General features: G+C 40.5%; 8 protein-coding genes and 1 long non-coding RNA gene across 17 annotated transcripts in view; 3 read left to right on the plus strand and 6 right to left on the minus strand.

Annotated features, from left to right (window-relative positions):
- Positions 1–4,669: 4,669 nt before the first annotated feature.
- OLA1 (Obg like ATPase 1) lies at positions 4,670–132,778 on the minus strand. Of its 2 annotated transcripts, XM_038142019.1 has the most exons (12): positions 132,642–132,778; positions 117,921–118,009; positions 97,939–98,039; positions 96,057–96,200; positions 87,077–87,204; positions 54,438–54,613; positions 42,329–42,409; positions 41,932–42,029; positions 12,057–12,197; positions 11,273–11,369; positions 9,067–9,189; positions 4,670–5,191 (listed from the first exon to the last, which is right to left on the minus strand). In XM_038142019.1, the coding sequence occupies exons 3-12, from the start codon at positions 98,037–98,039 to the stop codon at positions 5,090–5,092; spliced, it is 1,191 nt and encodes a 396-aa protein (XP_037997947.1). In that variant the 5' UTR covers positions 117,921–118,009; positions 132,642–132,778; the 3' UTR covers positions 4,670–5,089. The 2 variants fall into 2 exon arrangements, with proteins under 2 accessions (XP_037997947.1, XP_037997948.1); XM_038142020.1 differs by lacking the exons at positions 117,921–118,009; positions 132,642–132,778 and adding an exon at positions 98,256–98,412.
- SP9 (Sp9 transcription factor) lies at positions 125,427–129,570 on the plus strand. Its single transcript, XM_038142018.1, has 2 exons — positions 125,427–125,630; positions 126,353–129,570. The coding sequence occupies exons 1-2, from the start codon at positions 125,610–125,612 to the stop codon at positions 127,706–127,708; spliced, it is 1,377 nt and encodes a 458-aa protein (XP_037997946.1). The 5' UTR covers positions 125,427–125,609; the 3' UTR covers positions 127,709–129,570.
- Positions 132,779–133,876: 1,098 nt separating the features above from the next.
- CIR1 (corepressor interacting with RBPJ, CIR1) lies at positions 133,877–155,307 on the minus strand. The gene is made up of 10 exons (XM_038142254.1): positions 155,122–155,307; positions 154,322–154,416; positions 153,728–153,801; positions 152,557–152,570; positions 152,408–152,463; positions 152,037–152,085; positions 151,742–151,859; positions 138,507–138,613; positions 136,969–137,054; positions 133,877–135,437 (listed from the first exon to the last, which is right to left on the minus strand). The coding sequence occupies exons 1-10, from the start codon at positions 155,191–155,193 to the stop codon at positions 134,708–134,710; spliced, it is 1,401 nt and encodes a 466-aa protein (XP_037998182.1). The 5' UTR covers positions 155,194–155,307; the 3' UTR covers positions 133,877–134,707.
- Position 155,308: 1 nt separating this feature from the next.
- Positions 155,309–162,847, plus strand: SCRN3 (secernin 3). The gene is made up of 7 exons (XM_038142253.1): positions 155,309–155,562; positions 155,698–155,879; positions 156,650–156,849; positions 157,514–157,726; positions 160,220–160,382; positions 160,740–160,920; positions 161,697–162,847. The coding sequence occupies exons 1-7, from the start codon at positions 155,395–155,397 to the stop codon at positions 161,850–161,852; spliced, it is 1,263 nt and encodes a 420-aa protein (XP_037998181.1). The 5' UTR covers positions 155,309–155,394; the 3' UTR covers positions 161,853–162,847.
- A 1,724-nt stretch (positions 162,848–164,571) lies between these two features.
- On the minus strand, positions 164,572–191,513 carry GPR155 (G protein-coupled receptor 155). 4 transcript variants are annotated; one of them, XR_005257538.1, is made up of 16 exons: positions 191,338–191,513; positions 186,581–187,086; positions 182,750–183,149; positions 181,244–181,409; positions 179,909–180,064; positions 178,796–178,879; positions 177,382–177,502; positions 176,020–176,104; positions 175,848–175,938; positions 174,555–174,828; positions 173,833–173,934; positions 171,939–172,107; positions 170,388–170,483; positions 169,464–169,528; positions 168,664–168,801; positions 164,572–166,589 (listed from the first exon to the last, which is right to left on the minus strand). XR_005257538.1 is itself a non-coding variant. In XM_038142251.1 (16 exons), the coding sequence occupies exons 2-16, from the start codon at positions 187,038–187,040 to the stop codon at positions 166,367–166,369; spliced, it is 2,595 nt and encodes an 864-aa protein (XP_037998179.1). In that variant the 5' UTR covers positions 187,041–187,086; positions 191,342–191,507; the 3' UTR covers positions 164,572–166,366. The 4 variants fall into 4 exon arrangements, 3 of the variants coding, with proteins under 3 accessions (XP_037998179.1, XP_037998177.1, XP_037998180.1); XM_038142251.1 differs by having other exon boundaries at positions 171,974–172,107; positions 191,342–191,507; XM_038142249.1 differs by having other exon boundaries at positions 171,974–172,107; positions 191,338–191,505.
- Positions 191,514–201,481: 9,968 nt separating this feature from the next.
- On the minus strand, positions 201,482–254,483 carry WIPF1 (WAS/WASL interacting protein family member 1). Of its 3 annotated transcripts, none has more exons than XM_038142430.1 (9): positions 254,349–254,483; positions 234,578–234,686; positions 218,357–218,445; positions 216,796–216,925; positions 214,449–214,619; positions 212,499–213,260; positions 209,798–210,010; positions 208,068–208,181; positions 201,482–206,759 (listed from the first exon to the last, which is right to left on the minus strand). In XM_038142430.1, the coding sequence occupies exons 3-9, from the start codon at positions 218,405–218,407 to the stop codon at positions 206,704–206,706; spliced, it is 1,497 nt and encodes a 498-aa protein (XP_037998358.1). In that variant the 5' UTR covers positions 218,408–218,445; positions 234,578–234,686; positions 254,349–254,483; the 3' UTR covers positions 201,482–206,703. The 3 variants fall into 3 exon arrangements, with proteins under 3 accessions (XP_037998358.1, XP_037998361.1, XP_037998360.1); XM_038142433.1 differs by lacking the exon at positions 254,349–254,483 and adding an exon at positions 253,737–253,871; XM_038142432.1 differs by lacking the exon at positions 254,349–254,483 and adding an exon at positions 237,887–253,730.
- Positions 254,484–258,472: 3,989 nt separating this feature from the next.
- On the plus strand, positions 258,473–272,926 carry LOC119703527. The gene is made up of 3 exons (XR_005257650.1): positions 258,473–259,977; positions 267,958–268,131; positions 272,789–272,926. It is a non-coding gene; the product is annotated as an uncharacterized LOC119703527 (long non-coding RNA).
- CHRNA1 (cholinergic receptor nicotinic alpha 1 subunit) lies at positions 260,274–269,535 on the minus strand. The gene is made up of 9 exons (XM_038143517.1): positions 269,418–269,535; positions 267,496–267,641; positions 267,302–267,346; positions 266,733–266,842; positions 266,306–266,501; positions 265,448–265,685; positions 264,119–264,342; positions 262,598–262,837; positions 260,274–260,674 (listed from the first exon to the last, which is right to left on the minus strand). The coding sequence occupies exons 1-9, from the start codon at positions 269,458–269,460 to the stop codon at positions 260,543–260,545; spliced, it is 1,374 nt and encodes a 457-aa protein (XP_037999445.1). The 5' UTR covers positions 269,461–269,535; the 3' UTR covers positions 260,274–260,542.
- Positions 272,927–282,065: 9,139 nt separating the features above from the next.
- CHN1 (chimerin 1) overlaps positions 282,066–288,358 on the minus strand; it is a 92,496-nt gene continuing 86,203 nt past the window's right edge. For all 3 annotated transcript variants that reach the window (XM_038143031.1, XM_038143032.1, XM_038143033.1), the window contains 5 exons: positions 287,269–287,442; positions 286,480–286,557; positions 285,194–285,331; positions 284,089–284,194; positions 282,066–282,991 (listed from right to left, as the gene is read on the minus strand). In XM_038143031.1, coding sequence (XP_037998959.1) covers positions 282,820–282,991; positions 284,089–284,194; positions 285,194–285,331; positions 286,480–286,557; positions 287,269–287,442 — 668 coding nt within the window. In that variant the 3' untranslated portion in view covers positions 282,066–282,819. The remainder of the gene's footprint in view (positions 282,992–284,088; positions 284,195–285,193; positions 285,332–286,479; positions 286,558–287,268; positions 287,443–288,358) is intronic.

Raw genomic sequence — 288,358 nt, forward strand, 5'->3', positions numbered from 1 at the left:
TGGAGGGTCTCTGCTGTGGCTATGGTGGGGCTCTGCAGCCAGGGCTGGGCCTGGGTCACCGGGGATGAAAACATGGTCAACACAGAGCAGTACTTCTTCCATCCCCACTCTTACTAAAATAGCCCTTGGTATGTTATTTATCTGTGTTTAGAGATATCCCCATCCCAAATTTAAGCCTTTTCAATTCCCCTGTTGTGCAGAGTTCCTGCCCCTCAGGGCCCAGCAGTGCCAAAGCCAAAGCCTTCCCCTCCCACAGCAGCAGCAGCAGCAGAGCTGCCAAGGGCAGGAAACCCCCGTGTTGCTGCTCAGGCACTGCCTTTCTGAGACTCAGTGCGTGTATTTTGTTAACTTACACGTCCCACGCCCTCTTGCAACAGCTGCAAGTTTGATTTGCTGTGTCGTTTATCAGTTTCTCTGCTGAGCACACGCATTTTGCATGTAGAAAATAAAACGCTGCAGGCATTAAGTGCACAGAGCCACAATGAGCTCTGATGGCAGCACAGACTGGCCCCGCTCCGGACAGCAAGCACACACATGGAACATTCCTCAACATGCAACACTGCCACGTGTCTATTCCATGGACCTGGAATGGGCCCTGCCCGTGCATGCTCCAAAGACAGCCTTGAAATGCAAAATTTACTTTAAACCTTTCTAAGCCCAACCTGCACACCACTATTTCAATCCACAGGGATACTGTGATGAATACCATTACTTTGATTTTTTTTTGAAGCCTCCAGTGGTTTTCCTGTTTTAATTGAAGTGAAATTGTGGAATAGTGTAATCAAACATTTGGAATTAGTATGGAGGGAGTAAAAGCTAAAAGAAGTGATTATTAGCTTTAAACAATTACAACTTTTTAATGGCTTTCTCTGCTTCATCCTCTGTGAGTTGAATCTGTGAGTGGACAGAAATGGTAAAATTTAGCTAATATTGTTCAAACTGAAAACTTCACCTGACACACTGATTTTTCAAAAAGCAACGTTATGATCCTATCCTGCAGCTGGTAGAATAAATGGTGTTTAAACCACCCATTGGAATGGGACAAGCAGCATCCCTACCTCAGTAAGGACCAACAGAGTTATGCAAGGGCAGTTTGAACAAGCCTGGCAGCCACAAGAACATGAAACACTGCCCCAGGGATGCACCTCCCTGACGTCTGTGAAGCTACAAGGGTGACTTGCCAGCTTGCTGGAGCAGGGAGGGGGCACAGTCACTGGGCTGCAAGCCTGGGGACACATGTCCTGAGCAGGGCTGTCCCTGCCCACAGCCAGCACCACAGAGCAACAGCACCAGTAAAGTGCCAGGAGGTGCTCAGCAGAGTGAGCCCAGCTGCAGTGCTGCCACTCCAGCTGCAAGCCTGCTCTGGGGGGAAGGAGGGAAGGAAAATACAGCTTACAGCACGGAGTCTCCAAAGCAGGCACTCTGCCATACAGTCCTTGGCAGGCCCTGTGGGTTGGGAAGAGATCAGGGTGAGAAAACCTGAGGGTGAGGGTTTCTCACCCTTTTCTTGGGTGAGAAAAGGCAGATGGAAAACTGAAGCAGGTAAGAAAGGATCCTTCAGGAAAAGTAAATCCTTTAAAACAACTGTGGCAATTCTACCAATCTCTACAGGGCTGGACATAGTAAATGAAAGAACAAATATACATGAAGTTAAGACAGTACTTCTGTATTTTATCTGATATGTTAATCCACACAGAAAGGCCAAATCCACTTCCCCTGTGTTATTAGGAAATGCTTATTAGGACAGAAACCTGTATCTTATATCTGAAGTATCTATGGGTACAAATAGTTTTCAAAAATGAAATTTCTGCACTTTTGATGCTTCTTAGTGGTTTGAAATGTCGCATCTTGGGGTCCCCAAGCACATGACCTTGATATTGCTATTGATTCTGCCAAAAGCCAACAGCTGTAAGCCCTTGTCTACAGCATTGCTTTTTTCTGACCAGGAACATACCTTGAAAAGTGAACCTCCTAATCACACCTCTTCATACACACACACACACACACACACACACACACACACACTCCCTGCCTGCTCTGCACGGCACAGGACTCTCACAACAGGCAAAGTGGCTACTCCTTGGCTATCTTGGAGTAAACTGCTTCTCTTGAACCTGAAGTGGAAACTGCCCTGGTAACTCCTCACGGGACCAGCCTGCCACCAGCCCAAGCAGCCCTTCAAATACCAGGGGAGCATCAGGTCCCACAGCCAACTGCTTCACTCTCCAGATCTGCTCCAACAGAGTAAACCTGAGGGGCAGTGCAGGCACAGCCACTCTCACTGCCATCTCCACATCACTTTGGCGCACTCTCTTTTGGAAGCTTGGAGGCTGTAGCAGCCTTTTCCCTGTTCCACTAGTGTTTGTTTAATCCCAGAAACATGCCATCGATGTCACTGAGGAACGCCAAGTCAAGAGGAAGGGTTAGTACTCCTCCTCCCTTGCAAAGCTCCCTACTTACTGTATTTTAGAAGACCAGTGCCTACAATGTTTTTTCATCCTCCAGATGAAGAAACATGTCTCCTACCCACTGCCAGTGGCAGTGACCAAGCCAGTGGCAGTGAAAAGTGTGCAGACAGATTCCACGGGTTTTTTCTTAAATAGCAAATGTGAGTAGGATGGATACATCGCACCTGGAGTAGCTGGTGCAGGTTGAAATGCAAAATAAGTTGTGCTCAGCTTAAGTTAAATCACAATTCTATTTAAAACAGAGTGCTTTACCTTTGCTACATGTATCTACAAGTTTTAAGGAGCTGTACATCTTGAATGCATAAACCCATTAAGGAGAAACATGGGCTGCACATATTTAACATGGCAGTGTCACAAGTCACTGGTGGTAGAAATAACAGCTTATCAAATTACTCTTTCTTTTAATAAAATTTGTGATTATTCTGGAATAATTTATTAGCTTCAGTAGTTAAAAGAACCTAGTTAAACAGCTGAAGAGAGAACTATTCAGGCAAATCAATAAACTGAAACATAAAACATTACAGAATCTATATGTTTTAAGATGTGGTAAACATTTCAAATTCATTTTCTATATTCAGGATATTGTAGTACTTCAAAGACCCCTGTCTATCACAAACAACTTAGTTTGATTTTTAATTATTTTTATTTTTAGAACAGGGAGGTATCACGATGTACATACAAATAAACAGAAACAATTGAGGACCATGGGAGAATTTTGGAAACCAGAACAAATTTCAGCCAGGACAAGAGAACATGTTTCAGTGGGTATTAGTGCAGTAAAGAGGTTACTTCTCTTCCAGCAGCACACATACTCCACTTCTCACTCACCTTTCATTTTGTCTAAAACCCAGCATGAGCCCTTCTCTGGTACTAGCACCTTGCTGACTTCCAAGAGAAACAGGTAGGCTCTGTTTTCTTTTGGATTTGACTTCTAACACAAGATTTGATGGTCCTAATCTTTTCTCAATTATGCAACATCAAAATAACACCAGGAACAAATACTAGCCGTACCAGGGAGTTGATAAAAAAAGATAATTTCAAGGATTCCAAAACATCTGAAGCCATAATTTCTCTGCTCTACAATACTGTCCCTGTTCCTGCCACCATGAAAACAGGAGATGCTCTTTGAAACAAAATCAACAACCACGTGCTGAAGTCCTCTGCCCTCCCTCCTTGTCTTTGGTGCAATTACAGGCATGATGCCAACGAGGCTCGTGGCTCTGGCTGAAGCATGTCCCACTGTCCCAGAAAGGAGCAACGAGGCTCAAAGGCAGCATCTCCAGGAAATGTCTCCAGCAGGATGTGGCCAGCACTCCCAGCACCCTACACACAGCGGGGGGTGAGCTGGTGGCAAGCTGCCTTTGCAAAGTTCCCAGCCAGGGAATTTATCACCATGACACAAGGGGCCTGACACACCAACAAGACACAGGTAACAACAGCATCTCTCCCAGCCTCGACCCCTCTGAACCTGCAGCCAAAAGCCCCAGCACACGGGCACTCAAAGCCACGCTGTTTTAAACACACTAAACATACTGTGAGAAAGGGCAGCTCTACACCTCACACTGAAAGAACAAACTTGGTTTTATTTTGCCAACACCTTATTTTTCTGTTATCCAGAGTGACCAGCTCTCCTTCATGGTTAAAAAGTAGAGAGGTAAAAAGGTACTCCCAGCACCAACCTCATTTCAGCAGAACAACTTACCTATCCAGCACAGTGTGACCTCTTCCTTCCCAGCACTATCCCTGTGTGGTCTGGCCTCCAAAACCAGACCTGAGAGGACAATGCACAGCTTCAGCTACTACAGCTCCAGCCTGAGTTATTAATTTCAAGGCAAAAGTGAAATACTTTTTCAAAATTATTCAAACAAAAAAGCTGCAGTCTCATAGATAACGTGATTTTTCTACATATATTTCCTCTCTCTAGTAAAAATAATTTATGCTGCCATCATTATTATCCTTAGTATCATCTTTCAGTGAATGTCCATCTACAAATTCATTAACTTTTTTGAGACAAATCATTGGCATCCTAATCTTCTGATTCCCATGAAAGACTCACTTTCAAGATACAATTGCAGCTGCCCCACACTGCCAGTTACTGTATCATACACGTCTTAAAATTCTGTAATCAGCATCCACCAGGTGCCGTATCGCATTCAGCACACCACAGTCAGTCAATACAGACATCCCCAAACACACCAAGGCTGGTTTTGTCAAATGTTTTATTGAGTGTAGACATCTGGAGTACTGTAAAACATGCATTATCTGTAGATTCAAAAAGGAGCAAGCCACATTGTCCTCACTGTCAAACGTGTCAGGCTTGGCATACATGATGGAGATTAATGAAGTATCATGAGAGTAATATGGTTCCCAAAAAGCTTCTACAATTTGGAGTGGGGTCTTAATCGTTTGAAATGCAAAGCTGTTCACATTTAGTGAACTTGCATGTTTGCTGGAGGTGCCATATTTTAATTCAAAACAAACAAGAATAATTTCACTGGGGGAAGGGAGGTTCCCTAGGTAGAAACTGTATGCTTTTTGTTTCCAGATATTCCAATTCCAAATAAAAATTCATATGCTTTTTGAAGCAGCACAGTTCATTTCTGAGCAAACAAATCTGGTATTCATTTCTTCTTGGGTTGTTGAGGTGTATTAAATTTAAAGAAGATAATATCTCCATCCTCCACTACGTAATTTCTGCCTTGTTGTCTGTATTTTCCAGCAGCCTGTAAATGGAACAGACAAAAGGAAATTGGTTACTTCATTAGACATGTTATAGTATTTTCATACGGCAATTATTTAAATACATTTTGGTTAAGAGATGGTAATACTTTAGCTTCAGAGTTCGGCAGTCACAAGACTCCTCAGTTTGACATCACTTAGTCTGACATATATATATAAAATATAAATAGAAGTAATTTAGCCTCCACGGGATCTGTAGTGCTTAAAATGCACCTGCATTATATAGTGGTAGAGCCTGGCAAGATAAAGGACACTAAAACAGTTCCTTTTTTCTTTTTTCTATTTGGCTTTCTTTTCCTTCATCTGAAAGCCCTGCAGATGGCAAACACTGGCAGCAGTGTTGCTGGGGAATGTTGGTCTGTGCCATGGCTCCCGGCCTCCCGAGCTGCCGGACACGAGGGCCCTGTCCCCACTGACCATGGGGACACCCTGCAAAAGCCACAGCTGCGCCTGACTCGGGCTGTGAGTGGGGCTCTCTTGTCTGCTTGCACCCACATAATGAAGGGCTGAGGAGCACAAACTGCAGGCTCAGCTCTTCTGTAAGAAATTTCCTTTAGAAGGCATTTGCTTCAGAAGGACAGACAGCAGAGCAGATAGGCTGTGAAACCAGGATACGGGAAAAGGCATATGGACCAAAGACATGAAAAGAAAATTCGTTATTAAAATGCTGTACTTGAGGAGAGCAGAAAATAGGCAAGGAATCTATTAAATATCAGTATCTTCTGCATTACAATTTATTATTCTATTTTTCTACTGTTATCTCGTCGTAATTAAACTCAGTATTACAGAGGCTGTGGCATTAGGCCTGACAGGCTGGGCGGGAGGTGGTCTGCGGAAGCATTTATCTTGAAAAGTGTCTACAATATGGAAAAGTTGAGAGCCTCTGCTTTAGTTCAATAACCATTCCTGTTTTGAAGTTTTCTCTTGCAGGAGAAAGTGCTTCCATGCAAGACCTCACTGTGCCATTATTCTCAATGACACTATCACAGTGGTGGCATGCTAAGATCCCATTACAGGAAAGCTGTTAACTAATGACCTTAGTTGCTGTAGAACAGATCAGATTAATGGTACACAGTTAACTCAGACACCTTTCTTTCACAAAACCTGCTCTGTAAAGCAACCCATTTCCCCATATTGCTGCCTAGAAATTTAGAGGCTCGATAACCTTGTTGCTGCCATACCTTATTTAAATGTAGTTCCCAGTGATGCTAGCCTATGGAAAATAGCAGCTAAGATAGCCCTGACAATAAATATATACTGAAATAGTAATCAACCTTACCCCACATGACATTATTGATACATAAGAATTAGTACTTTGCAAATGTTTTCCTATTTCTTTCCCCTGGAAATCTGTTTAGACTGTAAAAGGTTTCCTTTCAAGTTCTTTCCTTTGAAGATCCTAATAATGCTTAAAGTCAAGAGTAATTAGACAAATTGATGGCATAAATACTAATAAAACAGTGTTGTAAAAACCACCAGAAAACATAAGCTGCGGGCACAAACATTTTACAGTTGAATACATTTATTACTCACAAATATTTATAGAAAAAACTGTCCACCACAGAGTAACACATATTTTTTAACACAGTAGTGCACACTATCAGTATGGCATAGACTTCTTTAATTAAATACATTTTGATACACTAATGTAAGTTTATGTATTTTTGTTACCAGTTTACAGTTAATTAAAAGTGACAGTGTTCCTTTAAATTCTCTAGAGACCATTTAATCCATTTCCATTGCTATCAGAAACACTGGTTGAAAAAATCAATACCCATTTGTGAATCTTGAGTATGTATTAAACAAGACACGTCTAACCAGTTCATTTGCACTTGAAAGCAGCCATCTGTAGAAGCCAGCTTTGCCTAAGCAGATATGATTGCTAATAATGTGATATCCCTGTAGACTACAAAGCCCACACAGAGCTATTCAGTGTATAGTTCACAGCACTGGCATTAAATTAGTTATGCTGTACTGGTGTTAAACACACACAAAATCAAACTTAAAAATCGATCAACTTGATAACATACAAAGCAAGCAACTCCCATTACCACTGTTATTTAAGATGACTCCTACAAGCGCCTAAATTTAATTTTTAAATTTACCAGCAATATAAAAGCAATTAGCATTGTCTATGGGATGAAACATTGTATTAAATGCAAATTAGAAAAGACCAGAGGAATATGACACTTTATTCTAAGAACAAGGTTTTTTCCCCAACCTTGACTTTAAAACTGAGTAACAAATGTAAATCTGCTTGTTTTACAGCTACATCATGGCAATAAAAATTTAATCATTAAATATGATTTGAACATGGAAGTTTCATTTCTAGAATTTCACACTGTGAAAAGCAAATAAAAATATACAAGCAAAATACTGATTAATTTAATAGGTGTTAACTGATGCAACCTCTCAGGGAAAACACTCATATTTGAGCATCAAAAACTGACAGTGGCAGAATTTGAATCTGTTATGTAAAGTGGCTTCTGACTGCAGAATATTAGATTTATTTATAGCTGTGGCTTCCCTTTACAACTACAACTCTACTTCCCTTTTCATAAAGCAGTTCACATGCCGCAACGAACCAATTATATGGGATTTTTTTCCCTCACTTCCTGGGGTTCAAACAAACCTATTAAAGTCCCGCTGCTCAGTATGATCTTCCTTAGTGATACCACTGAGAATAGGCTGAATTTGAAATCATAGTTTTGCATACCTTTCAAGCTATCAAAAAGCAAACAGTAAAGCCGAACCTTTTAAATTCTTTAACACGTTATTGTGTGTAGAAACCTTCAAATACTGAGACTGAGTAAATCAAACTAATGTGCTCTGTAATTGCAATTTCATAAAATACAAACCTTAAGAAAATGTCAAAAGTGCCAAGTGAAAAATCAAATGTATATGAAATAAAGGTAAGTTTTTCTGCTTAGAAAGAAGCAGAAAATAACGCATTAGCAATGCAGAGAAGAACAGCTTTCGTTATGACATTTTTTGCCATATACAAGTTCATTTCATACTTAATAACGTCAAATCAGATATAATTTGTCAGCTCTAAAAGGGCACAACTTTGGGCACCCGAGCAGTCTCTGCCCTCTAGTGTTGAGAAAGAAGATAAAACTCTTCTCAACACAAGTGTCACCACAAAGAAGCGTAGGCTCAAGGAGAAAAGTTTTCCATTAAATATCTTTACTGTCTGTTCAGCACACAGTGGCCACCCTGAACGACCAAAGTAAGGCACGGCATTTTTGATTAAGACATCAAAGGGCAATTGAATAAAATACTGAAATGGTAAATTTTAAGATCCTAATTATACTTATCAGAGCCTAGAAGTGGAACCCACTAATCCTGAAAAAAGGGTACAATTTTATAATACAATATTTTCTTAACCATTTGCATCTGACATTTTTAATACCTTTCTTCAAAACAAGATGGTGCATTTTTAGAAGAAACAGATTTTTCTGTTTCATGCTTCCTTTTAGAAGTAATTCAAAACATCTCTTGCATCTTAAAAATCATCTGATTTTTCAAAAAACAAGTCAGCTTTAAAGCTTATTAAATTCTGAACACAAATATGTAAACAGTGAGAAAAACATCCCAACATATTAGCATAACATTTAGTCTTAGTGCTGATATGTAGTCCATGCACTGTTATATCTCAGGTACTGAAACAGTTGCATTCCTGTCCAGTTAAGTTGGTGCATTTGAACTCTTTCTTAAGTAAAAGATGAAAATGGATTTTGGTCTATTGCTAGAAGTGATTGAAGGTTCACTTAGCATTAAGAACTTTTTCCCAATGAAAATTCAGATTGAAATGGAAGAATGGCACATTTGGAGGGAAAAGAAAAAGTGGGGAGCTCACCTTGACAGCAGCCTCTGAACCTCCTTCTTTAAAATCTTCATATTTCATTACTTCAGCCATAATGAATCCCTTTTCAAAATCTGTGTGAATCTTCCCTGCTGCCTGAGGAGCCTTCGTCCCTTTCTGTCAAAGGAAAGACAAGAAGAAAATTAATTGCATTTCAGAAGATTGATTGCAGGAAAAAGGTTTCTTCTTTTTTATATGCTTTAAGGTTCTGCTGAAACTTTGTTTCATATCAGCTAAAATGCCACACATGCAGCTGGGTGATCCTCAATACTGGGACACAGACAGTGCCTTCGCCACAGATAAACCAACTGACATTAAAGAACAGCAGCTTTGTTTTTCCTAATAGATATCAACAGCAGTATTGATTTTAGAAACTATGACTGTGTTTTGTTGTGAGATTTGCTTCGACCCCTAGCTTTCTACACAGAAAGTGAGGAAGATAAAGATTTTTAAATAACTTTAAAATCTGAATTACTCAAGACTTTCACTTACATCCAAATAATTGCAATTAAAGATAACATTCATGGCAAACAACATTTACAATGAGAAATGACGTATGGATGTCAAGGTGTACACATTAGCTTATTTTTATTTCAGAATAATTTTAGTAAGTTTAATATAGAACAAACTGAGTATTCTTACCAAAACATCAACAAATGAATTACTATACTAAAAAATAAAAAAATCACAGACAAGTATACGATAATTTAAGTTTATGCATTAGAGGAGAATGCATTATAGCAGCATGCTTTAAATTACAAGGACATACATTCTGTGCACACACAACCATGGAGAGAAATTTGAGCAATAACGGTGACCTAAAGGCTGCTTAATAAAGCATGTTAAAGTGCTAAGGAGTCTGACACTGTAAAGCACAGTTTTTACAATAAAAGATGTATTGGGTTAATATGGCTACTCACTGATGCTTACCTGACTAAGTATCTTTGCACATTAAATCAAAGATACTCACAATCAGTCTTAAGATAAACCAGCTTTCAAATTCTCTAATAAAGAGCAAGCGCTTCTACTGAAAAAAGTGGAATTTAACAATATGCTTTTAAAAACTATGGCAAGAATCAGAACAACAAAATTCTGCTTTTATATTCTTTTGGTCGCTGTTTCAGGGAGTTGAGCAAGCAGTTATCATGTAAATAGAGACGAGAAAAAAAAGCTAAAAAAACCCCACACATGCTTTTAAGAAAATAAGTTTAATGTGCTGAAACACATACACAAACATCTGTAGCAGTACTATTAAAAATATAAATTTACAGGAAATTATGTTGATTAATGAAAACAAATTAGTTCCAATGAATGAAATTAAATACAGCACTGAAACTCATTGCACAGCCCTAAATACACTGATGCAAAAAATAAAAGCTCAAAGACTGAACTGCACCTCCAAAAGTTGACGTTGTTGTAATTTTTAAGGTAAGAGTTTGCAACTGTACACATTCCAAAATATTTTTTCTAAATTGATCTTTATATTGCAACATATTTACATTCAAAGGCAAATCACTACAGCTCAGCTCTTACTGTCCGCTGGGAATAGATCAAATAAATCAGCTGATGTCTATGGCTATAACCATTCTACATCAATATTTAAAATACATAATATTGTTTTAGACATTACATAAGTTCCCAGATAAACATATAAAACTACCAAAATAAACTAGGTCTAAATACTAAAGTCAGGAAAAGACCTGAATTACTGCACACTGATTTTAGGATTTGGAGCTCACTGTGTATCCATGAGGAATATAATGACGTTATATTGCTTTTATTGCTAAAATGTAATCCCAGCAAAGCACAGGAGGAATGAACCATCCGCAACCCAAACAAACTTAGTGAATACAAAATGAAAAGCAACATCAATTTCACTGCAGACAAACCCAGTCACACAGATTAAGCAAGCACAATACTGGTACGTCTTATCTCTGACCACAGGAGGAGGGTAGACAGATTCTACAGGATGAAGAAATTCAGACTATGTAATAGGCAGAATCAATTGTTACCTGCCTCAATCAATGCAGCTCCACTTTCACTGTTCAGCAGCTCACAAATAATTAAAGTTATCCTGGACAAAAACCTCATCTGTAATGACTAGCTAACCGCCACCATGACAAACTTCAAAGTCAGTGATATCAATCTGAATTCAATAGTGTGGAACTGGATATAGCTGATGAATAAGTATGAATCTTACCCTGATGGTCCATGCACGCACTTCATCTGGGCCTGCAGTGAAAAAGTATTCTAGTTGGAGTGCTGCATATCCAGCCTTAATGATCTTTGCTAAAGCACTGAAAAAAAAAAGGGGGAAGGAAACCAATTCATTCAGCATATACACATAAAACAGCTAAATGTGCTAAGTAATCAATTTACGTGGAAAGACATCACATATTTTGAAGATATCAGGTCTACTTTTGAACAGAACAATAATTGCAGTAGCCTTTTACTTCGAACTCTCTTCAAAAGAGCTACTTTTTTACTGCAAAATCATAAAGATAGTATTTTGATTTGTTTATTTGGCATCCTACAGAAACATGGGATAAATATAAATCACCCTATCAGGCAGCACTCTTGTCTCATGCAATTTTCAGGACTCCAGGTCATGAAAGCGTATCTGTTTGACTGAAATTCAATATTGAAACAATTTATTATAGTTCCTCAGAAAATTATGGCAAAATTTTCTCCACTGTCCTTATTCCCCATAGATGACGAAACAGTTTTGGTGATCATTCCTTCTCAAAAATATACATAACTAATACCTATGTTATAATTAAAACACTGTACAGAGATGACAGATGACAGTTAAAAACTTAATTTAAAATAAATCTTTTCACTCTGTCTCATGGTAAAGAAAGGAGAAGATTCTCTCTTTATAATGGTAATTACTCTGTCATTTATTATTCTATCAGCGCAAGCAATTAAATTACTGCAAGGAAATAGTTGATAATAAAGTGTAGGGAAAATGAATGCTAATTAACCTTTGTGTCATGTTCTCTTCCAGATACTTCTGTTTCTCCTCAGCACTCATATCTTGCAACTTGAGTTCCAAGGCCCCACTAAAAGGAATGACCAAAGCTCCCGGGTCGTGCTTGTCCACCCACTCTTTAATTTTTATCAACCTGTAGACAACAAAGGGCACAACATTATCTTGTAGTGCATGCATGGCTGTACCACATTCATTATTATCAAGTAGCACATACATATTCATAAGAATTGCACGGATTTATGATGCCATCTTTTTGTGTATTGCTTTCCAAGGTCAAGGCATTAACAGGCAGCAATTGCTTCAGGTGTACTCCATTAACATTTCACTGTTTCCTGGTTTCTGTTTGGCATTTAATCTACAGAAATAGGCATAATTTGGGACAATAACTAGGTGTTTGGTAGAGGTTAAATACTTACAATCTAAAAAGTGAATAAAACTTTCTGAGAGAAAAATGTACTTCCAAGAATTATATTTGTCAAATGTGGTGAAACTGAGGGCCTTCAGTTTTTCCTGACTTTTTTTTTTAATTAAAAAAAAAGCATCTCAGTGTCTAAGACTGCTGATACTAGCAGATAGGAAAGAACACTACACTCCTATATAGCAAGCTACACGTGCTACTTCTGCATATTGATCTTGGAGTATGCCATGGCTGATCAACACAGTTCCATGTTTCTACTGGTTTTCCCCACCTTTTTCCTGTTGTCCCAGGAAAAAGCTTCTTGCTACTATACTACGATTATTTTTAAATAAAGAAAAAAATTTCCTATTCATCTTCAGTAACTGGCAGCATTTACAATAGTTTGCTATGCATAATTTCTTTTAGTTGAATGAAACAACAAATTTAGAGCTAAAAACTTAGGGTCTTAGTTTTTGAATTACCCTACTAAAGTGAACAAAACTGGCAGCCTCCTGGCAGCCAGGAGGGCCAACCCTGTCCTGGGGTACATCAGGCACTGGCAAGGGATGGGATTGTCCCGCTCTGCTCTGGGGCAGCCTCACCTGCAGCTCTGGGGGAGGTTTTGGGTGCCACAATAGAAGAAGGTTATAAAGCTCTTAGAGAGTGTCCAAAGGAGGGAAACAGAGATGGTGAAGGGCCTTGAGGAGCAGCCATGTGAGGAGCAGCTGAGGTCACTTGGCCTGTTCAGCCTGGAGGAAACTGAGGAGAGACCTCACTGCAGTTACAGTTTCCTGGGAGGGGAAGCAGAGGGGCAGCACTGATCTCTTCTCTTGGTGACCAGTGACAGGACCTGAGGGATTGGCCTGAAGTGATGTCAGGGGAGGTTTAGGTTGGGTGTTCGAAAAAATTTATTCACCCAGATGGACAATACTGTCAGGCACATGGTGTGACTCTCGGGGATGTTTTGTACAGGTTCAGGAACTGGACTCAACGATCCTAGTAGGTCCCTTCCAACTCAGCATATTCTGTGATTCTGTGAAAACTTTAGAGCAGTAGATGGTGTTTAAAAAACCTTTAAACACAAGCATCATATTCATGACTGCAAGTATTTATTGTAAGTTTAAGGGAGACATTTATAAATTACCTGGGAGGAGTTAACTACTGTTAATAGGACACTATTTCTAAACATGTATGAATGGTAAGAATGACAGCTCTATGCTCAGCAAGCAAACACAGGAGCCATGGGAATACTTCCTGTACACGAACAATCAAATCATAAAACGCAGCACTTCGGGTGCAATGTTTCAGACCTGAAGCACCCACCATACAGCACAGGGCTTTATGCTTGCCGAGTTCTTTTTCTTAGTCCTGCTAATCTGTAAGATTTAGACTAAGGTTTTAGCTGCTATTATACTAAAGTGCTTTGAAACTGTGGCCTGCAAACCTTTAAATAATCAATGCAAATGTCACTTCAGAAAAAAATGAACTCAACCACAAGTTCATCAACACACATTTGTCAGAGAAAATAGCAGGGGATCAGAGCTATTATGAGATTAAGTGCATGGCCGACTGAGTAGGGTTTTAGATGGTACAAAGAATATAGAAGTTCACTCAACAGTTTTCACACATTTGTTATATAAGGCTGGTCTTCTATCATTTACTTATGTAAATACCCCATCAATGTTTTTCAATCCTCATTATACTAATCTTTTCTTGCCTCCAGTTACCCAGTGAAAACATAGTTTGGTATCCAGGACTGATACTGAAACACTATTGCCTTCAGAAACATCTGAACTGAAAATCACAATTAAGGTGTGTTTCTCAATGGGACATCTGACATTTTAACAGCATTTCTAAAACTAACATTCGCAGTTAACTAATTTATTTTGGCTAACAAACTGGGTATCGAAGTTCAGAGCTTATAAATGCCAACATTTTACAGAAAATATCTCAAAATGAATCTACAATTCATATGTGTACTTCAATACATGTGCGTACATCCTTTATAGATTTTTTTTTAAAAGATTTATCTAACACTGGTCTCCAGAAGTATTAAATAATGTGTCAAGTGAAGAAAGATGGAATGAAACGTGTAAACCTGAAAAAGTGAAATGAGCATGAAAGGAATGTCAAAATTTTGATTCAAATTCTGTTTGGTAAATATGGTCATCATAACTAATAAACTAAGAACTATTGTGGAACAACAAGATAAGAAATAATTACTTTGGCTAAAACACCAATTCAGAATAATAATAGTCTTAGACTGTCATTTTAACAGCTTTTCTATTGAGTCCTTAGAGGGATTATTTGCATTCCTCAGGTATTCTATTGTACGATTCAGATGAATAAAGACTTACAAATCATTCCTCTACCGCCAGTGTGAGACTTTGATCCAGTGAATACACCATTGTACCTTAACTATAATTGGCAAAAAACCTGACAGTGTAGAGCATCACAAGCTTAATAACAAAGGAGAATATCTCAAAGTGTTGACAGACGATCTTCATAATGCAGGAGCAAAGCTGGTACATTTTACCAATAAATGAGCACTGAGGTCTAAAGGTCTCTGAAGTGACTGACATCAGACCTGCTACAGCCTCACTGAAAGAATAAGATAGTGCATCCCACTCTGTACAGTCAGGTTCTCTGCCCGAGTCTTTTACTTTGGTGACTTTCAGTGTCACAGAAATTACTAAAAAGTACCAAGGAATTCCCCTAAATGTGATCAAAATAAAGACAATACACAAAAAAGTAAACACTCAAATATAAATATTGATGTATTTCTAATTCACGTTTTCCCCAAAGTAGAATGCTTAACTAATAATCAGTGAAATAATAGTGCATGTTTGCCTTCCTGTTACAGATAACCAAGTGTGCCAAACAGAACAAAATGGTCTTAACAAATGGTAACAATTAATGTCAAAGTCTGTTCTATTTGAGCACGTAATTTTTCCAAAGAAAATTACGTATGTCTGTAAAAGGACAGCAATAGTACACTCATTTTGGGCCTTTGTTAAGATAAGCAAATCCTGGAGTATCTCTCCATTATTTCATGCTATACTTGAAAATGAATCATGAAAAGTATTGGATTTTATGCTTAAAGACTTTTAATACTTAAAACCCCCCCACTGCACACTAAAATGTAACAAAATGAAAAGTAAAAAACCAAAAAGTAGAACTGACAGCACCAATGACCATGATTAACAGCTGAAACTACTTTAAGAAATGAGGAACTGCTCGAGATGAAAACCTTTCTTAACAAAGTAAACCAAAACTAAGTGAAAACAGTATAACAGAGTGGGATTTCTGTGACATCCAACAGACTTTCTCAACTGGGGTAGCTTGGTTCCTCTCTTCCCTGTGGAGAGGAGTGTGCCAACAGCAACTACAGAGCATTCTTCAATTGGAGTCTGATTGATGCCAGAAAACAGACAGAGTATCTTTTCTGGAAAAAAAATACAGACTCAAGAGACAGCAAGACATCCATTCATTCTGTGATGGCAAGCAGAAAAGCATATTATGACTGTGTAAAAGCCTGACAGAAGAACAAAACCAAGGCAAGTGCAAAACTAGACCTCATCAACTTGCAAGTGAAGGCAGCACTCAAATTGCTGATCAGGGAAAACACTAAAGAGGAATTCAGATGCTCATTTCCACCTAACACTGTGACTGTTGTTTGATAAGGACACAAGGAATATCAGCAGCATTATCAGCATATCCAGTAATCCACAGGGGCCAGTGACTTCAAGTGCAGATGGAGCAGGACAACTACCTGAGTTAACTCCTGATACTAAATCAGGATGCAAAAGACCTTGGAGAAAAGTTTAATAATGATGGCACTCACCGAGAAGGCCAGTAAGCAAAGAGCACCAGAAAAACAGGAGTTGTACAGAAGGGGGTGCCTTCACTTTAGAAGAATGATACTTACTGAGGCAGAAAAAACCAAAACCTACAGCCAACCAAAATAAAAAGGTATAAAAGTTGCAGAAGGTACATTACCTACAAATCAACATTTGAGAGAGTTTCACATGAGAGATCCAGCTGGGAACAGAGACAGAGTTCAGATGGAAATCTGAAGTAGCGATGCAAGAGAGAAGCTGCAGAGAAAGCTTAAGCTCAGTGGACACCTGCAAGACAACATGATCTGAAAAACTGACCCCTGAGAAGAACGGTGATTTGTGAAAGTATGCTTTTGTACAAGCAGGACCAAAAAAACCATCTAACTAATGGAAGAGAAACAATTGTTTTCCTGTTCTCCACCTGAACTATAGTGAAAATGGCAGAAACAAAAGAGCATGGCAGGGAAAAAGAAAATATCAGGCAGCACAAGAAGGAAAGAAACATATGTAGGTAAGATCAAACTAAATGATCAAAATTTACAAAAGACTGAAAAAAAGATCCACAGATAAGAATGAGAATAAGTGGACTTAGAAATTCCAACAGGCTCTTCCTGTTGGCAGTTCTGCACAATACTGATTTTTAAAGGCTTCTAAACTCAATTTGTTTAGTATATGCTCCCCATTGTTGAAGTTTTCCATAGGTGGAGCCTAAGCCACCTTTATTTTAGTTAAACTGAGCCTATAGGCTGTGGACCAAGACTATACACTCCCTGTTTATATCTTTAAAATTTTAGGTAGTTTTTATTTTGAGCTTTCCTTGTAAGCCACATATATTACTTCTAACTTTGAACCTTTTTGTTTGAACTCTCTTCAATTGGTTGCTAAAAGCACACAGTACCTGATGCACTTCTCAGAGCTTTCAATAATATCTTATAAACATTAAAAATAGCTAGAAGATTAACTCGTTTTTCAGGCGATTTTCCTGTTTATTAAACCCAGCCTAGCATTTGCTTTTTTTTCTGACAGCACTGCAACATTATCTCACACTCAGGTTATAACTTACTGCGTGACCCCATTTGACTAGCTATTCTTAATACTATGTTTGCATAGTTAATTATTCCTGTATAATATCCTTCTCAGGAGTTGCACTCTGGCTATTTTTTCCTAATGATTTCTTCTGTTTCTTGAGATGCTCCTAAGTTCAAATTTTCTTCTACACATATGTGGACATCTCCTAGACTGGGGGTCATCCAGAGATTTAACAAGAGTGCTCATCATCCAGCTCATTAATGGAAATGCATAACAGTATTCAACCAGTAGCTGCTTCTGCAGATCTCATAATGCGATATTCTTTGCTGGGAAAGTGTACCACTGATAACCATGCTCTGTGTATTATCTTCCAACCAGTCGTGCACATTCAACTTCCAGTAGTTTCCATCTAGCCAGTATTTCCCATCTTGAGAATGCTGTGAGGCACTGAAACCTTTAAAGGCTTAATAAAAATCCCAACATGCAGTATATTTTTTCACTATATGCAAGACCGTTACATTTACCACAAACAAAATATTAGACTCATCTGACAATCTAGACAAGTAATGAACTGTCAACAGGAATTTGTGAAGAAAACTGGGTTGCTTTTAGGGGATTAAAAGGTTGAATTGTTCCAATAGTTTTCTTGAAATTAAAAGAAAAATCATTGACTTAAAAATGTCTTGTTTCTTCTCTCCTCTTTGTGAATTTCTTTTGTCTTTTGCAATCTCCTCCATTATGAGGTTCCAAATGAAAGCACAAATTATCTAAAATGATGATGAGTTAGGCAAGAATTGTTTCTTTTCCCACTTCCCAAAACCATGAGGACAACTAGGTTTAGTGGAGTTGGTAGGATGGGAGAGGAAGACCGTATCTACCTAAGCACCAGTACTGCATGACACAGTGCCTAGGTGACGTCCTTCCCTTCTGTTCTGGTAGCTTGCACAGATCCACGGAGATCAGGTCCCACTGTTCTCAGTGCTGTGCACAGATGATATATGTATATGTATAGATATCCTTATGGAGAGCAGAAACAGTCACACCTTCAGAAAGCCTCAATTCCAAATTTCTACAATTAACGAAGGATGGGATGGTAAAAACAACAGAACAAACGCATATACAAATAAAATGTATAACAAATGGCTATAATGATTCCGTATCACAGGAATGGTCTGTGGCAGAAGCAAAGAGGGGGAAGAAGAAAGCACAGGTGGTTGTCACTCTGCTGTACTGGAGCACTATGCTCTAACTGCCTTTCTCTGAGAATCCCTGTCTTCTTGCGTTACACAAGAAAGAATGACTAAACAGGAAAACATTAAGGAGTACAAAGGTACCTTCTTCCTCACCAAGGTAAGTTTTTATGAAGATGACAAATCTACAGAAGGTTTGGGAGAACCTGTTACAGACCTCAGCAACCACATCTTAAATCATCAGTGATGCTTATAAGTTTGGTTTTTTTTATTCCCTGTTCCCAGCTGGCCAGATTAAACACAGCAATCCTTCAATTTCAAAAATCCCTTTCCCAGCCCTCACCTGCAAATGCTTTCTAGTAACAGTTCAGAACAAAAGCACTGCCTCCATGCGCCGGGCTGCTCCCTGGCCAAGTGCCTCCTCTCAGCCCCTCAGGACAAGAGCTTGAGGAACTCGGCTCTGCATTTATCCTGCATATCCTGAATGCTTTCAGCTCCTCAGTACCTTCCCATAGTCCCATGTCCATATCACCTCCAGTGCATCCACCTGAACCTTCCAAGAGGCCAGCGTGGAGAACCCATCTCACACATTAGATATCACTCCCATCTCCTAACACAGACTGACTTGAGCCTCGAAAAAAGAAGTGGAACAGCCCTTAAAATTCTTTACCTTTGAGGGACTTGCCACACATCCCATGATCACAGGACTCTTATAACAGAATGGTACATCAAGTAGCTCATTCTACCAGATCCAGATTTCATATTTTTAAACTTCATTGTAATTTCAACTTATACTGTATCAAAAAAGAATCATAGAGGGTCCTGACCAACACTGTCATTTGACATTTATTATAGATGCGTTTATAACTCCTTAACATTCTCCTTTGAAATGTAAGTAATCCCAGGTTCTCTGCCTCATGTGTCAAAGCAAGTTCTTCCAAAGCCTTGATCTTTCTCATGGCCATTATCTTAAATCCCCAATAATTCTGCAAAATCATTTGTTAGATGGGGTGACTAGTATTGCACCTACTATTTTATTCAAGTTGCACCCCAGATTTTAAAGAAACATTTTTAGAACCCAGACATGAGCTTCTCATCTCATTCCTTTCCCATCCAGATGTTACACTTGCTTTTCTGCTACCAGCTGCAGCACATGGAGCAGGGCCCCTACAGCACTCCCTGTAGGCATACTCAAGCTGCTCACCAACAAAAATAATCCAGTAAAAAAGCAGCTTTCGGAGGGAGAATTTAGTGCTTTCATAGCTCCCCCCTCCAGCTATTGCCTTTTAAGATGGACCAGTTCACTTTCCTACATACCCTTAGAACTGTCTGTGCCAATATAACTGAAGGGCGCTGCAGGAACAGGTGAAGACTACTAAGGACAGGACGTGTTAAGCTAACCAACCACCCAAAAAACACCAATTCCTTGGAGCCAAGTTCAATCAGGAATTTCATTATTTATTACTGAAGAATGCTTATAAATGGCAGGACTCCTGAGTAAAAATTATCCCATATGAGATCACTTATAAATGGATTCTTCCAGGCAGAAAATACTGGTTGACAAGATAACTTTAAAAATCAAGGCAATATTCTGACAATCCCTATCAAGGAACTTAATGCCCCCAAGATAAAGCTCTGTTAACAAACTAACATAATGTGGTAGTAGCAGAGGGTTCTCAGCTTAGCTGGTCTAGAGAGCTACCCAGAGACATTGGCTATTTAATGGCATGCTAAAAACACAAAAGGACACAACGCTTCACTTACAAATTTGTATCTATGATCAACTGCTTTTTGAATCTATTTCATATAAAGATTTGGTTTAACTGACATGAAACTTTTTTTGGTTTGCAAGATGTGGGAGCTGTGAAAGAAATAATACCAGAGAGCACGAACCTGTAAATCAAGAATAGACAGTAGTTAATGGACAAAAAAATTCTAGGAGAATTATATCTAGGAGATAGCACGCATAACAGAAAAATGAAGTTCATGGATTACAACCACTTTGAATTAGAAAACATCAAGATGGTAGAAAGACAAAGAAGTAAAATAATCCAGGATCACTTTTTCTGCAGCTATATATATATGTACAGCTCCCAGTAAGAGAATATTTTTCAGTACATTATACAGCTTATACAATCTAACAAAAGCTCAGTCAAGGTAACCCTATTTCAAACATTTTTAAGAAGCATCACTTATGAAGAATAAAGGTCTTAAAATCCAATTTCAAAACATTAATTTCTGATCTAATTTCCAAGACTGTAGTAATATCTCTACCCAAATTATGGTCCCCACTAAGGTGATTGAAGACAATTATAAATTGATATCACAACCAACTCAAATCAAATTATGATTTAAATAACAAGTGGTACTACACTGCCACCGTAGCACCTGCTGGCACGTGAAAGGCTTACAGTCTCCAGTTCTCCTTGGTCTGCCAATTGTGAACACTAACTCTGTCTGAACTGAAAAGACAGAAAAGAGATGGCTGTTGCAAGGATCAAAACCAGCCAAGACTCAACTAATGATGAACCCACATAACAACAGAGACTGTAACTGTGCATGTTACATTTCCTAGTTATGGGCACAACAAGCCCTATTAAGCACATATACTTTGGACCAGAAAGATGCTTTTAAAGTCACATCTTGTCATTCTTTCTGCTATCATTTATAAAACACATCGTTTAGAATGGTTATCTTGAAAACTATAACAAAATAATTTAACAATTACTCATTCATAAATTACAGCAGAAGGAGCAAATCTCAGTCACAAGGCTTCTGTGCAGATGATGACTGAGATACTATTTACAGATTAACAGAAAGAGTTCCTATTCCATAGTCGGGCTTATGCTACGGCATGATAATTTTAAGTTTTGTCTCTTGACAGGACTTCTTTATGTCACATGGAAAACTATTCTTGAGAGTCCTGTACATATCAAGACAATTCATATCAATGCTATTAAATTCTCAAATATATAAACTCATAAAAAGTTATGAGCCATTCATAAATAAGAGCATTGACCAAAAAAGCCCCAAATATGTGATGCCCTAACAAGAGAAAGTTTACATGAAATACACAATGGACAAAATAATTTTAAATTTATTTGTTTTATTATTAGTTATTTTAAAATTTATTTTATTATTTAATTATTTTATATACTATGTGCATGAAAGTAAATACCAAGCCACACTCCCAGAAAAAATTAAGATCAATATAAAAATACCATGTAAGGAAATAAATATATACTAACGATACTTTAAATAAGACACTATAAAGACTAACTGGCAATATATTTCTCTATTGTTAATTTAAAATCCAGCAATGGGGAACACAAATGCAGACTATGATATTGTTAATTTTGGCTTTCACTGAAGTCACACAACAATTTACTGAAACCTAAACATACTGGGTTAGCATATTCCTCCCTACCTCCCCAGTTCTCTTACTGAAATACCCTCTCTTGTCACAAAAGATAGAGGGAAATGCCTTCCTTACTTCTCCAGAATTAGCCTGTGTGATCTTTATTGCAGAGCCTCTCCAGACCAAAGAATTCACATGAATGTTCTCTTCCTCTATCAGTTGCTAAAAATTACCATCAGTATTAAAATTGCAAGAGACAAATATTACTACAGTAAAAATATTTGATTTAAAATAATACACCCTGCTTATTCCCCCTGCACCCTTGGGCCATTAACAACTACTTATAATTTGTAATCACACAATACTACAATTCTGTTGCAAGAAACAGTTTTAATGAGATGAGTAAAAAGAATCACAGAAGCTGGCGACACTGGGCTAAGTTATGCGATTTTTGATGAAAAAAGATCAAACTTGCTATTAGGCTGGAATATGCCACTCAATAAAAGAGAAATTAACTTTGGCATTTATCAAGAGAAAGAACATCCCCATAACTCTCAGTGTAACAACAGAAGTGTTTAGTTGAATGGTTAATACTCAACCCAGAGCAACTCAAAGAACACAAGGCTTGAATTCAGACCCCTGATTTAGATACCTAATCTAGCTCTGCTCCCTATATAGTTAATGAAGTAGGGGGCTCTTCTCAGGGCAATTCAGAGTACTTAAATTAGGGCTCCCTTTCTCATTTTCTTGTTAAAGCATCTCCCCTCTCCTCTTTACATAGGCTGCTTTAGAAACTAACCCTTACCCTATATGCCTAAGACACTCACATAAAATTATGTGATGGGCCTCGGTCCTGCCTCCTGCAGAGCAACTTCCCCAAAACAATGTCTAATAAATCCAACAGCATACACTGCACTGTCATATGAACATGTCCATGCCCAAGCAAAACACTAAATGAGTTCAGGATTTTCACACTGTGCAGAGATGCCTTGTATGAAATGTACTTCACTAATTTGAAAAGCTGTCACAGAAATGTTCAATTCCACAGACACAGTCTGTTTACCTGTCTAAACTATGGTGAAATGAAAAAAAAATTAAGCATGTCTGAATCATCTAATAAAACATACTTGTCCTAGGGGAGCAGTAACTTTGATTTTTTTCAGAAGCCAGAATAAGTATCTGGATCAGTGTCATGCTTCATTTACCTGACAGACTAAAGGATCTGTTAGACACAGATTTTTAAGGCTGAAAATGGAATGACAAAATATATTTTTGTCAGAAGTAAATAATCTTATTCTGGGTGGGTGGGTACGCACAAAACATTTTTATTTGCAAGTAAAAAACTAAAATTAGATTTATTATAAAACAGTTATGTTATCTACATTTTTGTATCTGTTATGGGATTAGGATGCATTCAACACCCTCAGCAATGTCAACAATAAAAAAACTCAACAATTCCACTGAGAAGAACTCCACCTTGAAGTTACAGTGCTCTGTGGTATGCTTTACCCTTACAAACACTAGCAACTAACAATAGGATCAAAAAGCCAAACCTAAAAAGCAAGCTACTTTTATTTTTGTGACTTGGCCTGGAAATAATTTTTCAGTGAAGTCAGAACATAAGCCCAAAAACATACTAATCCATGTTCAGTCTCTCCTGAGTAAAGAAAAGGCTCCATGTGTGGTGGCAAACATGATAGTTGTCAACATAAATGAAAATGTTCATGAATAAAAAACAGGCTGTTATAAAGAGCTAATTATAATATTACTATCAATTGCTAGCTTGCACTTGCAAATCTTTCGTATCATATAAATGCATTGTTTTTGACGTTTCTCTGTAGCTAAACATCACATCATTTCACTTTTTCACAGTAGTTCAAACAGGCATGGGATATACTATAAGGAATGTGATCTGATCTACAGTTACACTGAAAAGAAAAACTATGACAAGAAATGTGCAGTCATTAAAAATGTAAAACATTCATCATCTCCCAAGCAAAAAAAAAAAAAAAAAAAAAAAAAAATCCTGACTTCTAACAGCCCCTATAAAATGATTCCTACTTTCTGTATATTCATTGTTGCTATCCAAAACAGCAGTGGAAAAAACTTCATCCAATTATGCAAGTGATGACAAAAATAATACATACATCCAAAGCACTACAGATACTGTGAACTATTCAACTTCCATCCAGATGCTTTCTTATCATTAGAAATGATGTTTATTTGCTTCAAGCAGTCACCTACACTCTTCTAGCACATACAGTTTGAGAAAGGTTTCAGTAACAATGAACTTTTCAAGGACTTTTTCAATTAAAAGCACTGCTCCTATTTTAATGCTCACCTTTTCTTCTGTTTTAGAAGTAGCATAGAACTTAAGTTTGGAAAAGATCTGCTCAAGAGGGAAGAGGCCCAGTAAGTAAAAGTTAAAAAGAGGGAAAGAGGGTTAAAAGTAGACCTAGCCAAAGGAAAAATACTAAAATATCATATTGGGCAGTTATTCTGGGACATTGCATTTCTGGGACATGGACATAGCCTATGCATTTCTCCAACAAAGAGTCCCTTAATCAACATACACAATGCAATTTTAGTCTCAGTTTGGTTGAGTAATGACACCATCAAAGAAGAAATGATGACAGAAAATAACCTTGGGTAAACACAAGTAATTTGGTTTAAAGGAAAAAATAAAGCATGTCCTGATAAATTTATTCTCGCATTGATATGACATATGATTTTCTGTTCAAGAAAATGCATCTATAAAGTGTTTTTGATAGTGTGCTGTGTGTAAAACTACTCATTCAGCTGGAGAAGAAGGGAAAGTGGATTTGTAGAGACTGAGGACTGAGCAATGCACTGGATATGATAACAGGAGAACAAATTAATCTTTTAGGGTATTAAATCAAAATTCACCAGGATCAAATTTAGGACTGATCATGTTAAATACATTAATGACCTTGAGACAAACATTAGTTGCATGCAAATTTTATGTTCAATACAGGGGCAGGAGACCTGTTCCTCAAGGAAAGTCATCATCATCGTCAACTGAAAGTGACAGAGGTGGGAGATAACACTAGGTTAGTGTTCTTCAAAGCAAATCTAAGCACCAGGACAATGCAACAGGGAAAAGGAAAGTATCACCTACAGATCCTACTGGAAATGCTTCCCTTTGCTTAACAGGATGCATTATATCTGCATACAAGGTATTCCTGAAAGCATATGGACAACTACATGCAGCTGTGGTCAGCTACATTCAGAACAGGTCAAGATTATCAGAGAGATGAGAACCTCATATAAATGACACAGAGAGAAAATTGCTAATGCCTGCTTTAAATAAGGAGGTAAACACCAATTAGATAAGATATTATCTAGTCTACAGGACAAAGCTGCCTGACCCACCACTGAAATAAGCCAGCCATGGAAAAACATAGGCTGGAAATCAGCAGAACATTTTCAACCCAAGGCAGCAGCAAGGTTCTGTGAACTGCCTCCCAATACTAAGTGCAGAACAATCAGCCACTGTTAAAAAAAACCCCACAACAAATCACCACCTTAATTAATTTATGGAAGTCATTATACTGTGTAGCTACCAACAATAACTGGTTCTGTACTGAACGCAGAGGAGGGATTACAGTAATTTAGGGATTACCATATAGTTACAAGGCAGCACTACACTTTGTGAATTCAGAAGTACTTAAATGCTATGCAGAAATGCACAGGAGGACAAAGAGGTCTCAATTTCATACAAATCAAGTTCCTACACCTTTTGTAAGAACCAATGCCTTCACTGGGAGGAAGGCAGAAAGAACTCAACCCCCACATCCTCGACTTGGCTAGTGCTGGCCAGCTTACCAGCAGCAGTAGGACGGTCAGACTGATGCTACCTGCGTTCACTGCCTCATGTCACTGCTTTCTAAAGGAGAAGTATAAATTTGGGATCACTGTTTTATGGAAACAAGACTCAAAACTCCTGGACAACCAGACTTCATGAGTTCTGCTCTTCCAAAATAAAATGTACATGAAGTCAGAAGTAGCCCATTATACCATCCTTAGTTACCAGTACCACTCACAAGGGCAGCACAGGTAAAGGAGAAGAGGTGGCTGAAGCACAGCTCAGCAGTAAGTAATCTCAAAATTTTGACAAGGAACAATTTTTAAAATAGCACTAATAATAGCACTGGACTTCGTTATACTAACCGATCAAATGAAGAAAATTAAGAGTGTTTTAATTTTAAAGTGTGTTAAAATTTTAAATTAAAATTTCCTACTTGGTATCACAAACAGATTTAAGAGACAAAAAAATCCAAAATCCAGCCCCTCATCACCAAATCCCCAGGCATGTGCCTTTAACATAAGGCCCTCATTCTACAGTCCCATGTTAGTATTGAGTTTTGCTCCAGAAAAAGGGAATCCCACCATCAGGAGTCTCCTACCTGCTCAACCCTACTGCATCCCCAAGAGCAAGCTTGTCTTTTTCATGGAGCAAGGCTGGCCATAAAGGAAAGATTCACCCCTAAGCAGTGCTAAGAACCTTCATTGTGACATTTTCTGACTTTGAAATGTGTCCCATTACAGAATTAAGACACTTAATATAGCAGCACATAATTTCCAATTTATAAAAAAGCCACCAATAAACATACTGAATCCTAAACTGAATGTACTCATTAAATACCCATTACACAAACCTATCTTTAGTTTAACGGAACTACAGCGAGCATTTGCCCCTCAGCACACTAGAAGCTGTTCTGCTGCAGGTGTCACAAATACTTCCTAAGAGCACAGAAACAAAAGGACATAGTACCTTTGAATTTCATGCCATGCATTCCAAGGAGAAAAATCTAGTGAGTACAGTCTCTTCTGATAATTTTCCCTAAAATATGAACACTTTCCTATCTAACAGTTCTTTGCATTCTGCTGCTCACTCTGCTTTCTTCTCCCAGTGTTATTCTCCAGTCGTCAAAGCCTTCCATCCTGGTCCAAGAGCTCTTCAGCAAGATGCTTCCAAATACGACCCACAGAAATGACACTTCACTGAATTCGCCCTCCCTCCTACCCTTGCTTTGGTCACTCCCACACTCCTACTTCCTTTTATCTCATCTGCAGGGTTACCAGCTCTGCTCCTGGTCACAGACCCACTTCCTGCTCAGCCTCATTCATGCTTCAACGTACAGCGGTACATCTGAGACACCTCTGAATTCCTGTGAGGTCTGCTTAGTTCTTAAATTGAGCAAAAGCTATTTCAAAGAAAAATTCCTTAGCCACTGTTTATCTCACAGTATTTAGTATTACATTAATCATCTACCACTGTACTTTCTTTTATTTTTTTTCAAATAAATTGTACAAATACTAACATTCTGAAATTCGTTCCCCACAAATCCAAAGCATATTGATTTTTCCCACTAAAAAGTGGACAAAGTAGTTATGTAATAGGCTGAAATAAACAAGGCTCAGGTATAAAATACCAGTCTAATACACAAAAATAAACAAACAATCCACTGTACAATTTAAGTACTAGTATATATATATACACCAGTATACTGTATATACCAGATATATACAGTAATATCTATTATAAAGAAATATTAGATACAAGGCCTTTAAGTAAAGTCTAAAAAAGCACAGAGCATACAGTTGTACTGTTACTGCTTCCACTTATCTGATGAAATCTTACCTTTACACAGAAAAAGGACAAAAAAAATGGGGATATAAATATAGCATATTATAATCTGAAGCATAGTAACACTAACCAATACTGTATCTTTCCTTGAAACAAAAATTTCTCTCAGAAAAGATGCAGCTGACAGTTTCTCCAGCACATTCATTGTTATTGTACATGTTCTTCTGGAACAAACCTGTGGAGCCTGCAATAAGAAATGCCAAGAGTGCAAAAAAGACTTCATATGACAATATTCAAGTCAAAGCTGTGCATATCCTCAATTTTGCTTTTCACCACAAAGAAAGCCCAACTATACATTATGAATCAATCAGAAAGAGCACATATTTTTTTATGTTGCAATAAAAATAACACAAAGTATGGAACTTCAGGGATAAGATTCCTAAACCAGGAGCATTTCCCCAGCCCTACAGCAGTTAAAACAGATTACATAACAATTCTTTACAGAGAAAGCTCTTACTCAATTTGAAAAAACACTTACATGCTACAATTTTCAGAAAAGCACCATGCTAAAAATGCATTCCACTCATTCAGAAGCAACCTAGATTCAATACTACAGAAGCTAAAGGTACTGCTCAATGCAATGATTCATAGTTTCTCTAACAGGAAGATTCAGCAGTTTTCAGACGAGACCTTTATTCCCTCTCTGAATAAATGATGCCTGAAATTTTTATTCTTGTTCTAATGGAATTTCAATGGCCTTCACTGCAAATCTACTGGAAATTTTCGCATATTAAGTGGAAAAAATTAAATGATGTTAACCACATTTTAATGTGATTAAGGCTGACAGGGTCATTATTTCTGCTAATCACTCAGTTTAAAAAGCTCAAACAAAACTTTGTAACAGCCAACGGTTTTTCTGGTTTTCTGTATGTCTACTGTAGTTGAGAATTAAAGCCACTACTGAATATGAAACACAGCATATCTCATAAAAGGATACATCAAATGTTTGCTGCAATTTGTACATGGATTTCATAATACTTAATTTAAAACTTAAAAAAGGAGGGGGGGGGATCATTCTTTCAGAATGTATAGCCCTTTACTTCTTTTGTCTTCCTCAATCAAAATACAAAATAGAACAAGGGAATATATATTTCTTTCCCCATATATCATATTTGCTAGTGAACAAGAGAAAACATTTCTGCATGTCTTTACTGTGAACCAAAAGATATGTGTAATCACAGAAAATAATTTCACAGAGCATGTCTGTTAGGCTCTGCAACAAGGAGTTTTGCTTATTACCATTTAGGTTGGCATAAGCTGGAAATTGGGCATAAAGAAGTAGAACAGAATGAGGAGCAAAGATTATATAGTTTTCAGAGTGTCTTGTAGTTCACTTGCATGGAGGATCAAACAACAGGACAGAAAATTAAGGAGACTGCTGTTCTGGCCATGGGCTCAGCTCGAGAGGCACAGCCTTACAGCCAGCCCTCTTACTCAAAGGTTTGGCACCAACAGCAGCAACTGTCAATGGAGCAGCTCCCTAAGAACACAGAAGCTTTGAGGATGATTGAACAGGGCAGAAGGACTTCACCTAAAAAACAGACATGAGTTTGTCCATACTACCAGAGGAAGGGATATAGTGTTTGTGGGATTTGTATTTTGTTTCTTTCTGGTGGGAGAAGGATGTTCACAGGTTTTCTTAGGCTTGCATTTTAGACTTTTTGAGGGATTACCATTCTCTGCAAAGATGACCACTCTAATGCTTACTGCCTGCTTAATAATTAATACCACCCTCTGTGAATCATTATTTCTGGATGACCTGTACCTCTCATGCCATGTTATCTCTTTCCTCACAATCTCTAAATTTACAGATGATTAAAAAAAGGGGGGGGGGGAAGCATTTCAGCATTCATATCCATTTTTTTTCTACATAAGTAACTTGCTCATACTTAAGTTACTCTAGAAGACAAAGAAAATGCAGACAGACTGATTCACATTGATCATTCCCATATGGTTCAATAGATACATTTCAACCTTACTGAATCACTAAAAACTGCTTCTTGAACGACAAAAAAAATTTAAAAAAATTAAAAATAGTAAATAAGATCATTACCTTACTAACTTTAGGGTATGTGAAATTTATCTGAAGAATATTTTATTTCCTTCCCATTACTTGGCAAAATATCTGAACGCAGAGATTGTTAGATCTACTTCATGATCACAACAAAAAAAAAAAAAAAAAAAAAGCTGAGTAAAAAAAACGGTAATTATACACAAGTCTTTTCCTATAAGACTTGACTTCTCCCTATCCTGCTGTACTGCTTACTGTATTTCAACAGCCAGCAGCTTTTTTTTTTCTCACAAAACATTTGCTTCACACCTGAATACTTTCCATAGCAAGACAAAAGGTCCAATGACATTAGATGACTTACTACAAGGAACAAACTACATTAACATCAATACATTACAGCCGTAGTTTGTGGTGTTCTCAAAAAGAAATGTTACTGGTATCATTGCACTTTCTAGTTTTAGTTTTTTAGTGTGAAGCCATGCACTAGTGCATCAACTAACAACCCCACTGAATTCTTGTCCTCATCTAAGAAGGGACCCTGCTGAATGTCCTAATGCATCTTATTGTGAATCTTCAGCAAATAAAACTTCATGTATGAGCTCATGATGTGCTTTGCTGCTGGAAAGTCACAGGCTCTGTGGGAAGCTTTTTATCTTCCCAGCAGTCAGTTCTCTGAGAACATCAGTGCAGCTACTGTAGTTACCTGTAGATTACTTGTATTTTCTCACATCTGTGTCCAGCAATCTAAACCATGATGATAAAGGGTCATTAGGTTTTGAGTGAGGAAGGGGATGGACTAGACAATTTGCTCTGATAAGCTCCTTGTTGCGAGTGCCGGTTTAGAATGTGAAATGCGGGGTTATGCACATTCTCAACTCAAATGCCTGTGCTCTCAGAGCACCAATTAAAAATCATACTCAGCCCATCTCAAACTACATGAACACATCCTTACCTGAAATTTTTACAATTAAAATATTGCAATAAACTAATTCTGTCATGGTAAGAAGGACATCAACTGTCTATTAGCCACAAAAGAATTCAGGTACAATTACTAAGATAACTGCTGTTTGGAGCACAGCAAAGCAATTTCCCACAGTGGGGCTTACAGTTCAATTTACCAGTTGGGCAAATAGTTTGTGCTCTGTAGTGGTCCACAGAGTTAACAGTTACCTGTAACACTTGAGTAGTGTTATACTTGGAGAAAACTTTTTTCAGCCTAAACAGGTGTTTCAGCTTTATCCCTTCACATGAATACAGATTTTTTGTTCCAATCTTTTTACAAGAACTCTTTTGAGACTTTCATTTAACGTTAAATGCAAATTTTATGAAAGAGCCAATGGGTCTATTTTCCCATTCCAAGCTACTCACAATGAGATCTTGTACGTTATAGGCTGCTTGGAAGAGGAATAAGAATAAGCACAATGTCACCTATAAAATTATGTTAATCCTCAGGTAACTTGATGAGGTGGTAACAGGCTTTTTTTTCCTTCTTCCTTATGGGATATGCTTAACTCAGTAAAAATACAGTAATAATAAAAAAACCCTATTCACATGAACTAAACAATAATGAAAGAAGGCTGCCTTTTCATATGAAGCAAAACCAGGTTATACCATGAAAACAATGTACATTTCCAATGACATGGTCAGTGACAGAACCGTGAGAAGCCTTTAAAATATTTATCATGAATTTTTGTGCCAAACTGCAGCGAGCATCATGGTATTGTGTTAGGCAACAGATAAATACATGGAAGTACAAACAGGACGTTAAATATTTCTTGGTCAATGTATAAGCCATCACAAGGAATTCAGGGATTTAAGAGTACGAAGAATGGAATTCCCACACTTCCCTCTTCTTGAAATTAAAATTACCATTCAAAGACTAACTCATCAGCTTAGATAGTTCAAAAGGGGTTTTCTCCATTGCCCTTGCAGAGATGATGATATCCTGCTATGTTGCTTTTGAGTCTTAATTTCAAGTCAGTGAAGAAAAACAGAAGGTTGATATTTTACATAAAAAAGGTTCATTTCCAAATTACAATAATTGTAACAACACATGAGCTCATAATGGACTTTCTACCAAGACTCAAAGACAGCATTTGAAAACAAGCTCCTTAATTTTATCACTTAGTTTTATTTTATACATCTTTTAGTTCCAACTGCTGCAAGAGAACTAGCTACTTAACACAACACTGGTTTGGGTTTTTTTATCACTCCATGGTCTTCAACGAAAATGCATCATTTTGCGAACATTAACAGTCTACATTATCAGAAAAAATGAATCCTTAATAATTATTCATACACCAAGTAGCTGTAAACCCAAATCATTTCAGAAGACCTGAATGTGTCAAGAACTTTGACAATTATGACTGGAGCCAGGAAACTGTAGCACTGCAGAATTTCTTATGAATTTTTCTAGTTACTTTTTATAAATGCTGTCCTAGATGACAGCTTAATGTGTACCACATGCAATATTTATTCTTCTTCAGTGTCAGACTGTCTAGCCATCCAAGGGAATACAAAGAATGTCACTTATTAGGATAAAAGCACAAGGAAGGTAATCAAGGACATATGTAACATCAGCCAATCATGCCCTATTTCAACATCCTATTCCATTCATAACAGTTCAACAATTATTTGCTTACTGATAACTTGCTTTCAGGCTGTTTGTGTTCCCCATAATGGTGGTTTGCATTTATTTTGCTCTTTAGAATTGGACACTTGCTGTGCCATGCATGTTTGTCAAAACTTTCTATCTTCTGTCAGAAAGAGCTTTAGCATATCAAACAATTTCTGTTTGTCAGAAATCAGTAACAGAACAATCTAGTTACCTTCTATGTCAATAGGGTACTAACGTAAGCAGAGACCAGAATCAAAAGGCTATCAGACACTACACACTACCCCAAGACAGGCAGATAAACCCACATTTCTATTTACTCTACTTGGATCATATAGCTGTGTCTTTATGAAAAGCCTAGTGCAAAAATTAGACTCAGAATGGAATGGAAACGTACTTCAACAAGATACTGTCTAAGCACAAAGACATTAACCTTGCTTTTAAGCTTGAAAACTAAATTTCTTACTAGTCCCCCGTGTCTCTTTACCATACTTCTATTTATTTATTTATTTTACCAAATGCCTATATGAAATACTTGTAGACATCTCATCTGCTCATTCTAATCAATACAATGCATCAAATTATGAAAAAATGTTAGTTTACAAAGACAAGTAGAGACAGGCAGATAGAGGGAGCCAAAGACAAGCATTTACCCTCCATAAAGTTATTTTAAAATAATACTACTACTAAAAATTTTCAAAAATCCTATGGGAAACTGAACACACATGCACATGCATGCACACTTCATTATTCTGAATATCCTGGGACATTAAGATTTTATTAAATAAAAAACAGGTATGCATTTAATGAGCCTCTGAAATAAAACATGAGCTGGAAGTACCATCACATGTTTTAGATCGGCAACATTGTGCAGGTTTTCAATGTATTAGGTGCAAGATTTTATTTTCTTTTTTTTCTTTAATAAAAGCCATTTGGATTGAAATACATTTTTGCTTCAGGAATGTACTACTGTGCCAATGCATGAGAACAAGAGGAAGACTCAATATACAATGAATCTGATTAAACCCAATGAAGGACAATACCAGCACATATACTTAAGTCTCTTTCAAATATTTATCTTCCAAACGTCTCTTCAGGCTTTAGAAATTAATACCAGAGCACAGTAAGTCCCAAACATTATTTAGATTTATATTCTAATCAACTTCTCTTAAAATTAACAATAATTAAGCTCAAGCATTGGTAATAAAGGATAATAAGATACTCATACCCAATGCCTCATCTGACAGTTCTTCAATTAAACACATATAATGTACAAACTTTCCTCTCCAATTTAAACATGAACACGCATCTATTCCTTGTTTCCAGACAAGGATACATGGTTCCATCCACTGTAAGACTAGTGATTACCAACATCTGAACATCAGTCATCCATATTAGTGATTAGAAGAAACTCTAGCTGTGAAAATAAAATACTGTGCCAAAACTTTAGAAGGTAAGATATGTTTCTTGGGAAAAACAAGCAGTTAAATGAAAACATATTTCCATATACTTAATACAAAAGAATGAGCTGTAAATAACCATAAAATTAAAAGGAAAACTACTTTTTAAAAAATGCCTAAGATTTTCAAAATAATCATCAATGAAAAACGTGTCTGTCAATTGTGAAACACAGAGGTCACTCAGAAAAAGGAAACTTAAAAAAAGGGTGCCAAAGCCACAGAACCTACATTTCCAATTGTATAAAAGAACCTACATTTCCAATTGTATAAAAGAATCTTCCTCCTCAAATATTATTTTTTCATTTAAAATAAACGCTTGACTGCCTGATGTTTCCATGTAGTCCCTATTTATAGAAAACAGAACAATGTTACAGAACGCATTCCCCCCAGAAAAGGAAATGTTGCAGACCACTCACAAAGAACAATTTCAAGATGAGTATTTTTCCCAGACCCTACAGGTATCTCAAACAACATGCATGAGAGAAATAACAGTAGGTGGAATAAAATTAGCTTCAACTATGAGAACTTAAAAGATATTAACACAATTCTGTAGGAAGTGATAGCATGAAATGTTTCAAGAAATTAATTCAATAAGCAGAATTTTAGACAGATATACAGGTATTTGTCTGCAAATCAAACACTGCAATACTGAGTAACACATCATGACAAGAAAGATTCTTATCAATTGGGACATTGTTCAAGAGATGGCATTACAGCAATACCAGGTCCTAATGACTGCAGGTCCTAATCCAAAATACCACTAGTATTGTCTGGTAAGCAATACAAGTGTATTGTCTTTCTATTTCTTAACAAAAGACAATATTATCAAAGCACTTTTTGCTTAAAAAAATTCTAAAATCAAAGCTCATCTGCCAGTTATTACAACTGTTGATGTGCCTAACATGAGAGTTTTCCTTTCAAAACCCAGTTACAGGCAGCAAGGAGGTATCAGATCCTCACACAGAGAGGGAGCTACTCCCATCACACCAGATGAGACCACAGCCACCCACCTCCAAAGGGATTCAACAGCTTCCTCTCCATCTTCTGATTCTCAATAGACCCTCAAAAAAACCAACTGCTGTTTTTTCAATGCCATGTCAGATACAGGAACAGTGACCCAACAGACTGGGACACAACCTCATAGTATCTATTTTCCCCTTGACTGGAAAGAGAAATTTATTTGTTTTAAGGGCTAGGCACAACTTCTATCTTGTCTAGTTGACAAAGACAGGCTGACAATGTTCATTCACTCTGAAAGGCACAGGGCTTAATAAATTAATATGAAGAAGAAATAAGTACCTTAATATTCAGTAACTTAAGGATGAATGACTTAAGAATAACAATCTCTTGCAAAAATCTCTATTAGTTTATTTGTAAAGCAAAACAGGACAAAACCTCCCTTTATTAAAAAACCCAAAATCCTACTTTCTAGGGTAAGACCCGTGCACAGTGCAGTGAAAGTGACTGTGCTTCTAACACTTAACAACCCAACAAGCCATTACTAATGGTGTTTTCTCATCAGGATCTTCAAATGTAAAAGAGATTTTGACATGAGTATCTACAGGCTTACATGCACAGTCAAACTGCTTTATCCTAAAATAAGTAAGAGTGAAATTCACTACTGAACTATTCCTCAACTGCCCTGGCAGATTATAAGAAGCATCATTAGCAGACAGCAATTCATAAGACTACACAAGCCAACTATAAAACTGGTAGGGCATCCAAACACCCATAGCTGCAGTCACTCAATATTACAACTGAACCCACAGAACTGGATACAAACAGATCAGAAACTACAGCGATGATGGCCAAACCAAAAAATTAAAAACATTTGGAAGGGCATCTGCATAGGGAAGAAGAAAAGGAAGAGAAGATGGGAAGCAATGCTGAACTGTCCAAAGGAGGTTTGGATGACATGCAGCTGACAGGGCAGGGATCATACATGCAGCGATGAAGTTCAGAAATTGCTTGTAGCTGACACTGATGCTCTCTGAGTATGAGAAGCCTGGTGGGTCATTGTCACAGCAAATGTCACAGCATAAGCTGCAGTTGAGATGGCCAAATACACAGATATCAGATATCATACCACACAATTTCAGAAGGCTTTAAGCATTCACCCACACAGAGTAACACCATACCACATCAGAAGGTGTCAGGTGTCTGCCCATACAGACTAACACTGTATCACTTCTGAAGATTTCAAGCATCTGCCCTTCTTATCCTTCAGCATAAACTTTTATATCTTTATCTACATGCACTGCACCTATGCGTCCCTTTGGTGATTGCTCAGTGCCCCTGGGCACTCCATGTCCCATTACCTTCAACACTGCTCACCTGACCTGCACAGCTGCAGCCCATGGTGGATGAGGCTCAGCCACAGCCCCACTCCCAATCACCACAAACTGTGTGCCTACAGGTCATGGCTGCTGCGCTGGGTTTGGTGCTCTGGGCTGCCACGTGTCACTCAGAACACTGGAGAGACTGTTCTTCATTGCCCTGCTCACCCTTCTCTCTACAGTCTGTAGCCTTTGATGAGTTCTAAGCACAGTGTGATGGTACCTTTATCTGCCCAGGACAGACCTTCCCAAAATCCAGGTTTCCCTCTACTATGACCACTCCTCTCTTTACTAGTTCAAGAGTCAACATATTCTAAGTAAACCACTGAGGTTTTATCTCCTGACTTGGCAACCTACACTTTAGCTATTTAGTAGTGCCATGTTGTAATCAGGTGGACCAGAATTTTTGAAAAAAGCACCACCATAAAACACTGCCCATTTTTAAAACATACAGAAGCAACTTATTTGAAAAAATTTACTGTCCTAATACGTAGGAACCAAGACATTTGGCACAGAGCAAACTTGCTATCAGAGATAAACCATCACATCTGGGCAGAAGGCGAACACTGGAGTGAAGTTAGAGTCCAAGAAGGTACTTTTACATCTGGAGCAAGGTTACACACTGAAGCTGAGAATGGGACCCATATTTCCATGCTTAAAGACATGTCCCCAACACCTGTTATTATCCAAACAATATGCATTCACATTCAAACAGACAGGGGACTCCAGAGGGGCAGGCAAAAGAAAGCAAACCAAAGCAGGAAGTCTGGTGAAAGAAATCATCCAGGCAAAGGACTGGACTGGAATTAAGAAAGCGAGAATGGGATGAAATCAAAGCAGAGAGAATCTGGCAGAGACCCATGGAGAACATCAGCTAGGAAAACAGTGGGGCAAAAAGAATGGGATAAAAAGAACAACTAAATGAAACCACTGGAATTGGTAAAACAGAAGACTACAAGAAGTCAATTGGCAATGTCACGACATGGTGCTGGAAAGAAAACAGACTTGCCATTTGGTTGATGGATGACTAATTAATTTATATTCATTAATTCATTGTATAAGAAACAATAAAGAATAACTGCTTACTAAGCAAATACCATGCACTATCCCTTACTATACTAGGTAGGTGCTCCATGAAAAACATAACACAATTCCCTACGTTCGACAGCCTGAGCTGTAAGATACTCTCAGTCAGGCAGTAGACGTAGCACAGGATGCCTAACTTCTGGATCTGATTAGCTTTGAATATCTGACTTCTCAACTTGTGTGTGCAAAACTTAACTTACACCCAGATAACATAAATCATCTCCTGATATTCTTTTAAAGCATTTAAGTTGTAAGATAGGAACAAGAACTGTAATATATTTTTTAAAATATCATTTTCCAAATTTGTCAGCATGCAAGACAACCTTAAAATCATTAAGCAGCTATGTCAAGAAAACATCTCAACACCACCTTAGCATTACAAGTTATGATTTTAAAATTCCTTCAAATATATTTATCAGAATAAAATGTCACTGCCCAAACATCCATACCTGCAGAAATACAACCAACAACTCCAAGGCTCCATTTATTACCATAGATAGTAATAAATAATTCCATTTATAACATCGTTTCCTAAGTAGTTTAAAAGTGGAAGAGCTAGTGAAACAGATTAGCTCATACTTAAACCTATGAGTGCTCCCTTTACTTGACCCTCGATATTTCTTTCTTCATGTCACATTTCCCTACCCCCTCCATTTTTTTTTTAAGTATTTGGAACATCTGAAGCAATATGAAAAAGATGAATAGAAAAGGATTATTCACTCTCATAATACAAGATCTAAGCAGCATCAAATGAAATTATGATGTGGCAGACCCAAAACAAGCATAAGGAAGTACTTCTACATATAGCACGTAGTTAAGCTGTGGAAGTCCCTGCTCCAGGATATTGGGATACCAAAAAGTATACTTGAGTTCAAAAGGTGACTGGGTAAATTTAGAGAATAAAAATCAGTCAAAAAGTATTAACCACAAGTATATCATATCTGGCTTTGTCAGTTCTACATTAACAGACTGCAAGTAACTAGATGCATATATATATAGTCTGTTTGCTTAATCTATTCCTACAATCTTCCCTGGACATCTGTTACTGGCCTGTCAGAAACCTGATACCAGAAAAGATGGACCTTTCATCTGACCTCATTATACCTCTTCTAGCTTAAGAACACTGAAAATGCTATGAAAATTAAGGGGCAAAATTTTATTTATTATGACGTGCATGTCACTTTTCTAAATACACAGGACCAAAATACTAAGTCCCCTATCCTATCAACACTGATGAACATTTTTAACAGAATCCCTACCATAACATTTTGAGAAACAACCCCTTAAAATAATGTTAACATACAGTTGGATATTCAACAAGTCTGAGTTACATTAGAGAAAACAATGTTCAGAAATCCGTAATTAAGTCTCAGATAATTTAGTTACAATGCTAGAGATACTAGAAAATCTTTAGCAGCCTAAGTGGCTTTTTGAATTACAGTCTTGGCATAGGATGAAATTCACTTTATTGGACCAGAGAAATTGAGTCAATAGATCAGTTATGCAGCTTTAACATACACAGTATTTCTGGTGCTTGCTGGAAGTAAGCACAAAATACCAAACCAAACATGATGCTAAGCATGGTCCACTACATCCACTCATTATTTAGCTTAGTATATTTCATAATTAGAATCCATGCTATGAGCCCTAGATGCATGCTCTATGGCAAGACTAAAATGTAGATCTTAAATTAGATGAAGGGCTGATAAATCAGATATCCCGGATTTATGTGACATCCTGGGACTCAGAATGCAGTTTTAACTGATAATTATTATTATTACTATTTTGAATATTTTCATGGTTAAACTCGAATACAGTATACCATGGTTAAGGTATTAGACCCAGAGTTTTTAAAAAATTAGGAATTATTAAAAGAAGAGTTTAAATATTCATTTAGAGCACAGCAGTACGTATTAGGAACGGTTTCAGTGGATTCCCCCATAAACATCAAGATTACTGTCATCTGATCATAACACAAGTGCGACTAACACAGCTGCCATGTCAGCTTCTCTTCAGGGGCTAGGTCTTAATCATAAATCAACTGAATGACTAATTCAACATTGTTAAAACCAGCAAGTAACTGCTTGGAGCCATTCCAGTTTTTACATCTTTCCAAAAGGTCAATACACCTACTCAAACACACAATAGTCCTATCTTTCACAGTGTTTTATTCTTTCCTTGGATTGAAAAATGACACATTGGCACCTAAATACAAGTGTGGTTTAAATAACTATTAAAATGTTCTTTTATTCTGAAAGAGTGACCAAGTAAAACAAAGACAATTTCAGTTTTCCTCTCCATACAAAATCAAAAAGCCTCTCCTCTCCTTTGCTGTTTTAAATACTTCTATAGTTTCAAAAGTCTGATGAAAACATTTTATGGCTGAGCATTTCCTGCATTAACCTTATTATTGTTATATTATGAATTAAGCTCAGAAATAAACTTTTTTGAGAAGAATGACTACAACTAAATGTGGCTTGTATTTCAAATATGAATACCTACCCCTCAAAATAATAACAAAAATCACAAAGTGGTATCTAACAGTAAAATATATTCTAATCATTTACATCTGCTTGCACCACATAAATGACAGAAGCCTACCGTTAGCATCCCTCATAGAAAACATTTATTCTGCTCTTAAATATAAAAGCTATGTTGCATAAACAGAGGATTTAAGGCTGTGGCAGAGTAGCTGAAGGAAAGGAAATGGCAATCTTTCTGGTTCTAGTAGATGCCTTTCCCTATCACACAATGTTTCCCACTCATAAATACATGACAAATACTTCCTCAATCATTTTTTACGAGCAGGGATGCACAGGGGGTAGTCAATGGCTAGCTTGAGGGAAAATAGGAACAGCAGGAGGCAGAAACTGTACTGAAAATGGCTATGTGGTAAATTCTCTTCTGGAACATCACTCAGATACCCAGGCTTTGATCTTTCAGCTACAATTACACTCACATCCATGAGATCTGGGTATACTTTTTAAAAACTAAATCACTAATTGCAATAGAAACAGTTAAACTGTTTCATTATATGATTCCTCTACTCAAACATCTGATTTTTTACAAATTAAAAATTGCAATTCATCCAAAGATTTGCTTCCAATTGGGTTTAACTATGTCATCATCACAACTAGTCTCACAAAAAACACGGGGTGACTGGCGACAGCTAAATCACAGACTGGCGTCGCCTAAGTAGTCTGGCTACCATTAGGGTCTGGGAAATGGTATTTACTGTACAATTAGAGCCAGTGAGCTCTACCTGCAATCATCCAAATACAGGTGTGAGGATCCTTTTTGGGACACGGAAACCGACTCATCCATTTTCACATAAGCTTCCGTATCTGTACTGTTACAGCAAGCCTTAAGAAACCATAGCATTTTTACTTTGAAAAAGTATCACCTTACAACAACAGAGCAAATACAACTATCCTGATCTTAAATACTTCCTTGGGTAGAACCACTTCTTATATTTAAACTGTCATAACCAAAAAATATTTAAAGGAAAAAATTAATTTAAAATAATAAAATTTGGCCAAATATGAAGAGCTTACTTTATTATATTGCTTGTGAAGTCTATTCTGAAGTCTGTGTTTGGGACTGAGAGGGTTTGCTACTAAAATACACAAAATTTTGTTTTTTAGTACCAACACAAAATGTCTTGGAGTATCAAAAGGACAGTTTTAGTTGCAGTAATTTCACAGAATTTATTCTAATGATTTATTGGAGTTAACCATCTGACATTAATTATTGTTTTGGCTTCCAGTCTATGAATGTTTATTTTTCAGTTTAAAGCCTTCTCACTCTTTGATATCATATGGAAATGAGAATTTTTAATGGAAAATTGAAACCATGTGCATCTAAGTACTTAATGAAGTACAGGGAGAAACAGAGGGTGTACTTTAGGAGAATTCAGATATTCCGCTTTAGATACTTTTGATTTGTTTGGATGAGTTACATGCATATATCTGTTCACAAACATACATTTATACATCTTCAAAGTATCTCACAAGTACAGTGTTTAAAATTCTGAATTGTAAGAAAATATTTGCTGTTTGGTTGGTTTTGTTTTAAACTAAACACACTGCTATAGATTTTCCTTCATCATATGCTAACTACCCAATCTGTTCCCTCCTCCACAGAGCAGTATTTATGCCATCTAGAGCTTCCAATGACGTGCTAAATGCTGTACTTCTCAACAGTGGATTCCCACCTTACGTCTACCACGTTAGGATTGCATCTTCATCCAGTTCACTGAACGTCTGATAGACTGATTTTGTAAACATTATGTACCTGAGTCACAACACTGATGCCGGAAATACCTGTCTAAAACCTACAAACAGCTATACATGGCACTAAAGTCCACCAAATGAGGCCTGTAAACCACAAGCAAGGCACAAGAAGGGGCAAGAAAGCCAGGCACCCAATTACAAACAGAAGAGTAACGCTAAAATGTGCAATTTTGTTTGAAAGACTTCTGTGCAAGTCACATAGCTTTAGTCTTCTGGCACTCAATTCCTTTGGAATGAAAAAGATGCTGTTCAGACAACCAGCATTATAGAACATGATAAAGCCACACGCTTATTTAAATTAGTACTTCTAAATCAAATCTATTTTCTTCAAAGTTAACGGATTCATGTTAAACTGAAAGGATGGAAAGCATATTCTTTCCTGCAGTTTCAGTCAAGGTTTCACCATATGCACTGTACTCAAGCAGCATGTCAGTGGGAGCATAACTAATAACAGAAGCGCAAGAGTAGTTCATATAGCTATTTTAACTAATATCCTTGGTGATCTAAATGTGCAAGGAATTAGTGACCATTGAAAAATGTGAAACAGAAATATAAATGTAGACATTTAACCTGTACACACTCACCACTTGTTTTTCTTTCTAATGTAGTCTTTTTCAGACAGATTAACCAAGTAGATCATCGGTTTTGAAGTAAAAAACAAATGTTTGTTCAAAACATCAATCTGGAAGGGAGAATAGAGGGGGAGAATTTTAAAAACAATTTATATCAACTTGAATTAATTTCATTATTATTTTCCTCACGGTGTGTCTCAGAAGGCTACAGAATTCAAGTGTAATACATAAATCACAGGTAAGTATAGATGCAGCTAATAAATTTAACGTTCAATACACTATGAATATGAAATTTAAAAAAACAACAAAAAACAACAACAACAACCAAAAAAACCAAACAACTCTAAAAAGAACCAGTAACAGGTAGCAAAATTAGAAGTCAATTCATGGAGTAATATTTATAGCCTACCTCTTTGTCATTCCAATCATGATAGAAGCGGACAGCTTTCTTTTCATCTATTACCCATGTCTTGATTTTGCACATTACGTCCTACGCAAGATCAAAAAAAAACCCAAAGTCAAAAACTCAGCTGGATATCAAGACTATTCTCTTCCATAAACAAGGCGTGTATCCATTAAGATTCAAAACATACACACAAACGAAAAATTAGATAATACCTTTTATAAACAAATTTTTACTCTCCCAGAAAAACAGAAATTGCTGTTTTCAAAGTTGCTAAAGAGCAATATGGATTATTAAAGTCATCAAAATCCCACAATTAGAAAGTTAAATACACAAGACTCAAGTATCATCTCTTGTCACCAAGAACATCAGCAGAGCTCATAAAATATATGTAAAAATCAGTATATTTTAGATTGCTTTTCGAACTCAGACGCAACATTTCAGCATCCAGCGGGAGAGACCACGTACAATATAAACATGCCATTAAGAAAAGGGAATGGGTGGGACAAAACACGGTAAAAAAAAATTTTTTTTTAAATTGTGAGCAAAAGAAACGGAGCCTATTATTGATGATCCACCCTCAAGAAATTAATTCAAACGGCCAAAGCCCTTGTTATTCCGCATTAATTTTTCGCCAACACCTTCTCCCTCCCCCCCCAAAATGAAACCTGCCAAAGCCTCCATTACACAATGGCAAGAGCCTTGCACTGGTGACCTCCAACCAGCTGCATTCACTTTCAGAACATCTCTCTCGGCAGGAAATCTAAAGGCCTTTTAGTTAGCAAGCTAGTGTGCATTCAGAAGGAGTAACTGCAGGAAGAGCCCAATGTGCTTTGTTTCTCTGGCCTTTCTTCACAGAAAGATTAATCATCTGTGAAATGGAAACGGCAAACAGCAAGTGACACAAACTGAACCCTTCAAGCCTTTCCTCATCAGTTTTGTGGTCGTGAATCCGAAAGCTGCGTGTGGCACGGTTTTCCTTACAGGCAGGTGTTAATAAAAGGCTCTTGGGTCTGAAAGGTCAAACTCTGCTCTTCTAGGAGTAGTACATTTTAGAGTCGCCTATTTTTTGTTGTAGATAATTTATGATCATGCTTTAAATAATGCATTTTTTTAAGTTGAAATTGATGCAACTGAGCATCAAGATCTTTAAAATCCAAGGAAACATTCCCTGAACTGTTGAGCACACAACATTTTTTGCACTTAATGCTATGCAGTTGAAGTACATTTATAAACAACCACAAATAACATCAGTATTTACTACCGTCTTTTCTAGTCTTGCAGTAGCTTTAGTGGAGGGGAAAAAAAAAAAAAAAAGCTCTTCTAAATCTTCAGATCCTGATTTGAAACCCTCCAGGAACAGGACTCCCCACAGATTTTAACAAGGAAGGGGCAAGCTAAAACTTTTAATGAAATCTAACATGTTCTGCCTAAGAATAATCACTTTTACTCTCCTATAACTGAATTTCACTCATAAATGTTTAAAAGTGGCTAATATAACACCATTTCCTACAAGGAGAAGATCAAAGTGCTATATTACAAATGCATTATGATTAAAAAAGCACTGTGCAGCTTTGCTATTAACTGTTCTTTAAACCCTAAAAGGCTTCCCATAGATCTCACTTGGCACTGCATATACAACCTTTGACAAGTAATGTAGACCATTTTTATTCATTGCCTAAAATTGTAGGCAATTATGTGCGTCACACTGGCCACCTGCAAATTCTGAATGCCTGCTCCAGTTGTCAGAGCAAAAAACTAATGTCGGAGGGGATTAATCTAGGGGGAGAGAGTCCTCTTTAATGGCTCCAGCAGGTGAAATGGCCCAGCTGGTTACTATGATGAGTGGCCAGAACAGCTTATGTAGAGACATGCAACAAGATTACACATAAAGAAGAAAACACTGGCACCATCTTATCTTTAACCCTATGTGCTTTTTATTTTTTAATTAATCTGTATAAACAGGATAAGGGAAGCAATTCTACCAGTAAGTATTTTTCACTTAAGATATTTATCCTCAGCTTCTCTGTAAATAGATATATAAAAAAAATCAACACAACCACCACACCAAGATTCCTGTTCAGCAGTGAAGGAATTCTGGTTACACACCGTTTTGGGTTTTAAACTAGTTCTGTAGGCACCTACCACATGACTTTCAACATTCCAGTTTCTCCTACAATAACAACACATTGCTGCGTATAAACTGGAGTCAATAAAAAACTGACAGAAAAAAACCCACTATAGCAGAAGTCACCGGAACCAAACTTTTAAGTTTCTGCTTAAGCAGAAATGAAATATTTTGTAATCACACTGTAAGGGGAGTTACATAACACAGAACATCCACAAAACTTCAAGCATCAACACAGCAAATAAAGTCTGGCCTTTCTAAAGCCTGTCTAAGCACAGAGCTGCCAATCAAAACCTCTCCCACATCCATTTGCTACTTACAGTGACACACAGTCTAAATCCATTTTGGCATTGACCTAATTTTATTAATTTCCCATTTAAGAACCTGACTTAAAGCTGTTTGTAACTGTTGTTCTAAAGGAGTGATTACATGGACAATTTCCACAGGTAAAGCAGATCTACAGCTGAGTATGCTGGGGACAACTAACAACCATCAACTTGCAATTTTATTTTGGTTTTACAGGGAGGCTGGCAAACTTGGAAAACTTTGGAAAACTTTCTGTAGGTAAAAGGATGGAAACTTGTAAGCAAATGCAAACTTGTATACATGAAGCTGATGAAGCAGTGAGATACAAAGAAGTTCTCTGATGGACTATATAGGCAGCAGTCACACCATGCAGAATGTAAGTAGCCAGTCCAGAAACCTAAAAATGGGTGAGCTGAACTTAGATTCCCCTACATCAGTGGTGGTGTTCCACTGAAATGGGACTTAACTCCTTAACAAGAAATTGTTAAACACAAATGACAATATGAAGAAAGGCATATATTTCCACGTATTTCTTTTTAACTCAGCTGCCCTAATACTCTCAACAAACATAACACATTTTTAGGTTATTTCTCATGCAGCACCATTTTTAATTATTTGCTTCTATTTAGGACTGGTAAAAAAGCACAACCTAATCTTTTTATCTTCTCTATCACTGTATTAGTCATTTAAACACATTTAATCACTACTCAAGTTAACTCTGAGATGCTTAATAACAATACAGAGCAATGACCCACTTTGTTTTATTAGATCTGACATCCCCAATTGTACACTTTGAGGTCAATCTGTCACCAGCAGAATGATCCACTTTGCCTTCTTTGATGAGAGCAGTACTCTTGTTTTCCAGCTAGAAACATTATAACAAGAGCCATTCAGGAAGCCACCAAAAATCCCTCCAAATTCCAATTTCCTTACACTTGTCAAGGCATATGAAATACAGCAAACTTAATGAATATCAAATATCACTGTTTGTAAAATCAGTTAATTTCTGACTACATGCATGGCAATATATTTAGCACTTACGAATACTCCGTATATTTAGCCATATGAAATACAGTGATTTTAATTATGTCCTGCACTCATTTTCCAAAGACCACAGGTACTCAACCCACAAACGCTAAGCAGGACATTAACACTAAGTCCAGCAGTATAAAATAATGAAATACATGTAAATTGCATATAGCAGATTTACCACGACCTACTCATGAAACACTACTGTGCAGCAAAATGTGCATACATTAATAGACTTTCTGGATGAATGATAGTAATAATGTGTGCCAATGCCAAATTCTTCTTACAGCATGAGGGACTAAACTGAAGCTTGGAAACTCACTTGCCTACTTGGCATCAGAGAATTGTGATTTTTTTGTTGTAAATTACCAGGGCGTGTAATTAACTTCCGCAAATTTAATAAAGAAATAAGCAGTTGTGAGGATTATCACTTCACACTTCAAAGTGCAAGTGAATTCCCTGTGATCCTGCAGGCAGTGCAAATGTCTCCACTATTACAGAGTAACTGTGAGTACAGTAAGGTCCCCCCACCAAGGGACGTATGGAGTGTTTTTCAGCACCTTATTCCCTTCAAAACTTTCAAGATGTAAAAACTTACCATCTCCCTGTAAAAGCTTCAAAAGCACTTAAATACTTTTTATTTAAATGTTCCAATTGTCTAAAATTCTATTATTTACACGTCTCTGCTGCTAGGAAAAGCTACAAGGAGTACCTAAAACATTACCTGTAGCTCTTAGTTAGCTCCTCTCACTTCATTCTAAAGCCCAACACCATTGAATATCAGTAATGAAGGTGGTAGTGTATAAATAACCTATTCTGACTTCCCTAAAGAATCTGGCTCAGTGGCAGAACGTATTTCTTTAATAAATCACTGCATATACTAAATGGAGTCAACACCACCTAGTAGGTCTCAGAACACAACTGTAAATAAGAACCCCAATATGTGTGTTTCTGATGGCACTCCAAACAAACTCTTTGCCTTTCCCTGGTTACCATCTTTTAGCAGCCAAAAAATGCCATGTTAATGACACACACATTCTGAGAACAGTAACTTACAAACAATGGGAACCTGTGTACGGACCAGAACAGCCACTCAGCTCTAGTGAAAGCAAACTTTTGAATGTGAAACCATGCTTTTGAATATGAAACCCTGAAGCTCATACACTGCTGGGCAGGGGCAAAGGGAGGGTGGATACAGTATTTACCAACACAGCACTTCCCTCTTGCAAGAGTGACTGAGAAGCCTGGAGGGTCACAAGCAAATGAACTGTACTGTAACAAGAAGAATAATGCAATCCTGGAGTATATAAATAGTCTAGTGTCCAACAGGAATAATCTTACACTTATCTCTGCTGAAATAATTAAAAACTGGAGAAAAAACATAGGTTTTGAGAAAGTGCTTATGCATGAAGATTTGGTGTTCTTAAATTCTATTCTTTTATTCTTATTGCATTATATATACATAAAACAAAAATCTCACATATACAGGGCTTTTCACACTAGCATAGAGAAATCAAATGACTGCTAAAGCTGGACAAATACAGACTAAAGCTGTCTCTTATTTCTAAACAGTAAAGATAATTAATTACTGGCATAGCTAATACAAGTTAAAGTAATTTAACTCTATCCAGAAAATATTTCAATAAAGATTAATTTTTCCTGTAAGAGATACATCCCATTTTAACCACAGTTGTAAGAACTAAGTTGGGGTATGCGAGGGATCAATTATTAGTCCATCTGGCCTTCAAAATCTCAAAATAGATTTCATATACAGATAGAGAATAATGCTATTTGAGGTACTCATAGCTAGTTTAACTGTGCTGCACCAAGAGCAATTTACTGAGTACACATGAGGTGGATGGAGTGCACTGAACCCACAGTCCTTCTATTCACGGCTTTCCTTGGAAATCTTTTCACTTGTCTTGAGCATAGCCTCAGCTATCTGCTCTTCCTGGAGGTTTTGTGGCAATTTAGAAGATTGAGGATGAAGTAACATGGTAAGAATTTATTCTAAAAATACTGTTTAAAAACAGTGGTATTTTAAAGGACAATTAAGACAAATTTTGCAGTTAAAAGAAAAGGCTAGATCATGGTTTTTTCATTGTGGTAAGTGCTTAAATAAGCTGTAGCAGCTGGGTGCAGGAAAGAGAACAAGCCAGGTACCGCACCAACTGGAGTGACAATGAGCTCCTCTGTGGTACAAAACAATGTCTAATCTCTTACAATTCCCTTGCTCACTGACTTTAATAAAAATACAATGGGACAAGTAATGGATTTAGGACGAGTGTATTATGCTTCCTTCTATTTAATACCTTCTCATAGAGCTAGTACAAGCTGTATGTGATATAAGATTTACTTAGAACTACATGCCAATAATGTTTATGAACCACAACAAGCACTTTCACCCAAACCATCCTACAGGCATTCCAAGCAATGTAATTCATGTTAATAATCTCCAAATTCTCCTGTGTGGGTCATCCTTGTGGGCTCTACAGCATTATACATGAAACAACTCAGTCACATGTTGCTTCTCAAACACAAAAGCAAGAAAGAATAAAGAAAGCAGTCTATCTACAAGTGATTATTTCCAGCAGTTCAGAAATTCAGAACAGGGAAATTGCACTGAAGTAAAATGAAATATCTTTTGCAGAGTTTCACTAAACTTTTCTTATTGCATTAGCCAATCCACAAAAATTTTCAAATAAATCCATGTGTGAATGTATTTGTTGTAGATTTGTGTGAATTAAGGCAAATGAAAAAGGTGTCTTTTTCAGAATACAGTTATTTTTATATAGTGTTATATTGGCAAATGCACATACAGTTTAAAATGGCTTTGATCTAGACATACCTAGAGAGGCATGATTTACAAAATGAATTACTTTAAGCTACTTGTCAAATCTACACAGGAAAGAACAGCCTTGACAGAAAGTATTTAAGCACTGACTTCTCTTTGTCTACTGATAATACCAAAAAATCCAAACGTGTGTTTACACATTATGTATTTTTAAGTCAGGCTTTACTACCAATCAATTCACAAACATCTGCCATGCTACATTCAAAATGTTCTCCAGAATGAACTTTAATTTCCTCTAAATACCACATTAAGCACAGTAAATGGTCCACTCAAGATTTTTGGCATAATTATATGCATTAAGAATATAAATATTTTCTCGATTCCCTACAATTTAAGTTAGCAATTGTAAAAGCCATCAGCAGAGAGTATGTCAACAGTGCATGTGTACACTGCTCCTTTCTTTCCCTCTCCTGTGGAACAAACTGGCCTCTCAAACTCTCCTCACACAAGCAGACCAAAGAAACTGGCAAAAAAAATTATACAATTCATCACTGTATTTATCTTCAACTTGGAATGAAAGAAAGGTGAACATTCCCAACTGACATCATCAGTTAGAGGAAATAAGAGTTCATCCATCCGTGAGAACTCTGGCAAGTGCTTGCAGCAAGAGGTCAGCAAATTCTGCTTGGCACATCCCATTCATCAGAATATTGCAGGAAGGAAAGATTTTCATCCAGTATAGATTGGTAATAAGAACAAACTGAATCTACCAGCTCTTTGCTGTATGTGAAGTATCTCCCATACCATACTGGTGATTTTAACAACAAATGATGAACAAAAGATCATCTTTCAAACAGTTACTATATTCTCAGGACAGGACCAAGACAATAAATGTAAGGGAGGAGAATGGAAGGGATTAAAGCTACTTAAACCACCATTAGGAAGATTTTGCTTTACTCTTCATAGTACATAGATGCTGACAAATACAATGACCATAGGCAGAGTGTAAGTATTCATTATTAAGTCATTGTCCATCACAGTAACAAAACAAAGCTTGACACCTTTCTTTTAAGCGGAATATGCACTACATGGTTCTGGTACCATTACACTAAAAAGGAGTCTCTAACTGCTCTTTTCATAACTGCAGTTGCTTTTCCTGTAAAAAAATATGCTTGATTTGATAAACTAATCTTATTTTTTAAATGACAGACTTTACAATGGAGACTTGTGAAAGCATCCCATTCAACCCAACACTGGAAGTTCAAATCCAGTGAACGCTGATCCTGACCTATTGTAGAAGCCACCTTTCAACAGAAAATTGGAAGGTCAAACAGTGTGCACATTGAGTGTGACCTAAAGATTGTGTCTTCATATCACTAACATCAATAATCTGTATCAGCTCAAATATAAACAATACCCTTGTAGTCAGATACGTAGACCTCAATACTGTTGACATAAGAATTCCTCTGTGCTGGAATTCAAGATTTTGAGCACCAACAAAAGGCTCAAGGAATAGCTATCTGTTGCAGAGCTATCAATTTCTAAATTGATATCAGACTGGAAGGACATTGGAAGAGAATCCCGAAATAATGTTCACTTCACTGTATTAGATGGTATTAACTTAGAGACTTGTCTCCAGGACTGAAAAATCCCACCAATTAAAGAATATTTAAGATTAATTTTATCATTTGTACATTCTGATTTATAAAGTCATACATATTTGAATTTTATTTTTAAATCCCCTGCTATCCAAAATGACAGATCACTAATAAGCTAATAATAAAGTTTAACTCAATATCTGTCTCTGCATATACCAGCACCAGACAGATTTAAAATATAAAATCAAAAGTACTCTGCTTTCTGAAATTATATTTGCACTGTTTTAATACATGCAAATAACAGGAGTATTTTTATTCTATAATATCTCTTTAGAAGGTTATAGCCAAAATAATATTTAAAGGTATATAAAGTCTGAAAGACTTAGTAATAGCAGACAGTCATTTCTGAGAAGGCAGTGGGAATACTTGCAAAACAGACAATACGTGTGTAAAGGAAGCTATTCCAAGCGTATGTCAACATTACATGTTGGTGATCTTGGATCATATTGTGCCACTGATTTTTAAGTAGAACTTGGGAATTATTTCATTGATAGCTCCTTAACAACAGTCAGCTATTTTATTTCTGCTGACAGGGGACTGAGAAATCAATTCTCTGAGAGACAGGAAAAACACTATTCAACTGCCAAGCCAGGTCACTGCACAAAGGTGAATTTATCACCTGTAGGCAATGTAGGCTTTGACAGAGAAAAAATTATAATTAACAAGTTATAACGCCACGCAAAATGCAGGCAATCAAGTACAAATCCCAGATTTCTAAGTACTGTCGACTGATGTACAGTGTCAATTTTTTATGTTTCTCCTCCTACACCTTTTGGAGATTTCAGACTACCAAGTTACAATTGTGGTGGCTTATTGATAAAGTGGATCTTCCAAAGGAGACAATTCATATTTATAAAATGAGACAAATGACTTCTATAACTCTCAACCAGTTAAAATTCTTGAGACATTCTCAAGCACCTTCACCTTGAATTGTTCCAAAAGGAATGGGGGAAAGAAGACAATAAAAAAGATAGACACTAAAATTTTAACACTGTGCTTAAAAACAAAACCAAAACAATCTATGAATACCAAGTTTTTTCCTTCATAACCTCCTGGTTTTCCTGAAAGGAAAAATGACTGGGAACACTTGGTGCACAGACAAGAGCTGTTTGTTCCACATGACTGCTACAGAAGAAGAATATTAGCAATGGCTGTGTATGATATTGGCAAATAATTTAAAAAAGCAAATCCTGAGAAGTTCTCTCCCAGTCCTGTCCCATCTTCTATTTTTTTGAAGACAACCTGTTTGGAAAAAAGTATTCATTTCAGGCCATACTGTCTCTTCATTATTTATTTTTTTCCACTGGAAAAAGCAAGCCTTGAACAGTAGCTGCAAGCCGCACGGAAACATTATTAATTGTGCTGGACAGGGAACTCTCTCTCTGTGACAGACAAGCTAAATGCAGAATGCAAGGGACTGGGGAAGTGCACACTGATCAAACTGCCAAAATATACTCCTGACTTCTGGCTACCACTTTAGGAAGGTGGAATAATCTTTAACTGCTTTTTTCATTAATCTCACATGGTTTCCCTCCTAGACCAGTAAATCATTTACTGCATAGTCAATTCTGCTGTACCGTACTATAGTATATTATATATAATGCAACCACAGGCCTTCTGTGCAACACAAAACATGAAAGGAAAAGAGGCAAGGCAAACTGTACAGGAGTGCCTCCCAACCCAGTGGATGAACATCTAAAGCCCAGTAGTGGCTGGAAATGCCCAAGAGCTGCTGTTACAGTCTTACAGCTACACAAACCTGCTTCTGGAAGCTGTGTAACTGGACCTAAGGATTGATTTACCTGGAGAAGAAAGGAGCTTTCACAGGCCTTCACCATTATAAAAGTCCATTTTACAAAGTCTAGTGTATATACATTACAATTCAAGCATAAAAGTCACAGGGAAGAGAAGCAAGAAGGTCCAAGATCAGCAAGATTCACAGGCATTATGCCCCACACTTCCTTGAAGAGACTCCCTAGTGACTATAGTTCCTATGTGCAGCCTTTGTCTCAAGGGAAGAATTAATTTGTGCCTCCCCACTCTGTTCAGTCACCCCTTCCCATGAAACAAAGGAATTTCACGCCTTTGAAACCTCTATTGTTGTTGACAAACTCAGCTGAGACTGGTCATGTGTAACAGCTATTATTGGGAACAGAACCGGCAGAGCAACATGACGTCAAGAACCTGATCTTTTCTGTGCATGTGTTCATAAAAACAGGATTAAGAAAACACAACAAATGACAGGAAGTGTACGTCACAAATACAACGTGACAAAATCATTTTGACAGGTGAACTACAGACGAAGTAATAGTAAGGAGACTGAAGGAAGAGGCAAAGAAATGGATGAGAAACTGAAGCTGGGTAAAGAAAGATTAATAACAAAGATTTGAAATTCTTCTTTAATTAATTTAAATTGCATTTCTAGATTTGAAGTTTTTATTTAGTGTCTCCTTTAATCTGAGGATAATCTGGCATTTTCTGTTTTGAAAGACATACCAACTTCCTGTAGTTAAAAAATGACGAAGAACAACTTTTGCCATACAATCGTAACTGTACCTACCACCCATTAAGTTACACGGTCACTATTACAAATTCTATTTAAAACACACCAGTTATGATTCTTTGTAATCATAAAAGTGCCAACTTCTTCCTTTGCACACGAAGAACATACATTGTGATACAAAATCCTCAAAGCATCCACAGAGGTACATTCAAAAACTAGACAGGAATGTTCCATCACAAGGAGCTGAGCAAAGCTGTTTCCAAAGACAGCCACACAACAAAGTGAGTGAGAAGAGCTCGAGGCTGGGGCAGAACAGCATCACAGCACTCCTCATTTTCATCCTGTCATACCAATATGAAATTTAGCTTTAGGATGAACTTTCAATCCGCTACGGACAGGATTTTTGCTTGCCCCTTTCTTTAACATGAATTAAAAGGTGAAATACTGCGTGGATGCTATTTGAAACTGCAGGCATAAACTGCACTGTTCGTCTAAGCATGTGAAACCTTTTGTGAAAGATAAAAATCGCTGCCCACATGTACTCAGGGCTGGGTTCTCATGACAGATAAGACCTGAAATGAAGGTTCTTAAATGAAGGTTCTCTCTCTCTGGGCTTACATAAAGCCTTTAAATCTTCCAACAATAGCTATTTTTTCTGGCCTAGACGAATCAAGAAATAAAACAGTTTTCATGCCAGATGAAGACTAGTTCTTCACCAACAGAAGCTACCACAGAAGTGCTTTTTAACACTGCATCATGGAGCTGAATATTTTGGAGGGGGATGTTCACTTTCAGCTCCTGTCTGTTTCCACACACTAGGCAGGGTCAACAAATTTCACTGCACTTCAACATTGATAAATTAACCTGGCAGCACCAATATAACAATGTTTTTCTTAATACTTGCTATCAAAAAAATCCATCTGAGAAAAGAGTATCTTCTTAATATTACTTGCTAGACATAAAATAATCTATTTCCACACTGATAAACTGCTATAATAATTAGAGAATGCATTTTATATACCACCTGAAATATTCACAGATTATTAATGACAAAGAAAAATGAATGACTACTGGCAAAGTATAAGGGACTAAAAAGACAAGTAGCAGTAAAACAATTTGCAAAAAATATACTTTGAAGTTGATAATTATTATACATTACTAATTTACAAAGAAACATCACTACCCTGTGATAATTGAGCTCATTTAAGCAGCTTTTCACAACAACATTCTAACATTAATTTCAACTAGCAGTCTTCATTAAACATGCCCTAAAAGACACAAAGTGCAATCACAAAAAAATACATTCACTTGCTGGCTACAGGAATACTAATATCATCATCACAGTAGAACTTAACAGCAGGAATAAGTCAGAAGTAATTCTGAATTACAACTTAGACACTGATATAAGTTTGACAAAGAATTGGCAATTCTCATACAAAGCTGTGTCAGCAAGAAAATAACAGCTGAATTTCAAAAGTTACAATTAGCTACATCTATGAAACCTTACACTGACAGCACAGCCAGTCATTCTAGTATTTTTTCAACTCATAATAATAATTACTTTAAAATACATAGTAAAAATAGTAGTAGTGTTTTGTGTTACACATGTGGGATCAATAAGAAAACCCAACAATACAAATATTTCAATTCAATGCTGAGAAGACTTAATGATTTACTTTTATAGGTCATGTACTTACATATTCAGGTTTTAATTTCTTGTCTCCTCCTCTTACAGCTACTTTTTCAAGCTTATCTATGCTCTGCATGATCAGCTCCTCATCCTTAAGTCTAAGTTCTTCATGTATAATTTCGATGTCACGAACAGGATCTACACTTCCTTCAACATGAGTGATATCATCATCTTCAAATGCTCCTAAAAGAAAAGAACATTTAAATTACCTATTAAGCTAAAAAGACAAGACATATATATTTAGAACATACTAAAATGAGTCAAGAAAGTTTGAAATTGAAAAGCCACATGGTTGTCCCGCCCATGTGCAAGTGTCTTGTGCGATGTTTTATATCATACTGGTTTAGTATGTTAATTCACAGATCAGCTCCAGGATCCAAAGCTCCCTCTATGTATATTCAAAGCATAGCACTTTGCCATTTCAGGACAGGACTTAGAGCCTACAAAGGAGTAGGCTGGAGCAGTTTCCTGAAAATAGCTGGTGTGTTTAACAATATCTAACCCACAAGTAGCAAACAGAGTAGCTAAACTGAACATTGTGGAACATTTTAATACACACAGTAATGATTGCAAGAATCATGGAGAGAAAACCTTTCAAATCACCTTGGCAGATCTCACTGGCTGCCCAATTTTATGCATTAAGAAATGAAGAAGTTCTAGACAAAGAATTCTGAAGTTCTGAACGACTCTTAGTGTTTCCAAGGGAAACAGGGCTTAGAAAAAAAGGCCTGAAATCATCTGGCAGACCTCGTCCCTGTTTCAATCTACTTTATCACTGTGGTTCTGACGGTGATTAGATAATGAACCACTCAGACACACAATTTACACAGCAGCTAATTTCATCGGCCTGATTTGAGGGTATGGTTTTTAGGGGGCCATCAAAGAAGCAGATGAAGGTGCATTTGTCATATATGAGTGACAACCATTCACAGTATCTGAACAAAATGGTGCTGGCCCTTATTAGAAACACATGCTATTATCACATATTTAAAGTGCAGTTGAAGCCATAATTTCAAATTGCCAACTGGAAACATAAGGTTAAAACAACCAGATATTACTGACGCATGTGTGCTGACTTCATGCCCTTCTGATGACAATCTGGCAACATAATTCAACTAGGATCGAAATTATCAGATAAGCAGCATCACTTTAAAAAAATCCTGCTCTCCCCAAAAAACCAATACATGTTTTAAAAATAAAAATATTAACAGATAAAAAGAGTTTATTACTTCTTCCTGGATCAAGTTTTAGAGTATTTGCATGCCTAACCTGTAACATTAAAGATATGCATGAGAAGGCAACCATGAAAAAAGAATGTTACTTGAACATTACCAAAGTTAAAACTTATTTCTTACACAGGAAAAAAAATCAAGACATTTCTTGTACTGAAAAATATAAGAAACAGCATAAACAAGAAACAATCAACTGATATATAGAAAGTTGTGGGGGTTCTTTGTCATCATGAACATCTTAAACTTCATCTTTTAACTTACTGAAAACCAAGATTTTAGCAACAAAGCTTTTACACCAATGTACACACAACACAGGTTTAAAAGGTTGTTCATAGTCAAATATGAAAATCATTTTTACATCATTTTTACATTTTTTATGAATACTCTTTCAAATAGTGGTTACCAGAAGTTCCCTCCTCTCTCCATAACTGTTTCTCTCCAAAGATGATCAGTGAACTCCCTGGGTACTAGATCCTGATGCTAGCCATGATGGGAGAACAGGCTGCTCTGTTAAATGGGAACACTCCACACTAATCTATACCAGTGCCAGGCAATCAAGGAACAGACACCATAGCCCTCATCTTCCATAAATCCCTACTTGCACACCTGACAGAATGAGATATAGTTTGTTCAGATGAGCAAATACTAGAGAACAGTTTAACTGCTCCATTCTAATTTACAAGGGAAATATTAAATAAAAAGGGTAGAAGTAGGAAGATGTTACCACACACACCAACAAAAATCTACTTGCCTCAGCCTTCTCAACCGATACGTAGCATTCATTCAGCTAAAAGTCTAACTTTCTTCCTTGTATCAGGAAAAAAAGCCTCCAGGACCATGTAAATAATACAGTCTCACACCCTTCTGCATCTGGTGTCCATGGGTTTGAAAAGCAACAAAAGTCCCCACACTGTTAAGTCAGGGAAAAAGCTGCATGACCATGAAGATCTCACATTTAGAACACAAAAATAAAAAGTAAAGTAAACACCTTATTTTGGTCTTAAGGAAGAATGAAGCTTTTCTGAAAAAGTAAGTGTAAGGTGAATTAGCAACAATAAAAAACAGCTTATATATTAGTTATACTTTTCTGTTCTCTTCAACAACATCTTCATTTCTTCACATCTTCCCATTCCTTTTCACAAAAAAAAAAAATTGTTCTTTATTCATCCAAACCCAATTAACTCAGTGTATTTCCACCTCAATAAAATTGACTCTATAACTTCACCGTTACTCTCTTCTCAGCCCACTATAGCCTTTAACCCATGGACCTTTCAATGTTCTGCCAGAGTTTTCTTCAAGTCTCCTCCTTCCATCATGCCAGTGTCAGCAGCCATCCTGCAGTTCATTCAGACAACAGAATAACAAGAGATCTGTGTCTGGCACAGGCAGTTGTTTGCTTGGGTAAAAAGCCCCTCTGACTGAGCTGATGATTTCCCACTAGAGGTAACACTTTAACCTTCTTTCCTCCTCACTGGGTTACTTGACTCTTCTCATGGAATGAATGAACACTAGTTGTATATGGATTCTAAGTTTAAATTTCCATTTTACATTTAGAGGAATTCCCATTTAGATAGACACAGTCCCTAAGAAAGTGGCAGCTTTAAGATTTTTTTGGTACACAGAAGACTAAACTGGCAGTAATGTCCACATCTTAGTACAAATGAGAGATTCTTCAAGGCAACAGATACTGAGCTCTTTTTGTCAATCTCTTGATCAGAGTTTCTCCATGTCAGCCTCAGCCATCAACATAAACCAGATCACACTCTGACCAACAGCCTAGCTAGAGACACGACAGGGACACTCCTTCAGGGATGAGGCAGACTCAGAAGAAGAGAAGGAAAAGGCAGAGTGACACCACTAGGATGAAGAGCCTCAGTTTTTAACTTTGTCTCAATATCCACGCGGGATTATTTTGAACAATCTATTATGCCAGGCTCCAGCCTGTCCTGTAGTGATGGTCTGGTACAAATCACACTGAGCACTGTAGGGAATTCAATTCTAGTCTGCAGAGCTGCATGCAGACATAGCAAGCCAGAACTGGTGGCAACCTTACAAATTAGGTTTTGAGCAAGAGCTGAGATCTCTTGGAAAAAGTACAGCTGTGAGAAACTAGCAGTTAAACTACTAGAAAAATGTTTTACTCAGGACCTGATTTTAAAAACTGCCTATACAAAAATGCAAAGTAGTAGGAAAAAAATGGAGTTATAAAACTGAGTTTATAAATAAGATAAACAAGAAAATGTGCATATTATTTACAACTTTCAATGATGAAAATAAGAACTATAATCTCAATCTACAAACTTTACTTGTAATAGATTGTTAACAGCATATTGTTATTTATTACTTTGTCTTTCTGCCTTTGTGTGAAATTCCTCTGTCAAGCAAGGCCTTTACCTCTCTTTTGTTAGGGAAGATGATATGATAGCCCCATCTTCCCTGCAGCACACACAGCAGCAAAACAGAAAATCCAAAGGCTTTATTTTAAAAGTACAACAAATGAAGTACTAAGAATCCCATCACTGTCCAATTAAAGGTAAAGATAATGCAATAGCTGTACAACAAACATGATGAACAAGGTGGACACAGGCTATTAACACTGAGTAGCACCAGACCAGTAACTGGTATGGTGCACTATGTAGAAAATCAGCCCGATGAAACCAAAAACTGCTGAATTGTAAGAAGCAGGGAGAATGGGAGGTGGGTCTTGAGATACAAGATGACAGCAAAGAAATTAGAATTTTGTTTTTCTGAAGGAAGAGGTAAGACTGTCTTGGGTATCGGGCAAAAAAAAAACCCAAAATCAGTTAGTTTATGGACGCTGAAGAAGAAAAATAAAAACAAACATTGACAAAGAAATCCTCAGATTGGCTTGTCTGATACTGCTCTCTCATTACAACAGAATCTATGAGAAAAAAATAATGGGGAAAAGGAAAAGCAGACATTTGGTAGTCTTATTTTGATCTCAAGCTGAATATAGCTTGGGAGAGCTTGGTAGAAAAATGAGGGAGCAAAGGTTCCCCAAAATTATACTAACAGGGCACCCAGGTGAAGAAGCAAAGACTAGAATGGGATTGTTGTAAAACAGCAGAGACTGCAAACATGGCCACGTGTCAGAGGTAAAGCCCACACTGACGATGAAGTGTGTTTAAATTTGGTGAACCTCAAACAAACCACGTCTGTCTTCTTACTGACATAATGAGGCCTCAGTTTCTGTAAACAGGAGGGAGGTTTACAAGGTTAGCAACTTGTTCACACAATATCCTCTGTAGTACACCCACACCTGCAGGACACAGGCAGCTGAGCTCTGTGGTCTAGCATCCTAAGTTTCCAGGAAGAAATTCATTTTTTCAAAGTTGTGCTAAAAAATTAATCTTTAAAAAGCTGTTATGATATTTTGGAATTTCAACAAACAACAAATTGCTCTAACTACTTTATTTATTTTTAAATTATACTAATTAAAAAGCATATTTACAATTAACATCTCCAAAACTAGTCACACCACTGTGTTCTCAACACAGTATGACCTATGGACAATGACCTTCTCCAATGAATAAAATGAAAATCCATTGTACTTGCCATGTCTTCACCAATGCATTTGCTTTTAAAACATAAGGGGCCTTGGTATTTCTCGAACATTACCCCAAATCACAGCACCTTCCTTTTGACTGCTTCCTTGAGTTATACTGCCTGTGCTCCAAATGTGCCCTCTTTCTACTGCAGGAAACTATGGCATACTACTCTAAGAGGAAAAAGGAATCAATCTGCCATATGGGCAAAAAAATACATACATAAAGTAGACTTACTCAAAAATCTCCCCAAGGAACCATATGTTTGTCAACAGCCAAGCTAATCACACAGCAGTAACAGGAAGGTCAACTGGGAAACTCTAATTAGTAATTTAATTACTTTAAAAAATCATTACAACTTCTCTGGCATCTCTCTTGCATATCCTAGCAGAGGTAAACTACAATTTCATCAGAAGTTTGTCAAAAGGAAGTTGAACAGAAACCATGTTTCTTATTTTAAGTATCCTATATAAGCTTTTTCTCAAATAATCTCCCATAACATCCTGATGGATTTGCGTTCTACCTTTAAAAATCCCCATCCCTTCCTTTAGTGTACAAGAGCAAGGATTACAGAGTTAAAAACATCAGGCTCACTGCAAGTGAACATCTGCTGTGGTAAATTCCTTTAATGTTTCAGCAGTATCCAGTTACTGCTATTAAAACAAAACAAGTATTTAGACAGAAAAATGGTAAAGCATAATACTGGAGCAGGATTCATTTTTGCCAGCTAACAGCCTCAAAATAATCATATAAGCTGAAATTAGTAGAAGTAAGGGGCTTGGAAATTATCACCACCACACCCAGCTCCCTCTTCTGTCGCCCTTAGGTTCAAACTTGAACTATTCTTCAGTTTTGGGGAAGGGTTTATCTTTAGCTGAGCACTTTATCTGGGCTGTTTGGGTCCATGTGTGGTGGGCCAAAAATATGTTTTTAAGTGGCATTAAAGATATAATGCAGCAATAGCTGGTTCTGCACATTTCTTTCATATTATTGGCTTAAAAATGCAGAAAACTAAACAAATGAATGGAGAAGATGTGCAACCTGACTCTCTGTTTTTTTTCCTGTGGAAGTGCAGAAACTGTCAATTTGTAAGGTCTTGATGGCAGCCAGGACACACAGTCTAGATTTGTTCTTGACAAGCAAAAATAAGAGCACATAAATATGTATACAGGACAGCCGTAACGAATGTCACTTTTAAATGGTATCATCTAATGGCATGCACATTTCTTCCCATTTCTTTCAAAAATCAGCTTCAAAATTCCTTTGACAAAATTTACCTCTCAGCCTCCAGAAATTTTTGCATTGCTTATGTTATACCTGTCAAGATCTGATGACTGTATGTTATGTATTCATCTGAACAGAACCACTACACTTAGTTACAGGCTATCATCAACCAATTCATTCTCTTGCTAAAATCAAGTCATCCAATTACTCCTTGACTAATCAAGGCTGTTTTGGCTTTTTCTTTTTTCAAAAGGTACTCAACAGCATAAACAGTTCACTTACAAGAAATGGAAAGGGGCTAATCAGCAGAATTATTGTTTTGCTGCCACAATTTGCAGTATTTAAATGTAGTTGCTGATTGGACTGAAAGTTTTATGATATAGCATATAAAACTAGTTCGACATAAAAACGAAGAAGCCGCCTATAGCCTAAACCTTATTGTTTCTAGCTGCTCCAAGCTGCCACTGAGATGCTAAAATCCAAATCAAAATACTACTTCTAAACTTATCTTGTTCTGCTCCTAATTGCAATTATGGAAATTAATTATTATCTTCAAGATTAATTTATCTTTTATATACCAGTGGCTTCATTTCTCTAATTATCCTTACCCTTAAAATAAAATGTAACCAAACATTTGGCTAAGACTAAAGCTTCACATAATGGCATTCTGGCATCCTGCATTCATTTACTAAAGGTAAGCAGTATATTGGGACATGTTATGCTGTAATTAAGGGGGATATTTACAATTTGATCAGACTCTGAACTGCATCACAAGCTGAAACTCCCATTGGTATTTAGGGTAATGACCAGCATTTTTGTCAATAAACTATAAGGGAATGTTTAATAACACCACCAACAAACCAGACCTAGAGAATAATTGGTACTTGCACTTCCTCTCCCACGTACGTTCAATGACTGCCATCAAAGAGAGCTGCTCGGCACAGACGGGCACGTCACATCACGGTACACACACCCCCCCGGCATAAACCCTGACATAAATGAGCAATAATATCTATCTGGCCACTCACTGCTGGGAATGGGGGAGAGAACAAAACAAACTAAAATACAGTAACTTGAGTGGGAAGCTAGAAGTGGGGTATTTCTTTGAGCTACAAAAAAAAAAAAAAAAACCAAGACTGGAAGTGTAAAGAAAAAAATTATAAATAATATCTATACTTAGACTGGCTTGACATGCTATCATCAGTATTCCAAAGATTTAAACAGTAAAAGATACTGCTATTTCTGACTGAGGTACAGGTATATTTAACATTACAGAATGTACTAAACTTTGATGATAGTACATTTTACTATGCATATTTATTATTAGAAGGAGAAAATAATACCTTCAGAATCAACATTTTACAGCTCCTTAAACAAAGCACATGTTAACAAAGAACCAAAAATAAAGTAGGTTTAGCATGTTTTCCCTTACAAGCTAATTTCAAGTGAAATTAATCACCTGTAACACAAACCTAATATTCTTTAAGCAGAGTAATTTTCAGTTGAAGAAGATGCACCTGCCTACATCTTCGACATAAGCAAAATCAAGTACAAAAAACATTAAATAAAACGATGTAGTAAACCTTGACTTCTGAAGAAAGAATTTTTTTAGACATCTTTTGTGGCTTTGTTTTGTGCTACAGCCCCTTAAGTTTTGTCTTCATAAAGCCCTAACTAGTTGTAATCACTTGCAGTCTAATTGTGGACATTTATCTGCTTTTCTTATGCATAGAACATAGCTATTAAAGCTGAATGGTGATGGTGTGAAGTATAGGTTAAATTGGGTGAAATTAAAGCAAATTACTCTGGGATGTGGAACTCTGAAAATAGAAACCGCCAATGATTTGCAACCCTCTTGATGATCAGCTTCACAGAACCCTAAATGACAAGAAAACTTACATATTTTAAAGTTAACTAGATTTTTTTAAAAATAATATGTATAAATTTATTTCAAATGCAAGCAGTCACTCTGGCAATAATTATTTTGTCTTACCTGCATCGTAAAAATATAAGAAAAGGCTTTAATTTCCATTTAAAACACTTGTTTTTATTCTCAAGTTTAGCTGATTTTTAGCAACAAAAACCAGTTCAGAATATTAGGTGCAGCATTAATGACTTTGAACACAACATTACGGTTTATGTGTACCATAGAGCTATACAGACACGGGATGGTAAAAGCAGCTGCTTTGGGCTTTCTTGACTGGTGTAGTATTAGGACTTAATTCATTAGTTACCTATATAAAAGACAAGCAGCTACATTTAGCCTGCTGAGCCCTAATACCACACCAGTCAGGGGAGAGCAAACCGTTCCCCGAAAGTCTGAAACAGCAGCTGAATGGCAGCCCTTCCAATATCAAATCTATTGGGAGCATTTGACAAAAAAGGGCACATCTACTGCTGCACCAGCAGACACACAATGAGAGCGTGGAGAAGCAATACAGGATTCTAAATGACTGTAGTATCAACTTCTTAAGCATACAAAGAATTTACATTTGCATAAAAGTACTCGTAAAGCCAGTACTGCACAAGGTCAGAGATAAAAATTAACATCTCCCCGGGAAACACTGAGGCAAAGTATTCACTTCAGGACACCAGAGCTGGCAGAAGAAACCACAATCCAGTTCCTGATGGAGGCAGTTTTATCAGAGAAAAGTTGTTACCAAGATAGTCACTCCAATGAGCTTCTCTGTAAAATCCTGCTCCAGAGCTCCTATTCTTGAGTGTGTCTGACAAATATTAGTGATTTATTTCAGATGTAAAATGTGTTTACTTGCCACTGCTCTTTCATCCTGGCACCACTGGGCTGTAGCCATCACTCCACAGGCAAAACCTTCTACCTGCTGAGATTTGCTATCAAGTTGGTCATACTGAATAAAGGACATCATCTGACAGCTAAGTAATGAATCTTTGAGCCCTTTGTCCCTGTTTGCCAAGGGCTTGTTCTGACTGCCCTTGATTATGTATTTTAAATACTATCACTACACTTCCCACCAAATAGTTGGGACACAACTGGTACACCCTCCTTAATTTCCTTTCTTGCAACACACTATCTGGACAACTCAGATTCACTATCAGAAGATACCTTGAGAAGGGCAGCGCGCGATCTAAAACTTTTTGAGAGGGCTAGCATGTCACATAAATTGTTTAAAATTCCCTAGGAAAAACTAGCCTCCTTTTCAGATTTTCACAAACCACAATTGTGTTAACTGGAAGAAGAGGCAAATTAGGAACTTAGCCTGGTCAAAAGCCTAAATACCTGAAGAATGCATATGCCTGCTTCAGAGACAAGTGCTCTTGTCACCCTGAGCTCAGTCCCGTTCTATTTTATGTTACTTTCTGTACTAATGACTGAAATCCTTCCTTTGTGAGTTTAATTCATAAAAAGAGAAGCAAACAGGAACAAGGGGGATTCTCCACAGAACTCCCCTCCCTGGTGAGTGTTCTGCAGCAGCACTGCCTGCATAAAGCATACAGCACACAGGAAGGTCTGGCCACAAACATCAGTGGATAATTTCTAACATATCTGTGTACCATACATCCAGATTTTCCTACTCAAAAGTAGACTGAAATGCATATATTTGCAATCTGATGGAATCTACACTATACAAAAACATAGTTTCCTAAGCAGAAACCATTTGGAAAGTAGAAATATGCCCAATATGTATGACTGTGCATTCATACTGCTTCCAGAAACACTCTACTATCTCTGTGCTGCAGGCACAGAGATAGGCTGTGCTCCTCTTTCCTGAAGGTCAGTCATCCTGGTCTTCTCTTTAGGAATATTCAGTGTCATGCTCTATGGTGCCAGTCATACCCGGAATCTCTGAGGGTCGCCATAACAAAATATAACTGCTAGCAGTAACTATGTTTTTAAGACAATATATCTACAGAGATCATGAACAGCAACAAGCAGCCATTAGCAGAAACACACAGGGCAGTTCTACCAAGCCTTCTACCTAGACCAGATACATGGGAAACATCTGAATTATTCATGGACTATTTATCTGATTATGTCAAAGGTGCAGTAATATAAAAAACCCACTTGAGCTCTGAAGTTTTTATTGGGTCTGGAATAGCACGACTTAGCGGTTACCATGACTGTACTCCTACTGAAACACTCTGAAGTCCTAATGCTACAACAAAGTCCAAGCCACTAAACTCTGCTGAGCCCACTCTGACTCCTGTGCAGAGATAGCTCAGCTCCCTGTTCCACACTCTTCACAACCCGAAAGGTTGGTCTGCAAAATAACAAAGAGAAGAGCAGCTCAGTTCAGCACGGAATGCAAAACTACAACCGTCCTGAAACCCACAACAAACAGTACAAAATTGTTTCAATACAGCAACTTCTCTTCAAAAGCATTTAAAGCAATAACTTAAGATATATAAATACCAAGGAAAAAAATACTCTGTAAGAAGTTTTTAGCTGCAAGAAATCAGTTATCCAAGAAGATTCCAAATATTCCAAAAGTAAAATGATGTTTTTGCTATGACAGAACAACAGCCCTACAAAACTGTCAAAACTCCTCGCAGTGCCTTACAAAAATGCTATAAAAATGGATTATAGAATTTGACTGGTGAGGGAAAAGAAAGCTATGTTTACAGAGCAGTCATTGTTCACGAGAAGAACAAGATAGTATTTGGAAGAAGAGTACTTACAAGGAGTTGTAAACTCAGTCTATCCCATGTTGACAAAGAACCTTATTTTCCATTATCTCAACGCTGCTCCTCTCAGGATCTATTTTATTGCACAAGGGAGGTGTGGAGGAGCAAACATACTTAAGGGAAGATCAGCTAATGTATAACAAAAATGAGAGTAGGTAAAGATTTAGATCAGCAAATATTGTTTTATCAGTGCCATTAGGTATGCATATGCCCTCTCTAAGTTTGTAATGAAGTGCAGTGTTGCTAAGTGAATAAAATAGCTTTAGAAACAAAAGCAATATATCTCTCAGTAAATTTACCTCACAAAAATGTGCCTCATCATAAAGCCTTCCCTCTGGACATTGTGTCACATACACAGTGTAAAACAAATTTAATGCAAAAGAAGCAATACTATTAATCCAGATTTATCCTTTGCAAATCAATTTCAATTTTAGAAGAGTGCTGCCTATGAGTTTCCAATAATAAAAATTAATAACAATCATTTTAAAATATATCATTAACTTTAGCTGCATCATTAGGTTAAGAGCTTATTATTTTTCACACACTATTTTTCACATGTTTACTTCTCTATAAATTAAGAGATGTCACAGCTCTTAGGACCTCACATCACAGTACAGGCTTGCAATTACAAGAAATATCAAATGATCTTTTTAGAACAGAATCTGAAACACTAAAAACCCAAAATAATATATAATTTGCATCTTATCTGAGATGCTAAACTTGGTAAAGAGGGTTTGCAACATTTCCTGTTCAATGATCAAATCTTCATGTAACAGCTGACCACACAAAACTCGATACTAATATTTTATTTTGGATGTTGAGTCTCTTCCTTTATAATTATAAAAAAATCATAACAAAAAATTAATAAATTGCTTGCTATAGATTGGCTGGCCCATCACATGGGAATTAAAGAACTCATTTTGTAAGTTATTTCAGTAAAGTAACCCCTAGCCCTCAGACATTCACTTTTTATCCAGCAACATTTTACTTAAATGGCAACTATATTGTGGAACACATCAATCGTGTTCTGTAACTATCTGGCACCACCTAGTAGCCACTGGCATCTTCTTTACTAGAAACCATTAAGAGATTGTGAAAGGGTGTTACTGACTATGCAAGGAAAAGTAACGCAGACTTTTTGAACATCATATGGTCAGGAAAATGTTTTATGTTGAATTAGGTAGGCAGGTATAGTCACTAACTACTCGTGCACTGTGCAAATGACTTCTGGCTTCCTTGAAAAAATACATTAAATACTTGTTTGTATGTTGGAGTTTTCAAGCAATCTAAGAATCTGCTGGCAAATTTTAGCAGCAGTTGACAAAATGCCTTGTTTTATGCATGTATGCTAAAAAATGGCCTGTTATTTCCTTTTCCTAGCCTCAAAATACACAAATAAATTAGAAACTGAGAAAGAAAACATAGGCTTTGATTAACCTGAATCTTGGATATACAGAGTGTTTTTTCCATGACTGCCAGAGCAGAGTGCCTTGTAGGCCCTAATATTGGGGAGGAGGGATGGAAGAGGAGTAATATGAATACATCAAGGCTACTTCATTATGTTCCTGAGGTGTGACTGGGTAGAAATCTTTATTTCCAATGGTATTACTCTTTAGCCTGCAAGCAAATACAAATATGCAGCCCCACTGTTCTGCTCCTTGCAAAATAAATATATGATATTTTTGCAACATCTAACCACAGCTTTTTAAGCTGAAACAGTTGTTCCTCTTTTACTTTAGATGTCAAATCCATCACAGAAAAGAATTTTGTTTTTAAAAGACCTCCTCAATGAGGCAGTTCGTCTCCCTGCCATTTAGCTCACTGTATTTTTACAAGCACCAGGCTGAGCAAACTATGATTGAGAGAAGCCATCTTATGCACATTGCTGTTGTCCCACATCATTCAGAACAAACCTTTTTAGATCGTTAACTACCACAGGAGTGCTGATTACACAGGCACCAGCAATTTCCTAACCAATGACCACCTGAACAATGATGTGTTCAGCTTCTCAGACCCTGAAGCCTTTCAGAGGTGAATCATTTCACAGTTTGGAACTAGATCTCCATAGCAACTTCCCTTTGAGGGTTTTAGAATCACCATCCCGTAATTCTATGATCATCAAGCTCAACCATTCCCAATGGTTCTTTTCACAGCAGATGGAAAAGGAAGCCTTGAAATTTTACAGTCTATTTCAAGCAATTCATCTGGCAGCCTATTAGAATTCAAAATATTTCGACCTTCAATCACAAAGCATGTTATCTGAAGCTGTGGTGATCTCAAGTCAAGACAAGCAGACGTTTTAGTCTAATCATCCATGATGAGAAGAGACTGACAAAAACTCTTAATTCAACCACCATCAAAATGCTTATTTTAACTGCATGAAAGTCTTTCAACAGGCAATGAAAACACACCATGTACCATTTTATCACAACCTTCCATTCAAGGGAAATACGAATTCTGAATATTGGCATGGATCTTTGCACTCCCTGACTGCTTTTGAACAAATATCTCCTCCTTGGAAGTCAGTTTAAATCCAAATCTACCACATTATTTTTTTTCAACAGCTGTCAAGGAAAATGATAGAAGCAAACTGCAATTAAACTTCTCATGATTGAGTACAATAATGCTGCAAATGAGTTACTTATTGATAGACCCAGTTCGTTATAGGCATCTTTTAAGAAATACAAATCACTTACTACTCAGAAAATAAATACCCATTAAATTATGAAAACACAGCATTGGCTAAAATCTTGAAGCAAAGCTCAGTTTCATGATAATCACAATCAGAGGGATGTTTAAAGTTGGGGATTTTTTCCTTTTTCTGTTCCCAATTCCTAGCTCAATTCCCTCTGTTTGGCATTAAAGAAACGTTTCCCTTCTCCTGAATGTTTCAGTCAACCACTGAAACAATCCCATCAGGGCATAAGAGCTTTAAATTTGAAAATATTTTCACCTAAAACCCCAGGCTGATTCACTCATATTTATCAACCTTAAACACAAGCTGAATTCAAATGTTTTAAAATCTCACCTATGCACTGCTACACACTACTATGTTATTAATATCGTTATCTGGTGACTAAGGAATCCAGAAGACTTCAAACTTTTCATATGTCAAAATGCCACTAACTGATTTTTACAGAATGAGCAGTAAGTTTACTCAAAAAAAAAATTCAAAGAATCACCATTTAGTGACTTGGCAGTGAGATGCTGATATTTAACAACTGCAGTAAAATGCATGAAACTTAAAAGGAACAAGAGAAGGCTCCCACCTGCACCCGGCCCCAGTATTCACGAAGAATAGTGAAATAAGGGAAATTAACATATATGTTATATTTTGTAACATTTGTAGAGGAAGGAACACTTAATTGTTTTACTTCTTTGAATGAAAAAAATGCATATTCAGAGTCCCTAAGTAGTTACTTAACTGAGAGAGTGGCCACAATTGAGACCCTCTCCACAGCAGTTAAAATGCCACATTTTATTAGCCTACAAAGAAAAGAACAACCCCCTCCCCCTTCACTGAGCTTATTCTCCTAGGTATCACCACTGCTGAGCCACACTCTTACACTACCTCAAACAAAAACTCTTTAAAAATTAGGAACTTATAAAAATAACCTACAAAACTAAAAGATCTCGAATATGTAATTTATTGAGTGGTAGCTTACTGAGAGTTAAAATATTGGTGAAGTAATTTTGAAAAATTACTGTAAAAGAAATGATGATGAAAATCTTTGGGGGAATAATTTGGCAAAATAGAGGATTTATGTTCATGTATTTTTCCCTGTTTGCAAAGTAGCCCGAGATCAGAGCTACACAGCTGCTTACATGTACTATTTGAAGATCTATGGGGAAGTATCTGAACATAACCACAAAATTTAACTAAGGATCAAGCTAGAATTTAAGACAGAGTAAAGCAAATAAAAATGTTATGCATCAGCTAAAAATGTAAACTCTTTATTTCTATGTACAATCGACTGAAATAAACACAGACCTTATTCTAGCAATCTGAGAAAGAAACACCATGGGAAAAAACCTTGAGTATGTTAAGTACCATCTCCTGCAAAGACCAGAGATTACAGCAATTACATATGAACAATATTAAAATTCTTAGTGGTTTTCAATGCTAGATCAGTTACTACTGCAAATATCTTTTTAAAGAGACAGAGCAGTTACAGGATATGTTTTACAATACTTACAATTTTTGCTCAAGAAAATTTTCAACTTTCTTATTTCAATGTGGAAGGCCATCAAATATCTTTGTTATCAGATGTTTTGACTCATCTATAATGCTTAGCTTACTTCTTTTTCTCTGTTACCAAACGTAACACAACCACCATGTACAACCCTTCATTCAGCATTTGGTCCAGCTGAAACTGAAAATAAAACTGTCCATGACCACCAGGTTAATTAAACATCTTGCTAATTAGAAAGTGCAACTGTCACTGTAACAAAACCTACATGTGTAGACAGAACTAGACACGTACATAGATGTAATTTTGCAGTGTAGCTATTGCTAAATATAACTTGAACAGGAGCATTTAAAAAAAAATCTTTAGTAATAGTAAATTACAAGTATCTTGCATTGTACAATTACACTGCCAGCAAAGGATACCTATTAGTAACACATAGGCAAATCATCCTAGAGTTACATCTTTACAATCTATTCTATGATTATGCACGTTTTAAAGTATTTTAATGGTATTTTACCAGATATTTCTCTTAAATATTAATTTCAAAATCTAGGAGGCAATTTTAAAAGCTGTCTTTATATGTCTCTAAGAATGAGAGCTGCACTTCCACCTTTTCCTCTTCCCAATATTCCTACCACCCTATCTGAAAAACTTCATCTTAAGCACAGTAGTTACATATTAGCTCACCGTTTAACAATCTAGAATAACCTTAAGTTTATTTCATAACATATAATCAAGCAACATACAGTAATTAAAGCACACTGAAAACAGCAGTTACTAGCTAATTAACATTACAGAAACACTTTTCTTAATGCTAGAAAAAGACAAAGATTATATAAAATACTGTAGCATGAGGAAGAGTTTGTTATGAACCTTTTTGTTTAAAACACTGAAAACTTCAACTTGAGAATTTGAAGTTAAACTACTTTTAATTCATGAATTAAAAATGTCAGTGCAGGCTCTGCATGATTAGGTAAGCCATTTAGGGACTACCCTTGCACCACATGGTTCTTGTAGGGCAAGGACCATTCACATAAACCGCTGTGTCCCAAAGGACAGCTCACCATCCATAAACATGCCCTACCTATACATTACCCTCATTCATGCAGAGTTGAAGAAATAATACAGTCTCACTATTTTCATGGCAAATGAAGTATTTTGGCATCATCACAGCACCTGAACTGCAGCTAAGGACAAGCAGCATTGTCCCAGGCTGTGACAATGACAGGCCCCCTGGGCTGTGGGGATGGCTGCCAGACAGCCTCAGGGCTCTTCTGAACACACTGGTTTGCAACGCCAGTACCGCAGCAGACTTTGCTAGATAGTTATTTTCTGCTTTGCTATTAAATACCACTTTAAAACAGTAACAGTATTTTACCTCTACATGCTATTTTTAAACCCACATTCTACTTCTTACATCATATTTTATATTTTATATCTGTCTGTATTAAAAGTAATACCTAAAAATGCTTGCGAGGTAAAACTGAGTTCACAATCAGCTCTAGCAAACAGTCTCTGTGGAGACCAACACTTTAGTATGAAAATATATTCTTACATTTTTTCCCCATTATTTAACAGCTTCCATATATTTTTATCACTCAACAGAATTTTCCAACGTCAGGAATTATTTTGTGTCACCTGCCATGTTTTCTAAGCTTTCCAAACACAGTGCATATTATCTTTCTGCAGTTCCATGATGACTACATGGGCAAACACAAGGATTGCAGCTACAAAGCCGTAGCTGGTCAGTAGTAAACATCAGGCCTTCCATGAAGTCCGGCACACAACCACAGCTAATTTTGGGCTCACATCCAGGCACAGGGCAGTGCACAGGCAAAAACATGGCCAACACCAAAGGGAGGGCAGACTGCCTTTCTCAGCAGTATTGCCTTTGTTTCCTAGGCACTATAAGCTAGCAATTCTATGCACACCCTTTCAGAGTTTCTTCAAATTTTGAAATCCAATAGATGTGCTTACACAAAGGTGCACCCAAATTCTCAAAATTCTCTACACATGAATATCAGTATGGACATTTGTATCACACAGCAAAGAAAGCCTGTATCGAGCAGGCTACCTCAAATTGCCTTTTAGCATGAGGAAACATGTATCTTAAAACATTTCTTCTCTGATAAAAAAAAAGTATTTTAAATTCAAACATTCCAGAAAGAAAAATAAATACTAACGTTATTATCCTTCACTTGACCCCTGCCTTTTTAAACATCACTGCTACCACAACTTCTTCAATAAGCTGTGATACAAACTGTCAAACTCACAGGCAGTGAGACATTTTCAGAAAACACTGAAATAGACAATGCTGACTGCTAATTCCAGAACAAAACATCATTTGTTCAAGGCTTGGTTTGACCCTAGTCTTATTTTCCTGATAAAATTAACCTGAAAATCATTCTTAAGACAGAATGAAGATTGTCTCCATCTCAAAACACTCAAAGAAACTCTTTAAAATAAAAGGATCGTACTGGCTATCATGCTTCTGGCAATTTTTGAAGTCTCTGAAGCAAGCTGTCCATCAGATACCCTTAAATCTATAAAAAAAACTTTCATCCAGTTATTGTAGGAAGGTTCCTTGCAATTTTCCCCCAAAAGCTATCATGTAGCATTTGTCTTGGACCACATCTATCCTGAAGAGGCTACCTTTATTATAAAAAAAAAAGACAGAATTATTTTAGGGTTCCTTAAACCTAGTAAACTCACACAAGATGCTGAGCCACAATACTTAAACTTCTCCACAATACATGAAAGATGACGCAACTCCCCAAATTTCAAAGGATATGCAAAAGGCACATGCAATATTCAAACATTTACATCAATGCCTATAACACTACTGCTGTAGATGCCCTCCAGACCAGCAAGTTAAGCCCCAGCATCCTTTCATGCAGTTTCACTCAACCAACAGCCTGCTCACCCTTTGCCCACAGGACAGAGCTGACAGGAGCAAGCCAGAGGCCAGAACTGTTCTAGCAGACCTCACGCCCCTGCTAGTTCGAGGAGAAGAATATGACAGAAAAGAAAATTCCTCAAGATTTACATCCTATTTTAAAGTAACCTTATGATTCCAAATGAGTTTGTTATAAAAAGACAGTTCACTGTTTAATTCTTCTCTTTTTGTAACAACCTTGATACAGAATGCTGTATGTACTTTTTACGTAATGGAATGTTCTAACCTAAATTAGATCAGGGATTAAAATAAAAACTCAACTATATCACATAACACAGAATGAAAGTGTTACTATTTCCTTTTGATATGGCAGGAAAACCTTATTTCAAATCTTTTGAAAATATGCTTAAACTTCAAAAAGTTTAGGAGAAACACACAATAAAATCAACAAGAGACTTTTCTCAAAAAAAAGTTTGAAGAAAGCAGAGCTGTTTGTTGCAATGCTATGAAAACAGGATGCATTTTGTTTTTCAGCTAGCCAACATCAACCAAATGCTTATTTTTCAAATAATTAGTGTCTATGAAAATTTTCTACATTTTATGACATGCCACTGCAGAAGAAGGAAACTTCCAAAAAGCTATTAAGCCATTAAGTTTCCATTCTGACATTTATTTAATAGTACATATGCATATAAAATCTTTTTCTTTAAATAAATTGGTAAAAAGTATAGCTAAGAAAAAAACATGTTAAGTGAACAAAAGATGGATTACCCTTGACTAGACTTTCCATTTTGGTGAAAAATCAGAACTCTGATCACAAGCAAATTTCTCTGTGGTTTGCTGATTACATTAGAAATGTTCTCCGAATCATTTAAATCATCTGTTTCTTTACAATGTGTTTTCAGTTACTTGTTTTCAATTTTCAATACAGCATTGCTGATAATATTACAATATCCCTTCCTCCTAGGAGAGGCAGTTAGGCCCTGTCTGCATTCCACAGGAACACATCCCTGCTCTCGGTGCAGCTCCATCTGCCCTGCTCCCCCCAGGGCCAGCCCCAAGCCCAGCTTACCCATCTACTCACTCCATCAAGACATGAAAACTGGTGGCATATGATACTGATTTATGAATTCAAACTGCATTTAAACACAAGTTGTATTTTCCCTTACCAAAGACTTCCAAAAAGTTCTGTCTTCTCAAAAATGCTCAATATTTCAGCCTAGTTTGGTGAAAGTATTTCTATGCAATGCTTGTATAATTCAGAATTAATACACTTCCATATAATTACAGACGTTCTGAAACAAAGAACATTATTTGTTCACCAAGGCAAAGTTTAAAACAGAAAAAAAAAACTTCACAGTGATTTTATGGCTGAGATTTGAAATTGCTTTGTATAAACATACCAAATTTCAGCAAATTTAAGATTTCAACTTAAAACAATTCTCCTATAGCTGCAATGGTTTTAGAGATATTTGACTTGATCTTTCCAGTCAAAAGGCTTTCAGTTCTCTGAGACTGTGAACAAATTATTGTTTCTCATATTTTCACTGCTCTAATACAATAAATTAACAACATTCTAGTAAATAGCACCACTGGTGTACAAAATCCTGTTAACCAACACCACCCTGCTGTTAGACAGCAAGAAAACAGAAGTGGGAAGGGAAAAAAAAACTCAAATCAGCAAACATGCAGAGGAGTTTTGGGGAAAAAAATCCTCAAACAGAAAGAGATGAGAGAAAAGCTTAACTTGCTGGTTTTAGCTGACAAAAGCAGCATTTCTCTCCAGCAGGGAGGGAATTTGGATGTTTATGGGAACCAGATGAAGGGACTCCTCCTATGACTGCAGCACACAAGCTGGAAACGCTGCTGTTCTGCACCAAGCTGTCCTTACAGTGGCAGCTGAGGGCACCTTCCAGGCAGGCAGTGCCTGCTAGTCCTGCCTCCCAGCATCACTTCCTGAGAAGTGACCCCATGTCCCCTCTCCCAAATCCAGCCCCATGTGCTCACAACACAGGGACAGCCGAAAACAAGCAAATGCCCAGCGAGGGCCAAGCACAGGGCACACAGGAAGGAAGAGCCTGCAGCCATCAGCTCATCCCCCTGCTCAGGGAATCCACACACATCCACGGGACACCAGCGTGGGAAGCACACTGGACACATCCACACCACTCGGATACACGGCTCTCCTGGACTCCACTGGTTCCCTTAATTCACTGACCAGCAAGCTGCACCTTTCCACCCAAAGCAAGACTAGGAAAAAATGTTAAATTCTTGCCCAAAATGGTGGCTGGTTAGGAGAATCAGAATTATTATGTAAATTACCTTTAGAAGTGTCTGGTCCATCACATTATTCAACAACAATGCTCAAATGAGGTAGTCAAGATACCTTAGCATTACACTAACCATATAGGAGGAAAATTAAAATTTAATAACACCTAACACTTTTGTAAAAAATAGGGGGCTTCATTAAAAGCACATTATGAAATAATTCAGAACGGTTTTATATTCTCTTAGTAGCTGAAACCCTGCTCAGGTCAAGTGAGCAAGACAACTGAAGAGCTGAGGAGCCAACTGAGCTGGCAGTACCTTGGCTCTGCTAGGCCTATTCACACTGTACCTCCCAGCTCCAACAATGGCTAAAGCAAGTCAACAATGACTCTGCAATACTTCTCCATGAGGAAAAAATATATATGCAATGACCTCCCCCCGTCCAATTATGTACTTAAGAGTGCAACTGCATCCACTAATACTCAAAACCACTCACAGTGAATCCATACAGAGAGGGGGAAAATTAAATTTAAACAAATATATAAGTGTTATTTTATTTTGGTATGGGACAAATCAACTAGAAGCGAACAATCTATATCCTCACAAGAAGAATATGAATTGGTAAATGATCAATTGACACATATGCTAAATTATTCACTCTAAATGGCACAGTCACTTTACCGTGAGTCTGCCAAAGTAATCAATACAGAGAGAGGAAGGTGTTTATTTTTTTTCCTATAAATATATGCTGATTAGTTAAGGTTCAGACCAAGCCATCTTTATTCCCACTGAGCAGAACTTGACTGCAGTTCACGGAACTTGAATCACACAGTATGACTAAACAGAAGAACTGCACGTTGGAAAAAATATAGAAGTACTTTAAAAGGTCACGTTTGTTCTCTCTCCCTACTTGCTTACATACACATTTTAGGAAAAATGACATCATGAAAACATGTGAAAGGATGAGAGCATGAATTCATAATTAGCCAGTTAGCAGCCTGGAATTATGCCAGAATAATAGAATGGAAGTATTTTAATAAAGTGAATGTTGTTAATGGCTTATCAGTTTAAAAATAATCATATTCTTATCAAAGCCACTGTATGAGAAAAAACTAAATGAGAGCTGTATTTTTTCTGCATGGTCTTTAGCTTGCATTTACATTCTTTTCATATCCCATCCCCACAGGATTATTGTTGGAACAGTGCTGTAGTCATTATCTGACTGTAAGCTACTTTTAACTTTATTTCTATCTAAATCTCTAACTTGGATTATTCCTCAGAAGGGCAAGTTACTAGACCAGTGTGCAAGAACAGGGAAGTTGAATTTATATGCTCCTGTCTCAGGGCTTCAGGCCCAAGGAGGAGAGGTGACTGCTGAAGGGAGCCTTTAATGCTCCAGGACTAGTATGCAGCCAGAGAGATTTTATCACAGATTCAGCAGACCCAGTAAGTCCTGCCCAAATATGGAATTACACAGTAGTCATAGTCCTTGCAAAAACAAAGCAATTGAATACAAAAATCAGTAATAAAGTAGCTTAGTTAGAGCCTCATTTCTTCAAATGGGAACTATGCCTCACCTGACTTCAGTATATAGAAATTCTGAAGATATGTTACGCCTTTCCTAAGGTTATGGGGGCTACTGCATATTCAGCTAACATACAAAAAACTACTAACTTCATCCACTTGGTTGAATTGTCCACAAAAACCACATTTTATTCAATACAACGTGATTTGAGAAGGGGACAGCAGATTTTTCACAAATTTCTATAGCACTGAATATCTGTTTTAATACAAGGAGAACAACTTGAAGAAATCATGGCCGAGTCACATGCAAATTCTTCCCATTCACTGTGAAATGGGAAGATACATAAATTTTAAAAAATACAGCAATAACAGAGGGACAGAACATCACACATGAGGTATTTCCAACAGAGAAAGCCATTCAGTAGGTATCTGTACAGTCATTAGTACAGTAGGGTCAGAATCAGAAAAACGTGGTTTGCTTGTGGGTTTTATTTTGAACCGTGCAAACAAAAACTATTCAGTACACGTCAAAATGTGTTCATGTGGAACACAACATCTCCTGCAGTCCAGATCACTTCACTGCAAGGCTTTTTTCTCTGTTCCAATATCATCATGTGCCATTAATTTGCTAGTTGAAAAAAAAAAAGAAACCCTGAAGCCTAACATGTATTTTTATCTACTTGTTAAAAAAAGTAGGAGAAAAGCTCTCCATAATGGTGAAGGGAGGAGAAATGGAGGGGGTGGGAGACAAGAACAGGACACAAAAAACCACCTTTTCCAAAGACTGTTCTAGGCAAAAGGGACATGTCATGTTAAACAGTAGTCAATAGCTGTATACAACCAGTAAACAAATTCAGCTCCATGAAAAAAGAACTACATCACCATTTAGTGGTTGCAATTTAGATTATTCTAGCGTGTAATACTTTAATTGTATAAAACAAAGCTGATGTCACAAACACAAAAGAACTTCTTGCAAAGCAAGCACCACAAGTAATTTTTATGCTGCCACTGATGGCTGACAAGTGATGAGCACTTTGTTCGAATTCATATACTTATGCATCTAAGGCAACAGGTGGCTTATAAAAAGAAAACACTAAGAGCTTTTTAACTCTTCATTATCAAAATTTTTATAACAAGTTTTATCATAATGACTAAACTATCTCTACAAATTAGAGCTCAACATACTAACTACAAAGATGAACCATGGCTCTGGGAAAATGATCTATTATTTTGCTAAAAGCAGAAACTGAGGTAAGGCTCTGGATCCCACTGACTTGAGCTCTGCCCACACTTACAATGTTTTGTAATTGCACAAAGCACTCAATATTTAAACACTAGCTTAATATATATAAATTTAAATCACTTTAAAACAAAAAAGTTCTATTTTCTTGCTGTCTTTTCTACATCCATAGCAAACAATAGTTGAATGTTGTGCTACCCTTGGAAGGAAATTTCTGGAAGTGTATTTTCAAGTCTTAAAACCAACTGAAAGTGATGCATTTCAGTTGTTGCTTAATGTAGTTTTGGGCCAAGAGTGGCACTACAGAAAAAACATGTTTTTTTCCTAAATACTGCACAGTCCAATGAACAGTTTTGTTTTCTTTATGCACACAGTTGTTAAAAAAATAATTAAAGCAGCTATGCTGCACAGAATGAAGGAACATATTTCATTTACATTTGCATTTAAGTGCAAAGAACTTCAAAGCAAAATAAAAGACACCATAAACACAGAGATAATTCAGATTTAAAAACCAGAACTAAAATAAAATAACCTAGAGCTGTATTTGCTGATTTTGTTACATTTTTGAGAAACCGGAAGGTAAGTTGAGAAGACAAAAATGCAGTAAGAATACCAAAACAATCTTTATATTCTGCCTTGTAATTAAGCTATGAAATAATCATCTGCTTATGATTAAAACATTTTAGGGTTTGCTGGTTTGGATAGATTAAACTCACATACAACATATTAGATTCTTCCCTTTGCATGGCAGTTTCATCATCCTATCCCTAACAATTTAAAAATATGACATCAATATTTCTTATCTTGTACACTATACACACACACAATTTCTATGGTGATGTTCATTGGATTAATTTTTCTGCTTTTTGACACTTCAGAGAACCCAACTCAGAGTCTTAAACTGCCCAACTTTTGGATTCCCTATGATTCTTTACATATTTTGTCTGAAAGCAAGCAATGCCTCTCAGGTAGCATACATTCCTGTATTTCTACATTTCCCCCCATTTGCAACACTTTGACACACTTGACTTCCCATTCCTACTGATATTTAGCTTTGAGATAATAATTTTCACATGAAATTACCAAAGCTGGGTGCATAAAAATATGCAGTAAGTGTCAAGGAACTGTTACCTCAGTAACAGCTATCTAGGCTAGTACTGAAATGCAAACCTCTGCTCAAGCATATTTTAAAAGTTTAACTAGTAAAGCGAGTTTGAGGTACAGAAGCTTCTGCCATCATCCATATAAGGAGAAAAACGTATATGATGGAGGGGGGAATGAAGAAGGCAGAGAGAAGGAAGAAGGGATGCTGTTTGATTTTGTAAAGGAAGTCTTTTAAACTAACTTTAAAGAAAACAAATTAATCATGTATTACTTGAATATGCAGAAACTTAATTACATACCAAATGAGAAACACTGAGGTTCTGAACAATCTTCTTGCTATTTTATCAACAACAGATGAATCTTCACTTCAACTGCAAAACCTAACATAAGGACTGAAAGTAGCTTTTCTGAGGTATTTCACAAAAAACAAATAAATGTTTGGCTTGGTGTTTTGTTAATTGTCTCCAGGCACAGAGACTCCAAGGTGTTGTTTGAGGCTAGAGACCCCCTGGCATCAAAACTAAAGCAACAGTTTCCAAAGCAGCTCTTGCAACTACTGCTGATAAACATCCAGCATTTCAATCCAGCCCATTGCTAATTCTGTTTTCCACAGAAGATACCAGGATAAAAATTAATCTTTAAATACACTAAAAAATAGCTGGGAGAAACTGTGTGAAGCAAACACAGGAGTGACAAGTTCCAAACAGAGAAAAAAACAAGCCATAAGAATTTCTGCTGAGATGCCATTGACAACTGACTAATACATAACTCATTGTAAACCCAAGTAGAAAAGCAAAACTTCATCTTCACCCAAAGTGAAGCTGGACTTCATCAGAACAGAAGAGAAAGTCTGGAAAGCATATTGAAAACATACCATCTATCTTTGTTGAAGGCTCCCCAAAAGAAGTCAGCAGATTTCCACATCAATACTTTAGCATTACAACAGCACAAAGGCACACCTGCAACCAAACCCTGCATCTCAATAACATCTCAGCATAAATAACAGTCATAAGAAAGTCAGATTTCTTCAGACTCCAGTGGACAACATGCAAGGTTTGAAAGAAAACATCCCTACGTCTTGTAAATTTAGAAGAAGAAAAAAAAAGAAAAAAAAAAAAAGGATGCAACTGGCATATTTCCTATAGCTGCCTTTTTACAGACATTTTTCATCTTAGCAATCTCAGCTTAATGTTCCCTCAGCTAGAACAGCATGACTGTTTGCTGTATTATATATTGAATGTGATTAGAGAAATTACCTATTTTTAAAATAACCCAGCAAGAAGAATATGGTTATTTTTAAAACCCCAAACCCCCTTTTACTACGTGGTTTCACAAACAGTTCCAACAGCACAGAAGAAAGTGGCAGCATATCCATGAGAAAAGGTGTCGGAGTACGGAGCCACTTCAGCTCTCAGAAGACCTTCCCAGCCAGTGTACAAGTCTGGCACAACGTATGACTTGGAAAGGGACGAACACCTATTTTTCTGAAAGTGGCATTTTGGCTGTTGTAGAAACCAGGCAGCTCCCATAAATAGCAATTCTGAAAGGAAACTGAACCAGAGCTTTTTCTGTCAATTTATTAAACAGTCTCATAAACTTTCATAGGCAAAGACAAAGGAACTCTAAACTGACAGCCCAAGGATCTCAGACAAATTTGCTTGACACAGAACAAAAAGGAGGTATATATTAATTAAATCTTACAACAGCATATCTTAACTAACCCAGAAGCTTTGTTTAGTTTGTCCAGCATAAGTAACTTAGAGCCAGAATAAGAAACCCAAAGCCAGGTTCCTCCTGGTCTTCATTTGCAGTAGTTAGTCCACTGTTCAGTACACAGCAATCAGGTATGTAAACTGCTCCTTGTCTATTTTAACATTTAAGTCACATAAGCCTCAGAAATCATCACCTCAGCTCATTTGGTATTGACTCACTTCCATATTCAACTCCAAAGCAAGGAGGGACAGTGACAAAGAGCCCCCAAGCAGCAACAGTGAACTACTGCCATTCACAAATGCAGGGCAGCCCATGCCCTCAGCTGTGCTAGAAAGCATAGCCATCTACCATTCACTTGAGAAACAGAAGTGCTTCAAGGATTTAAAGTTTTCCTTACAGTTCTGCATTAAAAATAAACAAGCCAAAAAAAACACTTTCTCAAAAGCATTTAAAAAAAAACCAACACTTTTGAGAAAGCAAATTTCTGAAAGGGATGCGACAATATTCTCAGTTTACAGACTACTTAACTTTCTGATACAATCATGCAGCTAATTAAACTGAAAACATTCAACCACTTATCTTTTTGCAAAGAACTATTACTTTACCTTTTCTGAGGTAGCCTTCCTCTGACCAAAGGAAAACGAGCAAACATTTCGTATCAGAAACAAAAACATTAGAAAAAAAAAGGAAAATCCATCTGCAGTACTTTTCCCTTCAAGCTTTCAAGAAAGTCCATGAAACAGCAAAAAAAAATTAATAAACTATTAAACTATCACTGTTTTTAAGAAGTCAAAATACACCATCAGCAAAGACACCCACTCAAACAGGTAAACATGTATTTCACAAACAGTCACCTGAACACCCCAACCCTATCACACATTGACGATTTCTTTGAAGTATTACAGAGGAAAAACTCATCTGCATTGCCTAAACAGCAATTACACACTGCCAAATCACACACACACAACTGTAATAAAAGTAGTTGTAGGTCAAATAATAGCAATGACTCAGTAAAGATAGCCTGCCTGGTCTTTATTCTCAGGGGAGGGAGGGTTTACTGGTCAAGTACTTTATGACTCACAGTACAGTATATTAGAAATTTTCTATGTATTCTTTAGAATTGAGAGATTGCCCTTGTAGCTCAGTAGGTAGCTCTCCTGTTTCTGGCCTGCGAGGTCATAGCTTTAAGTCCCTGCTGAGGAAACTTAACAAGTTCCATCTATAAATAGAATGGCATTAGATGCTGCTACTCTAGCAAGGGTGGTGGCCTTTAGACAGGAAATTTTATGTTTTCATCTGTTCTGATACAAAAAAGAAACTGGACATAAAGAGGCATAGGATATTATGCTAAAGATGAATGACAAAGTGGGTTCCAAAATCCACTGTCACTTCAATCAGCGTGATACTAACAAATCTAGCATTATCAAGCTATGATAAAGGCTCGACAAGAACGCAAGAACAGTAATTTTCCTTCTCAATGAGAATAAGTAATTAAATAAAATTACAGTCTTTACAATATTTGAGACTGAAACCTTCTAGGTACAATACAATCAAAATTCAATTTGTGACATCAAGAGGCAACCTCAACATAAAACAAATTTTGGACTGTTTGATTAGTAACTTAATGTTTGAACATTCATAGCTCTCTCTACCTGAAGAAGTAAAGTACATCCTTGAGAGATATTTATTTAATTATCATGGGTTAATATGCTACACATAAATTTTTGCTCCTAATATCCGTATATTTGGGGAGGCTTGTTCAGCTCTCAGGACAACTACTTGTGAGAAATTTTTAAATGAAACCTATTTTAACACTTACCTGAGTTTATTTGTGCTTTAAAGTATAACCACCCGGCCTTAGAGGAACACAGATTAAAGCTCAGGTATCAGTTTCATTTAGTCTGGCAATGTAATTTACTGTTCAATAAAGACAAAGGCTAACTCACTACAGTGATGACAATTTTCCAGCACCTGTTCCACAATCTGCACCCACATGCCCAGGAAAACAAATTCACTCCTCTGCTGGAGACAAAGCTGCAAACAGAATACTTTGAACAGCTCTGAGGTACAAACGCACAAATTTTGTTCATGTACACACACCAAAAGAAAATAAACACCAGCAATGTAACAGGAGGTTAGGGTGATTTTATAATGTGATTTCCTGCATCTCAAACACACTAACATTATGTTCAAGGATGACAACAGATCTTGCAACATTCTACAACTCTTCAGCGTAAGAGGTTACTGCCCTTCCTAATTATCTTCTTGCCTAATTGAAAAATCTGATTAGTTATAAGTTTTCCACAGCCAGCCAAATTAAGCTAGTTGATCCTGCACTGGCACTGATCTATCAAACAGGATGCTGGTGTACAAAATGTCTCCCTCTCTCTTGCATGTGTAGGTTTCAAAGTAGTAGCAATTGAAACTGCATGAGAGAAGATTGACAAGAATCCCATCCCAGTCCTTTCATCCACTATTAACATTTGGACAATAATGTACTAGTATCCAAAGCACACACAAGGCTCTTTTCTGCTCTTCAGATCCTTTTACAAACAACCGCTTTTAAGCATCAGCCTTCATCCCAAGTGTCTATACATGTTCTTGTACTGAAATTTTGAAATTGCAACACGCAATGCAAAACCAGTCTTGCAAATATAAATTATTTCAATTTTAGGGATGATTTTGCTAAAAGGAGTAGAGGAATGCCATTTTCATAACTCTGTGATTAGAAAACTCTCCTATGTGAAGTCTTTTCTCAAAATCAAAACACTGTACAATATTTACCCGAAAAAATCCCAAACAAAAAAAATCTACAAAGAAAAAACCCACAAGCACTAGATTAATTCACGGACACAACTGCCAGTTTAATTTGAAAGCTATCCCAATTTCTGGATTTAATATGAAGAAGTTACTGAAAGCCAACTGAAAGTTTGGCTGAACTATGAGCTATTGCAAATATTTTATTAAACTTTAATTCAGTTGCTCTAACAATAAATAAGAAGAGAAAATTTCAATAGGAACTATCATCTACTCAATAGCATACATCAATACATCTTGATAGTGTAACACAAACGAGTTTGATATGTGCAGACTATTTTTAAACTTTGGTAACTTAGCAGTGAAGGATTTGTATTTGTAAACAGGCAACGCTTTTTTAACAGGTGTCAATTGCACTTAGCAATATAAAACAAAACCAAAGCATCTTCAAAAAATTGAACCAAAATATGTCAAAGACAATACCACTTTTTTAAAGATAGATATGTTAACATCGTATCAAGGTGAATTTTGAGCTAACATTAGAAGGATGAAAATACAGCTTCAGATATTAGAAGTGACAGAGTCAAGCTACAGCTGCATAAACTGAGCCACCGTGATTCCCAAAGCACAGAACACACATGGTGAAAGGATGAGATGTAAGTCATACTTTGTTCACTGAAATGTTAGTGCAGTGGAGTGTGGCCAAGTGATATGCCCACATGCCTCCTCTCAGTAGCAGTCGGATTCCAGGAGCAGCAATCAGCAGGTATGGTTTCTTGTTAGAGAACATGGGGGAAAAATGCATCATGCCTCAAGCATATAAAAGCTGCAGATGATTAGTATCTTCACATAGAAAATACACACATTTTTATAGGAAATAAAAAATCAGTGAAAAAAGAGGATGTATCTTATTTAGTAAAATAACTTTATCATCGCTTTGATTCTTGTGGGCAAATCAAAACACTGGCAGTATTAGTAAAAGTTACCATTAACCTTCATGATGGTAAAAAAATAAAGTTAAGTCAACTTGATTTTAACTGCTGAGCAAAAATCAGCAAAAATATAGTCAAACCCAGTTTTGATTAGTGCTTTTTTCAAGTAAGAATAAACTACGCTCAACTGACATGATTCATAGCTATCAAAGCTTTAAGTAATGATAAATAGCTTTAGAAGTTACCTAAAACCCTGAAGGAGGCAGAACCAGGGGGTGGACTGAACATTTCCAGTTATAACAAACACAAAACTGGAGTAAAAGCAATTAAAGCTTTCTAGGAACCCACTTGCGTTGGTCACACCAGTCACTTCCGTAAGACTGCAGGGGATGTTTACCCAGCCTCACAGCTCTTTCACTCCTATCACAAAGAACAAGATTTCACGGATTATCAGTTACCAAACTCCCCATCCTGCTGCTAAAAGGCAGCTGGAGCTGCTCTGCTGTGAAGTCAGAGCACTTCCAGAGGAGCAAGGCAGGAGCTTCCCAGCCCTACGTGCCTGCACTGCCCCAGCACCGAGTCAACACAGGCAGCTCGCAGGATCCTCTGCAGGACTGGCACACCAGGGGATGGCACAGGTGAGCTCTCAATGTTGCCTGCCCTACTTTAAACATTAGGCATCCAACTCTAATGTTTTTTATTAATTGAAAAGGAGCATTTGATGGCAAAGTACTTCACAGAAATTGGGGGGAAGCTTGTCTGTAACTTTTGAAGAGAAAGACTGGATTTCATTAAAGAAACTAAAAATAAGAGAAAAATGTGGAACATATTTTCTAGAAAACTAGGACTGCAGAATATCAGTGGAAAGAGAAATTCAAAAACATGAAGAGCTCTGGCTATTTAACACCCAGCATGTTCAAAAACTTGACAGAGATATAGCAGTGACTAAATACTGATCTCTACCATCTTCCTCACTGAAGCATTGTTTAAGCATAATTTGTAAATTTACACTTGTAACAAAATTGCCATTTATAGCTCACCATACAAAGAAAGTAATTTTCTACAAGTACTTGTGACCGATCTGCCATAAAAGTTGAAAGGTAGTTAAAACCATTAAACTGGGGAAGAAACACTATGATAACCTTCAAACAGCCTGCCTTCTGTCACCACAAAAAACACTGCAGCTTCAGTCAAAACTGCAGTACACCTGAAACATGAAGAACAGAACTGTCAGAAATGTTCCAAATTAAACCGTGAAAGTTGGAAGAGGAATAAAGCTGTACCTTAAAGCACGTGTCAGGTTACTGTGGGACTGCAAACACCACTGTCCAGGACAGACAACCATTTCAAAATTAAATCCCCCATTCACTCAGCCAGTAAGTAAGCAAGTACATCTGAGGTTTTCAGAACGGGGTGTGACCAAAAGTAAATTATACCCCTACCCCTAAAACTGGGATAACATCTGAAATTTTTCTTTTTAAGTGTATGGAGACCAACTAGTTTAGTATAAATATCAGTAAAGCATTTTCAGTTTGTGCACTTTTACAGAAAAAAAAATATCTACAGAAAGTATCAAAACGCAAGAATGGATTGCTCTATTCTGCAGGGGAAAACTTAATTCCCTTGTTTGCTGAGATAAGAGAATCTAGTTTGTACTGTCACTAATCATGTATAAAAATACCGTGGTGCTCAACACAAATTTACCTCTCCTTTTACTTGTCCTGTTACCCTACCATGTGTGGTTGCCATGTGTTGCCTGTTTCTTTGCATATATTAAATATACCTTAGACACATAAACAATGTTTTTATTGATTTAATTAAAACCATATATCTCAAGAAAAGTAACAGTCTAACAAGGATATGGAAATTTGAAGGCTGAAAATTCACCACCATTTCAAGATGGGCTATTGTCTCTTTTTAAATGAAGTAAAGAAAGTAGAGAATTAGCTAGGAGGAAACAGAATTTCTCCTCAGCTTTATGCCACGTAAGAGCTCACCTGTGTACCTTGTGGTGGATCAACTGACAGGCAACAGCCTTCTCCAAAAAACACCTCAGAACACAAAAAAGTAACAACAGTGTATTCTGTTACGGCAGTCAAAAAAACAACAAATATACCTTCTGTCCTAAGAAAATGCAGTTTAACACATCCTCAATAAATAAAGAAAACAGGATCAAACTCTTCAGCCTAGAACTATAAAATACTTTTGCTGAGCTACCCAAAGTTTGTGTCACCATACTCAACTCCATTCCTATCAAGCCACTTTCTTACCTGTTGTTACCTTAATTAATTCAACTTGGTTAATTCTCAAACTGCTTTCTGCAAAATTACCAACTGAACCAAGCTAAGTCAAAGCCTAACAAGCCTTTCTTCAATATACTCAGGCATGCAGAGCTTGAGGCCTACAGCACAAATCCACAATGACCTGCTTCTGACTTCCTGCCTGGCATCCATAAAAAGAAAAAGACCAATTCTCTGAAGAACTCTGCTTCCCATGCTGGCCATTACCACAGGCAGTAGCAGTGTGAATCACAACAGCACAAAGACAGGGAGCAACAATTTCAGTGCTCAAAGGTGATTATGTGTTCCAGATCAAATCAAAATGAAACCAAACACTATATTCTTCATGCTTTGAAAATGCACAATCCCCAGATCACTTCCTATTACAGCTTTACAGCTCTTCCTACCACTTCTCTTCATCTTCAACAACACCTCCTTTCCAGCTTGCTGGCATACAAGTCTCACCCTCCAGTCCCCTGCCTATTACCCTTGAACAGGAGCAGCCTGCCTGGGTTCTTCTTAAGTCACTTTCTATCATGACTGCGGAGATTCAGGGTTCAGTGTCCACCCACCAGGCCGAAAACTGACAGCTGGTTTCAGGGCACTGGTTCCCAAAGATACACAGTTCATCAGGAACTTGGACCAAGCCCTGGTAAAAGGCAACAAAGAAACTTCATCCTCTCTGGATCTGAAAAGTTCAAGGATTTACAAAAATAGCAGACTTCTACTTCCATTTCTGTCTTTTATTAACACATTCCATTTTTCCTTCTTCATGAAATCAGACAAACTGCCATGCACTGCCAGCAAAAGAAAATGACACATCTTTACTGCAGATTTACAAAAACCCAGTTTCTTTTTAAATCATCAGTACAAGGCTAATGAAGAAAGGCGATCCTGTTACATAGCAGAGGATGAGGATTGTTTTGGCAGGAAAAACCTGAAGGCTTTGAATTGAATGGTAGAAGTTGAATTGTAATGGATATTTGCTCCACAGTTATTAATTACAGTACAACAATGCCGTCCTTCAGCTAGAGAAAACAGATAAGTAAGTTTACGTACGCATCAGATGAAAGATCCCATCACAGGCGTTAATGTGAGACAAGAAGGAATTTCCTAAGCCTTGTCCAGTGTGGGCTCCTTTCACAAGGCCAGCAATATCCACCACATTCAGAAATGCTGGAATTTTGCTGAAATATAAAAGTTAGAAGTTTCATTACTAAAGCAGATTAGCCAACATTTTGGGCACAGAAATAAATTCAGAACATGAAAATCCAACACTTCTTTCTGGAACAAGTTAAACATCACAGCGTGGATGCATAAGACAAAATTCCTCCCATCCCATGTAAAACAACTACTCTCTAAGTTCTCTGTAAATATTTATGTCAAATGAAGTAAACTAGTTTTGAAGTGTGGAATCATACAGACAAGTACACAATAATCAAGCAGGCCTGGAAGGCTGAGGCGTAAGTATGTAATGTGTAATGCACAGTTTTCACAGGACCAAAGGGATAAGACTCAAAAGGCCATTGCACTCTGCTATCGCACACCTCCAAGGTTACCATTTAGTTCAGCAGGTTATGCAACTTTCTCAGAAGAGCTTTTTTTTTTTTTTTATACGGTGTTGATTAAAATTAGCAGTGACCAGGGTAATGCAAACAATTTGGGAAAAAAAGCAGATAAGATGGTGTTATAATATAAACATCTGTGATGTTTTCCATCATAGTGAACAGCAAAGGGTTAAGCAGGCATGTTCACATGACATTTTATACAACAACAGAACAGTCATAAAGTTCAAATTAGCTGACAAAAAACAGAAAAAAGCTTTTAAAGTTATGGGAAACTTTTAAACTGCAAGCTTTCTATCCTCCACAAATTCTCAACTTGTTAAAAAATGAACAATTAACATAACTGGCATTAAACTTTTCATGTACACTCTAAACCAAATTACTTCTCAAAATCCAGCTGAATCAGGGAAAAGTCCCAAGAAACCACTAAACTTCGTGATAAGGTGTTGACTAAAAGAACCTTCATATGCTCTATGCAACTAAGACCATCATCATGAACAGTGGCAGAGACAGAACCACAGTGAAATGCTGCAAATCCCCCACTTGCAGAAGACCAGAAATTGCAGACCACAGACTCAAGATCTCCAGCTTGACAGCTCCAAAATAAATAGGTGGAATAGTTCATTCCCATCAAACACTTCATCACCATCATACTCCAACAGCACTACGCTAGCACTAATACAGCAGCTTGCTATTTTACTGGCAGTACGTACAGCAGCAAACTCCCACACCCACAGCTTTCACACAGCCCCAAGGAGAGCGGTGAGACCACCCCAAGGCAGCATGGGTGCAAAGAGCTGATCTGAAAGCACTCCCTCCCCATGTTCTATGGTGAGTGTTCTCCAACATGAGAGTCAAATCCAAAGGCATAAGTTCTGTGGTCCACCTTAAAATGCCTTTTTCAAAGACCTACCTTTGCAGTGCTGCCCACAGACAGAAACAACTACAAATGTAGGAATGAGGGCTAAGGAAAACCTAGCCAGTAATCTTCTAGGCACTTCTGAAATCTTTGTCCACAGTCCAAACTGAGCTTTATTTTTATTAATGTGACAACTTGCTGATAAATATGTGTTTTCAAATACTGAATATTTGACAACATGACTGCTGTCAAATCTCTAACAGCAGGAAACTCCACCAGCAGGAAAAGCACCTGTCTCATCACAGTGCCTGGTATGGCAGTTATAGCCCAGACAGAAAAAAATGTAGTTACAGAAATCTATCGATCATTGTCTCTGCTCTGAGCAACTGACTTAGGTAGAACAAAACACAACTCCAACTTTTTTTCCTTTGGTGCTACCCCACTTTCATTTGACTGCAAAAAAGTCAGCAGATGTGCTTCCTCACTTCAAATGAACTCTCTAATTTGGGGAGACATGATTCACCAGAATCTGTTTGAGTACAGAACATCAATTATTTCGGGAAGAGTGATGACCTAAAGGTTTTGTTTTCAACCTTGCTCTAACACTTCCAAAGAAAAATTATTTATTTCAAGTAAAATAATTTCACAGTACAAGATGTGGACAAAACATTTTTGTTTACCAAGGGGAAGTTCAAAGTGTCACTAAACCTGTCAGGTATAATACATTAGGAACTTAGTGACACGCTCCATGTAATTAATATCTTTGTGATGTACTTAGAAAGAAACAATTATGTAACGCAATACAGTATGTTACTTACATTCAGCTAACACAATAGTGACTTTAAACTTCACTAGGCCCAAGAAAAGAAGGGCCCATCCTTGGGAAAAAAGATATTTGTGCTGCAAGTTAATGCTGTGGAATGCAGTCAAATGTACATCCATATAAATACACTCTGAAGTAAATCAATTTTGCCAATTTCACATTTTTGTCCCACTGTATTTTTTTAACTACCAGTACACAAACTCAGAACAAGTCTTTATTTAAGACACTAGGAAGAGTAACTCACATTCTGAAGACAGAAGCCAGTAAATATTAATGCATTAACCCAGTAACTCCTATTGCCTGATACAAGAACTAACATACTTCAGAAGAAACTGCGGGCAACTTCCCACTCCTTGCTTTTTGACACATAACTACTTCCTCAGCAGCACGGCAGAAAAACACCACTCTTTAAAGCACTTCTCCATTGTCATTTTAATCTGTGTTTTCAGGAAAACAAAGGTGGTGTAAGAAACGTTCTAAGCTCCCCTCTCACCTTTCTGGTAGGATTAACCTCCTGGCCAGCCATCAGAACAATTCACACTTTCCCTACAAAGATGCCATGTTAGGGCAAGACAAATACCTTCATATGCAGATGGCCACTCTATCACCAGAATCAACCTCATTTGCTACACAATGGAAAGAAAACCCCAGCACATTTCCTTCACAGTTGAGTAACACAAGCAAGAGACCTTTGAAGTGTGTGGGGTTCCAGGGTGCTTTCTCACCTTCACTTCGGGTACCACAAAGCTCACATTCCAAGCAAATTAAAACTGTTCCCACTGGCAGACACCTTGCCGGGTCTAAATCTCTGTTTCATGGTAGAAAGCTGAATCCACAGAGAAACAGAAAAAGGCACAAGCTAGTCACACTTGCCTGTACTCTGAAGGACAAAGAGTCAACATTATGAAACTAAATAAACAGAGACCACTGCACAGAATGAGGGGAAAGTATCATATATCTTGAATATGGTTTATTGAAGACTTAACTGCATTTTGCTTTTTTTTCCTCTTCCTCTAAACAAATTAATTTCCATTTCTTAAGATTCGTTAGTCAGCATTAGCATAATGTCACTGAGCCTCAAATGATCATCAAGAACAGGTGGCATCAACTGATCATTTGTACAAATCAGTGCTACACCAATCTACCGTACAGCATGTCATAGGGATTTATAATATGAAACAGAACACCAAATCCAGAAGTATCTCTATATTTTAACCAGAGGTTTAATCCTTGAGCAGGGATTTTTTACCTCACTTCGAAAAACATTAGCATTGAGTTTCTGTTAGTGTACCACCTTCACTGTATGAGCAACCAAGCAGTATAGAGCACAAGACTCACTGGGCCAAATAAAGTAGTTTTGCAGTCTGGTGGTTAGGGCATTTTCAGGAATAAAAGGCTTATGCATCCATAGGGTTACATATTTTGCCAAAAAGAGAAACTCTTCCTTCCTGAAATTTCATAGAACTTAAGTAAGAGTCACCTGTTACCATTCACAAATGGCCTGAAGTAAACACAGAAAGAGAACATATATATTGTGGCAATCTCTTTGAGAGCCATTCAACTCTCTGTCTGTTCTCACTGCTATTTTTGGCTCATTTCCAAACAGAACAGTTTGGAACTCCTTCTTCCAAGAGACTATTACAGCTCCCACAATCAATCTTGCAAGCAGTTTTGACCAATGTAAGCAAAACCCCCCAGTGAACAGTTAAAGGAATCTGTTTCCAAAGAACTAGGTACTGCAGATGAACCCCGGTCATTTCTATGCAAGAATGATTTAATAGCATTTTATCCATGGTACTGACAAACAAGACTTGAACCTAATGGCACATGAACCAGAAGTGAAAAATCTGCTAATTAAATTGTGCTTATATGAATTATAAGGTAAGAGACTCAATGTGGATTATAACACATGCTCTGTGTCCTGTACATACCAAACACCTGCATTCTCATACTATTCAGTAAGTTATTACACCAACAAAATACAACTAATTACATTTTGCCTTCTCTCATCAGGCAGAAAAGATGGCTCAAGTCAACATTACTTAAGATTCTTCATTCACTGCTGAGAAACAAGCAATGCTAGAACACACATCACAGCCCAGCTGATTTACACAGGCTCAGAACAAACTGAAGAGCAGGCAAACTCATAACACCTAAGGAAAAAGAACATTAATAACAGGATATAGTTACCAATTTCCAGCAATTTTCTGTAAAAAAATGGGATTCTTTTACAGGTGCTGATATGTTAAGAGTTCCAGCCTGCTAAGTTATTGATCTCTCACTTTGAAACTACAGGTGGATTCCATTTAGATAAATGCTCTTCTTAAACATAGCCTAAGTCCCACATGATGTCCCTCAGAAAGTCCCACCGCTGATCTGGTTTCTACAAAATGCTTTTCCAGCAACTGTTTACATAATTTTGACTTTGAAATTTTATCATGTATCTGAGTATGCTATCTTACAATGAGTTCAAGGGAACTTTCAGTCACTATTGCAGAAGATTTTCCTGATCTAGACAGCAATGGGATTTACTCAGATTTAGTTCAGTAACCATCACTCGAGCAGTAGAGATCTAAATGAATTAATTTAATCAATCTGCAATGCAACAGAACAAATCAAAGCAAGCTGCTGACAAAAAAGACAGAGGTCCTGAAGTATAATGGCCATTGCTGGAGTTGAAGAGGGGTAATTGCAATTTAGATATTATCATCCTTTGAGATAACCAAAATTGCTTTAAAATTTAAGTTTGAAAAGGACATCCAAGATAGATTAGAAATAGTCTAGGTGGAAGAGAAACATCGGTGGTTGCAATAAGCTTTATGCTTGTGAACACGTGTGCAAGGCAACTCACAAGTGCAAACCAGGAATGAAACAAATACTGACAACTTTTTAAGTAGTTTGATTCATTCCTTCTCTAGACTCACTCCTGCTTATCATCTCATTTGATTTTAAGCAAGGGAGAAAGCAGAAATGTAAGACTTTAAAATCACCTTTTTATTAAGATTTTCAGACAGGCTGATTCCTAACAGCCAATGCAGTCGTTGGATGTAATTACTTACATATAGGCTATAGGTTAACTACCTGAGGCTTACAGTGCTTCTCCCAGTACTTCTTTTAGTTAGTCATGTAACTTAAAGTAAAAAAATGCAAATAATGGCAGTGAGGAGATTATTGGGGCACAAAATAAATGAAATAAAGAGGAAGTAACAGTTTCCTCTACCACCTTGATGAAAATTATTTTGAGGCTGGACTCCAGTGTCACTTGAGGCACATCTCCTGGTCAGACACAGCACAGCATAACTGTGGCAACAGGCTGGGGGACCTATGGCCTAAGAGTGGTGGGTACATACATCCAGAGGCTTTCAAGCTACTTGTGAGTTAAGACACAAATCACTGCTCAAATGACACAAGTTTGACATACTTACATTAAAAAAAAAAAAGTAGTTCTAAGTTGAAAGTGATTAAGCAGCACTTTAATTAAATTTAGAATAAAAAATACACAATAGCTTCATTAAAGCTTTTATTAAGTTGCTAAAATTTCTTCAGATGCACTATACACACAGTTCTTCTTTGTGTGAGATACCCATCACTCCTAAACACACAGTGTCCCATAAAATATTAATTGCAGTTAACAGGGCAACTCTTTCTGGCTTCCATGTCATAATATTCATGTCAGGAGCTACTTGTTGAGATGAAAAACATCTCTTTTCCATTACAGAATTAGCAGACCTCATCCTCTGCTACCTACTTGGTATTCATAGATAGGTGGGGGGAAATACACCTTTCTGCTTTAGTTCCTGCTCAAGTGAATCAGTCTACAGAAAATACTCTTTCCAGTTACTAAACTGGAACTAATCCAATCATTAGTCTGTAAAACCTTGCTTGAAAGTATCTGTACTGCGGTAACAGAGGTAGGAGGACAACAAAATTAAAAACCAACCATCTCCTTTCTGAGAAAGCTACACATGGGCACAACGTAACAAATGAGTTTTCACTGAATATGGTATGAAATTTATAACAAACAAGTAAGTAGTTTGAATACATACATTAAGTTAGTAACATAATATAAACAAATAGCTTAAAATCATAGGCATTCAGAATTGTGTTTAATATATTAAGGTTTCTTTTTTTTTAGTATCCAAAGTTTCATTCACACCAAAAAGCACGCAGTAGTAACACTAAAGCTCAAATAAATCATCTGTATCATTTGGCAACAACATAGCAGCTTTTACTGTAAGTTCTTAGAGCCCACCTTCTGTGTACAGTCTATATCATTCAACTTATTTATTGTCAACAGTCACATACATCCCACTGCTGCAGAAAGAAAAAAAGCACAGGTTACAAGTTCTGCCAGTATACCTTAATCTATTAAGTACAGATATACCTGTAGATAATTGTCTCTAAATTTTTGCCTATGTGATTTCATTTACAAACATTTACACTTCCCATTAATACCAGTCAGCTTTCAGCACGGGCTAACAAGTGACAGCACAGCAGTCCCAACGAAGCTGAGGCACTCCTCTTTTGGAGAGAGGAATGGATCCTCAAGCAACAAACAGTACCTGAAGATTCCAACTCTTCCTCCAATGGCAGAACAGCAGAACTAACTCACACCAGCAATGCCCCTGGCAACAGAGGCAGCGTTGCTGCAGCACAGCAGTCCCAGCTCAGTGGCACAGACAGCAACTGCCAGCCCAGCCCTGTCCCTCTCCCCTCTCCTGGCTCCCAGCAGGCACCAAGGCAAGATCACTTTGTCCCGTCACACATTATTTCAGTTAAGCCAAAGTCACCCCTTTTTTCTTTTCCCCATCTCCCAACAATGACTGCAGTTCTGTGAAGACTAAGTGTAACATATGGGAAATAAAAACCTGAATGCTTTAGATTTTGAAAGACAAAATCTTGAGGCTAGACAAGAGTCCAATTTAAAGAGAATTCACTGTTTATAAACATTCTGTGTGCACAGATGGATTACATCTACTAATCCAAACAAGTAGAAAATTACCACAGAACGTATTACATAAAGATGAAGAACAAAATCAAGACTATACAGAGAAATTAAGACATTTAAATTACAATTCAGTAGCCTATCTTTGTGACTAGAGCCTTCTTTTCCTGAGTTAGTCTGAGGCAGACAAGCACAAACAGCCCAGTAAGTTACCTCAGTCTAGTGTCCTACTGGACTACCACTAATTATCTCTGCTTTATTACTGTTACAGTGAAATACAAAAATCATATAAGCAGCATAAGTGAACTCAGGAGCTATAACTATCCACTAATGCCCACATCCATTAACTTTAAGTAACAAATGTCTGTAGAAAGTCAAAAGACCATTCAAATAAATACTGATTATTCAGCTTGTTATCAAACTCAATATATTTACAGAATAAAGACAGAAAATAGACTGCTTTCATTAATACTTTAGAGCAATGAGTTAGGAGGGAGGGAAGGAGAATTTGCTAGTCAGAGAACACACATCCAAGTATTTACAATCTTAGCACTCCCTGTAAAGACAGATGGCCAAAGGCAGGGTGAGGGAGGAGGTAATAATCTCTTTGTCACTTCAACTATTAATATGGGAGTAGCCCCTCATAGCTAAGTGAGAATAAAAAGGGATTACTGACACGGCCAAAGCAGCACTAATAGTACAAGTTAGAAGAAAACTGTCAACAAAACTTAAAGCCTATGTCATTACCTCTGCAGCGTCAACAACTTGAAAGCTCTGTCTCTAATTCAGCAGTTTTGTTTTTAAGATCCATGCAGTAACCATCATGCTTAACACTGACTTGAGCAGGAAAAACAAGATAACATGTTATAACAATCCACCTAAACAAACAGCTTCATATTAATGCAGTATTTAAAAACTGCACAATAGTTACAGACAGAAACAGCTTGCTTAGACCTGAAAATTACGTCAGAAAATAGATTTTTGGTTAGCAACTAATCAATTTTTTTTTAACTATGGGTGAGATCTGGCTCTAAAACTGAGGCCCCAGAGCTGGAAAAAAGCACATGTGCATGCTAGTTTGCCCTATGATTTATGTACACTCACTTGATTCAAGATAGCTCTACAAGTAACTACAAACTAAAATTTACAAGTCACAAGTCCCTATTTAAGTTTCCATTTTCTGAAAGCACCTTAAATTTTGCTGTTCAAGCAAAAAAAAAAAAAAGTTCACACATTGAACATACACAGCAGATTACAGTCAATAGCAAAAAAATGATGTGACAAAATTAACACACTCCTGGAATAATGAAAGAATCAGGAGAGATGTACAAGTAGCAGAGCCTATTGAAAGGAGAGAAAATCGGGGACAAAAAAGATTGCCCACAAAACTTATTGCCAAATAACTGAGGATGCAGGGATAACGACAGATATTTGTTTAGCTTCATATAGCACATACAATATTCTGAATGTTTCAAAGTATAGGGTGGAAATCTTTCAAATGAGCAACCTTATGACAAGTTAGGTATGTCCACTACTGTTTATTTTCCAAATCTTTTCAGAAGATCCTCCATGGCACCTGGGAGCAACCACCTTCAAAGACAGGAACACCTAGCACCAAATGGTGCTGAGCAATGACTGAGAGCTCCTACATTTACCATTCTTATAAAATAAAGGTCATATCACGAGCATGGGAAAGGTAATATCCAGGTGGGCATATAATTTCACATTCTAAAACAGATGTCAGTAACAAACTTTCAGATATTATAGCTGCATTAAACTTTTATCAAAAGTTTTGGTTCAGTAATACTATTTCAGCTGCCTAACTGCAGAAAAATATCAAGAATTACCTTGGAGGTTTGTGATACTGGCATAGGAAGTCAAATCTGTCATCTGGCACAGGTACTCGACTCTCATTTGGATCAATAGTACAGAAAGGAAAATTTTCCGCTGCCGCTTGACTCTTTGTTAACACATTGAAAAACGTTGATTTCCTATAAATAACATACAAACATTCTTAAAGTAGTTCAATTTAGAAGCATTTAAAAGTACTGGATTAAACCACATTTTAACCCGAAGCAATACAGAGCTTTCCATTTGCTTTAACAGCAGTGACCACCCCCGATTCTAGCAGAAGGCACACACATCTGGAATGCCCCACTGAAACCCAGTGACGCTAACCTCTCTTCCCTACCCTTTAAAACCCCCCTAAGTATGTATATTGTACACACGTGTTAGCAAAAAAAAATTAAGTCAAAAGCAATGTACAGCCCTACTGGCTATTTCTCATTTTCTTCAAGTACAGTGAGACACCAGTAAGGATGCTTGAACCTTTTCTTTAAACTAGTTTTGCCATGACTCACCCTTTCCACACGTATATTGTTCCTTAAGATTTATTTACATTGTAACACAATTTCAGTATCTAAGCAATAAAAGTCAACAATGAAAAGAGAAAAAAAAGTGGCACAAAAAGCAAACCACATCAGTTAATCAGTTACCAATAATCTTTTGTGAATATGAAGATACAGTTATACCTTACCAAGCTATTTCCATCCTTGTTAAGTATCACTGGCAACAAGCCTACAAGTACTCTACCAGGGGGAAAAAAAGAGAACACTTTCCCTTAAATCAAGTAACAGATTACTTTGTTAGCTGGCATTTTTTAAGCCAAAAGAGCAATTCTCAATTTATTAACTCCCAAATTTTCTACGATAAATATTCAGGTTGTTGTGATTTTCAGAGCTGCTCTACATACAACCAGCATGCTCAAAAGTCACTACCAATTTCCTTTAAAAGTTATATCATAACATAATTGAAAATGCTATGTATCCCCATTGACATGCAGTACAATGCTACTGCTAATTATTTCCTTTATGGAGTACATCTTAACTATGCCCTGAAAAATAGAATAAATTATAATGAAAACATAATTATAGAATAAATTATAGAATAAATAGAATAAATTATAATGAAAACATAAGAAGGCAGTGCTTCCAGCTTTAAGACATGCACACAATCCAATTTGTTAAAGATTTAAAGATTGAGAATGCTGAGACCTTCTCTTAGTAAACAGGATACAGAAATTAATACCAAAAAGTTTCACATGTATATCCTCCAGGTAATCAATTCATCTTCCTTTTCAAGTAGAGCTCCTATGAGGAGCCATAACAACTACAGATGAGAAGCATGACAGAAATCAATTATTAACATTCCATCATCTCTTCCAAACTGTCACTAAGGCCTGTCTCACTGAGAAGACTTCTTCTCTGAAAAAGTTTCAAGAAAGTCCTCTTCACTGCTAATGACATGGAATAATTAACCCCTTCCTGTGCACATCATCCCAAAATAGAAAAGGAATTTGTGCACGTTTGCCTAAGTATTTGCAGGAAAACATGCATTATGTATACACAACAGTGGAAGTAAGAAAATAAAAAAGACAAAGGACATAAGGTTTTATGAAACTCAGTAATTACTAAGACTTTTCCTTTCTTTGAACCCTTCCCTATTATCTTGTCCAGACTCGTACACATCTGCCTATCGCTGGCAGTTTTGCGTCGCTCCACCTGCAAGTACTTCCAGCTAAAGATGGAAGTGCATCACTGAGCAGTTAGACTTGTGTCCCTCGGCTCCCGTCCGCATCTGTCTGCACCCACGCGGCGCCTCAGGTCCGGCCTGCGCAGGGGCACACGCGGGGAGAGCGAGCAGCCTCCCCGCCCGGCCCCGAACACCTACCCCACGTTCGGCAGCCCGACGATCCCGATCTTCAGGGACGTCCCGAACCTTCCGATAATCGGGTGCGACTTAACCCCGTCGCCTCCCTTTTTCGGGGGCATCTGCAAGCACAGAGAGGGCACACTGAGCTCCCCGCGACACCCCGCGCACCCTCCGCGCCCCGTCCCCTCCCGGCACGGTGCAGCGGCCCAGCCGGGCCTCCGCCGCCAGGAAGCCGAGGGGAGACACCCGCGCCGCGGCGGCGGCCGGAGGCCGTGCGGGGCTCCCGGCGGCCGGGCAGGCGGGCGGTCCCGGCCGTGGCCGAGGTTCCGGCTCACCTCGGCGCGGAGCCGCCTCGGAGCAACAGCGCCAGCGGCCCCTCGCACGCGGACGCGCCGGCGGAAGGGGCGGCGCAGCCGCGGGGGAAAGGTCGCGCCGGGCGGGAGGGACGAACCCCCGGTCCCGCCCCGGCAGCGACGGCACGGCCCGAGCCCGGCCCGGCAGCGACAGAGCGGCACGGCACGGCCCGCCCGGCCACAGCTAACAGCAGCTAAGGCTGCCGCGGAACGGCGGAGCACCCGCAGTGGCAAATGCGCGCGCAAACCACAGAATCGACGAGGTTGGAAAAGACCTCCGAGATCATGGGGTCCAACCTGTGTCCAAACACCGCTTCGTCAACCAGACCATGGCGCTCACAGGCCATGGCACTGGGCGCCACGTTCAGTGTTTCCTTAAACACCTCCAGCAACAGTGACTCCACCACCTCCCTGGGCAGTCCGTTCCAATGTTTAATCACCCTTGCTGTGAAGAAACTTCTTCTCATGTCCAGCCTAAACCTTCCCAGGAACAGCTGAAGAAAACCACGTCCTGTCATCCGGTCACTGGGTGCCTGGGAGAAAAGGCTGACCCCTACCTGGCTAGGGTAGGGAAAAGGCTGACCCCCTCGCTCCTTCCAGGGAGTTGTAGAGTGATAAGGTCACCCCCGAGCCTGCTCTTCCCCAGGCTAAGGTCCTGGTCTTCTGTTTGCCAACCCATCAATCCTGCGCCAGAGCAGGAAGCACTGGAAAGGTGAAATACCCCATGCCCAGAGAAGTGCCATAGGCTTTCTGGATTCAAAGGAGCACGGGTGCTTAGGCACACCACTATATTCTTGTGCACGCTTATCTAGATAAAAAGGCATATGGTCAAGAGACCCTTGTAAATACATGGTGATGGATTTATGACATTTACATGGCAAATTAATAGAATAATCTAGGAATAAAATAGTGAGGTTATGAAGAACAGATGAAACATTTAGAATCTATGAAAAATTAATTAGAAATCAGGAATTGTTACAGAAGTCAGATCAGGACTCTTCAAAAAAATTAGACATTTTCTTTAACTCGGGCTCTGCTTCTCTGAACCATTAAAGACAGGCACCATCAAGTGTTGCCTGCTAAGAAAATTGAAGGAGAGAAGGCAGTAAAAACTATTCTTATAGCATGCCCTATTTTAAGTCCGTAAGACAAAATTCTCAAAACTTGAAAAACACCAGAGTGAAGGAGTCAAGGTGAGAGTATCATCAGATATATATCATCTCAGTCACAGTAAAAGGAATATAATATTGAACATATTTTTGAATTTTTTTTAAAGAAAGGACACTTTTACTAAGCCTAATCTGAAATTATACATAAAGATGTCTGTTACAACTTTTGTATTTCAATGACATGAGATTTTTGCAACAGTAATATTGAGTAGGAGAATGCTGTATCTGTTCTGAGTTTTCCTATTAATATAGTGATAATAACAGTTTTTACTGGTAATACATTTATATGGTCTTTTGACTGTCTTAAAATCTATCACTATACATACACATAAGAGGGAAAAAATATATCTAGTACAGATTCAGATACAGTTACTTAGGTTGAATAAGGCTAATGTATTACTACACCAAACATTCAGTAAAATTGAAATTAACAGAAATTATTATAAATTCAGCACAGCACCAGCACCCTTCACATCCATAAATTACAATCTCCAGTAACCAAATTAACATCATTTTTTTCCACCCTTCTAAAGTTCCAAACACTTTACTTGTCCTGAAAGCAGTGTTTTGCAGGACTATTTCACAGCAACAGTACAGGGTAGATTTGCCCACCTCTATTAATAAGGCCATAAACTTTCTGGAAGACTACTTTTGGAGAGGTTTTCTGCTTATTAAATTTTCCCACAATCCAAACATCTTGTCAGACTATTTTGTTGTCCAATCTAGGCACAATAGATCTCAGCAGATGAACAAACATCTTGTCTTCTTAAAATAAAAATATTTAACTTACCAGTTTGTAAGCATTATACAGGTGTAGGGCATAAGCGTCTGATACATGAAGTAAAGGAGTGTGTGTGTGTGTGTGTGTTTGTGTATACACCAAAAATAAAGCCTACTATAGGTATAATTTTGATTTTTAGCTGTTAGGGAAAACAGCTGAACTAGAAAAGAAAAAGAAATTTAAATCCTGCCTACTTTTGTTGCTGTACTTCAGTGTGACTACATATGGTACCACAGTCAGCGATGTGTGTACAAAAATGTGCACGTTTGAATATAAGTTTTTAATTTATGCTCTTCATTTAACGTACTGTAAAAACGGCCCGCTTCTCCCCTTCCCTCCCCCCTCTCCCCCTCCGTAGCTCCTATATCTAACTTACTGTTCGCACGGCCACTTCACCAAATGCAGATACAGGACTTCAAAGCATATGATTCTTTCAGCTAGAAATTGACTCATGACCATGTAACACTTCATCTTACATGCTTTTGATTTCAAGTTGCTTTTAAAGTCAAGGTTTGCCTTATTTGGCTGAATTTTCTATCCAAATCTGTCATAATGCTGAAAACCTCATTTTAAACTGGCATACGTAGTCTAAACCATAATAATCTTGACCATATTACATAAAAAATGTGTTTTATAAGTTTAATGGAAAAAACCACTAACATCTAGAAGGCAATCATCTCAATGTTAACTCTCCAACACTGAAGTACTGCACAAATACAGCTTATTGTACAGCTGGATCATGTACAGAAGCCAAACAGCCCTGGAGCAACTCTACCTGATTAAAAGCAATGTTTAAGAGACAGTAATAAAACAAACAGTCTATTGTTTCTGCCACCAACAGTCTTTGCTTTCTGCTGCCCAGAACATATATTTACAGCAAAGTCACCGTTAACTGCAAAAATAAGCGGTTTTGTAGAACTGAAAGAATAAAGACAGAGCCCCTGATCCTTGCTGTGACCAGGTTATATTCAGTGCAGCCCAGGGGGTGAGAAGAACACAGCTGCTTTTGTACACCCCAGCTCGGAATTACCCAGGTCCCCGCCACTTGAAGGGAGCCAGATGACTCCCAGTAATAAATACACTCAGTACTACAAAGAAACACTACTCAAGGGCATGGTCTAAACTAAATGGTGTTCATTGAGTTCTGTGAAGTTTAAAGGTACTCATCACACAGCTGAACTGTTCTTGAATACAGTATTTTGAAACATTACATTTGGTAGAGTTCAATAGCGTTTGTTCTTCTAGCTGAGGATTTGGCTGATTTCATAGAGAATCTGAATGTACTCCATTCTTTATACACTTATATTCATACTATTCACCTTTGCATTTCATATTTATGCATTTTTATTCTTTTGTATTGTGATAACTGTCCTTGTTGTAATGGTAACAGATTGTTAATGGTGTTGGTGCAGCTCCAAAGATGGTCAGGACTGCTGTGGTGGCATAAAACATCTCTCTCACCCCTTCCTGTGGCATCCCAGACTCTCTCAGTCTAGAACCACCTAGTGCTAGTGCAGAACAGCCTGATCTGCCACATATTATTAATATTTCTAGATCATAGCTCTGGAAATATCAGCTGAATTTTGTAACTTTAACATGGACAATGTCACTAACAAGCATTCATAATGCATACTGAGATGTTCATAGTGAGAATAGTGAAAGAGATTTGCTCACAAGAGAGAAAGCCAAGAAGAGAGAGGTTCTATAGTAGGACAAATTACCAGTGACAGGCCTACTTTAAACATTTCAGTACCTTAGCAAAATGAAAGTACTACTATAAAAGAAAAATATTTTTATGATTAACACTAATAAAAACAGAGCAAAAATTAAATTGGGACTGATCATAAGGTGAGCAATACTAGGGTTTTTCTAGGCCTCCAAGAGGCTATGACATTCTAGCATGACCTTTTTTTTCAACAAATAAACCATATGACATGAAAAAACTGTTAAAACAAAAGGAATGGTAGTGGCCTAATAAAAATATGTAGATTTCACTTTATTTAGTGTTGTAGATGGTAGCACTGAATTGTGTATTAATCAAGTTGTTTGATAGTTAAACAACAAACTATGAAAAAGGAACAGAAGTATTAAATACTTCTCATGCCTTGAAGGGCATTGTTGAACATGAAAGAAGATCCTCTAATTTATAAGTAGAGAGACTTCTGTCTCTGAATTTGGACTATACCTGTGGACTTCAAATAAAGAAAGCAAACAAAAATTCAAAACCAGCCCACCCTGCAAGAATGCTGACTAGGAATAAACCCACAGGTGGACTTATTCTTCAATCAGTTTTTTGCAATCTTTGAGCAATGTTCAGCAGCCTGGGAGACACCAGCAAGAAAGAAACCTTAGGGAAAATAAAATAAAATAAAATGTCTCTAAACTCTACATTTTGTGTGGGGTACAAATTTGAAGTTACAATATCAAAAGCTAAAATAATGTAAGTTTTGGCATTTAATGTAGATTTTTTAACTGTGTGCAATTAAATGTCTATGCAAGAATAGTAGAGTCTTGCTAGCTCTCAAACACACTTCATCTTTCTCTTCTAGGGCACAAAAATGTTTGTGGTGTAACTTCTTAGGATAGATAGAATGACTTCATTTATTGAACACAGCAGAAAAATGTATAGAGAGATCTGGATAGTTGAACTTCAAAACATGATCTCAGGAAAAAAGCCACAAACCTCATTCTGGATCTAATGCAGATTGAGCAGTTATATTCTAGCCTCATAAGATACATTCTATTTTGATGGAAGAACAAAATGAGATACCTAATAAAGTACGTTAGTTAGGTGATAATGATACATTTTATACACTACATATTTGCAAAATGACTGTAAAATGAAAACCAAACAAAATACTGAAAGACATCATGCAGCAATTCTGGAAATCTTTAAAATTTTTTCCGTATTATATTTATTCTACCTCTTAACTTCAGATTGTAAAGTATTTTATAACCTGCTAAGTTCAAATAAAAGGGATTAATCATAGTCATCTACATTTCTAGAGGCCTAGAAAAAGAGTTACTTGTGGAAAATAGTTAGGATAGTATTTGCAAAGTAGTGAAGAATTCTTTATGCTCTGGAAAATCTGCAGCCTTTACCAGGTCATCCAGAGTGCTCACAAAAACTGCAAGTATGGCTGGATGTGGAGCCTGGTGCACAAAAAGGGGGTGGGACATGTTGCTCAGGGTTTATTCATTAAAGCCCAAAAGCACATCAGCCCCGGAGAGATGGTAACAGGGATACAGACTACACCTTCAAGGTGGGATTGCAGAGGAAAATTTCCAGAGTTTACAACTGCAGTCAGCTCGTTTTGCCTCATGAAGCGATATTGTTTAGCATGAACAGATGAGTGTATACCTCAGTCCAATTCAGAAACATTGCCATAGGTAGCACTGCACCCTTAGAGAAGGTGGGGTGACAGTTTCTGTTCTACATTAGCATTACAGTGACCTCTGTAAATACAATGGAGATTTATTCTACACAATGCTTCAGTTTACATGTAAATACTAATAGCATACTGCTGATACTGCATTCTTGTGGTTATAATAAGAATCCAAACATTTCTTCCTAATAAACTCAGCTACTATATTTCAAAAATCCAATAAATCAATTTAAAACTCAGATCACATATATATAATTTTCTTTATTTTATGGTAGTGTTCTTATTTATAAGAAAAAGTCACAATGCAATTATGCCTCACTTGTGCGCTCATGAGAGGACCTCTTAGCTACTTCATCTTTTCATAATTCTCTATTCAGAAAAGCTTAGAAGCTCAGCAAAGCTTCACTCAACACCAATGTTTTCCCCATAATTTACTTACAAAGTTGTTCCTAACTTTCTATTCTCAACTGCACAGTACTCTCATCTATATATGTGGGATTTGCCACATTTTAACTTAGGAAACAACCTGTATATGCACACTATTGGTGGCGCCAGCATAAAGCAAGAGCCCACAGCAACTGCAGAGACCCTGGCAGTCCTCATCTCTAAAGGTGCCTTGTCACAGTTGCCTTGCACCCACCATCAGCTGGCAACCATTGTTCAGGTGCCAGTGCACCTGATACAAACTGGTTCAGCAGTCAGCTTCCCAGTGCATCCCATGCCCTGTTGTCCCAAAGGAGAGTTACATTCACACATCAGGAAGAGATCACTGTCCTGCCCTGCTAGCTGCTGCTCTGGAGGATGCACACAGCAGGACAGGACTGGGCATGCCAGGAGCGTTTGCTGAGCAGCCAAAGCTTGAGAACACCTCTGCAGAGGAGTTCTGGAAGACAATAAAACCCTATTACCAAACACTAAGTGGACTTATCAAGTGGCAAAGATTACTATCACCACATTAAGAAATGACACGTGATCACAGAAATTCCATTGCCTCACAATTGTAACATTTTTGTGGGTACAACCAAAGTTTGACTTAACAGCATGACTGCTTGGACACACATTTCACTAGGGATTTCAGAACCCAAATAAATTCTGGAAAGGGATTTTCAGCCACAGTTTAACTACAGGCTGCCACTATGTAATTTCTACCCCAAAGAAGAAACACAGGAGTATGGCCTACCACAAATAAATGTTTTTCTGCCAAACCTAATCTACATTATTTTTATACTTATTCCAGTATTTTTATACTGGAATTATGTACTTTGTAAGGCATATAGATATGCATATATTTTTATCTCAATCTCCCTTTTAAACCAAAACTTTGCCTTACAAAGTATTTTTATTCCTCTCAATAGCTTTATTTAGACCATCACATCTTTACTACAATGTAAAAGAATGGTTTGTGCATTGGCAACAAGCTCATTGAGAATCCTAAAGTGGAGAAGAACTACTGCTGATCAGCTGTGGGAAGGCACTGAAATAACATCAGTGACCTGCTATGAGAAGAAAGATGTGGCCACTCTTGTGACAAATGAAAAAACCTTTAATAGTTTGATTTTTTACATGAGTGAAATAGATTGAATCTCTCTTTATGACACTGAAATTTTGCCAGTCACAATGAAAGTTCATAGGGAAGAGCAATCTTTATCAGAAGGGTCCTCACTTGCCCTGCTCTTGCACTAAGGATTCCACAATATTTGACATGCCAGTCACAATTTACAGGGCTCCTGATGATATCATCCAAGAAATTACACATTTGTGTTGGTCTTTGTTAAAAATCAGTTTTTTAAAGTGTGCCCTTTTTTTTCCAACCATAGGCTATCTGATGAGAAATGAATGCAGTTGTCAGCTGGTGGGGCAAAACTTGTTAGTGCCAAGAATATGAGAATCTCTAAAAGATCCATGGCCTGTACTCATGGCTGTCTAATAGAAGTGGGCAGCTAAGTAACTTAGGAAGGAAAGTTTATTTCCTGACAGCACAGAGCTTTTACTGTCAAGTTACGTGTAACAGTTATTCTTTTTTCACTTCAAGACTGGCAATAATATTTCCTTGCGCATTACATAAACCTGAAGTGGAACATATTATTAAGGATTTGAGGTATCTAGCTCTTTCAGACTGCTTTAAAAAAAGAGTCAAAGACTGCTACTTGAAGTTATACAAGATCCCTTTAAGATATTTGTAGAACATTGGACATGAGAAAATACTCTTCTATGCTTATTTTCCTAAATATCTCTTCTAAGAACCATCCTTTTATGATAAATGTGTGTGCTGATAAATCTTAAAAAATAACTACAGAAATATTAATTATGTTGTGATTGTTTGTAGTTTTTCCCATAATAACATCTTGTGTGTATTCTGTTCATTTTTGGGAAGGTCTTATGATCTAATCTCCAACCTATTTAAAAGAAAATGCTTTGTGTGCCATTTTGTACTCATGGTCATTTGGAGTTCTATTTCAGTTTCATTAATATTGATGGAACTTGTCTCTGCACTCATTCTCAGCAGATTCTTTGAAATTAATCTTCAGCATTTACTGTGATTTGTTTCTGTTTTCTGCTTCATCCCTGAATCCAGCTCTTCTCTAGTTAATTTTGTTTTCTTTATTTTTATCCACTTGCTATGACGGTTCTACTGCTTGTGCCACTGTGGTGTGTCAGTCCTTTATGGGATCCCTGTTTCGTCTCTGCCTTTCACTGTGATTTTCCATCATTATGGGCCTCTTGAATAAAAATGTAGCCCTTGTTTCTGACAAAGTCCATGTTCCTTTTCTTTCTGTGTGATTTTCCATCATTATGGTTCTTAAATTTCTTGAATAATGATATATACTATGAACAAATGCATGAGGCAGTAATGGCTTCATCAGTGTTTTCTAAAATATATCTGCAGCTTTTAGAGCATATAGTGCTACAGCAGAGTCTGTGTCATGTTTGTAAAAGCATGATTTTTAAAGTGTATTTTGTCAGCTATTGATGACAATGCTGCTCTGCATTAAAAATTTGCCTTCTTTCAAACATTATTTACTTTTCAGGATAATGGTTTCAAAAAGATAGTTGAGGAATAAGTATTAGCATTGAACATCTTTGTTTAAAATGGTAAAAACATACCATAACAAAAATGTTTTTACCAAACATTAATGTTACCTTGGTAACATTTATAGCAATACCACTATGTTATAAGACTAACAGAATTCTTGTTAGGCATTTTACATGAAGGATGTATGAACAGATGTCAGAGTTCTTATTAAAACAAGTCAACATTTTAATTTGAATCAGCATATCATATTAAACAAATAATCAGAATAAGTGTTTCAAAAATTTATCTGCAAAAATGTGTTGAAAGAAAAGTTGTACTTCAGTACTAATTAGTTACATTAGCATTATGTCAAATCCATGATGAAAATCAAAAGTGTAAAGACATTTAAAGTTAAACCTCAGTTCACCAATTTGAACAACGGAAATCTTTAATATGTCATAATGTAAACTGGGGTAAAAATAGGAATCAAAATATTATAAAATATTTCCTACCTTATTTGATAGTAGTGTCACAGTAATCTAGTCCACAAAGTGCTTTAGTGGTATAAAAGGGAGGAAAATGTTAATTACAAAACACATACCAAGTATGTCAGTGATTACAGCATTGCTTTTTTTTAGCATAGTCTGTAAAATTATATCCATTAGTATTTCATTCTGGATAACAGATGGACAGCTTGAAGGTCTTAAAGATCTGGAGAGGCTTGCCAAGGTAGACCATCATTTCCAAAAACAGTTATAATGGTATTTACAATTGGCTACAGTCTCTCACACCAAAATAAATGAGTCTTGTGGTATTAATTAGAGAAAGCCTGTTTCCTATGTGTCCTGTATCCTTCCATTTGAAATACAAGTATCGAAATTCCTTGAAGTTCTCTAAGGAAGTCAAGTGTGAAATACCCCTGCTGGTGGCTCCAGCTAACTGCCCAGGGGCTGGAAACACCCACAGAACTCCAATCAGGCACAAAGGGTGACAGCAAGACCAGTGGGAACAGCTTCCCCATAATACCAGAGCAAAAAGAGCAAAGCAGGTTTGGCAATATCAACCTAGATTAGGCAAAAATCATTCAGTGCCAGAAAAATCAGTTGTGAAAAAACAACTGATGGTCAAGCTAGGTAGCCAAGTGACAACAGATTGGAGACTAGATCATGTGATCTTCATAGAACTAGGAGCTGGCACACCTACAACCTCACACCTCTCAACAGACAACAAGTTCCCAGTGAGACTCTCTCCCACAGGTGTATCCACAGCACCTGATCCCAGGTGACAGTCCTACCCAACACAGGCAGCCAAGCTCCTCAACAGGTGGAAGAAGGTTATTGTGACATAAGTGACGCCTTATGCTTCACTCGGGGTCCTGGCTCAAGCAGCTTTCAAAAACTGACACTCCTTACCCTGGTGCCTTGATACAGCTGAGAATGCTTTTATGCCACTCTCAGTTTATCTTCCAAATAATCAGTGACTGTTTAATAATGTTTGTATTAATGATTTCTTCTTACTCCATTCCCTTACAATATGAGCATAGTGCCTCAGTGACAGCTATTTAACTGCACTGCTGGTTCAGTGCAAAGCCTTGGGAAGATCACTAATTTATGATATGTATCTGCCAAATGATGATCCCGCTTCAATTTTCTTCCCTCACAGTGTTTTGTAGATTGGAATGCGTAGGTAGGTGGCCAAGTTTGAATAGCTGTGTTATGTTAGTTCAGTAACAACGAAGTGTCATTATTTTTGGAGAATGTTAGTAACTGGTGTATGGCCTGACAGATGCATCTGAAACATTTACAGACTCTGGGAAGGGAATCTACAGTCACTCACAAAGCTGTCTCCAGCCATTCTAATGAGAAGATGAGATTGTTTTGCAGCACAAAGTGGGAGAAGACTTAATAGAATCAGTCACAGTTTTAGTGGAACCTCTGCTTCAATAACCAATTTATGTCAATTTATACCCAATTTTCTTAAGTAGTAGGTTGAGAAAAATATTACTATTTTTTTATCTTCCAGGTAAAAGGTACTTCTCTTTTCATTTCATCTGGGATAAATTTTGAAGTCATTTCTCAAATGCAAGTTTCAGTCCATCATTAAATAATAACTTGAATGATTGTTTCTCTTTTCTTAACTCTTACACTGGAAACATACCTGCCCTTTCTGAATCTGCAAGCTCCAGTCCTCATCATTCTTTGTTTCAGAGTAGTACTAGCACAAATAGTATGCGACTACTGTCCCAATCAGCCTTAACTCCTATTACAGAAAACAAAAGTTACAAAATGATTCAGTGTATCCAAGTTGTTTTCCCTAATTCAGCAGACTCAACATGACATTCTTAATTTTACTATGCAAAGAGACAAACCATGTCTTGTTCTCAAAGCAAAAGAATAATTAAAATACACAAAAAAATAGAAATATTCACATTGTAAAAAATAAGCTAAAAAAGGAAGAAAATATACTTCAGAACAAAAATAAGGGCTCTCACATTCATTGCATGTTTCACTGAATAAAACTCCAGATGATTTCACAGATGAATCTGAGATAAATAATCTGCACTTTCACTGCAGTTATCTGTGACAGTTCTCACACTGGCTAATGTTTTCTGCATAATCCCAGCAGAAACATGGGCTACTTTTAAAGGCATGCAACAATCAAGGAAGATTCTGAGTGACTGAAAGTCCACCCAACACAAACCTCAATACACTTACCAACTCAGATTTCCTCATAGGAAAATAGTAATCATTCTTTTCCTGTATCTTCTGCGTATTTTTGAATTATTCATGTGTGGCAACACAGGAAACATCCTATCAGTTCACTTGCAGTCTCACGGGTCAGGTATTCAAGGGAATTAGCAATAGCAGCAGCAACACTTGAGAATTCACCTATCTGCAGGGCAGGGTAAGAACTCCTATTGATTCAGGTGATTTCAAGTCTCTCCTGTTATTTCTTCTGTAATTTCTGTGGTGTTTTTGTTCAGTGCTTGGTGCCTCACTGGATTTCAATGAGACTGAAACAGCATTTGCCTCAGGAGTCTTTCAAGCTTAAGATTCCCACTTCTCTGGAGAGGTGTACTGTGAAGCACAAAATGCCTAAGAACAGCATTCAGTCTAGAAAGAGGTGACGGCCACCAGTGCAAGTATTCACCTCACTGCTGTGATAACACAGGGGGCAAATGACCTCCACAGAACTGAAGCCATGCCTGCTATCAGACTGACAGCTGTGCTAGCCACAAAACTACCTTTAATAGCCAGATTTATTAAAAATAACATGTTGTTTATAACATACACAAATCCCAGCCACCTCCCCCATCTGTACCTGAAAGTATGACCAGCAGAGTAATCATGATGCACCATCCCAAAACCAGGAGAGGAGGAGGCAACTAAAAACATGCTTGGTCTCTTATCTAGCCTTATTACACTTGGCACCTGCTTGAATGCCTTCCGCCCAGCTGAGGAACATCAAGCTGTTTTAGAAACACCCAAGCAAGGGCTTTCAGGAAACAGACAAAGCTCAAGAGATCTTTGGCCTAGAAAAGAAAATCTAGGAAGCTTCTCCAGTGTTTCAGGGAACTACAAAATTAGTGGAAACCATTAATTGCTCAAGTGATGTTCTGTGGATAAACCTAGTTTTTCAGAAAATTTCCAGAGATTCTTTTAAAAATAATCAGCAGTCTGTGAATCACAAACAGTGCCTGGGAGATGTTATGTCCAAGAGTATAATATGAACAAATGCAATCATTATATTTACCAAATAAATATTTTCTGGTTGGACTTTTTTACTTCAGAGGTCAGTTTCATATCAATACTATCTAGTACACAACATAGTATTATATGCAATGCACTGAGTTTATAAATTAATTTCAAAAGTAGTTTTACTTCTTTTACTTTCTCTACTTAAAATTGAATAAATATATATGCAGTCCATATTCAACTATCACAGAACTCAAAAATCTCCCAGAGTTGTGATTTCAATTTAAAAATAACAAGAACACATAGCCTTTTGAAGGAGGGAAGAAAGGTAAACCAATTACTTAATTTTTGATTTTTGATATCTCTAAGGAGAGCTGGTAACTCCTTTTTAAAAATTTCTACCTTCAATGAATTTGTAAATATGCCTGGCTGCAGCTACAAGTGGGATGCAGAAGCTGCAGGATACTGAAGCTACTCCCATAACATTTAAGAGAGGGTGTACAACAAACCAGGAGATTTATAGTAATCCCCTGCTATTAGACACACTTTTCATGAAAGTGTGAGTTCCCCTATTAGCTACTCAGCAGGAGACTCCATTTACCCTGCAAGTGGTTTGAAGCATGCAAAATGTTTAAATTTTGAGAGAATCACAAACAGCACTTTCTCCAGAGTACAACACATGACCTATTTTTTTTTTAATTGCTCACAAAACAAGACACGTCCAAAGTGACATGGATACAAATGGCTTAACTTGAACTTGCCTAGAGCCAGCTCTGTAACTCACCATGAGGATTTGGTTGTGAAGCCTCATCAACAATCCATCAGGTGAAAAACTGATGCCTCAGTATCTCAGAGAAGAGATACTCGGAGAAGAAATACCAGCCTACTTAGTTTTGAAATTTGAAATTGCAATAGACTGTGAGCTGTGGTAGCTATGTGCATCAACAGGCTGGAAATTCACCCACAGAAACTATTTAGGGAAAAAAAACCCCTAACTAAAATGTATTTGTACTTAAGAATTTTGAGAGACTATCTTCTGTTTAGCTGAGATTAAAGATGGTAATCTACAGTCTCAAAACAAAGACTTGTCATATTCCTGCTTATTAAAATGTTCTTTAAAAAATTTTATGAAATTATATCTATGGGGGGGTGAATGAACACTAAAAAAGAAGTTCTGTAAAGATTCTGAAAAAGTTAGATTCCAGTCATTAGATAATAATTTGGCAATAAGACTCTTATTCATTATTTACATTTCAGTTTTGTAACATTTAGCTTCAACTCTTCTGAAAGAGATTAAATGGAGACTATTTTTAATGTTGATTCCAAAAACTGCCAAATAATCCTTGAGATTTAGTAATACTAATCCACAATTAAACAATTTGCAAATGCGGGCTAGACATAATTAGTAGGGCTTGCTGAACGAGCTCTTTTATTCCCATTTTTAAGATTCATGCCTACATTGATCTGAAGACAGAATAACTTTAGTTTTATTGTCCATATTCCATAGTGCACTGCTGAAAGCATATTCATATTGCAACCACTTTCCGTCACTAATAGAGAACTGCATTTGGAAGTATTTTCCTCAAACTGATGGATCAAAGGCAAAACTGCTCAGAGATATAGGTTATGACTCTTTTGCACTGTACATGTCTATGGCTACCCATTACATCCAACCATTAAAAACTACAAAGAGATGTTGGCATTGGTAAGAATTACAGGTACACATCATCTTCCAACAGTGTTACGTCTGGACAGTTGCAGAATTGCAATGGCATGGTAAATGGCAGCTTGCATATTCTAATGTTAATATATTCACACTGAATAATTAATTACTTTGCATTTTGCTCCTATAATTTTTTTTTAATCAAAGCTTTTGGCTTACCCCAAAACAGAAATTAAAGTTACAAATTTTTTCTGGTTTAGAATTTAAAAGGTATATGTGTAAACAGGGTATAGAGGTATGATGCCAGAGTTGAGTAGGTCTTTTCTCCTTTTCACTTAGTAAAATAAATACTTGTATGCAAACATCAGATCCCACCCTAGAGCTAATATACACAACTAATATGTAATTACTATGGGATTAGATGCAATCCTAATCTAGTGGTAATGAGGGTATAAATGAGATGGGATTTTAAATTAACCCCTCAGCGTAGGCCCCTACAGCATCTCTTAACATTAGTTCAAGTACTGTCATTGGAAAGACTCCAAATACAGCAGTATTTTGCTTCCTTAGAACAAGCAGAACTTCTTTGGCAGAGCACTCTTCTATGAGAAAATTTTCAACATTGAGAAGAGTAAGAAACTCTACAGGAAATTAACTACAGTGAAAGGTTCTGAAGCCCTAAGACTGATTTCAGTGTGAGCACTGCTCTTCAAGACTTATACTCAACTAGATTTCCTGAGTTATATTATTCACATATTACTATATTAAGAAATTAGGCTAATATTCCCAAACTGTTCTCTGCTGAGAAATCAATGTTAACCAAATCCAGGACTCTGCAGAGTCATACAGTATGAACATTTAAAAAACAAAGCAACAGCAACCCAAACTCCCTATTCTGCTGAAGGATCATCCTCTTCAACCATGAATTTAGAGGAATAGTTCTGGCACAAGTAGAGACAGCAGTATAATATATTCCTAAACAATAGTTTAATTGGCTTTATGCAACTATTTTCCTCCTGCTCAGATATTGGTATGCCCCCATTCCCATTCTCCTAACCATGTGGAACACATACTCTTCTGCCACATGTTAGATTTCAAACTTTATATTTTTTAAATACCGTGTCACTGTATGTTATTAATCAAAATCTTAATATTTTGGAGCTGTTTGTTAAACAATTTTCTAGCATCAAAACCTTACAAAATCACAATCTGAGGCACTCAGCTGCCTTGAAGATCTCTTCAGAGAACACTTCAAAGAGGAAGTTTTTTAGAGGTCACTTAACTATATTCAACCCTATAAATACAAAGAAAGATTTTTTTGTTTTAAAAATTGGAGAAAAAAATGTTATGTAATTGTTTTAAATGGTTGGACTATTTAAAAAGTCATGTTAAAATAGTTACGTTCCACGATGAGACTTGTCTTACAACTTTTGACATGCGTAAGCTATAAAGCATGCCTATTATTAATTTCAGGAATAGTTTTAGGTACCTACACTGAATTAAACTGTCACAGTTGATGCAATTATTAAACAAGATTATAGACCATGCTCAGAAGTTCAAATAGTGCCCATTTCAAAAGTCCTCTCAGTAGTTATGAGTCCAAGAGCAACCTACCACGGCTGGTCACACTCCTGAGCAAGATATGAAAGCTCTTTCTGTTTAAAGCTCGTCTTCTCAATCCTACTTACAGCAGAGTGGTGTGAATGCAAGAGATTTTTGTTGTTAATAAATTTACTGCATCTCATTAGCACTTGTTACCTGCACTTACAACCATTATGGAGAATAGAAGAGGAGCATGCAGTACTCTTGATTTCAAAACTTCAGATTTGTTGCCTGTATGAAATGATCTCAGGTGGAGTAACCTCACTTCAGCACAGCAAATGTAATGGACAGTGTGTGGATGAACATTCTTAACATAATCAGTCAAATTGCAGGCATCTGCAGTACCACTTTCACCTTTCTATGTCAAATCACATGTGATCAAAATGTGTCAGTTAAACCTGACACAGCTGTGTTGCTAAACCAGAAACTCCAGCAGATAGATCAATGCTGGACTTGTTGCATTCTTAAAACTGGAACTAGCATTCTGAAAAGTGGAAATACATACAAGTGTGTATGTTTTTAAATACACTGAAATATGGGGGGAAATAATTTACTTGCAGAAATATTTTCAACTACATATCAAAAAAAAATATCTGAACTTCACCCTATCCATTCAGAATTTTAAACAGAGCAGCAGGATTTGTGATGCTGTTTTCAACACTGCTGTCTTCAGGCTCACCCAAATGTTTTATACCTTCACAAATAAACAGAAGATTTGATGTTGTGGCAGTAGTCTCATTGAAGCCTTATGACCAGATAGCTACTTTGTTTTGCAGTATCATTTACACTTGTACAAAAGTGGAATGTCCTCTCTGGAATTAATTTAAACTACTCTTGTGAATGTAGATTTACATAAAAGAGTATGGAAATTAAAGTACACTGTTTAGCAACACTGTTTTAAGATTTTTCAATATTATTTTTCGCTAGTACAAAGAAAATATGGGCACACACATATGCATACATCTGGATGTACTCAGTTACACACCTTCTCTAGAAAAGCAGCATGCCCTATGGGCTGGCTAGCTGCTACTCATTCTGATCCAGGTAATTAACACAGAAATAACACATAGCAATATTTTCTTCTTCTCTGAGAAGTTTTATAAAGCATTCAAATATTTCATGGAACCTTCTCTAATTCTGCAGTAAATGCTTAAAAAAATGCAAAGAACTTACGCTGAAGTATGGTCCTAGGTAGTTATAAAATGAAAAACCTGATTATAAAATAAGCCTTGCAAAAATAAATAGTTGTGTCTCTGTTTCCTGAAACAAGATGATATTAGCAGACAAATTATTAAATATAATAATCTGGACATGTTATCCACATTCAAGTGTGTGTAGGGGCTGGAAAAGCAATTATTTCTTAGTCATGCAAATTACATGAATCCAAAATAAAATTGCCAGTGTTGCTGGGGCAGCATCAATGCTTAAAGTGGATTCCTTTTCTTTCACTTTTTCCAATTCTGATTGAAATAAATTGTCTGATAGAGATAAATCACTTTCCTCTACAGCATTTACATTAAGAATTTAGTAAAATAAGTGCTAGAGAATCGGAGAGAAATACTGGCCTCCTAAAGGATTTTTACCTCCTTTCTCCCTCCTTTCCTTTCTCATGTTTTTTGGTTTTTTTATAGGTACGGCTCCAAGGTCTGTCTCTTGGTGCTTGGTACACTATTGCTGCATTAAAGGAGAATCTTTTACAGTTCTGCCTGAGATAGTTTCTCAGGGTGGGTCACATTCTGCTGACAGGTATCATGCTCCTTGTCTCCTAGCAAATGATTATTTTGGAGTCTCATCCTAACTGATATTTGCTCTTTGGGAATGGATGAAAAACCACAACGTGTTCTACAAAGCTCAAATTGGCCTTATCAAACAAAACGTCTGCTAGATGTATGAGTGACTTGTGACAGCAGGAGACATCAGCACTGGCCTCCCCAACAGAAGACAGTGCTATTAATGGAAGCTATTATGGAAGAATTCTGGCAAGAATTTTTTTTCCAAACAGCTAAAAAAAATTTAAAGAAAAAATATGTTGTTATGGTAACAGCTATTTGAAAAATACAGTAACAATAGGCAATTTAATATCAAACTACCAAGCTGTTAGTTTGACTATTTGATTTTCTTTTTAAGCAGTTTATTTACAGAGATCCCCTCCCTCTCCCTTATGCAGTTGCAAGTGTGAGTGTGCAGACATTCACACTTGCAAGTAAGGTAAGGCACCATATGCAAATAATTAGTGTTTGTAAAATTTTGGTCTTGAAGCTGCAAAATTCCAGATACTGCGGGGTTTTGCACACCATTAGAACATCTGGTGTTATATGGGCTCAGTCCACCCCTCACACGGCAGTAAACCACATTTTGTAGCATCTCCAGTATGTGCTTTGGCACAAAGAGGCGTTCCTGTGCTCCTGTTGCTTCATGGAATGTGGCTAGTCCATCTGTGGGTGCCACAGCTACTCCCTGGAAAAACAGTGTTGCATCTGTGTTCTGGAAATCAGCACTCCCCCCACTGCTGGGAAAAGAGGGTTTCAAAACAGTCTGTGGAGTTAAAGTATTACACAACTTATCTTTCCAAAGCCTGCAACTGTATTTTACACTGCACACCTTTTTAGAAAATGTAGACATTTCCTTTGAACAAGCACAAGTTTCTGTGTGCACTAACTTCAACATCTTTGAACAGAAGCATGTAATTCTCACTCAGATAAAGTCTCTTTTGAAGTTAGTGCATAACAACTTGGGTACTGGCTGAAAGATCTGGCTACTTGATTTCACATCCTGATGTATGCACAATGATAATAGGAAAGAGTTGGAGGACACTGCCTGCTCTTCCTCCTAGAGCTGTGCTTTCAGCCAGGATGTTTACCAAAAACCAGACAAACAGGACACATTTACGCATTTTTCTACATGTCTCAGGTGAACAAACCTTGGAGCTTTGCTAAATTTCCTCCAAAATACATCATGGAAGATCAAGTTACACTGTGTTAGGTACTGCATGGGAATTGTGACCATCCTATTTCTTAATTATGGAGATGAGGTTTTAGAAATATGAAACTTGCATTTTGTTTCTCTGCTTTCAAAGCCTCTGAGGTGTATAATGGTCTGCCCCTACAGAGAACTACATTTCAATTAGAATAACTAGCATGTTACTCTAATGTGATGGGATGTGATGATAGAGATTTTGGCTTCTATTTATTTTGCTGTTACTGGGAATTTTGCAGTCAAGTTGTTTCCTAAATAGACAAATATTTTTATTGTCAATATAAAAATTTAGTTATGTTCATGTGTAGTAAAGCCATGAGAAATATTAGACAGCAAAAATCCACTACAGCTTATTTTGCACCATTTTGCAAAAGAGAAAGTGAGTTATTTGTTCTCAGTGACAATCCAAATTCAGCAACAATGTGCTCCACAGGTCCTAGACACTCATCTGCATATATGGGAATGCATTTGGAAACTGAGTGCAAGTGGTGGTATTTTCTAACCTCCCCCTCAAAATCCCCATAGCATTTCAGACATTCCACTCAAAATGATTTTTTAATGTGGGACCTACTTACCACATTTGTTTTACATTACAAAATGCTGCATAGGTTGTTTACATATGGAAAAGTCAGTGGGGAGAGATTTCTGTAACTGTTCAGAAAGAAAGACTGCAACATTAATGTAACAAGGACAATTATGGACAGACACGGGTAATAGCTGTTTAGAAAATGTTAGGAGCATTATTGTGGATAATAGACATTTTTTTCTTAGCATTGCCCTCGTCCAAGCTTAATTTTCCATTTGTGGTGTCCACCTAGATTGCTTAAGACAGCTGTAGTCTTCTCATTTACATGAAGGTAACAAAAAGTTGACTGCTGAGTTGTCCCAGGTGGAGTTCATCTGTAGAAAGGTCTGAAACTATGAGGGAATACCTAAAATGTCAGATACGTCCAACATGTAGTGCTGCAGCAAATTATCACCTCTACCAGGTCACAAAGGTCAAAATAATTTCCAGCTCTATTTTCTAAAAGCCATTTTCATTTAATCTGTCCTTTACAAATGGTAAATTTAATGAGAACTTCAGGAATAATTCAAACTAAAATTAAGAAAAAATACCTTGATAGATACGTGTTCAATTCAAATATATTTTAGTAAGCAACAACGTGGCCACTATTAAACTAGTTCTCAAATACTATTGAAATAATAAGTATGCTCGCAAAGGAAACCTGCTTTCTTTTAAAGTGACTGCATGCATTATTCCAGCTTCTTCTGATAATAGCACATTTAATGCCGAGGCTAAGATGCAATCAATCTTTTTTGTTGGAAGAAGGTGTTATATTGTACCCGTATGCTTATACTCACCTAGCAGTTCCAATCCACTAAATTAATCCAGCCTGAGGTTCAGGAGGGCTGCTGCTGGCTTGGCCTCCACTGTGCTCTTCTTGCCGGCTCTGCGGAGCAGTGGGGAGCAAATCAGGTGAGAGAGGGAGCAGAGGAAAGGAAGAGCTCTGTCTCTAAACAGACACTGAATTAGACTGGAGTGAATAGCTGACGTCCTCTGTAATTATACACACATTGAACCCTTTATAGTTGACTAAAGTTACTTCAAACTGCATTGGTCTGGCCCTCCATACTGATTAAAAGCAGCATCTATTTACCTTAACAATAAATGTGGAGATTAGTAAAAATTCACTTGATCACAATAAGAAGACAGATAATTAAAGGGCAATGCAAGCCAGATTGGAATGTAAGGGCCTGAGACAGCATATTAGGAAGCATAGGCTGCGTTTGTATATGTGTAGCTAAGGACTGCAGAAATCCCTTCAAGTAGACCACTTTTGTAGCAATACTTAAAGTAGAGGAAGGCCAGAACATGTCCTGAGGAGATTGGCCCCGCAACTCTCCTGGGCAAAGTGACAAACACAAAGCTTTGGAAAAGGGAAAAGACTTTAAAGCACAATGTGACTAAATGGACAACCTCTACAAAACCTTTGAAAGAGGCCTCCAGATCTTTTATTCTTCTCTGATGTCTCCTCCATGATAAAGAGAAAGTTTAAGGTAAGCAGGACACACTGCTGATTCTATGGGCAAAGCTCTCGATAGCATAGTGTCTACTATGACTTCCCTAAGAAAGGGAAGAAGTGGGTTTAGTGTATGACAGACTCAACAGAAATGCTCTTCTCACAACAGAAATGCTCTTCTCACAATAGAAATGCTCTTCTCAATGTGGGATCTCCTTTGGGGAAGGGGGAAGACTGCTCTTATTCCTATTGCAACTCTCATTTGGTTTTACATAGTGGACATTGTGTTTTAGTAATCCCTTGCTAGCAAGAAAGCAAGCAGCTGCTAACTAAATAAATGAGTACTATCAATCCCATATGGACAACTTGAAAAATCAGGAATGGCTGTATCCACGTTTTGTAGCAAAAGGTGGTATCTCTTGATAGAACTTGACACTCATGCCTTGTGTCTTTTCTTTGTACCAATACTGAGGAGCTCTGTGTTTACCTCCTTGCAGAAAATTATGGGATAAAACAGTGACTTTTGACAAGCATTGCAGCAATTTGCAGAGAGCAGATTGTTGCTGAAACACAAATAATAATTGGAATCTTAAGTTAATAACATTCTCTCTTGTACAATATTCCAAAATAAATTTCCAGCTGAACCAAGACTTATAGATGTTTTGGCTTTTTTCTAACAAACACTGTCACCAGTTACACTGGTCCCATTAAAGTCACATTTTAAAGAATGGCTTAGTTAGTTCACATGCACAGGGTTTTGTTTCTCAGCAGTTTTAATTTGAAGCATGTCAGAACTGTTTAACACCAAGCCAAAGATTCATTCCATCACTTCTTATGTATAGAGAAGACTAATTTTGGGGTGCTAAGTATCAAGGTAAAGAAGGTTAGCAAAAAGGTAAGAAAAATGCAAGAAACAGAGGGCATCAGTTCAATGAATGGTAAATCATGGTCCTGTTCCTTCTGAACTGAATCTCTGTTTACCTAATAAATTGGTAGCAAGTGCAAAGTCACCAGTCTCTCCCAGTCCTTCATTTTGGGGTTGGCAGGAGCTAGGAGGAATTTTCCAGGTGTGAGAGGTTCCCTGGGTTTTGCGAAAGGAGGCAAATAAAGACAGACCCAAGTGCTACAGGGTAGCAGCTCCGGCTTTCATAGCAGTTGATATTTTGTAATTTCTTCGTTGCAGAATGGTTAGAATAACCACCCATGGTGATGAAGACTGCATCTACCCTTGTCCCTCCATCAGCGGGCACATCCCAGCCAGCTTTCCACTCCTTAGCTGTCTTGGAGCTTCTAGGGATCGTGGTTCTGCATCCAGATTGTTATTAAAAGGCTACAATAATCTAACCAAACACTTCGCTGAACACTTGTGTAAGCCACTGCTTTCCTCCTTGTGTTGCATCTGCACAGCAGATTAGTGTCTTCTTTAGGAAGCAGTCAGGGATCTCTTTGTTTCCTTCTTTCAGGTACAAGGTGAATTAATCCATTTGGAAACCAGCAAATCCACCCCTCCCTTCCCCCCACACAAACTCAAATTCTTCCAGCATACATCTCTTGACAATAAAGAGATAAAGCTCAGATGCCCTACATGACGAAGAATTGAGCCTGTTTCTCTGCATTTAAGTTTTACTAAATAAATTGCTTTTGTTGTTTAAAGCTGTGATGAATGGAGACAGAGGGCCAGGTTGGTCGCTGGAACAGTACAATGGATGTAAGAAGGTTTTTTTTCTTTGCCATATAAATCATTCACATTGTTTAAGGTACATTGATCAATCTAATGGCTTGTAATAGGCTCCTAATTGCCACTAGGAAAGTATTGCAAGCTTGCATCTGAACGTGAAATGGTTCATGATCTTAAGCCTGAGTTCCAGAAATTACAGAACACAGAAAGAGCATAATGAATGGCTCCCCTTCTTTCCTTGCCCTAATCCCAGGACAGGGCGAGGGGGAAGAAGAGAACATAGGAATGGGGGTCTGGCATATTTTCCTCAACCAAAATAGCAATTCATTAAATGGCAAAAGCTGCAGGAGGATTTATTGGTCATTGTGGACCGAAGAGAACTTTGTAATGTCAATCATCCTGCCAATTACGCCGCCACATATCTCTATCTCTAGATAGACAGCTTGCTTAATCACAGTCAACATTCTGAGTCACGCCTGGCTAAAACCCTGGTATAAAAAGCTAGGAGGGCACCGGAAGCGGGATGCTAGGAGCAGTGTGGGGACAGGACTCCTCCGCGGGGAGGCTGCTCCGGTGAGGCACCCGCCCGTTCGGTGCTGCCGCTTCCCCGCGCCCCGAGCGGCGCCGCCGGGGAGCCGCGGGGCGGGGGAGCCGGGCGGGCCGGGGCGGGCCGGGCGCTGCCCGGGACCGCCGAGCTCGCCGTCCCGGCCGCCGCTGCCCGGCTCACCGCACGCACCTCATTATCGAGTCAGCAGAGCCGCTTTAATGGACTTGTGTGGAAAGGCGGTTTCACGCTCTATAAACGTTGGGTCCAAGCGTTTACTAATTAAACTCTTTCTATTTAGAAACACCTGCGTTTTAAGAAAGCTTTCTGAACGCTAGCACGGGCTGAATTTTCAACCTGCTGCAGTCTGAGCTCGTCATGCCTAACCTATGCATCGTAACAGCACTGCAAAGTATGTGAACCAAAATCCTCGTACAATGCTCCTCAGACTTTCATCCCAAGGCAGAAAACAATCTATGATGCCGTTGAATAATCTCCCAATAATTGTAGTAATTAAAATCATCATCCAGTCTGCAGTCACCTTCCTTCCTTTGACACTAGTCTTCCCTGGAATTGTTAACGTGTCTCCGGCTGAGATAAACAGAACAAGGGAGCTTTAAAATTCACAGTCCAAATAAATTTAGCGGAAGAGAATTAATTCCAAAGACAAGCTTTGGAGTGCGTTCAGTAAACGACAGGATTTCTAAAACTACTGTGCAGATTTTTTAAACACAGGGTAATATGGGTCTCCTTGCTACTCCGAAACAGCATCACCTTAAAGATCGAGAAAATATGAAAGCCCAGCCTGATGCTCCACCTCGGGGCTCAGTGTGCAGAGGGCAGGAGGAGAGGGGAGTGCACCATGTAACAAACATCATATGAGAGATCAAGCAGAAATTGTGGGAGAGTGACATAATTTTCATTTAATTTCCATTATCTATTTGATCCCAGTGCTCATTGCCTTTTTATTAACTATAAAAGATTTCCTTTTAATCAAAAGCTGCACTTCATCTTTACCCACAAATTAAAAACTCTATAGTGGAAAGAATTCAGTGGACTCAACAGGCACCAAGGGCTGTATTTTAACACTATCTCTATTTATACTTCCCCCTTATAGTATCTATTCTTGGGCAGAATAGCAGGGAAGCCTTTTCCTAACTGAAGTTATTAATTTATCACCAGGTACCCCTCTGAGTTGCTCTGATAATCAATGCTGGCTTCTAGATCACGTAAATGAGGAGTGTAATTGAGGGGGGAGGGGGATTCACACGGAAGAACTGTTGCTAAAAAAAAAAAAAAATCTGGCAGGACGCAATTATTTATCTCGGCAATGAGCAGTTTGCCTGTTTCCTGCCCATGTCCCTTCCGTTTGGCAGAAAATTAGGCTGCTTTTCTTAAACTTGTGATGGTTTGCCCCCTTCCTACCCATAACTGCCATGGGTAAAACTCCGTGCCCCTTCTAGAAAGCAGGGGAAATTGTACAGCAACCTTACATTTAACTGCTGCTAAATCGATTTATTTGGAAAATATTTGGCAGCTCTTTCCCAGAGCTCTTTTTGAACAGACAAGCCATTTCATCTGATGCTCTTGAATATAAACCCAGGAGCTTCCCAACCATCTGTAATGAAAGAATTGTTTCCCAGCTCTACCTCCTAAAGACAGCAACTTTAGTAGTTGCACAGATCAAAAGACACTCGTAGAGAGAAGATGGGAAACAATATTGTTCAAAGAAAGTGAACTGTTGCATTTAATTAGACTATTCTTTATTAGTATTCATATTGAGATTTTTTTTTTTTTAGATTTACGTTGATTTAACTGTAATGTATTTATGATGTAAATATATTCTGAGATGAAAACGTCACGGATCAATTGTAAAGGACCCGGATACATAATTTTTAAAAATCAGTTTCAGTTTATATGAGGTTCTCACCCCACTTTCGCTTCTTAGTCAGATTTGTTTATGCAGAATCGACATTTAATAGTGCTAATTGCACTCCAGTTAAATTGCCCTGATTGCAGAAAGGGAAGCAATTTTCGTGCTCTCTGTCTGGGTTTGGAAGAAATTGTTTTATATTCACCTCTTTATAAAGAAGTGGAGATAAGGCACCGAGCCTTTGCACAAATTGCACTTATGGGCTGACTGGCAGCATTCAGGCTCTATAATAGAGCATTATTTGGCCGTTTTGAATAATGTAAAGCATTTGCTGAAAGCTATTCTCCTGAAAATTGCTTTAACTTTTAAAAGGGTGATGATTCACTCCAAACCAGGCCTTTGTTACATTGTCATTATCCCCCCAAATGTTTTAACAGTCAGCTCAACACTTTAGCATAACACATTGATCTTTGTTTAAAAACTCGATTTTTGGAGTATGAAAAAAATCTGTCAGAAAATACTTGACCCCCTAAAGATTTTAGCAGCGTTCCCCCTTCCGCCGCCGTTCGCTCAGCCTTTCCACCGCCTGCCTCGTTCCCGCGGGTTATAGTTACTTTTCCGACTACAAAGGGGCGAGGAGATGGATGTGCGGCAGGCACAGCCGCCCGCCAGTCTTCAGGCACAGCAGAATCCCTACTTTGCTGTGGGAGCGCAAGCGGGCAGCGGATGCCTTTACTCGCTGATGTAGAGACAACATTTTTAAACGTCACGCTCTCGATCTGCCTTCCAGCCGTATTTTATTGATGACTTTCCCCAGGATGAGAGGAAAGACCCTCTCCCCCCGCCGCCCTGGGGTTGGCCAGAAGCGCCGCGCTGCCACTTGACGACCACCATGGCAGGCTCCTGGGAAGGGAAGGAGCGGGTTTCCCCCGGAGAACAGAAGAAGGAAAGAAGGAAGGAGGGAAGGAAGGAGTCACCTGTTGGGCGACGGCTCCCGGGTGCCCCTGTCGGACTCGTCGGAGGGGGTTATGTCGCTCCCCCCGCCACCGCCTTTCTGCCGCCTCCACCCGCCGAGCGCTACAGCCCCCCTGGGCACAGCCGCCGCTCAGGATCTGCTCCGGGCAGACCTTTCGAGGAAAGGGTTTGCCATGCACTACCCGGACCCCTGCGCCGGCTGCGAGTCAATGTGGAAAGAATTAAGCGCAGAACAGAATTTTTTTCGCCTACTGCCCCCACTCTGTTTAAAACCCGGCGACAAAAAGGCGAGAGCCCTTTGAAAATAGCCTTAAACGTTTAAATAAAAGATAATCTCCAGGGAAATCCATGGCAGTCGTCCTATAGATTGCATAACACAATGTTGAAAAAACCGCAATACCCGCCTTATTTAAGCACACACACACACACACATATATATGTAAATATGTGAAGAAAAGCGAATTCGTAATCTCAAATTCCCGGTTTCTCCATCTTGCTCCTAAGCGATGCCTATTTTGCATCTGCTAGAAGGTTTTACACTGGATGGCAGAGGCGGCACCAAGAAGGAAATATTGACTGAAATGCAGAGCAAGGGCCCGGCATTGCTAAACGCACTCATCATATTTCTAGTTCAGAATTGTACTCAGCTGCACTAGGAACGGCAAAAAGGAAGGGGAAAAGCTCCTATTCCCATTCTCACAGAGCCGACCGCGATGATGAAAAGTTGCATGCCTATTGATCTTCCGCGGGCACAGTACGGGCAAGTTCTAGCCAATTACTTAAGAAGCCTCCAATAATTACAAATCAAAGGGACTAGCTTGCAAGACATTGAGGAGCCGAGGTTTGGACTTACATTTTGCACATGCAGAGAGCAGGTATAGTCTCTGTCGCTCACTGGGTGCGTGGAGTGTGCACAGTGCAGAGGCCACAGGCAAGTGCTAGGGCGGCTTATTCCAGCAGCGCCCTAGCACTGCTAGGAGGGAGCAAGCTTTCTGCCATTAGCAGCACTGCTTCCACGGGAGTACATGAGGCTTGAAAAAACGTGCTGCAGGCTGCGAATTTGACTTTCAAAGTGTTTTGCTGGCGATTACTCTGTAAAATAACGTCCTCTATCTTAAGCGACAGGATGTCAAATGCCCCTCGTCCCCTCTCCCGCCCCGGTACAAGAGCAAAGAGATGCCTGGCGGTTCCCTGTCTTTGGAATTTTTGGCACTTTATAAAACCACAGAGCCTCCTCAGTTCTTTTTGCAATGAAAGTAAGAAATACGTTGTGCGCGAAATCGCTTCTGGCATTTGGTAAAAAAACAAACAAAAAAATTAACGTGTTTTCACAGAATGTCATTAGGCGCCGTCAGGTTATTTGTATCCGACACGGACGGCTCCCAAATGGCTCGAAAAGGAGGCAAAGGGCCTGTTGAATAAAAGCGACGCAGGTATGTTTTACGGGCCGCGAGGATCGCAGGTGACTACACCAGCAGCAGCGCATCGGACACCTCCTGCACAGTTTACAGGAGACGGCGGAGCGGCGTCAGGCGCGACACCAGCCCTCCGCCGGCGCTGACCTCGCTCTCGACTCCTGCCCTCTGCGGCTCGCCCGCTCCCCCGGCGGGCAGGGCCGCGGCGCGGCGGGAGGCGCGGGGCGCGGGCGCGGCGGTAATTGCGGCGCGGCCGCCGCGGGCCGGAGCGGGGAGTTTCTCCCCGCGCGCTGACTGGCACGCGCCCCGCGCCCCGGCGCCGGCACCTCCGCGCAGCCTGATTGGCTGCCGGGCCGCTCCGGGCCGCTCCGCCCGCGCCCTCATTGGGCGAGCGCCGCCGCCAGCGGTACTTCAAAGCGGGCGCTGCCCGCACTTAGGCAGAGTTTGGCCCCGCCGCGCCGGAGTGTCCTTAGTGCCGCCGGGCAGCGCGGGGCGCTCACCGAGCGCCGTCCCCTCCGCCCCACCGCCCAGCCCACGGACGTGCTATGGCTACGTCTATCCTCGGGGTAAGTCGCACCGCGCGCTTCCTCGCGGCTTCCCCCTGGAAAAACTGTCGTTGCCGCCGCGTTGTGGCTGCCCCTTGCCGAAATCGCGTGGACCCGCAGATGGGAGGTGATCCCGGCCCGCCTCGGGGGATTTCATTGCGGGCTGCCCATCGGGTCGTTCCCAAAGAGTTTAGCCTGAAAAACTCGCCGGGCCGGAGAGAAGCTGTGCTGCTTCTGCTTTCTTTTGTCTAGTTCTTGATTTGGTTTGGGAATTTTTTGTTTGTTTTTTTAACTCGAACTACGCTCGATTTCCAAAGATTTTCGCCGGCCCGGCGTTGCACGAGGCGACAGTCGGAAGGCACCGCGCACTGCTCGCCTTGCTGCCATCTCTTTTTTTTCCCCGTCGCTCCTGTACGGTTGCTCGAGGAGACGCCGCATTTCGTTCCCACGGGATTTTTGGTTTAACGGCGGTACGCTCGAGCAGCCCTCTCGGAACACGCGTGTCGCTTGTCCCCGTCGGGACCCGCTTGCGATGTAAATCTCTCGGGCGATGAGACCGGTCTCCGGCGGAAAACGAGTCGTGCCCAGCGCGGCAGGGCTGGAGGCTTCCTCTAAAATAAGAGAAAACTTTTCCGCGGTACCGCTCGTTGCGCCGCGGTTCTACCCGCGCCGCCGCGTCCCCGCGGGAGCCCGGCGAGGTGGCAAGGGTTAGGCTGACGGGCCGGCTTTGTCTCTTCCCGCAGGAAGAGCCGAGATTTGGAACGACTCCCCTGGCCATGCTGGCCGCCACCTGCAACAAGATCGGCAACACTAGTCCCCTGACCACCCTGCCCGAGTCTAGCGCCTTCGCCAAAGGGGGCTTCCACCCCTGGAAACGCTCCACCTCCAGCTGCAACCTGGGCTCCAGCCTCTCGGGCTTCACGGTGGCCACGAGCAGGGGTTCCAACGGACTGGCCAGCGGCACGGGCACCGCCAACAGCGCCTTTTGCCTGGCTTCCACCTCGCCCACTTCCTCGGCCTTCAGCAGCGACTACGGCGGCCTCTTCTCCAACTCGGCGGCGGCGGCGGGCGTGTCCCCGCAGGAGCCCGGCGGGCAGTCGGCCTTCATCTCCAAAGTGCACAGCTCGGCGGCCGAGAGCCTCTACCCGCGGGTGGGCATGGCGCACCCCTACGAGTCCTGGTACAAGTCGGGCTTCCACTCCACGCTCTCGGCGGGCGAGGTGGCCAACGGAGCGGCCTCCTCCTGGTGGGACGTGCACACCAACCCCGGCTCCTGGCTCGAGGTGCAGAACCCGGCGGGGGGGCTGCAGAGCTCGCTGCACTCGGGCGCCCCCCAGGCCTCGTTGCACTCCCAACTGGGCACCTACAACCCCGACTTCAGCTCCCTCACCCACTCCGCCTTCAGCTCCACCGGCCTGGGCTCCACGGCCGCCTCGCACCTGCTCTCCACCAGCCAGCACCTGCTCACGCAGGAGGGCTTCAAGCCCGTGCTGCCCTCCTACACGGACTCCAGCGCGGCGGTGGCGGCGGCCAGCGCCATGATCTCGGGCGCCGCCGCCGCCGCCGCCGGGGGCGGCTCGGCCCGCTCCGCCCGCCGCTACTCGGGGCGCGCCACCTGCGACTGCCCCAACTGCCAGGAGGCCGAGCGGCTGGGGCCGGCGGGGGCCAGCCTGCGGCGCAAGGGGCTGCACAGCTGCCACATCCCCGGCTGCGGCAAGGTGTACGGCAAGACCTCGCACCTGAAGGCGCACCTGCGCTGGCACACGGGCGAGCGGCCCTTCGTCTGCAACTGGCTCTTCTGCGGGAAGCGCTTCACCCGCTCCGACGAGCTGCAGCGGCACCTGCGGACTCACACGGGCGAGAAGCGCTTCGCCTGTCCCGTCTGCAACAAGCGCTTCATGCGCAGCGACCACCTGAGCAAACACATCAAAACGCACAACGGGGGCGGCGGGGGCAAAAAGGGCAGCGACAGCGACACGGACGCCAGCAACCTGGAAACGCCGCGCTCCGAGTCCCCCGACCTCATCCTGCACGAGGGGGTGGGCGCCGCCGCCCGCGGACCGGGCAAGGAACCTACCGCGGGCCCCGGCGACTCCTAGGGGCAGCGCCGCCGGAGCCGCTCGGACTGTGCCCCGCGCCGGCCGGAGGGACGCGAGCCGCCCCGCCGCCGACGGCGCCCGGGCCGCAGCGGGGGCGGGCCGCAGGACGGCGGGGCCGGAGAGGCGCGGCCCCCGTCCCGCCCGGCCAGTAGGTACCGAGTGACACTTTCTTCCGTTTCCCTTTTCTCTTTCTCTTGGAAGGCAAGCATCCTAAGAGAGGCTTAAGGTGAGAAATACAGCTGCAACTCTGAGACGGTCCCTCTGTATCCCATAAACATCTGTATAAATAGGGTTCAAAACCGAAGAAAACAGGAAAAAAAAAAAAAAAAAAAGAAAACCAGATCGTGTTCCCTTATTTTTCTTGTAAATGTTGATCTGATAGGGGGGTTGGGGATTTTTTTTTTTATAATTGGTGAATTCCTGAAATTCAGGGAGGTTTTGGGGTTTTGATTTTTTTTTAATTATAAATTTCTGATGCACTTTGTGGAAGTCAGTATATATGTAAAAGATATTTAAAATGTTGAGTTAACACTTCACTCAAATACACGTAAGTTAAGGTCTCTTAAAGAAATTAAATGCGTTTATCTGTATGGAAAAAAAATCTTGACATATTTTCATTTTGGTATTATTAAAGGACTCTGAACAATATACTCACGGGTTTGTTCTTCTTCGTGTCCCCTCCTTCCCCCCCGCCCAGTCCTCGCAGGGGTCACTTTTTGAGTAGGAGCCCTCGCACCCCCTTCCATCGTCCTTACAGTCACTGTGATTAAAAATACAGTCAGCAAATGATATAGCGGGGAGGGGATGGGACCGGCCCCTGAGCCAGGCGCACTGAACCACTCTGCTCGCTCTTTTCAAGCCGCCTTTGCTTTGATTTACTTTAAAAAAAACAAACAAAAACAAAAAACCAACAAATTTTAACCGAGTCCGAGCCCTGCTACAGCCGGAAACCATGCTGAGACCTAAGTGGCTTTGGTGAAACCGTCCCCAAAATCGAGTGAAGGCGAACTGCGCTGAGGAACTATTTATTTAATTTTAAAAGCCTTCAGCGCCACAAGGCTGCCTAGGCTGGGAGGTGATCTCGGGGGAATAAATCGCTAGAGTCAATACTCCGGAAAAGACATTTCATGCCTAAATGAAAATCTTGTTAAATGTTATTAATTTTGACTTAGAGCACACAGCAGCCCCCTGTGCCTTGTATTCCCTTATTAGGGATTCATGTCTTATCAAATATCTAATTAATCTCCTAGACATCATTTGTTCTGGCCAACTTTATCTCAGCTGGTCCGCGGGGAAAACTCCGAATATTCTCGGTGACAAAGCTCCCTTGAAGATCCTTTTAATTGTCCAAATTAACTGCACCAAATTTGCATGTCAAACGGTAAAGGGCAACCTAAGATAAAATGTAAACGTTTTAAAAGCCCCAAACTAAGCACTTGATTTGATAACTAGGCTTTTTAATGTTATGGAAGACAACTGCTCCTTTCCTTTTCAAAGACAGTTGATCTATGCAAATAGTGAATTGGAAATGCTTATGTCCCCATGCAGTCAAATGGTCCTTGCATGTTATTTGAATATCAGTGGCTTTGCTATTGAAAAGGTTCAAGGATGCTCTCTGACTTCTTTGTGATTACTCAGTGCAGCGTCTTATTCTGAAGAAAAAAAACTCAGGAATAATTAAAGGCTGGGCTAAGGCCTGGGAACACATTTGGGACAGGAATCTCATTTAGACAGGCTCTTTCAAAATAAGGCACAGTTAAATTGACCAGAAGGCAATTATTGAAATGAAAATTATTTTCACTCCCTTTGTCTCCTGACCACCAACCTAACAGCCACAGTATTTTTTTAAAGGCAAATTGTTAAATGAGATAATTGTGTTATTAAAAAAAAAATTAGAAGAAGAAGAAGAGGGTGAGGAAAAAAAAAGTTAATTTACTCTGGCCGGTACAGATTGGATGAATACAAATATTTTAATCCTCCATAAAACAGGGAATGCAAATAGCATCGAGAAACGGATTCTGCTGTCGGCCACCAACTGGAATAAAGACGTTGCGTTAAAGAAAATACATCTGCCGTGAATACTAATAACCGCGTCCCACCTCCTCCGCGCCACTGTTGCACAAAAGCGGCCGGGCAGCGCCGACACCGCCTGTGCCCTGGGGCGGCGGCGGGAGCCCGGCGGGCCGTTCCGCGGGCCGGGGCACAGGAGCCTCCCGGGAGAGGCACCTCGCATCTCAGCTGCCGACGGCGCCTTCCCCGAGAGCCGCTCCGGAATTTTCCTGGCCAAAAGCATCCCGGCAAGGTGTTTTTCCTGCCGCCCCGGCCGGGTGCCGGCAGGTTTCCCGGCGGGCAGGGGAGGGGAGCGGGCGCGGGGGACGCGCTCGGGCGGCGGTGACACACAGAGCGGGCCGGGCGGCGGGACCCGGCTCTCCTCCCTGCCGGGCGGCCCGGGGGCTGCGCAGGAATGCACCCGCGCGGGGTGCTGGGCAGAAGTCAGCTTTGTTTTCGATTTATAATAAAACACATCAAAGGACACCATGCAGGTCCAGTTTCTGCCAGGCCGGGGTTACAATTCTCAGCTCAGTGATCAAGGACCTTTTTGCATTGCCTTTGCCCCTTCGGGTCAGAAAACGTCCATCACTTACAGACTCCCCAGAAACGAGAAGGGAGCAGCTCTGGGCCGCAGAGCCGGTTCGTTTAACCAAGAAAATAGAAAGCGTGTCACCTTTTTAAAAAATAAATGACACCATTCATTCGTAAATGTTGGAGATAATTATATGGTCTGGGGAACTTCTACACAAAAAAAAAAAAAAACCCCAAACCAAAAAAAAAAAAAAAAAAAAAACAAAAAAAAACCCAACCCAAAACCAACCAACCAACCAACCAAACAAACAAAAAAAAAAAAAAACCCCACCAAAATAAAACCAACCAAAAAACCCCCCAAAAAAACCCTAAGGAACAAACGGTGTGAGAACCCGAAACAGAAATCTGACTTCGGTCTTTGAATCCGTAGTTCACCTCTTTAGTAAGAGGACGCCAACCCGAGGGCGGGAGAGCACCGGGAACAAGAAGGGTGCCCTGGGCTCCCCGCCGCCTTGGCCCCGCTCGCCCCGGGCTTACTCGTGAGCTGAGCATAGCTCCCATTTACAATCCCGGTCCAGCTATTGCTGCCCATTTCCACACCTCGCGGACAGGAACTTCAACCCTGCTCCGAGAGCCCGTTAAAACACGACAAACAACCAGCCAGCGACGGGAACCACCACAGACGGGAGAAGGTAAAATGTCAGGAAAAATCATCTGCTAAATGACATTCGATCGCTAGGTCCCCCGTTCGCAGGAAGCGTGTCCCTTACCCCCCGTGGCGAGTTACAGACCCAACGGCTCGTTTTACACTTAAAAGGTAACATTAATGTTTTTGTTCTAATGAGATAATATATAAACACCCGATCTCGTGCCTGGACAGCTTCTTAATTGCGTCTTTTAATTCAAATGGAAACTTTATCTGCGGGAGCTGTAATTTATTTGCAGCCATTATCTGTTCGCCAGGATCCTCTCCCACCCTTCCAAAACGCAGATGAAGGGAAGCTAAGAGACAGCCCGCCCCTTTGAGTAATTGCTGTGCTAAGTGTTTATTTTAAGTGAGAATAATTTAGCTACAAATTTCCTCAAGGAATAACATCCTTCACACATTACAAAAAGGAGAGCAGGAGCAAGACCGAGCGCGCACCCCGGGACGCCCGCGGCGCTGCCCCGCGCGGCGGCTGCCGGGCGCCACCTAGAGGCGCTCCCGCGGCGGGCTGGGGGCGCGGCCGGGGCGGCCGCGGGGGCGGCGGCGAGGAGCCGGCGGCAGGAGCGCGGGGGCAGCGGCGGCTGGGGAGGGCCCCCGGGAGCGGGCGGGCCAGCGTGAACTTCGATGGGAGACGGCGGGGCGGGACCGGCCCGCAGCGACCGCGCGCACACCCAGCCCGGGGCAGCCGGCCCGGCCTCGCCGCTCCCCGGGCCGCCCGTCGGAGGGGCGGCCGGGCCCTCGACGGTCACCGCTCCGCAATCTCCGCGCGGCCCCGCACCTGCGGCCGGGCGCGGCTCCCAGCGGACACCCGCCGGCGGGCCCCGGGCGCGGCTCTGCCGCCGCCGCCGCCTCGGCGCCGCTGTTGTTCCACAAACGAGCAGCAGCGCTGCTCCCGAGATGGGCTAATTGGTACCTGGCTGGCAGGGCGCGGGGTCCCTGTCCGCTCCCCGGCACAAAGTAGGCTGCTAGAAAATTTGAAATTGCCTTTCAGCCTAAAGCTGCCTCACCTGAATGTCATAATTACAGTAATTATGTACATCCAAATTACATGCTAATTAAATTAGAATCAAATCGTTCTAAATCGAAATCAAATGAGGTAGCGAGAATTAATCAATGACAACATAAATAGAGAGCTTCCTTCAGGGATATTTATTGTACCGATCCGAGCAGGAGCCCCATCTGGGAGTAACCCGTCTATTTACTTTCGGAGCAAAGTGCAGAGCTGACACAATAATTTATTGCTCGGCGTTAATTCTATGCCCTGGGTCCGGTGGGGCGACACACCCGAAAAGCGGCCCGGGACCCCTCGCCCGAAGCTCCCCGCCGCCAGGCCCGCGACAGAGCCGCCCGGCGGGGCCGGGAGCTCAGCTCGCCCCGTCCCGACGCAGTCCCAAGCCCTCGGGCCAAGCCGCAGAAGAGCGCCCGGTAGAGCCGCCCGCACGTCCCAGGAGAGCCGCCGGGCCCCGCTCGGACGGCGGGGAGTCCCTGCCACGGGTCCTGCCCTCCCCGCCAGGCTGAGAGAACCACCTCACGGCGCCGCGGCCCCCGCCGCCCAGCCCGGCAGATGGTTAACCCTATTCCGCGGCTCTTACGAAAATAAATAAATAAATAAGGGAATAACGATATTGCTAGAGCTGCTCTTACCTCCATCCGCGGAGCGACAGCACCTCCTGCCGGGCCCCGCCGGCTCTGCCGAGCGCCGCGCTCAGCCCGGGGCGGCGGCGCCCCATGGCCCCTCGGGCCGGGGCGGGGCCGGGCGCGCGCAGCCGCCCCGCGCCGCGGGCGGTGCCGGCGGGGCCCGTGAGGGCAGCGGGCAAACACCGCCCCGGGCCTGCCCCGGCCCGGCCCACCCCCGATCCCTGAGCGCTCCCGCCGGGCCCCCTGTGGCGAGGGCGGTCCCACCCTCCCGCAGCCGGCCTCTGGGCCCCCGAGGGCCGTTTCCGTACCAATGAGGGGACACAAACTGGCCTAGGGAAGGTACCGGGAGTGAGACACTGCCTGCACAGCCACACCAACCTTCCCCTGGTAGTCTAAGACAGATACATCCAAAATATCTTGACTTTTCTGCCAGTCTCTTCCTATGCGAAAAGGCAGGATACACTGTTTAACTACATAGAAAGGAGTAAAGTGCAGAGCTGACAAAAGAGTTGTGGTTATCAAGCTGTCCACTCTTCTTCAGGTGGTAGTCAATTGCATTGTAGCTGGCAGGATTCCTGAGCCAAACACTAAACAACTGGAGAGACCCTTCTTTGAAACAGAGGCACCTTCCAGCTATTCCTCTTTCCTGCTGCATTTAACACAAAAATGTTCATACCAGAATGTGCCTTTCCCCCTATCACATTACTCTGTCCTCTCTTACACAGAGCTTTTGTTTAGATTGCTAAAACAGGCATTTTTGTAGTCTCCTCCTGTTCTTTCAAAATCAGAGCTTCCACACATCAATATAGGGGGGCTGACTCTACTGCAGGGGCTCTTTAACTCCCAGCTACTTCAGCAAGAATGCCCAGAGCAACCTAATGCAGACACATTGAAAAGGTGACATCTCTTAATGGTTCACCCTTTCAAACTCTTCACATGCACTTAAACGATAAGCCAGGTCACTTTCACCATGTATTATTATACTCTGTGCAGTGCTGAAAATCTTCTGAGTGAAGTGGAAGTGGACTAGTAATAAAAGATAGGCCCATTTGTCCTGTGAGTGAGGAGGGTAAGACAGTTGCTGGAATACTGAGCACAGTGACTGTTTCACGTGTCCACTAATGAATGTGCTTCCATCTACCATCCTAAACGAGCAGAGAAACCTTTCCTTTGCAATAAAAACCTTGTGAAGTGTTGCCTTGTGCATTTGTACTGACTCAGAACTCTGAAGAAGATGACAATTATTACTGGTTTTAAAGAATTAGGTATTTTATTATGGAAGTTCATCTTCATAACAACGTATGCAGAAAATGACTGACAACCACTAAAAACACAAAAAGGTTAATGAAAACAAAAGGATGACTATTTACACTAACTTACTACCACAAACAATGAAATACCTGAAACAGTTGAGGCAGTAAATATTCCTTTCATGTCTTGAGAGATTATTGAACAATAACTTGACATTGTACTGACACATACCAACAGGGGGTCAAGATGTTTAGATAGCCCTGACCAAGCTGTACACTGCAGGCGGCCAAAAAATGTTGGCTATACACTTATGTGAACTATGTCTCTCTGTTGTTTTAACTCATGAAATTGATCTCTTACAGGGAACTTTAAGAAAAATGTTTTGGTATGAAAAAAACAAAACCCTCTACAAGACAATGCTTTGATATCTAAAGCAGTGATCTGATCCAGAACTATCTCAAATGCTTTCTCTGATCCCCCTCGCAGTTGCATCTAAACAGAAATAATGGATGAAACCAAGAGTATCACATACTGCTTTTAAATATTTTAAGATCCTAAAATCAGGTTTATGAATTACTGCATGTATACAAGAAGTATTTGCCAATAAGCATATTTAGACAGTAAAAAAATACCTTAACGTTTATACCTGATTTACAAATATTCCAACACAATAGAATTGAACCAGACATAAAGCTGTTGGCTTTATGTAGGAAATGTTCATTTCCAGAGGTCGGAAAATGAACAGCAGTATGTAATTGAGCCCTTGTTAAAAGGTATTCATCAAAACCCAGAGAAATTCTTGTTTGCACCTGTCCCCTCTACTATCTATTTTTTTTCCTCTCTCTGCTTCTGCTTCTACTTCTACTGCGTCTGCTCCTTTCTCTGTGTTCCACTTTACCGCACTTGTCCCCATAGCCTTCTCTACATTTTCCCCTCTCTCTGTGTACATCTGTGCTGGGGCTTCTGGTGTCCTTTTTCCTGTGCCGCTCTTCACCAGGGCTTTGACTTGGACTTCTTATGTGCCTTTGCCTGGAACTGCTGTGATTTGAGCACGGGCTTCTCCCGCTCCCTTCATTCATGTTTTGGCTTCTACTATCCTTCTCCTTTCTTTCAGTGTCTCTCGTGTTCGTGCTATGGTATCTGCTTGTGGACTTTCTTTCCCCCTCACAGGAGTTCCATTTGTTGTTCTCTGCAGAACTATCTCGCTTTAAAAGCCTGTACTTCTCCCTGTCTTTGTCCTTGTTACCGTGACTACTGGAGAGATCTTCATGAAGTTTTTCCTTCCTCGTTTTTGCCTTTCCTTCTGAATCGCTGCTGCTGCTAGCCTCTGAAAACTTGTCTTTTTTTCTTTTCTTAGAATCCATCTTCTTTTGTGCTGCTTTATCTCTGCTGTCAGTCTCGCTGTCACTGCTGCTTACTGAAGACTCACTGGAGGATGAGGAAGAGGATCTCATCTTATGTTTCTTGTGTTTACTTTTGCTTTTTTTCTTTTGCTGCTTTTTCTTCTTTCTATCTTTCTTTTTCTTTTTCTTCTCTAGACGATCCAACTTCCTTTTGTTTTCAAAATAAAAGTGTCACAATCAGACATGTAGACATGTTAAGATATAGTAGATTACACAGTCATTGTCTTTCAAAGTTCACTACTTCTGATGACCTACACAGTAAATACATTCATTTTTAAAAAAACACATTGAATTCTTTTCCTTTTTCAGCAAAGTTTCATTTTAAAACTTCTATCCTGCATTACCCATAGTATATAAGCCACAGCTGCTCCCTCAAAACAGGAATAATAGGATTTTTTAATTCTTTAATTTTCAAAAAGATAAGTAAGAGATGCCAATTTGGGCCTTGTAACTAGGAATAAATACATTCAGTAGTGCTTTTTTCCTCCTTGTCAGGCTGCTCTGGAGACTTTAGAAAATCATCGCTGCTTTTGTTTGTGCATTTTAAAAATGTATCTTGAAAATGAAAAAAATGCAATTAGTATTTACTTTCTATTAATGATGAAAACTGAGACTAAAACATAGGTCTTTGAGTTCTTTAGGCAAATAATACAGATATTTCCAGTAACTTCTTTTTTCACAAGTAGAAACTTACATTTTCTATCTGTAAATATACAATATTCCATCATGCACATGCAATGCATACTATTAGATTACTTTCATGTAGTTTTTATTTTGCTTTCTGTATTTATGCTCAGAAAATCAGTGAGTGAATAGTGAAACTGCTTCCAATGTATAAAAAAATCCCTTCAGACTAATAAAGCCTAAAGGACCCAAATATTTTCTAAACTTCAACTTCTAAAATATAAAGGATTATAAAAATTTCAATGTGTTGGGCCAGCAGAAGTTCAAACAAAAATAATACTTTAAATTACTATATCTACATACACATTCCTTACTTAAAAGGAATATAAAACATGTGGATTATTTTCAGAGAATTATTACATATGTGAATACCGTATGTACCTACCTACTACCTGCTTAGCCATTCACCTTGCTTCCCCTCCCACTCCCCACATATGTGACATGTTTTATCCTAAAAACTTGTTTTATCTGCATGCCTCTATGGGATCTACCTGCCAGTAGTTAGTATTTTTGATTTTAAACATTTTGGCATTATTTCAGGATAACATTGCAAATTAAGAGAGAAAAAAACCATTAGTCACCAGGCACACAACATCAGTTGATAAAAGCAAAGCACAGGAACCTCATTAACTCAGACCCACAGGGAGCAGTAAGCTGCAAGCCCTGACACAAGCACAGGGTGCAGCTGGGCCAACCTCAGCCTTGGGGTACAGGGTCAGGTTCAGTTCAGCCACAGGGAGAAGATAAAGTTTGTCAAGTTGTAAACCAGTGAACAAGAGCATAGAATTTTTCATCAGAAAAGAAGATACTGTAAACAACAGAGTGCAGAATAGTATTTTAAAACAGCAGCACAGCATCTCTAGTGAGCCAATTAGTATTTCAGTATCCCAGTTAAACTGGAAATGAGCCCCAGTCAAAGGCATCAGAACTACCACTACTAGTCAGAACTACTACTACTACTGATACATATCCCCTCCACTAAGTACCAGACCTACCTTAGAAGTTTCTGTTTTTGTTTGGTTGATAGTGATTTCAAAAATTCAACTTCCGGATCGTCATCTCCTTCACTTGTAACAAACTCCTAGAAAAATGCAGTATGACATTAGGTTCTTATAGATAAAAATAATATATTCATTCAGATTTCTGTTTTAGAAGTGGTGCCCCTATATACCTTATTTTTGCACAGACACAAATATATTTGTATTACTAAGTCAGCCTAAGACACTGGTTAGAACAGAATACCCACTACCAAGTGAAAAACCCTGACATTTTCTGACATTTAGCTGAGTAGGTGTTATAATGTGGGGGCTATACAACAGGAGTTATTACTAACACATGAAAAATTCACTGCTAGGGAAAGAAACATTTCTCAAATAGTTAATAAAAACGAGCCGATTTTGAAGCCCACGATTCCACAGGATAAGTCACTCCATTGTTATCATGCTTGGATGAATAGGTAAGACACTAGTCCTGCTCGAACTCAAGAGTAATTTAAGCAAATTACTTTTCTGTCTCGGTTTAGTCATTAGGAAAATGGGTGTAACATCTACTTCACTGTTGTGTTATTAGTCTTTAAATGTGCACAAAGTCTTCTAGCAATGCAAAATACTGTAATCATATAATCTACATACAGTAACACAATCAGCAAAGCAAAACTGCTCTGAAGACCCTGAATTCCTCAAATTATGTGCATCTGGTACACCACAGTTCTCCACAGTGTGATGTTTTTAATTTTAGCCATACTCAGAAGGCGAAAGAAGAAATAAAGATTAAAAAGCTCTTACAAAGAAACCCCAGCACACCTAACATAAAGCAAACATACTGATATCAATACGAATCATTTAACAGTGCCCATATGCTACACTCATTTTTGGGGGTACATAGCTTTTTTTAAAGGCAAACGTACATCTGCCTGTGGAGGCACAATGAACTGCTGATTTACTGAAGATTTCAAGACCAGCTTGTGGTCATCCCCTCTTTACTAGTGGTTTGACTATCCTGCCATATGAACAAAGGTTACTTCAAGGAGTGTATATTAATCTTTCATTTTACACTTTTATTAGAGCGCCTCAATTAGTAATATATTTGAGCAGTCTAAGTAAAAGCAATTGAACCATTTCCACTCCCAGAAAAAATAACTGGAACACTAGTGAAAGTAAAAAAAGTAAAAAAACCCTTCAGATATAGTTCCTGGCAGTAATTATTTGTGCATACTGCCTCAAACTTCATCAAAGGGCAGCACTGTATTACAAGCACGCAGCAGAAGCCCTGACCACCCCATTATGAAAAATTCAATTTCTAGTCACCCAGAAGAGGGATTTAATTTATTATATGTGGTTTAAAAAGAAGTAATTTATGATTCACCATTCTGTACAAAACAAAGCTGGAAAACTAGCTTTTCTGACGTTTTTCTACTGGGATAGCTCTTCAGCTTTCCTATGGATATGCATATTTGAAAACATTAAGTAACAATTCACAAGCAATCACATTTAGATTTACAGACATTTTCAGCTTACTGGTAAAAAGATATTACCTGTGATGGATCATTTGCGGTCAAGTTTCTCCCCAGTACATTTTGTTTCAGTGCAAACCCACTGTTTCTCATCTCCGCTATTAGCTCCGAGGGGTGCATTGATGGCCCTGTTCACAAAAATCACAGTTTGAATGTATCATTTATATCTCTCTACCTTTTTTGGACTCCACAGTAGGAATTCAGTTGAAGCTTTGTTAAGTAAAATCACAGCTAAATCAACTCAATAATCTTCTGCTGAGCAAATAATCAGATATGATTTTCTAAAACAGCAGTGTGAAGATTCAGAATGGAAAATAATTGCATTTTTCTTTAAGTACAAGGGGATTCTCTTATGTAACTTTGTCATGTTGAAAACAATATATTAGATAAGTCTAGTAATATATTTTTATTATAGTAAAAAAGCACAGGGGATCTAAATAAAGCATATAAAATAAGACTCAGGTACCTCCTCTCCTTTAACACAATGAGAAAATATGCCTCTAATATGTCACTACTAACTCATTTTTCATAACGACACAAATTTTTGAACTTCAATGCAAAAAGTAACATTAGAAGAATACATATGGAATATAAAAACACATGAAAAGTATCTGTGGCCTTACTTATTCTAGGGATTGCAAAATATATGTAGCCTCTAGACTGTTATCTCCTCAGAGATTTCTGGTTTCATTAGCTTAAAAAATATGCTGTATTTTTCATTAGAGTAGGTGTTGGCATTAGACACATGATTTTTTCTTTGCAAGAATCAAACAAGGAGTAAAGATGTATTATGGATCATTCAGACTTGACTGCATAATTTACAAACCTCATAACTCACTCGTATGCTTTAATTGAATCCCTGTGATCATCATAATGTTGTGTACTTGTCTGATTAGGTACTTTTTCTTCACCCTAAATATTCACTCTCTTGTGAGGTCACTTTCAGTAAATTTCCTTCCCAGTTCCTTCACTAACCTTACTGTCAATGAACTGTGTAAGGTAAGTCTAAATTAAAAGGAATGTAAAACAGGACATGGAGCACACGTTCACTAGTACTTCAGTAAAGTACTGTAAATGATAAGATTAATTAGCCTTATGAAATGCACTGATTCTGCTCTGTGGTAAAAGACTTTCTTAGTTGTAAGACTGATAAAACTCAGAGATTTTTAACTCAGAAAAGTAAGGAAAAATAAAGTGAGATTTTTGCTATAGAAAATATATGGAAAGTAATACAGCACTTTCTCAAAAGAATATAATATATTACATTACAGAAACAAACAGGTCTACATGTAAAGCAGGAAGGAATAAAACAAAACTTTGGAAATGGTTTAAGGAGCCCCTGCATTAATGACATTCTTTTCACAAGTTCCTTATTTTTCCAGGCAAAAGAATTTTCAAATGAGATACCTTTTAGTCTTCCCTGGAGTTTACATTTTTCTTAAGTAGGGGGTTATTTCCCATCCCCTCTGTACTCTACCTGAAGTGCTTTTTCTTTTTATGTGTTATAGTGTAATTGTAAGCTCACAATTAATGAATGCTGTATATAGGCCCCAGTGTCTACATTTTGGCATATTTCAAATTTCCACACCTTGGTGTGCTTGCCAAAATCTGCTCTGGGTGGAATAGAAACTAACATTACACAGACACCTACTGACAGAATTTGGCACCAGAAGAGGCCCTGATTTGAAAAGTCCATATAAAACAGCCATGCACTTTAGTCAAAAACCCTGTATGAGGAAGCAAAATGGAGACAAAGCATAGAGTCGTGAAAGATTTCTCCACACCAAAGAAACCAAAACACCTGACCAATTCAAGCCTAGAATACCCCTATTATTCAAAGGCAAGTCCTCCCTATAATTCAAAGAGCCACGGCCTACAGAAGTAACTTAACTAACTCCTTAGGTATTCCTCTTCAGTGTTTCAGCATTGCACACATTTTGGTGTGTATCCAATACCTACCTAATTGTTCTCATTAGTCTTATTAGATCAATAGAGAAATGCAACTTGTCCAAATCTACACAGGAGACTTGCTAAAGAACCAAGACAGAAGCCCTAACTTGGTGGGTCCCTATGAAGACTATGGTCAGAATTGAGACCAGAGAGACATGAAGGCACATTGGCCTTCAAAAGCACAATTCAAATTATTTTCCAGAAACAAACCTTTTTGTCATTCTTTGTGCATAACACTGGCAAGAGGCAAGCAAAAGAATTTCTTATTTTTTAAGAAAAAGCTTGTAATGAATGCACAACACTACTGATTTTTGTGCATCTGTTCCCTTGTATATTAATGACGTCAATGAGAAATTCATAGCTCCACCTACAGTATTTTAGTTGCAACCCAGTATAACCATGATAAGGACAGTTACCAAACTACTGTTATACCTGTTTTGTGGACGCATACAAGCTGCATCAAATGCACCCACAGAAACTTGAGACTAAAGGGGTTTTTTTTATGAAATAAATTATTCCTGTTTTGGTCCCCCGACAATTGTGAGGGAAACAATCATTTAGGTTCAGCCAAACCTGTGAGGAGATGCAAGAATCTCCAAGAAGCTTTATTAAGTATGTTATTTTTACTATAACTAAAGGTTTTAGAAAACACTAGGAAAAGAGATTCAGAAAATAAACCAACCCCATAAATGGAAATAGAGTCAAAACACAATCCTATTTCACAACTCTTGTGTGTGGAGACCCCAGCCAGGCATGACATGTGCAGCTGTCCAGAGTGGTTGATTATGGAAGACACTTCTTTGCAGTATGGCATCTTCGCAGTTTAAAAAACATTAACATTTTTGTGAGGATTAAACAGATTACCTGCTTACACTTTTTTTTGAACAATGATGCCACTGAGCGTCTCAGAAGTTCTGCTGCCCAATGACAGCAAAACATCTGCAGAGACACAGTAGGGAGAAAACAGTATCTGATCTGGGAAGTCTAAAGAGATTGTTTTCTACCTGGTTACAAGTCCAGGCTGATAAGTTCAATTAAGAGAGACATCATGTTTGACAATGGCTGCACAGCTTAACTGCAAGTCTCTATTATTACCTACTTTCTGCAACAGAACAAGAATCAAGAAAATGTTAATTCTCCTAATTAAACTCCTTTGTTTGGAATCAAAGGAAACAAATGCTTGGTGACTTTCTTCTCCCATCCATACCTCAACAGACTGCTTTTGATTTATATTTTAATGATGTTGATAGGCAGATCTGATTTTCTTTGAAATATCAGTGACAGGTTAAGGTCTCAGGATTCCTGAGCACAGCTATTTTATGTGACAGCATTGAGGCGTGTAACATGCTTCCTTTTGAGATGCTTTTTCACAGAGTTCTAAAAGATGCCTAAATCTGTGAGTAAACAATCACATTCTCATTTCCACTTTATAAAACGTAATAGGGGATTTCGCCTGGCTAATGTAAATGGGAGAGACAAAGCCTGTAAAAGAAACCCTAAAAACTGAACCTCACTTAACAGAGATTTGAAAAAAGCAACTTCTCCAAAGTGTCCTTGGCTTCCCTATTAAGCAGTTAAAGTTTAAACCTTGATGCCAGCAGGTTGCCTGGTAACCCAAAGTGGTAAATCTTTTCAGCCTGCCTTTGGCTTATGACCACAGTTGTGTCTTCACCCTTCAAGACTGTCAGAAAGCAGTACTAGGTATACCTGGCAGCCCTATGCTCCAGCTGAGCCATTAACAGTAAAACAGATGGTAAGACTGAGCTGAGAGGCTCTCGGTTGGCTAAAATCTTTGACTATGATGATAGCTTATTATTCTTGAATAGCACCCATCAACTTGCAGAGTCACTCCTACATCAGGCACAAAAATCCTTTACGTGTTATGAAAATCAAACTCCTCATGCAGACATTCCTTACAGACTTGTGAGACAGCCTGTGAAGAAGCTACCTCTGTGACCTCATGCAGGTGAAAACATCTAGAGATATTACACCATGAGCTGGCAGAACTTTAGATACAGGCATCCTATAAAAATAGCTGATTGCTACAACTTCTGACAACTAGTCTCTGAGTATTCTTTAATCAGCAAACTAAAAATAAGTTCAAAGTTACAATGTTTCATCATCTGTTTCTTATTCTTCCTGAAACAAGTCAAATACAGTACCTTGCTATTTTTGAAAATGACTGTTAAGGTTATTTTCTGAAATTTGCATTTTGATAGGAAAAAAAAAAAGGAAAAAAAGATCTTTAAAACTTTCCCAGATGCCACTGGGCTAAAACTAAACCATTTATCTGCATTAGAACTAATTCATAGTCTTGGAAAAACTTTTTGTCACACAGTGTAATTAATTGCTTGTGAATGTGACATTTATTTTTATGCATTAAGACAACTGACATCTTCTTATGTTTTCTGTAGTTACAGGTACTTAACATTATATAGAAGGGTTTGCACAAAAAATGTCTCCATCCTTAAATAGTTATAGATTTTTAACGGGGTTTTTTTTGGCAATTGTAATTCTCAAGAAACAGTGCTGTCGCGCAAAGATGTTACAGTTTCTTCCTGCTTCTTACTTTCTGCAGAAATTCTTGCTGCACTAATTCTCTCTGTTATCTTCTGTTCAAGACACTATTTAAGGATACAATTTAGATAGCACAGCTCAGTCAAAGATTTAGGGTACAAAATATAGAAACTCAAAACATGCAATGAAGTGTGAAGATCTGAGTCTTCACAACGCACTACTCGAGTACAACCTTAGCTTGACAGCTTTTGGGGCATCTTTACAATACTTGTAAAATTACATAAACAGTAGAGATGTAAGGAGTTTTTTTCTCAGGCATATATGAGCATCAATTACACTGGATTGCAGAAGAATTTTGTATTAGGATTTCCATAACATATTGTAAATTTGCTTTTTTAGAACAAGGAGCACTCCAATTTCTCATCACGCAACTGACATGAATTAACAGAATCAGTTCCGCTTCTATTAAGCCATCAGGAAGGGAATACAGTTCTGGATTTCAATTACTTAAGTGCCTGCCTTACAGCAAGCTCTGCCACCCTGCATTACTGCCCCACACCTGTCCCAGAAACCAGGGAAACCTATAGCTGCAATAAATGTTCTGTTCTGTCTGTACTTCTCTTGAAGCTACAAATGCAAAGCGCATTAAGACTCTTGTTTTCAGAATGTTTTCTCTAGGAAGCACGGGCACCCTTAGGAGAGCAATGCCAGCTGGAGCACACCATCTAGCAGGCCTCCATTACAACCTACAAAGCACAGTTTTTCTAATTATTCAGTATGAGGGAACAGTATGCTAGAATGCTTTGTCATAACTACCGTGATTAAATACCACATTTTCTGCAATAGCTTCAGTGGCAGTGAGGACAGACCATCAAGTTATGTTTGCCAGTATCACCAAAATTAGCAGTTTTACCTCCACCTACCCATGATGCACAGTCTTGACAGTATTTGCCCAATTTACTGATAAAAGCTTTCACTACTGTCACCAGTACAGATAAGCAAACTGAACTATTCTTTACAATCAAGTTTTAAATGGATTTTTATTGTGGAATGTAAATGGAAAGCAAAGACATAAGAAACAATAATACTGCAAACATTACTGCTATCTTTGGCAGGGGAAATGACAGTAAGCAGTTGTACTTACATTGTGGCTGCAGTTACAGAACTACATGATATTATGGTTGTATCTATGTGTTGTTTTGTATTTTATGTATTGTTACAAAATTAAATAGAGTACAGTATTAAAGACAGTACACTATATAAAAGTTACTGGAAAATGATAGAAAATACTGGAAATAGCAGATTCTTTGTGGTGTCATTTTAATTGCAACTATTTGCCTTTAACTACTGCTCACTTGGCATATCCTCAAAACAGAGTATTTAGAATATGGCTTTTAGAACAAGCTTTTCTCCCTTTCTGAAAATGTGTTCTGGCATGGGATATCTTTTAGTTTACAGATGTGATCATTTTAATCTAAAAACATCACCATCATCACACCATCACGCTTCTCCTGAGCTGGTAAGAGAGGTAATTTACATGAAAATGTAAACATAGCACACTCGTGTATCTGCTGTCAATTGTATAGGTGTCAGTATATGTCATGGTCACTACCATGCTTAAAACTTAATTTATGAATCAAGGACAAGATACTCTCAAGAATTCTCTATTATTGCTACACATTTTTTGTTAGCAAGATAGGCCTAAAGCATGTTGTCACCATCCCTTCTCCTAGGCAGCTTGGACCATGTGAGGCCGTAACTCCTCCAAACTGAAATTGATTTATGGTTTTCTGCACAACAGTGGTACTAAAGCCATGCTTTGCTGTGGAAAAGCAGATAAATAAATACCTGCAGAGTACAAAAACACCTCTTTCAAATTAACTAGGCTTTAGAAAACATTCTGATGGTGGGTTTCAGTCTAGCACACAACCACACAAAGGATAAATATACTCTGAATGCAGAATGCTACCTTTTTTGGGGTAGTAACAAAGACATAAAATGTAATACAATGCTTTTTAGGTTTTGCTTTAAAAGATAAATTAACTTTAAAATTAGAATAGACAGTTGTATAAATACATCCATATACTTTCTTGTTCTGTCCACCAAGTTTTCTATGGCTTTTGTTAATATGGAAATTGAGCAAAAATGGAAAAAAATTACAGACTGAGCTTAATCACACTCCATAGTCTGTGAACTTTTAGTGAGGTTATGATAAAAATGAGAGTAGGCACTTATTTTATCTACAGGACAAAGAACTATAATCAAAATTATGTGATCATGACACACAGTAAGTTCATGCTGCCTCCACTAATTCAGAATCAATCATCTTTTACTGATAATTTTTTCATCCATTTCAGAGATGAGTGCATTCAGACCATATTTACACTTCAAAGCAACTGCTGCAGTTGGCATTGAGAGAAATCAATGACTAAAACCTCTGGCTTTTAATTAGCTCTTCTTCAGAGGGCCTGCAGTTTAACTGTATTTAACACTTTAGCACAGAATTTCGGTGTAATTTGCCATGCTTTTGTGATATGGTATTTCAGAGAAACCTGAGTTTCCTTTTTTACTTTTTTGGACTACTAAAAGCCATTTAACATTATCAAACTGCTACTGGAATCCATATTTATCGCTTAAATGCTAAGCACAAGATTTCTAATAGAATCTGTATTTTATGCATTCACAACAAATACCAAGCTTCTGAAACATAAATGGAGGATTATTCTAAAATGTGATAGTTCTTAAACTATGTGAAGATTTAGTTAAGGTTCCTACTGTTCACAATCAAAGGTCTCAGCTGCAGATCATAAAGGAAGGTTTCACACACTGTACGTTTCTACAGATGACCATTTATACAAATATTCACAGTTAATATATTCAAATACCTTTTCTTGGTTATGACAAATTCAAAAGAATATTTTAAAAAATTCCTGCATTCCCAATACAATGCAGACTTTTCTCTGTTGGAAAAAAAGGTACTGTATTTGTCACTGGGAAATTGCAGTGAGATGCAGACATAATGTAACATAAACATAGATTTCATTTTTTGCTGTCTCCATGTGACTGGTAATTTCAATGATTACTCTGGAAAGGTATTTCACCTAAAAGCTTAAGATCAGTGGAACACACTAAGTCACAAACAGATGGAAACAACACCCACAGTTAGTTTAGGGGCACTCAGGAGATGAAAAGGGAGGCTGCAAACCCCAGAACTGGGTAATGAGCCTTTAGAAGGCTGCACCTGCACAGCTATACCTAGAGTGGCTTTATCTTGGTAGGCCATAAGACACTAGATACATACACACATTGCTCCATTAGAATTTTACCTTAATTTGCCTGAATTTTCCAGAAGGTGCTAAGCACTTTACAGTACTTTCTCCTTAGCAATTCCACAGCATGGCTCACATATAGTGCCAGTGAGCTGTAAAAAATGCAAAGTAGTCCACAGCAGAGGAGGATGCCCTGCACTCTCCAGGCTTAGCTTTCATAGGCCAAGAGTGCAAGAACATCTTTTAACCTTACCATCCCACTTCCAAACATGCTGATCATACAATTTGAGACACTAGCCTCACTTCCTAAGATAGTATACCTTTCTTCATAAGAAAGGAACAGATACTGGGTTCTTTGTTCTAAAAACCGTATAAAAAAAAGTTGTAAGCATTCAAGCTTTCATAGCTTTTTAGTAATCCCTCCCCCCATCTGCCCAAAGCATCATTGAACAGGATAGACTGTTTGCAGGAAAGAAGGGAAAAGAAAAAAAATATCCAGTTTGTCTTCACTTCAGCTGACCAAGAAAGTCACAGGCAATTTTGAAGTGAACCAAAAGTATTATTTCAAAACACTTTGCACAGGACACTTAATGATCTCTGTTCCAATCAAGTTAATGGCTCTTCAGGATTCACAAAGAAACCTCACAAACCCCAACAGATGCTCCTGGTTAATGATAAGAAAGGATTGTAAAAACAGGCAAACTTTGAGATACTAGTGAGCTGTTTTTTTTGCTGGTATGCATTCTGTATTTTCTACAGGCATATATACACAGTGGCACGTAAAGTCAGAAGCACAACCAGTATTTTCATCTGGAGTGAACTTTGAAAGTTAGGATTTTATCAGTAAAACACTCTGTAAATCAGTTCAGCCCAAAGAAGCATTTTGATTGCCTAATTTACCTTTGTAGAGGAGAAGCAAATCTTCTAAGTTGGTCCCCGTAAGCCTCACAGCTGGAACATTCGAACACTACTTTTCAGTTTTCAGTGATCAAAGTTACTTTATATCTAAAACTAAGAATTTCATAATAGAAATAATGCAACACCAGGGGGTGCAGTTATCATGCAATAATTACACTCCTGGGAGATTACAGACAAGGCTGTACCCCAGGGGTATGATTATCCCATGATAACCACATCCACTGAAATTGCCTTATTGAAAAAATAATCTCCAGTCACTGGTGAGATATTATTCAATAGGTGCTTTTTAATGGTAAGATTATTATTTTTTTGTATGAATTACCAGCTAGATTAGTAAAATGGTCCCAGAAGCAAAATAACCAAGCCACCATGCCCAAGCTAAGGTACTGATTGTACCTATTTTTGTTTGCTGAAGCACTGCAATGTATGTCAGATCTTGAAAGACAGCAGAAGACAGTTCTGTGCCACAGACACCCTCTGCCCTGCAGCAGTTTCACTGGAGGAAAATGAAGGCTGTGACTGGTCTTTGCACACGAAATATTCAACACCAAATCCAACACAGCAATTGCCAACCAGTTATATGTGTCAAGAGGAACATTACAATGTAGTCTTCACATCAGATTAAAAGACAGCTATTCTTCTGCTGAAATGACAGAATCACAGCTTGTAAGATTTATGGGAAAGAAAAACCTATATTGGATATGATGGGGGGGGGGGAAATCTCAGTCAATAATTCTTCTTTTTCCCTATGGTGAAACAGAGCAGGAACTTTAGTTAAGTCAACTAAATCAGACACGAGATTCTCTTTCATTTATTTGCAGTCAAATGTTTCCTCTGATGCTGAAAAAAATAATGAGTCCCAAACAAGACATTTTGTTTCACTCTTTCTGAAGCAGGAATAAATTAGAACAAAACAAAAACTGAACTTGTATCAAGGCCTGCTACAAATCTTTGACAGGGAAGCCAGACCATTTTTAAAACCTACTTCTGCAGAAATTAGTGATGCCAGTGTCCTTAGCACACCAGAGTCAGAACCATGAAGCCCAATGTTCCCACAGCCTGACTGGGCAGAGATTCATCACCAGCCAGGATGTTCAGCAGCACATGGGCCAGAGCCTGCCAGCACTGCGCTGATGCATGGTGTGCTCTTGCAAGGGAGAGTATTTGCAAAGTTGGAAGAATTCTAACCTAAATTTAGCTAGGGTAACTACCACGCAATGCCAAAAAAAGTTATTCCACTCAATTTGCATGAAAAGGATGTAAGATTGACTTCTGTGAGGATGAAAAGATTATAAATCAGAAGAAATAAAGAAGTACCAAGTAAGTAACTTCAAAGCAATAGAGCTCTTTCCAAAGAATATAAATAATTCCAAAGATTTGCTCTTTTAAAAAATGCTTAATTATTTAGAACTTAAATTTGGTCCTTCTAATGCAATTAATTTCATAAACTAATTGGAATTCTTGTACATTGACTACTGTAATGAAATTTTCCTTGTTATATCTGTATTTCTTAGCTGTACCCTTTCCTTTATGAGACAATATTTATATTTCAATTTCCTGAAACACCAGCTAGAAAGAACTTTACGACTACTTCCACATTATGGCAATACTTTCTAACCTTTGAAAGTACTATATGCTGTAATAATTTAGCCAAACGTTTTTCAACTTTTTGAGAGTTCATTGCAAATGTATTTTTACACACTGAGTTATGAAAAAGCCAAGTCAAATAAATTTAGCACACATCCCAGACCTGCTGTATACTACCAGTAATCACTGCCTGTCCCTGAAATCCCTATTCACTGCTCTGTTCAGAGACATGTGTTTTAACCTCTACATTTTAGAAATGAACAGCTTCAGAAAAATTGAACGAACTCTACCTGACGTTAGAGGCCAAGTTGTTTTGCACTTTTTTTTCCTGTTTCTGACAACCACAAACAATGAAAATTGTGGACTATTTCCATGGCTTTTACCAGCATGAGGAGACACTTGTGACACGTGGAGGAGGGGTGCTTGGGAAGCAATTAATGTGCAATTCAACTTCTTTCAAGTGCAAGGGATTTTTTTTTAATCAACAGTTCACAAAACACAGAAGAGTTTCATAAAAGGATGATCTAATTTAAAGTCTCTGTCCCTTCCAAAGTAGTTTTTTCTGGAGTTCTAACCAGTCTAAAGAACGTGTGGCAATGGATATTTTTGCAGTACTACAAAGCAATAAAAAATAATCAGAAATTTAGTCTAGAAAGCACCTTAGGAGTGCATGCAATTACTGATAAAGAGAAGCAGGAAGAAAGAGAGCTTGAGGAGGTGTACTGCACAGAGCAACAGAAGAAGGTTCTTGGAGGTGGAAACAGATGCAGCAGAGCTCACTGTGGATCTGCAGAACTCTAACAACTGGGCTGAACTCTCAGCAATGCAAAGTAATTGCTCCCATCCCTGCTAACACAGGACTACTGCCAGGGTTTCAACAGCAACAAAAAACCTCATACTTTTTAAAAAAATACTTGGCATACACTTTAGCATACCATGTGGATGAACTATGAGTCTTAAGAGAAGCAGTGAATTCAAGAATAGAATTTGTGTTGTCACTTAACTGCAGTGCTTCATTTACACATATTTCCAGAAGTCATCAAAGGAATGTAACTTAACTTGTTATTAAATCAGATGAAGTTTTAGAAAAGTTGATGAAAGGTTTGTATTCCTGAGGCTAGAAAAAGCAGGCAACCTTTTATTTGATGCTGTAATTAATATTACCACTTTCTCTAAGCCTTGTATTTGCTATTAAATCAAGAACTTAAAGCTTTACCTACAGTGTTCTTACATAGTTTCCCTGCAAGAAAGAGAAAGTAGCAGTATCATTACAGCTGACTATTCAAATTCAAGAACAGCGTCTTACAAATTATATATACAAATCCTGATCTGTCACCCACCCCTACTCCCGAAAAATCCTTCCTCAGCCTACAAGAGTCTAAGCTCAGCATAGCACACTGTCTTCTAAGTTCCAGAGTTGAAAATGAGAGGGCACTGGCACAGTCTGAGAACACCTAAGTACTTTTACACCATTTTCCTTCATGCAAAACTCATTATATATGCTAAATGCTCTCTTTACGCTTGGAAAGACGGTTTGAAAAGCCGTCTGGGGGACATCTCTTCAAGTGGGATACACCCACAGCAGTCAAACGTTGCCTACACCTGTACAGATAGTTCAGTAAGGTTTGAAACAAGCAGTTATTCTTCTACTGACACCACAGAGTGTCAGTATTACACTGGAACAAATAATAAGGAATGCATATTCAGGTTTGTGTGAGCATGAACAAATAATTTCTGCTTCTTCAACCAAACACCCCTAAAATTGACCCACATCATTTGACCTGAGGTGTGGACAGTGAGTTTTGTAGTACAAAAGCATCTCTGACATGCAAGAGCTACACAACATAATTCTACCACCAACAAATGCTTTAAGCACAATTTTTTTCTAAGATAAGAATCATGCAAGAAAGTGATTTAACTTTATAAGCAACTGAACAGAAAGGCTGAGCAAGTCAACTACGGGATGAGTAATACAACGGCATAATCATCAGACAATGCCTAAAAAGACAGGAGAGTAAGAGGCACCATTTCCTTTAACTCAACTCTTCTAGGCCTCATCCCAAAAAAACCATGTATCTGTGTGACCTAATTCTGAAAACCAAGATTGTTGGTAGCCTAAATATGTAACAAAACTAGGAATTGCTACGTAAAATAGATAATCTGAATGAAGACAGAGGAAAAGCAGAAACCATGGAGTGTGTGCAACTCAATGAAATGGTATCCCTGCAAAATCCAAGACACAACACGTGACATTAAAGCACAGTACAGCAAGGCTGAAGACTCATCCACGCCACCTGATGTTTCTTTAACATGGCCCAAATTTAAGAAACTTAAAAGCATTACAACTTGGGTTAACTCACAGAAAAAACGTACTGTAGGCAAAAAAATATTCAATTTGAATGTTCATACCCACTTCTTCAAACATAATCTAGCACTAACTGCTGTGTGCCTTCAATTAACAGGAGAGCTAACAGAAGGAAAAAAAAATTGTACCTCGCAAAAGCAAAAGAAGCAAAAAGAAGTCAGATGAAGGGAAACCAGACATTTGGAAATCTAGGTTTCAATTGCTTATCCACTTACACAATTACATATTTAAAAAAAGTCCACAAACCTCTCCTTTTTACCACATGATTAACAAAGATATAATGATATTTTCCATCTTATCCAAGCAGTTCACTTAAATCTGAACTGGGACAGTCTCTGACAATCCATTTACTTTTTGGTGACAAAATTTTGTCATTCTGATCTAAAGTCTCACTGTAGCTTCTCAGTTTTAGGCACAGATAGGATCAAAGCAATACAGAGTCTTTTTTAAATGAGTTACTAATTAGAGGATAAGGTCCCTGCAATATGAAATAATTAACTAAAACTTGTGGATCCTACATTTGGAATTCACTGTTTTCCAGATTTCATCAACTCTCTGAAATATGATAAACTTAAACCTTCTAAAATGAAACATGATAAGCTCCCCCAATATATGTCTAACCAGAACTTTAAAAACCATTCACTGCTTACCTGAACCATCACTGGAGACTGAACTTGCATTGATTCCAGAAAGGCCAAATAAGGGACATTCTCGATCAGTGTTTATATGACCCCACTTGTGGCATTTAATGCATCTCACATTCCGCACCTAAAGGCAACACAGCCAATTTAGTCACCAAGAGGCATAAGAGAAGCTTTTAAACCCACTGAAAACGAGATGATAAAATTAAGAGAGTCCATGTGAAAGCTCTGCACTCAGACAAAGTTTGAAGTACACCCCAGACATCCACAGAGGGAAAGGTATGTAACAATGTATGCAACTTGCCTGGATACCAAAGGGCTGATCTCTGATGTTCATATCGTCCTTGGCGTATCTGTACACAAACACAAGAGAAAGCAAACACTCCATTCACCACTATTTTTTAAAAGACATCATATACAAAACTACCTTTTGTTGATAAGTGTGCACCCATTTCAGAGGTATAATTCCTGTAAATCTTGTTTTTGAGATGTTTTCAGATATGGATGTAAAAATCAAATGAAAATAAAGCTGAGCAAGGAAATAGTTCTGGGTTAATGGGTTTTCCTAATGAAGTGTCAGGACGTGAAAAGATCACACAAGTGACCTGCTCAAAAATAAAACAGGGGAAAAAAGGGACAAAAAGAAAAGTATATGAAAAAATCCAGATATCTTACTTTTCTCGAGGAGCAACTTTTTGCCATTCAAATTTGTATTCAGTCTCTCCTTCTTGCTATAAAACAGAAAACATGGTAAGTTTGAAGTTTTTCAGAACATATTTTAAGCAAGCAAAAAGAAAACATAAGGAAATAATGTAATGAAATACCTCTTTTGTTTCCTCTTTGAATTTTCAGAAAGCATGCAAAGAAAATAAATGATGCATTAATTATATATGTAAAATCCAAATGGTGTTTCCCCCCAAGCTAAGGAAAAAACATTTTATGGTTTATACTGATCAATAGTGCAAATACTCAGGAAGCAGCTTTATATAAACAGAGTGCACTTACAAATAACCAGCCTCTAGTACATAGCTTTAAATCCTGTAAATCCAGAATCACCTTCTAAAACTATGCTGATTTGTTGCACAAATAAAAACTTCGCTTTTTGCAAGAGTAGCAACAATACTTACTTTTAAGATATTAAAAAAAAAAGTTTAGAAAGAATTGCTACTTTGAATTTGCATTTCCTCTAAGCTTAAGAGATTACTATTAGAGCTTCTAAAATTAAATAATTGCAAAACTCGGTCTACAAAGAATGAGTCCATCCAAGCATTTCCAGATGATTTCATGCAAATGGGAAAGATGCATTTTAAAGGGAAGATGTTTTCTCTTAGAGGAAATGTATTTTATTAGTTCTTTACTTACATTCAGATCTTGCTAAAATTAGGTGATTGATATGAGTGTCCACCAGGTATTTAGAAACTTCTCTTTATGACACTACTAAGCAGTCACAGATTCAGCAGACACAGGTCAGGCAGCACTTCTGACTATTGAAGTTTGACAAGCATCAAGCTGAATTATGGGCCTAACTTTTAAACAAAAGTAACCTGCTATTTCTGTAAAGGAGAGCAGGCCAAAATACAGGTTTGTGTTGTCTGAGTCATTGCCCTGGTAAGGTCTAGTCCTCCTCATCCAATGGCTTTATAATTGGCTAGAGAAGCATCCTTGGTTGAGGACAGAATTTATGCTGTTTCCTGGAAAGATATTTATCTGGTCTTCCCTTCACACTGAACTATTGCTTAAAAAACCCCCAACCATTATTTTTGAAAGAAATTAAAGCTTTGTGAGATCAAAATTATTACATACTATGTATATCTATATATATCTCTACAGATCGATCTATCTATATGTCTGGATATTCTCAGAAAGAATTAAAAAAATCACACCTCCTATCATTATCTCACCATGAACATGTTATTTTAAGATAAAATACATTGTGTTTATTTCTTCAGAAGGGCTTTGCAGTACTATCTGCCCACAGTAAGAAAATTGCAATACCTTTCTTTGCTCCAGGTGGGGCCTCATACATGAAATTAAGACCATTCTTCACACGCTCATCACCCATAAGCAACCTAAATAAAAAGGGCAGTTGGGGTGTTACACACAAAACAGTCACATGGGTAACACTCACAAAAAAACCCCAAAAACCAGTGTGAAATTGTTGTGATAACCAGCATTTTTTCATTTGTTAATGTGAGTAACAAAATCTGAGTTTCAAACAATTTGAGAGACCAGTCAATGCTTTTGCATGACCCACTGTGTACAAAAATCACACACTTCAATCTCAACTGATAAGTGGTATGTCCAGAGTTATGAAAAAAAGATTTGTGTGATACAAATGTATTATTATACAAGGTCACTGACTGTTCTGTGAAACGTAGCATATTTTGAAATCAATCAGAAGACAGGCACAAACTACTAAAGAAGTTCTTGTGACTTCTGCTTAATCAGACATCACTTAATGAATCACTGTCCTCTCCTACTACTACAGTCAATGGAGACAGTACTTCAAATTGCTCACAGCAATAGGACCTTCACTACCATGAAAACAAGACACGAGGAAGAAGGGAGCAATCTAAAGCCAATCCTCACCTATTATCATAGGATTCCTGTTCTTTCAGATACTGTTGCATTAATTCTTCTTGTTTCTTCTTATCATATGAGATTTTCTGTTCTGCCATCCATACCTAGTTAAAATAATTAAGCTTCTACTTAAATACAAAAACTGTTACAAAATATCTTAGTGTATAAATAACAGGTTTACTCAATTGAAAATGCTTAATGAAGGATGATCACCATTCTGATCACATAAAATACATTATCTTCATCGAGTATTTTAACAAATGAACTTCAGACAGCATTAATTTTGAGAAACTTCAAGTTCCAACAACACTTACACACAGAAAAAACAGCAAAAAATTTGGTGGCTCAAAGGGAAAAGTAGGCTCAGAAAACACCCTGTGAGCGCCACTGTGTTCCCTGTAGCGACCCTTGCTCGGCGAAGTCTCGGCCGCCCGCAAGCCCCAAGCCCCCTCGGGGGTTCCTGGCATGGGCCACGGTTCTGGAGAGGGCAGCTGCACCCAGCCCGAGGCAGGCATGAAATACCGGGAAAGCAAGGGCACATCGTGACTGCTGGGGTTTTCCTGCGCGGGGTACAGCGCCTATTTGTTCTGAGAATCAGGTGTTGAAAAGCCTGAGCTAGGAAAATGCGACAGTCAGACACACCGGGGAACAAGAAAACCCGAAGCTTCGAGTGTTTCTTAACTATTTCCCTGCCTCCTCCTTCCTCTTTGCCCCAGCCCCGGTGCCATCCCAGGAAGGTGAGGAGCACTGCTCGGGCCGCTGCGGTGCCGGCAGCCCGTCCCCGCCGGGGCACCCCCGGCCCCCCTCACCTTCTTGATGTTGGACTTGGAGGCGGGATGAAAATCCTTCTTGCACATGAAGTTGGCGAACGACTTCCCCATGGCGGCGGCGAAGCGGGAGCCGCCGGCCCCCGCACGGACAGGCACAGGGACAGCGACAGGGACAGCGACAGCGGCGCTCCGGGGCGGCCTCGGCCGGGCCTTCCGGGTCGGCGGGCGGGCCTTCCGCGGGCACCGCCCCGCGCCCGAGCCGCCGCTGTCCGCCACGGGCCCGCGCGGCGCCGGGAGCCCGCAGCCCTCAGCATGTTCCCCCGGCCGCCGCCCCTCTCCTGCGACACCTTCGTGGCGCTGCCGCCCGCCGCGCCCGGGGGCCGCGTGGTGTTCGGGAAGAACTCGGACCGGCCGGCAGATGAGGTGCAGGAGGTCGTGCACTTCCCAGCCGCCGCGCACCCGCCCGGCGCCGCGCTGGAGGTGAGGGCGCGGGGCGGGAGCGCTCCTGCGGGACGCGGCGAGAGCACCGCTGTCAGCCCCCGGCTGCGCGCTTAGCCCGCCGTTCGGCCGGCGGATCGGGGACGGTGACTCCATGTGTGCTCTGACCTCTTGCAGTGCACCTACATCAGCATCGAGCAGGTGGAGAGGACCCACGCCGTGGTCCTGAGCCGCCCCTCCTGGCTCTGGGGGGCCGAGATGGGCGCCAACGAGCACGGCGTGTGCATCGGCAACGAGGCCGTGTGGGGCAGGGAAGAGGTCTGCGACGGGGAAGCTCTCCTCGGCATGGACCTCGTAAGGTGTGCACAAGCTGTTTTGTTGGGGTTTTTTGTTTGGTTTTTTTTTTGGTACCGGATTCGGAATTTACGTAGAAACATGTTGTTTGAGTTATATGGGGAAATAGTACTTTCAGAAGGCACTTCTTCCACTGTTCTAGCCACGGTAAAAAGTAAGTGTTTCTTGGCACAAGTAGATTTCTGCCAGAAGCCCATAAGAAGTATCAGACACTAGACCAGAATTCAGCAAAGAAATTAGCGAACTTTTTTCTTTCTATAAAATTTGTGCTAAATGGAAACAAGACTTTTTCAAGAGCACGGGAACTTCAGGCACTACTGTCTGGGCCTTTTCCTAGGGTCTGTACTCCTTTCCTATTCCCCCATCTTTCACACATATTATTTTTAAGTTTTGGTCTCAGCTGCCTATTTCCATGTAAATAACAAGTTCATGTTCCTACACTACAGGTGCCAGGGTAAATTGCATTAACCTACAGCAGTGAGTCAATTCTTTTGGTAGTTTCTCCCCAGTCCAATACCTGCACAGGACTTGTAAGCATTTTGCAGGATCCCTCTCCCTGCCTTTCTGTATTTCCATTTGGTGTTTTTCTCCCTGTCAAGTTCATAGAGGACCCACTTCAAAGAAGCCCTTCACCTGACTTTTGTTTTTCCCTTACCAGATCATACCACTGGCAGCTGCATATAGAAATATCATTCCAGGTCAATTAGAACACTCAGGCCGAATAGTTCTACGTGGAGTTCACAGTTCCACAAATAACATTTTCCTTTTCTTTTAGGCTTGGACTTGAGAGAGCAGACACAGCTGAAAAGGCTCTTAATGTCATAGTTGATTTGCTGGAAAAATATGGACAGGGAGGAAACTGTATGGAGAGCAACATGGCATTTACATACCACAACAGTTTTCTGATAGCCGACAGAAAGGAAGCATGGGTGCTGGAGACATCAGGAAAATACTGGGCAGCAGAAAAAGTAGAAGGTATGGATGATGCTCTTTGTTCTAAACAGTTCAAGTGCTATCACACCTTGGAGTTCTCCAGTTTTCATTTACCATTTCACTAAGGCATCAAACTAACCTCGAGCTGCATAATGTGCCTCTAAACAACAGGCATTGCTTCCTGGGGCATAAGTGCGGAGTAGCTGGCAGTTTGTCAGAGGAGCTGAGTGACAGGGGCCTTTTCAGAGCCAGAGATAACCACTCCTGCACTTGGAAAACAGAGGACAGCAAGAAAGTCAGCATGAGAATGACAGCAGTATGCATGGTCTTAAGGATGACAGTTTCATTTGGGGACAGGATTGATGTACTGGGCCCTGAACTGGCTGATTCTTCCAGTGGATTTAGGAGGACAAGCTTGATCTTTGGATATCTCAGAAGAAGAATGTAAAGGTGAGAAATAATCAGGACAGAACCTGAAATACAATGCCAGCAGTAGAAGCAAATGAGTCAGAAATGAGTGGCGGTGAAAATTCAATCAGAAAAATACATCTAGCTGGGGAGACAGGGCCAGAAATAAACCACCAGACTCACTGATCTTGTAGGAAACTCTTCAGGGCTAATTTGCTTTACTAAGCTAATTGTAGACAAAATAACAAGAAAAATAATTCAATGTATTAAAACAATTCTTTCTGCAACTTACAAACAGGAGGCGTACGGAATATTTCCAACCAGCTCTCTATCACAACCAAGATTGACAGACAACACCCAGAATTGAAGGAGTATGCCAAAAGCAATGGCTGGTGGGATGGGGAAAAGGAATTTGATTTTGCTGCCACATATTCTTATGTCAATACTGCCAGAATGACCACATCTGGAGGCCGATATTGTGAAGGCTATAAACTTCTGAACAAACACAAAGGTATCCTTTTGATTTTTTTCAAGATATGCAGAATATCTTGCTACATTAATTCAAATCATAAATTATATATCTGATGCAGACAATCATTTACATGATTTGGTGAACCACAACTTACTAGAATAACTTTTTGCCTAAGAGAAGCACTGAACTTGGAAGTTTCTGTACATTTTTTTGCTAATTTATTGAGGAGGAAAAATTAAAACAAGGGTCAAATATCAAACATACAGAGCTACAGTAACAACACTGAGAGGTCACATTATGACCATACCACTAAATGCCCTGTAAGACCTATTCTGAAACATTTTGATAGGCTATATATTATTACTGTACCGCTAAGGAAAAAAACTAGAGGCTACAACAGATTCCCAGCAATTTGCAGCCACAAAGAACAGTCAGGTACCATTTATATAAGGCAACAGCACAGCATTCATATACATACCTTGCATTCATTTTTTACATTAATTTTAAAACCTTTGTCGTTTCACTGTAATGGCCACTCTAAACTTGTGTAGTCTACTAAAACACACCAAGAGCAGAACAAAATAATTTTCTGCACTCTAAGCAGTCACTAATTCAAACGCTTACTTTTCAGACTCCTAAAGAAAGAACCTTTTACTTCACTTCTAACTGCATCCATCTAGCAGGTTTTTGCTGTAGCTGTATTCACATGCTCATTTGAAGTAATTAATCTGAATCAAGATTACATTGCATCCCTTTGTTTCTTTTATTTATTTGGCTGAACTCTGCCAGACCAGGTTTAGCATTTAGTTAACGCATCAGAGTGAATTACCATTTGTATCTTGTTCTAGTGATCATATAAATCCTGCATTCATTTTGGGAATTGCAGGTTCTGAATACTGAAAGCATTTTCATAATACCTGTATTTACTTGTATTATAACAATGCTGAGATTATATCTGTGTTTTCTTTCTAAATCCCCATTTTCAGGCATTTACCTGAGCCATTTTAAAAATCCCACTAGGTGTTCAGGTTATCAGTCTCATATGGTTCAGTTTGTTTAGATTTATTTTAAATAGGTGCCTTAACTAAAAGCTATTTGGTTTACAGCATCAGTAAAATCACTGGTTTCTTCATTTATCCTTTTTTGCTTTTTCAGTCAGTGGCATTACAGCTCTGGGGTTTTTCCAGGCTGCCTACTATGTGAAGGCCATTTTGAGAGAAATATCACTCATATTTCAAAAAATAGGGAATGTATTTCAGGTATACAAAATAATAGAGTCTAGTGTAAAACATGCAGTACCTTCTTCCCTGCTGGACAGGTTGCCAAGTTGTAGCTGACAAAATGACCATTGCTTCTTTTAATTTCTTTGATTCATCTAGCTTGTTGATTTATTTAATTCTCTGACCTTCCCAGGCAACTACAGGAATACTTAAGTGTGTCTTCGTGCTGAAATGTAGTGCTGCATGCCTGTCTACAGGCAACCTGGGTCATGTATGAAAAAATAATATTAGAGACATGTAACTTAGCAGCAGAGTAATTATTTTAAGAGGAAACAGCAGGGTAGTAAATAAAAAATTTCCACAGTTAGAACTCAGTAAGGGAAACACTAAAATATTAAAGTGGTAGACGATATCTTCCAATGAAAAATAAAGAGTGAGTGAACTAATGTTTTTCTGTCATAAGCATACACTCTAGTGATACACCAAATGTGAGAAGAAAACCATCCTGCAAGAGCTCCCTGTTAGATTATTGGATGGTTTGGTGATACCATGCCAGTATCTGAGCTTCAGCATACACTATACAGCAACAGTGATATCACTGAACAGGCAGATGTGGAAAGGGTTTTGTTCCTCCTGAGCAGGAGTTATTTTCATAGATAATTGGCAATAAACCTCACACAGCTTGCTGATAAAGACTTTTCTACAAATAGATGTACTACTGTGACTTCTGAGCATAGAATGTAATGCCACTCCAGTGCCTCCTTGGAAAGGATGAAAATGAAAAGAACCCACTCACCAAAAAATCCCCTCTAAACAAGTGACAGTCTTGGTGCTCCATTTTCAAAGTTTCGCAGAAAATCCATGCATGGTTGTTATTTTTGTAACTTCAAAGCAACATAGTGGTATTAACTCTGTTCAAATACCAACCAGTACTATAATGATCTATCTTACTTCCACAGAGTGCTCAAAGTTCAGCATTTAATCCAAGCTAGTAATTTTCATCTGAAAAGTTACTTTGTGAATGACCATTTGCTAGCCCTATGAAATTTACCTTTCTGGGAAATACCATTTGTCTTTCTACTCCCCATTTTTTAAGGCATGTTCTTATCACCTCTCTTTGAAATAAATACTTTGGGGAAAGCAATGCAAGTGTATTACATATTAAGGTTTGCCATTAGGATGATTTTTTTTCCCCTGCCAACACAGACAAACTAAAACTGCATTGCCAAAAGCAGTCAGTTGTAGGGAACATGTCATTCAGTTGGTATTATATTAGCTCTGTGGCTAAATAATTGTATTGTATCTTGAATAGGATCTATCACTTCTGAAATAATGATGGAAATTCTTCGTGACAAAGAGAGTGGCATTAACATGGAAGGTGGATTTATGACAACTGGCAGCATGGTGTCTGTACTGCCTCAGCAGCCTAATCTGCCCTGTATTCACTTCTTTACTGGAACTCCAGATCCTGCCAGGTGATGTAGCAGCAAGTAAATTGGATAAAAACCTGTAAATATCTAAATGAAAAAGTGTTGCAGTTTGCCTGGTTGTATTCCTTTTTGCTTTGGGTTGGTTTTCTTTTTCTCCCTAAAAAAAGCACAATCAAAATGTAGGAGGAACATAAATGTACATTATGTATATTAATGGTATCTACCAACCTACTTAATGGAACACTGCTGTGACAATGACTTTAACACCATTAGATGGTTTTTTAATATGTTTTTCTTAAAAGAAGCAAGTAGAAGAATGGGAAAAATACAGCATTTTACTGACTCAACAATTTTAACAAAACAGTGTCAGTAAAGGATCTCTGTTCTATTTTTTCTTTCTAGATCTGTATTCAAGCCTTTTATTTTTGTGCCCGGAATCACTCAGTTATTAAAAACTACGTCCCCTACATTTGGTCATGATGATCCAGTTAAGAAGCAACCACGTTTTCAGAGTAAGCCAGATCGAAGACACGAGCTCTATAAAAAACATGAAAGTGCTGCTGTAGTTATGGAAACTATCAAGGTACGTTGATTAAATTTGATTTCAGTGCAAGCAGGTGGTTTAGATAAGGTCCTTGCTCACATTTTGTTAATGTGATACCAGTTAATGCCCTTTGATGGATTGCAAAGAACAGTGCAGTGCCCCAGAAGCGCAGTGTGCTGGCATCTGGCAGGCACGTGTTCCTAACACTGGAAACTGCCACCAGCACTGTGCTGTCCTGGCAGGCCGAGCCCCAGGCCAGGAGCTGTGCTGCTCACCTTGCAGAGCAGCCCCCCACAGCCTCCCACACCAGTCACATCATGGGGAAATGCCCCAGCAGCCACAGGCAAACACACAGCTCCTGCCAAGAGTTCTTACAGCTATTCAGGCCCCTGCTCTCAGGTGAAAGGAGAGCTTGCCTTTGATCATTGCTTGGTATGGACAGGAAAGGAAACAAGGTGACAAAGATAGCTGAACACAAACGTGAAGCGGGAAGGTAGCTGCTTACTTTTAGCAGTAAAATCTCTCCTATTTACAGATACATCTTCTTAAAAGTAAGTCATATGCCCACTTAAGTTTTGGTAACTAATACCTAAAGGAGCTTTAATATTCCTTCAAACTATCAGACAAGGGAGATGAAGTGAGTGCTAGATATTATGAAAGATAGAAAACCTGTCACGATACCGATTTCTACCAACATAAATGCGGACCCTAGAAACTCCTCAAAGATTAAAATAAGGACAGTAGAACAGAATTTTGTTAGGGTGATTACTACATGCTCTGTATATTTTTAGTGAAATAAATGTTTCTTTTTGCAGGGCAAAGGTAAAGAAATGCTCAAAGAGATACAGGAGTTGGAGAAACAGAAGATAAGTCAAATGGAATCCATCCTGCAAAATGGACACCTTGATACTAAACAAGTGGTTAATCTTTTTTCAGAGTGTGTAGAAGAAGAACTCAAAATATATGGCTAAGAATATTATTTGAATGTGGTAAAATTTGGATTATAATTGGGCTTTCTAATGAAGAGGCTATATAGATTAACATCCTGTTTTCAGTAGATCACATAGCATGGACAGTTTTAAAGATGCAGATTCATATTCAGGATAAATGGCTTTTGATTATAAGAAGAATGCTGGAAAGGCTCCTCAGAGCCAGGCAGTGGCATTGTACATGGCACAAAGCTGTCAGCAGAGACTGATTTTGCCAACAAATAGATGCAATTGGAATGCAATGCTTGACTAAATTAGTGAACAGCCCCTTCTCTGAATGAGGAACACTAACTCAACTCTGGAGAACCCAGTTCTAGTGTACACACATGTAGCTTTTATAGTCAGGAGAACTGTAGCAGAATTAAAACAGCCACGCTGAAGACTTTCTAAAATGTAGAAGCTATGATGACACTGAAGCAAAAGAAACCAATTAAGATTGATACTCAGTTGTTTGGTAAAACCATTCTAAGATACATTTCATAAATGAACCTTCTTCTTCAATGTAAAATGAGGCTAAGAGTTCCAGGTATATTAAAACCAAATCACAGTTATAATAATAGTATTTTGCTGTGAGTGATTGTGAAATCTTATTACATGGAATTTAGCAGTACAAGCATCCTGTAAGTTCCCCACAGATTGCACTTTCCTGTCTATTTTTCCCACCCTGATAGTGAAAAGTAAACTTATTTATGTACAAGATTATTATTGTCAAATTAATTTTGCAGTGCACTTTATAACATCATAGGGGAGTTCTAAAATGTTTTCTGAATGGTGACTTTTAAAAATTGCTACTTTAAAAAATTTTCTTGTCTTGAAAGAAAGAGGTTGGGCTACACAAGTATATACATGTACTCAGCAGGACACTTGAGAGTACTTTTAATTTTTTCATTTTATTTTTAAACCATTACTATTTTGCCAGAGTTAATAGACTATGGACTTAACTGGAAGACAGATTTAATAAAAATTTGCTGTATTTATCTGGTTTCCTTATGGGATGTCCATATCTAACAATTATGTATATTTTCCTGGTTTTGATCATGAGCTGTTCTACACTGATAGCTTCAAAGCATCAGTAAATGCCAGGTGAAACTGGGCTGGAAACCAAGGTATGAATCAAGTTTTCAGGCAGCATAGCAAACCAAGTGAAATAGTTTTATGCTACTGTGCAAAGCTTGAAGTTATACAGGAAGAACAGTAGTGAAGTTGGAGCAGGCCTTTAAGCAAACTTCTTGGCAACTTAATCATGGGGTGGCAATGAACGAGGTGAAGCACATGGCCCCAGTCCTGACGCAGGCAGATACAGTCCAACTGTGCTTCTTATTGATGTGCTGCCTTTTCCTTACTGGTCTACAGCATACAAAGTAAAAACAATGCAATGTGTGGAGACAGTTAAAGTGATGGCCAGCAGAGCACAGGATATTTCAGTACCTTTTTCCTTGAGGTTTCATTCTCCTAGAATGAAATCTGTTTTTACACTGCATGTAAAAACAGAAAATAAAGATGGGATCAGGAGAAACAAATAATCCTCCCTCCCACAACCTTATATTAAAAAAAATAATAAATTAGGAATCAGAATGTCCCCTAGAGGGCAATCTTCTCATGGGTTTTCACCTAGGAATGTATCTTTAAAAGGTCCAGAGCTTTATGAAGGATCATTATTGAAATCAAAAGGTACTAAAAATTCATACTAGAAAACTAAGTGTTACATCCATCCCTGTTCATTTTGACAATTATTTTGAGATTAGTCCTAGAAAAAAGATCCAGTTTTTCACTGGACATTCCTCTAGACTTGTTCAATAGATGTTTTCATGGAACTTAGCTTCCAAGGGATTCATTCCAAACTAACCCACCTTCAAAATAAAGAAAGTCATTGCACCAGTGACCACTTTTTTAAAGCAAAGCTGTTTCTAACTACCAGAAATCCCCATAACAGTATATCAACTATTGACAGAACATCAGCCTGTCAACCATTCAGAACTTGCCAGTGCTCCTTGGTGGAAGCAAATATTTACCAGATAAAAGGGTTACTTAACTTTCTAAAACAATTCAAAGTCTGTTACTGGCTTCCAGAAGTACCCGGTGATTTAGAAACAAAATATTTGTATTTCATTCCTAGCTCTTTTATTTATTAACCATCACAGAATCATCAGACTAATGGGTATGATATCAGCAGTCACAATACTGTAGCAGTAAATCTAAGAGAATGTGGTGTTGGTTGGTAATCAAAGGTGTTCTCTGTATTAGATTTGCAGCAGAGAGCCTTTTCTATGCAGAAATTTTGAGCAATTTCTTATTTAAAACAGATATGTTGTGTTCAAACTTAGGGGAAAGCAGAACCATTATAAAAAGGGAAGCAGGACTTTTATGGTGAAAATAAGAAAGACAAGAGTGCAAGAACAATGTATATAAATAGAACCGTAAAACTTCCCCAAGATCAAATTCTTGAATGTTTGAAGAATTAATAAAAAACCCTGTATTTGGTAAGTAGATGAGAATGTGGCACACTTCCAGTATGGAGGTATCTCAATGGTGGACACCCATTAAGAAGTGCTCTGCCTACTTGTAAAGGATCAAGGATGGATTTAAGAAATACCAGGACTGAAACCCAAGAGCCACGTTAACAGATCTCTCAGAAAAACACATTTGCCATAAACCTTGACACACACACATAACCCTCACACACCACATCACAGCTCAGAACTCTGAAATCAAGTAACAGATTTATTGACAAGTTGCAGTATTTAGAAGCCAGACATACTTGCAGTTTCTGCTCTTAAGTCCCGTATATCTAATTATTCCAAAATATTTGATACAGCTGTCTTCAACATTCATAATGGAAATACACAAACATTTTCCTTTGTGGCCACAGCCTGATACAAACATCAATTATCTTGTTGATGGAAAACATTAAAATATACCAGGTTGTACAGCATACATAAGCAGCAGGATGTTATGTTTCTGTGCACACTGCAACCAGACTGACAGTAAAAGGAATTATTTTTTCAATTTAAGTCTTGCAGGAAATTATAGCAACTATAAAACAACTGCTTGTTGAATAGTAGCTTATGCTGCTAAAATCACTTTTAATTCTTAATACAAAATAGATGCAAAAGTAGCTGTAATAAAAATCTGTATACTTAAAAAAAAAAGGGAAAAAAGAAGGGAAAGACTTTTTTTAAATAGGGTGAGAAGACTTATTTATATGCTTGAGCAAATAATTTTTAATACCTGGATTCCTTTCCCTCACTACATAAAATTTTTATATAGACATATAAATGCTGTTGCAGTTTTAAAAGGGCAGCATAATGGCTATCAGATACAATACTTTGTCTTTAGCCTTTTCAAAATATTGCAGAAGACACACAGGTCCTCAGATTCTGCCTTTCGTGCATAGGAAGAATCTGAGTGACAGTAAAGTAACTTGCAGGAAGATTAACAGAAACCTGTGTTAGGCAATCAACTAAAATCTAGGATGTTTAGCTACTCTAAGCCCTAATCCAGATGTTAATTTAGGATTCTTTATATATTAGTTTTAAAAGTAATTCATTTAATTTTAAAAGTTTTATGATTTGAAAAAGAATTTTGTCTTGACTTGAACATGTAACCAAGGCTTCCATAAAATCTTTACTTGAGGGTGGCACTTTAAACTGTAAAGGCTAATTTCAGAACGTAAAAACCTGCTCTTGATAAAGCTGTCACTACCACCATAAGGCAAAGTTTCAGAACAAATTGTTTATTCCGTTATATTATTTCCTCTCTTAGGGGAGTGATGAATATTTCTATGGTTTTAAAGATTTGGTAGATTTGTTCAAGATTTGGTAGATTTGTACAAAACCATTATTTATTACTTCTTCCACTCGGTATTTGCCCAGCTTTAATCCCCTGACATTGGAAACATTGTCACAGCAATTCTATCTTTTTAATTGGAGTATTTTATCTTTAAGGGAGAAAAAACCCCACCTGATGTCAGGTGTAAGCAGCTCAAAAATGTTCCTGGTGTTAGACAAAAGCAGAGTAGTAAAAACTGAGGTATGACAGAAGAAATCCTACTTCTGTGAAGTCAGGGGGAAGCCTGACTGTAAACAGGCATTAATACTTCATCACACTAAAATATGGAGAACATCCAGCAACATGAAAAATACCTTTCATGGGGTTTTTTTCCTCATTGTGGCCTCAGTATTAAAGCTGCAGTTATAATGCCTCTAAAATACAACAGCGACACATACCATTTAGAAAAATTTGTTTTGCTCAAAATGGAAAAAATGTTCTAAATCCAGAGCATCTGGTTTTGTTTAGTAGCATTCTGGCTGGAATGCTGCTAAATATAACTGTCTACCATTTTCTTCAAAATAGACACGAGTAGAACCACATCTCTTAATTTTATAAGGGAGAGTAACAGAGTTCTCTGAGAAAGAAATACTTCCAATTTCAGTAGTGAAGGCAGAAGAGGTGGTCACACTCACCCCAACTACCTGTCCTTTGCCTGCATGCTCAGGTCAATGGCTCTCAACTGCAACTGATTTCTTGGGAAGGAAGCGGTAATACAAGTACTCATCCCGAAACTCAAATTCGTTGGTTATGTGCTGGACGACGCCTCCTTTCAGCAGCCTGTCCCCATACACCACAGCTTCTCCACGGTCAGAGGCAAGGCCGACTTGCATGAGCCAGTTCACCAGGTCGCAGCCAAAGAAGATGCCAGTGGAGATCTTTGCACCACACCTGTATGTCAAAGGAATGATTCACCCACATGTTCTGTAAATCTGGTATCACCACTGCACGATGGGGAAAGGCAAGGAAAAATAGCAGGAAACAAGGAGAGACATCATGATAGTTAAGAGCATGTTAGAAAAGAATTTGCAAGTTTTGTATATTCGGGACATGCCAGTGTTCACTACCTTTTCCTACAGACATTTCAATGAGAAGCAATACGGACATACAAAGTTGCTTTAGGCTTCTAAATAAAATTCAAACCGCAAATAAAATGCAGCGGACATCAGTAGCATTTTTCCTGAAAACTCACACAATATAATTCTATTTCTTGGATACTTACTTCCCATGTACTTCTTACCGTGACCCTTTATGAAACAAAATATCTGACCTGAAAGCAACCTGCCTCCAGCAACAGGGATTCTGTTTGAATTTTAATTCTCTTCATAATTTCTGAACACTTTTAAACAGACACTAACTGCTTACACATATTGTAAATAAAGCCCATTTATAACTTGCATATCCTGTTAAATATTGACCACACATGCAGTACTAAGAATAAACAAAACCTTTACAACAAGACTATTTTTTAAATGTATTTATGAGGCAATGATGCTATCATCTGCCTAGTTTCAGCAGACATACCATGCAAAAATTTACCTGCAGCAATGAATGTTTCTGGTTATCTAAAATCTATTATGTGGGACCCAAACACAGAGTTTCTAGAGGTGATTAAGAGCTAAAAGACAGCATTTTTCCCTATTTTTTAAAGTTAAAAGCAGCAGTAACACAGAACAAGTGTTAACATCTATTAGCTGATGCAAAAATGAAAAGAAATTAAAATCCATGGTTACAACGTCTCAGTTACATCACATTTAAATCAAAAAGGATAGGATCAAGTTAGATGAATATTTAAAATGACAAGATAAATGCATTGTTTTAATTCATAAGGAAAAATAAGACGTGAACCAAGTTCTGCACAAACATAGTATTACAACAGTAAGGCAACAAATGTCATAATTTCATGTATTCTCAGGTGGATATGATTAATAAAAACCACAAAGTACAACTGAATGAACAGCCCTAAGCCCAAGAAACCACAACAGCGGCAGAAGCACGGGAAAAACAGATGTAAAACCTGTTCTATTTCACAAGACATTTTCTGATACATCTTTCTTATGGGACATTACTGACTTCTGAAGAGACTGAACAAAATCATGATGCTGTCTGGAACAGTTTTGCAATATGGTTTTGGACTATCTGACCATTAAAAGACCACCCCACCCTGCCAAGCTAGTCCTACTTAAAAGCTTACATTACAAGAGCAGTCAAAGTGTCCTGTTAGAACAATTTATGTCTCCATTTCATGTATTTAAATAAGGGCAGAATCTTTCTCTTGTTCCTGCTTCTTCTCTCTGCTTTTTTCTTCTCATCTACCTACACGTATCTGAAAGCATAATCCTTGATTTAGGTAACGTAATTTGCCTCTGAAATCTTTACTGGTCTCATAAATTAAAGTTTAGGCCTCATTAGAGGTATGAGTAAAATAAATTCTATAAATTCAGAAGCTGTTGAAGTCCTAAACCCACTATTATCTCACATGTTGAGTGGCCTCCCAGTACACACCAAAATCAGTTGCAACAGTTTTGCCTCCTATAAAAGCTACATATTAGTAAACATTTCGTTACAAATATGGACAGTGTCTTACTCTACAAAACAAACAAAACCAAAACAAACAAAACAAAGGCTCTCAATGCATTTCTACAGGTGTTACCGTATACTTTTTTTTAGAAAGACTTTATCCTCTGAACTCCAGTTAAATGCAAAACCTGGACAAACCCCTTAGTGATATAAAACTTTTTATAATTTATTTAAAACCTAGGTGGGATAATACAATAACTTGCACCCCAATGTTTTAGTGTGAGGCTAGAAACATTTCTGTTACAGTTAAATTTCTAATCCTTATCTTGAGGTTTGAATAAATATACACAACAGGAATCACCCACAAAATTAACTGCATTTCACTGTTTTCAAAAAATGAGCTATGTGCTTTGTAACAGGTTATACGTGCAGGGAAGAACCTTACCTTCTGCCTTTGACAATACTTTTGACACAGTGATCTCTATGATAACGAACAAATTGTTGACAGGTCATCCTGATTTCCTCAGGTACAGAGGCATCTGTATGCCCTGCTGCTTCTCTTCCACCCCAGAAAAACTCAAGTCTAGAAAACACACACACAAAAAAAGAAAAATTCAAGACAGCAAATCAAGCAGGGGCAGTTTTTTCAGAAACTGCAAACAATAGAATGGACCTCTCAGGAAGCTGAGGTCCATCATAACCTCTTTTTGTGCCCAATACTTCACATATAATCTTCCTAATATACTTGTATGGCTTTTGAACACAGAGGTGTTATTCTAGGCTTGGGCAGAAGGAAAGTCACAGAGTAGCTGGGAGGCAGCTCTAGCTGCTGGATTCACAGGGCAGCCAGTCAGCTCTAAGGTAAAGGCAGCTTTGTACAACTCACTCCTCCTCTGCGGAAGGGCCTGTCCACACAAAGTGCTGGCATGGGGTTATGAACACAGCGCTTTAAAACAGGGGTGATAGATCTGGATGCTGAATCAGAATGTAAGTTTTAGTTTATCAGCTGAAATTATTTCTGAAGATGCTTCATTTGGCAAAAATTTCACCTCTAAGGAGCCTGCAGCACTCTCAAAGTGTCATTAGGATGGCAGAACAACCTCTCTACAGGCAGGAGAGAAAAGAAATTTGGAAGATTAATGAAATAGGAAACCAAATACTATAGCACTGAAAACTCAACACCCTTCAAAAACAATTATTAGTAATAATTAGGTTTATAGGTGTAAGTGTAAAGATTCTATTTACCTTCGCTTGAATGGCAGAATGATTAAATGCTTATCTAAGCCAAAAATACCAAAGCAAATGAAGCCCTGGAGAAAAAAAAATATAAGAAAAAGCAACATGAAGCAAAAGCTTTGGTTTCTATGGAACAGAAATTATAAACTCATTGCCAAATATATTTCATGTATACATGGAAAGTACCCCTCTTCTCTAAATACCATTCAAAATGCACTTTGTTTCTGCTTTGATTTTTCATTTGGACCTTAAAAAGACATATCAATACCTAACAGTCCATCACATAAAACCTTCAAGAAATAGTTCAGTAAAACTAATGCTGTGACACGCCACTTGACACTTCGGGATAACTGGCAACCTTATGTAGCCAGGTATTGAATCTGTTTTTGTTAATGCCAAGGAAAGAACAGACTTACTGTAATTCAAGTGCTAGAATGGGCTCTACTTAATTCATTTTTCTGTGCAGCTTTTATATAGAACTATCATTACTTGATACTGCAGTGCATCCTGTAGGCACACGTGCCATGGCTGTGTAAAACGTTCCTCTAGTGTGTGTATTAACACTGCCTGGCTTTCACCTTCATGGGTGACAAAGCCGCCTTGCGTCAGATGCACTGAAACAGGCCAGGTGCAGCCAGAACCAGCGTCCATCTTCAGATCTTTGCTATGGTGCTGTCACTGAAACCAGAGATAGTCATTTAAACCTTACAGAGAAAGCATCCATGGAGCTGCCTTGCGACTGATCTAACCCCACAGAAGAGACACCAGTGAAGCTTTGGTACAAGTAAGGCTAAATTCCTAATCAGTTTCCATGAGCATTTGGCATTCAGTTGTCACCTGCACTTTTGAAAGTGTTCCTGGTCATAGAAGACGTGCATTATCTGCTGCAACACCCACCACATGGCCATTTTCAGAACAAACATTGGTAAGTACCTGACCAAAATTGAACACAGCACAGAAGAACTGCAGTTCCACATACAGCCTTCCAGGCTCTTGGTTGAACAGCCACCACAAGCAACTGGAGAGATTCTGTAAAGAAAATAGAAAAACAACAAAACCCACAAACGTAACTTGACTGTTAAAAATCAAAAGCTTTCTTCTCTTCACACGCTAGTAATTCTTGCACAATGTTCATGGTCTCTATTTAACAAATTATTCAGATAAAGACAAGTAAGAGGGAATAAACACCTTAAAACATCATCTCAGTTAGGCTTAATGGCTTGGTAGGAGGGGGAACCTTGGCTGTTTTAAACATAACAATGCAAAACATAGCAGTGCAAGAGTTCTTTACATGTTTTTGTAAGGAACTTGCCTCAAGCATACTTAGGTTTTCAACACAACACAGACAATATAAGCCCAGACAGATTTGCAGTGTTTGCCTTAAGGCTGCTTAGCTGAGGCCAGTGCTTTCTACATATTTCTTGCACAGTTAGGATTATGTTAAGGTGAAGCACATAGCACTTCAGCTATTTGAGATGCCTGGCAGAAGGAGGAAACCTCTAAAGTTAAGTTTACACCCATTTGGGTGTAAAGGCTAATTCTTTAATGTAACTGATCTTATTTCATAGTATCTATGTAATCATTCAGATACAGCTAAAATACAGGCTAACAGTTAGGGCACCCCTTAAATATAAAAGATGAAAAAAAATACTAGCATGGAATACTTGATACAGGAAGTTTGAGAGGGAAACATTTAATTTTGTATTTTAACAGCACTTGAAAAGCTACAGCAGTAGCCAATAACCCACATTGCTGTGCTGCACTGTTCTGCTTTGTAGTATTATACATTTATGCCACAGTATTTTCCATTTCAAATAAAATTGCTCCTCCTAACTGACATCCACAAGAAACTCAACTGAGCATTACATTCAGAGAGCAGTTTCTTGCCTTTGTCACAGTTAAAAATTAAAATTATATCCCCAACGCATTACATTCTGGTATTTCACACTTGTACCCAGGAGCAACCACCAACACATCTTGGAGTCAGTAATGATGAGTGGCAACACTCACTTAGCAATGTTGCTCCAAACACCACTAAAAACAAAAAAATTGCATTTTCCCATTTAAAATAAGATTATTTTTAACACCTCAGAGAAATCCAAGTTCCAATATAAGCCTGATCAGCTGGAACAATTTTTGTAGTCTCCTTCAAAAGCAGAATTCACTTTATATTTTTAATTGATAATTGTTTAGGGAAGAAGATCAATTCTTGAGAAAACTGAGAAGAGGGGTGGTAGTGACGAATGATATAATGATATAACTTCACATTTTTTTCCCCTTTAGAGTTCTCCAGTATCTTGCTCACCATCATCAATTTTAACTTGCATTTAATTTATGATGTGGCAGAGAAAAATTAATTTTATGACATCCCTCTTCCAGTACGGAACCAAAATATAGCCTCTGTTTTATTTAATGGATTGTTACTTAAACAACTGGAAGATTTTTACTCGATTGTCTACATAGCTTTCCTAAAAATCATTCTACCTCAAAGAGTTAACATGGGGAGAAAGAATATTTACAGCAAATAGGCCAACAATAAGAAGTAAGCACAGCAGCACATGTCTGGCCAGCTGTTTGTCTCCAGTCTGTAGAAGCTGTTCTTCCTGAGCCAACACACACGTTTGAGCACTGCAGTGACTCACACACTGATCCACTGAAAAACAAATCGGAAATTCCTCATTAGGCTTCTGTCTTCAGACTCCATGAACAAACTTGCTAACATAACTTGCTGAGTCAAACTACCTTGTTAAGTATCTCTACTGAAGTGACACACACAAAATTTAATATTGGCTTTGACAATAACCTGCTCAGACATCTACTCTCAAATGAAACAGCAGACGTTTACATGTGCTCCTAAAACAAAAAAAGCTTTTCCAACAGAATTTTTCTTTCAAAGATTTAATTCAAACTGAATGTGTGATTAACATTGAGAAAACACTATTAGAATTAATGAAAATAATGAAAAAAAATTCTCTAAACAGTTTTTAAAATTTAAATTTATTTCTGAAAAAAATCAAATATACTGTCAGCTCTAATGTTTTTACTCTGCATCTCAGTGTTGTTTATCTCTATATCAGACAGACAACCATATTTATTTCAGGTCTGTGACTGTGTTTTTAACACAATATATCAGAACACGATCATAATTCTGCCAATGAAAGGAGTCAAATACAAAGAGAATGGAGGCTTGTCTTCCAGCTACAGAGTTCAAAGCAATTCTGAGTATTTTCCTCTAGATGGCAGTGAAAAACTTCCTGGCAAGGCTGTACGTAGGAATTGGTACCAGACAACTCAAAGCAGTTCAGTGAGATAGTAGAAGAATTAGTAATTATTGCAGCCAGAGTTACACAAGTGTATGCATTACAACTTGCTTTTACTGATTTATAGTTTTGAAGTGTTCACTCAGGAGGTCAAAATAATTTCCACTCAACCATAAGGAATTTTCTACCTTATCTTTTAGGATAAGAAAATTAAATTGGCCTTCCTCTATTCTTGAAGACATTCTTAAGGTGCTTGCCTAAATAACTTAATAGATAAAATAGTTGGCAATAGGCAGAAAGGCAGCATTTTGTGAAACGAGACATTACTGAAGTATGCTTCAGTGTGAAATATTGAGATTTATTGAAATTTACATTGCATGCAAACAAAGCATAAGGATATGATCTTCCTGTTAAGAATGCACAAAACCAAGAAAAAAATAGGAAAAACAGCCAAGTTGTTCTGGCAGCTAGCTTTGATTACTGACACTGATGTGCAGTGAGAATGCACTGGGCATGCAGTTTTCAGACAGGTGTTGAACAGTCAGTTCAATCCGGTTTTTTCTATTTTAGTCACTCCTAAGGCCCTCTTAATCAATTTTCTCCATCTCTCCTCTCCAGACATAAATAGTACACAGCAGCATGGACATTTAATCTAATTTGCAGTAAGCACTTGCTCCTTTAGATCTTATTTAGTGTTCAAAACCCATGCGTGATTACAACAAAGGCTTTTTTAAAAGATGCAAGATGTGAGTATGAGGATGTAAAAAAGTGGTTTATGTTAAAAGCTTGATGCAAAGTAGGGTTATGCATTCAACTCTCCAGCATCCAAACAATGGAGAGGTAAAGTCTGAATGCTCAGAACACACTGAAGTAGCTTTGTGGTAAAAAAGTGACATCCAAAACAACTGTCCATCTTGAGCACTGAAAGACTACAAACAACTATCAGCAGAAGAGAACAAACAGCTATAATACTGACTAATAACTGAATTTAATACAAAATATCAGTTATCCAGGTAGAGTCAAGAGAACAATAGCTCCAGCAGTTTCTTTGTGAGAATAACACACAGATGCTGGGGAAGAGCCTGTAGTATTAAAACAAGGAGATACTACTGCTTTACCTGTCTCAATTGGAGGAATCTTGCTTTCAACAGCATCTGATACTGCTTTGCTGTCTTTGGCACAGGATAATTCACCATTTGTTTTTTGACAAGAACAGCAACCTATTAAATACACACAGTAATAGGACAGTTAGCTTCCTTCACTACCATAATTTATTTTCCAAGTGTAACAATATATTCTATGCAGCTTGAACTATTATGCTCAAAAATAACCCAAAAGGAGAAGACTTAATTTTTCCAGTTTGTTGAGAGGGAAAATGGGTCACTAATACTAATAGTTTAACATAACACTACCAACCACTGAAGCAACAGAAGAACTTCTAGTTATAGGTAAAAACCAGGAAGTGATCAAAAAGACTACATACAAAAAAGGATTAGAAACACATTGAGTGTTTCTGTTGGCATTTAATTCATTCTCAGAGAGACAATTTAGTGGGTAAACAATCGAAGATGCCTAGTGGGCTGCATTTATCACATCCTTACCAAGGTATCACTACTTACATAGAAATCATTCACAGGCTTGTCTTCTTGTCCACTTACACAACTCTCACAATAGTAACAATCAAACTTTAGAATACTCAGGCAGTTATATCTAGATTTTCTTCTGTCCTAATCTAACACCTGAAGCTGTAAACTGTCCTTCTCAGGTCAGAATTAAATTTGAAATATTAGTTCATAGCACCCTAAGCCAATTATTCTTAATACAAATATACTTTGTCTACCTCTTTCTGCAGATGTCTGTGCAGAAGATCTTGGAGAAGACTGTGCAGAAGATTCTGGAGAAGATTGTGCAGAAGATTCTGGAGAAGACTGAGTCATAGTGGCTGAAATATGATTCTGTGCACTCCCTTCCACTTCAACTTCCTCCATTGAGCTACGTGGTGAGTATGGGTTCAACACCCCATAGCTGGACCCTTGCCTACTTCTGTTCATGCACATCAGTGAGATACCTGACATCAATATACTGATGAACAGTACCACTGCTGTGGTAATTATCTGTTAAGAAAGCAAAGAAAATGCACTTAAATATAGGGAAATAGTTGCATATGTCTATCTTCCTAACTCCTGTTCTTTTCTAAATACATTTACAAATGAGACTGAACAAGACTATGTTTCCTATATTTACTGCTCTTGCACCTCATGGCACTGAAAGAGACATTTTCCTTGCCTTGCCTTCCTTAGCTTTTTTGTTTGTTTTTTAAAGTGTGGACTCCTGTTTCCCAAGCAATCCAAAAACATCCCCTCGTTGTCTTCCCCATTCCTCTCAGGATCACCGGTGTTCTGGGTTAAGTTCTGCTCAGGTACCTTTTAATTCCAAAGAGGAATGTGCTCTGATTTACATTCTTTAGCCACCCGGGAGCACCCTATTAATTAGCCTTTTCTCCTAATCACCTGCACTGATAGCCAGAATCCACTCTGAGGCTATTTAGTACTTGTGAAAGTGCCACATGAACAATCCTGAGTGACTCATCGACTCTCTGTCCATAAGAAAGAAAGGAAGAAAACATGACAAATACCTATGCTACCAGACTTTATATCCTCTGATAAGAGGAACTATTTACTGGTAAAAATTGTAGTTCAGGGACTTTCAACCTATGATTGTGCTGAGAAGCCTACCATAGTGCAAGCAGTTACTGCTACAGAGGTGATGCACATCCTATCTATTACAGACCAAAAGCCATTAATTAGATACTGGATAATAACAATTTTAGATAACTATCATGCTACAATACAAATTAGTCACCAGGAAAAGAGCTCTGTAATTCATTACCACTCCTAAGTTTTTTCTTTACAAAGCCTACTCCCTTTTTTCCTTAGTCATAGCTGCCTAAACGTGAAGGTCCTTCACCAAAAAAAATGTTCCTAGTGGCTCATTACAGAAATACATTTTTGTATCAATCTATAAGCATTCTACAATGATACTTTTATTATAGTAGCCAGCACTTTGACTGAAAGCTACTTGCACAGGTAGCATGGCAGAAGTCTGAAGTGATGAGGACAAAACATGTTCATACCTGATGTTTCCCATAGAAAAAGGCAGAGTCAATACTAGTGTTGTTACGTTCACCAACAATTAGTAAGATTCCTACCAGAACTGTTGGGACTCTGAAAGAACAAAATAGGAAGTACATAACATATCTATCATGCTCCTACTAATTCAGTAGGGAAGCACTTGAATTAACTTACCCCCATCCAGCTATGATGATAAAACCAATGGGAATCTTTACTGTTTCTCTCTTCTTCAACAGGAACAAAGAAAAAGATAGAAAACCTAAAAAAACAAACAAAACCAAAAGAAAACCAAAATAAATGCCTTGTTTATTATTAAAAAAGGAACTGGTAACTACAGAGCCTAGAAACTCTATGATATAACCTACTCAATAATTTAAGATATTCTTCTCAGACCTTTGAGTATTACAAAAAAATTTGTCTGAATGTATTCTGAGAAAGTAAATTAGAAATACCCATTGTCTATTTCAATAGTGAAACACTGAAAAAACTTCAGAACATTTTATATTAAATATTTACTTCTAACTGCTAAGAAAGGTTCACAAGAGTAAAAGATGTCATAAGAACATTTAAGATACAAGTAACTAATTTCTTTAGGTATTAACAGCAGTTTTCTATCCCAACACTCTTTAGAAACCAACAAATAGTGTTGTATTCAGTTATAACATTTCTGTAAAAACTGACTAGTCCTTTGTAAAGTCAAGGATAAATTTAACTAAAAAGTTTTGCAAGTTTTTACATATCTAACTCTTTTGGGAGTACCTTCTGGAACTGCCTAGCCTACTCACACCTCAGCAGCACAGCAACATTCTCATGTGGAAGCAAAGGTAGTATTTATATTGGGCCCCACTAATCATGAGCTATGTACTTCAGCTAAACAAATACAATTCACTCCAGAAAAACACCACAGGAATTAAACCCGTAGATTCTGGACAAAAATATCTTGAATACCCAAAGCCTCTTTTCTTTTAATCATTTATGTAAGGTTCTCCAAGCTTCTTGAAGCATCTTTCAATTCTTTCTATTTCAATTCCTGCACTAATCTTATACACACATATTGTTTTTAGAAACTACAATTTCCAGGGGAAAGAAGTGTTAAAGCTACTTGGGTATTTCTCTTCATTCTGTATTTTCTATTTCTTCGTTGCACCAGTTTTTAAATCTACTTAATGCTGAATAATTAAAATCTTAAACTCTGCATTAATTAAAAAGCATCATTAAGACTTTGACTAGCTGAAGGGCAATCCTCCATATTCACTCTATTTGTAGTTGCTTCTGCCTTGAGATTAGGCCCTTGTCTCTTGTCACACACCAGCCAGGCTACTGTACCCAGCAAAGGCAAGCCACAGCTGCTCAGGCAGAAGCTTCCAACAGCAGCAGCAGTGCCCAGCACTAAACCTCAGCACAACTTCCAGGTATCCCCATCTGCAGAACTACAAACAAGTGAAAGGAACAAGTACTCCAAAGAATATAATTAATGTTATTTCAGGACATTAATCTTTCATTACAGTACCTGGGCTCTGCCTAGAAAAATCATACCTGTCCATAGGTAGGTGCTATAAAGGGAGCTGTAGAGGAATATAAACACGAGGATCTGGATGGTGATGTCTTTCTCTTTAACAGTGAAATTCCACGCCACCATTCCAATGCAAGCAATAAACTGGAAAGAAAAGTAAAATACCATCATTCAAACTGGGAAAGCAGAATGACCAAAAAAAAAAAAAAAAAACAAAACAAACCTGAACAGAGAGCTATATACCTGTAGTAAGCTTTAAAACTCCACCCCCAGATGCCCTGGAGGGTGATTTTATGAACTGGATACTTAATTTAGCAGTAAAGTACTGCCACAGTAAATTCAGTATTACAGTTGTGTCACTTGACTAGGCTACCTTATTTCCAGGAGGGGGTTTTTGCCAGCTTATATAAGTATATAACTCATATAAACTAGGAGTCAGGCAAATCGGGTAAACTTCCCAATTTCATATACCTTATAGTAAGTAAATGGTGATGTTTTTGGCAAGTACAAACCATTTACCTGAAATCATCTGCACATGAAACTGAGGTAAACAGGTATTTGTTCAGCCAAGAGTTACACCAGTTGTCACACAGTGATACTGAATATATGATCGTTTTAACACTGAAGGAATCTGAAGAGATAGGCTGAAGTATGGTGGAAACAGTAACAAAATAGCTCTATTTTTTAAGATGAAAGCTAGCTCTGTTGGTACAGAACAGAAGCACCTGCAGTTCTCATACATGATAGTTTTAAATGTGACTCCATGATCAGATTAAAAAAACAAACAACAGAACACTTCAGGAAGCATTACCACATAGATGTTATTGAAGCACAGGCTGTTCTGTTGTGCAGTTGACTTCAAGGGAATAAGGAGCATGTACTCTGTAGTTCTCTCTCAGATTAAATAACTATTAAAATTAATCCAGAGCCACTTGGCTTTGGCCTTCCCTAGCCACCAGCCATACATTCCCACACACCCTTGCACCAGCACTTGCACCTGCTGATGTCTCTGCAAGAGCTTCAGGGACATAAACCAGTACAGGGATTATTTTTCTATTTAGCTCCTTGAATAGGTCACTATAGAGTCAAACACAGGCTGCTGCTCCTGGTATTGCCAGCTTCAGATAGGCATAATTGAAACAGAAGTGCTCTCAACAGTATTGGGCAATAACTAAGAAAACATCTCAGAAGCCAGTCTCTGTTCTGATTGATTGTTTATAGTTCTGTTTAGGAATCACAGTGCCCACATTAACTATCATTTTCTTCAAGGGTGTATGTATTTCACAGCACTGAAATTGTTTAGACAAGTCACACATTAGATTCACCTGCCCTTCACAGTTGGCCATAAAGATCTTACTGTAAAAATCAAACTTCCAAAATTGTTAAAAAATACTTAAACCCTAAACCTCACACAACAGCATTCTCTTTACTACTGACCTGAGCAACAAGTAGATTTGTTGTAATCATATGAGGAATCTGTTTGTATTTCTTACTCAGAACAACAACAGTAAGAGACCAGGTCTGTAACATACAAGAAGAAAAATTAATTTAAGAATAAAACAAAACCCAAAAGAACAAGATGAGTATTCTGGCAGATGATGGTGAAATTAAATACACAACAGATCTTAGCAACATGACTCCTACAGTATGCTGCCAGCCCCTTTGCCTCAGCAGTTGTGGTCAGAAAAAGCATCTTGGTGTTCTCATGTTGGTGAAGTATTTCCAGTAAGGACCAAGCACTTGCCTGAAGCATGCAGAAACCTGTAAAATCCTCAGGACATAAATGAACACAGTGCAGCCTGGCAATTTAGAATTTAAAATCCACATCCACCTCCCCTGAATCTCCCAAAATTATCTGACCAGCAAGAGGTAGCATTCACTTCTGGCTTCTCTTCAGGCACAGTTTCAAGACAAGAGGACTTCAGTGAGACAACTTCATAAAATTCCAACTCCTTCCAATATGGATGTTTTTATTTTTAAAAAGCAAATAAAATAATCATACTACCTGTACTTTCTATAAAACCAAAACAAAATTTACACTGGACTTCTGGATTATCAACTCAGTTCTTAAGAAAATAATTCTAGTAAAGGAATTTGATAAACATAATTTTTTCAGGTTAAACTATTTCATTAATGCTCATTAAGACTTCATTAAACAAATATGCAAATATGACATTTCTGGAGCTGAAGTCTGTACACAGCCTTCATTACTGTGCTATCCAAGCACCTCACTCGGCTTGATGTAACTAGTCTCTGTGGTGTAAGCTAGCACTTTAACTCCCTCACACCCTGTTATTAAAACAAGAAAACAAACCTAACGAAAAAACCTCTCAAGCTCTGCAGTAAATGCTCTAATTCGGTCACTCATCTTTCTCTCAGTGCAGCTTTCCAGCAGACCCACTGCTTAATCAGGATTTTTAACTCCTTCCTCATGGCAGTGCATCAGGATGCGATGAGGAAACAGAGCTCTTCCAATGACTCAGTTTGCTGCTTACGCAGCCGGGCTGCCTTGACCCAGAGAGCCTTTGTGCCTCACCCGGCAGCACCTACCAGAGAGATGAGGCTGACGATGCTGATGTCAAAGCTGACGTTCTGGAGTGCAGCTGCCAGAGGGTTGGGGTCCATGGATGGGATGGTCAGCAGCCATGCAGAAACATACATTATGGGGGCAGACACAAACGTGCTTATCACCATGCCTGAGGTAATCTGCCAGGAGTCAAACGGAAACAATAACGGAGTCAATCGCATCTCAAGCTAAATAATCTGCTTTCAGGAATACAACAACTGGCAAAATTGGAACTTTGAATTAAACACACCTAGACCTTTAACAACTAATGAGTTGTTTCTATAACAAATCATTTAGAATTTGAGCCAGAAAGTATCTGGTTTATACACAGAGCTAAACTGAAAATTTTAACAAGCTTCTGAAATAGAATCCCTACTGCAGATTTCAACAGAACTTTTTCATGGGTGTCAAATATACTAATGACTGTTGTCTAGGGGGAAATTTACACTGTCACAATTTGCTTTTGGATATAAACATACATACCATAAATAACTAAAAAAACCATGTAGCTACACACCAATTCACAAGAAGAAACCATATATATTTACAAGTGATTTCTAGTTTGGCTAGAGAAGTAGAAAAGTCTTTCTACTTTCTACAATTTGCACAGTGATGGAAGTGTGAGTCGTTACTCATACTAGAGACTCTGCTTTAAAGAAATTTCCTACATTTGTAGAGTATAAAATTGTATCTTGCAAGATTTACTTTTATTATATTTTTTTCTTAAAAAACAAATACATCTAAACAACTCCAAAACAGAAACCATTGAAAACAATGAAAATCAACAAAAGTGTGTTAATGTCACTTCAAGTGGAAGAAACAATTCTAAAATTTCTATTTAAAGTTGAAAAGGTACCCTCTACTGTGCACATATTAAAAAAAAAGTAAAATGCTTTCTATCAGAAGATTTGAGGGGCAGCACAATGAATCAGTTAAAGCTTAAGATCTTCCATAAATTTTCAGCTGTGATACCATTCTTACTGAAGTCAGTAATGTAATTTCATGTTTCCCCCTACAAAAACATCTTAAAGATAGTTGAAAACCAGACAAAAAACACAACCCCAAAAAACAACAAAGATACAAGTTCTTTATATCTGAAGTTATTCTATCTCTTTCTACTAAAGTCACAAATGAAAAAAAATAAAAAGGGTGAGGACTATCAAGGCACTTAAGAAATCAAGAAAGATCCTGGGAGTACAAGTAATTCTAAGATATCTATACTTCAGAAAAGCAAATTCTTCAAGCCTACTTATTTATTTATTTAATCAAAGAAGTTAAGCTCAAAGGTAGGACATATTTGGAAAAGTTTAACTACATACAATTCCTACTTCCATGTTAAATTGACTTGCAAATATTGCGACACCAGGCGCTGCTGGAAAAACTCCATAAAGAAATGCATAGTTTGATAAACTGGTGTGATTGACCACGTTGTCAGTCTTGTCCAAGAGCTCCACCATCTCTCTACAGAGAAATGGCATCATGAGCCTGAAAGAAAAGGGGAAAAAGTAATTGAAAAAAATATTACTCAACCTACAACAATAGACTCTTCTTTACCCAGAAAATGAATAAAAAGGAAATTTAAGGCTTGTTTGAATACTACTTATGAAAAGCAAAATAGTGACATCACTTTGAATGATTGCTTTTATTGTTAGCAAAATATTTCCCAGCTGCTTAAAAATCTTCCATCACAAATTACATTAAAATAAAAAAGGACAAACACGGCAACAAACTCGGGTATAGAAGCAGCTTCTCTGATTGTGCAGACACATTCTTTGTACAAACTTCAAATTTAGAATGGCAAAACATTAAAAACCCACTCATTTTACAACTGTTAAAGTAATAGTAGCTATAAGCAGTCAGCAGCTCTGAAATTCAGTCCACCCTTCTGCAAGCTGTCTGAAATATAATAAGGGCTTAAGCTTAAGTATCCCATGCCAAAAGTTTTGGCCAGCAAACCACTGGCATCAAGGCTATTTCAGCAATAGCCCTGATCTCACATAGACTCAATGTAAGTCTTACACGAGCTTTAAGTAAAGCAAAGTGGTAGCATTAAAATCCAGTGTTTTTCATGCTTTTTTCATTACAAAATTTGTCATTAAACTGGTTTATAGACCAGGTCTTTAGCTTTGCTGGTTAGTTGTACTTGATACTGAAATGCACCTTCAAATTTTACAACATAAACTTAAAAACCAAGCATTCTGTTATGTTAATTGTAGTTCCGTAGGAAATAAAATATTTGCTATTAAATAAATAAATAAATATTCCCTGAAATATATTCAAGGGAAGATTATGATAGTATGTGTTCTAAATAGAACTTGGCATTTATTCATGCTTAAAAGTCAAGCAGTTTTAGAGCATGAAGTGACCATTTTTACACTCTTCTGGTATAGTTGTTTCAAAGACTTACAGATAAAGTAAGGAAAAACAACTAATTTGGAGATGCATTGTTTAAGCCAAATAAAATACAAATACTAATCAAATATGCTTAAACTCACTACTAACTATTTATTCAGTAAATTTTGATTTAAGCTACTGATTCCCCAAATACCCAATTCACACCAGATGGCCTGCGGGCAGTCCATGAAGGCACAGCACCCGATTTTCTTTCTCTGCAGAGCCTGACAACAGGTTTTTAGTTTATTAAATTTCCTTTAAAAGGTAATAGCTGTATTCTATCAAAGAGTTTGGGAAGCACTCACTGAAAATACTGGGAGTGAAATGTACTATCAATATAATGTTTTTGAGAGAAAAGCCATCTGACCAGGGTATTCAGAGCTTAAAACATCTAGAAAAACAAAGCATAAAAATACATAAATTGAACTTACAGTTTTGCAGTGATGAGAAGGATCAGTGCAACAAACATACCCTTTGTCAGTTTTTTTGTTTGTCCCACCATAGTCAGTCCAAGGTAAAAAAGTGCAGAGCCAGAAAATGAACTGCCCAGTCCATCAAGGAAGTTTTCAAGGTATTCAGGAATTTTCTGGCCAAGAATAAAATTTGAAGCAATTCCAATGAAGACCATGAATACAATTGGGTTCTGCAAAACTCGAAGGAGTGCTAGGCCCACTATTTTGATTTTGCTCTGTGACACAGTGCGATTATTCCTCCACTTCTGGATTTCACAGAAGATAAACCCCAAGGGGTTTAGCATCATAAGAGATATTGGAGCCACTAGGTAAATGTACTGGAGATACTCTGGATAAGTGGTTTGATATAAAGCTTCAACTAGAAGACAGGAAATGAAGAGTTACGAGTGATAACACTTCAGCAGAAAAATACACTGAAATACTGAAACTAAATTTTGCTCTCTGAAAACTAAAGAAAATTATTTAAGTTTCCTCCAGAAGGAACTGAAGGAATCCATTTAATTAACAATCAATATAAGATAATGCAGGAAGAGAGGTATATCCAATCGTATTAGGCAACAGTTATCTAAAGAACACATTCAAGTCCAAAGTTTAACCATCCAATACTATTTAATCATCCTACAATTAGCCACCATTTACAGAAAAAAAGAAAGAAAACAATGTAACAATTCTATGTTTCCCTTGAGTAATCCCAAATGCTGGAAAAATTCTGGCTTTATTTCTGATTTGTTTTTCCTCCCCAGAAACATGACAGTTGTGGAGAATTAAATGCACCTTTGCACGATACAAGTTGCTTCCCGTCTTAAGGGAGTCTCACTTCTTTGGAATTTAATCAGTTTTCAATGGGTAAGTCAGGTGCGATCTTTCTACCTTGATTCAATACAACACAACAAAGCAACAACTGGGAAAAAAAAGTTTATGACATAATTATTGGTTCATTCTCTGGGACTACTTGGGACAAGAGTTACTGCTGTAGCTATGGTCCCTCAAGGAACTCTAAATCATGAGCTTTTGCTTTCATTACTACTACATGCTTCTGAGTCAAAGTAGAATTGCTTCTTATTTCAAGTTTGTACTAAAGGCACTTTGAAACACTTTGGAAACATATAAAAGATTCAATCCTAATGTGAGTTAAAAAAGCCCCCAATGCTTTAAAAGCAGAATGTTCCCTTTTACCTGACTTATAATTGTTATATTTAATAATTTTTGTTATTAGCAATTATCAATAATATGCTGTAGTTATTAATAGTATGCCAATTATAATAGATGTATATATAGTTAATGCTACCATAATTATTACATACACTATGTATTAGATATATACTATGCAAGTCATAATTACTAATAACAACATTATTAACCTTTTCTGAAAAAGTTTTTCCTCATGACTACATTTTTCAAAATCCAAAAGAGTTTTACCTTTGTATTATTTAAGCCTCTGGAATGACAGGAACTTCCAAGTGCTAAATCAGCACACACTTTGAACAGTCTCCTCTTTAGAGCAAATAAACTAACATTCTCAACTAGCTGATTTCTTACATATATTAAAAAAAGGCACTAAAGGCATTTTTACTTTTACAGGCCATTATTAAAGTACATGTAGAAGAACTACCTGTATAAAATCCTAAATAGACTGCTGAACAGAAGTACCAAGTTTGGGGTTAGTTACTGCATTTAACAAGCCAGTTTTAAGCACTAAATACAACCTGGCAATCAAAACCCCTTTAAACATGCTGGACACTTTTTATGCTAATAGGTTTTTTCCTAAAACCTCAAACTTGAGACTGCTGTTTTGTATTGCTTTATACAGAACGCCCACGTCACTCCAACACAACTCTACCCAAGTCACGTGTAATCAATGTCTGAGTGAAAAATTTTAAAAACCTTTACACTCTGGTAAAGTGAAGCTGCATACTTAAGACCTTAATTTAAGGTCTATAAGTACTTTCAATCATGCATGATGTCAGAATGCATTTAACTGGGTACAAAAAGTGGAGTTAGATTACTGAGTCAGTGGGTGGAAAAAAAATAAGAAATCAGTCTTACAGAATCATTAAGACAGTAAAAATAATCCACAACTTCTATCACTGATGAAAAGTTTTCTTTTTATTTAAATCATGGTGCCTGCTTGCCAATCATAACAAAAAACTGAAATCAAAGACACTTTAATTTCTTAAGAAATCAATTTTCCATGTCCCAGCTGCTCAAAAGTACATCTAAATCACACACTAGTTGCCCATGCTTAATACAATGAGTATGATTAAAGTCACAGTGACTGTCACCGACACAACACCTCTGCTACACCTGTGCTTTAACACACAGCTCCAGAGAATACCTGAATCTGTTTGTCAGACTTGTGTCATTATTACCCCGTAATTAAAAACCCCAAAGCTTTCTATCATAGTAATTCTGACTACATCACGGGTGTGCTAACAAACCTCACTGCCAGTTGGTTCTTTTCCACCCCAACATCACTTTTTAATCTAGAACTATCACAACCATGATAATAGAAAAACAGTGATAAGCTTCAAAAATCTGACCCGCATTTTGATCTTGCTATGTGCAAATCTTTTTGAACAGCAAAAAAGAGCATAGTAAAGAAATAATAAATAATAATAGTAATGTATTAAAGAAATTACATGGGATGAAGACTCAGGAATGTTAAGAGTTCAAAATGCCTTTTTAAATAGTGTTGGTTTAGTGCACAATTTGTCAATATTGATTTTTTCCCTTTACAAATTTCCACTGCTACAGCACTTAAAAATATTTTTTCATTAAAAGATTAGGCTTTGTTCAAAACACTACCTCCACCACATAAAAACCAGCAAGGCATTCTTTGTTGAGCAGTCCTGCAAACATTTCAGAGAAGCTTGGGTAATATTTTACTAATTGCAAAAAGTTTGCACAGGTGTTAGCATGAACCCAACATCAGTGAAAGTCTGGGGATGGGAGAAGGGAAAGGACAAGAGGAAATAAGCCTCAAGAGCCTACAATGTTTCTGTTGCAGTAACTATTCCAGTGAAGCTCTAAATGGTGTAGATTTTGGCAATATCACACATAGAAAATATATAAATCATATCTTATAAATCATGAAGTACCTGAAGAAATATGCAGTCTTACTAGAAAGTAAAAGTTGAAAGGATGTTTAACCAGGATACAATGGAAATACATTCAGAGACTCCCAAAATGCATATATAAAAAAAGAGAAACTCTAATTGGCATCTAAAATGCATACCAACAAACAAAGATATAACTCTCACAGCCCCATTTGTGGCATACTTCTGCTTTCTTTCAAGAGGAATAAATGTCAGGAGATGCAACTGAGAGAAACACAGTATTTTCATCTAAAAAAAGTATGCAATTGCATTTGTCTAATTTTTATACATATCAAGCAAATTTTAAGAGAATAAGAAAGATTGAGGATTCTCCTGAACATGCTGCCTTGGAATCAGGAGAAAGATACTGTTAACTCCTAAAGTAATCTAAAATACGGATCTATTTGTTACATATAATCTGGAATTGCACATTTGATGTTGCCTTTTTAATTTTATTTTCAATCATGTAATCAAACATCTTGCTTTTTGTTTTGCTAGAACCAACTTGCTCTCTTTCTTCGATTTTAACCTTTCCTGTCTGGTGAGTAGTCTCAAAGAGAATTTGAGAGACACTTCAGAAATTATTTCAATTGCATGGAACTTCAATTCAGAAGTCAATTTCAAATTATGGAAATATAAAAGCAAACATGTCTAGAACAGTGACAATTAATTTCAAAGATGAAAACATACTCACCTATTGGATATCCCAGCGCAAAGTCATTGCTTTGTGTAGCAAAAATAGGGAACAAACCTGCTTTGCTGAATCGGTTCTCAGGACTGGCTACTAACAATGTTAAAACACAGACTAAAAAAAACACAGCAGCTTTGGCAACTAAAACACTGTACAAGAAGGACCAATTCACATTAGAAAAATTAAGTACCACCATGTTTTTGAACAGTAAAGCCGGGAGTGCAAAACGGGACACAAAATTTCCCAGTCCTTTGGCCTGAGTTGATGTGATAATGTTGGCTCTTCCAGCTATGTAGCCACAAAGAATTATTCCAAAGCATTCCAACAGGGCTGGGAAAAGCCTGCTTATTGACATAGAAGGGGGACCGCCGGTGGTATTGAGTCCAGCTTGTCCAGGCAAAGAAAGAGACATATTAGCTGAAGACGAGAGGTTCTTTGCAGCGAAGTCTGAATAGCTATCCATTTCCTCTGACCACCTCTTCCAAAAGAAGGGTGTGAAATGATCTCATCTGTAAAAGGAACAAAAGTACATTTATTAACTTTATTTCTTTAAGTACAAGCTTATGCCCTCTTAAATTATTACAGAATGGACAACAGGAATAGCCCTTACAAGAATTGAGCACCAGGAAAGAAAGATAAATTTGATGAAGAATCAAAGCTTCTCCACTCTGGTACAAAAACATTTGGCAAGGTCCTCTTTACCTTCCAGAAAAATTTAGTGTTTAAATTATCATATCACCCTTGAAGTTTGTACCTTGCTTTGTGCAACTTTGACCTCTCCCAACATTTCAATATCATGTGCTAATGATACACTTTTCAGTTAGCAAAGAATCCACAGATGACACAGCAGACGGTGATCTAATTCACTGCACTAGAGCTGACCCATATTTCTACATACAATTCTTTAGGTCTGGAGCAGGGAAATTTAAGCATGCATGAAGCATTTATGTACAACAGAAATATCTGCAGACCCCCATTCGTCACTTGTTAGCAGCAATTGCCTTTGAAAAAGCTGATTACTACACCACAGGTTCTATATGCAAGCAGACATGTAAAGTCTGCAAATCAGATGAAGAGAGTGGACAGCAAACACAAATATTCATTGGTCAATAGCGAGGTCCTGCCAGACACAGCTATGGCTTTGGCAATATAGCTCTGAAACCTGTGCAGTCCATCAGGTAACTCTGCACATAAAGTTCTGACATGACTAAATCCTGAAGTACTTTGTTTAGGAAGTCAAAATTACCTACCTCACTTTGTAGGGATAGAAACTAAGGCAAAGGTGAACTGATTTCCCCTAAGTTGTTTAAGGTATCAATGGTAAAGTCAAAATTACCAAGTCGCAAACAATGCTTTGTATGGCACAATCTGTGCAAATTAGCAATTGGTTAAAGAATCTTCCCAGCCTCTTTGTATCCTATCCACAAGGAACACAGAACACAGCAGCCAGGTAAATAAGCAAGTAAATCAAGTCAGTGCAAAGGTGAGGTCTTGTAAGGTCTATTTCACACCCTGGCATCCAGCATATACATATTCACAAGCTTCAACTCTTTGACTCATGACTTTTATTTATGCCTGAGGCTTTTGGTAAGCACTTCTATGATGCTCTGGTAATTCATCTGGACTGAGCTGCTGCATCATCCAAATCTGTCCAGCAGCCTTGGCTACCCCTTCTCCCAAGGAAAATGAGTCTCACTCCAAGTAGGGCTTATGTTAAAGGCTGTACTTTCTTATATTATAGATGACAAACTAGCTTAGATTTATTTGGACCAGGAGCTCAATGTATTATTTACTACAGAACAATGGGAAAACTTGCAAGAAATGAAGCAAATAACAAACCATTTCTTCTACTAAAAAACTTAAGGATGTTGTTGGAATTCGCAAAATGTCCAAAAGAGGACCAGAGACAGATTTCCAACACTGAATTCTTGAAAAAAATCAGCAACATTCTACAGTAGCTGCAAGGTAAAAAACAGGTTTTCAGCACAGCCCCATGTCACATTCTCCAAGCTTACAGCACTGCATAGAGGTAAGGCTCCCAGCAGTGCAATGGGTTCAACCTACTCACTGCTCTCTCAAGGTATTTTTCTTCAGCAATAAGATACAGCTGAAAATTTTTTAGAAAATGCAACAGATAGAAAGTTTTTTAACCAAATGCAACATTTGATCTGTAGTGGGAGTGTACTCCAGCCGTATCTATCCATAAATTCTAGCATTCCTTCTCCTATGCCTTCCTATTCAAGGCTAATGACAAGCCTCTCTTCCTTGTATATTAAAATAATTATTTTTCTTCACAAAATTGCTACAAAATACAGATGTGCTCTTGTCCCCATTTCATAATTCAGAACTTAGATATGAATGAGTGACTCTTATGTTGTATCGATCAATAGCACATACTACATCCCGCATCTTCCTCACTAGATCAAAACTGACATGGATACACACCCACACATCCCTAACCATCTTTTGTAAGAGAGATAGATAGATAGATAGATAGATAGATAGACAGACAGACAGATAGATTCCTTCAGCCTTCCCTCAGCCTTCCTTCAACTTCGTTGCAAAAATGTCAAGTCATACAGGACAAATTTCTGGTAAACCACAAGAGTTTCAAAGAGAAGAACTCCATTACAGTAAAAGCTGCTACTCTGGGGAGCTGGCACTCCTCAGAGGGCTTTGAAAGTGAATCACCTCTTCAGCTCGAGAGACATGCACATCCCAAACCCTTCATATTTAACGGAGAGTATCTATTGCCACGCAGTGTTTTCCAGAAATGCAAGCTTTTGCATTCTGCTTAACACAGTGAGTACATCTCAGCACTTTTTGCTCTATAGGATACAGACATTTATATAACTGTTGTGAGATTATGTAATGACTAATCGCAGATTTAATATACAGCCTTGTTACACCTCAGGCTTATCCCAAACCAGCATCTCACAAGAGTGAAATTATTTTCAATTCACAGTTCTTAATGAAATCAGAGGTAATGATCTCATGCAAACCCAAAACCTGATATATTCTACACAGAAATTAGTTTGTTCTTACAGTAGATGCAGCAACCTAACCAAATGACACTAAAATAAGGAAATATAATGCAGATGCAAAGAAAAGCACTTAGCTTTGACTCCATAGAAGATACAATTTGTAGTTATCCCTTCAGGGATTGAGGATTGAGATTTGAATCCTTGAGAACTCAGCCACAGCTGCATTTTTGGGAACTGGAGGCCAATACAGACATAGCTTTTAGGAATAATGCTGCCTTATCTGCTGTCAACTGTGCCAAGCATAGCTGCTTGCAGCCAGACTGTCGGCTTGCACGAGAGGAAGCCTTGTATGAAGACCAACAACAGACACAGAGCAAGAAACAAGTGCAGTTTAAACTTCCCATAAAACATTTCTCTTGTAGGTTGTCAATATTCGTAAAGTCTTAAAATTCACCAGACCAGAAACTCAATTCTCCAGCAGCTGTGAGTGAAGCAACATCAGGTTCCTCTCCGAGTACAGAAATAGAGAAATTGTCTCCTTCACCAAAGGAAGGGGAAAATCCCTTTCATCTTCTTTTTCTAATGAAAGTCAAAGACAGCATGAGTCAATAGAAGAGATAACTTCAATGTATATCTCCCCTCTGGTCTCTCACTCCTAAGCTTTCCACTGATAATCACTCTCAGGATAATATGGTGACACTGGCAAGACCGTGCACATTGCTCATAAATTATATCCCACAACATGACCTACTTTAATACAATGCAGAAACTCTCCTACTTTAACGTAAGGATGACACATTATTTTACTCAGGAAAATTAAAATGGAATTGCGGTAGGAAGAGTTACCGCTCGTAGCAGCTCTACTACCCTGTTCTCAGCTAAGACAAGCACGTACTACATGCATTTTCATGTAAAAATTTGTGAAATCAAAGAGGAAGCAACTTCAGGGAGATAAAATGATAAAAGTGGGAAGAAGTGATTACTGCAGTTCCTATTTTTGCAAGTTACCCATAATTTTTACTTTTCTCTTTATTGGGCTAAGAAAACAGAGAGAGAGAGAGAGAGAGAACAATATAGCAACAGCAATTAGCACGAGAAATGTGCCACCTGTATCTGGAAACCTAGACAATGTCAGTTGTTTTTCAAGATCACATTTCCTTTGCCATCCTTCTCCCACGATGCCACTCCAAGAAAGCCCCTGGCTGTGCAGCAGCCGGGGGAGCCGCAAGCCCTGCACACCTGGGGATGCTGAGGCCTGCCCTGAGCGCACGACTGCCACAGCTCACAGCAACACTTCAAGCGCCACCAAACTCCGGCAGTGCAGGAGCTCAGACAAGACCAAATGAAGCAAAAGCTGCCAGCGGCACCGAATGTCAACCCAAAAAATGAATGAGAAACATACCTCCCCTTAATTTTCACTTCAGCTGACATTTGGGCTTGACAACAAATAGATAAATACTTCTGAAGTAAACAGCAAAACACTTTTCAAAAGGTAGATAACATTTTCTTGCCAGCACCCCTCAAAAAGCACCTCACTTGCACCACTTGTCAAATTGGGATGGAAAATCCTTTGACTTGCAGCCAGAGAGCGACAACAAAACCAACGCCTCTCGCCTGCCCCTTCCCGGCCCATCGCTGCTCTCCTCCCCACGGTCACCCCAGCTAGGGGCACACAGCATTTCAGTCAAAGATAAAAAAGCAGCAGCACTGCCCTGCGTGACAGCTGCCTCAGTAGAAAACAGCGCCAGAAGCCGGGCAAAGGAGCGGGCAGCTTACCTACTTAGCTTTCGGTAGGCGCCTCCGCACCGGGGTGCGTGGAGAGGGTTTGCGCTCTGCCCAACTGAGAACCCCTCTAAGGCCGAGGCCGCCGGTACGGAGGCCAGGGAGGGGAGGTCTGGCCCGCCCCGGCCCGCCCCGCCAGCGACAGCCCCGCTGCCGCAGCCGGCGGAGCGCCCCGGGCGGGCGGGCTGCGGGCGGACCCCGGGCAGGCCGGGGCTGCGCGGCGGCGCGGGCGGGGGACGGAGCAGCCGCAAGATGGCGGCTCGGCGGCCGCCGCGCGGGGGGCGGCCCGGGCACGGCGGGTCTCGGCCGCCGCCTTGGCCCCGGGGATTCCCCCGCGCTCGGCAGCCGCCTCCCCTGGAGTACGAGAGCGGAACGAGCTCCGGCCGCACCCGGGGCGGCCCTCGTGGCTGCCGCCAGCTGCCCGCCGCCGGCGCTGCGCCCCGCGGGCCGGAGGCCGGGCAGGGTCACCCCCCGTTATCGGCCCGAGCCAGCAGCTCGGTCACCTGCAGCGCGGCGGGCCCGATAGCGGCGCTGGCTCCCGGCGGCAGCCTGGCCCTGAACCTCCCACTCCCATTCCAACTTTCCCCGGCAGTCAGAGCGCTTAGAAACAAACCCCCGTGTTTTCCACGTGCCATCGGTTCCACAGATCTGACCAGTCAGTAATTTCCCCGGTAAAAACTAAAAACTGGTAATGACCAAAGATTCTCGTGCAGAAAACGAGGACACAGCTTTCTCAAGGCCTTCTCTTTGTACTGCAATTGAGGGCACAGCAGTTCCAGCTCCCCTTTTTGTAAGAACCAAGCCAGATACTGCTGCTGCAGAGACAGCAAGTGTGAATTCAGCGTACCTTATTCTCCCCTCCTGATCAGACTAACCAGCCTGCCTTGCTTGATAAGTAGTGGCAATAGGTGGCCCACTGGGAGTAAGGCAGTATTCCCAACTGGTGGAATGTCGACCAGTCTGTGTGCTCAGTAGCTTCCCCTTCCAAACTTCTGACAAAAAACCTCAAAAATACTAAAGAAACTTGCAAGGAACTTCCAGGAAAAAAAAAAAACAAAAACCAACCAAACAAATAAAACCCAAAACCTCTTTCCCTTTCAGGTAACACCCAAAAAAGACCAAAACAGAATGGAGAATTATCTCAACCAAAAAAGATGTATGTGATTGACAATTTATGAAGCATTGTGTCAGATATGAATTTTTTCCATAGTCAGTTCTGTTCACAAGGTCTACTGTTGAAATGCTTACCAGAAACTTATATAGCAACAGCAGCAATCTAACAGAAAAAAAACAGTTAAGGGAATTAATTGGAAGATCAGTTAAGAAAATCCTGCAAAGAATGCAGACAGGGATAGAAACTCAATAAACACACCTGTTAGAAACTTTTAGAAAGTACTACATTGATGATATCATATGTCTGCTTTAAATTTAATTTAAAAATACTGATGGTTAAATGTTATGTTTCTGCACAAGAAGTGTATACACTTAATAGAACCTCAACTGACATGAAGCAGCAGTGCCAGTGCTTGACTTCTCACTGCCTCTCATTGCTGTCTACATCCTGTCCCAACTCTGGGCCAGCACAGCCCAAGCAAAAGATCAGCAAGGGATTATTCCAAAGCTGTGCCAAAGTTTATTATGTATGTTTACAGCTGGAAGGTGGTGCAGCTTGTTGGGTAACACTCACCCACTAGTAACGTTAGGGCGAGACTTTGTTTTGATGCAAACACTAATAAAGAAGACTCTTTTGTTAATTTTTTCACTGTCAAAGTTTCTCTGTTTGGCACCTGACAAAGAGCACTTTCAGACTGATTGGGATTTGGTTTTGGAAATACAGTATATTAAGGCCTTTCTGATTTTTTGGCTTTCTGTCATTCATTCTTTCCTATAGAAATGACACCTTGGAGGGACTTGCTTTGGGGAGTAGCAAGGGAGGAATACCAGACCATACTAAGAACTCCTGGTAAAAAATATATGTCTTCCCTTCTCTTGAATGCATTTTCTCCTTTGAAAAGATCATTAGCAATTTAGCATTTAATAAAGTATTTAAAATACAGGAATCCTTCAGCTGTTTGAAAAGAGCATGCATTTGGCTGGATAGGCTGCTCATTGACGGCTGTTGATATCCACCCACCACCGGCCTGATTTTCCAAGGGATCAGCAGGACAGAGCTCTGTTTCCACCTCAGCTCTGGCATAGGCAGCATGCTAAATCAGATAAGCACACTTGACCTGAGTCTTGTGTCTTCTTTTGGGGAACACAAACAAACTAAAAGTGTAATACTCAAAAAAGTAAATAGTAAACAACCTCCAAACCCTGCAAAAGTAAAATACTTGAAAGTATGAAAATGTAGTATCAAAGGCATGTGAAAAAATACAATAAAATTATTATAGCTGCTGTCTAAATAAATGAAGCAAAAGTATAGAAATAGGACTTAATATAGCTTATTTCCTCTTGCAGATTTTAATCTTTTCAAGTATATTATAATCAGCCTAGCAACTATCTCTCATTGACATGCAGCCTCTTCTGAGATGAACAGAGAAGAACACGAGGGTCTTATCCCTTGCCCTGTTAAGAAACATGAAATCATTATTAACCAGACTGTACCACAGAACAGCACTGTGAATAACTCAAGCACCAGATTACAGGGCCAGTTCTCCACTTGGCTGGGAAATGTTAGGAGCATGGTTTTCTGGCTTTTTTCAGTCTGGATAATTAGCCATGATAACTTAATGTTGAAGTCAAGAAATCTTTCTAATGCAGTATTCAATATACAGGATACTCCTGACCATATCCAAAGACCATACAAAGTCCTGCTTCCCAGAACAGCAAAGGACAGTATTTTCTCACTGTTTGACACCTCCTCTCTGCTCCCTCAACACATAACCAAACCTCCATAGGTGCTTTCTTTGAGCCACATTTTCTCTGGCCTTGGACATCCCCTTGTGTTCCACGGAGCATCTTTCTGTTGCAACATCCTGCCTTTATTGCAGAGTTAAATTTCTTTTTCCTTGTAAGATCTCTGTAAACAAAGGGTGACAGCCATGGACATCAATTCTCATGGCGTTTCACCCAACCCACAGAAGTATCAAAAAGCCCCCATGCATTAATTAAACCTCCAAACATAACTATACCTAGCTATAACAGTGACTAATGCATTGGAAAGGCATGTTTTTTGTATACAACCTCCAGGGAGGACAGGTTTATAAAGTCCATCACTTTCTACCACTGGCAACTCGGCTCTGGCAGTTGATCCGTGGATCACAGAAAACGCAGTCACTGCCAAGCTAGTACGGTTGCAAAGCCAAGCTTTCCAAAAGCCACTAAACAAACCCAAAACTGAAAGTTGTCCCCAAGATTTTAATTCAATCCTCTTCAGCATTCCCTTATCACGACATAACATTGTATAATCATTAACTACTCTCCCCCTTGATTTTTGTTGTTTTTCACTCAAATGGAATGTTTCCATCCACTTATGTGCCACCAAAGTGGTCAACAGATGATATAGGAGACAATTTCTGGTTTTTGATCTGGGCAGCAGCTTAAACAATGAAAAGCAGCTGGAGCAACCATTACATGAGTCATCCTGTGGCTTTCATCACCCTCATTTCCCTGCAACAATTACACATACACCGGCTGGGCCCACACAGCAACTGCAAGAGGTTCACTCAGTGAGAGCAGGTTTCAGACAATGTCCCTTTCAAGAACTGGCAGTGACCACATAAAAACATTTTACAAAGGCATACAACTGAGCCAGTTTGGAAAGGTTTTCTGGGAAGTCACAAATACATCTTGGTGCTCGGTGTGAAGGCTACTTCACTGGCAAACATAGCAAGGTGCGAAGGCTACTTCACTGGTAAACTCAAGCATTTGCTGCAAAACCTGAAATGATGGGGTATTCTGAAGAAAAGCACTAAAGAATTTACTGTAAGCAAGTACATTTCTCCAGTGTGTTTCTGAAAATACTAAAATTGGATTCTAATTTTTTTTTCTAGAGAACTAGCATGGAAGTTGTAGTGAAATTGTTAGGGTGTGGTGATAACTGAAAGACAACCTTGCCTGACAGTAGCAAGTGTCAGGTGAGCTTCAAAACAGCATTATTGATTAAAAATGTGGAAAATTTCTCTAAATAACCTCTCAGTAGGGTATTAGAAAAACATACCTTTTCCGAGAAAAAAAATAAATACAAAATATGAGAAGACAAGAAGAATGTCAGTAAATGCATCAGGATGAAATCTGTCTGAAAATTTACAGACAGCTGCGCACCTTGTTTTCAACAGCATGGAAAAATCCAAATATCTTACCAACACAGTAATTGCAGCAATGGATAGAGACATTAGCACTTCTTAGGTAATCTCCTTATCAATCACAGGAAAAGTACTTCCTCAATGCTCCTTGGTTATTGACAATGAGCCACACATTATATGAATATTGGATTTACACCTACAGACAATGTGGCTTTGTAACTCCAGTACTGGAAAAAAAAATACCTGTTTCATTGCTCAACAAGTAAATGGATTATATAATGCACAAGGCAGTGACCCATGCTCCACCTCTTAAATTTTCTTAGCTGACTCCATCCAAAAATGCCTGTCTCACTTTGGTTATCTAAAACTGTAGTTCAGGGTTCACAAAGTTTGTTGGTTTGTGATGTCTGCTCTCCTACAGTTGTGGGTAGGGCGTGCAGGAAGGACATGAAGTGCTTATCAATACCTAGATGTGTCTGGTCACTTACACTGACTCACATGGTTACTGGCAAATAAACTGTAGTGTACAATACACGGATGGTTGATAAGGCAGTTAAGCAACAAGGGAAACCTGAGGAAAATAATCTGTAAACAGAAAATAGGCCCCTGGATTGTGTCTCTGGAGGGTGGTGGCACACAAAAAGCATTTGTCCCATGAAAGAATTTCTAAAACTTCTGAGGCTTAGACAGAAAAATCCAACACCTGAGAGAAATTCTGCGTGTCCTTGAAGCAATATAACACAGAGATCAGGAGAATGCCACATACTGTTACTCATAAGCTTGAAGCTTGTTAACACAGAAATGATGAGGGATACATTGGATGTTTACATTCGCCTCAGTTACCTTGGAACACTTTTGTAAAAGATCTTCCTTCTTAAGAAAGCAATTTATCAGCTCATCTATAATTTCGCAGTTGTCCACCTCATTATCTGCGTTGGTTACGGGAACTTAATTGGTATTTTTCACACAGCATCTTTTGTAAGACAGTGTGTATGTCCAAGCTGGTTTTGAAACCATGTTTACTGTACTCCACTCATTCACTTCCACTTTGTTCTGTGGCTGAGACAATTCCACAGAACTGAAGGTACAATTATAGCCTTCAAAATACTGTATCTGCCAAAAGAAAATACATGAAGCTAGTACAGACAAATTGCAGAATGTCAAACTAAGACTTTAGCAATAATTATGTATGTTCAGGTGTGTTGAAATAGACTGCTCTAAAAATTAAGGCCAGTAAACATTGTGGATGGTGAAATTCACCTCTCTAAAGCAAAAAAAAAAAAATAAAGAAAAGTTCAAATTAAATTACATGGAATTAAATAAAGTTCAGAATAACTCCATGTGATTTTAACACTAGAAGTTTTTTTTTCTGAAACTGCTTTTAGAGGAGACAGAACGAAGTTGAAGAGACCTCCTAAACATACAAATTCCATCCTTAATGCTAGGGCATCAACATTTTACTTGGCTCAGCAAGAAGGTAAGTGTGCTAAACTCAAATGCAAGTACTCAAAAATTAGTTACATAGTTAACCAGACCAACTAGGGAAAAATATGCAAAAGTCAAAGAAAAAAATTGCTATTTTAACTTATAGATTACAAATGCTTCAGCTGGAAAATCATTATCAAGTTTTGTCCATTTGCCTCTTATTATGGTTAGAGCTGTATCTACTGTATGTAGACAGTTAAAATATTAAGTACTTTTATAATATTTATATTATAGTATTTTCACACACTAACAGACTAACAGTATGTGGTGAAATTATTAAGAACAGGGCATAAGAGTTACAGCTCTTCCCCGACCTAAGAAAACCTATTCACCCATTTTGGCATAGGCAGCCTATTACTTACATGATCTCAGTACTCTGCGTGCTCAGTCACTGGAAGACTACTCAAATTTGGCCTGAACCCTCAAAAACCCCCCAAACCCCAACCAAAGCAAATGAACAAAACTAGGAGAGCTATTAGTGCTGCACACAAGTCAGCAGATGCTGATAAGGAAAACCTTTAAACCACTTTGCTCAGGAAAACCATTTAAAAACAAGCTGCAGTGCTTAAATAAGCTGCTTCTGGTGTGTGACCTGCTGCAGCTGTCGCTAATTCAGCAAGAAACTGATTAGTAAAGAAATTCCACCAAATATACCACCCCCCCACTCCCCTCCCCCCCATCCTAAAAAAACCCAGCAAACCAACCCAAACCACCGACAAAACCTACTCTGGTATCACAAATTAAAAGCTTTGGAAATATTTTCAGAATGCGACCCACATGTCCATAAAGTCTCTCTGTATACTAAGTTTCCATTTGTGGTCACACCATATCCCACCATTTTGCAAGCCACTATTTATTACTGACACAAATACAGCTTAAATGTTGTCCATCAAATGTACAGATTGAAGTGCATTGCCTCTTGTGATAGAAATCCAATAGTTTTTTGTTTATTATTTCATATTCATTTCACCACTACTACCCCGCTAAATCCTTCCTGCTACTTGTGTCACAGAACTGTATCACCAAGCCCTCTTCTTCCTGAATTCTCCAGCAGAAGCTACAGTACCTTCTCCTCCTTATGTTCAGCAGTTTGTCACTACATTTAAATTAATGGCCAACAACAACACAAAAAACTTCCTTTCTTAACTATTTGAGTTAGTACTGATCTTAAGACTGCAATATCGACAGAGTAGCTTCCTTACAGCTCTGTTACTTCCACTTGGCATTTTCAATTTAAAAAGGCATTTTGTTTTAATTCTTAGCTCCTTCTCCAGCCGCAGTTAAACATTATTAGCTAAAGACTGGATTTATTTAGGTCTAATATTTATTTAGATTTATTTAGGTCTAGCGTGCTGCTTTCTGTTGAACTGCAATAGAGTAGTCAGGTGTATTATTCTGTTGCATCATTTCAATGCCAATGCTGGAATTTGCCTTGCCTAAGAGCTGTGTAACTGCGTGCAGAGTCAGGCCGGATGCATCCGGAGTGAAATCGCTGTGGTGAAACAGCGCGTAGTATTCCTAAAATGCTGAAGCGCGCGTAGCCTGACGGAACGCTTTGGGCTGAAGGGACCCGAAAGATCACGCAGCTCCAGCCTCCCCGCCACGGGCAGGGCCAGCTGTGGGTAGCTAGGCTCGAGGAGCAGGGCAGAGAGCCGCGGACGGTGCTCGCCGTGGAGCGGCGCGGAACGCTCCCGCCGCCCGGGGCCAGGTCCCGCCGGGAGGCACCGCGCGGCCACGGCGACACCGCGCGGCCACGGGAGCACAGAGGGAACAGCCGGGCTGCGGCTGCAGCACCCCTGCTCCCACCTGCTTCCCTAAAAACAAACAAACACACAAGGCGTCTCATTTTCTGATGCATGCTTGGACATGGACTAGACACGTTCCCAGTTCAAAAGTATATTTTCAATTCCTCCCCTTGTTCACAAGTGGCCATATGTACAAGAGAGGGAGGAATGAAGGTTGTGGCACATGGGGTGGGTGGTTCTCTTAAAGGACACAGCAGGGCATTGTTTCTAAATCAGCAATAAACTGGAGCCAACACGCCAGCCCCCCAGTTGACCGGCGCTTGGATGAAAGCACAGCAGCAGTCCTGCAGGCACAGCTCAGGAGATGAAAGTATCTATTTAGAGGAAAGGATCATGTATCTGTATGATTTCAAACAAAGGCTCTCAGGTTTCATAAGGCACCCAAGCTCCTGTCAAATAGCAGAAGTGAAAGTTTCTGTTTTAAGTAAGGAGGGGAAAAAACTTCAACAGAAGGATTTCAGCAGTTTGCAGAGAGGGCTTGTTTTGAGACAGCACAGAAAGTACTGATGGGCTCTGCAGTCCCTGACAAGCAGCACAATGACATTATCTACAGGTACACTAGCTCCAGTATCAAAATACCTGCAATGGGCTGGGGTTTCAGCCTGGACTTTCACCCACAGCCTTTACCTTGCTCTCTTCAAAGTACTCTGATTGCTTCAGCTGCCTTTGGCTCTTATGGCTTTGTGGTGTTCAGCCTTCAGATGCAGGGGCTCTGCTGCTCCACAGGGCACACGGGGGCTCACCAGTAACTCTGAATTTACTAAAATTTTTGCTAGAAAGGAGAAGAACAGGAATGACTCATTTTCACATCCCTGTATACATGAATGCTTCCTTCAAGTTGGGTCACACCCAACACCCACTGCTTAAACAGCCGTCTTTGCATCAATACAAAAACATTTTCAGAAGGGAACTGGTTACAGGCCTTATCATGTACAGTGTTCACACCAGGTTGGAGCCAAATTTTTTTTTGCGCACATAGGCACATGCAAAAGGTAGCCAAAGTGGTCCCCTTTGAGAAGGCATTGCACAGTGATAAAGCCCTGCCCCAACTGCAGGGGGAGATCATTAGTTCCTGTTTTGCAGAAAGGATGGACAGCAACCAACAGCCCTCTCTGTCCACCTTTAACTTAGAGATGCTTAGGCAGAGGCATCTCCTGTATTCTAGAAAAAAAGGAAGAAAAAAAGAGAAAATAAATAACAAGAAGAATCCATTTTGAAAATGAGAAATGTATTTATATAGGCTAAATCTCAGCATTCTTGAAGAAAAAGATTTTTAACTGCAGGAAAAAGAAGTGTGGTAATAACAAAGAAGAAACATGATAGGAATGATAAAAGCCTTATTGCAGTATCATATAGACAACTTTCATGATAGATTGCTATTTTACATTTTGAATGTAGCTTTTGCTGAAATCATATATCATAAGCCACAAATACATTTTAGGATTAAAGAAGAGATTATCTGATGTTGTTGTTCAGTAGACAGACAGATATTGGACACAAGGTAATGTTACCGACAACCACCCAATTTATTCTCTATGTTTAATGAAAATATTTTTGTGCCAGTCATCCTTTCCTCGGGATTGTTTCTGTACCTGGACTGCTGTTGAAATCTTTAGACAGGTTAAGAGCTTGATTGCCAATGATCTATTTCATTAGTTAACCTAAATAATATATTAAGTGTTTTACCACTATTTAGTTCTGAAAACTAAAGCTGGACTAAGTTACTATCATCAGTGTAAAATGGAGTCAGACTGGGTGAGAGGGCAGAGGGGAGCAGCCTGTGCACAGGAGGCAGGAAGGTCATTGGAAACTGCTGAACCATGATCAAAGGAGTTGCATGTTTATGTGTGTGCTGTGTGCAACACAGGAGCCTTCCTGCAACTGTAGGGAGCAGTCAGAACTGTTTTACAGGGTAGCCCATGGGTTTCTTTTAAATAACAGCATTTTTTGAGTTAAATGAAGGAAGGACTATGTTGTGGTTATGACAAGGTCACAGAGTGCTCAGCTCAGTTCCCTCTTTCTGAAGCCAACCAAGCAATTTGATTTCTTGAAAACTAGAAAAAGCCATGATTTCTTTGGTAAAACATGCGACAGACAGTCCTACTAGCTGATGATCAGATTCGTACCTCTGTGTTCTCATTCAAGGCTATTGCCACTGAGATCTGCAAAGGTCTCAGCCTGCTGAGCCAGCTCCTTTACAGCTCACCAGCTCCCCCCACTCTCCATCATGGTTTCTCTGTTTCTATAGCTCAGGCATCAGGATTGCTGGGTCTGCAGGCTACACAAGGGTTGGTGGTCTTCTAAGAAAGTGGTCTTTGTCTCAGTCAGTCTGTAAAACGAATGTATCAACAAGCAGTCCCCAGAGATGTCAAAGGATCTGCAATCTGCATGAGAGTAAACCTGATGCTTAACTCTTTGCAAGACAGATGAATTATAGTACAGAGCTTTTTAGCTTTATAAATGACCTATCTAACTTCTGAGGAGAAGCTGGAAGTGCAGCCTGAATTTGAACCTCCTGTGGACTTTTATCAAAGGGTCTTTCTTTGATGAACCTGGTCCAAATTACCTGAAAAGCTTAACACCTACGATAAAGAACAGGGCTCCAAAGTCAAAAGGAGAGTTTAATTTGTTTCTTACTCTGGCACCTTTCTGCCTTGTGAGTGGAGACACAACAAATAAAAATCTACACTTACCTACAGTGATTTTCCATGTCATCTTCCCCTGGCAAGTGCCTAGCTTGCCCTGCAAGAGCCAATGGCCACAGCTCACCCAGCAGCCACCTACAAGTACAGCATCACAAACCACTGGTTTTCAATCATTCTTTATCCTAAAGTAAACTCATTATTTCTCCTTATCTGCAGGTGTCCTTCATTGTATGTAGGACCAAAGTCCTCTGAGAATTACTGCTGTGCTGCTGTCCAATGGCAAACAGGAGAGGAGGGGAACAGCTCACCCCAGCTCCTTCCAGGTTCACTGCTATGCTCCTGCTAAAGCCAACAAGTGTTTTTGTCAAAGAAGTAACTGTGTATGTCTTCAATGTAACAGTCTGCACCACCGATTAAATAAAAGTAAAATTTATTTGGTATAGGACAGAAAAATAAGAACAAAATCACTTACAAAATAAATGTTAAGCAAAAAATTCACAGAACTAGATTAATATTTTATAAAAAGCTCAAACTTTAAGCATCTGATAGAAATGTTACTTTTTGCTCAGCCTGTTTTATGCTTCCCTCCCTCTTGTGTAGCTTTGGAAGTCCAAATTTAGATGTCTTCCTCTGCACGCATTAGTTTACACTAAGGAATATTTACCACAGACAAACTGTATTTCAAAATGACAACATACATAAAAGGTTACTCCCTTAAGACATGCGGTTTCCATTTTTGCTTTTTACATCTGCATACCTACCTGCTGCATACTCACTGAGACCATACACACATGCCCTGCTTCTGCCTGAGTTATTCCAACACTCCCCTCTTTGCCGACGCTCCAGTTTAGATTTTAACTGAATGGTCCAAACACATCCATCTTACAGGCTACAAGATTCCTGTTTTCTTCCAGTGTACATGAAGAACCATTCCATGAATTTGCACATAAAGTGCTCCTGGATATCTTAGGTGAGAGATTCTCCTTATTTTCTGATGAACACCATTTGAAAGACGAAGGCTCACCCAATCTGTGTTACATGGAGTCAATGTACCGCTGTATGAGGTGAAGGTGTTCACACCACTGCCACGTGGAACTCCAAAGTGCACATTTGATACCGTATTTTTTACTCTAGTACTGGTAACAACATTCAGCCAGTTGACTTTTATTTCCTTGAACAATCTTCTCTTTTCCAGTGTCCGGTGACCAAGGGGCCCTCTCTAGGTCTCTCAGCATTTGACATTCTGCTTAAAAAGAATCTGTTTGATCACTCAACTCTATTCTTTATCTCCAAGGCAAAAAGTACCCTTCCTATTTCCATACTTCTGTACAGAAGATTGTTGTGTTACAATACATGTGATGCATGATAGCAGTTTACCTCCTTTATCCCCTGCTCCAAGGTAGATCTACTTCTACAAGTGTCATGCAAACATGCTGCAAGGAGAAACTACTGCCCAGTTTTTTAACCGACAATATAAGGAACTTCTTTCACAGTGCTGTCTTGCAGAAAAGAAAAAACAAACCTTATGATTCTTTTAGTGTTGGGAAATGCTGGCTTTTAAACAAGAACTTTGCCATGTTATTTATTTCATTTATAGAAATATACACTTCCTGAATCACAAGCTGAGTTTCCTTTAGCAACTCTGAACATTCATCACTGGGACCTCTTCTCCCAATGGCTGGTGCAGGAAGTCATAACAAAGATAACATGTGCTTTTCTTCCAAAAATATAGAGCAGAAATTATTTTTACATGGTACAAAAGTTATTCTCATTTTATTTACAGAGTTGAATGAAACAAAACCAGACATCCGTGGCCATTGTCACACAGTGCGAGCCTCAGTGGTAATGTAAGAAGAGAGGTTGAGATGTGAGGGTTTATAATACAATGCCATTGAAACAAACCCAGCAAATCTTATATGCAAGCAGTGAATCAAATTTACTTCTGTAACCTATGCAACCACACTGACTGAAGTCAGCTGGGCTGTGTGGACAGCAGCGTCAGACACTGGTTTTGGGACAGGTCTGAACTTTGAGAGCAATACCAGCAATTGATTGTGAAGCCAACCAGTGCCCACGTACACCTCACCTACACACTGATCCAGTGGTCTCTCCATGCACTGAGCTCCACCTGCAGTTAGCAGATTGAGCACACAACAACAGCAGGGCTTGGCTCAAACACTGTAAAATGCTACTTTGGCACTATTTAGTTAGGACCTGGAAGAGCAATGTCTATTAATTCTTCTACTTCGACACAGAAAAATTGACTAAAAAATTCATAAGGCACCATTGATTCAACCTGTTTTGTATTATTCTTTTTTAACACTTCATAGTGAAATAAATACTTTAATACTGATCATATTGTAAATAGCTACTGCTACATGAAGCAATATATTGAATGATAAAATGCTGCACTGTTCTGGAATATATCAAGGGACTTTTACAGCAAAATGTATAAATGGAAATGCTGTTGTTACATGAACAAAAATGCCCCTTTCTGCAGTATTAAGCTATTTTACATATATGTCAAACAGCTATTCTGAAGAGGTTTCTAGAGTAAAAAATAACTGCTAAAACCTAAGCAGCTCAGGATTCTTGGCTTTTTAACTGGGGGCCTTTTACACAGCACATTTTAAAGTGAAACTGAAGCTGGTTTTCCAAGTCTTTGGTAGTGGTCCAGATTTCTGGTCAGAAAACCTTGCTGAAATGATCAAATACAGGATTTTTTAAATGATACAGAGTATTGGAAGAACATTGGGCAGCATTTTCATTGATTTACCAAAGTAAAACAGTTATGTTGGAAGCAGGTAAGTTATAAAAAAATATCATTTCTGGAGGGTTGGGTGGTTTGTTTTTTTTTTTTGGCTACACGGCTATTTGGATATTAACAAGGATTTGGCAAGTCAAGGTACTGAAAATATTGTATTCTTAAATTCAAACTATTGTTCCTTAGAAAGGTATTAAGTGCTTCAGTTTCAAAATATGAATACAATAATTTATCCTTTAAGTTATTAGCCTAAAAAATCTTATTTGGACTTCTATTCACAAAATAATATCCTAAAGAGACAAGCACTTTAAGTGACATCTATAAAATACATATACAAATTCAGCATTGTGCCAGGTTTGATCCCAAGGTGCACCTGTCACATGGAGGTCCCACCAGTATCTGTTTAAAGAACTCTTACAGCCACGATCCTGCAACTGGATGTGGATACATCCCTGCGCCTGCGCATGTAATTGCAGGTTCAAGACCATAAACAGTAACTAAAAATAGGTCATTAGATACAAAAATGTAAAAAACAGGTACATAGTCAAATGCTGTCACAGCTAACAAGATTTTGTAAACAAACACTGAAAAGACCAAATTAAATTTGATCTGGCAAATCCAACTCTAGTCTCATCCCCTTCAATGTGATGTCCGGGCTGCCAGGCAGAAAGCGGATCTGCCCCTCCCTGCTCACAGACAGAGCAAAAAGCCCTATTCACAGGCATTTCAGCACGGTCTAGACTCTCTTTGGCTAAATTCCCTAGACTTTCAAGGACTGACCTCATTCTACTTGCAGAGTGTACTTAGGATGATATCTCCCATGCTAGAGAAACATTTTCTTAACCTACATGACTACTTTCTATGTTTTATTTTGGGTTTTTTTGAGCAACACCCTGTGAAGCATAGCTGCTGACACAGGCTTGGTAGGGATCCCAAGGAAAACGCTGAAGAAACATACTGCTGATGAGACTGAGAGGATTATTTTTTCAGAGGTCCAATTAACAAGGAGCTATCATTCACTGATATTTCAAATCCAGAATTATAATCTTCCTCTAATTTCCAAAGGCATTTTATATGCACTTAGATCCACTTGTAAAGTTCACTCATACAATGAGCTCTTTTCTCACACACAAAATTCAAAAGCCATTAAACATGTTAACCACTTGCCACAATGTTAGAATACTTTACTCTTTCTTCTATCCATAAGCCTTGCAGCTCTCTGTAGAGACTCCTTTCAGCAAAGTTTGAAAGGACAAGCTTCATGGCCAACTCAGAAGATCAAATCTTTCCATTTCTCTTGAACCAGGGCAGACAGCAAATTTTGGATGGTCCCACTTCAGTGTACAAATCCTGGACCCCCCTCTCAACATCAAAAGGCTTTCACTGAGGAATGTTTTTTACCTCGTCTGCTCTACCATAATCGAAGTCAAAGACAAGCTCTCTGAGACTTGTGACCTAAGTGCCAAGTCAAACCCCATCATTTAGTTGTACCAAAGAAACAACTGGAAAGCAGTCTGTGGAGCACTGGCTTTAGTGATGCTTTACAGGAGGAGCCTGCAACTACACTAATTGCTGCGTTTGCACTCAGACTGCCTTCTGAGGACTCTTCACATGCACTATCAGGCAGAGGGCATTACAGCAATCCAAGGCACAGATGACGTGATGCAGATTGGTCCACATAGGAGTAAGAGAGAATTAGGGCACAGAGCACATAGCACTATTAAAAAATAGGAAAGAGGGTTAAAAAATATTTTTTTTTTATGCTGATGAATTCTTCACTTGTGCTTTTCTTTGGAAGATTCTCTGCAGATAAAAACAAGGCCAGGGACACTCCATCCTTGAGGCAGGATATGTTGTGCATTGTTTAAGATTTGCTTGACTAAGCTGAAGTAAAAAAGTTAAAGATGAACTCTTTGTCACCATGTAGTAGGTCTATGGCTTGCAGAAGCAGATAGGCTGAGTTAGGCATGCAAAGAAGGATCCAGGGGACTCTTGGCTACACTTTTTACCCAGCAACTGTTTTTTTAAACATCTAATACTTTATCATTAAAATAAAACAGCTACTGTACCCAAAGTGAAGGAAACAGCTTTGTTCAAGCTCTATCAAATTCAAAGCCAGATCTCCCACGGAGCTCTCCAGGGGACGGGGTTGGACATGGTAAGCATGATGCATGTATGTTCTGTAGGGTCCACAAAATGCCTGCAGTTTAAGCGAATAAAATTCAGAGCTTTGAGCAACTATAGTCCATAAGCCACATCTGTTACTTCTGTAATAGAGACTGAAGTTTGTTCCAGCTGACAAGCCAAAAGTGGAAATCAATCACGACAGACAACTTTCCAGTCATGTGGACAGGAGAGCTGACTCGAAGGAAACTTGAGAACAGATGTCACCCAAAGATGGGCCGGAACCCATTTCACCTTGGTATAGGCGGGAGCGGAGGGGCACCTCTTTCTTTTCGGACAGAACCACCTAAAAGAGAAAGAAGGTTTTTTGTGTTACTCCTCCTGGAATACTCCCTCTTTTGAAGGGGGAGTTTACATCCAAGAAAATAATTCACTAACTGGTGAAGATCTATTAATTTTCATGCCTGGCCATTAAAAAAAAACAAAAACCAACAAATCTTTGTAGAGTTTCTGATTAGTTTATTAAACAACATCAGAACTTCAAACACTGTAAAATAACATTTTTAACTAATGCTATCCCTAATGCCTGGAAAGTATATGTATTTTGGTCCATTTTCCCCTTCCCAGAACAGAATGATAGTTCTTGTTAGCCTTACTAATTTATGTGAACACACAACTTCTCAGTGCTACTTGCACTATGTGCAAATCTCAACAAAGTGGCAAGCTGTAAACATAGTAAAATTTCAAAGCTCTTAATGTTTTTGCCAATATGAAAATTTTCATAGCAAGCACACAAAGGGAAACACACAAAAAATGCGTATGTTACGTCGCCTTCCTTTGTGGACTGATACAAATGGGATGAAAACTAACAAGGCAAAGTGAACAGTCAGAGACTAACAGGAATCTCTGCTTCAAACCAAAACTTCATCACCTGGAAACAGGAGAGAAGCATCTGCATATACAGATGATGAGAGGATAACGGAGCCACCAATGTCACTGGTTGTGAAAGAAGTAACTGATCCTTGGGTGTATCAGGCAAAATACCACTACTAAAGATAGGAAACATTCATGCTGCTGTAGAAGACATGCTTGAAACCTGAGCTGGAACAGCATGTAACACAGATTGGAAAAGACAAAAGCAAACAGAAGTGTATACTTAAGCAGCTCTGATAATCAGAGAACATAGCTTGGAAGCTGAGTGTAGTACATCCAGATTTATTGAGCCCACCAAAACAAAAACTGAGAGGAGGATACGACCGTTGTCTTAATAAACATGAAGAGTTTAACACACAAGAAGAGAGGAAAACTAAACTCAAGGATGATGCTGGCACAAAAATAAATGAGTTGTGCATGCATTTAGATGAGAAATGACGAGAAAGTTCTGAGGGATTTTGTGGTTCTGGCTGCCTAGAGCAGAAGGGCTGACTATTATGGCAGACTTGGTCACTTACAGTACATGTTTCAACTTAAAAAAACAAACAATTCCCCACTCAAAAAGTTTTAGAGGGTTTGTACATATGAACTTGCATTTAGCTTTTCCTGTGTGGTGAGGAACAATGACCAGACTGTCAGCCTAAGAACTCTGGAAACCTCAGCATCCAGACTCTTCCCCATGCACTTGGTTTTAGAACAATACACTGAAATTCCAACTTACCTCTACTGTCATTTCTTGCTAGTTTACTGGGATAACTTCTGTTCGTGGGTACATATGGCTCTGGAGGTGGCAAATCAGATATCGGATGAAAAGAGAATCTGCTTTCCCATTCATCTGAAAAAAATCCCATGCAATTTACTCATTAGTTTTCTGACATAGCATAGGAAAGTCAATTGACATTGACATCATGTTTAATGCATGTTTTAAATTGCAAAATGCTTACACAGCTGCGTACTGAACCAGCATTCTCTTAGGAAGTCAAGGAAGATGATGCTTTAGATTAATTTGGGAATGAAAATTTCTATCAAACCGATCATTTTGCCAATTTAATGCAAAATTACAGATCAGGAAAACAGCCATAATTCCCCTAAAATAAGTCTTACTCTCCCTTCCATGTATAACAGATCTGCTTTTTTAACACACACATATATATATGTGCTACCAGAACTGCCTCAGTTCTCCTGCTTCAGAACAGTATTTTGTTCCTGGTATAGAATTTACCAATATTCAAGTGTCATTGATACACCAAGCTCAAAAGCATGATTAAAAGCACACTCTTATAAGCACTGTTCTTTCTCTCTTAATATTTATACTGGAAGAAGAAAAATATTATGACAGACAATCCTGTATATAACTAGTGTCAAAAATGGAAAAATATATCACTTGAAGCTATATCTCTTTAGACTACAGGGGCCCTTTTGCTGTACTTACTGAGTCTACAGAATTCTAAATAAAGCAAGCATACCAGTTTCTTCATTGAAATAATAGGAAATGTTCCAAGAGCTCTGTTCTGCACCTGATTTTGAAAGCCTAAAGAATAAAGTGTGGGCTACTTTAAACTTTGTAATTTCTTCACTTGCTTGTTTCAGGACTTTGCAACCATAACTTTATTGAGATATTGCTGTATTTTACTGCATAATGTAATGAACAGCTGAGTAAGTTCCACCTGGCATTTGTACATGTGGTTATCTGCTGGATCCAGTTTTTCTATGTTTACTTCCAATGGCTGCAATCAGAAACCAGTGTGTAAAGAAGCTGCATGTTCTGAACCCTGCAAATGATTTGTGTAGGAAGAAATATGCCTGAGATCCTTCTGCCTTACCTGGTGTGTGAAGATGTTTCAAAAGCGTGAGTTATAGTTTCATTTTCTGTTTGCTTTTTTCTAACTTTATAAATGTCAGGAATACCAATTTTGTCCTCACATAATTAACTGAAGGATTTATCTGTTCTATGCAAATAGAAAACAATTAAAAAGAAAAGCATGACGAATCTTTAAAACACAGCAATCTTGGACCTCATCTTTTTAATAAACACTAGCAGAAATAGATACTTGACATTTTCAGCAATGTTCTGACAATCTCTTCCCTCATCTGTTTTTCAGCTTTCAGCTTTTGAGTCATCTAACTTGTTCCGACTTCCGAAGTGTCAGTGTAGCTGTGGTTTGAATGCATATGAGAGCTGAAACAATTCCCTTCCTTTTTACAGGGTCTTTTTCAAAGGGTTATTTTGGAGACTGTATTGATGACTTTGCAATTCTGCTCTATGTATGGCATATTTATTCTGTTCTTGCTTGCCAGGGTTAATTGAGACCCAAGTGACGCCTCTGTTGGTCAGAAATCAAAGGCTGCCACTAGAAACAAAGTCTCGATCCCAAACCTCTTTTGAGATATTAGGGCCAAAAGCCACTACACCTTCTCTACAGAAGGCAAAGAGCTGGGAGGATGGCTCACCATCGCCGGGATCCTGGAAGCCGTTCCTGACAGCTGCCGAAGGCGGCGGTGGCGGCGGCGGCGCGGCCGAGCCCGGCCGGTCGGGGGGCAGCGGAGGTCGTGGCCCGCCTCTCTGGCTGTCCAGCCCGGCCCGGGAGGGCAGCTGGGGAGTGCTGGGCAAAGCCCTCGAAGTGCTTCCATTCCTGCTTATGGGAGGAGGCGGTGGGAGCGGGCCTAGAGCAAGGCGAGAAGCAAACACCGTTAACACCAGGCGTTCCTCTGCCAGTGGGAAGCCGCCGCTGGCATCCCAAGCCTCCCGCAAACCAAAAGGGCTGTTTCAGGACCCTTGGCCCCAAGGGGTAACGGCCCTCAGCACCCACTTCCCTGCTTTCCGGGGCTCTCTAGGGATTTAGTGCTGATTTGCAGAGTACAGCTCAGAGGAGCAGGTATATCTAAACATAAACACACTGCAGTGTCCATGCTCCTATTCTCCTCAGCTACAGAAGCCTCTGTAAAGGTCCTGATCCTGGAAGCTGCTTTTAAACCACTCTAAATTAACAGTGGCCACAATAAGCAGAAGTCACACCTGGAATTCAGGGTGCTGTGGAGACCCAAACTGTAACACATTTCCTTTCTATACACTGCAAAGCAAGTTTTTCCTCTGCAAAGCAAGAGGACGTGTAGCAGAAGAGACCTGCTACCTTCCGAGGCTCTTTGCCCATAGGGGTGATTCCTCTGGGTGTGTGGTGGCACACAGGGGAGCTCTGCCCAGGAGTGGCCGCGTTAGGCAGCAGCTCATCAGCTCACTCATTTATAAACAAATGAGCTGCATGACAGGTTTTTCAGTAGCTGGAGCACATCCATCTCCCTGTAAACTGGAAACAGACCTCACACATAGACTGGCATTTCCAGTGTTTGCGTATCTGTAACTGACATGGACGTGACAGGTCAAATACTAAGGCACAGCCAACATAACACAGACTCAGGGCAGTCCTGAGGGCAGGGGAAGGGTGCTTCCAGAAGAAAAGTAAATAAAGACAGGAAAGCTGCTTCTGGCAGAGAGAGAAGCGCCCATGGTTAGGACACAAGAAGGTGAAGCAGAGGGTGTGGAGAGTTACGCATGTTCAGAAGTCTCACTACCTCTGTTTGGTGCAGTTGGGCAATTGACAATTATGTTAATTTTCAATAAATGCTTCCCTGTCTTGTTTAAATCTATCTACAGACATGAACTTTGAAAAAGAGAGCAGTAGATATTGTGTCTCCAGCAAAAAGCATTGAAACATTTCAAGAAATATGCTGTACTTCATGTATTTTTGCTCCCCTTCTTATTTTACAAATTACTGAAGTTAGCCTTCAGGGAATGGTTTCAAAGAATGAGAAGCATTCAGCAACTTTCAGAATAGTTTCAGTTGCTCTCTCTAAACCTAGCTAAACTCCATTGTCTATACTGAACTGATGCCGAATAGATGTATTTATGTTTAGAATGTACTGCTACAACTTCCTTCTACTTACTGAGTTGGAATTGAGCCAGAAGAAAGTTAGTGCAGGGTTGCTAAAAACATCTGCCAAAGAAAAGGGTCAAGTAGGAAAGCAATGGTGGAAGCCAAGGCCACCACAGAACAAACTCTTGGAAGTGACTGAATAATTGCAGACACTCTCTGCAACTTTGATACATCAATTTGGTCAATTGTAATGGGATTTCTTTGATTTATTTACTGCAGGCTGCCCTAGCATTGTGCCATCCTCTAGGCTGGCAACCAGCTCCACAAAGCACAGTTACAGGGCCGCTATTTTCTGCACAGCCGCTGTAGGTGTTGGAGCTCCAGACTGGTTCAAGGAGCTGGAAAGCAACACAGCTGTCTGTGGGAGCTCCCATGACATTCATTTCTATTGTCTAGGACTGGGCAGGCTAGAGATGATTTCTGAGTTAATTCCAAAGGATGAAATGAAAGGCAACTCTGTGGAATTTCCCAGCAGTATCTTCTGTGCAGTGCTTTTCTCCACCTAATGTTACAGGGCTCGATTGTGCCTAAATTCTCCCATCTCTGAAGGGACAACTATCAGGTATCAGAGAGCTGAGTTATGATGTGCAATTCTTAAAAGTTTTGAACAGTTGTCACGGAGGACAAAGTGCAATTATGAAATTGGTCAGAGGAGATTATTCTACTTTTAGTCTAATTTGATAGCTACAGATGGTAAGTAACAACACTTAGTCACACTGTAACAAGTGCTATTACATTTAACAACTGTTGGCTACGTCTTTTATTAAAGCCATTGTATTTGACTGTGTTTGTGTCTCTGAACACGTAGAAAGTCAGGTTCCACAAACCTCCACTTGCGAGAACGCAACCATTAACTCAAGCTGGTTGACTCAGGAAGTCAGATGCTGTCACTTTACCAGAAGCTGCTTTGCATCAAAGAACGTAATGGGGAAATCCCTTTGCAACCCTCTTCAATTACAGCGATTATAATGAAAGTTACCAAGATCTGTAAAAGTACACGTGAGCACACTGGTGATGCACTTTGACTTTCCTTAAGCCACCTTGACGCCCACAAACCCTCACTTCCAACTGCAGAATTCCTAGCGCCGAACAGGGATGTCATCCTGGGATGTGCTAGTTCCGCATGTGAAACTGGCGCGGGCATGGCCAAAGCACCCTCTCCCCGGGCCACCTGTCCCGGCCAAAGCACCCTCCCCCCTCTCCCTGTCCCCGCTCCCCACCTGAGCGGCCGGGCGGGTCTCTGACGGGCGGCGGCGGCCTCTCTCCGGGCGGCGGGGGCAGCGGTCCGGAGCGGCCCCCGCCGGGCGCCGGGCACGACCCCAGCGAGATGTTCCTCTGCGGCAGCCGCGGCATCTCGTCGCCGCCGGCGGGGGCGGGCGGGACGGGGGGCGGCCCCGGCCTGCTGGGGGGCAGCGGGGGCGCCGGGGCGCCGAGGGCGGGCCGGGGGGCGGCGGGCACGGGCGGTTTGCTGTTCTGCGGCGGCGGCGGCGGCAGAGACGCCTCCCGGGCGGCGGGCGGCCGGTGCCCGGCGGGGGGCGGCGGCGGGGGCGGCGGCTTGTCCTCCGCCGGCCGGCCCGGGGTGGGCGGCAGCGGCGGCCGGCCCGAGAAGGGGGACGCCGCGCCGGGGCCCGGCTGCCGGAGGGGCGAGCCCGACCCCGCGCCCCGGCTGCCCGGGAAGGGCGGGGGCGTGGGCCCCAAGCTGGGCTGCCGGCTCAGCCCCGGCACCGGCGGCGAGCCCCGGTTGTGCAGGCTGGAGGCGATGGGCCGGGGCGTGCTGGGCACCGGCGGCGGCGCCGCCTCGGGCTTCGAGCCGGCGTCGGGCCTCGGCGGCGGCACGCGGCTCCTCTGCGGGTCCGGGGCGGCGGTGCGCGGCCCCGAGGGCGGCCCCGGGAAGCGCGGCGGGCCGCTCGGCGCGGAGAAGGGCTTGGCGGCGGCGGAGCGGCCTCCGGGCGGCAGGACGGGCGGCCGGCCTCCCCCGGCGTCTGCGGACACAGGACAGGGAGCGTCAGCGCCTCGGCGGTTCCCGAGGGGCTGCGAGCGGCCAGGGCGCAGCCCGGCACGGGGCACCCCTGCCTTGAGGCTCAGCCCCAAGTACCGGTACCATCGGGAAAGCACTCCAGAGTACCAAGTGACATCCCGATATTGCTTTAGAGGCCACAAAGTAACACAAGAGATGCAGCCATCATACAGCAAGCAATAAAACAGGGAGGGAAGAAATGGTGAAGAACAAGTATTGAACGCCATCAACCTGAGAGCAAAGAAATCTTAGCTTCTAAATTACGTTTAACAACAAAAGGTCAGCAAAAAGCTCTTTTCAGCCCTTTCTAGTCGCTGTGATCTAAGGATGTAGTTGTGCATGTCAGGAAGAAGGCAGCTGGCCCTGAGGCTTACAAGTACTATTCTGCGATGCCAGGAACTTTTGTATTAATACAAGTTCCCAAAAATAGACTGTGACACAATAGAAAATACCAGCTCTGAGAGACTGATTTGTACACATGTGCTTAAAAATTATGTTAGGCTATAAAATATGTAATATTTATAACACTCTACAATCCCCATAGCATAGACCTTCTTCAAGAAGTATGAAATCCTACGTCCTTGAACTTAAAAAAACTCAGTGGCCCCAGATGTCCTTGTTTAAAGGGGCATGAGGCTTGGGGCAGCTGTTTTGTCAGCCAGAAGCATACTCTAGACAAGCCTCCATCTGCAGTGTTTGTACCAGCCAGCTGGGATGCCTCACGTACTCCCTAAGCAGCAAATCATGCTGTTGTGGAACTGACACAAGTACTTTCCGTTCTGAAAGTAGATCCTTTTTCCTGATGCACAAGAAAGAATTAGCCTGGATCCTCCTCTGTTCCCCTCTTGTCCAGCACACCCAACAGCTAAAGCAGGATGTAATTTGCCTGACTGTACTTTGTAGGTAGCCATTCAACACTACCAAGACCTTTAGCTTTCATCAATAACAAGCAGGATGGGTGGAAAGGGAGTCTGGCTTCTCCCTCATAAAACCTAATGGTAGGAATAAAACAAGATTCAAGCTGAAAATTACATTTCCTAAGAGCCTACAATATTTGATGGCTTTCTCAATCCCAGCAGGTATTTTACTGCAGTGCTGTGAAGGTTTTAAGCAATGCCATTTTTTCACACTGGAAATTCAACGTCTTTCTTACCAGCATCTCGACTTGCAGTACATCTGAGCTTTGGCATTCCTGCTTGAAAAAGGCCTCCAAGGCCAGGTGGTCCACCGCCTCCAAAGCCGCCACCACTGCCACCACCAAAACCCCCGCCGCTGCCACCTCCTCCAAAGCCACCGCCACCACCTCCACCAGATCCTTTGGGTTCTGTTGGGAAAAAAGATCCCCCACATTAGTGAAGCAGGACTGATCCTGCAAAGTCACCTCTTTCATTAGAGTAATGCTTGTAGCTGGGGAAAAAAATGGATGAACTTTCAAAACACACAAGGTTTGGATCATCATCACCACCACCACTGCACCGTGGAGGAGCTGGCGCAATAACCACAATAACCATAGCCTCTGTGTTTTATTATGCCATCACTACTTTAGTCTGCTCTAGACTGGAGAGCAGAGCAAATTGCTGCAGAGAATTTGGAACTGAGCTTGGATGGGACCTCTGAGAACACAATGTCTTTGTTAGCACCTTAGTTGCTTCTTCCTGTTTCTTTGTACTTTTGCTCTCTTATCCTTCCCCTCCACTTCTCCATAAGCAGAGACTGAGCAATCACATGGGAAAAAGGGAAGGAAGGAAGAAGGCACAAAGTCCCTCCTCTTGAAGGTGTCTCTGGGAATCACTGATGGGAATGCACAGAATTCTCTCATTATTGATAATATTGCAACATATCTACTTATTTAAAGCCTAGTAGCAAAGAAGATGCAATTTCGTAGGTTCAGAAGTGCAGTGACAGGATCATTAGCAGTTAATGTTTCCAATAGGCAGGAATTATTTTATCAGCCCTCCCCCTTTTCTCTCCCCTTTCTCTCTAATGTCAGTGTTTCTGCTGTGACAACTGAGTTGCCAAAAGTAAAATGAAAGTGTTTCCACAACTATGATACACAGAAGAGCCTTATTCAGAGCATCACTACAAAATCAGCAGGTGCACAGGTTGGAATATCTGTGGAGATCAACTCTCAGATGCTGGGCCACATAGGCTAAGATCACTTGCTTAATTTCTTGGAATACTGATTTCCATAAGTTTGGGTGGGTAAAATTTTCAGTGACTTCAGAGTAATTAAAATCTGTGGATGAAAAGCACTTCTAAAAATTTCCCCAAGAAAAAAAAAAAGTGTATCCATGGGGGAATGTTTCACATTATCCTTCTTTTTCTTAAACATGTCAGCTCAGTTCAGCTCTGACTCAGATAGGGTGTGAACCTCTGGAGAAATGCTGCTACCATGGTTTAGTCTTTCATCATGATTTGTTAATTCATGTAAATAAGATAATAGGCTGCATCATTTTTATCTTACTGTTTACCCCCTCCTTTAATCCCCTCCAGCTCATTAATATAGCTAGAACATTTAACTTCACATTCAGAGATAATCTTTTAAAACTGTAGCTGTCTGATTGCAGAACTGTATCTAATTTTCTAAAAACTGTTTTAATTTGGTCACACTCCTCTGGGCATTTCCTTTTTTGTCATCATGTTCCTATCACAGTCCAGCCTTTAATTGCATGGCCACACCTAGACTGAGGTATATCACATTTGCTAATCAGTCTGTAGAAGTGTCTTTTCTCCTTTGGAAATGAATACTGTTCCTCTGTCAGCACAGGCCTGTGTTCCTCACTCTTCTCTTGTTTCTGTTCTGCCTTCCCAATACTTTTGCTACACGGGCTTCTCCAGCCTCCTCTTGGCACCTGCCAAGATGTGCTGTGAGACACTGCAGCAGCACAGCTGGATAGAGACCTTGTTTCCATTCAGGTAAGCAGAGTCACTGCCTTGTGCAGTACTGCTGGGCTATCTAAAAAGATAACAGCCCTGAGTCACTCTAGGAGCGACAAAACTGCGTGCAGCAGTGACACACAGGTAGAGCTGTGGCTGCTGGCTCTGGTTTTGCTCTAAGTGATACTGGAGCCAATGGTGTCATGCCAGGCATGCATTTATTCTTATATTGTTTATGCAAAAGTAGAGTCTGAAATTCCACTTCATTCTCTGTTCTTTCCTCAGTCCTTATGGGGTTTTGTTTGCCTGATCTGCTGCACGTCCTCAGCAGAACTCCTGGTAGGACTTGCACATTTTTCTGATATAAGCAAACAGGAAAATAAACCACTTTTTGAGAATTAGCTAACAAATTAGCATTCACATTTCATAAGCAGTACTTGATTTCTCAGCTGACTGTTCATTCATGATGAATAGAATTTATTTTTATGCATGCCAATTTCTGGCACTTTCTTTTATCTACTCTCATGGCAATTCATCTGATGATATATAAAATAATTTTCTGCTTTCAGATCTGTAGAACCATTCATGCCCACAGAAATTCCAACATGTAGAGTCATACTTACTGTCTAGAATTGGAGCACTTCTGTCATTAGTAACAGTCTTCTTGAGCTTTTTTCCTTTGGTAATATCAGATAATAGAGCATTTCGCCCTGCCTGTTCTGACCTGCTTAGGGATGGCTTTTCAGTATTTGCCTGCAAAACAAAAATTAAAAATGAGGAGGCAAAATAAACCACAGCTTCCAGATAAAAATTTCTGCTTAAATATGATAGTTACTTGAGACTTCAGTGGCTGTTTTAACAGCATTGGAGTGGGTAGGTGGCATGCCCTGTCTCGTTTTGTGAATGATATTAAAGGTAGCTGGCCTTGTTACTGACTCAAAGTCCCCAACACAACTGCTATTCTAATGCACATTAATCATTAAAAACAGAACACTTCTATGTGAATTCACCTTTTTTGAACTCATGATTTAGAATATCTCATTTTTTCAAGCCAAGGCTTATCTGTGCCATTTTGGAGATGGAACAAGAACAGACTACACATATAACTTGATTATACAAGAAGGTGGACATTCTTAAAAGCTGTGTTGAAATACAATTTCTAGATAAATCAGAGCAAAGATGGACCTTTGTCTACTATTTTAGCTTAGATAGAAGTACTTAAAAATGGCAATTGCCACTTCAATAATATTGACCTCTTCATATAGACCAAATAAAGCCTTTGGACATATGAGATTTGTCTCAACAGTCTTCTTTTTCACTTTATGTTCTCATGACACAGTTTTTCAAGAAAGAACAAAAAAACTCCAAACAATACACTTATACACACATATATATGGCTCTTTTTTCTAGTTAACAGTTCCTGAAACATTTTCTAATTTATCAGATCAGTGTTACAAAGATTTCCTGAAAGGGTCATGGAGGGACCAAGTAGAGTCTGTATCTTGCTTGAGGTGGAAAATAAAGGAAAGACTCTTGAGAGACAGCCCATTTTGTGTAATCAGGTAGGGTTTTGCTCTGAAAATAACTAGGTACTTCAAAATGGCATTTCAAGAAGCCTTTCTTCTTGTCAGTGAGGTGACTGACTGTTGGGAGGGCAAGCACAGCACAAGCTCTATCCCGGTTCAAGTCAGGTCTGATGTAGTTTCACCCACCATGTTGTGCCAGCAGTGGATCCTGTGCTCTGATACCACAGGCTGGCTGAGGGAGCTATGCTAGCTAAGAGCTATCCTTACCAAATTTAAACAATAGAATTTTTTTTTTCCTGCTCAAGTCACAGAAGTACTGGAGTAGAACAAGGGAGAAGGTGGGAGTACAGGTTTGGAGAAAGGCAAGACTTTAACTCCCCTTAGAAAAGCTGTTGCTTCTCCACCAGATCAGCCACCAGTGTGGGAGGAATAAAAGGATGGAGAGTTAGAGTGGATCATGACATCCACATGAGAACTGGAAGGCAGTGGAAGTGATGGCTGTTCTTGCAGGATCAATGATCAACCATAAACAATATGTTGGACAGCTTTCCCCAAATATGGATACACCCATCCACATCTCAGTATCTCTGGACATCCTATTCAAAGTGACAAGCAGCAGCAGAGAACAGTGCATATGTTTACCTCCTGTAAAACTTACCAAGGCCAGTGTTGGGGGTGGAGGGGGAGCTGGAGGGGGAGGCACAGGCATGGTGGAAGGCTGAGCTCTGTCTGCTCTTGCTAAGAAACCTGCACAGCAAAACACAAATGCACAAAGTCCAGAAATTAATACATTTAATAAATAAATTTCTACTCAGCTAGAAAACATCATTGCAGATAACAGGTTTATCTTCTACATTTTTGAAGTCTAAATAATCAGCAAAAAGCACTTCATATTTAATTGTATGGAAACCAGTCGCATCTTTAAACAGGGGCTCCCAACACAATCCCCACTGCCATACAAACTCATAGATATACATCCAGTTTTGAACACTTACACAATCCATGCATTGCTATAGCAATGCACAAAATGCAGTAACCAAATTGAACTCTGTTAAATCAAACAATCTTGTTCCCATGGAAGTGCTTCAGGATTGCCTCATAGCTATACCATCATCCCTTACTTCAAGAAGGCATCATACTTTAGGATCATACTCAGAAAGAGATGCCGACTTGTTAAATCCCTTTAGTTGCTAAAAGATTCCTCCACCTCCACTGTTATGGGTAGAGTGGAACAGCAGAGCTCTGGCATGGACTCATGCTCCTTCCTTTCTCCTTGCTTGCTCTGAAGATCCCAAGCTCCATCATCATGTCTGAATGCACCTTCCTCCTCCTCAGAAACAGCACACAGACATGTTCCGGACACTCCCCCTGAGCAGGAAGGGCAAGTGGGCAGCTTGGCCTCTCAGCTGCAGGCAGAAAAGCCTGGCTGCTAAAGCTCAGCCTTCCACAAGCTTCCCTGCCAGGGACCATGCTCCCACTTTTCCCCACACCAAGCTGAACTTTCAGCCTGGGGTGATCCTAGGAGGGTCACACCTGAGATACAGAGACTTATTGCAGCCAAATTATGGAACAACAACAACAAAAAAAAAAAAAAAAAAAAAAGCCTGAAGTGTCAAGAACTATATTTTCAAGTCACAAGGGCTTTTTGTGGCATTTTGGCACTCAGCTTGCTGGAACTGTGCCTATCAGGGGCTTTGAAGTATTTTTAATAGGGCTATGGCATTTCAGCATGTGCTTTACTTTTTTATCTGAGCTATCTTTCACCCATGCTGGCCATTCACCTGAGCCACCTTTAGTAACAATGATTATATAATGTTTGCATAAGACAGGTAAACACAGTGGGAACAGGAACAATGGTAATTCCCCAGACAACTCCAGGCTGATGGCTGAGGTCCCCAGGGCAGTTACTTACATGCATACACAGCTCTTACTTTTTAAAGTAACTTAAATGTATTAGATGAGACCAAGGGGAAGTGTAATAGCACAGTATCTGTCAAATTACCATCATGCCAGGTACAGTACCCTTCACAGTTAAAATGAATATTAGGAAAATGTACTGAATGAAACAAAATGGCATTTGCAGTGAGTCACCCCCTATGAAGTCCGTAATGGCATCTGACATGATCCATGTGTGTCAGAAAAAACTGTTTAGAAGGACAGATTTATCTCATAAGATGCTCATGCTTCAAAAGAATTAGAATACATCTGTAACCCCCATTCCCTCCTGCCTCTCCCCCACAAACTGCTGAGTTACCTTCCTCAGAAGAAATAGTTTCTGAAATAAGGCTTTAATGGGTTTTGTGTAAAATCTTGAGGGAGGAAGGAGTCAGATGCATCACCAATAGCTCTGGCTGACCATCTAGAAAAGTCATGGAGTTCAAAGTGGTGTGAGGCACTAGTGGCTACAGGTTTTCTTCTCCCATACTGCAGAAACTGTTTCCAGTTACTGCAAAAGAGTGAGCAAGGCAGAGGGGAAGCTGGTGGATAGACAGAGGGACTGACAAAGAGGAAACTGAAGCCGAGCCTACACAGTGCTGTGCAAATGCATGCGTTCACAGAGTCCTGCAAAGAGACCAGCCTGCTCTCATCAGTCCTCTGCTGCATTACTGAGCACCTTAAACTCCTCCAGAGAAACAATAGCTTCATAGTCACAGGATCCACTTGAATTTATATATATTCCCTTCTCCCAGATTTGTAGCTTTCAGCTGTTACATAAAACGCTGCCCAAAGCCCTATCCTTTCCCAATCATCATATTCTAAATACAATATTTGAAATCTGAAACCTATTAAAAGCACCAAGACTAATGCTGCTTTGTTCTTCAGCTTCCTGTTTAAAAAAATAGTCAACAGGAAAATTATTTCTTACAGTAGACCACAACCATCCTGTTTCTTAACACAGTCTTTTCACAGCTGCAGTTGTCTCTAGCTTAACTGAGCCGTGAGGGTATTTTCACCAAGCCTTTAACCGCTTCGTTGGATTAAAAAGAGAAATTCTTCTCTCTGCATTGCTTTGCTAAGAAGTCAAAGCAGTTTAGATAATGTACCATCAGTCTCTTTGGCACTCCATGTGTCACAGGAAAGTTTCTGGAGCACGTAGAATACAGTTTGGTTCGATATCAGACTTTTAAATGAATCCTTTAAGGCAGCTCAGACCTGAATACAGCAAGTGAACCAGGTGGCCTGTGACGCACTTCCTGTAAAATACCATAACTTGTCTACCTCCCTGTCATTTAAAGATTGTTTCCCTCTTGGGCTTCTCTGTTCTACTGTTTTTCCCTTTTAACTGGATTGTTTTAGATCAGCTTCTTAAGGAATTGGTGGCATAAAGAGGAAGTAAGGTGATGCTTGAAGCCTGAGTTCTCTAAGGGGAAGCCACTACCCACAGACCCATCCAGCTTCTCCAAAACCCTCTCTGCACACGACTTGCAAGGAGGCAGTGGGGAGAAATGCACTAGGTGTTCCCTCCTTCTCTATCCCATCTTACGTGTTCCTGTACTCAACCACTGCACACTAGCTGGTATTTCTGGAACTGAAGGGCTCTCTCAACTGAATTGCCATGGAAATTAGGGACACACTGGTGAGCTTGCTGTGGAACAAGCCCTGTAGCCCTCAGAGACAGGCTGGAAAACAGCATTTTGGAAGCACAGGACAAGCTTCTGTAATAAACTAAATTCTGGCAAAAGTGGCCTGAAGTTTAACACGAGCATCCTGCAGGGTTGTTTACTCATGGGGCTCTAGAGCACACACTTCCTTTAGGGGCCATCAAGAAAAGAGATCACATGGCGTGACTGAGAAACCTGTGTGCCCACACAAAAACCTATCATGCATACACTTACAGAGCCCATAAAACACCCTAGACTGTCAAATTTTAGTTTAAAACCAAAGTTGCAATACTGTTTCAACTCTTACTTTTGTCACTGACTCTGCTTTTGCTGATGAAAAAGATTTTCTAAAAATCAAGCTGAAACACTGCAGGAAGTAAACAGCACCTCAGTCTTTGAAGCTCCAACTCATCCTTGCTGCTCGGTTGTTAGATTTTATATAATCTATTTCCTTGTCTGACTCACTATAAGCATCTATGAAGAACGACAATGGTCTGAAGAGATGCAGTGACCCAGTGACTTGCTCTCACAGCACAGGGCAGTGCTGGGAGTAGCCCTTGGGAGGAGAGTACCTCTTGGGCTGCAGAACCAAAACAGCTGAGTCAGCACAACGCTGAACTCGAACTCTGCAGCTGCTTGGTTCATCACCAATTCACAGGATGACTGTTTACCACTGAGCACAGAGATGTCCTGAGATGTTAAGTGTAACTGCCATTAGAAGAAAGCTTTGGCTACTGTCCTACACTTCTGCAATGGACTCACATTATTTGCTCTTGGTCAGTGGGAAAGAACTGAATTTGAGAAAAGGCTATTATGATAAACTGCTAACAACTGACACTATAAAATACCTGAAATAGTAACCAACCCACCTAGTAATAAATTTTACCCACCAAATCTTCTAATGCTTGGTGCTGCAGGGTTGTTGAAAAGCAGCTGGTTCCAAAAGACTAAGGCTGAAGGTGTATTGGTACTTGAAAACCCAGGACACATATCCTAACATATTTTCTAGGCACCAGTGTAAATTATCACGTCTTTTATGAAGATACATAGAAATGTTCTGTCTAGGTGAGTGTTGGTGGGGGGGCAGAAAGGATTGCAGGGCGCGCAGCTCCAGGCAGAGAGCCCGAGCCCGGGTCAGGACCGGCAGCGGGAGAAGGGTTCCCACAGCTGGCCGCAGAGCCGCTCTCCAGCAGCGCCAGCCCGCTGGCTCCGGGCTGGGTGCCGGGAGCAGGCACCCAGCACCGCCATCCTCACACTGCCTGCCCTGCCTGGCCACAGCCCTGGGCTGGGCAGCCTCCCTGCAGCCTTCCCGGGAGCGGAGCACAGCCCGCCTCTGCTGCCTCTGGAGAAAGCGCCCGCGCCGCGAGCAAGTGAGATGCTCAGGCAGCGCCCAAGTAAAGAACACCTGCATAGGAAAGCTCTGATTCTCCCAACTACCAGGCACATGCAGCAGCCGCCATCAGGAAAGATATTAAAATGCTATGTTATGCCATGCATCACGATAAAGACTCCTTTCATTTAAAAATCAAAAGAGAGAAGAGAGGAAGTGCGCATCGCGTTCCGCAAAGAGCCCCTTGCTCTGCGGAGCCATCCACAAAGAGCAACGGGCAAAAATGGCACTACACTGAATCCAGTGGAACACACATTCTGGGCACTGCAGACTGAATTCGCTATTTCAGAAATCATATCAGGAGCATTACAAATGCTAAAAAGAAACAAAAAGAATTATGACCTTTATTGTGGGATAGACAGTGTGAACAACCACACTGCGAGTGCTTGGTTTGTATCAGGTCAGACATTTCGAGCTGCTGGAAGGCCGTCCCTCTTAAACATTGAGTCAGAGGCAGACAGACAAGCTCACTGTGGTTAATCATTTCCTGCATGATTAATTTCCAAGCAAAAAAAGAGGAAGGAACAAACAACTGTAGAAATAAAACAGAATGTATAAATTTAAGGGGAAAAACCCCTGAAGCTGCCAATTAAAATGCTGATTGCTCCTCTATGCAAAAGGACCCAACTTCCAAATCAGTGCTGATTTGATTCTTTCAAAATCCATTACTTTCTCCTAATGAAAGAAGTGAATTTTTTTTTCTTTTAAAATCTGAATTTAAGGAAATTGGGCTACACTACCAAGTACTTTAGTAAGGTAGCTCTCAAAACAAAAAGGACAGCTAACTCTAAACACGTAGCTGGAAAATCACTTACAATCAGTTTTATACAGACCACAGTATTTTTTCATTAATCAATTTTTTTTAACAGAGTACTGAGCTATTAAACTTTTTTGCCAAAAATAGTCACAGTGATGTAATGAAATTTGAACCTCCTTGCTCCCACTTTCCTTGGCAGACCTGAGTCATTAGTAAGCCTACATGTCCCATGTTCACCACCACAATCTCTCAAGGCCAGAGGGGCTGCCTGCACCAAGTGTCAGTCCAGGAGTGTGGCACAGTGTGAATGAGAACTTCAGAGGATGCTGAAGGTGCTCCTCCCATGCGACACCATGCCAGTAAACCCCCTCCTGAAAAAAACCAGGTGTTTTTCTTCTTCTCTTTTTATCAAAGTTTCTAAATATATAGAAATCTATAAATAAATATACAGATAGAGGAGTTTAAGTCACTAAAGAGTTCCGCAAGGGTACCAAACCAAATTCAGTTGGGCCTGAAGCTACTGGAAGATACTGAAGAATTCCCCTATAGGGCAAAGAAAAAATATTTAGGAGACTCTCTGGCCTCAATCACTTGCACATGGAGGAGTGAAAAGCCCATTTGGCACTCAAGTAAACTGATACAAGTTTTAATTGAGACACTGGGGAACGATGTCTAACAACCTTCTAGTCAGCAAGAGAGCCTGGATTTCCATTCTCCTAACTGGGATAAAACTTCTGAAGTGCACCAGCTCCAGGGGAGCAATGTGACATCTAAAATGTTACTGTCAGTATTTTTGAGTCCTTTAACACCAGTGATGGTCTTCTAAGAATAGTTTTTGGCTGAGAAGACAATCCTTTTGGTGCAGGGGTTACAAGACTTTGTGGCCTGAGACAGGACATTACAAGGGTGTGAGAATGTGAATTGTCCTATCCTGTCTGGAGGAAGCTGTGGTACCAAAAGGAGGCACTAACTTTTCACCCTTAAAACCACTTGCAGAGATCTGGACAGCCAAAAGAGAGACCAACAGAGGAGAAGTTACTCTGGGTGTTTGAGACCCAGGGAAATTCAGGGGAGCTGCTGCTGCCAGAGAGAGGAAGCCTACTTTACTGGGGACTTTTGGCATTTCAAGGAAACTCTCCGCAGTACCCGAAATGAGTATGACTTTGAGTATGACTTTCCACCACACTGAAAAATGCCACCCCTTACACAAAATGCCAGGGCAGAGGAGGTATACCAGTCAGTGATGGAGAGCTCCTGCCTAGACCCATTGGAGGGGTGATGGACAGGCACATGTGGAAGTGGATGAGGCATATGTGGCCCTGAAATAGGATTTGGGCCAAGCTGAACAACATACAGGAGGATCTCCCATAGGGAAGTGCACCTTTTCCAATTCAGCAGTGATTGACGTGGGGGATGCAACACCATCCTGCTGCAGGCAGGGACCAAAAGGGGAGAAGTGGACCGCCGGAAGGGTCTCTAGCAGAAGTGTATGGGGTAGTTCTTGGGAAAGAAACATGTCAAGCCAGTATCACAGTGACCATTTTTCCTGCCCTACTTAGACTGCAGAGAGAGAATATATTTTTGTTTTGTTTTGGACATACCTTTTCAAGAAATTGCAGAGTTAGTTTAGCTCAGTTGTGCCATTGTAAGAGGTATATGAAAGGTGCAGGTGTTAGGGAGCTAGTGGGGACCAATAAAGATAAATAATAACAAGAACAAACAAAAGACACGACTAGTTACAAAAAAAAAAAAAAAAAAAAAAAAAAAAAAAAAAAAAAAAAAAAAAAAAAAAAAAAAGAGGATGCTGTCAGGTGCTTTCATGTCTCTATACATGTTATCCCAGGCCCCTGTGCTCACTCCCAGTTAGTCCAAATTGAGGTTTTTTTGGACATTAGAGCTGTTGCAACTTTTAGTACACACAGAAAAAAGTCAAGGAAGTCAAATATGGAGAGCAAGCTCTGGGATTTTGCTGGTAGACGTCTGCTGTCCACAACTGCCCACAGGTGTGCTGCAGTCCCCTTCAGAGGAGTGGTTCTAAGGAGAGGGGCAACTCTCTGCAAGTCCTGAGGCTGGGATGAAAAGAGTCAGTCTGGAGCTGCAGATTACAACTTGGGAGCTATGGGATACCCCACACCACATCTTCTCCAAGCTCAGGGCACTAAATTAATAATGGTGACCTGCACAACACCATTGCTGATGGTGCCTTCATTCACCTTTCTCTAATCAACAGGATGACACAAAGCCGGCAGTTGAAAACATTTAACAACAATGGGTACTTACAGAAAAGGATCAAGGACCTCCTACACTATCAGATTTTATTTCTCAGTAGATGTAGGTTTAGAATTCAATTGGCTTCAGCATTCAAAGAGACTTTTTTAATATAAAGCATTTTCTTCATCACAATCAACTAAGTCTTACTAAACATGCAGTGAATTGTGGCTGTTCTACTAAAGGCAGCAACTATAAAATGATATTAAAATAGTAAGTGCCTCTAAAGGGGAAATCTGAGGCATATAAGGGCAAGACATGTGGAATGAATTTAAAGCATCGTTTTCCAGTCCCTCTTATAAATATTACAATATTCCTATGAGAATGTTGAAAAACTACAGTGCACAGAGATCAGCTCAGATTTCACATCAAAAGCCCAAACAAAAAGCTAAGTGGCCTGGGCAGTCATCAGGGAAAGACCAACTGCACAAGCAAGAGTACATTAGAGTTTTTACAGCCCAGGTGTTGATGTAAATTAGAGTAACTTGAATACCTGCCATTACAGGAGCAATCAAAGACTGATCTGCCTGGAGTGTGGGAAAAACAAAACAAAAGCCAGCCCCAGATAATGTAAGGGAGCCTGCTCCACCACAGGCAGTGCAGAAAACCACCACCTCAGAGCCAGGCTACTGTCAATAAAAGCCTCAGTTCAACACAGCAGGACCCATAAACCAGTTTTGTGAGAAACAGGCAACCAGGCCTGGTGGACATTTTAATTAAAAAAAAAAAAATCTATTTTTCCATTCCTGAAGTTGATTTTGAATGATTCAAAGCTGCAAAGTGGTGGGAAACCTCCACTGGACTGGGTAGAGATGGAGAGCCTGAATTCATTCTCATTAGAGTTCATGGAAAGGCTCAGGCCAGTTTTCAGAGGCAACTGGATGAGACTCATTGTACCTTCTGAGTTTGCTGAAGCATTTGAACTTTCTGAGGTCAGACTTAGAGATTAAGAAGAGTGCATCCTATGAAGTTCCTTGATGTTTTCCCCTGTAGAGGGATTTGCACTGTAGCTCGGGGTTAGTCATTAAACCAGATCACTTGTGAAGCACCAAATCATATTTGCACATAAGTAATGAATTTGAAAAGTGTCACAGTCAGCAAGCCAGGCTGGCACTGACTCCCACAACACCATCCTTTGGATCAGGAAGGCTGGTGGAGCAAGGACCACAGCCATAGCTTGCACAGAGATGCCATGCCTTGTGTTCAGCACCGCTGGTACCTTGCTCCATGAACCTGGGGAGAGGAACCAGCAAGATATGCTGTCATCTGTCTCCAAGGACCACAGCCTATCAACAAACTCCCCAAAACTTACCCTCTGTGCTCTGCTCACAAACCACCAAGTGAACAGAAACTCATGCCACATCTTACTGAGTAGGTGCTAAAGGAGAACTCATTCTGCATATCCCCTGTACCCACTGTGTTCACAAACCTTCTCTGACCTCCACTTCAAAAAGCTGTAAAACAGCATTTGATCTGCTATTTAAAGGCTTATTTCAGTAACGTGACCAGGAAAAATCAAGTTCTTTGTAGACACCCTGGACTGCTACAAAACAGTTACTTTTCCAATTCACATTGCCTAAGGAATTAGTACAAGTTTGCAATAAAGCAACTGAAATTTTTCAGTTTACTAACTTAAAAATGATCATACCCAAAATACACCACTGCTTTGCATACTTTTAGTATTTACCAAAGTGGGTATTTTAATCTTAGATCCTCCTCTGAGAATAGCTACAAAATGAAACTCCTTACAAATTTTACGTGATAGCTTATAGTAATAAATGACTCACTTTCAACGCTCCAAAATGCAGATACAAGTGAAGCTGGGCAGTGTATGCTGGGCATCTGCACACACAGAAGCTGGACAACAAAGCACCAGTTTGCACAAACATCCAAAGAAACTCTCAGTATCCATTCTTCCTTGCCTGGAAAAGAGCTCTGCCTCTGAGGTTTGGCCTGCTCTGTACTGCATACTGTGTCTCGGAAAGCTTTCACATGGGCTGCTATGGTTTCAGTAATTATTTTTAAAGGATCTGGGCAATATAAAAACAAATCCGCGGAAGAGACTTTAAAATCAGGATGGAAATAATAAAGGGGAGGGAAAAGAGGGGACGAAAAGGAATCTAAAGCAAATAAAGGGTTTTCTTGAGCAAACAACCCCTCCCCAAACTCTGGGACTTCAACTGCCCCCTTCTTCACATTGGAGCCTATCTAAGCTCATCCCAAACTACTCAAGATACTGTAGCCAAAAGTTCATAATTGGTTCTAAATGGTCTACAAAACTTTAGAAATTGCATCCAAAGCAATAAAAAAACTCAACCAGAAGGTAAGTCAAGGATAAGAGATTAAAATTAATCTCAAATATCTTTCCATACACATTTTGGTTTGAAAAGGATCAACTTAAAAACAAAAAAAAGAAAAGCAATAATATTACTGAAAACATGTAATTGCACATGTGAAATTACATCATCACCTAATATCCTGGCAGTACTGGCAAATGATGCCTTGTTCTAATGCATATTAAAAACAAAATCAAATTGTTATGCTCCTGCACCACCCAAGTATCTGCCTGGTTGGAATCCAGCAGTAAACTTCTGCAACTTCAGAGATCTAGATAGAGGAAGCAATACATTACTGCTATTAAAAAACGCTCAATAACACAACTTGAAAACTCCTTTTAGATGGATTGTACAACACTAACAGACCAGATAACCATTAAGGAACCATTAAATAGAGCAGGCTGAAGATTGTCATTCTCTCTGCATTGTCTGATTCTTTGCGTCATATATAAAAATCTACTAAATCTGACCATCATTTTCTCTCTTCTAAAAAACATAGATTTTAAACTGACGTTGTGTTGGAACTACAAGAAAAGCTTAATTTTAAGAGTCTAATTTTTTAATTAAAAAGAAAAGTACCACCTGTCCTTAGCTGATAGGAACTGCTCTGGTTTCATTCCAGACCTAAGAAGTCTTCTTAGAGGAAGATATAATCCAAAAGCAGTAACGATAATCTGTAGGATAAATGATGAGGGCTGCCAGTTGAAGTTCTAGGGCTAAAGCAGACTAGCAGAAGAGACAATAAAGATTCACCTTTTCCTCTTGAGTAGTGAATCTGCTGAATTCATCATATGCCTTATTCCGAGCTGACCAGCACTTCCTGCCTCCAACACCAGTTACTGGACAAAAAACCTGCTACCTAATGGAAATATATATAGAAACCCTGTAGAGGATCTCCTGCTCTAGACTCACTCCTAGGGAAGAGCAGCTCCAAAGCAAATTGGTGGCCCACAGAGTGCCCTGCAGAAGGTCATCTCCAGCCCCGGGGCTTTTGGAACCTGTGGACTGGTGTTAAGAGATATCCCCAGGCAAGGAGTCTGATGCCCTGGTGGCTGCTCACTCAGATTCCCATCAGCAGCTGAAGCAGTGGAAAGGACAAACCTGAAATTCTTCCTCCTCTGTTTGGATTTAGTTTGTCTCTTTGCAAAGCAGACAAAATCTAACCCACAGCACACTGAACACCTCTCCACAGGTTATAGGAGAGACCTCAGCCTTCCGCAGCTGAGTTTGCATGTGTGCAACCACCAGCAATACTCATGTGCTGTTCCTATCACCAGCAATTTCCATTTGGTCCAATCTGGAAAACATCCTGAGTAATACGAGGATGAATTTTTCTGTTAAGTATTTCCAACGCTGCCTTTTGGCAAGAAAAAAATGTCAAAAGTCACTTGGAAAAGAGAGGTACAGCTAAGAGACGTTTCAATTATTTCATAAATAAGCTGCCAAAATGCAAAGAACAAAATCCAGGCAATACTAATATTCCTCATATTTATATAATTATAAGCCAAGCTGAGATCAAAGTATTGACCAACCACAATTACACTTTGTTTCATTTACTAGAACAGAGCTACAATAAAAATTTTACTCACAATACCTTTGTAAAGCCATTTTTACACAAATCCTTCCATCTGCTTTTGCAGCAGGACTTGATATTTATGCAATATATACGTTTATGAAATATAGGTGAGATAACATTGAATTGGAGGTTTCAGATTATACACCTGGGCCTTTAGCTGAATACTTAATGATACTGGGACCATGAAATTTGCACGTATGCATCCGAGTACACAGCACATCTGCAGCAGGTGATGCCAATTTAAACACCTACAGTTAGGGCACACAGTGAAGTTGTCTGTGACTAATCTAAGGTTTCATAATTCAGTTGGAAGCCCTATAAGTAAAGGCAGCTTCTGAAGATTTCATTTATGAAACAGGCTTCTCTACTTGTTTTGGCAATTATCTAATAGATGGCAAGGTACCAGTTCTGTTTTTTATCAGGCCGTGGTTCCTTGAAACTCAAAGCAATTCTAATGTTACATGAAAGACAATGCAGGAATTTAAATTCGCTGATCTACCTGGAGAGGCACTAAAATTTGTGTGTGTTTAATAATGTGGGGTATGGGTTAAAAAAAAAAAGAGAGAGGGAAACTATTTTTATGTCCTGTCAAAGTCTGAGACTTGAAGAGATTTCTATCTTGATGTCCTGACATCATGGCACTGCTGATGACGCACAGGGCTCTGACTGATGCTGACTGCCCCGATTATCCCCTGGTCCCACAAGGGACACAGGCAAATTGGTGCTGCTCCAGCTACGACTGGGAGGACACAGATTGCAGAAGCAAGAGGGCACACAGTCCTGTAAAGGGCTCTGGTTTAAAGCATGCCACAAATGAAACAAAAAGCATCCAAGGAAAACAAATTGAAAACCCCCATCTGCTTCCCTCCCCATCTCCAATTACAGAAGTTTTTGCTCCAGTTTTTTTCTCTTTGGAAACAACTTTTTACAGCTGCATATGGCAAGTACTTAGCTAGTAAGTAAAGAGGAGACGCTGGAAAGAATGATTATTAATGGATTCTGCCAAAAAAATAGTCAGGGCAAAGTCTTTCACAGCTCAGGACATAAACTAGTCGATCTCCCCCTACACAGAGGCATGTCCTGGACTGCCTTCCTGAGAGGAAAAACAGCACAGCTGCCTTGCCTACTGCAGCTACCCAGGCTGGAAACATACGGCATCCCTCCACCTGATACTTGTGAAGCTGGCTCAGTCAAAAGAGAGTGTTTCCCAAGTCGTGGAGAGTAAAAATCAAGAGGTTCCACTCAGTTATCTGCATTTTATTTTAAATATTTATACCTCTGTTTTCTATGACCTTCAACAACGAAATGTTTCCATGAAGCAAGTGTAGCCAAAGGCAGTGTGCCATGTGGGTGCCTGCCCTGGAGGGCATGGGTTCACCAGGGGGCTCAGGCCACTGCAGTGACAGCCCATGTGAGGCCACAGCTAGTGACTGCATAGCTCAGGCCCAGGCAGACATGCCAGGAAGGTGAATATGGCATGAGGGACAAATGCACATCTTGCCTGAACTCAGCAGGAGCCACAAGCCATTGCCTGAGGAGAGACAAGATGCCTCATCCTTGCTCCAGGGTCAGCAGTGCCTCCGGGCTCTTGCCAGTGTTTTGGAAGTGGTGCCCAGCCAGCATGGCACCTCTGTGTCAGCTGGCAGCTCTGAGGCAGCCTGCCACACCAGTGGCTCCACACAGGTGGCACAGGAACTCACTGGGACCCAGGAAACAGCTGGATTTGAAGGTTATTGGCCTCCACCCAAGATAGCAGGTCTGGCTGAGCTCCTGCTGCTATTTCAAATGCAGGTTTATTGCACGAAAGTAACAATTTAGTGTAGTTCAAACTAAAAAAAAAAGTATGTATGACATACCACTGCCATGAAAACATGCCCACAAAACCAAAAGCAGCCACATATCATCATTCAGCACTTGCATTTCCTCTTCAGAACATTCAACAAATCCTCTTACTCTAAAGAACTGCTGTAATTTGTCCTTGCTAGTGCCAGTCTACCAGCACTTCAGAAGAGAAAACAAACTGGTACCTGCAGGCTGTGGTGCTCAGTGCAGGTGCCCTTAAACAGCAAGTATTGGAGGGCAGCAACCCATTTCCCCTTATTTGTAATGAGAATGGCTGTCACAGTCATTGAACCCCAGCTAAAGTTATCATCACATCTGCTGAATCCTGTAAATATGGCCAAAACCCTGATCAAACTGGCTGAATGATTTTGTTAGCTGCAGGGGTAAAACCAGACTTTATTTTAAGTAAATTTGAAGGCTAAATTTAGCATATGGCAGACTGACCTTTAACTATTAACATATTTTCTTTCAAAACCAGAATTTGTAATTAGATGGAGAGTTAAGAGCTACTTCAAATCTGAGGCCACAAGCTTCCAAATAAAAGGTAAATTTTTTTTCTAAACTCAGAGAGCTGTAGTATCTGGATCAAACTCACAGCTGAAAGGAAGCTTTGGATTGGTTTTATCAGGTCATAAGACATTATTACGCTCATGAAGTCTACTTTCTCTTTTAAACTGCAGTCTTGATGACTGGCGGTCCTGAAAAAATGATGGTGCAGGGATCATTGTTTTCTTCCACATCTGCCAAGGCCCTTGTGAGCAGGCAGGCTCACAGGAGGCTGGGTCACAGGGAGAGCCAGTCCAGGCACCACCACACAGACAAAAGGCTCTGCTTCTGCACAGAGAGGGTACAGCAGCCCCAGGGCTGCTGCGTGAAAAAAGCCTCAACTCTGCAGCCAAACACTTCTTCAGATGAACATTGATCCACCAAAACTTGCTATTAGGGAATGCTGCTCAACACAGCCCAATGCAGCCAGCATGAATTCCAAGTTTGCCATTTGTACCAGACTTCTGAGATCTGTGATGTGAATGAGCAGTTTTCTGGCTCCCCACAACTGTTCACCTGAGAAAGCAGCAGGGCCTGCCTTTCCAGGTCCCCCTCTCACTCCAGGAGTAGACTGGTCCTTACCCTGCCATCTGCTAACAATAACTCAATACCTTCCCACAGTGCAGAGTATAACGCACTCATTTTATCTGTTTGCTTCCAAGAGAAAGCTCTCCTCAGGAAACTCAGAAACAGCATTTTCCATTCCCTCCCTGTAAGGTGGAGTATGAAATACACTGTACCATCCATATGGAAATGTTTATGGCCTTTAAAATAACTATTCAGCTTTCATCAACAAAAAAAAAAAATATTCAAAGTCACTGTCAACAAGGAGACTGAAATACACAACAACAGACAGCAGGGCTGAAAGAGGGCATCTAACCTTCCTTCCCCTGAGTCACCACAGATTATATCATTCCTGGCAGTATTCAACTCTTTTTTTCTCTAAAAATCTCCACTGATGGAAAGTCTGCAATATCCCTGTCATCTATCTTGTTATCCTACCAGCCAATGAAGCTTTTCCCAGTACTTTATTTAGACCACCATTTGCTGCGATTTCATTTACTATTTTTCACACTATTTACAAGTGATGCATAAAAGAATTCATTCCTTTCCTCTTCACGGTTATTTGAAAACTGGTTACATGTGTCTTTGAACTTCTCTTTAGGCTAAGCAATCACATTTCCTCCAGTCTTTCCTCACAGGTGGTATTTGTGCTGTCATCATTACTGCTGTTCCTGGGACCTTCCATAATCCCATATCATGTGTGAAATGGCTGAGAGTGACAATGCATCATCCTTATCTCAGTATTGCATTGTAAGTTTATAAATGTCAGTTTATAAATACTCTTATCTTCCTTATCTGCTTGTCCCCCTTCTTTGAACAGGCCACCCCCTCCTACCCAAACAGGCAGGTCTGACTACTGACCACACATCTTTTTCAGTCCTGTGGAATAATCCTCCAAATAACAGTCTTTGCACCAACCCTCATCCAGCAGCAGTCCAAGCCTGGTAAGAGCTGTGGATCCACAAATGAAGTGAGACATTTGTCTGTTCCTGGCTAGCTCTTCTCTCTCACATCTCCCAAGCCTAGCACCCAGATTTCTTCAGACTGTGGTTTCCAAAGCAAGTGCACTGCTGAAACTACACCAAAGCATCAACCCACTTGGACCAGCTATAGACTTAATCCTGAAGAAACCCTGAATGGTTTTGTGCTCATGTCCACAGAGAACCAAAATCCCAAACCACTCTGGGACCCTCCCACCATCAGTTTCTACATGGCCCACTAACCATAAGGAAGCCACAGTTGGTGTTTACAACACAGAGCATTTGAGATAGGAAATACTTGATCTGCTGGACTGCACCAGCTCTAAATCAGTACACTGCAGCCTATCTACTGCAGCCCATGCTTTCTGATGGAACCTCTGCTGCAAAAAGAAGAAAACTAAATCAAAAACTAAATCAAAAACTAATTAAACTACAATTTAAAAAAAGTAAACACACTTTCTTTCTTACTAACCATGTGTTTCAGTAAACCTTTTCATACTATACATGTTCATTATCACCAAACTGTAAACATTGCAGGCTTCACTGTGCAGTTTCCAAATGTAATGTCATCTGCTCTAATTCATGACAAGTACAGATTCATTGTGCCTGGTAATATCATACCTTAGGTCTCCTGACCTAACTGCTAAGCCTTAAATCCCTCCACTGTTAGCCTTGTACTACTGGAATGGAAAAAACCCCACAAAAACAAACAGAAAATAACTCACTGCACATGTTAAAAGATTATGGATTTGGCATAAAATCTGATGTGACCTAAGGCACCTAAATCTGACATTAGGAAAGGCGTGGCACATCAGAGCACGCCTGTAAACTGGCACTGCCATTAATCCTGCCCTGGAGAAGAATGACTCCTGTACTGTCACACTGCAATCTAAGACATGAGATGGCTCTGTGGCTTCCAACTCTTACAGGCCAGGAATGACACACAGCAGAGGAGCTTCCTGTGCTGCTGCTCACACCATGACTCCCACCCCTCAGTGCAAACCCCACAGCTCTGTACCTGGTCACCAGCAAGAGATGCTTGCATAGAAGAGGTCTGGTCAATTCAGTCCAGAGTACACTTTCTGAAGTTAGTTAAATGGCAGTAACATTTCCCAGGTTGCACAATCCTGCAAAGAAGAAAGGAAAAGAACTATTAATTGTGAACTTTTAGGGATCACAGAGCCTGAGCATATGTCCATTATGTATTTCCTTGAATAAGTAGAAATTCTGCATGAGAGAAGTGGCAGTGTACTGTTAAGATGAGCCCCCCTCCTTCTAAAGAGGAATCAGAACAGGAAAACACACTGGCTGGGTTCTCCATATTGCTCACTGAGGCCAAAGGACCCAATTAGTTCCCAAACAAATTTAAGATCATTCTTCCAACTTCAGCATCGCATACATAGTAAAAGCCATTACAAATGGTGGAAGGAAAACAGAAAGGCATAAAAAGCCATGGATGTGATGGTAAGACTAATAGAGTTATCCACTACAACAGCTGCTCCTAGGAAGAGACATGGTTCAACAACTAGGTTTGTAATTAGGAGGTTTCTGTAGTTTAGGCTAGAGAAAAACACATGCAAAAGCTGAAACAAATGTGTGGGGGGAAGAAAAGGAGAGGCAACAGCCTGGAAGATGTGACAGATGTGCTGCAAATAACACCCCTGCAAAAAATACTCTTGACCATTTGATGAATTCAGTATTAGAACCAACAAAATAAAAATATTTAAAAATCAGTAATTTCAAAATAAAATGTAAGAATGGTAGCCATTCAGCATTTCACAGATTTACTTCTATTTAGAAATCAGTCTCAAGAGCCCAGTCCCTCACAGCCATGCATAGGCTGTGTGGTGAAATGAAACCCACAAGGGCATTCTGCTGTAAACTCTCTGAAGCTGCCAAAGCAGTTCCGGTTTGCAGTAGCTGGTGTTGCACATCTTAACTCCTACTTTTTCCCCTTGCAGAGAGTAGAATAACCCTGTGCCATGGATCCAAGTGCACAGGGGACACAAGTTCAATAGTGCAATGTAGCCAGGTAGTTTTTGGGGAGTAAAACTGGCCAGTGATGACATTGAGTGGTTTATTCTAGTTATTTGCAGAATTAAAGATTCTTTAATGATGCTTTAATCTAAATTTGAAGCTCCCTCAAATCAATAAACTTCTATATTAGCAGTGCTGAAGGGAAAGAAAAAAGCAAACAATTAAAAAAACACACAGAAAAGTGAATTTTTCTTCCACAGATAATAAATGCACAGACACATGTACACAGTCTCTCCTCCTTCTCAAGTGCAGCAGAAGAGTCGCCTTTGTTTCCTAAGCACAGATTTTGTCCCCATCTGGTTCCATTTTTTATTATTTTCTCTTTTTGGTTTCCTTCTCTCTCATTCCAATACAATTTAAATTCATTTTGTTTAGTCTGTACTTTTTATTCTCTTTCCTCTTTTTGCAGATTTCCTTTTTAATTTGTTAGAGGAAGAAACATTCTTTCCCTGGTTTTCATAATACAAGCTGCTGGAAAAGGCCCACTCAGAAATCCCCCCTCTTCAACAACTCTCCTACTCTTTCAATCCTGGTTGCCTATATTCACTCCTGGTAGCAGAGTAGAAGTGTTAGAGTTTATTTATTTAGGAATGTGTATCAGTTTATTTTCTAATTCCATTTCAAAAACCTGGCACAAGCCACTGCATAGAGGCTCAAATATATTATTTACGAGCCATTACATTTAGCTTAAAACAACTCCTAATCTATTTGAGATGAGTCTTTATAAGACAGGATTAGGCTGAAATGAAAATGTCTGCAGTGGGATTTTACTAAATTGCTTTTAAATCGTATTCCTAGTTAAATACTGCTCCAGTAAAGACTATAAACCCTAATACACCAGAAAGGCTGATTTGGGGCAGAACTTTGGCTCTCCGAAAACTTGCTGGTTTTACAGAAGCAGAGGAGCCCAGCCAAAGGCAAAACCTTCTCTGCATATAAAGCCCCAACGCCCAAAATACGAGAGCAAAGCTCTGCAAGGCTGAGCCACAGAGCTGTTTAACTGCCCAGGAACAGGGCCCTGCTATTCCCAGCTTGCCAAGCCCCTCCACGCCCTGCAGCAGGCAGCATCCAGCTCCGCGTGCTGGAGGCAGCCGCAGCCTGGCCCGGCATGAGCCACTGCCGGCTCCAAAAAGGAGGGTGAGAGAGCTGTGAAACTCACTCTGATTTTCTACACGACCAGAAAAACATTTTTTTTAATATTTGGGAAGAAGTATGGGCAGCTTTAGGACTTCTTGCCCAGCACTCAGATCTCTGATTTTAATGCCTGGCATGGCCTTGTTACAGCACTATCATCCCCAGCAGCTGCTATTTCGTGTGAGATTCCTGCCACCATCCCTGCCCAAGCCCCTCTGCCTCACTGTGACCCTGGGCAAGCTGTGACCCAAGGTGCAGAGTGAGCACCTTGGCCTCCAGCCACCATTGCTGGAGCTGGCTGTGAGGCCATCGCCTCTTCCTCATGCTCTCCCAGCACCTCATGGACTCCACACTAGGATTTCGTTTTAGTTCAGAATCCGTGCACTTACTACTGTTATGATACATTTTATCATCCTGAAGGTTCTTTCTTTGTAACTTTCACTCCAACTTCGCATTTAAGATTTGTTATTAGTCACAACTGCCGAGTAATTTAAAAGTAACAAAGCTATATTTGTACTAGAGTACAAAACCTACATGCCATTAAAGAGTCTCCCTCTGAGAGCTCCCAAATTCTCCAGCCCCAACCTAGCTTCATTTCATTCCTGATGCAATGTGCTTCCACGCTGAAACTCTCCAGCACAGAAAAGTTGTGATGCAATTTCTCAACAGAAATCACCAGGAACGAGAGAACACCTTAACAAGAAACTGTGCCAGTAAAATCAAAGAGAAGAGCTACATACTTGGCACAGCCAAAACAAACAAAAAGAAGTTTTCACTACAGCCAATGATTTTAACCTCTACTTGGAAAAGTGCTTTCTAGTATTTTTTAACACTGAACACGTCTGTTAAAAATCCAGACCTTTAACTCATTTTATCAAAGTCTTAACAAGATGGAGAAGATTTCATCCTCACTTCTAATGTGACTCAGGCCACACTGCTGTTGTACTGCAAGGCGGGCTCCAAGCTTCGCACAAACCAAGCTAACCCACAGATGAGCTTCCTATTTCTGTGCCGTAGAGTTCTGCTCTGAAATCCCACACTGCTCACTACCCGCTACCACACAGAGCGCTCCTCATCCACTGCTGCCAAAAATCATGGAAAATACATGCGCAGAACCCCTGCAGGACAGCTAAAAAGATGTTTTAAGAGAACTAACCTGTGCTATTTGAATCTGTTGGAGGTCACCCAGTTCTGAACTTCCCCAGCAGCTCCAGCCTCGTTTCCTGTGGAGGAGCATGTGACACCCGCTTCCTCAATGCACCTTGCTAGACTCGCCTTGCTTATGTTTTAACATCAGATGAAACAACTAACTGTCCCTCAAAACACATTAAAGAAATTTCTGATCTCATGTTGAACCACTGACATTTCTGCATAGCCAAAAAGCCCTCCTCGACTGCCTTCTGAGTCACTCCATGATTCAATGGACCTTTTTGTACTGTATATTAATACCAAATGCTGAATGTGATTCTGCCACAGTATACTCAGCATACCTCCCCCCCTTCTTTTAAAGGGAAAACAAATGCAGTAGTGGAGAATGTAATTACACTGCAGGCATGGGAAATTTCAGTTCAAGGGTATTTGTTTATCAAATGTTCAGAGTGGCAGTGAATTGATGGATTCAAACAGATGCAGTCATCAGCAATTTTCAGAAATACTTTCATTTGAATACAGCAAACAGAAGTTTGAGTCCTATGAAAAGTAGTTTATGTCTTCAGAAGAGTAGAAATTTTCTCGGTTGTATCAGTGTGCATCCACATATTGTTATCTAGCACTGGGCAAACGGGTCTGAACATATGTCACAAAAGGAAGGACAGTAAAGTCCTGTGTTAGAGCACTATGTTTACAGGACTAGTCAAGAGGTGGTGCTTTATCAGAACTTTTTTTAAGGCACAAATTTTGGAAAGGCAATCTAACCCTGAGTGCACCACCAGGTGCACTGACACAGTCTGGAGGTAAAGTTTGAAGATACCATGTCACAGTAGAGGCAGAATGGTCACACCAGAGTCAGCAAGGAGATACTGCTCTGCTGGAAGATGCTCCTTGTGGAAAACACTAAACACTCGTCAATCAAGCTAATGGAAGGGTGAAGATTAATGTCGCATTCCCTTATTTAGTGCGAGCTGAAATAACATACAATGCCGGGGGGACTGATCAGCCTGGTAAGGCTGTGTGAAAGTGGTGGGTTACAAACCCAGAGGGGTTCCCTTACAGACTGACTGCAAAGTTCTTTGCTGGGGCACAGACTTGCTTTAGCTGTACCTAAGTGTGAATGTGAAAACACTGAAGGAAGGAAGAGAGTGAAGAGATGGCGATGCTGCAAATTTCGCATGCAAATCTTTTGGCAGCAACACTCACTCGTGGCTGTCCTGCCTCCACCATTCAGTTCTCCCACTGCACCCTACAGCTGCCTCAAGTGTGTCGGCACAGTGGTTCCACAGCCTGTGCCATGGACCACACTGAGGAGCTGATCTAGTGGTCAAAAGCTCATCAGATTTTTTTCCTCCCTTTTCTCACTTCCAGGCAAAACCAGACAAGTGCTACTAGGAAGCTGGCTCTGCCACTACCCAGGCTGTCACACAAAACCATGGCTACAGCGAAAGTCCCAGAGCAAGCCAACCGGAGCCGCTTTTTCACCCATGGGTAGATGAATTCGATGCAATTTCTACATAAATTAAGAGGTTTCCACTAAAATGTCATCTTTATAATTAAACTGTGCCAGATGAAGACATCAATGTTGTGAGCAGCCTCCTGGTGACCACCAGCCAGGGATTACATTCCCATCTGCTGCCTCAGGGTTTCTTACCACCTCTCACTAGTTCATCACTACCAAATGAGCCAAACTAGCTCTAGTAATTTATATCAGTGGGTTAAAATAATTGGAAATGGAGTAACAATGGTTTTAATAATCTCCCCTATCCACAGAGATGTGAGAGTAGTGACCTCTGGCAAAGGGGCAGCAACAACAGGATTTACAGAGCAGCAGCTAAATTTTAAACAAATTACCCCAGCTAATAAAAGATACAAGTTATTTTATGTGTAAACATGCACAGGACACCCTTGCATAAGGAGATACGTGCATGACTGAAAAAAACCCAAGAAACTAGCCCATAAAATGGATGCTTTTGCATGAGACTCACACACACACACCCTTCTCATGCCTGCACTTCTGAGCTCCTGCAGCTGTAGTAGGGAAGCATGTGCAAACACATGTCTGCAGATGCACCTGCTCTGCCCCCAGTGAAGGTTTTGGGCCAAATGGCCAAGGTATTATTTACACTGGAAGAAACTTGAGAGCACTGTGAGCCTCATGCAGCTTAAGCATCTTCCCCTCGGTAAGCGTGCAGAGACATGACACGCCAGACCGCGAGCTCCAGAGGCACTGAGGGGAAGTTGAAGAGTTCAGGAAGTGGCCATGCTTGCTCTTAGCACACTGCCTCTTTGTCCTCACCCAGCTGCTCCCCCAGGAGCTTTCAGACAGTCCAGATCCCTGACAAGAGATGGGTTATTTCTCTCCATTTTAAGAAGGGGCTACGTTTACAAAGTCACTTTTAATGTCTCAACCTCTCTGTGAGGATCTAGTAACACACAATGACTGTGCCAGAACTGTGCTTGGAGCTGCTGGTGGGGCAAATATACTTTCATATCCCCCCAGACACTTGGGATTGTTCGAGATGGGAGGAATTTGCTCACCCAGCAGGTAACTCGCAGCAGCCTTGCAGCCACTTTTAATCCATGCCCAAAGAAAACAGCCTCCCAGGGTGCTGCTCCAGCCAAGCTCAGAGTGCTGCATGGGGGCATGGAGAGGCACTGCAGGGACAGCAAAGGCAGCTGTGTGACACTGGGGGACCCACTGTGTCCGCAAAGCTCTGGCACAGCGGGGTTTGCTGAGTCACCGCTGACACCAGAGCATCTGTCAACTCTGACTGTGGACCACTAAAACAAGAAGGGAAACATCTGAAGCCTGATAAATTTCACCCTTTGTAAACAAACCATTTATTTCTCCATCCTTGTCACAGATGAGGAATCTGTTGGCTAGCACCTTTCAGAGGAGTCAAGCTCTAACAGGGCTTTTTGGCAGTCATCACGTGTAAGCCAACCATTTGCACTAATGCTATGCCTCACCTTACAAATACATATATATACACACATACACAAGACAAAACTATCTCTTTAGCTTCTGAGTGGAAAGCATACATGAAGTTCTCCTTTATGTAAACCTGGGTACTTCATGGAGACATGTATTAGTAACCCTACAGATGGCACAAGTTGTTTTTAAAGCCATAAATTGACTTCCTCTCACTTGCCATGACATCAAACAGTGTTTGATTTACGAAAAAGGACCACCCCAGCAGCAATAACAACTTGCGCAGTTGCCTGACAGATAAGCCACAGAAAGATGTTAAGAGAAACCGATGTAAAGCTATTTACACAAATTATTTGCTTGTCCTGTGCTATGGGGATAAGAAGGCAATCATGGGCTCTGAAGTTTTTGGTTTAGATTAGAAACTTGCACTACCCACACATCTGAGTATACTGGACATGATGATCCAGACTAACAGAGCATGCTGAAACCCAGCATTCAAGACCAACAAATACTTTCTGCCTTATAAAAACAGGCCCTATTTATTCACTATGTAGAAAATCACCCCATTCACCAATATGGCTATGACTATACACACAGACACAACAGTGGATATGGTGAGGACTGTCTTCTATCTGGAACCTGTCACCAGCAAATTTGAGCAATAAACATCTCAGTGCTCAGGCAAAACAATCTGCACTGCCCCAGTTTTGAGCAGGCACACCACAGGCGAGTGCAAGAGTAAACCATCCTGTGGAACTGTGAACGTGCAACCACAAATAAACCAACCAAGCCCAGATCTGTCAGCCAAATCACCAGAGCCAGGCACTAATACAGAGGTGTTCAAACTTCAAAGCAGGAGCACAGTCTGCAAGAGTTTGTTGAAAGAATTACAACCAGAAACTGGGACTTCTCAGTAGCATATAATCCCTGCTGTTCCCATTTCCTCTTTCTCATTATCGGCACAGACGGGGGCTGAAGATTAGTAAACAGTGGGTGTTTAGGGTGAATTAGAGCATGTGTGATGTAGAGCTAGGTGTCCTGGTGGCATCTGTGTGACTTCAGAGAGACGTAAATATTTAATGCTGCCCACTACATTTCTTCAAAATGATGAAATATTAACACATTCCTTGGGGGTGGGGAAAACCATACCAGATAAAACAGGGAATATGTTTTGTCCCTCATCTGGAATGTGAACAAAATTTGATGATCAAAAATGTTCTGGCAGATGGCCACTCTCTAGCCATGTCTATGTGGAAAATGAAGAGTTTTTACACTGCTCCAGTCCTGTCTGAAAACAGTGAACCTCCCCTCCCAAACTCAACTTAAAGCCCTTTACACAGCTACGTGCATATGAAATTGCATTATCAGCTATCACCCCTGGGTTTAGCCACAGGCTGTCCTTTCAGAGAACAGCCACATAAATAAAAGCCATTCCTAAGAAAACTTATTTTGCCTAGAAATGCCTATGTACATCTTGAGCAAAAACTGCTGAACTGACAAATCTTGCTCTCCAAGTTACTTGTCCTTCCGGCTCCTTTGACATAGACATTAACAGACTCCTGAAGAATGGCTCTGCAGTGCATATGTATTATTTATACATGTACATATATGTGTAATTAGGTATATTTCTAAAAGAGAAGTCTATTTGTGTGGAAGTCCCTTCATATAATTGTAGATTATTTCTAATAGCCTTAGTATGTTCTCAGGAACCAAAAAGGAAGTTTTAATAAGAGTGCTGGTTGTGGCTTCCAATACTTATTTTCACATAAAACCTGCTTTCTTAGTTTGTAGCTTTTTTATACAGTAAGCTCGGGACACAAGCTCTTTGACCCTATCAAAGAATATGGACTTACTCAGCAGGTCAATCAAGAGAGAAACAATCCATGCTATCTTTCCAAAGGGTATTTCCAACACTTTATCCAGTAAAATCTGCCTAGCTGTTTTTCTAGAGCAATGTCTGCTATACTTTTCCAATGGCATGCCTATGCTTCAAGTACCTTTGCAGTCATAGCAATGCTTATGTATTGAGAAAAGTTAAAATATATTTATTATTGAGCAGCTTCTCTTCAGCTATTCACATGAGTCAGAAAGTTTTCAAATACTGGGACACATCCAAGTGAGACCGCTCACACCACTATGCCCACCGCTGGCCCTGGTCCAAAAGGATCACTTACAAGCCATCAGGGAACAGCCTCAATCCTTGTTGACAATCTGACTACTTCATGATGGCTTTCAGCATGGAAGCCATGCAATGCCACTTTTAGCAGAAAATTTTGTCTTGCAGACCTGGGGTTACCAACTCACTGCATGTAGACTATGCTTAATCTGACAGAAAGCAATGTTTAGGCACAGCTCACCTGGCTTAGATAGTAGACTGCTGATTTAAAAATAAAACACCCTATATTGGCATTCATTAAAACCTGGTTTCATCAACTGCTGAAACTGAGTCACTTATCAGGAGACTGCAGTCACAAGACAAATCTCAAGCACCTCTACCTCAAAAGGGTATGGGAATATCCTGTTGTTCCCACAGCCAGAAAAATACAAGGAGCTGGATCTCCGACACAAATTCCCATAACACACTTGGGGACTCACAGTCAGGATAGCCCAAATGGGAAGGCTGAGCTTGAAAGCAGAGGCAGTAGTATGATATACTGGCTCAAAACAGCTTGGCACCTGGTCTCCCTCATTAGCAGAAGTTCAACACACAACTATAACTGAACATGCAATCATCTTGTCTGCATCCCCCTCTACACGTGTTTTGTTTCTTCTTTCCTCTCCCACTAGCAAAAGGCTAAGTATATAGTAGAGAACTGAAAAATTAAATTCACAGCTAAATTTATGGCTTATGGCTCCAAAGGCATTATATATGCTCAACAGAACCCCCAGACTGTGTAACTCGAAGCATGGCTGTCTGAAAGAGTGCTGCTAAAAGAGCAGAAATGCCTTACAGTCCAATTTCTAGACCATTCAGCAAAGCTGGCTGGCTTTCCTGAGAGGCTGTACCACGACAGTGACCTAAGAGAATAACACAGAGAAAAGCAGCAAAGACCTCCTAAAACCCCTCCTGCTTGGCCTAAAAACATGGGCAGGAAAGATTAGTCACGGGCATTTTGGTAGAGCCCAATGGTTCCAGTTGGTCTGTGGGCCAAGTCCCAGCAGGCCCAGCACAGTTCCTTATGGAGGATGAACTGTCAGCTCCTACTCCTGGCTCTCTCTCAGCAATGCCTCAAAGCATCCCCAAGCGCTGTGGGAGTCTAAAGGTGTTTCTTCACCTGTTCCCTGTCACTACATACTGCCAGCAGGAGCTCGGCTGCACAAGCTGTGATACTGGCTGTATATACCTACTTGATGTTTCATGATGTTACTAGTTCAGATTTAAGTGAACTTTGTGACATATTTAACTTTGGGCTTTTTGCTGGTAAATGGGACAAGGACTGTTCTCAGCCTCAAGTGCCAAAGCCAGCACTTTGCATCACTTTGGGAAATTTGGATTTTGAAGACCCTTGGCTGTCCCAAAGGCTATTTCCATAATTATACTCTAAAGAACTATTTAAAAGTTCTTTCACACTTGCCCTATATCAGACATTATTCCCTAGCAGCAGGGTCTGGAATCCTGATTCAATGCATGTTAGAGGAAATGACAGTGATACCAGGGGTCACATGCCCCATTGAGACATGAAGAAACCAGAACCTGCACAAGCCAGACTTCATACAGAAACTTAAACTGCAACTTTTGACAATGTCACTTGACAGAACTCAGGTTTATGCACTAAACAAGCCTGCAGATAATCTGGCTTTTTTTCCTTCCCAGCATCATCACATAGCAGTGACCCCGCAAAACTTCAAAGCAATGATGCCAAGGACACTGGGGCTTTAGAGCAGCAGGAAGAGTCATCCTACCTTCAGAATGATGATTTCCAAAAATAACCAGCAGTGTCTACCAGAAGCCCAAGAGAAAATAGCTTGGAGGAAAGTCCTGGAAGACACAGTCCTAACCTTGTGTGGAGCAATCCTGTTCCCCTGGTGTCATCCAGCACTGATCCACAGCAACCACACACCGGGGTAGCACTGTGCCGCTGCGTATGTCGCAGCTGAGATGGCCACGACACACAGAGCATCACCATACAATAGCAGAGGGCTTCAACCCATACAGACTAACACCACACCACTTCAGAAGGCTCCAGGCATCTGCCCATCTTGTTCTTTAGCCCAACCTTTTATACCCTCATGGTTCATGCACTGCACCTGTGTGCCCTCTGTTCCCTTTGGTGATCGGTCAGTGCCCCTGGGCACTCCATGGCTCACTGCCTCCACTATTACCTGTCCTGCACAGCTGCAGCCCACTGGGGACGAGGCTCAGCAGCAGCCCCACTCCCAACTACCACGAACTGGGTACCTACAGGTCTGGGCCCAGGTTACACCTATCAACCCCTCTGCTAGTTCAGAGTGGATTTTTTTGGTGTATCTTTGTTCTTACTTCCTAGGGCCTAAAGCCTTGCCTCATTAAGAAATGGCAGTGGGACATTTCTTTACTTCTATCTAAAGGAAAAAAGTGAAAATACATTTTTGGGCTGGTTTTGGGTTTTTTTACTTTCCCTTCTTTCAACTTTTCCCATTATATTCTCATTTGCTTCTGCCCGTATCTCACAGCAGATGGCCTGGAGCAAAGGCCTTGGAAGCTGTAAATGCTCTGGTATTAGACAACCATAATTCCTATGGTTTTTTTAGTGCCTCCTCAGTCTGGCCAATTAGTGAGCGGATGGTGAACAAACATTTTTTGAGAAGTAGAAAAGCTTTCAAATAAAAAAGAGCAGTCATAAACCATTCTTACTATTAACTTCATTATTCCTCCTAAGAGGAAACTTTCTTGGGGAACTTCAAGTAACACAAAACAGAAGACAACAATGACAATTCTTTCCCTTGGAAACACAAAATCCCTCAGTGTTCTCATTTAAGTACTGCACATGATGACATCCAACTGGGTTTTACCCTGCAATTCACTCGCATTATCAGGGATGTTCTGCTAAACAACTGGCACATTTTAGATGAATAAAGAGGGAACTTGTCCAGTCATCTCAAGCTGTTTGTCAGTTATGGAATACTTCATTTTCTAGTTCCCTATAGCAGCTCAAGTTAATTTGTCTTGCTCTTGACACCAGACAGCATGCACATTTTTTTTAAGGATACACAAATGAAAAAAAAAAAGGAAAAGCTATCATAAAACTTGGAGACACTGATCCTGCAGAGAGCTGCTTGGAAAAGGATAACCACTAAATGGAAAAATAAATATTGCTCTAGTTCCACCTAAGGGTACAAGTAAGCGTAAGTATGCAGCAGCTCCTCAGAGTAAGATGTTTCACTTTGAAAAGCATTATCTGGTTTAGTTTTAATTTCAAATAAGAACATGGGTTGTTCATTTATACCCAAGGGATACTGGTCAATTCAATTAAGAATTATCTATTTCAAGTAAACTGTGCCATGAAGCAATTGTTTTGTCCCTCCCTAAGTCACCTATTAAGATCAAATGAGGAACTTTTATTTGAAAATACAGTAGGAAGTTCCAAGTGATAATTATTTGTGGTTTGTTTCTGCCGAGTATTAAAACAAAGGTTTGGGGCTGCCTGCTCCCATTTGAGACTTTCAGATCCCAAGATGCCATCAGGACTATTGAATGGAAAAGCTGTACTTTTAAGGAATATCTTTTTCTGTTTCAAAGTACTAATGGTTTGGAATGATTTAAAATGTAACCTGCAGACATAAACAATGATATACGGGTAGGTGTTGCCTGTGTGCCTCATTTGAATGGCATTCTCTCTAACACTGGAATAATCACACATGGACACCACCACATTGCTATCCTTTGATTTTTCATTTCGCCCCACTGGAAACTGAAAATGTATTCTACAGGGCACTGCTCAAATGCATTCCCTATCTCAGGGGTCTTAAAATTAAAAGACAAAGCACTCGATCATACAAAATACATGAAGGAGCACCTGACCAAATAGAGATCCATATAAAGAGACCACTACATTGAGTCACGCAAGCTCACTTACAGCGAGCAAGTGGCTTCTTACAACATATACAACACAGCAGCCTTTTTGGTTTACATTTAATACTTCCTGTGAAAACTGTCTCTGGTAACTTCAAATGTGAAAGTAACAGTGAAAATTCTCAATTTTGCATTCCTATGCCAAAAAACAGTTTTGGGAATATGTTAGGCAAAGTAGGTCAGTCCGTGGTGGGTAATGAGGACATGAGGAGAGCAATGACTGATGTGATGGTCACAGGAGGACTGATCAGTTGGAGTAAACCAAAGACAGGACAGTAGAGCTCAGAGCTCAGTACTACATGGCTGATGCTGTCCAAGTTTGCCAAACTGCAAATCAAATTGAACCAAAAGGGCATCAAAGAATAGTACCCTTTAATTACTAGCTGAGGTGGGGGAATAAGCAATCCTGTCTTCTCCTCACCACCATATACTTATTGTCCTCCACGTCTTTCTGCTCAACAGCTACCTAGCTGGTGCTAGTTACAAACAGCTACCATCCTGATCAGACTACTCAAAAAGGAAGGCTCCTGATCCACGCCACACTTGCAACTCTGGAGTGCTACAGCCTTCCTCAGGGACCAAGGCAATTGAAGGGCAGCTAAAGGTCCCACCAGAGCCTGCTGGTGAGGTGAGCAAATGAAGCACTCCCAGCAGAAACAGCACAGACACCACTTAACTGGGGAAGCATCCTCACTTAATTGTTCATATCACTCCTTTAAAAATGGCAGGGGAAAAAGGGGTGGGGGTGGGGGGGAAGGAAAAAAAAGAGGAAAAAAAATAGAAGGGTTGGGGAAAAAATGGGAGCTCAGCCAAACTCCTCTTCAAGTCCTGAAAGAGGGAACAGGGCTTAGCTCTGAGCCACCAGGAACATGGACTGGTCTAGAGGGACACTATCTGCTGAAACTTATTTTATCTCCTTAATTTCCAAGAAAAAGTATTGTAAGGATCATATTTTAGTAACACTGTACTCATCCTTTCAGAGTCTTTCTTGCTTGTGGAGATCTTTAAAGCAGCAAAAGAAAAGACAAAAAAAAAAAACCAAAAAACAACAAAACTGAAAACAAAGCCAGAGTCTAGATCAGAAAATTCATTACATATTCTGTGACTTAAAAGTCAGAACCACAGGAGATTAAGCTCTCTGTAACCTCAGGTTCAGTGAAAAGAAACACATCCTGCTAACCAAATCCTGCAGTGTGCTGAGCCAGTATCAAAAACCTGGGGGCAGAGGCTGGACCAGCCAGCCTCGGGCTGCTGCTGCTGCCAACACACTCACATGTGCACTGCAGGTATTCCCTTGCCAAGACATTCCAGGCTCTCAGCTCCATACATGCAAAGATGACTTTTCTAACCCTTAAAAGAGACCGTTGTATTCAGCCATATCACTAAGCATGGCTAATCTGGGATACATGTGTGAGCACTCACACTTGTCTTGCTCCCGCAGCAGCCAGGCATAGCACCCATACCCATCTTCCAAGCAAAGCTGCCCAGACAAATCAGGTTTATATCGCTGGCAGGCTCAGCTGTTCCAGGGCATTACTCTGACACAGCTCTCTTCACAGAACACCAAGGCACATGTCTAATTGGACAGCAGGTTGTGGCAACAATAAAATAATGCATTATCCTATCTGATTTCCATGACTTAAAGGATTTCCCAACTTGCCATGCTTGCTGATGCCCTCTCAACATTTAGGGATTTGTGTCAACTGAGCTACAAAATTGATCTGTTGTTGTGGAGAATAAGCAATGGATAGATCTGCAGAATGGTGCAAGGCTCCACTGACTTTTAGTTATGCTTATGCAACTCCACAGCTCCACAGCTGCTAATACTTAGCAGATGACCTGTGTAAGTGCTAGACCAAAAAAAAAAAAAAAAGAATCCAATCCTTCTTCATCACTTAAAAAACAAGCTACCAAAACAAGAGTAATGATTTTTTTTTCATCGGACATGATTTTCTTTTTTCTCCTCTGAACAGAATTCAAAAACGCAGCATAACGAATTCAGTATAACTTATAACTGAAGATCTGAATGGCGCCTTGTTCGTAGCATTTGGATTTGAAACACAGATGCAGTTAACTCACAGCTTAACTCCTTCCATGATACTCTCTAAAATGCTGATCTGTGTTCTTCTTAGCTTCCAGATTTTTAGAAGTTTTCAAGCGATTTTTGTTTTTTAAACAAAGAGAGAGTCAAACTTGGATTCAGTGTACAGCTTCATCTGTTATTTTCTGCTCTTAAAAAATAGGAGATTAATTGTTGTGCAACTAACTGGGAATAACATCATTTTCTAAAAATTTCCTTCGCAGCTCTTGTCTTTATTTCACCAAATTCTTTTCCAGATCAAATTTTCTAGGTTTCTGAAAAAGTCAATGCACTACATTTTTCTTTAGTACTAAAACTCCCTATGAGCACAACTGATAAGGCAAAAAAATTTAAAAAGAAAATATCTCTCAGCAGGTAAGTGTAGTCTCTGTTGCCAAATGATCTGAAAATAGTTGGGTAGGGAAAGGAGGTAGTTTTACGTGTGAAGACAAAATCTTTAGCTACCAAGGCACTAGTCTGCCAGCCAGGAGATTTATGATCCTCTCCCAGCACTATTACTGACCTGCTGTTATGAGACTTTGAGCAAAATTACCTCCTTACGCTATGCTTCTCTACATACTTCAATTTGTGAAGTCTTTATTCAGAATTCTCAAGGCTGTTTTCAGATATTTTAAGACTACATTTATTCCCACTGGTTTTGGGGACAGACAAAGGCAGCCATACTTCCCCAGTAATGCAGAAACATGGCAAACAGCCAGCTGGAACTGCTGGATCTCATCTAGCTCAGAGCAGGGATAACCTGGCTTCAAGCAGATTGCTCAGGCCTTATCCAGTTTTTTGACCATCTCCAACAACAGACTCCACAATCCCTCTGGAAAACCAGTTTCAGTGGTTAGCACCCCTCACCACCAAGGACCTCAGTGGAAATTGTTGTAGGAAGGAGGACACTGTGCCAAGGAATGCAATTTCTGTTTAGGGCTCACTTCTGGTCCTGTTAAGTCAGGGTCCAGAAGAATACAGAGAAGCCTGCTCCACACTGCCTGCTCTTCAGGGCAAGAGGATTTCAGCACTCAAAATATTACAGAGAGGGAAGAAGAAGGAATCACCCCCTTTCCCGAACTTATCATAAGAGAAACACGCAGAAGCTATTTTGGGCTCACTGAAGCTGCTAAGAGCATTTCTTTTAACATCTGTACTACTTCCCGTTGAAGAATATCCTGTAGCTCCTTCAGCAGGAGTTATGAGCTCAAGCTTAGCGCAAACAGAAAGAGGGCTCTCATGAAAGCATGCACGGGCACACGGGAGGGCCCTTCTCATGGGCTTCAGCCCAAGAAGGAAATGGTGGGAGCTACATACATACACACACGGAGCAGATCAAAAATGAGGGGTGCACATGAACACATTAAAACTCAGGAACTTCTGCTTCCACAACATTAGTAGTTTAAGGAATTACAAAACTATACATTTTAACTCCAAAGCATACTGATGTGCAATTGGATCCAAATGAAGAACACTAATGAAGTTATGGCTGAGTTAAGTATTACAAAACAGACTCTCAAACTACTCCTTGTGCTTCCCGTTTATCTCCTTCCAGGAATTAGGAAAAACTTTCTATTCTGAACTCCTTTGATCTCTCCGATTTAGACAAAACTGCTCCCCCGCCACTTGCGCCTCCAGCCTCAGAGACACTCTTGACTGATCTTTGTGAACTGTGCTGGACAAGGCCCAAGGACAGCTGCACTTGCAGACTTGTGTGCCTGCAAGGATGAGGAGCAACTCCAGCACCTTCAGGGCCTTGATGTTCAGGGTTATTGCTGCTGAAAAAAAATTACCTTTTTACTATTCAGATTTCACTCTCAGCTCAGCAGCAGTAACACAGTCCCCAAGAGGATCACAACGGAGTACTGACGGAGTAAACAGTTTGTTACTTCTCCTTCCTGCTCTTCAGATACCCAGACAAATGCATGTGTGTACCTGGTGAACTGCACTATCATACTGGTCACCATGAGCATACAAATTACTTTAAACAAAGCTGCCTACTAAAGCATGATTATAGACATCTTTATTAAATTTACTTTTTAATAATGCCTTCTCTGGGCTATTTGCCAACTAACAGTTCAGCAGTTATTGTTCAATAACAGGTTTTCACATACCTCTTTGAAGTAAGGAGCTAAACAAGCAGGTGTTAACTGCACACAGGACAGATGGCTGCCTTGAAGAGTTGTGGCTACTTATAGTATCCACGTCTTCAGTACTACCAAAATCTGTTCTACCATCCCAGAATTTAATTATCTCCCCATATACTGGGTCTCCACACCCCTACTCAAACACAGCTAGCACCACAGGTTCTGAACCAAGACAGTAAACAGTCCTTTTGATAACAGATCCCACAGACCACATGTTAGAGTGCACCAGATGAAGATAATGAGAAAGTGTTGGAGTCAAGAATAAGAGAAATCAGTAGAAAGAACACAGAAGTATTTAATTAGATTTGAATTTTGATAACACTTCATTATTGTGAAGAAGCCACAACTAAGATATGTTTACCTTGGCAAAAGCACAAACTTTAAAGAAACTCACCCTTCTGCTGCATCATTATTTCATATGGTTTCTGTACATAAGTCCATTAACCAGATGAAGATTCAAGGTAGTTAAAAGCACAGAACATTTCTCAAAGCTGCTGCATAAAGACATTTTACTAAATTGTACATGTATGCCATCAACAACATGTGCTCCAAAGGAAGCCTATGCCTTCCTGTCATGTCACAATTGTCAGACAACACCAACAGACACTATTTTCTCCCCACAAAGCAGATGGGTGTTTATACAAGCAGGGTACAAAACAAAATAGCTGTTAGAACTCTATGCAGTGTAGGCAATACAGAGAAATACTGCAGCATGCTCCCTTCTCAAAGGGATTAGCATTGCTCATGCTTCTCAGTGGCCTTTTCAGGGTCTGGATGTCATCAGGTGCAAAGATCATACTCTTATCACAGGTGGGAAATTGCTCTTTCCATAGCCAATACCTTTTCTTAGATGCACACTTTCAGTTCTGTCTGTACTACACAGGTAGAAGCAGTGAAACCCTACTGGGGTAGGTAACTGGGTTTTCCATTAAGAAAAAAAAAAAAAAGTTTAGTGGTCTTGTGGCCATGCAGCCCCCAAAGACCGTACCTTACTACTTGATGCCATTCAGAGAGTAAACTAATCCTGGAGAAAGATGGAAGTGCAATTTCAGAAGAAATAGCAAGGCAGCAGCAGTAATTAGGATATAGCTGGAGAGCTTCAACTACTTTAATTCCCAGTTGTCAGGGTGAGGGATCTCAAAGCAGGATGCAGTCAGCACAGGGCTGAGAGGGAACTTCTCTACAGACAAGGGAGTAGCAGCTCGCTCTTCTCCTCTTTACTCAGACTTCTGAGCTATTCAGCACAACCCCAGAAATAACTGGGAAAGGCTGAAGCAGCTGCAGCACAGGCAGAGGAACAGGTGAGCAGCAATAAGCCATAAGAGAAGGGTGGGAGGGACAGGAGCAGAGGCAGGGATCCCTAAGCTGCCAAGGATAACAGAGCAACCACAGCCTCCAGGCACAGCCCCTGTCCCAAAATGCCTGCACTCCAGTCAAGGCTAGCCACAGGAACTGGCATGCCTCTTGCTTCACATTCCTCAGAAACTTGCCTTAACCAACTATGGGAATAATCATTTCATGTACAACACAGAGAACTACACATTTGACAGGCAGAAGCTAAGGGCAACGTCCTGCTCAGCTTGAGGTCAGAGGATGCTGAAGAGCCTAGAAGAGTGAGGCAGAAACACACATAATACTTGAGGAATGAAAAGCAGCACTTTCTGGAGGAACAATAACAGGGACTCAAGAGATAGAGTCTCATAATTTCAGGCTATTTGCTCTTGCTCTAGCTAAACAGATCTTTAGATAACATTTGTGCATACATAAAGAGCTTTTCTTCCCCATTTGTCGCTTTCCTCGCCTCTCCTCCCCTAGCCCCTCCCCAACCTCCAATACTCTCTTCCTGAGTCTCTCTTTCTGCGGAGGTCCTCCCCCCTCACATGCTCGGGCTGGACAGAGGGCAGAAGTGCTCTGGAACAGCTGTATTTCCTCCTCATCTGCTCCTTCCCCTCACAGCAGAGGGGAAAGTACATGCCAGCTCAGCTGGCCTCGTGCTTTACAGCACTTGAAAAAGTGCACTGCCAAAGCAGCACCGCCATGCCTCCCGCCTTCACTGAAGGCAAGGCTCCCAAGCCGAGGCTCTGACAGGACCTTTTCTTTTTTTACGTGGCCTCCTGGGTCTCTGAACCATCCTCCCAAATTGGGCTTGGAAGAGCTAGTGGAAGAAGAAACAGAGGGAAAGGTTGACAGAGTTAAAAAGGGTGTGAATGAAAAGCAAAACACACTGCCCATCCCCTGGAGGTCAAAACTGAGAGCAGCTGCTTTTACAGCCCTGTCTTTGACAACGCACTTCAGGAGTAAAGGAGTAATTCAGAAATACCTCATGGTGGGTTCCTGAACATGCACACCTTGGTGCCAGAGACAAGTGCTGGTATCACGTTTGTTTTAGAGAGGCTGCTCAAACAGGCTACGTGGTAGCTGAGGAACACCTACTCTCTGAGAAGCCCTGCACTCCAGAAGGTGATCATTAGAAGATGAAACACAGCCATTAGAGCAGCAGAGGCAAACAATATGCAAGACAAGCTCAAACTTGAAGACTGGTCACTTGAGGTTACCTAAGTTGATTCCTTCCAAAAAGCCCCCAAGAGCCAGCTCAGAGGGCAGAGACCTGCTTTGTTGACTCCACCATAAAGCCCAACTTACACGGTCCACCTCAACATCCGCTGCAGATGAAAGCGCTTGAGGGAGGCTGCAACACGAACACCTGCGTGTGTGGCCAAACAACGATGCCCTGCGAGGGTGCCACACGTGCAGGCAGCGGTGTGTGCCACGGCTCCAGCGTGAGCCACAGCCCAGCGTGGCTCTCCCCACCCTGACACGCCAGCCAGGATTTGACAGCCGTAGCTGTGCAGCAGCAGAGATGGACAAGGAGGCCACCAGGCACGTCCCCGGCAGCCCGGGCAGAAGCACGGTCCGAGCGGCCCAGGGGCCGGGGCTGCGCCCAGAGGCAGCGCCAGCCGCCACCGCGGGCACGCGCCCAACCCGGGGGAAGCGGGAATGCGAGGGGAAGCAGGGAGGGATCCCAGCCTGCCAGCACGGCTTCGGGAGGCAGGAGGAACGCGTCCAGCCCAAGACAGAGCAGTCTGGAAGAAAAGAGAGAAAGAGCAGACAGGCACGAGGCGAGACTCGGCTCCCGACCCTTGTACCCGCAGGGCGCTCGTCCCGCGGGGCCGGGGGTGCCGAGCCGCCCCAGCGCGGCGGCCGCCGGAGCCCTGCCCGCCCCGGAGCCCCGCCCGGCTCCCGCAGCCCCCTTACCGCGCTCCGTGCGGGCGAGGCGGCGAGAGGGCACGGCGGGTCCCGCCGGCGCTGCAGCCGCTGCGGCGGCCGGGACATGTTGGGCCGGGCGGCTATTTATAGCGGCAGGAAGCGGCGCGGCGCGGCTCTGGGGCGCCGCTCCCCCGCCGCCCGCGCCGCCGCACATGCCCCGGGCCCGCTGAGCGCGGCCGCGCCGGGCCGCCCCCTGCGCCGTGCCCCTGCGCCCGGCCGGCGGAGCGGGCTGCCCGTGGGACGGTCCTTCCCAGGTGGCGCGGCGTGCCGGTGACGGCCGTGGGCAGTTTTTCCGTGCCCCGTGCCCGGGGGGAGTTCACAGCAGTCAGAGTTACAGGGAGCCCCTTCCAGGGAGATGAGCTCGACTCCCCAGGTACCAACGGCCTGGACTGTGACTTGGGTGACCCTTCCCAGGACACGTCCCGTTCAAAACATCCCCGGTTCCCCGGCCATGGCCTCACGGCAGGGGCAGCTCTGCTCTCCGTGCCGCCCGCACTGCCCGGCCCTCGGCACAGCCCCGCTCCTCCCGGCCCTGCTCCCGGAGCTCCCCTTGCCCACAGAGTTCTCAACACGCTTTGTTCTCCGACCTGCCTCGATGGCCTTGATGGCAGCCAGCGCGAAAGGGGTAGTGGCGCCTGGGGAGCAGCAAGGCACCAGGCTGAGACACTCAGTAGAGTAAAAACGTAATTAAACAGTGGGAAAGAGATGCTTGCTTTTTCCCTGTTAAGGTTTGCAGTATGCTGAAATGTGGGAAGGTCAATTACCCATCTCTGCAGGATGCCCCAGAAGGTATTTGTGTTTCATACCTCAATTAACTCATGCAGAGATTGCCTTGCCTGGCAAGCAATAGATTCTGTTCCCTTTTCCCCCTCAGCTTGACTAAGTTTTCTAGAAACAAAATTTCGTTAATGTTTTTATGTCCAGTTTTTGGATGGGAAAATGCCCAAGTATCTGTAATGGAGTTCCTTGTGCAGGTAGGAGCAAGGTTTGAAGTGCAAGAACTGTGTCCTGAGCCAACATTGATCTCACATGCTTTTGTCTCTGTAGGATTTCACATTTTGGAGGCGTTCAGATGGTTTACTCCATGCGTAGACATGGTCCAGCCCAGCAGCTATATAACACTGTTATCTAAAATAAAAATGTTAGGGACAGTTGTCCTGGAGAACTGAAATATGCTCTTGATTCACTTGTAGCAACATGTCCTAGCAAGGTCAAAGACTGAGTAACCCGTGTGCTAAGTTAACCTGCTGCAACTTACTTTCATGTTTTCCTCAGGAGATGAGCTGTTGCCTGAAGGCACAGCATTATGGTGAGACATGCTGTCATAAGAGCAATGGCATTACTCTGCTGTCTTCAGTGGAAGGCTGGAAACCTTGCCAGGCTTTTATGTAGGTCATATCTCTGTTTCTGTGTCATTGTATGCTTGGAGCATTACAAGAAAACACAAAAACTGGTACAATTTTTTATGTGTACCCTTTTCTGACCTGTACACACAATGTAGATTAGCTTGCAAGCAAAAATTTCAGTGCTCACAAATGGTAAAACTGCAGGTACTCTGTGTTTACTGTCTTTACAGTCCCAAAGCTCTCTAAAGAGGGTCACAAATCCACATGAGGTTCCTCAGCACGGCAAACTTCATTTGGGTCATTGGTTAGCTGAAAAGTCACGTAGAGGCAAACAGCTTCCTCTTGTCTACATGCTGGGGAAATACCATGTAATGTGTTTAATCCAGGCTCCATATGGGATAAATAGATACACTGATACAGATCTGCTCAGCTTTTAAAAGTTGGGAAGATGTGCTGCAATGGGAGATCTGTGCTGGGATGACAGGAAATAGTGACAACCTTTGCTAGGAAAGAACTGTCCCTTTATGGGGAATCCATGGAGTGATCCACCATTACTGTGATGCAGTAGCCTACAAACGCCTTTGGACTTCTGCCTGCTGGTCAGGCTGGCCTGTTCCATGGCAACAAGTGAAATTGTCCTGTTCTTGCTGCAGATAACCCACCTGCAGCCAGCAGGAACTCAGCATGGAAATGCTTGTCTACAGGTTGGCTCTTTTCCATAGCTGTGTCAGTCTCTTAGACTTTATTGGGGACTGAAGCATGATCATTTTAGAGAATCTTTTGAAAAGCAGTGCATGGTTACCTTTTCTGTATTTGGGATTTGAATTCCAGAAAGACATGAGTGCTCTAAAGCTTTGTTAGAAATCACTATCTGTGACAGAAGTATCTGTGCAGGTGACGGAAACTTGGGAGACTTTGTATCAGATTCACAATTTTTAAGAAAAGAAAGAGAGAGGTAATTTATAGCCAGGAGCATGCCTAGGGGCCTGGAGGCTGTGCTAGAATTTCTCTAGCACTAGTAGACATATGAAAATGTGAGTTCTTGTGACTGGAGCCAAGGACAGCAACATTCTAGAAGTGTCCAAAGTCAAAAGCATTTCTGATGTGCTGAACTATCACTGACTTTAAAGGTGATATCTTGCCTGTCACCATACCAGAAAACAAACCTTTCAGGGAGGTGACGTACTCCCTGTCTCCAGCAGCAGCACAGTGTTTATGCACTTATGTGGGTCCTGTGTTACACATTCTCTGCTGCCCTGCTGTCCCTACCCGCTGTGGCTTGCCTCAGCTGTGGAAACAGGAACTGCTGAGTCAGCACGCTGATGAAACTCACACTGCTTTCACACTTCTCTGGGGAGACTGCCACAGCAAGGAGGTTGGCAGCAACTTATATCCTGGAGAAAAAAAAAAGAGTACTTAAACTGTCTTGCAATTGCCTGAAACAGTAATCTCATTTTTAAAAAACTCTCAGACTGAAGGAGGCTGTGGGACCCAAGCCCGGGTGGCAGATGAATGATCACACCTGGCATACACAAGCTCATGGTCAAGTGCTTGGAGTTCAGCAAGTGTCATTTTTCTGTTCTCTCTCTTCATCAGCTCAACTACATTTTACAAAGCCAATATCCAACTGGCTGAAGAGACAGAGTAAGGACATTGAGTTCAGCTCAGCTGTCTGGTGAGGATGGAGAGCAGCAGCCTGTTTGCAGAGGTGAAACCGCTCCCTGGAGCTGGTACAACTTAAGGGACTGTGAAAATTCAAATAACCCTCTCAGAAGAGTCAGATCTCCTGAAAAGCACAAGTGCCAAAGAGGAAAGAGATTTGGGAGTGACTGCATCTCTGAGAGCAGCATATCCATGGCACAGTAGAGAGTAGCTAAGGTCAGCTTAGCTACTGGGAAGGGGAAAAGTTAACTGCCAAATGGTTTGAAAACTGGAAAGAGAATCAAACTGAAGAAGATGGAGACATTCCAGGAAGCTGTTCTACTAAGGACATAAATATGGCATTATCAACAAGCTCAAAGTGAACAAAAGCAGCTTTAGTAGCAAGAAGTTGGCAGTTAACTGCTCCAGGTACTATCACTATAAAAGCAACACCTTCCTACCCAGATGCCCCTGGTCTGCTTTCATTTAAATGAGGTCTGATTACTTCAGCACCGTGGTGTTTGCATGTCATTATTTTTTATACTATTTAGAGAAATTTAACAATGAGTGTGTGATGCCTGTTTCGTGTTTTGCTTATCATGAGATTTGTTAGTTGGAGCTCCAGGCTGAAATATGCCTGTTTAAGGCAATGAGGCAGCAGAGGTGCATGTGTGGGTTGCAAAGTATTATCCAGGGTCATCTCCCTGGGGCTGCTGATTCAACCCATGTAGGAGAGAGTTTAGTGTTAAGGTTGCAAGGGCAGGGCTACAGAGCTGTAAATGAGAAATCACTAGACTAACATACTTACATGTGTACAGTGGATTTTCTGTGACTGTGACAGAACATTTACAAGCTCCAAAGCTACTGTTTTAGCAGGGACTGACATTGAAAGGACAGTAGCAGTTGAGAAGAGGTAGACTGCAGGTGGGTAAGGGTATTGTGTCAGTGGATGGATACTGGTAACAGGGGATCTTAGTGGTATGCAAGACAAATGTATCATAAAGGTGACCTAGGAAGAGAAAACAGAGGCTGGTACAGTGCAAGTATTCAAAGCAAGGCAAAGCAAAACAAAAAACCAAACAAAACCATCCAAACAAAACCACAACAACAACAAGAACAAAAACAAAAAAAAACCCAAACAAACGTGCTTATTTGGTGCTTGGAGAACTCTGTTTGGAGAGTCAGAGTACAAGGCCCAGAATCTGCAACTTAAGAAAGGAAGTTGTTAGCATTTATTTTTGCCTGCTGTCACATCTTTTGAGACACAACTAGTTCATCAAGAATCAAAGTGACAAAACGGCAGAAGATTTGCTGTGCCTATAAAACAGGTCAAACCATCACGAATGACAATTTTTGAATAAATAGTTTCAAACATTTTTCTGAGGAAGTGGAAGGAAAGCACTGGTACCTAGCTGTGTATAAGGAGAGCTGGAGAAGCAGGCAGGCAGGCACACACGTGCACACATTCACTCTGGCACACAAACAGGGGGAATTTGGAGGCCAAGACTCAGATCTGCCTTGGGGAAGCTGAGCAAAGATACTGTAGCTGCTCACCATGAATCTTGTTACTTGATGTTTATTTTTAATGCTAAGATTCAACCACATGCTGCTCTAAGAGGATTGTTCTGTCAATTTCAGGGCCAATTAGAGGCTCTCAAATGAAGTTCCAGGCACCATGAGGCTGCAGCTTAGCTCATCGTGAGCAGGGAGTTGCTGACTACCCCAGGGGCTGGGAGCCGGGAACTCCCACGGGAGACAAACCCAGCTGCAGTGAACGTTCCCTTGTCAGCAGAGGTGGCGCCCAGCGATACATCTTTGGCCTTCGCTTACAGGGTTAATGATCATCCAGGGAGGCAAAGATTACCCTCCTTTAAACCGCAAGAGCAGAGCAGAGTGCTACAAGTGATCTATCACCCCAGACAAACTGTTTGCTTAGGACTGGAGCTCACCAAAACATTGTCCAGCAAACACTACGCAATGCTGGGAGTGTTGCTCAAGTGCCTCATTTCCCCTGTAGTGCTTCAAATGCCTGTCCTCTGCGGGCATGACACGTTTTAACAGAATACGAATTATTTTACTAAACTCACAGCAAATTGTTTACAGCTGTTCGCAGAGTACAACCAGCTGGAAAAGATGAGTAACTTGTCGCGGTTGCCCCACCTATCCTTATTTATTGGTGAGAAGCGGCAGCGCTGCTGGCATTGCCGCACGGCATTATTTGAACGCAGAGAGGCTTCTTGCTTACGTCGAATGCGGAGTAAACAAAGTCGGGCGGTGCTGGCAGAGGCAGCAGCGCTTCGCTGCGGCCACCAGAGCGAGCTGCTGCTCAACTTTTGAGCGAGGCTGCGGCCGCTGCTCCCGGCAGGAGCGCTCCCGGCAGCGCGTCCCGCCGGGCACGGCTGGGACCCGCAGCGACCCTGGAGCGAGCGGCCGGGCTGGCGCAGGGCTCACGCTCCAGTGCGGCAGGGCGGGGGACAGTGTTCCGAAACAGAGAGAATTGTGCCTAAATAAACAAATTTTAACTAAAATGTCGAAGGTGGACAGTGGAAACCAACCTTCCAAGAGCAGAGTAGGCTGAATATTGAGATTATTCTGGAAAGAGGTTGGATCCTTCCCACAGTAAAGAACAAGTAAGTCTCTCCTCTTTGCTGCAGCAAGAGATTCTATGGGTAGAGTCGTGCATGACAGTCAGTCAGTTCAGATTTGTGCATGAAAACCAAGTGCTTAAGCATGGAGTTTGAGATATTCTGACAGTTGTATCTAGTGTTATCAGAGGAGTGACTGCTAATACAAAAGCCACAGAGCAGATATTAAAACCAGCTTGAATGCCAAAGTTGGATACAGATTTACAACTCAGCTAAAGCTTATTACACTGCTATTGACTTCACTGAATAGTATCTGTTGCTTACAAAGTCAGACCATCTTATTAATGTATTAACACTTTTAATATAGGGTAAAACAGATCAAAACCGGGCTGACAGCCATTCCATCTTACCATTAATGCAAGGGTTTCTTTTTGGCAATTAAAGGCTACTGAGCAGCCGCTCAGAAGTGCTAAGTATGGGGCCTTTTTATTATCCTGCTCTTTCCCAGGGGTTACTGATTCCTGTCAGTGAACCTTTCGGAGGCTGGCCAGATTCTGATGGTTATGATGCTTTCAGATGTTCAGGGTAGCAAATAGTTTCCAGCTGACATTCATCCTTGCTGATTTAATTCAATAAGGCGACCAGCAAATACAGCTAATGTTCCTATAAAACAAACTAGCATAAATATGCCAAGGAGGAGATGATCAAGCACCATTGCAACAAACTTCCATTCTTCTGCAGCCTGGGAAAGAAACAAAGGAGACGGTAAAAATCTCTGCAGAACCTTGTTTGTTACAGCATTCTTGTAATTTACTGTCTCGAACAAGGGGAAGGCTCTTCACTAAGTGCCATTATTGCTATGCAAAACATGCTCATTTTCTTCTCAAAAGCAGGTCAGGGGTTAACAAAGCCTGAGCAACCTAGAAATACAAGTTTCAACACTAAACTAACCAGAAACCCTGGCAATTTGCTGAACAATTTCATTTTAAAAAATGTTGAAAAGCTTAATTGTTAGGCCAATTGTTGCTTCTGAAAGAGAGTTTAAAATCTTGAAAGCAAAATGCTTAGTTTGACCCAAATTACTTCTGTTTTTCCATTGCTTTTTTGTTCTCATGGGATTTCTAGGCAATTCCTAATAATTTAACCCTAGCCCCTGCTTTCCATACACTCTAATGTCTTGTAAAACCTTCTTGGTAGTTCCATTAGTCTTTTTTCTAGTTGTGGGACACCATGAACCACTTGCTCTGTATCTTTTCACTGGATGTGTTTGGTGGGAACCCAGCACAGTAAGAGCATGCAGAGTGCAAGGCACCAAGTACAGCAGGGCTCATGATTTCCACCCTGGAACTCCACCTTAAGGAGTGACATGTGCTAGCCTAAAGCGCCTTCTGCGTGTGCCTTGGTTCTCCCACAAGTAGAAGAGGCTGTTGTAATTTATCTAGAGGACACTGATAACGAGTACTGTTTTGAGGTGGCTCAGAAGCAAATGCAATGAAGCGGTAGCCTTCAGAAGCCACAACCTTTATTTTATTTAGGGAACTTGACTTTTGAAACCCCCTGGAAGCGATATATCACTCGTGCCCAGATGACACAAACAGCTGGGCTCCACTTCCGAAGGGGGCATTTGCTGGTAACCTGAAGACCCTCCTTGTAAGCCAAGGAGGAAGTGGAGCCAGATATGTTGAAGCCACGCCAGCCCTGCTGAAGACAACAATTTGTCTGCAGAGAGGCAAAGGAGTCACGGGGAACATGAGACTACAGCCAGAGCCATTTCATATGCTCCAGGAATTTGGTCGCAGGAACAAACACCGTGGTGTAAATCCTGTCCTTGGAAGGAAGCGCCTCCTTTTCAAGAGAGTGGGTCAAATTATTTTTTCAGAGAGCTCCCCTGTCTTCAGACTAGCCTGCAGCTCAACAGGAGAGGTCTATGACTACCCTAGCAAGGTGAAATACCAGGACTGAATTACCCCTGCAAAAGCAGTGTGAGCTGTGAAATCTGAAATAAAAGAGGGGTTAATTGTACTGAATGTGCTAGAAGGAGGCAGAGCTAGGTTTTCCTAGGGAACCCTGCCATGTGTGACTCTATATGCTTTTATCCTTTGGCTTGCAATGTGGAAAAAGTCAGTAATCAGAGCAGCTCATAACATACTTCATTTGGAGGGACTACTTGTATTCAGGAATAAAACAAAACCTCATCAAAATTGGAAATATAATTTGTAAGTTACATTTAACACTTCTCAGATAACACTACTAGTCTTTTGGAGTTTGCCTTGCTTCCTGGGTTTTCAAAAGCAGAAGGATCTTACTAGAGGGGCAAGATGCCCGAGTGGGAGACAGAAGAAATGTGTTTTGGAACTTGCTTACAGTTCTTGAAACTGGTTTCCTACTCACAGACACTCCATCTCTATGGCTTCACATATCACGTAAAAAAACCCTAGCGCTGCCACTTTTCCCTTTTCTATTATTTTGTGAAGCCAATATTCAATTAACATCTGTGACAATTATTTGTTGCTCCTTGTTGGCTCCCTTAAGGGGAGAAGAGCGTCCACTGCTAGAGCCAAACCAGGGCTTGGAGTGTTTTTGTAAGGCAGGGATATTTTGCCAAAAAACTAAGATGTAGCAACCTGAAAGCTAGAAATGAATCATGCACAAAAAACCCCCTTACATTACTGGCTTCTTGGTCCGATTTCATTGTTTCTGCAATGTATTTGATTCCCTCTATAGCGTTTTTCACATCTGGATTTTTGGTAAGCGGGGAGTAGAAGTTGACAGGCACAGAACCTGACTTCCCAGAAATGTCAGAAATATCAATATCTTCTGCAAAAATATTTTTGTCTTGCTTGTCTCTTGATGGTCGTTTCATTGTAGAGAAAAACATGACGTTTGGGATTGTGTCAATAAAGATCTGAAAACAAAGGGAGAAGATGACAGTTGCTGGTCTGTGGGGCTGTGTTACAGCTGCAGCTGTGCTGAACAAAGACAAGCCTCTCCCCTCCCAGATCGCTTCCCGTGCGGGGTCTGCTGCAGATTCCCTCTCCGACTATGTCACAGCCCACGCCTTAGTCACACTGGGGCTCTTGTCAGCCTCGTGTCCCGGGGCAGAGGCAGTCACCCGCAGGCCTGCAGCGCGTTTTCTGACAGCCATCTCCCCTGCCCTACACCCACCATCCACACGTGAAGCAGGGGGTGATGCCGTGGAGCAGATCCTCAGCTAGCACGAGCTGACAGAGCTCAAGCCATCCCATCTAACTTGAAACGTATTGCCGACAAACCTGACTTGAAGAATGGACTACAAAGAAACTATTTTGGCTACTTAGGTTTGATTTCGCTCCTATGAATATTTGCTATACAGGCATGTACAGTTTACAGTAAGAGACTTGCTGCCAGAGCAAAGTTAAGCACATGCAGTGTTTCCTGTTGAAATTTCTCTTCTGCAGGGGTTGTTTATGCTGCAGAGGGAATCTAATATAAGCTGTAACCTTAAAAGCATAATTAGAAATACACAGAAAAACCTCCTTTAATGTCATGGTTTAGTATGAACCCAGGCAGGCTTCAAAACAGCAAGGATTACTGAATAAATCAGATGATCTTTGAAACTGTCTCCCTGGCAAAGAACTTATAATGACAGACAACCAATTTTTTCTATGTCTTACGATTACCATTTAGACACTTGTGCAAGGATCTCCCAAGGGCTGCAGAGCAACTGTGTACTGGAAAAGTACAGAAAATATTTTTTTAGCTTTTGCTAAACCATCTTTTGCATAATGGGATGCTGAACTCAGGTATTCCCAGTGGCCTTTGTGCTCTGCACTCGTGCAGGCTGGTGGCTGGTCACTGGCAGGCAGAAGTGCCTTGTGGTCAGTAGAGAATTTAGACCAGGATATGTAATTCAAGTCCAGATGGACATTTTCTTTTCCCATTCCCTGCCTTCAGCTGCCCATGTTTTGTCTCATCTGTTCCCTGCAAGGCTCTATCCCAGTGGACAATTTTGTTACTTCAAGAAGCACTTTAGCACTCTTGCTGACTTTACACACAGCTAAGTAGTAAACACTGGCTCTTGTGCCTAGAGACCTTTAGCATGATGCATTTACCTCCCCAATTCTTTTTGACTTTTATTAGAAGACCTGCCAATAAAATATGGAGCATTTGGTGGAAACCAGCAAGTGTGCCAAGCCACAGAGCTCACCTTCCTGACCCAGGGGGGCATGGTGTGCGTGCTCGGCGAGCGGTGGTGGGTGTTGATGACGATGACGGTGATGATGATCGAAGCGATGACAAACACCATGGTGAACAGCATGTACTTGCCAATCAGAGGCACTGCGCTGGAGGTGGAGGGAATCAGCTCCACAATGACCAGCAGGAACACAGTCAAAGACAGCAGGACAGAGATGCTGAGGGTCATTTTCTCACCTGTCATAAAAAAAGCCCCCCAAAATCATTGCTGCTCCTATCATTCAGTACAGAGAGCATTTATTTGAGAAGCAGGATGTGGGTGAGAGCTGTTCACACAAACACCTGTGTGCATTTGCAGTGCTATCATCTCTGCCAGCATCCAAAGCAGCAAGTAGGCGTGGCAAACCTGAGAGCCTAACAGGATCAGCGCCAGTACTAAGGTGGGAATTACCAGGAATGACTGGGCTGAGGTGTGAGCGCTGAATATTTTTACTTGTTAGGAGCATTTAGTGGGCTCTGCATTTTGAACAATGCAGCAAATGCACCTTAGTGCTTGCTCCAAGCTTCCTGAGAGCTTGCTTCCCTTACTCTCTGTCTCTGGGCTGAGAGAGCAGACTAAAATCACATCTGACATCAGGTCAGTTGCTATGCAAGATCTCCTTGCATGTAGAGGGTGTCAGAAATGAATTACAAAACATTATTCACACATTTTTTAAAATCCAGTTAAACTTTGTAGAAAGTTTTCCACTTAAAAAAGTGCATCAGGTATTTAATAAGAAGGGGCTTACACTGAAATTAAGTGGTGTGAAAAGCTGACAAAAGGCAAAAAGAATGAAGCAGATGAAATGGTTGCAGGGAGCATGAGTGGCTCAGCAGAGAGAAAGGAGGCCAGAACAGGTCAGGATTACTCCGTGTCACACAAGGTGATGTGTTTGTGAGCAGGTAATGAGCTGTCTGCTCTGACACGATGCAGAAGGGCCTCTGTCACCCCTCTGTGCTCATTTTACTGCAGGACATACTAACACACTGACTACCTATGGCAAAACATAAAAATTATCCAGCTAAATCTTTAGTTTGCAGAAGTTGGATAGTTTAGTTTGCAGAAGACTGGATAGATAGTCAGCAATTTCTGTGGGAAAGCATCCCAATTTATTTTTATCAAGAGTTTCAGTTTTCAGCACTTATTCTTTCTTTGCAGAATATTTAAAGCCATTACTTTCAGTGGAAATGTCCAGTTTTACTATGCACTGGTCTTCAAGTTGGCTGATGGTTTCAAATACTGGGAATTTCTCAGGAATTTCTTAGCAATTTCTATGGAAGTAGAATGAATAAATTTGCATACCTGAATCTGTGGGTAGGTAAAAAACTAGCCCTGTTAAAAAGGAGAAGAGCAGGCAGGGGATGATGACGTTCACAATGAAGTAGAGAGGCAGGCGTTGCATGAGGAAGTGGTAGGTGATGTCCAGGTAAGGGGTGTCAGGGCAGCAAGCATAGTAAACCCAGTGCTTCCAGCCACGGTAATCCTTCATCACCCACTCCCCACTCTCCATGAAGTTACTCAGATCTGGACGATCACTCTCCTGGCAGCAAAACATCCCAACAAATTCTTAATACCAGGTATTCTAAACCAAATCAAAACTTAGCTGGTTTGGCTCAGGAACAGGATTCCAAATAACTCATGCATGTTGTGGGGTTTTTTTTTGTGAGTAAACAGCTCTTGTCTATGTTATTTTTCCTTAGAATATCAGCCTCTACACAGCATTCAGCTGAATATTTTACAGAAACAGTCAGGGATAGTAGACTGAAAAAATATTACAGAGAGGAGACATACCTGAGGGGACAGGGAAGGAGTCTTTGGCAGTGGAAAGTCATGAGCAGAGAAAAACATACCCCCTCAAAAAAACACTAAGCCCGAGAAAACAAACAGAAGCAGAACAGGCAGCACCATAAAAAGTGGTGCAAAGCTGCCAGAGGACAAACAGGAGACTGTTAGGGCAGAGGGATAATATGTAAGCAGAATTTAGGAGCCAAGCCAGGAAATCTTGTGCTAGATCTACAAATGAGAATTTTCTGTTTTACAGGTGGGGTCTGCTTGTTTTTCCAGTCAAAACTAGGTCATATACCATTCTAATTCTGAGATCTCTCTTAAAAACACATGCAGGTCTTTGCTGCTTTTCTCAATTAAAAACTCCTTGCTTACCGGGTTAATTACAACCATTGTGCCATCGTATGTCCAAGTTCCCAACTTCATACTGCAGTTCTGCTGGTCAAATGGGAAGTGCGTGACTATAATTTCACAGTAACTCTTAAAAATAGCTGGTGGTGTCCAGGTGATCAGACCTGTGTGCTCCAGAAGGACTTTGGTGTATTTTACAATGGCAAAATCACCATCTGCACTGCAGAAGGAACAAGGACATTAAAAGCAATACGGGCAGCATAATGACAGAGTCACTAAAGGATTTCTCTGGCTGCGGGTCAAATGACTCCCCAGTGCCTGCTCCTGGAGAAGCTTACCCTGAGGAATTGTACCCACTGGAACAGATGTCATGGGAAAACTGTCCCACCAGAGTGGTGCCACAAGGCAGAGCTCCTCCCCCCTCCCTCCCTCGGCAGCTGGCACTCCTTACTTGTTGTAAAGCACAAGGTCTGGCCGCCAGATATCATCTGAGGGGATGCGGATCTTTTTTACGCCACCGTAGTCATCTGGATTCCATTTGAGGTTGACATCTGTCCATTGCTAAAGAAGGAAGATTTCAGCCCTTGAGAGCCTCTCCCAGCACTGGGGTTACTGAGTACTTCCCAGAAACACCTCCTCTCTTGCTTTGAGACCTTGCTTTGTTTATGCTTATGCAGGTAAGCATAAGCATATGGGAGTGGGACCCCCAGCTCATTTTTTACATTAACTTATATTTTGGTTTAAGAAGCTTATTAAAAAAAAAACAAACGAAACAACAACCCCAAAAGAAAAAAATGCAAAGATATCAGAAGCCTACTGTTTGAAATACAACCCCAAATGCCTTTCTTAAAACTCTTAACATCTAGAGCACTTCATTCTTTAGATCTCAGTGAGAAGTGCTCTGCTATCTGACCCATTTCTCCAAGCTGCCCCTGAAGGTATGAGAGTGTAGTTAATTCCTGACTGTGTCAAGTGCATTTATTTGAAATAGATGAAATGGTTAAGAATATTTAGAGTTACCTGTTTCAGGCGCACGTTGGTTGTCACAATCTGATTTACTTCATCCTTAAAAAAAAAGGGAAGGAAAAAAAAAAAGAAGGCAGTATCAGCAAGCATCAGGATTAAAGGATAAAAATTGTTTCCTTAGAAAAACACCACCATTTGGCACTATCACATGAGCCAGCAGCTCAACACTACCCGTGTCCATAGCGTACCACACTAATGAGCTGGATGAGCTGCAGCCCCACGGTGACGACGACGGCGTCCCGATGGTCCTCCACGGGCCGCACCACCTTGTTGTAGTTGCTGAACAAGTCCTCCACCAGGCGAGTCTCGTCCTCGTAGCCCAGGGCCAGCCCAGCTGCAGAACAGCAGGGTGGCACCAGTCAGAAGGGGCAGGGAACAGGCTACAGCACCACCAGTCAGAGGCTGGCATGGAGGAAATGCTGCCAGGCAAGCTGCTGGTGGGGGTAGAACACCAAGTGCTCCCTGTGACAGTGGCCTCCAACCAGGACATGAACAAATGCAAACAGGCAGGATCGTGAACGTCAGACTGAACATTAGGAGTCTTCCAGCCTGAAGCTGTGCTAACATGCAGTACTTATGGGCAGTTAAACACAGAAAATGTTCAGTCTCAGGGGTTTCTAATGTCATCTTTTCCACCTTCAACTCCACAGACCTTCCTGTGACGCTGACATTAAAGGCAAGGGCCAAGCACACCAGTCATGGAGAAGGCATCACCACCCCCACTGCTTGCATCCACAATCTAAATGGAACAAGAGCTCCTCTCTACAGCGGAAGTTGCTTGGGTTGTGCAGGTGGGGAGAGAAGGAAACCACTCACTGTGTGGGGTAGGTCCATGCACAGCTCTGCCCACAGGCTGCCCAGCATGACTTGGCCATGCTGTGCCAAAGAGCCTTGAGAGAAAAATTTCACAAGCGGAAATGGCAGGGAGGAACCCCGCTCCAGAGGAGCCTTCACAGTGCCTGTGCGTGGCACTGCACTGCCAAGAAGCAAGGGCACTGGAAAACAGATGGGCCCCGCTTCCAGAGAGCCTGTGGCGGAGGAAGCAGGCACACAATGACCTCAGATTGTGTCTGCTTCACTGTTACAGGGGGGGAAAGCAAATGGGAGGGGTGCCTGGGGGTCTTTTTGTATGTCTCCCCTTTTAAAGGTAGTGAGAGGGAACAGGACAGTTGAGCCTCACTGCAAGCATTTTTGGCAGACTGCACCCTTGTCTCCCCCTCTCTGTTGAATCCTGGGCCGCAGAAGTCAACAAGAATTTTGCTGCTGACTCCAACCTAAGCTAGGATTTCTGCTGGTTTCCTAACTGACTTTTCATCAACTTCTTTTACACAGCTGAGCTGAGATTGCCAAGGATTCTGCCGTGGCCTTGTCCTGCCATGAGATTATATATAAAATACTTGGATGCCAATCAGAAAAGCTGTCTGTTGCAGACAGACACTGTTTGCTTCCTCTGCCAGGAGGCTGAACGAGGGCAGGCAGGAGGCATCTTTCAATTTTTAAGTTATGATTACAGCATCACATCTAATTGAAGCGCTATGATTTATTAATGCAATTAAAATCCTTCCACATTTGCTCCCTTCTGGTGTAGCTTGGTAGGAATTTAGTATACTGCTTGAATTTTCTGAAAAGCTTTTAGGATCACAAATATTTATTCTTTTAAGGGACAGTTTAAAAAGAATTAGCTCAGCACAGCACATGCAGCTGCCAATCAATTCTACCTCCCTGTCAGTCATCCCACAACTTAATCAAACTTCTTGCAATGATTTTTCACATTCCAAGTCATGCTTACTACATCCTTTCACATATTTTGAAATACATGCAGCACTAGGGCAAACGGGAGCATGAAAAAAAGATTGCAGAGAGAAAACAAATTAAACACAAACTTCTCTGCTCAAAATACCTGGTGCCTGAAATTGCAAATATCTGAGCTGCTACTAATGTACTCCAAAGCTTCCTTTTAAATGATTAGGTGTGTTCATAAAACCTTACCAGTGGGACAGGCCACTCCTGGAACACACGCTTGCTCGTGCTGATGTACATGCAAAGCCCTGGTCCCACATGCTCTGGAAGGAGACAACCCCCCTTCAAGGCAATGGCTGGAACACCTTACCTGTGCAGATGAGGAGGAGGAGTACACAACGGACCTTCATCATCCTCTTGCCGCAGTCATACAGATGGAGGCACGCACAAAGCACCTCCGAGGTCTCTTCAGAGGGGCTGTGCTGCCTCACCAGGGTGCTGCCAAAATACACCCACCAGGGTGTTGGTTTACAGCACCTGTTCTGGGAATGACAGCTGAGAGCCACTGCACCACCGGGCTGGGAACGGGAGCACAGTGTGCTTCACCCATCAAATATCTTCTGCGGTTTACAGAAGGTCATTTTTTTTCTAAGTATCAGTGTAAACTGTGACTTACTAAACAAATACACATCCAAATAAACTAAGAAAGAATTATCTGTAAGTAACTGAACATCTTGGTGAGATCTCAGAAACTTTTTGTGAACAAAGCAACTTGACAGGTTTAAGGTTTTGTTTCTCTGAGACAAAACAGAGCAGTCACCTATTTCTGATACACCCCCACCAGTGTACAGACAGCATGCTGGGAGGAGGCTGCTCCCTTGGCTTCACAGAGGAGTGGAAAAGCTTTGAAGTAAACAAATATTCTCAAGATAGATCCATCTCCTTGAGTCTACCAGGACTTCCTGGTAGAATCCCCACCTTGGAAGCTATTAACTGACTAAGAGAAGACACCCCATCCTCCTGCTGCCACCTCTATACTGAGTGGACTGAGAAAGCCAAGCGGCAGAAACATGACTGGCTTGTTTCTACACCAGGGCAGATCCAGTGGATTCCTGTAGAGCATACAAGTGCTTGCTCTTTATTGCCAAAAAACACCTGTAAAGGAGAGAAAAGTGTTGTGTTTGATAATAACACTCAGTCATTCAGGCTAGTAAAGAAAACAAGAAACTGTGGAGAATTTTATATATATATATATATATATATATATATATATATACACACACCTATCTACCTCATATATACATAACTATCTACTCTGAGCTCAACAATATCACCCAGAAACAAAAGCTTGAGAGAGATATTCCTGTGAAGTATTCAGCAGCATGAGAAAAGCAAGTCCATCAGTTTCCAGGACAGGAGATGAAGCAGAAAGGAAAGATGCCACTATAAATCCATGAATGTTCTTTGCAGCCCAGGTCATCTGGTTTCAAAAGACTTGGAAGAGGCCCAGGAGAAAGTGACAACAACATCCACAGTGCAAATTGGCTTCTGTACCTGGAACAGATAGAGAGTATGACCCATCAGTCTGAAAGCAAGAGAGAGAGCTTTGGTAGGGTCTGTAAAATCCCAAATGGTCTGGAGAAGGCATGTTTGGATTCACTTGCTGTCCTCATGCAAAAAAGTAGAGGGCATTGAGGTAAAATTAGAGCTGTCCAGCTTAACCAAGACAGTTCTTCACAGAGCATGTCTGCAGTGGAGTTGGGTGCCACAGGAGTGTCTGTTTGCAGAGGCCTATCTCTGTTAAGAAAAAAATAGTCTGCCAAATAATTTTATACTTTTGAATGTACACACACACACTCTCCCCCTAAGAAGCCTGTCGCTGAAGTCCCAGAGTCACAAGCCTCAGGACTCTGGGGTGGTGTTCTGGGGATAGATTGCCTAATGCTAATGGTGCTCTTGCATTTTTCTCAGGCAGCTGCCATGTGGAGATAGACATGGCACTGGGTGACCTGCCACAACCATTCTTATGCAGTGTTCCAAATTCCCTTTTCCAGAAAACATTCCCCACAAAACCCTTCCTTAGCTTTGCCTCTGGGTGACACCAGAGGTATTTTCTATTTCTGCTGCATATCCTTTGTGCTGTCTGCCAGCTGGCTTGGTGTTTCATGCTGGATGCCTTTATTATTATTTTAATTATTTTTTAATCACTTTCCCTCACCCACCCCCCTCTACTAAGCATTCAGCCTCTGCATTTACATTTATCCTCCAGGAAAAACTCTCCATCTACATAACTCTGGCCTCGTTCCTGGCCGGCAGCTCCCATTGTTGCAGAGATCTTATTTCAACCCCGCGTCTGCCTGCTCCCAGCCTTTATCCCAGGCAGGCAGCTGCCGTGCAGATACAATTGCATGGAGGCATTGTGGGAATGCTGACCAGGCCCTCCGGATCCTCTCAGGGTCCCAAAGCATTCCTGCCCACCCCGGGCAGGGCTGCCAGGTTGGCTCCGGGATGGAGGAGAGTGTTACCACACTCTGGCACACGACAGCTCTCGGCTAACAGAGGTGTCTGTCCCTCCTGACAAGGTCTGTCCCTTGGAGCCAGCGGCGTGCAGAGTGTGTGGGGGCCCCAGCAAGTCTGCAGCCCCAGCAAGGGGTTATTGCCCTTGCAGCTGAGCCGAGCACCCCAGCCTGGGAGCAGCCTCCCCCACTGGCTGGAAGTCAGCGCTCGTGTTGGAAGAGGAAGGAGCAGGTATTTGGAGAAGGCCTTTGGGGAGCAACAGCCTGGCTGCGAGAAATGTTCCCTGGCAGAGGCACAAAGCCTTCTACCTCGCAAAAAACCCGAGGCAGCCTGAGCTACTGCAGTTAAATATGGGCAGAGAAGTGAATGCTGCTTGTTGTTCAGCTAGGGAATGTGACCCATCATGACCGGACTGAAAAAGCAAGGGAAGGGGCTGAGCTACACTGAATGCCTGAATTTGATCAATTGCTAGGATGGGTATTTTTCTTTTTTCCTTCAGAATATTCAGCAAATTTTTTGACAAATGTTTCTTTCCCACACAAAATTCCCTTTTTACATCTATCTTGACTCCAACCTTTTCAGCTTGTTTTTATGAGCCCCCTCCTCATCCTTCTCACAAACCCACTACCGCCCGCAGTAATGGCAGACCAGCCTCGTTCAGATCGATTGGAAAGCAGCAAACTCACTGCTTGCTGAATGTAGGGCATGGCTCCTTCCATCCATGTACGAGGAACGAGCCCTGCAAGGGCTCCTGCCCGGAGGAAGTGGGCCGTGAGCCAATGCTGCTACAGACACAGGGAAGGTGAGCACAATGCCTGATGCTTTTGACAGGGTGAGGAATACAAGATGTTAACTGAAGTTTTTGTCACAGAGTTGCGTGCAGAGAGGCAATGCCCGATGGAAGAGAGCAGGTGCCAGAGGCTCCAGCAGACACACGGACGACAGGGTGTGTGGGAGGGTGGAGGTGGTGAGAAGCAGAAGTAAAACTAACAAAAAGAGCAGAGAAAGGTTAGAGAGTACATCAGGGAAAATTAAAGGAACGAAAGCTTGAAAATAATAGCACTGTCCAGCAATTTTACCTTTAGTTTTCAAATGCAGTATATACCTTTTAAAATGCAATTTGGTATCGGGAAAATGGCATTGCTGGCGACAGTAGATTGTGGCACACTGAATAAGGCAGATGGTAGAGAAGTGTTTGTGATTTTGCCGCGGGTTTGTTCCCAGATTGCCCGGTTGCAGTCACGGCACACGTTCCCCGCTGGAAGCCCGGCCGCTCGGCTCCGTGGCCGCCAGATGGCAACAGCTGGATGAGGAGATGAGCCGGCACACGGGAGCGCGACCGCGAACTGTCCCTGGCAAGAGAAAACGGGGAGCAACTCTTTTCCAGAAGAAGTTCATTCGAGGAATTAATGACAGTCTTGAGATGCTGGAGGACTGTACTTAACCGGTTTATTCCAGTGCCCTTAAGAACACGCTAGGCATTAATGTACACGTCAGAACGTATTGATAAACTAAAGATTAAATTTCTCAAGTCAAGAAATCCAAAGTTGCAGTTTTCCATACTCAGACACATCTCCACCAACTCACAAATATGTTTTATCCCCATGGATGTTTGTGGCAAATTGGGTTTCAGCATATATTTTCTCTGTTTTCTATTACATCACCCAAAGGAATTGAAAATACCAAGAACTTGCTCAAAAGTGGTGACCTTAAACTCTGCAATTACAGAGCTTTGTTATTATGGCAGAGACATGATGCATAGTTACCTAATGTGAAGGATGCTTCTGGAAAGAAAATAAGAACTTGAGTCGGGAAAGAAAGAGAAGAACAAGGAAGAACAAGGTCCCCAGTCAAACAGGGAAACCAGAGCCACAAAAGACATCATTAGATGTCACAAGTGTAAATCCAATGCAAGTGAGAAGAGACGCTGCTCACCTTTAAACTGGCACTGGTCTTCATGGTCACACTTCTCAGACAAAGGACTCTGTCAACAGAGGCTTATTTACCCACTTTGGGCAAGGCAGTGCCCAAAGCAGCAAGAATGAAGACAGGAATACCTGGAGACAGAATCAGGAGAGGTGACAGGCACAAGCTGAGCAACCACGAAATGTCCAAGACATCAGTAAGCAGGCTGGAGGGTCACACTGCCTTTTTGTTATGGACATGCCAGGAAACCAGTCCTGGAGCTGAACAAAGTTACTGGATAGAGCAGTGGCAAATTGAACTCCAGCTGACATCCCTGACATGGTAGCTTCTCAGGCTCCCATCCATAAACAAGGCTTATCTCTGGGGCCAAGAGAGAGAGCCAAACAAGAAACAAAAGAAGACAAGTCCATTAGCTGTGAGGTCTGCTCTGCCCTGCTCCTGTGGGCTGCTCTGTCAGCACAGCAGCTTGTGTGGACCATGCCAGGGCAGTGGGGACAGCAGAGGAGCAGCTTTGCTGCTGAGGTCCATCCCCTCAGGAAGACTTTCCTGCACGGCAGGACTCCTGAGCTACTCTGCTTCTGTGGTCAGGAAAATCTCATTAATTCTCAGATGCAGCTCGGTGACACCTGTATTTATTTATTCAGCACAAGCTGGAAAATGCCCTCATCTGGCACAGACCACTGCTGCTACCTGTTCCGAACTTGGTCTGTAATCACCAGCCATGATTTTTCTCTCTGCAGCTGCAAAAAAACTCCACAAAACACAAAGTCTGATAGTAAAACCGGGCAGAAAGGGTGGCTTGGACGTCAAAGCTGGGAACCAGTTCTGCTGCATCCTGAGACAGCAGGATGTGGAGACATCCAAAGCAAAGTTTAAATGAGTGTTAGGCACCCAAGTGCTCTCCTAGGAGTGTCTGCTTCTGGAGGTGACACTATTATCTTCTAAGTGCATATTCAGATGCTGTTTGTCAGTATATAATTGAGTTACTACCAGTGCAGAAAGTGGAGCTCAGCATTACCTGACTTCTGGAAATACATGCATCACATCCCTGCCCCATTCCATACAGTGGCTTTCTGGAGTGGAACCACAGGAGCATTTAGCCTGAAGTATTTCTTTGGATGCTCACATTTACCTGTTTAAATACATCTGTCTGTTTCTGAAGGCAGTCCATTCTCCACTGGAGTAACTGCAGGGCAGGCTGTTCAAGTTGAGCTTCACATAAAAGCTGCTTGTTCAGCTCCCATGAGGTCTGACATATTTTGGCCAGTATTCCATAGTCCAGAGTTTTCCTGAAGGCATTTTGAGGGGTACTCTAAACAGCCAGGGGAAAGAAGAGGTGGCAGTGTAGGATTGCTTTAATGCTGAAAGCTGCTGCACAGATTGACACAGGCCCTTCTCTGCTGCCCACGAGGATATAATTGACTACAACCTTTCTGCAATGTGATCACTCCCAAATACAAAATAAATCCTGAAACACGGGGCACACATTCCCCATATAACCCCAGCTATGGGATGAGAGCATAAATATCCGTCTGGATGTCACCTGCTTCCCATGGGGCTCCAGTGCCATGGTGAAAGGCAGACGTGCTAAACCGTCCCACATCCCACCTGCAGTGAGTGCAGCTGGGATCAACTTTTGTGATCCTGAGAACACCTCTGTAACCCTGCGAGAGCCTCAGCGTGCCTACCTTTGGGGTGCAGGTTCTCTCATTGCTGGTATGACGTGGATAAACACATTGAAACAAGTTTGGTTTATTTTTAATTCTGCCAGCAAGCTGAGTGGCAAAGCCCTCTCCCTCCCCATATGGTGCTTCCCCTCCATAAGCCCTCACTGATCCTAGAAAACCCCATTCTCTGCAAAGCATCCCTCTCACCTGGGGCTGCAGTGTTTGCCTTCAAAAAGTCAACATCTGCCTCACTGGGCTACCTGAGCCTTCAGAGTGTTTTAAAGCAGGAAATGCCACCCTCCAGCCACGCTCTCAGGGACAGATTTCTACTCCTGCACATGACACACTCGGAATTGTTGATATGTGCTTTACCCAGGACTGACCTCATGCCAAATACTCACTTTTATTGCTTATGCTGGGATCTTTGCCAACACACACAGAATTTTCTTGGTAATTAGTGGAAAATACCGACTTCTGTGGCTCCTGGTGCGTAGCTCTCACCTATCACACAAAATTTATTTTGCCTCCTTGGCAGCCTGCAAGATCTTGGCTGTGTTAGACAAAAGGGAACTTACAAGCTTGTGTTTACAATTGATAAAACAGAAAAACAAAAATACACCCTGAACTCCAGAAACACCTTCAGAGTGATAACTGGGTCCCTGCAGGAGGGTGGGGGCTGGCAGTGGCTAGGCACAAATGGGTGGGACACTGAGCACCAGGCAAGAGTCAGGGGTGGCTCCTGCTCCTCTGACAGTCTCACAGATTTCACTCAGCATTTCACATGAAGACAAATCCCAGATTTCCCTGCTCACCGATATTTGGGATTTGACAGGAGTTCAAAACACCATACTCAAGGCAACTGGGGGAATATCTTGGTGAACACGGTCAAGGGAAACACATTGCAAGGAGGGCAATGTGAGTGCAACCCAGGCTGTGCAGGAGGCAGAGGAGCAGCCCCATAAGAGAGTCTGGCACTGAAACAGACAGTTCCAGCTTAATGAGTCTTAACAAAGTCTGGGTTATGGATTCGCCTGATTGTGAAGTTCATCCCCCTAGCAGACAAAGGATAAATCTACTCTGACTTGTCACACAGCCCTGGAATTTGCACACTGCCTGTGCTCACACGTGAAAGGTTTCAGCACTGAAGCTCAGCACAGCAGTGGTTTGTGGTGTGAGTAGTTTAGCAGTGTCCAGATGATACACAGGCAATATCCAGCCTTCACTAAAAAGAATATTCCAAGTGACCAATTCCCTTGGTCACTTTTCCTGGCTCCTTTAGGTAACCAATTCTGAAAAGTTTTTATCTTCCTTTTCTTCTCTTTCTGTGCCCCCTGCACTTGCAGGTCACTAGTGAAGAGCTGGGTTCTGGGGAGGCTGCTGTGCTGACTGCTGGCTCTGCAGGAAGGTTATGACAGCAGCAGGAGCCTCATCCTTCACTAGCACTGCTAGCAAACTGACAGTAGCTATGGTGTGAGGCCAAACCTGGCATCAGAGCTGCCGGGCAAAAAAGGAACATCAGTGGGGGTTTGCCTCCCACGTGTGCAAGAGAAAGAGAATGTGAGATTCCTCCTGATGGTGGGGGAGGTTTCCAAACCAAGCATGGACACAGACTACTGAACAAGCCAGTCCCTGCTTCCTGTGGCAGTACCTGTGGTTCCTCCTTTGGCTTCCCCTCTGCCAATATCCTTACCAGTCAACGCCAAATTGCTTCTTTGCTGCAGCTTCAGACCAATCCTTCTTGATTTAGACTACAGAGAGAGAACCTTAAAGTAAGCTGACCACAATTCTTCCTTCAATGAAGGGGCATGAAGGAGCTGTAGAGACTCAGCATTGCACTGTATTTGAAATGATTGAGAAGAGTGAAAATTTGGATTGCTGAGCATGGACTGCTGGGTTTGGGATTTTTTTGAACACAATTTACACCCAATGTACCCAATGTACTGTAACACATTTGGAAATTATGTCTTTTCTCCAAATGGCAAGAAGTACTTTCAGGAGAAGCTCACAGTTTTCCATGAGGAAGGGATTTGCAAATTTCGATGCAACTGACCTTGCAACAGATCTCACCTCACATCTATTTCATTATTGGCCTCTGCCTACTTTAAATAAAAGTACTCAGCTGGACTTCAAACCTCTCTTTTTGTGACGCATCTTGTCCTGCCCCACACTGGTGGTGTCTAACTCACCTTGCAGCAATCTCAGCGTACTCAACTCCAGCAGTTTAGTGGAAGATGTCATATGAGAGCTGTTGCCTGCTCTAAACAACATATGTCCAGCATCATGATGCTGGAAAACATGAAAGGGGATAAAAGAACAGATAATAAATTAGAAGAATCTCTCACCTTCCCCTTTTTGAGAGTAGAGTAGGTCCTGGATATGAGCCGTGAGCAACAGCATGGTGCTGTGTTAAGTTCTTTTGAGTTTAGTGAGTGATCCTTCAGGCAAGCTTTAGGATACACTACCTTATGAATATTAATCTATAGAATGAGTAATTTTAATAGTTTGTACAATCCTATTTGCATTAGTGACAGAGTTAGTAATGAGTCATAAAAAAGAGGCAAAGAGAAAAAGCTTAGCATTCAATCTCTAGGCTTGGTAGCAAGAAAGAAAAATTACAGGCAACATAATGCTTGAAAATAAATCCTGGTTGGCCGCCAAATATATATTTCAAAATAAGGCCTAATTGCCTCAGGAAATACATTAATCAAAGGCTCCCAGAGGCCTAAGAACCATTTGCTCCAATTGACCAAGGCAGAGCACTGATAAACACCTGAGTAATGTAAGGAGCTACACATGTCCTTGAGACAAAATACATGAGAAAATACAAAAGGACATCTAAATAAAAGCTCTTAAACAAGTTCCTTGAGCAGCTTACTGACATCGCTCTTGGGAGAGACCAAAGAAAAATGCTACTCTGACCATAAAACCAGCAACAGACAGTCGATAATGACTGAATCATGCTGTCCAAACTGAGATTTAGAAGGAGGCACCAAGAAGAGTATCTCTGTGGTGTGGCCCAGACCGTGGAGAGAGACAGTCAGGCCAGCGTGAAGACATGATCAGATTATGCAAGGGCTCTGGTGAAGAGCATAACTCCAAATGTCCGTGACTAAGGCAGGGGAAGAATGCGCTGAAAAACTGAAGAGCAGCTGGATCCCTCAATGCACAGGTAAGGCTTCCTCCTCCCAGTGCATCAGCCTGGGCTCCTTGGAGTCAGCTGGAGGCAGAGCTCAGGGCACCAAGCAGTGCTGTGCTGCAGGGGGGGCACCCTGGGGAAGTTTGCTGGGGGACAGTGGCAGTGCCACCCCGGCCCCTCACACCCCTCTGTCAGGCACAGGGCCCCTGCCCTTGGCTTGCAGCCCTGCCCAGAGCACCAGGCTCTCTTCTTGCCTTACCTGGTTTGCTCAGCAATCCCTTTGATGCACACACATGTCCTGGCCCTCCTCCCCATGTGTTACATAAACTTCCTAGGGCTGAGGTGTAGTTGCTAAGCAGTAATTTTGCAAGACTAAAAAAGAAACCCATGATTGCTAGGTTCACTAAATGTTTTTTTCCCCAACTGCAATATAATTATAGCTATAATAAAAACATTGCAGAACATTCATCAGCTTGCAAAAATGAGGTCAGGAACAAAGTGAGTACATCATATCTGTCTTTTAGAAGCCTTTTTTCCTTCCTTTGCCATTGGAGGGTAAAGGACCAGAGAAGTTTGTTATTGCATCAGATCGTAAATAACGGGTTTTCCATCCTGTCAGCTAACCTGACATTAGCAGCAACTCGTGTTCTTGTTTCAGAAGGCAGCTTGCTTCCCTCATCACAGGGCTCTCCTAAAGCTTTGCCAGAGGTTTGCTGCCCACAGACTCTGCCCACAGCGTTTTCCCTGAGCTCTGCAGTCTGAAATGGGGATGCTCACATATCCCTCCAGTGGGCAGCTGTAGTTTAATCCCTTTTCCCAATCTTGTTCTGTGTCCAGCTGCCCTTTGATAAGGTGCTGCCAGTGAGCTGGCTGCAGGGTCTCTGCCGAGCTGTCCACATGTACCTGCAGCACTGAGACAGCAAGGTCAGCTGCACAGAGACAACACTTAGTCCTCATGGAAATCAATTCCTTCAGAGAACAGATCAACTTGGTGATAAGCCCTTGCTTCTCATAGACCTCAATTATTTTTCTATTGTCACTTAACTAATACAAATATTAAAAATACTCGCTGTGTTTAATTTAAAAAATTGAATAAATGGAACTCAAATCATGCAATTTGCTTGTATGCTCATGCAAAGTATCTTCCTGGTTAGCAAAAAGAAATATCAAATTCACTGCAAAGAAAATGTTTTTTTTTCTTCACTACCTGTTTTCACTTCACTGTTTAAAAGGACACCACTTGGGAAAGATCGGAGTTTCATTACAATAGTAACAAAAACAAGATTAAAATGGAGGCTTTTGCCTACACACTTAATAAAAAAATGCAATTAAAGAGAATAAAGGAAAGTCCCTGCATACAGATTCCTGGGATTGCAAGTCAAGAAAACACTTCTTTGACTGTTGGAGTCTTCCATCCCACATTCCCGACCCTAACACAACACGCGACCCACACACTCAAATCCAAGAGATGTGCACCCTGCAGGGGCAGCTCTGTTCCATGTGGGGTGAGCAGGGTGGCTGGCAGACAGTGTCAGCCTTAATTAGTTGAAGATTGATATTATCTGGTGTTGAGCACATTCTGAAGCTATATCATCCCTTGGCATGCAGTTTCCTTCACAGCCCGCTGCAAAGTGAGGCCTGGGGAGAGCAGGGGGTGCTGGTGCCAGCAGGGCCTGGCTGCCTGACCCGGGCTCCTGTGCGGCAGCTGCTGTCACCACTCACAGGGGCAGCAGGGAAAAGCTGCATTGCTTGACATGGGTTTTTGGAGGGTGATTCTATTTATTTTTGGCTGTGGCGGCTTGTAGGGCCTTTACTTGCTCTGGCTTTGGGGTTTTTTTGTATATTATGTTTGGATTTTTTGTTTGCTTTTTCTTCCAGCAGTGGCTCCCCATTTAGATTTTCCTCTTTTCCCGCAGAAACTTCCATTATTATAATCACTTGTTAAACCGTGCTTGAGAGGGGGCATCTCCTGCAGGAGGCAGGTGCTCCCTCGTAGCTAACAAACCTTATCTGCCCCCTCGGTGCTCACTGACCATCCCCAGAGCAAATCCATCTTTTCTCTCACTGATCCGCCTGCCGGGGCGCCTCTGCTTCCAAAGGCAGCTGAAAGCGCCTGTAGGGGAGGGCTGTGCCAGCAGCTCCCTGAGAGGGAGAGGCTGGATATTTCACACCAGAAAAAAAGGTAATTATCCTAATGACTGCCATTTACTATGCGCTTCCTGCTACACGCTTTAGAAAGGGCAACTACAAGTGCCTAGCTCAGGATTACTTGCACAGCGCTGAGGAACAAGAGCCTTTTGCTCGGGTAAGCCGAGGGCTCCTCCGGCTCCCGAAGGACACGGAGTGCCAGCAGCACAGCTGGGACTGCTGGGCACAGCCCTGCCCCGGGGGACAGCCCTGCCCCGGGGGACAGCCCTGCCCCGGGGCAGCTCCAACAAGGGGATGCAGGGCAAGCACCGGACGGGCACTGCAAACACTGCAGTGCACCCCCGCAGCGTTACCCGGGGAAACAGCCCTTCTCCCGATCGCAGAGCCGGGCACACCTGAGCGCGGCCACGGCCGGGGGCTGAGAGCTGAGTGCAGCGACGGGACAGGGCCCAGGGCCAGCCAGAGCCACTGCAAGGGACCCCCAGGGGAATGCAGCAGGGAGGGATGGCCTGAGGAGCCACCAAAAACACGGAGCCGAGTGAGGAAATGCATCACAATGTGTCAGGGCAGCAGCAGGAGATACGGCACGTTTAGGAGTTGGCTTGGAGCAAGGTGGTGGTGAACATGTGTGGCCGCTGGAGTGCAAGGCAGATGCGACTGAGCAGCATACGGACCACTCCTTTTGGGCTGGGGGGAGGCAAGGCTATGGTCAGAGACATAGAGTTTTCCATCTGTTGCAGCTCATTGCCATAAATAAAGTGATAATGTGCACTAATTAGTACAGGAATTATAACAGCAAGCCGCTTTCAAAACTACAGATGATTGAAAAAAACCTCAAACCAAACCATACTTTAGATTCCCTCAAAACTTCTCCCATTCTGCCTCCCCAGCCCAGAGCAGCATTCCCCACATGCTTACCAGTGTACATGCCCAGCTTCACCTTTTCCTCCCTGGTATCCTTCAATCCCCAGTTCAGGAGAGCTGCAGAAGAACACCCATCTCATCTCACCTCTCCTCTCCTAGCCAGACATGCAAGGCAGGGTGGGAATGCAGTGAGGCACATTATTGCTGTCAGCTGTGCTGTCAGCAGAGCTGGCTCTGATCACTAGGGGATTATTCCTCCTTGTTCTCCTCCTGCTCCAGGAGGCGTTTGCAAGGTTGACCAAAGTGCTTGCACCAGAGCTGAACCTTTGAAGTGCAAAGGAACTGTCCTAGGATGTGTCTGCATGTGGAATTCCGTGGTGTGTCCATCTACTGTGGGCAGCTACACTTGTGTAATTGTAAACTGCCATTCTAGTTCACATAGAGGCAATTATAACAATAGGTATATTTTATGAAGTAGTAGATGGCTTGACAATACTTTTCTTGGTTTATTTAAAAGTTCTGAAGCCTTCTTGAGAGGCATCTTGGACAAGGAAGAAAGGAGTTTTCAAAGTAGACAGGAATTTGTGGGAACCTTAGCAATGTGTCAGCACCCAAAATATTTAGAATAGTCTTGTCAAAGCTGGTGAAACTCTAACTAATTTCTTTAAGTCAGAGGTACAGCATTAAAGTGCCAATGTAAGAAATGAAACAGTCACTATTTTTGAAAAAAGTTCAGAAAGTAAAAATAAATAGCATAATGTTAGAGTTCTAAAAGCAAAATTTAATAAATTAATATATGCATGCCAGATAAAAATACAAAATTACAATTGAAATAGCAATAATGATAAAGGAACACTGTTCAGTATTGCAGATTCCACTGCAACCACCATAAACATCATGGAGAATTACTTAAAGTAACATTTAAAGTACAATTTTGTTTCTGTTAAAAACAAATTACTATATGATGAAAAAATGGAAAGAAACCCAAGAAGAAATCAGCCCCAGAAGTGGAAGAGAAGAATATGAAATGTCAATAAATGGCCAGAGGCTCCATTTCACAGAAGTCTGCCTTCTTTTTAGTATTAGAAACCAATTACATAGAACAAAAAGCAAATTCACAATAGGTTTACACGGAGAAACATGCTGAATTACAATCACAAACTATCCAGAACAAAGATGCTGCACCAGTTCAGTTGTTTTCTTCATGGAATGAGTCTCACCAGAACAGGGAGAACAGGGAGCAAATCATGCAATAGCTTTAGGCATTTTGTTTTTTATTTCAACATGATAAACACCCAGGATTACTAGTACTGGAAAGTATGTGTTAACCTTTTTCAACATCAGCTGAATGGCACTACAGAAACGACAAAGAGTTCCTTCATTTTTATCCTGAATACATCAAAAGCTCTAGCAAATATGGAATTCAGTGACAAGAGCCATTAAATTACTTTAAAATATTCCTTCATCCATAGAACACTGTTGCTTCCTTTTTTATTACAAAACCCCCAAAATATTCAAAATAAAATGTCTTCATTTTTTATAAGCATCTCCACCACAAGTCTCTGATAGCGGATGTCGTTCAGCGCGGCCATCGCGTCCAGCTCCGGCGCTCTCATAAGAGTTGGTCCAAAAACTATGCCCAGGTTTTCTGCACTCATCAGGTTTTCCTTTTCATGGAGCGTTACTCTGTAAAAAAACCTCAGTGATTCTCACATTTCTCCTGTGCCAGACCGTGCCTGCATCTGCTTGAAAATCAGGGAAACTGGACAGAAATGTGTGCCTTTCCCCAAGGAGAGGCCGCTGTTTCCAGCAGGTTGCACATGGGAGTGTCAGGTGAAACACTTGGGAGCGAGTGAAAGCAAATGCTGTGTGGGTTTGAGGTGAGTCAGTGTCTGTCCTCCTCAGAGCACACAGACCATGTTCACTTGCACTGCATGAACAAGTCCTTTGGTATGTAAGAACTAAAAACTCAAGATTTTTCTTCTGTTTCTCCCTTTCTGCCTTGAAAACAGGTCAGACTGATGTTACCGAGTTGCTGTCTGTAAGTATTCCAAGTAAAGGAGCTGTGTCTGATTACCTGAATTCAGCAGCAAGACAATGGCCTGTTGAGCAGCACAGCTCCTTTTAGCAAAGCATTAAACAGAAGTTTAAAAATAGTGAATTTTGTCACCTTTCTACCTCTTCATTCAGATAAGGCTTTTGCATTATCATACCAGAAATATGATGTGCAAAAGCAACTTGCTAGGTAGAGCAGCAATAGCTAATCTTGAACAGGGTGAGGAAAAATTAACTTCACACATCACAAGCTGTAAGGTGGAATTTTTTGTTCCTATGTCTCTCATCCCTTTGTCCGTTTCAAAACACCCATTAGAAATGTCACTGAAATAAAGGGACAAATCAGGCAGAAACTCAGTAGCTGAATTTTGCCTCAGGCACTCAGCAGTCAACACAGTCCTACTTGTAGAGGAACTACCTAATGAAAAAAGGCAGAAGAGACCTTAAAATAAGGTAGTTTTTCTGTGGAAAGGGAATGATTCTTACATATTGACAGTAAGTTCATGTTACTTGAGAAACTAAAATGGACACCCTGACATGCCACCTTGGTTTTGCTTTGCAAGGGATAATCCCCCGTGTCTGAGTTTTGCTGTTGTGCACAGTACCACTCCTGCCACAGGCCCTTTCCAGGATTTGGTGGGTCTTGACCAGACTTTTCTGGAGGTGCTAACATGGATTTTTGCTAAAAATGAGTGTGGCTTAGAGTTCTTGACAGCTATTGCACCCACCTCTTCAGATGTGCCATGAGATACCGTAATGTTTCACAGTGTGCAGGCGGCAGCAGCTTCAGCGCCTCGTGGAGAATTTCCAGCTGTTCATCCGGATCCGTGGTTTCTGAAACACAGATGTTCAACTGTCACCGCACAAACAGCCAGAACTCACACACAGAAAGGCAACAACCTGGCCCGCACAGGAGACAGGGTTTCACAGCTCTGCTGGATTATTCATGGAGGATTTGTCTGTCCAAAGAGGTGCTCAGAGCACCATAAGGATGTCACCATAAGGTGACAGGTTTTGGACAAAGATAACTCCCCAAAGCAAACTGCACTCCACTGAAAGATTCCCTGCAGCCTACGAAAAAAAATCCTCTGGCAATCTTGCTGACTGGACTGGTTTTGCACAAATAATCTACAGGTGCAACTCTGGGAGAGCAGAAGGTACTGGGAACTTTGCCATCGGTGCCTTTGGCTGTCTCCATATGACTTGGAAAAAGCCTTCTCCGAAGGAGCTGTAAGGGCCAGCATGCAGTCCTTGTTTTCTACCCATGGCTACCTCACACCTTTCCAGGTGTGGCTGGTGTGAACACATCCCAGAAATGCTTCAGGCAGCCAGGATATTTGGGAGAGATGTTCCAGCTGGGCTTACTGCTGTGCTTGTAGACCCACCTTCTGCAAGGCCAGCCCCAAAGGTGGCTTTGGGAGAATGAGTGGTTATCAGCTTATGAAAACACTCAAAATGGACAACTCCAGAAACAAACATCTTATTTCTAAACATTTCCATAAATCACCTTCTTTCTGGCACCATAAAACCAACAGATTTTAAATAATCACTGTCAAGTACCCAGGACTCATGCAAGACCAGTGATGTAATCCGTAATGTGTGATGAAAAGGAAACATTCCTGGTGACAAAGGCAAGGGAAAATGTGACCATGCCCACGTAGCATCACGCGGTTAGGCCGTAATGTGCACTACATGTTTAGTCCTGCAATCCTCACTAAATTGGGCATGCAGGGAAACAGCTGATGGGACAGCTATAAAACAAATAGGACAGTCCTGCACAAAAAGGAGAAAAGGCTAAGAACAAAAAGCAGACAAAAAATGTGTTACACTTACTTGCAGACTCTATGAACTTTGGGTAGGCATCATATGTGATGAGTGGAATTGGCAAATCCCTGAAGTACAGTTTAAGTGCACCAGTGATAATATTGATATCTTCATACATATTCACAGAAATATCAGCTTTTTCCCCATCTGTGTGGAGAAGGCACTGATATTAAAGCCTTGGAAATGTAAACAGATGTAGAGCAGCATTCAAAAGAAAAATAATAACTCGTTTAAGCAAACATTATTGAAAAGGAAACAACGACAGATTTTGGCTGTTGTACATAAAACTGTTACTGGACTGTGATGTTCATGGTTTCAGGGTGAAAACCTCAAGCACTTTATAAAGTAACACATCTTTGCTTTGACTGAAATAATTACTAAAAAATACAGTTTGGGTTTTTTTTAAAACCTGCCTGACAGATCTGGCAGTATCTGTCTTGTATTAAGGTATGGATGTTTAGCTATTTCTGAACGCACTGCATTGCAGAACAACACATTCATCAGCACTGAATGAGAAATCAGGGAGGCTGGGAAAAAAGTAAAAGGCAGAAAACCAGCTTTGTCCACAGCCCCCCTATTTTATAGGAAAAACATGTGTTCACCATTTAACTAGAACATACTACCTACTTCAAACTGCAGCAGACAAACATCCAGAACTTGGCTTCTGCAGCATGTCCCCACCCTGCTAACACTGCAGATGTTGTCCGAATCGGTCCAGTCCTCCAGACAAACAGGAAAGAGAGTTTCCAGCATGGATTCTGGACTTGATTTCTACTGGGATAGAGGGACTGCAGCTGGAAACCCTTTAATTTTCCCACTGTCTTTTCTCAGAGAGGAGAGTTTGTTCTCAGTGACCTTCTTTTAGTCTGTAATAATTCAAACTTTGTTTGCACTATTGCATTCATCCTATTATTTTGGAGCTTTCATCCAGAAAGATGGATTTAAGTTGCACAGCTCTCTTAAGGCACTTCACCACTCACCCTCTATCCCTCCCCCACCCCTCCAAGCACAGTTTGACTTGCAAACTAGGGCAGTAGTTCACAAAGCTTTGTCCTTCCTACACACATGGTTACTGGAGCACAGATACTGATGGAAGGAGAAAAGTAGATTTTTGTAATAAAGGCCAAAGTGAAGCTGATATGCTTTTCTGATGGGGCGTCTCCTCTCCTGCCAGCACAGCCGTCGGACTCCTTCAGACCACCGGTGCAGTGGAGCGTGAGACAGAGGCTCTGCAGGAAAAACTGAGTATATTTTATACACCAGCACCAAGTTCCAGCATGCAGGAAAGACTGTACCTCTGTCAAATGCCATTTTGACATCTTCAATAAGATCACTAAATCCTGAGACTCGGTACAGTCCTTCAGAATTAAGACCTGCAATGAACATTTTAACAAGATTAAAATTAGTCTTGATTTTTACAGTTGCCTTCAACCTGGTTCTTCCCTTGGCAAGTTTTTCATTTAAGGCAGAAAAAGCAGACATGCTTTAAAAGCCTTATCAGGTTTTTCTTCCAGGATGAAATCTTATCCTGGGTTTTTAATGCTGACCATTGCAGTAGGTGCCTTGTTCTATCAGCACTAAACTGTGCTTACGAAAATGACTTCAGAGCTGAAGGAATGTATTAAACCAATTACAGTTCATTTAAAAATAACTCAGATTAACATACTTGATGATCAGTCATTATTTCAGAATAAAAACAAGTACCCTAATTCTAGAAAAGGATACACAGTGTGGGCTAGGGAAACTAGCAAGAATGAACACATTAATATGAACCCTCTTTGTTTTGCCACATTCATTTAATTTTTAAAATGAATATATTATTGGAAAGATAAGCACTAATATGTAACTACAAAGCAGTAACTTCCCGTTAAGCAATTTCTAGCAGAATCTATAAAAATTATAAATGGGATGAACCATGAAATAATGCACAGTATAATATTAGCTGTGCAGGGTAATTGGCAGTCATAAAATGTCTTGTGCAAATCTGTTTTGAGCAATCATACATTCAGCAGAAACCCAGATGACCCAGATCAATCTAAATGGATTATCAGTAAAGCAACAAAAGTCCATTAAGGATGCCTTACCTCTAGATTCAATTTCCCTAATGCACATATCCACCACCATTGGTCTCTTGGTGAAGTGTGCTTTTACTAGCGTGGTAAGGTCACAGCTGTACACTTTTTTGACATGCTTCAGGTCTGGCTTGCAGTCATTTGGGACCATCTTGGAACATTGCTTGTGCACATTTAAACCACAATCTGAGGGAAAAAATGAAAACACGATTAGGCTGGTGTTTGCTGAAAGTGTATTCTGAGATCAGTGCTGTGGAGTACAAATGGCTCCGGCAGGATCTGACCTCAGCTCACAACAGTTACTTCACTTCAGGGCCCTTAACCACCAAGTACCTGAAGAAGGGACAGCCCTGAAGTCAGAAGGATTTCCAACCCAAGACATTTATTCTGTTTCTAGGTGGTCTAACACAGAGTGACAAGCTTTTCAAATCAGGAGCTAGGGGTCAATTATGTTGCCCACCACTATTACATACACCGTTATCAAGTGAAGACTTTTCTCCCAAGTTACTGGAGATTTCCTAACACCTCCATCTTCAGTGTAGCCCTGGATCTGGCACTTTAGACATGTCCTAGGGGAAATAAGGTAGTGACTGGGTTACAAACAGGCTACAACCCCTCTGCGGTGAGCTGGCAAGGCAGCGCCAAAACCTGAGCCACTTCAGGGACAGGTGTGGCAGCCCTGCCCTGCCTGGAGGGGAGCTGACCCCTGGCACTGACCCTGTGCCTCTGCTCAGTGCCATCTCTCCTGTTCTGCCATGCAGACTGCCAGGTGCTTGTCAGGAAAGAGCCGAGCCCAGCGAGAATGGCCCCACATCCCAGGGAGGGCAGCTGCCACGCTCTGATGTGCACGTGGGACGCACAGGGACCCCTGTGCTGCAAGTGCTCCTGCGCCTTGCTGCCCTGCCATCCCGAGTGCCCTGCACTGTCACAGCACTAAGGGACACAGGAGCCTGAAGGATCAATGCCTTGATGAAAATCTGTACTTTCTTCTCTCACTGCAGGACTGGGTATCTGTCTACTGAGAACCCCTTCCTATTTTGCTCCTGCTGATTTTGCCAATATTTGTACTTCCATTAAAGCTCCAAGTTATTTGCCTTAGTTC

This window comes from Motacilla alba, chromosome 7 (assembly GCF_015832195.1).
Source record: "Motacilla alba alba isolate MOTALB_02 chromosome 7, Motacilla_alba_V1.0_pri, whole genome shotgun sequence".
Lineage (NCBI taxonomy): Eukaryota > Metazoa > Chordata > Aves > Passeriformes > Motacillidae > Motacilla > Motacilla alba.

Excerpts from the sequence above, each read along its gene's own strand:
- SCRN3 (XM_038142253.1), top strand. The coding sequence starts at position 155,395 with ATGTTCCCCCGGCCGCCGCCCCTCTCCTGCGACACCTTCGTGGCGCTG. Across the intron at positions 155,563-155,697 it reads CGCCCGGCGCCGCGCTGGAG|TGCACCTACATCAGCATCGA; the intron begins GTGAGGGCGCGG and ends GACCTCTTGCAG. Across the intron at positions 160,383-160,739 it reads GGAACTCCAGATCCTGCCAG|ATCTGTATTCAAGCCTTTTA; the intron begins GTGATGTAGCAG and ends TTTTCTTTCTAG.
- WIPF1 (XM_038142430.1), bottom strand. The coding sequence starts at position 218,407 with ATGCCTGTGCCTCCCCCTCCAGCTCCCCCTCCACCCCCAACACTGGCC. Across the intron at positions 208,182-209,797 it reads CTTCCAGGATCCCGGCGATG|ATGAATGGGAAAGCAGATTC; the intron begins GTGAGCCATCCT and ends GATTTTTTTCAG. Across the intron at positions 206,760-208,067 it reads AGCAAGAAATGACAGTAGAG|GTGGTTCTGTCCGAAAAGAA; the intron begins GTAAGTTGGAAT and ends TTTCTCTTTTAG.
- OLA1 (XM_038142019.1), bottom strand. The coding sequence starts at position 98,039 with ATGCCCCCGAAAAAGGGAGGCGACGGGGTTAAGTCGCACCCGATTATC. Across the intron at positions 96,201-97,938 it reads GTCGGGCTGCCGAACGTGGG|GAAATCAACGTTTTTCAATG; the intron begins GTAGGTGTTCGG and ends TGTTATTTATAG. Across the intron at positions 12,198-41,931 it reads ATTAGAAAGAAAAACAAGTG|GTTGATAAAAATTAAAGAGT; the intron begins GTGAGTGTGTAC and ends TGTTGTCTACAG.
- SP9 (XM_038142018.1), top strand. The coding sequence starts at position 125,610 with ATGGCTACGTCTATCCTCGGG. Across the intron at positions 125,631-126,352 it reads TGGCTACGTCTATCCTCGGG|GAAGAGCCGAGATTTGGAAC; the intron begins GTAAGTCGCACC and ends CTCTTCCCGCAG.
- CIR1 (XM_038142254.1), bottom strand. The coding sequence starts at position 155,193 with ATGGGGAAGTCGTTCGCCAACTTCATGTGCAAGAAGGATTTTCATCCC. Across the intron at positions 152,086-152,407 it reads AAAGTTGCTCCTCGAGAAAA|ATACGCCAAGGACGATATGA; the intron begins GTAAGATATCTG and ends GTTTGTGTACAG. Across the intron at positions 135,438-136,968 it reads CAAAAACAGAAACTTCTAAG|GAAGTTGGATCGTCTAGAGA; the intron begins GTAGGTCTGGTA and ends TGAAAACAAAAG.
- GPR155 (XM_038142251.1), bottom strand. The coding sequence starts at position 187,040 with ATGGATAGCTATTCAGACTTCGCTGCAAAGAACCTCTCGTCTTCAGCT. Across the intron at positions 173,935-174,554 it reads ACAGACATCTGCAGAAAGAG|GTTGCTGTTCTTGTCAAAAA; the intron begins GTAGACAAAGTA and ends TGTATTTAATAG. Across the intron at positions 166,590-168,663 it reads AGTATTGTCAAAGGCAGAAG|GTGTGGTGCAAAGATCTCCA; the intron begins GTAAGGTTCTTC and ends TTTGACATACAG.
- CHRNA1 (XM_038143517.1), bottom strand. The coding sequence starts at position 269,460 with ATGATGAAGGTCCGTTGTGTACTCCTCCTCCTCATCTGCACAG. Across the intron at positions 264,343-265,447 it reads TTACCTACCCACAGATTCAG|GTGAGAAAATGACCCTCAGC; the intron begins GTATGCAAATTT and ends TTTTTATGACAG. Across the intron at positions 262,838-264,118 it reads TGCCCCCCTGGGTCAGGAAG|ATCTTTATTGACACAATCCC; the intron begins GTGAGCTCTGTG and ends CTTTGTTTTCAG.